The 288,358-nt window shown below is 36.6% G+C and overlaps 4 protein-coding genes, 1 long non-coding RNA gene and 1 other non-coding gene across 6 annotated transcripts; 2 read left to right on the top strand and 4 right to left on the bottom strand.

Moving 5' to 3' along the window:
* Positions 1 to 19,982: 19,982 nt before the first annotated feature.
* On the bottom strand, positions 19,983 to 44,654 carry LOC129035642 (transmembrane protease serine 11G-like). The gene is made up of 9 exons (XM_054486227.1): positions 44,576 to 44,654; positions 43,872 to 43,990; positions 39,996 to 40,063; positions 39,176 to 39,336; positions 28,016 to 28,054; positions 27,094 to 27,265; positions 25,615 to 25,874; positions 22,260 to 22,402; positions 19,983 to 20,126 (listed from the first exon to the last, which is right to left on the bottom strand). Exons 1-9 carry the CDS (start codon positions 44,652 to 44,654, stop codon positions 19,983 to 19,985), a joined length of 1,185 nt encoding a protein of 394 aa, XP_054342202.1.
* Positions 33,108 to 33,214, top strand: LOC129035877 (U6 spliceosomal RNA). Its single transcript, XR_008502371.1, has one exon. It is a non-coding gene; the product is annotated as a U6 spliceosomal RNA (small nuclear RNA).
* A 34,178-nt stretch (positions 44,655 to 78,832) lies between the features above and the next one.
* Positions 78,833 to 204,299, bottom strand: TMPRSS11F (transmembrane serine protease 11F). The gene is made up of 11 exons (XM_054485450.1): positions 204,044 to 204,299; positions 151,469 to 151,548; positions 122,098 to 122,249; positions 114,629 to 114,747; positions 99,861 to 99,928; positions 98,244 to 98,407; positions 95,883 to 95,921; positions 94,532 to 94,733; positions 90,617 to 90,876; positions 85,279 to 85,421; positions 78,833 to 79,701 (listed from the first exon to the last, which is right to left on the bottom strand). The coding sequence occupies exons 2-11, from the start codon at positions 151,477 to 151,479 to the stop codon at positions 79,543 to 79,545; spliced, it is 1,317 nt and encodes a 438-aa protein (XP_054341425.1). The 5' UTR covers positions 151,480 to 151,548; positions 204,044 to 204,299; the 3' UTR covers positions 78,833 to 79,542.
* Positions 88,496 to 89,057, bottom strand: LOC129035224 (putative synaptotagmin-14-like protein). The gene is given in 2 exon segments (XM_054485451.1): positions 88,496 to 88,796; positions 88,798 to 89,057. Coding segments are annotated over 2 exon segments (561 nt in total).
* On the top strand, positions 203,930 to 228,267 carry LOC129035225 (uncharacterized). The gene is made up of 3 exons (XR_008502147.1): positions 203,930 to 205,139; positions 207,394 to 207,517; positions 228,103 to 228,267. It is a non-coding gene; the product is annotated as an uncharacterized LOC129035225 (long non-coding RNA).
* Positions 228,268 to 241,638: 13,371 nt separating this feature from the next.
* On the bottom strand, positions 241,639 to 260,177 carry TMPRSS11B (transmembrane serine protease 11B). The gene is made up of 10 exons (XM_054486129.1): positions 260,034 to 260,177; positions 256,404 to 256,519; positions 250,875 to 250,990; positions 250,725 to 250,792; positions 249,433 to 249,593; positions 247,354 to 247,392; positions 246,182 to 246,359; positions 244,239 to 244,498; positions 243,732 to 243,874; positions 241,639 to 243,063 (listed from the first exon to the last, which is right to left on the bottom strand). The coding sequence occupies exons 1-10, from the start codon at positions 260,039 to 260,041 to the stop codon at positions 242,902 to 242,904; spliced, it is 1,251 nt and encodes a 416-aa protein (XP_054342104.1). The 5' UTR covers positions 260,042 to 260,177; the 3' UTR covers positions 241,639 to 242,901.
* Positions 260,178 to 288,358: the final 28,181 nt, after the last annotated feature.

Genomic DNA, 288,358 nt, shown 5'->3' with positions numbered 1-288,358 from the left:
TTGGGTAGTATGGCTGTTTTCACAATATTGATTCTTCCTATCCACGAACATGGATTCTTCCTTTCCCCAAGTTTTTCCATTTGTTTGTGTCCTCTCCGATTTCTTTGAGTAGTGGTTTGTAGTTCTCCTTGAAGAGGTCCTTCATTTCCCTTGTTAGCTGTATCCCTAGGTATTTTATTCTTTTTGTAGCAATTGTGAATGAGAGTACATTCATGATTTGGCTCTCTGATTGCCTGCTGTTGGTGTACAGAGATTTTTGCACATTGATTTTGTATCCTGAGACTTTGCCGAAGTTGCTTATCAGCAGAAGCAGCTTTTAGGCTGAGACAATGGGGTTTTCTAGATATAGGGTCATGTCATCTGCAGACAAAGATAATTTGACTTCCTCTCTTCCTATTTGAATATCCTTTATTTCTTTCTCTTGTCTGATTGCCCTGGCCAGAACTTCCAATACTATGTTGAATAGGAGTAGTGAGAGAGGGCATCCTTGTCTTGTGCTGGTTTTCAAAGGGAATCCTTCCAGCTTTTGCCCATTCAGTATGATATTGACTGTGGGTTTGTCATAAATTGCTGTTATTATTTTACAGTGTGTTCCTTTTTTGTCTTTATTTCTGTTTATGTGATGAATCGCATTGATTGATTTGTGTATGTTGAAACTCCTTTGCATCCCGGGGATGAAATGAACTTGATCATGGTGGATAAACTTTTTGATGTGATGCTAGATTCAGTTTGCCAGTACTTTATTGATGATTTTTGTACCTATGTTCATCAGGGATATTGGCCTGAAATTTTCTTTTTTGGGGTATCAAAAAAAGTGAAGGCTTTGGTATCAGGATGATGCTGGGCTTTTAGAATAATTTCAGTATAATTGGTACCAGCTCTTCTTTTTACCTCTGGTGGAATTCAGCTGTGAACCTGTCTGGTTCTGGGCTTTTTTTTGGTTGGCAGGCTATTTCTTACTGCCTCAATTTCAGAACTCATTACTAGTCCATTCAGTGACTCAACTTCTTCCTGATTCAGTCTTAGGAGGGTGTATGTGTCCAGGAATTTATTCATTTCTTCTAGAGTTTCTAGTTTATGTCCATAGAGATATTTATAGTATTCTCTGATGGTTGTATTTCTAAGGGTCAGTGGTAATATCCCCCTTATCATTTCTGATTGTGTCTATTTGATTGTTCTCTCTTTTCTTCTTTATTGGTCTAGCTAGTGTTCTACCTATTTTATTATTTTCTTCAAAAACACAGCCCTTGGACTTATTGATTTTTTTGTGGGTTTTCTTTGTGTCTCTATTGCCTTCAGTTTTGCTCTTATCTTGGTTATTTCTTATCTTCTGTTAGCTTTGGGATTGTTTGCTCTTGGTTCTCAATTTTTTTTTTTTTTTTATTGAGATGGAGTCTTACTCTGTCACTCAGGCTGGAGTGCAGTGGCACAATCTTTGCTCACTGCAACCTCTGCCTCCCAGGTAAAAGTGATTTTCCTGCCTCAGCCTCCCGAGTAGCTGGAATTACAGGTGCATGCCACCAAACAGAGCTAATTTTTTTTTGTTTTAATTTTTAGTACAGGAGGGGTTTCACTGCATTGGTGAAAACATGGTCTCCAACTCCTGACCTCAAGTGGTTTTGCCTGCCTTGGCCTCCCAAAGTGCAGGGATTACAGGTGTGAGCAAATACACATGGCTGATTCTCTATTTCTTTCAGTTGTGATGTTAGGTTGTTGATTTAAGATCTTTCTAGGTTTTTGATGTGGACATTTTAGTGTTATAAATTTCCCTCTTAACACTGCTTTAACTGTGTCCCAGAGATTCTGGTATGCTGTGACTTGGTACTCATTGGTTTCAAAGAACTTCTTGATTTCTGCCTTAATTTCATTATTTGTCTAGGAGTCATTCAGGAGCAGATTGTTCAATTTTCATATAGTTGTGTGGTTTTGAGTGAGTTTCTTAATCTTGAACTTTCATTTGATTGTGCTGTGGTCTGAGAGACTGTTATGATTTCAGTTATTTTTCATTTGCTGAGGAGTCCTTTACTTCTGATTATGTGGTTAATTTTAGTGTAAGTGCCATGTAGTGATTAGATGAATGTATATTCTGGTTTTGTTTAGTTTGTGTGTGTGTGTGTGTGTGTGGAGAGTTTCTGTAGATATCTATAAGGTTCACTTGACCCAGAGCTGAGTTCAGGTCCTGAATATCTTTGTTAATTTTCTGTCTCAATTATCTGTCTAATATTGTCAGTGGGGTGATAAACTCTACTATTATTGTGTGGGAGTCTAAGTCTCTTTGTACGTCTCTAAGGATTTGCTTTATGAGTCTGGGTGCTCCTATTTTGGGTGCATATATATTTAGGATAGTTAGCTCTTCTTGTTGAATTGAATCCTTTACTATTATGTAATGTCGTTTGTCTTTTCTGATCTTTGTTGGCTTAAAGTCTGTTTTGTCAGAAACTAAGATTGAAACCCCTGCTTTTTTCTATTTTCCATTTGTTTGGTAAATTTTCCTTCATCCCTTTGAGTCTATGTGTGTCTTTGCATGTGAGATGGGTCTCTTGAAGACAGCATACTGCTTTTTCTTGACTCTATCCAGCTTGCCATTCTGTGTCTTTTAAATGGGGCATTTAGCCTGTTTACATTTAAGGTTGATGTTGTTATTTGTGAATTTTATCCTGTCATCATGATGTTAGCTGTTTATTTTGCGGACTTGTGTATGTGGTTATTTCATAGTGTCACCGGTCTGTGTAGTTCAGTGTGTTTTTATAGTGGCTGGTAATGGTTTTTCCTTTCCATATTTAGTGCTTTCTTCTGGAGCTTTTGCCAGGAAGGCCTAATGGTGACAAATTCCCTCCAACATTTGCTTGCCTGAAAAGAATTCTATTTCTCCTTCGCTTATGAAGCTTAGTTCAGCAGGACATGAAATTCTGGGTTGGAATTTTTTTCTTTAATACTGTTGAATATTGGTCCCCAATCTCTTCCGGCTTACAGGGTTTCTGCTCAGAGGTCCACTGTTAGTCTGATGGACTTCCCTTTTTAGGTGACCTGGCCTTTCTGTCTGGCTGCCCTTAACATTTTTTCTTTCATTTCGACCTTGGTGAATCTGATGATTGTGTCTTGGGTTGATCTTCTCACAGAATATCTTACTGGGGTTCTCTGGCTTTCCTGAATTTGAATGTTGGCCTGTCCTTCTAGGTTGGGGAAGTTCTCCTAGATGATATCCTGAAGTATGTTTGCCCACTTGGTTCTGTTCTCCCTGTCTCTTTCAGGTACCCCAATTAGTTGTAGGTTCAGTCCTTTGTTTTACATAATCCCATATTTTTTGCAGTTATTATTTGTTTCTTTTCATTCTTTTTTCTCTATTCTTGGCTGCCTGTCTTATCTCAGAAAGCTAGTCTTCAAGCTCTGAGATTCTTTCCTCAACTTGGTCATTCTGCTACTGAAACTTGTGATTGCATAGTATAGTTCATGTATTGTGTCCATCAGGTTCATTATGTTCCTCTTTAAACTGGCTATTTTTGTTATCACCTCCTGTATTGTTTTATTATTATTCTTAGCTTCTTTGCATTGGGTTAGGACATGCTCCTTTAGCTAAGTGAAGTTTGTTATTACCCACCTTCTGAAGACTACTTCTGTCAGTTTAGCCATCTTAGCCTCAGCCCAGTTCTGTGCCCTTGCTGTAGAAGTGTTGTGGTCATCTGGAGGAGAAGAAGCACTCTGGCTTTTTTAGTTTTCAGCATTTTTGTGTCATTTTTTTCTCATCTTTGTGGGCTTATCTACCTTCGATCTTTGAGGTGGCTGACCTTTAAATATAATTTTTGTGAGATCTTTTCTGTTGATATTGTTGTTGTTGCTTTCTGTTTGTTTTGTTTTGGGCTTTTGGGGTTTTTTTGGAGATGGAGTCTCACTCTGTCACCAGTCTGGAGTACAGTGGCACAATCTCGGCTCACTGCAACCTCTGCCTCCCCAGTTCAAGCAGTTCTCCTACCTCAGCCTCCTGAGTAGCTAGGACTACAGGCATGCGCCACCATGCCCAACTAATTTTTGTATTTTTATATACTCCAGACCCTAGTTGCCTTGGTCCCTCCCACACCTGAAGGTATCACTAGTAAAGGCTGAAAAACAGCAAAGATTGAAGACTGCTCCTTCCTCTGGCAGCTCCATCCCAGGGGGCCACCAACCTGATGCCAGCTGAATGCTCCTGTTGGAGGTGTCTGGAGACCCATGTTGGGAGGTCCCACCCAGTCAGAAGGAAATAGATCAGAGACCTGCTTAAAGAAACAGTCTGGCTGCTCCTTGGCAGAGCAGGTGTGCTGCACTAATTGCCTAGCCTCTCCAGAGCCAGCAGCCTGGAAAGGTGAAGTCAGCTGAACCACAGAGATGGCAGCTGACCTTCCCCTGGGGCTCTGTTTCAGAGAGACCTCAGAGTTCTGTACATATCCCACAGGGAGGCCCCGCACATAAGGAGGGATGGTTCCCAGTCCCACTTAAAGAATCTGTCTGGCCACGATCTGCAGGGGAATAGTCCATCTCAGGCGGTCTCCAGCTGGCTGCTGCTGGCCAGCTCGAATTCCAAGCCAGTGGGTCTTAACTTGTGAGGTGCCGTGGGAGTTGGGCTTGCAGAACTATGCCACTTGGCTCCCTGTATTCACCCCTTCCTAGGGGAATGCATGTATGGATCTCTCACCTTGCCATAATTCCTGGGTCTGGAACATGCAAAACTCCTGGATCTCTGTGAGTGCCAGCTAGTGCAGTTAGTTACAAGTATTTATTATAAATATGAGATTTATTTACATTAAAGGTTTAATGTTCAAAGCCTATCTCTTTATATTGCCTGCAACTCTGAGAAATGAAATTATGTTGGATATTTTGGAAAGAATGCTAAGGTAATTTTTTACTGCCTACTCCAACACTCTTGAGATGTTTATTCAGGGTGAGGAAACCTCTCTTCTTCCTTCAACAATTAAATACAAAGATAGAACATTGATTCTAGTCTAATCTGAAGAAAATGTACTGGAATACAATCTGAAAGTGACTTAGTACATGATATTGGGTGTCGCAGAATTCCCGGGTCATAGAGCATACGTTTATGTAATTCGACTAAAATGTACTGCCACTACTAGCATTCTGTGAAGGTTCCACATCCTTGCCTACACTCGACTTACTCCCTTGGTTTATTAGGTGTAAAGTGATGCCTTAGTTTTGTTTTAATTGTATTTCTCTGAATACTAGTTATTTGAGCATTTTTATATGCTTGCTAGCTTTTTGTTTTTGTAAATTTCCTTTTCATGTGCTTTACTCATGTTTCTACTGAGATTACTGTTTTCCTAGTTGATTTGCAGGATTATTTTGTATATTGTAGATATCAGTACATTGTCAGTTTTAGATATTTTAAGTATCTTCCTCAATTCTATCCTTAGTGTTAGTTTGTTAGTTGCATAACAGAAATAGTCAAATATGTCTTATTTTTGCCTTACATTTAATACTGTCTATGCTTTGCTGTAACAATCTATTCCTTATCCTATGTTGCAAAGATATTCTTCCTTTTTTAATATTAACATGATCAGTTTTTCCCTTCTTACTTAGGTCTCTAATCCATTTTTGGAGTCTACCTTTGTGCATAGTTTTAGGTAAGGTTCTATTGTTGTGGTAATCCTGAAAATGTGTCTCTTAGAATATTATTGACGGGTGGCTCAACTTCTGTGCTTTGAGCCCAAAGCTGCACTCACACTGCAGCCACATTTCCCATGAGCTCCTCCCAGCCTGTGACTAAGCACAGGAAGGTTTTTAAGGTAAGCCCATTTCTGGGAGATGTGAAATTCCTTTGATGAGTAACTTTGACGTGAGGACTCCCCAAAGGCTTGGCCAAATCTTCTTAAAACTGCACTGCAATGTGGAACTCTTCCTACACAACTCTTTTTACTTCCGTCTGTACTACACAAGGATCAGAGCTGCATGGCATTCTGAAGTGTCTCTATGACTCTTCCAACAAGCTTACTATTTTCTTCACATATGTTTTCCTTAATAATTATCTTGCACCTCAGATTCCATCTTGAGGTCTGATAGAGTGTTCTTAGAAAATTTGGAACCGATTAGCTCACCTCAGTGTGTGTTGGGCAGAGGTTGCCATGCTGAATGGCTGCAGGGCACAGATAATCCCAGGCATAAGGTGGCAGGTGCATTGTTAAAGATTTCACGAGCAGTAGCCCAGGAAAACTTTTTGGTGCTTCCCGATAGAGGGGAAACCATTGCAGGTGATAGTTCAGGCAACTGAAAGATAGGAGGGAAGAATGCCTCTTACAAAGATATTGGAGTTGGCTGGTTACTGTTAAATTGCATCATTGTCCTACATAGGGATAAGGAGAAACTGAAGGTCATTTAAAATATGTTAAAAGCTAAGCATGAGAACCAGTTACAGAAAAGCTTTTATTTCATGCAGAGGAAGAGTAGACACAGCCAAGCAGCAGGCTAAAGGTCTAATAGTTAGATACACAGAGTTTGAATGCTTAGTCAAAGCTGATCTGCTATGCTTTGGTCAGGGTCCTAATTGGAAGAACCCAGGAACTTGAAATATAAGATGGGTCAACTGGATTGATGTCTTTCAGGATGTTGGTTCTGCAGACTCCCTGAAACCTCGGAGTTTATAGAAGTAATCACTGTCTCCTTAGTAAGAACCAGCTCTTCTCCCCTGCTGAAAGTTGCTATAGAGCTGTTTCGCCCACAAGGCAACAGGTGCTCCTCAAGAGCTATTCTTACCTCCTCAACTGACAACCAGGCCAATGGCTCAGCTAGTAACATACTGGGCTTGAAAATATAGAAAAAGAGACTACGTTCTAAAAGAATTGTAAGAACTGGTGCGTATCTATTGGCTCCTGACATTAGGTTTTGAGGGTGGTGGATCATGGAGGGGTGAATGAAAGACTGGATAAGTAAGAATTCATTGACTTAGGAGCACTTTCTCAAGACATGGAATTTGACAACCTAGCAAAAACCCAAGGAGCAAACCTGCTAGGGTGGCTCTTAGCATCCTGGAAGAAGCCATATCCAGGATTGAATACAGGTGAAATGTCCCAGTTGCCCTAGAAGACAGCGGAGAAAGAAATAAAGAGGCTGAGGGAAGTGGGCATGTTGAAATGGATATATTATGTGAGGCCAGAAGACCCACCAGGGCATATGTTTCATCGGGAAGCCCAGAGGACATATCATTTATGAAAGTCACTACAAATGGGGTTCTGAGAGGAGCTTGAGAATAACTAAGAAGTTCAATGATGGCTCTCTGTTGCAGATGGAGGCTGCAATAAGGGAAGCACCTACAGTCCTGAGATTGTCCATAGGAATGATGGAGTCCTGAAGTAATAGATGCAAAGTATCAGTGCTTAACTGCCAAAGCCAGGAACCCACAGTGAGCTTTAACAAATAGCAAGGTTGGAGGGACAGCTATGAAAGTTTTTCCCACAAAGAATTGTGGGGACAGTTCAAAGAGTATGGTGTTTTTAGGGGAAAATAAACACGCAGCTAGCCAGGGTGCTGATTAACATCTACAACCAAAGAAGAATAAAATGCAGAAATGGAAGATCAGGAGGCTCTAGGTGATCACCCCAATAGAAAGCTATGATCCCTTTCTTAGTTCTTAGACTTGAGGCAATTTTCAGATCCAGAATCCATTGGCTGAAGAGGTGGCTAAGTCCCTAGGAGGAAGAACCCTGTTACACCATGATAATTATACACAGTGATGATTCCCTAAGTGCTTCTCCAAAGGGACCTATGAACTTTTACTTACTGTGTGACTATACAAAAGGCAAAGGGAGTACCCAGATATTTCAAAAACTATTAGAAACAGGATCTGAGTTGATACTGATACCGGAGACATATAGCATCATTATAGCTCCTGTAAGTGTGAAGATTTATGGGGGCCAATTATGTCCTGGATATGAGATTCTAGGTATATAGTTCCTTTCCTTTAATACTTTAAAAATATTACCTCAGTGATATCTCATATCTAGTATTGCTGCTGAGAAAACTGATGTCATATGCTTCTTGTTTCTTTATAGGTGAACTGCCCTTTCTCTCTGGTAGCTTTTATAATGTTTTTAATTTAAAATCCACTTTAACATATTAAGGTATGGGTTTTTCCTTATTTCTTCTATTTGGAACTCTATAAGCCTTTTTTATATACAGTTTTTAAATTTTCTTTTATTATTAAAATCTTACCTTCATTAGTTTTTAAAATATTTCCTCATCTCAATTTTTAATTTTTTTTCTCCATTTGAGAATCTTGTAATTGGGATATTGGCATCTCTACTTCTCTATCCTTCATATCTCTAAATTTTTTAAATTTATTTTTATATTTTTATCCTGCCCTTCTTCCTTTCTGAGAGAGTTCTTCAATTTGAACTTGCAATTCATCAATTTATTTTTCCGTTGTAACTACCCTATTATCTATCTAATCAACTGTGCTTTTGTATTTCAAGTCTTATATTTTCCATGTCTAATATTTTCATTCTGTTTTTATGCATGCTTCTTCTTGTTTCAGATGATTAATGTGAGCAATGACAAATAGCTCATATCTTCCCTTATATCTTTAAGTACTGACATAATATGTATTTTACATCCTTTGTTTATACTAATGCTTCTGTTTCAGAGGCTGTATATTTTCTTGTCTATTGTCTTTCTTCTGAAGAAGTTGTACCATTTGGAGTTTATTTATTTTAGACTATGATTTCATGTTTCTCCAGGAGCATCAGCTGCTTTATCAGACAGCATGGGCTGTGGAAGGGTCAAAGGGCAGGTGTTTACTTGTGTCAGTCAAAGTGAATTTAGGGAACAGATTGGGGAGGAATCCTAGGGTAGAGAGTCCCGGAGCCCACAATACCTATTATTGATCATTCTCACTCATTGACTTTCTATCGGTTGACTTTTCCAGTGGGAATTTAACTGACAAATTCTCAAGAGTGAAGCAGCACTAGAAGGAAGCAGGTTCTTTTAATTTTAATGCAACAGGCCTGGAGATCTGGAGGGGTAAGGTGAGAAGACAGTACCTGAAAGCAGCTGATTAGTGCTACCTTTTCCAGAAACTTCTCTCCTCAGCAGGCTTTTTCTCCCATCCTTTCAAAATTGGTGGTCTGAATTGCTAAGACTAATTTCTGGTATGATAAGAAGGTAAACATTGTCTAAAAGCAATGTAGGGAAATACATGGTGTTAGGAGATGTAAGAGAAAAACTTAAAAAGCTTTTCTCTTAACTATCCTTTCATTCTACTCTAGACTTCAGCCACCTACCTCCCTACACACTCTACCTAGTTCAAGATATCTCCAGTCTCCTAGCTCTGGCCTAGAATCCAGGTTTACTTCTTTCATCTGTAGTGTGTCTAGGGTTGATGTGGAGAAAGGAACAAGTGTCTTATGCTAGTACACCATTTTTATAGACGCGAAAGCCTATGTGTGTGTGCATATGTATGTACTTATCAAATGATCTTATTTTTGAAATGAAAAGTGTATAAACCCTTTGTTAGTGAAGATATATATTTATTTAATAAGCCCTTCATTAGTGAATAGATATATTTATTCATGTTTGTATAAATGTAAATAATGTAAATGGATATACAAAAGTTTAAACTTTGATTTGCTTAGGAGAAAATCAGGGAGAGATTGTTAGATTTTTCTTTGTATTACTCTATGTTGGGAAACAGCTCACATAACTTTGTAGCTTGAATTACAGTTGACCCTTGGACAACATGGGGATTAGGGTTGATGACCCCACATAGTCAAAAATTTGTGTATAACTCTTGACTCTCTCAAAACTTAACTATGCATAGCCTACTGTTGAATGGAAGTCTTTTTGATAAGATAAAGAGTTGATTGACATATATATTTTATGTTATGTGTATTATATACTGTATTCTCACAATACAGTAAGAGAAAAGAAAATGTTATTAAAATCATAACGAAGAAACAATATATTTACTATTCATTATGTGGAAGTGAATCATCATAAAGGTCTTCATCCTCATTGTCTTCCCATTGAGCAGGCTGAGGAGGAGGAAGAAGAGAAGGGATTGGTCTTACTGTCTCAGGGGTGCCAGCGGTGGAAAAAAATCCACATATAAGTAGCCCTGATATGGTTTGGCTCTGTCCCCACCCAAATCTCATCTTGAATTGTAATTCCTATAATACCCATGTGTCGTGGATGGACCCAGTGGGAGGTAATTGAATCATGGGGGCAGATCTTTCCCATGCTGTTCTCATGGTAGCAAATAAGTCTCATGAGACCTGATGGTTTTATAAAGGGCAGTTCCCCTGCACAAGCTCTCTTGCCTGCCACCACGTAACACGTGCCTTTGTTCCTCCTTGCCTTACACCATGACTGTGAGGCCTCCCCAGCCATGTGGAACTGTGAGTCCATTAAACCTCTTTCCTTTATAAATTACCCAGTCTCAGGTATGTCTTTATTGGAACATGAGAACAGACTAATATAGGTCCTGTGCAGTTCAAATCCATGTTGTTCAAAGGTGAACTGTAAAATAAACTATATTTTAAAAATAACATGGACCAGAGGCCGGGCGCGGTGGCTCACACCTATAATCCCAGCACTTTGGGAGGCTGAGGCGGGCGGATCACGAGATCAGGAGATCGAGACCATCTTGGCTAACACGGTGAAACCCTGTCTCTACCAAAAATTCAAAAAATTAGCCGGGCGCGGTGGCGGGCGCCTGTGATCCCAGCTACTCTGGAGGCTGAGGCAGGAGAATGGCATGAACCTGGGAGGCGGAGCTTGCAGTGAGCCGAGACAGCGCCACTGCAGTCCCGCCTGGGCGACAGAGCGAGACTCCGTCTCAAAAAAAAAAAAAAAAAAAAAATAACACGGACCAGCAGATGGCAGCACACTGTAACACATTTGGTCAAACTTTATTGCTTTTCCTGAACAACGTGGGTCCTAGTGACCTGCTATTTCCACGTTTGCTTGATTTAACAACAATAAAATGACATTAATGGATTATGCAATCCAATTCTTGTTGTATTTGGGTTGGCTGCTTGCTTAGTCGTGTGTGGTTTTTAATCTGTGTGACTAAGTCATTCTCATGCTCTTCCATTAGTTGTTACTCTCACTTGGTTGCCATTAGCATATCTTCCTGGCTTAGAAGAAATATTGTCTTGATTTTAAAAACAACAAAACCTCTTTTTGATTCTTTAATATCCTATTAATTAGAGAGGTTATTTCATCTTTTTCTAAGGTCAGTTGAAAATCCAGTTTCTGACCATTTCAGCCTCAACCATGAGTCTCTGGTGGCCCCTTTTCCACTAGTGGACTGGCGCCACTAGAGGAAGAAGGGTCTAAAAATAATGCTATGCTTGGCCAAACACAGGCCCAAAAGAGTATGCTACTTTAGACAGCAGCTATCAAAAACACTTTATGTGGTTTTGAGAATGGAGACTTACATATGATTGTATATTCAACGGCTAGAATACTCAATACCTGACACATAGGGGTTTAAGAAATGCTTGTTAGGTGAATATGTAATTAGGTAAGTTGGCGCCTTGAATATTTTAGGTCAGTGATGTCCAATACAACTTTTTTTTTTTTTTTATACTTTAGGTTTTATGGTACATGTGCACAATGTGCCGGTTAGTTACACATGTTTACATGTGCCATGCTGGTGCGCTGCACCCACTAACTCGTCATCTAGCATTAGGTATATCTCCCAATGCTATCCCTCCCCCCTCCCCCCACCCCACAACAGTCCCCGAAGTGTGATGTTCCCCTTCCTGTGTCCATGTGTTCTCATTTTTCAATTCCCACCTATGAGTGAGAATATGCGGTGTTTGGTTTTTTGTTCCTCCAATAGTTTACTGAGAATGATGATTTCCAATTTCATCCATGTCCCTACAAAGGACATGAACTCATCATTTTTTATGGCTGCATAGTATTCCATGGTGTATATGTGCCACATTTTCTTAATCCAGTCTATCATTGTTGGACATTTGGGTTGGTTCCAAGTCTGCTATTGTCAATAATGCCGCAATAAACATACATGTGCATGTGTCTTTATAGCAGCATGATTTATAGTCCTTTGGGTATATACCCAGTAATGGGATGGCTGGGTCGAATGGAATTTCTAGTTCTAGATCCCTGAGGAATCGCCACACTGACTTCCACGATGGTTGAACTAGTTTACAGTCCCACCAACAGTGTAAAAGTGTTCCTATTTCTTCACATCCTCTCCAGCACCTGTTGTTTCCTGACTTTTTAATGATTGCCATTCTAACTGGTGTGAGATGGTATCTCATTGTGGTTTTGATTTGCATTTCTCTGATGGCCAGTGATGGTAGCATTTGTTCATGTGTTTTTTGGCTGCATAAATGTCTTCTTTTGAGAAGTGTGTGTTCATGTCCTTCACTCACTTTTTGATGGGGTTGTTTGTTTTTTTCTTGTAAATTTGTTGGAGTTCATTGTAGATTCTGGATATTAGCCCTTTGTCAGATGAGTAGGTTGCGAAAATTTTTTCCCATTTTGTAGGTTGCCTGATCACTCTGATGGTAGTTTCTTTTGCTGTGCAGAAGCTCTTTAGTTTCATTAGATCCCATTTGTCAATTTTGGGTTTTGTTGCCATTGCTTTTGGTGTTTTAGACATGAAGTCCCTGCCCATGCCTATGTCCTGAATGGTAATGCCTAGGTTTTCTTCCAGGGTTTTTATGGTTTTAGGTCTAATGTTTAAGTCTTTAATCCATCTTGAATTGATTTTTGTATAAGGTGTAAGGAAGGGATCCAGTTTCAGCTTTCTACATATGGCTAGCCAGTTTTCCCAGCACCATTTATTAAATAGGGAAACCTTTCCCCATTTCTTGTTTTTCTCAGGTTTGTCAAAGATCGGATAGTTGTAGATATGTGGTGTTATTTCTGTCGGCTCTGTTCTGTTCCATTGATCTATATCTCTGTTTTGGTACCAGTACCATGCTGTTTTGGTTACTGTAGCCTTGTAGTATAGTTTGAAGTGAGGTAGCATGATGCCTCCAGCTTTGTTCTTTTGGCTTAGGATTGACTTGGCAATGCGGGCTCTTTTTTGGTTCCATATGAACTTTAAAGTAGTTTTTTCCAATTCTGTGAAGAAAGTCATTGGTAGCTTGATGGGGATGGCACTGAATCTGTAAATTACCTTGGGCAGTATGGCCATTTTCACGATATTGATTCTTCCTACCCATGAGCATGGAATGTTCTTCCATTTGTTTGTATCCTCTTTTATTTGCTTGAGCAGTGGTTTGTAGGTCTCCTTAAAGAGGTCCTTCACATCCCTTGTAAGTTGGATTCCTAGGTATTTTATTCTCTTTGAAGCAATTGTGAATGGGAGTTCACTCATGATTTGGCTCTTTGTTTGTCTGTTATTGGTGTATAAGAATGCTTGTGATTTTTGCACATTGATTTTGTATCCTGAGACTTTGCTGAAGTTGCCTATCAGCTTAAGGAGATTTTGGGCTGAGACAATGGGGTTTTCTAGATATACAATCATGTCATCTGCAAACAGGGACAATTTGACTTCCTCTTTTCCTAATTGAATACCTTTTATTTCCTACTCCTGCCTGATTGCCCTGGCCAGAACATCCAACACTATGTTGAATAGGAGTGGTGAGAGAGGGCATCCCTGTCTTGTGCCAGTTTTCAAAGGGAATACTTCCAGTTTTTGCCCATTCAGTATGATATTGGCTATGGGTCTGTCATAGATAGCTCTTATTATTTTGAGATACGTCCCATCAATACCTAATTTATTGAGAGTTTTTAGCATGAAGGGTTGTTGAATTTTGTCAAAGACCTTTTCTGCATCTATTGAGATAATCATGTGGTTTTTGTCTTTGGTTCTGTTTATATGCTGGATTACATTTATTGATTTGAGTATATTGAACGAGACTTGCATCCCAGGGATGAAGCCCACTTGATCATGGTGGATAAGCCTTTTGATGTGCTACTGGATTCTGTTTGCCAGTATTCTATTGAGGATTTTTGCATCAATGTTCATCAAGGATATTGGTCTAAAATTCTCTTTTTTGGTTGTGTCTCTGCCAGGCTTTGGTATCAGGATGATGCTGGCCTCATAAAATGAGTTAGGGAGGATTCCCTCTTTTTCTATTGATTGGAATAGTTTCAGAAGGAATGGTACCAGTTCCTCCTTGTACCTCTGGTAGAATTCGGCTGTGAACCTATCTGGTCCTGGACTTTTTTTTGGCTGGTAAGCTATTGATTATTGCCACAATTTCAGCTCCTGTTATTGGTCTATTCAGAGATTCAACTTCTTCCTGGTTTAGTCTTCGGAGGGTGTATGTGTTGAGGAATTTATCCATTTCTTCTAGATTTTCTAGTTTATTTGCATAGAGGTGTTTGTAGTATTCTCTGATGGTAGTTTGTATTTCTGTGGGATCGGTGGTGATATCCCCTTTATCATTTTTTATTGCATCTATTGATTCTTCTCTCTTTTTTTCTTTATTAATCTTGCTAGCGGTCTATCAATTTTGTTGATCCTTTCAAAAAACCAGCTCCTGGATTCATTTATTTTTTGAAGGGTTTTTTGTGTCTCTATTTCCTTCAGTTCTGCTCTGATTTTAGTTATTTCTTGCCTTCTGCTAGCTTTTGAATGTGTTTGCTCTTGCCTTTCTAGTTCTTTTAATTGTGATGTTAGGGTGTCAATTTTGGATCTTTCCTGCTTTCTCTTATGGGCATTTACTGCTGTAAATTTCCCTCTACACAGTGCTTTGAATGCATCCCAGAGATTCTGGTATGTTGTGTCTTGGTTCTCGTTGGTTTCAAAGAACATCTTTATTTCTGCCTTCATTTCGTTATGTACCCAGTAGTCATTCAGGAGCAGTTTGTTCAGTTTCCATGTAGTTGAGCGGTTTTGAATGAGATTCTTAATCCTGAGTTCTAGCTTGATTGCACTGTGATCTGAGAGATAGTTTGTTATAATTTCTGTTCTTTTACATTTACTGAGGAGAGCTTTACTTCCAAGTATGTGGTCAATTTTGGAATAGGTGTGGTGTGGTGCTGAAAAAAATGTATATGCTGTTGATTTGGGGTGGAGAGTTCTGTAGATGTCTATTAGGTCCGCTTGGGGCAGAGCTGAGTTCAATTCCTGGGTATCCTTGTTGACTTTCTGTCTCGTTGATCTGTCTAATGTTGACAGTGGGGTGTTAAAGTCTCCCACTATTAATGTGTGGGAGTCTAAGTCTCTTTGTAGGTCACTCAGGACTTGCTTTATGAATCTGGGTGCTCCTGTATTGGGTGCATATATATTTAGGATAGTTAGCTCTTCCTGTTGAATTAATCCCTTTACCATTATGTAATGGCCTTCTTTGTCTCTTTTGATCTTTGTTGGTTTAAAGTCTGTTTTATCAGAGACTAGGATTGCAACCCCTGCCTTTTTTTTGTTTTCCATTTGCTTGGTAGATCTTCCTCCATCCTTTTATTTTGAGCCTATGTGTGTCTCTGTACGTGAGATGGGTTTCCTGAATATAGCACACTGATGGGTCTTGAGTCTTTATCCAATTTGCCAGTCTGTGTCTTTTAATTGGAGCATTTAGTCCATTTCCATTTAAAGTTAATATTGTTATGTGTGAATTTGATCCTGTCATTATGATGTTAGCTGGATATTTTGCTCGTTAGTTGATGCAGTCTCTTCCTAGTCTCGATGGTCTTTACATTTTGGCATGATTTTGCAGCGGCTGGTACCGGTTGTGCCTTTCCATGTTTAGCGCTTCCTTCAGGAGCTCTTTTAGGGTAGGCCTGGTGGTGACAAAATCTCTCAGCATTTGCTTGCCTGTAAAGTATTTTATTTCTCCTTCACTTATGAAGCTTAGTTTGGCTGGATATGAAATTCTGGGTTGAAAATTCTTTTCTTTAAGAATGTTGAATATTGGCCCCCACTCTCTTCTGGCTTGTAGGGTTTCTGCTGAGAGACCCGCTGTTAGTCTGATGGGCTTCCTTTTGATGGTAACCCGACCTTTCTCTCTGGCTGCCCTTAACATTTTTTCCTTCATTTCAACTTTGGTGAATCTGACAATTATGTGTCTTGGAGTTGCTCTTCTCGAGGAGTATCTTTGTGGTGTTCTCTGTATTTCCTGAATCTGAATGTTGGCCTGCCTTGCTAGATTGGGGAAGTTCTCCTGGATAATATCCTGCAGAGTGTTTTCCAACTTGGTTCCATTCTCCCCGTCACTTTCAGGTACACCAATCAGACGTAGATTTGGTCTTTTCACATAGTCCCACATTTCTTGGAGGCTTTGCTCGTTTCTTTTTATTCTTTTTTCTCTAAACTTCCCTTCTCGCTTCATTTCATCTTCCATGGCTGATACCCTTTCTTCCATTTGATCGCATTGGCTCCTGAGGCTTCTGCATTCTTCACATAGTTCTCGAGCCTTGGTTTTCAGCTCCATCAGCTCTTTTAAGCACTTCTCTGTATTGGTTATTCTAGTTATACATTCTTCTAAATTTTTTTCAAAGTTTTCAACTTCTTTGCCTTTGGTTTGAATATCCTCCTGTAGCTCGGAGTAATTTGATCGTCTGAAGCCTTCTTCTCTCAGCTCGTCAAAGTCATTCTCCATCCAGCTTTGTTCCGTTGCTGGTGAGGAACTGCGTTCCTTTGGAGGAGGAGAGACACTCTGCTTTTTAGAGTTTCCAGTTTTTCTGCTCTGTTTTTTCCCCATCTTTGTGGTTTTATCTACTTTTGGTCTTTGATGATGGTGATGTACAGATGGGTTTTTGGTGTGGATGTCCTTTCTGTTTGTTAGTTTTCCTTCTAACAGACAGGACCCTCAGCTGCAGGTCTGTTGGAGTACCCGGCCGGCCGTGTGAGGTGTCAGTCTGCCCCTGCTGGGGGGTGCCTCCCAGTTAGGCTGCTTGGGGGTCAGGGGTCAGGGACCCACTTGAGGCAGTCTGCCTGTTCTCAGATCTCCAGCTGCGTGCTGGGAGAACCACTGCTCTCCTCAAAGCTGTCAGACAGGGACATTTAAGTCTGCAGAGGTTACTGCTGTCTTTTTGTTTTTCTGTGCCCTGCCCCCAGAGGTGGAGCCTACAGAGGCAGGCAGGCCTCCTTGAGCTGTGGTGGGCTCCACCCAGTTCAAGCTTCCCAGCAGCTTTGTTTGCCTAAGCGAGCCTGGGCAATTGCGGGCGCCCCTCCCCCAGCCTCGCTGCCGCCTTGCTGTTTGATCTCAGACTGCTGTGCTAGCAATCAGCGAGACTCCGTGGGCCTAGGACCCTCTGAGCCAGGTGTGGGCTATAATCTCCCGGTGCACTGTTTCCTAAGCCCGTCGGAGAAGCACAGTATTCGGGTGGGAGTGGCCCGATTTTCCAGGTGCTGTCTGTCACCCCTGGAAAGGGAACTCCCTGACCCCTTGCGCTTCCCGAGTGAGGCAATGCCTCGCCCCTGCTTCGGCTGGCGCACGGTATGCTCATCCACTGACCTGCGCCCACTGTCTGGCACTCCCTAGTGAGATGAACCCGGTACCTCAGATGGAAATGCAGAAATCACCCGTCTTCTGCGTCGCTCACGCTGGGAGCTGTAGACCGGAGCTGTTCCTATTCGGCCATCTTGGCTCCTCCCCCCAATACAACTTTTTTTTTTTTAATGATGGAAATGTTCTATATCTGTGCTGCCCAAAATAGAAGCCACTAGGCCCATGTGACTATTTTGTGCTTAAAATGTGATTAGTATGACAGTAATGACAAAATGTGATCCGTATGAGGAAATACATTTTTATTTTATTTTAATCTAAATAGCTTCATCTGGCTAGTGGCTCACACATTGGATAGTGTAGCTTTTAGTGCTTAGTGATGTTACGCAATTTTGTGTGCTCCACTGTTAAGTGTTAATGGATGATGATGGGCTGACAGCTGAATACATAAGCCCCCTTTTTGAATAGTGTCTGTCTAAGCATTCTGAAGATATTAAATAGCGTACACTTGGTGCAATTATTCAAGATTTAGGCATTTGACAGATAACTCCCTATATATTCATGTATATTTGCCTGTAGGAGCTCAGCCTTCAAACAGTCTTCTTTCTCTAACTTTCTCTAATCAGGAATATCAGTTTCCAGATGATCCTAATTTGGCTAGGATGGTATAAATATGAGTGTGGTCATACTAGGCTTTTTTTTTCCCTAGCATTTTCAATGCATCAGTATTATAAAAGAGAGAGAAGAAAAAAATTTCCAAACTCATATAAGGAAATTGTGAGTGCATGGTTTTTAACACTGATTTTTTTTTCCTATTATTATCGATCCTATAGCAGTATTTCTTAACTGGGGGTGATTTTGCTCCCCTAGGGACATTTGGCATTGTCTGCAGTAACTTTTGGTTGTTGCAACTTGGTAGGGGAGTACTACTGGAACCTAATATGTAGAGTTAAGGAATGTTGTTAATATCACAATGCATAGGACAATCCCTTCCCCTCCCCCAATAAAGAATTAATTGTGACAAAATGTCAATAGCACTGAGATTGTGAAATCCTGCATTGTAGTGATGACTCAAACAGATGAATTTGAGTTTGTTGCCATATATATATATATATATATAAACATACACAATATCCTATTATGTGGAGCAAGATAGACTCAATATAAAACCCCTCAAAAGATGTTAGCACAGCAATTATCTCATTAACTAAATTAATTTTAAAAGGGAGGTGGGAATAAAGGTTTAGACATGCAAAGTGTGAGTTTTGTTAAATACTAGTCCACAGTCATGTACAGTACTATAAAATATGCAATTAAATACATATAAAAATGACTTTAACATAATAATTAAGCAATTCAAAAGATGTTTTCTTGAATATCTAAATATTTTCTATAAATAGTAATCTGCAAAAAAAATGCTGGCCACCTTTTTGTAGTAAATGTAAATATTACACAATAAGGTCTTTACCAAAATCTTGTTATCAAATTGTTTGTGAATGTCTAATTTTATAATGGCTTCTCATGTAAGTTGTTTATAAATATCTAATTTATATTGATTTCCCATTCTGCAGATCCCTTAATTGTTCTGAAGTTTGTTGAAAATTGTTTAAATAAAATACATTGAGATAATTTAAAAAGTGAAAAGTTTACACAAAGATTGAAACTTCTCTCATTTTAAAAATGAAACTGAAAGTAGCTCTTTCTCACTGAATCCTTGCCTTTTTTCCTTTCAACTTAAAAATGCCAAAAAGGCTGCCTTTAATTTATGAGTATATAAAGCCATTTTTACATAGTTCAGAGCAGAATCCTGTGCAAAGCAATATTGCCAGTTCTCTTGCTGTCTGATCCAAAGATTTATTAATTGCTCCAAAATAAACATCAGTGTAATTGTTTAAAGAGACTAAAATATACATTACTGAGTGTAAATATAAATGTCAATCTTTTTCAAGTTTCTAAGAGAAGTTAAATGCATATCTGAGGGCAAAGGGGAATAGACTCACAATAGTGCCATCTCTTAAGTCCTAGTTTCATGCCTAGTGTCCCTTCCATCATTTGTGTTAACGTTGGTGAAAATTAATAACCTTGACTTATCTAGTCCAGTGAACCCACGCATTCTTAATGGGGAATATTTGATGAGAGAGACTAAAGCTGTGGAGCCATCAGGTATGGGAGGTGTGCCGTTTCAGCGAAAAAGTAGAGAATGCTTAGCCAATTGGTACTTATCTGATTAAACTGCTGGCTCACTCTGAAAGGAATATTGTATGTCTTAGGAAAAGAAAAATGAATAAATCAGAGACACTTAGCAGCAATGGTAGATCTTTGTGTAGTGGTAGATCTTTGTGTAGTTGAAATATCTTCTGTGCTCACAGGGGCAAAACACTTCAGACGATGTGAAAGAAAGCCTGCCTTCTTCATATTTAAGGGGAAAGTCATCAGATCACACTTTTTTGGATTTTGAACTCGATGATAATATACATGGCTGTACATGCTAAACACAATTTTCTAGAGACCACACATGACATTTATAGTTTGGATTTGAGATGATTGTTGCATTAGATGTTAGTTTTAGATTTAATCCAGTCCCGATAATGAGTCACTTTGGTATAAACTCCTGGCTTGTTTTCTTTTCCACAGTCTATTCCCCAGCTTACTATTCCAACAAGGTAACCAGGCATTTCTATCATGTGCAATAACCAGAGGACCTCCAGAATCACCCTGAAAAAGAAGAAGAAAACAATATGGTCAATGTGATAAATAAAGGGATGTCAGAAATGGGTTAATTAGCATCTGAATGTCTAATAAACTAACACTTTGGATTGAAATATGTAAAATCATTCTATTTTACTTACCATTAGTGTCAATATGATAATTGAGCTTATTACTTACTCCCTGTTAATGCCTTCAGGTAGAAGGTTATGTGATAAAGCTAAGATTTCAGTTTTATCCTTGTAAAATTTTTAATTTTGCTGTCTAAAATTTTTAGTGTTAGTTTAGACAGAGCAAAACTAAATTCTATGACACTAGGCATGAGACTAGGAAGGCTTAACTAAGACACAGGACTATGTTCTATGTCTTACATAAATGATAAACTCAAGACTCAACAAACAAGTCATCTCGTCCATAAGCCTCTCCCAGATTCATGCCTAGTGTCTCTTCCATCATTGTTTCTGTTAGCTAGAGGGAGTCTCTGGCTGTAAATTTGAATCTCATCTTTTTCCACTCACATTAATTGAAAGGAAAGTGTCCTGGATATCATATCACTATGTCTCAGTAGGTTTGAGAGGAGCAACATATGCAAAGGGCACTCAATGCAAATGTGCGCTATTTACTGCTGAAAGTATTCTGCTCCCAAACTAAGGTGGAATCCCTAGCCCTAGTGGACTGGTCTAAAGTCATGAGGACTTCCCTCTTATCTTTAAACCTTGGTTTAGACAAATTATTTTAAATTGATCTTTTAACAATGTACCTATTCATTCAAAACAACACTATGTGGAAGTCCATTATAGAGTTTTTAAACAAGAGAAAAAATCCTGTTTGAAGAAGACATGGGCTTCCAGAGTCTTGTGCCTTTACCTCCCTTCCCTTCCATTTTCTTGACATACTTCTTGATCTCCTACAGTGTCGGTGGACAGAGCGTGAAAACCTTGGTCTACCAAAAGAACTCCTCCTTAGCTCCTTTTCCTTAGGCCCACATCCTAATTTAGGTCCTTGGTATTTTACTATGCTAGCAGCAAAAGGAAGCAAGGATATATGAACCAGTGGAAAGAGAGATCTGCTTTTACGTAGATTTATTTGTGTTTCTCTTTTAAACCGTGTGATCTAGTTATATCCTGGACCACCCACATTGCTTCTCCTTCCCCTCATGAAGGGAAGTGAGTGGAGGCAGACCATGTATTCTAGAACATGTAGCCAAACCCTTGCCTTTCATTTGTTTGTTTTAATTATTTGTGTGCTATATTATTAGATTGTAAATTCATTGTGGATTCATTGTGATTTTAACAAATGCTTATGTTTCCTTCAGTAACTGCTACAGTATCTTGCAGTTGACAAAAAGTGGAATGAATAAGTGAATGTTTATTACCATCACAAGACAGACAGCCAATGGCAGCTCAACAGCGGCACCTTTGCATGTAAGAAAAGAGCACATATATATCAAATTCTCAAAGCCATTCTTAATTCTTCAAAAAATCACTAAACTGTTCCCAGTTTCAAATCCTACAAGTTAAAACTTTTATTATTTTATTTGCTTATTTTTAGTCCTTTACATAGCCAGAATTTAAAACTTTTATTCTCCTAAAATGTTTAGTGCTTATATTATTTATTTAATTAGTTTCTAAATGTGATCTGTGAGGTAACACTTTACTATGAACAAGTGTAGATAAATATGTACTTTTTTGTTTTGTTGCTAATAGCATAATTATGTCTGGAAGTATGTTGTTTAAAGTCAGTGGTTTAGGTACCTGTGGGACGCCGCTTCACTGGCCATAGATGTAGCTGCAGGTCCCATCTTGCAGTGCCTTGCAATTAGTAGGGATTAGATACCTAACTGTTGTTATGATTGTGGCTTGAAGCAATGATTGTATGGCTTCCTGACTTGGTTTCTACTATCCGCTTCCAGTACGTTTCTCTAATGAGAGTCCTAATTTGTAGCTGGTGACCATGTTTTAGGGATAGTTCTCCTCAACAGGGTGTTAAATGAGAATTAGGTCTTATGATTATTCCACTCCCTCATTTTACACTCTCCTCCACAGGTTAATTTCATGCAGTCATGTGAAATGATATTGTTCTACAGTCAGTAAGGCCATTCCTACTAAACAGTCATTTTTGTGGATTTGAATCTATTCTTACCTTCCAGGCATCTAGTTTTCCTGACAAGAATCCAGCACATATCATTCCTGATGATACAGCACCACCATACACATGAACTTGATTACGTATATCATTACTTATGATCTCTACCTCAACTTCTCGCAGCATATTGGGAAAGGGACCTGAAAGAAAAAAAAAAATAGATGAAGAACTTCTACATTGCTGCCATGATAGTTAATTGTGTCTTACAAAGAACGGACCAGTGATAAAACCTAAGTCTTGAAGTTGTAACATTCTGGACTGAATGACAGTGCTCAGAATCAAGTTACATTTATTGGGTGGCTTCTATTTACTAGGTACCATATTTGGTTTGTTTACTTCTGCTACCTTATTTAATCCTTGCAGCAGCCACCAAAGAAAGATATAAATATTCTCTTTTTCAGTTGAGGAAACCAAAGCTTACCTGGTTAGGAGTCTTGTCATGATCACACAGTTAAGGAATAATGTTAGAAGCTTTTTAACTTGATGTGATCTTTGTAAAACCAGAGTATTTCTTACCACCTGGGAGAATATGCTACAGCTTGCCTTAACCTTACTCAGAAATCTTCATTACTTTACAAAGGACACAGCTATTTTGGGAACCATGAATCCTGAGGAAAAGCAACATAGAACACCACCGTACTACCAGATTTAACTTTAATACAGATGCAATGCTATTGCTTCATAGGAAAAACCATGCTTACTCTGATAATAGCTTAACTTGCTATCCAAAACAAATACCAGAGTAAGTAACATATAAAGATAGCTTATATTTTATTAATTAACCACACACTTATTGATTGCATGTAACATTGTTTTAACTACTATATTCTTCTCATTTGTTTAAAATAGGAGTAACTTCTATTTTAAAGACTGTACTAATCTTTCATATAAAGACGGATGCTTTGTTTACAACAGGGTCAAAGACAATTGAGAGGATGAGAGAGGGCAGTAGTATTGATTTGAGAAATGAATTAGCTTAATTATGTGCTTAAGGGCCTTGAATTTAGAAGGAGCAGATATAAGTTTGAACACTATTTGCACAATTTACAAGCTATATGTGACTTTGGGAAAGTCACTAAGCATCATTTAACTCACCTGTGAAAAGAGGACAATAATGCCTTGCTCAGACGTTTGTAAGTTAAAAACAATGAATATAATCAGTTATGACAGTACCTTGCCTCATATTCAGTTCTTAATAAATGGACGCTATTAGAGTAAATTGTAGAGATTAGGGTATATACTTAAGATCCTCAGGGTCTTAAAGCTGCACTTTAATGTTTATGTTGGATGGAGAGAAAGTTAGAGCTTTTATAAGGAGAGATCTAGGTTTCTAGGGATTTGGCCATTCGCTGTCAAGAAAACTAATTGTTTTAAAATGAGTAAATTCACTCACCTAAGATTGCCAGTCTTGCTGAGAAACTAAGTCCAGATTCTCTACAGTCATTAAAGATTTTGTAGGGTCTTGTGAATTTTTCCATCTCAGTCATCATCTTTAAAAGGGTCATTGTATGGCCATTTTCTCTTTTATCTCTAATTCTGCTTGAAATGTTCCCAGTGAGGCAGTCTGCTCACCAACTGCTCTTTATATAGATTTTATGCAATCTATTTATTTGTGTAAATGCCTTAGCAATATTCAATACTATCTATTTTGTTGTGTATAATGTCATTAAAATTTTTAAGATATTCTCAAGTTTTAATCAATTGTATTCTATTTGTAATTTCTGTGTGCAAATTTTCATTTTAGCTAATTGGTCTAAAATGCTTAGTCTCAATTTTCAAATGCTTACAATCTTTTAATCTCAGCTTAAAAAAATAAATTCAAGTGTTGACAATATAACAAAATACTTTACATTACCAATTATTTAAAGAAGAAACTGCCCAGAGCATAGAATGTTTCTGTTTTGCAAGCTGTCTGGTAACAAGATTTCTTTTCTTTTTTAAAAAAATTATTTTAGATTCAGGGGTAAACTAGTGTCTCAGGGTTTGTTGTATAGGTTATTTCATCACCCAAATATTAAGGTTAGTACCCAATAGTTGATTTTTTATGCTCCTCTCCCTCCTCCCATCCTCCACCCTCAATTAAGCCCCAGTGTCTGTTGTTCCCTTCTTTGTGGTAACAAGATTTCTAATTAGATATGATTGACTAAATCTTGGGAGGTAGGAGAAGAGAACCTGACTAGGTCCTTGTCTCCATTTCAAAGTGCAGGAAAATAAAAAAACACAATCAAATATCTATTAATTTAGTTTGATGCCTTACAAATCCATAATAATATTGTGAAATGTATTCAACTTATGAGAGTAGACAGCTCATTGCACAGTATTCTGCACACTATTGGGCTTTGAATGATTCATGATGAAGTACCAAATCACTCCCAAACTCTGGGAGTAGGAGATGTTAAGTTTAGTTAGATTATAGAAGTAAGCGTAATGGTGATACTCAAGTAGTAGATGTTTTCCTTTTCTACTTTTATCAGGAAGTGGCTTTAAGTCTTAAAGGATTTAATTCCGCTTTATACTCATCACCATTTCCTACAGAACAATCCAGATCCCTCAGAGATGAGGAAAATTTGATTATATAATCTGAGATTATAACGATAGTGTATCAACCTAGACTCAACATCAGAATTTATAGTGTATATTGGAGGGAAGCCGACTTCTATAAAAATTAACTGATTAGACTCATATGACTTCATAATAAGAGCTTGAAACAAAAATTAGAAATTTGAGGGCAGATTAAACTCTCATATGTAAGAAGTCAACCAATAGACATAAAAATGGGGAAGTCATACCAGGATCTAAACATCTATGTTTGTAGTTTGTTGTCAAATTTATAAAGTTTCAGGTTGAAGAACAGCTCCATAGATACATGGATCAGAGGGACCCCATTTAATATTTCGGGCCAAGTAAAGAATAGTCATTCAGTTTATTCATTTAAGGCTGTTTCTGTTTAGTTGCATGACGCATTGCAAAAGCTTATCATTACTAGTGCTTGCAAATTATATACTTTATGAATCAAGCAGCCATAGCAGAAACTACACATATGAAAGACAGCATTTGAAAGACAAAAAATGATGTAAAAATATGCTTTAATAAATTTGGAAAACAAAGCTCTAGCCAGTTTCCAAAATAGTCCATATAAAGACAATAAACATAGGTACTGTGTAATAGTAATGGTGCTAAAGTTTTTGAAATTCACCACGTCTGTTTCTTATTTGTTTGTTTTTTCCATATTTATAATGGGACATCTGATTTCATCTCTTATTTATTTTGATTTTGTATTTTATTTCATATCTCTGTTCAAATGAAGGATAGGTTTATATTTTTTGCTTTGTTGTTTTACTGAGATACTCACCATCTAATTTAAGTGCTCCCCATCCAGTGACAAACACTTTACTCTTAGGCAAGGCTTCAAAAGTAGCTTCTGGAAGACAGACTCTGTGCACCTCATTGGAAAATATGATGGGGGTGGAGAGCTTCACTACAGCGATATCATCCTCGTGTTTATGGGTGGCATAGTTCTCATGAATAATAATTGACTCCACCTTTCTTCTCATTAGTGAGGGACTCAGGGTTATTCCAAAACTAGCCGTCCACAGTTTGGGATTTTTCTCACTGATCACAGAGTAAAAGGAGTACAGTTGGTTCATTTCTAATTTAAATTTGCCCAGGACTCTGGATGGGCAGGGGACATAAATGTGAGAGAAGGGCACATTTTTTAAGGTAATAGCTGATTGGGACCATCCCACCTTGTTATCTGAGGCTTCTCTCCTAAGACTGCTTTGCTTTTATCTACTTGATAACAAACCCCCATTCCAAGGTAGCTTAAATTACTCTCCTTGAGGGAAGCTTGTATTTTTATATTATTCTACATTATTCTATATTATTGACATTTTTGATTATAAAAATACAAATTAATTTAAGAAAACATAAATAATTATAAAGTAGACATACATACACATAGATTCACATATACACTCACATCAAGGCACGATCATATAAATGTGTGTATAGTTATAAAGAGAAAGAAAGAAAGGTAAAATTGGAGTGATATTTTATATATTTATATTGTTTCCTCATGCTTTTTATTTAGCATCTTATCCAGAATATTCTCCCATTTTATATAAATTTTACTAGAGTTACTGTATCTCTTTATTTCCAAGTGTTCTATATGTTAAATTATCAAAAAACACAAAGAATAAAAGCACAGAACCAAAGATATTCATGTGGGATCATCAGATATAACCTGTAGTTTAGGATACTACTAACAAAGCTTTTTTTTTTTTTTTTTTAATCTAAAATATCTCTCAGGAGAACTGGTGAGCGTGTATAATTTTTGACAGTGCTGGCTTGTTCCTAGTTAAAATTGAGATTGTTGGAGAGTATATTTTCAGTTGGAACTGAAGATATTCTCTATTATTTTTTCTACTATTCTTCAGTTAACTGTCATTTATTCCTAGGCCTGCTGGACAATCGTAAGTGGCACTGGGAGGCCTAAGATGTGTTCTTTTTTGGGTTTTTGTTTGTTTTTTGAGACGGAGTCTCACTCTGTCATTCAGGCTGAAGTGCAATGGTGTGATCTCAGCTCACTGCAACCTCTGCCTCCTGGGTTCAAGAGATTCTCCTACCTCAGCCTCATGAGTTGCTGGGACTACGGGCACATGTCACCATGTCCGGCTAATTTTTGTATTTTTAGTAGAGACAGGTGTCACCATGTTGGCCAGGCTGGAGCCTAAGATGTTAATAAAGGAAATGTAAAAGAAGAGAACTATAGGATGTGAAGAGATGAAAAAGATGAAGCCAGTGATCCCATGGGTATAGACTGGGAACTCACAAGTCAAAACCGTGAGCCGCAGTCAGGAGCCACTCTTCACTGATCAAAGATGCGCCACACAAATGGATCCCCTCCACCTGCAGGCTAGCTTGCCAGGGCCAATCACCTTTTCTTGCAATCCGACCATCAGCAATTCTTTCCACGGATGGAAACTCCTTCCCTAAACCACAACCTGTGAGAAGGGAATAAGATGGCTAATTCCAGAGTTATAAACATGTGTAGGTATATTTGGCACATAGTTAAGGGTAGAAATATCTACAAATGTGTCTTACCTTAAAACAATTATTGAAATTAATGCTAAATAAAGTAATGGTAATACACATTGATAAAATGTGATTATTCACACTTTAAATAAGTATTAACATTTAAAAAATTAACACTTTCTCTGGTGAATTTAAAACAACATTTGGCTTTTCACATTTTTCTGGGTCATGCTCTTATGTGCAGCAGTTTACCCTAATAATATTTTTTGAGTGCCAAGTGTACACTATTTATTGCAGAAAATAACATATGTAGTCTTTTAAAATACATGCCTAATATTACAACCAAAATACTACTATAGCATAAACGTCAAAGTTTCTATATTAAAGTTTTTGGGTGTCATTTAACCCTAAGCAAAATTTACTACTTTAGCAAAGGAGGCCAAATAAAAATAAATAATGAAATACAATGAAATAAAAGAAATTGTTAAAGAAGACATTAGCGAAACTTTCTGTGAGGAACAGCAAAAATTTTCAAGGAATACATATAGATATTCTCAATTATGACTAGTAATTTTTCCCTTGAGGAGAATCAAATCACATATCCATCTAGAGATACTGTATACTTTTGAGAAAGAGTAAACATGGAAAAAGAGAAATGCTAAATGTGTTGAATTTTGTTCTTCGATTTATAAACATCTCAGTGACGTTCTTGAACTTACAGCTGTTCAGAATGTGTTCTGCTTGTGCTGCATTCATATCTGAAAAAAAAAAACACAGGAGATGCTCAGTGATGAAATTATTATAACTTAAAATACTATTCCTACATGATATGACTTTTTCTGGTTGAGAGGAACTGCATCAGTCAGGAAATTTTTAATTCAAAGGCAATAGAATAAAATCCTGCATAAAGGAGAAGCCTAGATGTAAACTGAATTCTTCTGACTGTATGTGGACTCCAGGAAAATCCTGGTTTATGGTTTCCTTCTGTCGCCTTTAATGCATCTTAGAAGTCTGGCAATCTACACTTGGTCCACGGATGCTCCCTGTGGAGTCAAAATTCACCAATGTGCTAAGAAAACCTCAAAATATGCTATCTTGTTAGCCATTTTTTTCAAAATGTGAAATAAAGAAAACCATAATCAGTGACTGTCCCCCCAAATTATTTGAATTGTTCTGTATCCTAGTTAGTATAATGAGCAATCTAGCCCCACATTTTATTAACATGAAAGCCAATGTGGAGTTTTGGTGAGCCTGAAAACTGATGAGTCTTCAATTTAGGTCAGACTCTAAAGCAGTACATTAAGTTCATCTGCAGGAAAGTATGCTTAAGAAGTTTATTAGAGTAAATCCATTAGAACTAAATTTTGCCACTAATGGCTTCCCTGGCTTCTAGAATAAACAAGACTTTCTACCTGGACCTACGTGATATGGTCCATACTTATGTCTTTGACGGCAAGTTGCCCTGCTATTGCTCTTAGTCATTACTCAATGGCCACCTTGGCCTTCCTGTTTCTTAACTGTGCAAAGGTATTCCTGCCTGCAATCTTTGGTCTAGCTGCTCCTTTTGCCAGGAATGCTTATTTCCCTTGGCCTTTTTATGGTTGGTTTCCCCTTGTCACTCAGATCTCAGCTTTAAAATCCTCTTCTCTTTTGAGAAGTGTCTGTTCATATTCTTCACCCACCTTTTGATGGGGTTGTTTGTTTTTCTCTTGTAAATTTGTTTAAGTTCTTTGTAGATTATGGATATTAGCCCTTTGTTAGATGGATAGATTGCAAAAATTTTCTCCCATTCTCTAGGTTGCCCTCTGCTGATAGTTTCTTTTGCTGTGCAGAAGCTCTTTAGTTTAATTAGATCTCATTTGTCTATTTTGGCTTTTGTTGCCATTGCTTTTGGTGTTTTAGTCATGAAGTCTTTGTTGACATTTATGCAGCCAACAAACATGAAAAAAAAAGCTCATCATCACTGGTCATTAGAGAAATGCAAATCAAAACCACAATGAGATACCATCTCACACCAGTTAGAATGGCGATCATTAAAAAGTCAGGAAACAACAGATGCTGGAGAGGATGTGGAGAAATAGGAACACTTTTATACTGTTGGTGGGAGTGTAAATTAGTTCAACCATTGTGGAAGACAGTGTGGCGGTGATTTCTCAAGGATCTAGAACTATAAATACCTTTGACCCAGCAATCCCATTACTGGGTATATACCCAAAGGATTATAAATCATGCTACTATAAAGACACATGCACACGTATGTTTGTTGCAGCACTATTCACAATAGCAAAGACTTGGAACCAACTCAAATGCCCATCAATGATAGACTAGATAAAGAAAATGTGGCAGATATGCACCATGGTATACTATGCAGCCATAAAAAAGGATGAGTTCATGTCCTTTGCAGGGACATGGATGAAGCTGGAAACCATCATTCTCAGCAGACTAACACAAGAACAGAAAACCAAACACTGCATGTTCTCACTCATAAGTGGGAGTTGAACAATGAGAACACATGGATACAGGGAAGGGAGCATCACACATGAGGGCCTGTCAGAGGGTGGGAAGCTAGGGGAGGGAGAGCATTAGGAGAAATACCTAATGTAGATGATGGGTTGATGGGTGGAGCAAACCACCATGGCATGTGTATACCTATGTAACAAACCTGCCCGTTCTGCACATGTACCCCAGAACTTAAAGTATAAAAGAAAATCCTCTCCTCAGAGAGAACTTCCATTACAACAAAAATTTAGAGTATCTTTTTACTCTCTCTGTTCTCTGCATGGAGTTTCAAATTATCTGATATTACCTTGTTTATTTTTTAATCTAGTTATTATTTTTCTTACCCCAATTAGAATATTAGTTCTATGATGCAGAGACCTTAATTTTTGGCACAAATAGGCTCTCCATAAATACTTGCTGAGTGAAAAAATAAATGGTAATCGTAACTAATAATTTACTAAGCCTCATATATTAGGTTCTGGGACAAACATTTATTTGCTTATTATATCCTGACAATAATATTATGAGGGAAGTTTATTAATAACATGATTTATTTTTATTTTTATTTTTTTAGAGACAAAGTCTCAATCTGTTGCCCAGGGTGGAGTGCAGCGGTACAATCATAACTCACTGCAGCCTCAAACTCCTGGCTGCAAGCAATTCTCCTGCCTTGGCCTTCCAAAGTTGTGGGATTATAGGAGTGAGCTGCCATGCCCAGCCAGGACATAACTTAATAATTCTTGAGGCCAAAGCTTGTCCTGCATACGTTTCACTGTAACATCAATTATAGTTTAGCACCATTCTCTGTAGGTTATGGAGCAGTGGCAGACGGGTAGAATTACAGTTAGCTCACAGCTAAGTTTAGCTTAATACTAATCTCATCTCCATTTATGTAGAAACTATTGATGAACTTCCATGGTGGTGCTATATATCACAGGTGAGCATTATGTAATATATGTGTTCCATCTGCAGGATAAAAGAGGTTGAATACCTCCAGTTCTATAACAAGATTGTGTAGGCTCACTTTTCCCTGCTCTTCTCCTTTAAATACAACTAAATAAACTAAAAGTTATTCATCAGATAACAATAAAAGAACTCTGAAAGCTGGAAGGAAGAAGACAGAATGGCTAGAAACTTCAGAATTTGAGGAAGGACAAGTGGTGTGTTTTCCTGGATTTCCTTTTTATTTCACATATACGGTGGACTGGGGACTAGAAAGACCCGCAGTTTGTAATCATCAACAGGAATAGACAAAATGATCCCAATACAAGTCTGTTCTCTCTATCCAAAGTACTGGGAAAGGGAAAGCACAACAGACAGCTAATGGGAAACGCAAACCTTCTGCTTCGCAGCCAAGGTCTGGCAGTCCATTCTGCCAGCAGCAGTGACAGCAGACAACCTTTGACCATCCCAATCCACACTTCAAAACCAGGGACTACCTGGCAGACTGACACACCCACAAAGACAGTGGCAGCAGAGACCTGCATCTACTCAGTAACATAAGGAGGCTCAGGCCCAGTGCACCCCTCCACAAAGGGTGGCCCACTGATTCAAGGCAGCCCAGGGTAGCATGTTCTACTCCCACAAAAGGCAAGGGAAACAGTAATTAAGAGGAAGTGCAGAATAGTATTGCAAGGATATGAAAACTAAATTGTCATTGAAACAACAAAAGTAAGTAAGAATCTGTACTCTAAACCTAAACAGGTTGCCTATCTGTTAAAGTAGAAGAACTAAATAGAATCAGAAGTCTTCCAATGTAACTAAAATGTTCAGAATACAAAGAAAAATTTCTCCCATCCCCCAAAACAGGAAAACTATAATCTAAATGAAAAAAGACACTCAACCAATGCCAGTCTTGAGACGAATAAGATGTTGGACGTCTCTGATGTGTATTTTAAAGGCCTGCCATAAAAGTGATTTAGAAGTAAAGTATAAATTATCTTGAAACAAAACAAAATTAGAAAATCTCAGCAAAGAAATAGAAATTATAAAAAAGGACCAAATGAAAGATTGCAGGACTAAATGATACAATAAGCAAAATAACAACAATAATAATAATGAAGCAATCTGATGGATAGTGCTAATAGGAGAGTAGAAAAGATGGAGAATGAAGTTAGTAAACTTGAATATAAGTCAATAGAATTTACTCAGTCTGAAGACAGTATAAATGGATTGAAAAAAATGAACGAAGCCTCTGGGATCAGTGGGACAGTAACAAAAGATCTAACATTGGTATCATCAGATTTTCAGAAGGAGAGGAAAAGAAGAGTGAGGCTGAAAAATATTCAAAAAATTAGTTATTGAAAACTCCCCAAATTTGGCCAAAGGTAGAGACCAACAGAATCAAGAAGATGAGTAAATCCCAAAGAGTATGAACTGCAAGAATCCATACCAAGACCCATTATAATTAAACTACTAAAAATGAAAGAAAAAAATCTTAAAAGCATACAGAGAAAAATGATGCATTACCTGGAGCAGAACACCAATTCAATAACAGTGGTTCTCATCTGAAACCACGAAGGCCAAATGAAAGTGGCACAGCATTTTTCAAGTTCTGAAAAAAAAAGAACTATCAACCCTGAATCCTATACCCTATGAAACTATCCTTGAGATATATAGAAGAAATAAGTATATTCTCAGATGAAGAGAAACAAAAAGAATTTGTTTCTAACAAAAAATAATGACTAAACAACAGTATCCAAACAGAAAGCAAATGATTACAGGAGGCTAGAATGTGCAGAAAGAAAAGAAAGATGCAGAATGGGTAAAAATAAAAGTAGACAAAACAGACTATCTTTCACTTAATGAGTTTCTTAAAGAAATATATTTTATGATTGAAGAAAAAAATATGACACCAACTGAAGTTGTGCTGAATGTATGTTGAAGAAATATTTAAGATAAGTATACTTTAAAAGTGGGTAGGTTAAAAAGACCCAAACTGAAGTAAAGTTTCTACATTTCATTTGAAGCGGTAAAATGTCCACACCACCAGGCTGTGATTAGTTATGTATATATATGATAATACTCACAATAGCCTCTAAGATGACTACACAAATTGATAAATTTTAAAAAGCTAAAAATAAATCAAAATAAAATTATAAAAAAGTATTCAAGTTACTCACAAAAGGATAAGAAAAAAGCAACAGAGAAATAAGACACATCAAACAGAAAACAAATTATAAAATGAAAGCCTTAAACCCTAATATATCAATAATTAGTATGTAAATGGTTTAAGCACAACAATTAAAAGACAAGGGTTGGCAGAATGGATTTTAAAAACATAACTCAACAATGTGCTTTATAAGAAACTCGGTGCTCACTTCGGCAGCACATATACTAAAATTGGAACAATACAGAGAAGATTATCCTGGCCCCTACACAAGGATGACACAAAAATTTATGAAGCATCCCATAATATTCCACTACAAGCACAATGAAGTACACAGTCCAATGACACTAGGAAGCAGCACACAAACAAGTCTGCAAAATAAGCAGCTAGCATCATGATGACAGGATCAAATCCATATATAACAATATTAACCTTAAATATAAATAGGCTAAATACCCCAGTTAAAAGACACAGAATGGCCAGCTGAATAAAGAGTCAAGAGCCACCAGTATGCATCTTCAATGGACCCATCTCATGTGCAAAGACAGACAGGCTCAAAACAAAGGGATGAAGGAAAATTTACCAAGCAAGTGGAAAACAGAAAACAGCAGGGGTTGCAATCCTAGTTTCTGACACAACGGATTTTAAACAAACAAAGATAAAAACAGACAAAGAAGGGCATCACATAAAGGTAAAGGGTTCAATTCAAGAAGAAGAGCTAACTCTCCTAAATACATATGCACCCAATCAGGAGCAGATTCATAAAGCAAATTCTTAGAGGCCTACAAAGAGACTTATATTCACACACAATAATAGTGAAAAGACTTTATTACCTCACTGACAATGTTAGACAGGTCATTGAGACAGAAAAATTAACAAAGATATTCAGGACCTGAACTCAGCTCTGGATCAAGCAGACCTCATATATATCTACAGAAATCTCCAGCCAAAACAACAGAATATACATTCTTCACATCGCCACATGGCACTTACTCTAAAATTGATCACATAGTTGGAAGAACTGAAATTATAACAAGCAGTCTCACAGACCACAGTGCAATAAAATTAGAACTCAAGATTAAGAAACTCACTCAAAACCACACAACTACATGGAAATTGAACAACCTGCTCCTGAATGACTCCTGGGTAAATAATGAAATTAAGGCAGAAATCAATAACTTCTTTGAAATTAATGAGAACAAAAAGACAATTTACCAGAGTCTCTGGCATTCAGCTAAAGTAGTGTTAAGAGGGAAACTTATAACACTAAATGCCCACATCAAAAAACTAGAACGATCTCAAATCAACAACCTAACATTACAACTAAAAGAATTAGAGAATCAAGAGCAAATAAACCCCAAAGCTAGCAGATGACAAGAAATAACTAAGATCAGAGTACAACTGAAGGAGATAGAGACACGAAAAACCCTTTAAATAATCAACAAATCCAGGAGCTGTTTGCTTTTAATTAATAAAATAGATAGATGGCCAGCTAGACTAATAAAGAAGAAAAGAGAGAAGACTCAAATAGACACAATCAGAAATGATAAGGGGGATATCACCACTGACCCCACAGAAATATAAACAACCATCAGAGAGTACTGTAAACATGTCTATGCACATACACTAGAAAATCTAGAAGAAATGGATAAATTCCTGGACACATACACCCAACCAAGACTGAAACAAAAAGAAATTGAATCCCTGAACAGACCAGTAATGGGTTCTGAAGTTAAGGCAGTAATAAATAGCCTATTAACCAAAAAAAGCCCAGGAGCAGACAGATTCAAAACTGAATTCTGCCAGAGGTACAAAGAAGACCTTCAAACAATACTACAAGGCTATAGTAACCAAAGCAACATGGTACCGGTACAAAAACAGTCACATAGTCCAATGGAACCAAATAGATATCTCAGAAATAAGACTACACATCTACAACCGTCTGATCTTGGAAAAACCTGACAAAAACAAGCAATTGGGAAAGGATTCCCTATTCAATAAATGAATTGAGAGAACTTGTTGGGAGAACTGGCTAGTCATATGCAGAAAGTTGAAACTGGACCCCTTCTTTACATCGTATACAAAAATTAACCCTTGGGAGGCCGAGGCAGGCAGGTCATGAGGTCAAGAGATCGAGACCATCCTGGCCAACATGGTGAAACCCCGTCTCTACTAAAAATACAAAAATTAGCTGGGCATGTTGGCGCATGCCTGTAGTCCCAGCTACTCAAGAGGCTGAGGCAGGAGAATCACTTGAACCGGGAGGTGGAGGTTGCAATGAGCCGAGATCGCACCACTTCACTCTAGCCTGGTGATAGAGCAAGATTCCATCTCAAAAATAAAATAAAATAAAATAAAATAAAATAAGATAACACAAGATGGATTAAAGACTTAAATGTAAAACCCACAACTATAAAAACCCTAGAAGAAAATTTAGGCAATACCATTCAAGACATAGAAATGGGCAAATATTTCATGACTAAAATGGCAAAAGTGATTGCAACAAAAGCAAAAATTGACAAATGGGATTTAATTAAACTAAAGAGCTTCTGCACAGCAAAAGAAACTATCATCAGGGTGAGCAGAAACCTACAGAATGAGAGAAAATTTTTACAGCGTATCCATCTGACAAATGTCTAATATCCTTAGTCTACAAGGAACTTAAACAAATGTACAAGAAAAAACAATTTCAATAAAAAGTGGGCAAACAACATGAACAGACACTTCTCAAAAGAAGACATACATGTAGCCAAGAAACATACGAATAAGAGCTCAACATCACTGATCATTAGAGAAAAGCAAATCAAAACTGCAATGAGACACCATCTCACACCAGTCAGAATGGCTACTATCAAAAAGTCACAAAACAACAGATGCTGGCAAGGATGTGGAGAAAAAGGAATGCTTTTACACTGGTGGTGGGAATGTAAATTAGTTCAACCATTGTGGAACACAGTGTGGTGATTCCTGAAAGATCTAGAGGCAGAAATACCATTTGACCCAGCAATCCCATTACTGGGTCAAAGGAATAGAAACTATTCTATTACAAGGATACACACATGCATATGCTCATTGCAACGCTATTCACAATAGCAAAGACACAGAATCAACCCAAATGCCCATCAATAATAGCCTGAATAAAGAAAATGTGGTGCATATACACCATGGAATACATGCAGCCATAAAAAGGAATGAAATAATGTCCTTTGCAGGGACATGGATGGAGTGGGAAGCCATTATCCTCAGCAAACTAACACAAGAACAGAAAACCAAACATCGCATATTCCCATTTATAAGTGAGAGCTGAATGATGAGAACACATAGACACATGAAGGGGAACAACACTGTGGCCTGTTGGAAGGTGGGTGGTGGGAGGAGGGAGAGCATCAGAAAGAACAGCTAATGGATGCTGGGCTTAATACCTAGGTGATAGGTTGATCTGTATAGTAAACCACCATAGCACATGTTTACCTATTAACAAAACTGCATATCCTGCACATGTACCCCTCAACTTAAAATAAAAGTTGAAGAAAAAAAGTTTTTTTAATGTTTTATTTTTTAATTGACAAAAAAGAAACTCATTTCAAACATAGCTACATAGATAAACTGAAAGTAAAAGAATGGAAAATATAAATCATAAAAACAATTTTAAAGAGGAGTAGTTGTATTGGTATCAGATCATGTAAATTTCAAAGCATGGAAAATTACTAGGGCCAAAGAGGCACATTATGTAATGATAAAGGATCAATCCATCAAGAACTAGAGTAGCCAAAACAATTTTGGTAGAGGAGAATAAAGTGGGATAAATCATTTTTACCAATGTTAAGGATTAATATACTGTTGCAGTAATCAAGAAAGTATGGTACCAATGAAAGGATAGACCTAAATCAGTGGAAAAGAATGGAGAACCCAAAAGTAGATTCATACAAATATGCCCGATATGCCTAATTAGTTTTTGACAAAGGAGCAAAAGTAACTTAATGGAAGATGAATAACTTTTTTATAAATGGTACTGGAACAATGGAACATAAATTAAAAAATTTTTTAAAAAAGCCTCTACCTAAATCTCACAGCATAGAAAAATTAGTTCAAAATGGGTTATAGACCTAAATGTAAAATATAATGTAATGTAAAACTATGAAACTTCCAGAAAAAATGTAAAATGTAGAAAAAGTATAAGTTTAAAATGTAAAACTATAAAACTTATAGAAAAGAGCCTAGATACCTGAGAAAGTCCATGAAATAATACGTGAAATTCATTTAGTTTTTCTTAGTGATTTTGAAAGCATTTTTACACCTTCCTACAGAGTAAGTTCAACATTTATTATCTCAATTTTGCAAAACAGGAACTGATGCACAAAGTTTCAGCAACTTTTGCAAGGCTGGACTACTGTCATTATTGCTAGAATACAGGTCTTCTGAGTCCTAGACTAGCGTTCTCTATACCATCATCTGTAGTCTCTCTGAATGCATTCCACGCATTTTTTCTTTATATTCTTTATATTTAAATGATGTTTCTTATCTTATAAAATTCAACTCTAGTTTTAAAATTTTGAAATATCCAACCTCTCACTTTTTCCCCCTATACAGTTCTAAAACTCCATGTGGAAAGAGAAATGATTTTAAAGCCTTCAGTTTTCTGTTGTATTATTACTTTTAGAAGTTCCCTCTTTTTTCCTGCCCACTTTCAAGAGATTGAGTTATTTTATAGAGTTAAAGATAAAACATCTCACAAATACCATGATCATGTCCTGTGTTGAGCTCAATGCTAACGTTGGGGATGTGCTTGTGACTACAGCATGCTTATTTCGTGTGTTCAAAAAGTTATATCTTTTGGAGAGAAACATGAAATAAAAAATATACAAATCAAAGCAACTCCCAAGCACCCTTGTGAAGTACATAAGTATAAGGAATTACCACTATAAGGAAGCCTTCGGTTGGGAATGAGGATCGTCTCAACAATAACTTGCTTAGACAAGCAACTGAGTATCTGGTGATGAGTGATGCATCACCAGTAGATGCCCACACAAACCAATAATGAGACCTAAATCACCCCCTCCCCCGCCCCCATCCAGCAACACTGTGAAAAGATCTAAGTCCCTCTAGCACTATAAAGTGGATGCCAGGGTAAGAGTGAGGGATGGATCCAGAAATAATGAGTTTGAGATTTTAACATTTGACTTAAAAGTAAAGTTACACTTGACAGATACCTATACCTCCTCAACAAAACATTTCCTTCAGGAAGTCTTGTCTCTGCTATCTATAGTCCAGTGCTTTGAATTCAGAGTCTATTCAGTCTTGTCTGCATAACTAATTGAAATGAATGTTGGGTATTACTCACAGATACTACTCATTCTTATCTTCAAGCTATTTTTTCTACTTTCTGACTTTGGTAAAATCTATAATATAATTTTCTTTCCTGTTAACATACTATAATGTATATGCTCTAGCCTCCCGGAATAGTTCTGGGAAAACGTACTGAGTGAAGATTTACCAATAATTTGTAATTTTCGATCAACCTTATAATCTCATTGCAAAAGTTAAACAAGTTCTGGTAAAACAAGACAACTTCAAAGCTAATTCCTGAGAGGCAGCTAGTAGTTTTAGAATTATAATTAACTTGATTTAATTTCATATCCTGAACATTTATCAATCAGTTCTTTGTGTCTGTGTTGCAAATAAGATGGTGTCTTTATGTCTGAGACAGATACTATCCGAGTCTGATGTCTTTCTTGTCATTCTGCCCACTCCATGTCCTGGGCCAGTCCTATCCTGTGTGCTGTAGAGAGGGTATGAGAGTGTATCCTACAATGCCAGGCCTCTTTCCTCCTTCCTCCCATATTTTGTTTGTGCCCTACATATTGTGGTTCGTGCGTCCATACCACTTTCACATTCTGGATTCAGACTGGAAAGAGTATTTCAAGAGAGTCAGACACTATAGATTACTCCTGTATATCAACAGCAGAGTGCTGGTTTTTATCCTATGTATGCTGCATTAATACAAACAATTCCACTGAGATCTTTTTTCAAAAGGAAGAAATGCTATTACACTTGGATTATCATACAATTCTTATTTTATAATTATTTCCATACTAGCCAAAAGAAGATAATCTTCCTTATCACAATCAAAAGATTTGTTCATTATCAAGTAAACAAGAGACTTAAAATGAAAAGTAGTTTTCTTTATGGTGAAATAAAGAAGCTCTCTCTGTAGATGAGAAGATTATTAAAATGAGTAACTATAATATGAAAGAAAAATAGTATCCCTTGCCTCTAAGATAAGGTAATGAAGTGTCTATCTTCAAGAAGCTTTCATTTGATTTCAACTTCTGATGCAAAATGTTATCAGCTTGCATTTTTTTTGCATTCTCATTGTTAGGAATAAACTGAAATTTAAGCAATACATTTGCTTTCAAATTATCATTACTTGGCCTGAAAAACAAAATAACCAGAATGTATGAGGCCACAGCCACAGTAATTATTATGTCATACTTTATTACTTAAATATTAGTTATATCTTCAAGAAAATACAACATAAATATTTTATACACTTTATTGTCATAGTTTTTCTCCCTTTGTCTCACACAGGTATTAATACCTAAATTATTCCCTGCTTGTAAAACTTGATCATATTTAGGGAGGGGAGAGTATCTGACAGTTCTAGAATTATTTTTTCTAAAAAAGAAATCAAAAGCACTTGTTACGTCCACCAACTTTGTGTGTGTATATATATATATTAAACTATATATGGTAATATATATTCCTGTGATTCAAAAATTCATAATAGCTGTTTATTATCTTCTAAAGTCAGTAAAATTGAGAGCAGTAGTTAATAATTGTAAGAATCTTCCATATGAAATGCAAAAGACTTTAAAAGGACAACCAATAGAATATATTTCATCACTACTCAAGAAACTCTCTCACTACAGGAACTCTATACAGGAGGAATAACAAATGTATTAATATTAAACTATTTTTGCTCTTGATATATCTAAGATCTTTAGACCTGTTTACAAAGCAAATAATTGAAGAATAACTATATAATACAAAGCTGCCTTTTATAGTCATACAAATTAATTAACGGTGATTACCTAAAGTTGACAACTTGACACTTGATGTAATGATGGTTTAAATTGGATCTCTGAAATATCTTATCTATCTGAGAAAAGAAAAAAATACAACAAATTAGAGCTTTGTTAAATATGAATTTCACACATTTCAATATATCACAAAAATGCTTACATAAAGCTTGCTGTGATACAAATAACATTTACTTCAATGTTTATTTACGGTTATCCCCCCAAACCTCATTTGAGCATAATCCCGCCATCATAAAGAGTATCTCTATAATTGGATGATGATACTTGAACAACTTGTCACATGGTCAAAGATGACTATCTAAAGAGTTGACTTAATGCAGTATTTCAACCTCTATTATAAAATATACATGGTGCAGGAGGCACAGAGATTTGAAAGTTTGATATATATGGACACATCACTCACTCATCACTCAGTATCATTCCAGCTCAGTTATCATCCTCATGGATGTGATTGAAAGATCAGCTTTTTAGGCTCTCAATAAACTTTTTTGGACAGATTTTGATGCTGTGGCAAATGGGAGAAAGGAAGAGAATATATATTATTGAACACCTCTCTAGAATCATCGTACTTACTAATAAAAATGCAGGAAAGGATTACTTAGAATAAGATAAGACTGTAAATGCCACTGGTGTCATTTTAGAGTTCCTACATAGGATAATTTATCTGTGGTATAAATACCTAGGTCAAATTATTTCTTAATAAAACCACAGCTTGTTACAAAATATGTGGTCTTATAAGCCTGTTTATAGACTCATCAAGCTGACTTGTCAGAAAAAAGACTGACTATATATTGAACCTTAAGTGAACCTGAGTCTGCGTAGTGAGTTTCACAAACCACAAGAGAAGAGCTGCTAAGCTGTGAAACTGGGTGTATGTCAAATAAGTGCTTTTCATTCATCTGACTTGATTTATGAAATTTTCTTTGGTGAAATGCCATGTAATATCATCTTGAATAGCCTGGTGAGCACAAGTTAATTAATAAATCAATAGTTACTCAAAACAAATGGCTATGTGTTTTTCTTCTAATTAACTATAAAGCGAAATTTGTTTTTGAAGAATATATTTTTATATACACATGCACATTTATATGACAAAACTAATACATATTTATTGTTAAAAAATTTTAAAGTAAGCAATATAGAAAATGTATTGGAAAGCATTAAAGTCATTTTTAAATCACTGTATAGAGAATTCGTTATTTACATTTTGGTATATATGCTTCCAGATTTTATATTTACATGTTTATATATACATAAAATATATTCTCTCTATATATACAAATATAGATGTTTATATAATATCTATATGTTTTCTGCCTGCCTCCTTCCATTCTCTTTCCAATTTAATAATTTTTTTCTAGGTAAATCGCAGCTTCATGAGTCATGTATCATCCATGGAAATTGAGCACATAAACGGTCCAGATTATTGAACTCCTCAAGAAAGTACAAAATGCATTTTAGGTACAGGTTTTCATCTTTTCTTTTAAGAATATGTTTGCTATAACTGTAATTCAGCTCTACAAGGATTGGCAAACTATAGCCTGTACACAAAATCAAACTTGCTACCTGTGTTTATGTTGCTTATGATCTAAGGATGGTCTTCATGCCTTTTTAATAGTTGAAAAAAAAGAATAAGAAGGGTATTTTTGATATCCAAAAATTTTACAAAATTCAAGTTTCAGTGCTCATAATAAATTTTTATTGAAACGTTGTCACACCTATTTGTTTATGTATTGTCTATGGCTGCTTTAACACTACAATAACAGCTGTGAGTAGTTGCACAGACACTGTGTGTCCTGCAAAGTTGAAAATATTTGCTATCTTGCATTTTATAAAAAAAGTTTGCATTTACCTCTGGTCTAAATTGCTGCATTGCCTTTCTTTATATGTTATCTCCATTTATGCATTAAGGACCAATATTAGTAAATTGATCATTTATTTACTAGTCATCTCCTTGATGAGTATTTATATGGGCCTACCATGTACAAACACTGTGAAAGGCACAAGAAATATAAGAAGAAATGGAGTTAGCTCCACCACAAATTAATTCACAAGTTAAAAGGGGGCATAGACATATAACGTTTTCATAATTTATGATCAGTGCTTTAGAAAAGGTATAGAAAAAGTTCTGTGAGAGCATTGGAAAGAGATGCTAACATTTATTAGGCTATTACCTTTCATGCTTTGTATTCACTACATCTAGCAATCCTTAAAATAACACTGGGAGTTGGGTGAAATTATCCCCATTTTGTAGTGTAAACTTTTAGGGGTCAAGCAACTTTTTGAAAGTTATTAGAATGACAAAGGATAAAAGTGGGATATCCTTTGTGGCATCTAGATGTCTATGACTTCGAAGTTTGGACTGTCTCTAATTCAATATCTTAATTCCTGTAACAAAATATTCTTTACACTGGCCTGCTTTTTTCCCCTCTCAATGAAAATTTCCTTAAGAAGTATTTTTGAAAAGGCATACCCACTCCACTCAGTAGCATTCTTCAAACCATTTCATCAGCTTCTGGTTTGGGTTGTGAAATGGCTGAAGAAATATGTCTGAACGTGGTAAGAGTGATCTGCCTTCTTTGATTAGTGAATGCTGGGCTCAGTAGTGGCTGTGAATACAACTGAAGTCTTCAGAGGAAGAGCTAGTCTGTGTGTTTCTGTGGTATATTTTCAAGAGCAGCCTAATAGGACATATATCAGGGTCATCCATACTTAATACATAGTATGTGGTAATGTTATTTGTGCCTGAATGATCGAGTTAAGATTTTAGATAACTGTAATCATTGGTTTTGTATTTGCCTTTTAATTTTTCTGTTGGGGCCAGGCACAGTGGCTCACACCTGTAATCCCAGAACTTTGGGAGCCCGAGGCGGGTGGATCACCTGAGGTCAGGAGTTCGAGACCAGCCTGGCCAATATGGTGAAACCCTGTCTCTACTAAAAATACAAAAATTAGCCGGGTGTGGTGGCAGGCACCTGTAATCCCAGCTACCCAGGAGGCTGAAGCAGGAGATTCGCTTGAACCCAGTAGGTGGAGGTTGCAGGGAGCCAAGATCACACCACTGCACTCCAGCCTGGGTGACACAGGCAAGACTCCCTCTCAAAAAAAAAAAAAAAAAAAAAAAAAAAATTCTGTTGGGCTTATGTTGTTCAGTCTCTGGTGCCATTATCGTTTGTCTAGTATATTTTTCTAGGTGTCCTGAGATGATGTTGGTGATAGGTTTTAGCTGTGTCCCCACCCAAGTCTCATCTTGAATTGTAGCTCCCACAATTCCCAGGTGTCATGGGAAGAACTCAGTGGGAGGTAGTTGAATCATAGGGGCAGGTGTTTCCTGTGCTGTTCTCATGATAGTGAATAAGTCTCAGTAGATCTGATGGTTTTATAAAAGGGAATTCCCCTACACAAGCTCTCTTTTGCCTGCAGCCATGTAAGACACCCCTTGATCTTCCACCATGATTGTGAGGTCTCCCCAGCCATGTGGAACTGTGAGTCAATTATCTTCTCTTTATAATCTTTAATAATCCTTAACAATCTTTCCTTTATAAATTACTCAGTCTCAGGTATGTCTTTATTAGCAGTGTGAGAACAGACTAACACAGTGGTTACAATTTCCAGAATTAGCAAATAAAAATACAGTTAAACTTGAATTTCAGATAAGCAATGAATGATTTTTTAGCAGAAGTAAGTTTCAAATACTGCATGAAGATATTTTCAGGATGATCTGAAATTACAGCTGAACTGGGCATTCTGTTTTTTTAAGGAAATTCTAATGTACGTGCAAAAAGCAGTGCTTTCAACTCACCGTTTACCTTAATTTTCATGAAGTATTGTCAGGATAGGAATGATGCCAGCCAAGATTTAGCTTACCTCGTTACTGACTTTTTGTTTCAGGTCGGTGCTAAGTTTTGAGTGTTCTACTGAAAAATCAGGATTATATTCAATACTGGGGATCTGGAAAGAGGTCTGGTAATAGTAAAACTTCTGGCCTGGAAGGGAAAGCAGACAGGGATAGTTTCTGTTTAGTAAATTTGAGTTGTATAATTATGAGTAGAGGGGTTGAAAACAAAAAATGATACAATTAGTGAACTCCCAAGAGTTAAAAATGCTATACCTGTAGTCTATATCTCCCTCTAACTCTTTTTTAGGATCACACATTTTCATAGTCACCATGGTTGTCAGTTATGTCATAACACAATTATCACCTGTTAGTGATAATTCATAAATTTAAGCTGTAAATTAAGTAATCGTAGAATGTACGATATTCTCGTAAGTTGACCTCAAATTTAGAATTTCTACTAAAATAACTTTTTACTCTTAGCATATTAACTAATATTATATAACAAAATTACATAGGATATATTTATTGCACTGTTCAAGAAATAATATTATACAAACCACATCAAAATTTAAACTCTAGACATAATTTTTATACATAAGAGATTATTTTCCCAACTTTATATAAATTTATTCAAATGGAAATTGCATTCTAAAATACTAGAAAATATTAAAGTTTTAAAATAAGTTAAGTGGGTCTTCAAATATTCAAAATAAAACAATGAATAGATACTTACCATATGCCAAAAAATAAACAAGGAGACCAATCAGTATCACCAGAATCAACACAACAGCTATGACAATAAGGGCAACCATCCATGGTTTCAGTGAACTCACTCTTCTACCCAGTGTCAATGGCCTTTTGAGAAAGAATTGTGTGTTAAAAATGAATAGGATTTTAAGACTAAATGTTCCTTTTTCTGTAGAATTTTTTTCTAGAATTCATATTTAGCTCATATTGAATTTGGTAACACTTAAATATATTTTCCATGAAATTTTTTTAAATGCTATAAAAATATGATTGACATTTAACATTATATTTTCCTTTTTTAAAGTCAGCAGTATTTTACCATTCACTATCTTTTCATATACTTCCTGGTCCATTATACCATATGCTCTAATTTTTTTATTTGTAAATGAACTAATAATATATATTTGATTCATGTGTTTCAAATCACAGTGAACCTAAGAAAACAAGAGTATTTGGGTCACTCTTCTCATTCTAACATTAAGACGCAGAGATTCAGAGATTACCAAAACCTCAAAGTTGGATATTAGGGAAGCCAGAAACAGGACTTGGGCTGTTTGGGCTCCTTTTACACCTCTATACTTAAAAAACCTACTACACCGTTTACAGTTCATGCAACTCATAGTGCATATGAAGAGCATCTATAATAAGGCTGATTGAAAAAAATATGAGAATTATAAGGAAAAAATAATTATCCAAACAAGAAGAGATCATTAATATGATGAACAAGCAAATCAATAGTGGTAGCTCAGGACTTTAGACCCAGGAACTCTGTGTTGTGATAAATATCTATTTCATAGGGTCATAAGACGTCAAACCTGTGATTTCAATAGGTGATATTGTTTACCATAAAGCCAAATTTATTTGAATAAATTACAAAAAAATCAATTTTAAGAAAATATCAAGGCAATAATAGTGCCAGTATGCAAATACGGCAAAAGCATAAAAGTGGTATGCAAATGACTGACATTTGGGAATCCCTTGTGTAAGCAGGAAAACGTGGCAAAGCTCTCTCCTCATCCCAGTGCCGGAGCCCACAGTCTAAAGACAAAATCTGAACAGTTACAGAGTTGAGGCAGGCTAAGATAACACCAACATGGGTTGTTTAAAGAGATTTAATCCATAAGGAGACTGGACAAGAATATGGTTCTGAGAAGGGTGCTTGTCCTGTCTGTTAAAATTACACATGGTTCTTGTCCTGTCTGTTAAAATTACACATGGAAAGGAAAATGAGGGAATTACCTTTCCTGAGACTGGTACCTGATGGTAGTAAAGTGGATAGCAGGCCTCAGGTTATAACTGAAGATATCAGTTGACTTTCCTCTTCTGGCATCACTGAACTGAAAGGAGTTCCCCTGATATTCTTGGGTCTGGGCAAAGGAGTACATAGACGCAATTTCTCCATCCCAGACTCATCAACCTGAGCTCTGTTAAGTATTCAAGTAGCACTAATTCTGAGTTCAGCTGGTATTCTAGAAGGATCTTGTTACTCTGTCCTGTTACTCTTAGGTGGGTAGCAAAAGAAAAGCATTGCAATCTGGAAATATCTGAAGTGTCTCTAGAATCACTGAGTTGGAGCTGGAGCACAGGCAAGAGCTGATGAACATATCCGTCACCTTCACTAATAGAAGACCATGGAGAATCATGAGCCCATTCTCAACACTCACTGAGTTTCTTCTGTGTGCCAATGAAACACTTCTAGAGATTAAGATATAGTCTCTTCTCTTAAAAGATGTGTAATCTAGAGACACATAAAGTAACTAGTATAATACAAGTCTCAAAATGCTATTAGAGATGAATGGATATAAATGGTTTTGCCTTAGAGAAGGTGTTCTTAGAACTACGTCCTAAAGGCTGAGAAGGAATTGGCAAGGGTTATGTGTGCATCAGGAAGAGAACACCATAAGCAAAGACAAGAAAACTTGAGAACCAAGGATATACTTGAGAAAACCGTATATTAATGAGAGTAGAGGTAAACTTAATTAATGCATTTATGCGTTAGTTAACTCAGTAGTTATTTTATTCAGGATTACTATGTACAAAACAGAGGAATGTAAAGACTCTTCAACAGATCTTTCTTTTGAGGAACTTATAGTCTGATAAAGGAGGAACACAGTAGACACAAATTGCTATCAGAATTGCAGAAAATTTAGACGAGAATTTCAAAGAAGGGCTAACAATTCCTCTTCGGAGGAAATAATGGCTGAAATAAGGATACAGTTTTTTTTAAGCTTAAAAAGGGTGGACACATCTTCTCACTATTTTCCTCTCTGAGACAGACACAGAAAACAATTCATAAAGAGGAGTTTCTTTTGCAACAGAATTCTCATCTAAAATATGTGGTTACCTGTTGAATTATTCTACTTCTAACACCAGAACCATCATTGTGACTGAATTAAAGTCTTATATGTCAAAGTGAGAAGTTGTTTCAGTTTATTTCCTTCCAGACATTCCCTGAAATATTTATTCTTCAATGTTGTTTAAAAAATAACATTTTTCTCTCTATTTCTTTTAGTATTAACCTAATTTTAGCTTAAACATTGAAGAATTTCCATGGCTATTCTAGACAGGTGGGGCGCTTGCTTCATAGAAGTACTTGGTAATTATTTGTCTACTGAATGAAATAATTTATCATAAAGTAGTAGACAACTCTAAACCATTTGCAGAACAAACAACTATTTTTAGCAAAGAGTATTGCTACACCTGCACTGCTTTTTCCGTGGCAGGAATGGAAATGAGATTAAGCATTTACCTGGAATCAAGATACAATTTAAAATTTTGTACAAAATTTATACTTAATAATCATTCAAGGGTAATTCTCTCTTCATCTTTCTTTCTTGGCTTCTCCCTATCCGTAATCCTTCCAATTCAAGGAATTTAGCTTTCATACGACTATCCCAGAGAGACTACTAAACAAGTTCACTACAGTGCAGGAAAATCCAGCTTTGGAGAAACCTCTGATGAGCAAACCAAAGAAAAACGTAAGTGACTTCACCCTTGAGGAATACCTGAGGCAGGGTTGTTTTTAAAGAAAAAAAAGGTTTGTTTGGCTCACGGTTCTGCAGGCTATACAAGAAACATGGTGCTGGAATCTGCTGGGCTTCTGATGAGGGCTAAAGACTGCTTCCACTTGGAACCAACCCAAATGTCCAACAATGATAGACTGGATTAAGAAAATGTAGCACATATACACCATGGAATACTATGCAGCCACAAAAAATGATGAGTTCTTGTCCTTTGTAGGGACATGGATGAAATTGGAAATCATCATTCTCAGCAAACTATTGCAAGGACAAAAAACCAAACACCGCATGTTCTCACTCATAGATGAGAATTGAACAATGAGAACACATGGACACAGGAAGGGGAACATCACACTCTGGGGACTGTTGTGGGATGTGGGGAGTGGGGAGGGATAGCACTAGGAGATATACCTAATGCTAAATGACGAGTTAATGGGTGCAGCACACCAGCATGGCACATGTATACATATGTAACTAACCTGCACATTGTGCACATGTACCCTAAAACTTAAAGTATAATAATAAATGAATAAACAAATAAATAAATAAATAAACAAATTAAAAGATGGTACAACCATAAAAAAAAAAAAGACTGCTTCCAGTCAGGGAAGAAGGCAGATTGGAGCCAGAGTGTGCACACAGCACACAACCAGAGAGGAGGAAGATGGGGTGCCAGGTTTTGTTTTGTTTTGTTTTGTTTTTTTGTTTAACAATTAGCTCTTGTGGGAAGTAATATAGTGAAAACTCACTCATCTTAGGAAGGGCATTAATCTATTCTTGAGGGATCTGCCCTGATGACCCAAACACCTCCCCTAAGACCCCACCTCCAACATTGGTGTCAAATTTCAGGATGAGGTTTGGAGGGTCAAATATCCAAACCCTAGCACCCATATTATGTGGGATCATAGCAATGACTGAGTTAATATATATGTAAGAGTACTTCAAACAGTAGTTGAAACATGGTAAGGATTTAGGAGGTTGGGTTATTTTATTATTATTATTATCCAGGCCATACTAAAAATAACATCAAGTTTTTCAAAAGCAACTAGGAAAGGATACTGAGGAGTCTGTGAATAGATGGAGTGGAGTGAGCTAGTAGATGGTGAAGGCACTGCTCACTAAAGAAACAGAGGTGGTGCCCAGGACTTCAGAATCCGAGTGACGACACTGGACACAAACTACTCACTGACTGGAGAGCAGCTGAGTAGCCTAGCAAATCCTGGCTTATCCCCCGAGAATGTTCCAGCAGGTAAGAGATTCTAAGCTTGGGGGACGGGGGAGCCTACAGGAGAAACCACAGGTTCAAAAGTAGGCATTATATGGTGAGCACATTTTGAAGTGTCCACAGGGAAAGAATTACTGGTTGAAGATAATGAATATGGGAAATTTTAGAACAAGATGGGTGAATTATCAATTAGAATTTTACTTCATTTCCTAGGTAAAACACAGTAACTCTGGAATAAAGTCATTGTCATGCAAATACCAGGAGGTGGTGGTGTTACTATTCATAATCACAATGGCTTAGTAATAATGATGATGATCATTCTAATTGTCCCACCAGAAACAATGAGACTGTCATAAAATCGGTAATGTGGACAGAAATACTGAAAGTTGTGTAAAAGATTAAATGAGGTTTGTGCTTTCTTTTACGTTTCATGTTCTGACAAGCTGTGTGTCTTGTTTCCGTAATCCCACATTACACAAATAAGAAAGACATAATGTTTCATAACTGGAAAGTTGATTGATATCATAATTAAAATTATTAAAATAACTGATGTTTTAGTAGATAAGAGTTCAAAAGGGGATAATCAATGTCAAGAGTGCTACCCTTCAAAGTTCTGTTCATAAATGCAAATTTACATGGGGAAGTTCCATGAGAAATTATTCCTTGAAGGAATTGAGATAATTAAAACCTGGTAAGAATAAAAAAGAATTCATAGGCCATTGACCTGAGCTATTGAAAACAATGTGACTGGCCAGAGCAGTACTTTCCAACCATTTTTGTCAATATTGCTTCATATCTGGAGGGGGTACATTTTTCTGCTTTCTTACCAATGTCTTCAATTAAGCATCATTCATCCTTAGTCATTTCTCTTCCTACTGTTACTTGATAACAAATTTTGACCTCCACAAGAAAGCAGGTATTGTTTTGAAAGTTGTAACATGCACAAAGACATTATTTGCGAATCTTTTCTAATGAACAAGTCTTACTGTCACTGTATCTGACCATTGGGAAATAGTTTTTCTTTAAAAAATAAAAGATGAGGCCGGGCATTGTGGCTCACGCCTGTAATCCCAGCACTTTGGGAGGCCAAGGTGGGCGGATCACCTGAGGTCAGTAGTTTGAGACCAGCATGGCCAACATGGTGAAACCCTGTCTCTACTAAAAATATAAAAATTAGCCAGGCATGGTGGCACAAGCCTGTAGTCTCAGCTACTCGGGAGGCTGAGGCAGGAGAATCGCTTGAACCTGGGAGGCAGAGGTTACGGTGAGCTGAGATCACGCCATTGTACTCCAGCCTGGGTGACAGAGTGAGACTCCATCTCAGACAAAAAAAAAAAAAAAAAAAAAAAAAGGATGAAGTTTGAAAAGAAAATCAACTAAGGTCTTCCTTGAGTCAGAAAGAACAATTTAAAGAACTATTTGAGAAGTCATGTAAGTCACAGCTGAAGTCACATAAGTGCTAAAGAGGAGGGATAATGATAGAGTATGACTTTGACACTTCAGTGAATAATAGCTGTGGGAGCTTCTATATTGAATGAAGACACACTTTTGAGTTTCCAGAGCCTTTTGATCTCTTCTTTGCTGTCTTTATTTTTCTTTCCCTTCTTTATTTTTCTTTCCTTCCCTCCCTTTTATTCTTTTTTTTCTCTAACTTTATGGAGATATAATTCATATATCATACTGGTCACCAATTTAAAGTGTGCAACTCAACGCTTTTCAGTATATTCATAAAGTGCAATCATCCTATTTTCTAATGTTCTGTCATCCCAAATAGAACTCTCAAAATGAACAAATCAAAGAATAAGTTTTGTCGTTAAACACATTAGAGAGTGATTGCAAGTTGAGGGACAGGGGTGACGATTACTTAATTAAGCAGCAGTGATTTGTCACTGAAGAAAAGCTATTTGGGCTGAGAGGTGAATCACAAGGAAACAATTTCAAGATGTGGGGAGACAGCAACGAGGTGGCAGCAAGTTCTGAGAACTGGAACAAGAGTGAACTTGTTGAGTCACTGGAGGAACTGAGGTCAGGGTGGTTGGATTGCAGTGAGTCCCAGGAAGGGTGGAGAAGGTTAGCCGGAGAGGCAGACAAGGATCACATCATGGGGTGTCTGTAGGCCATAGTGAGGTGTCACTAAATCTAAGGGTTATAGGAATCCACTGGACAATTTTAAATGTGTGAAAAACATGATATAATTTACTTTTTTTTCATTGAGACAATGTCTTTCTCTGTCACCCAGGCTGGAGTGCAGTGTCATGATCTCAGCTCACTGCAGCCTCAACCTCCCATGCTCAAGCCATCCTCCCACTTCAGCCTTTCCAGTAGCTAGGACTACTAGCCTGCACCACCACACCTGGCTAATTTTTGTAGTTTTTGTAGAAATGGAGTTTTGCCATGTTGCCCACGCTAGTCTGGAACTCCTGAGCTCGAGCGATCCACCTGCCTCACCCTCCCAAAATGCTGAGATTACAGGTGCAAGCCACTGTGCTTGGCTGATATGATTTACATTAAAAAAAAATAGCCTTCCATATATTGAGTCAAACTTACTTTTGCACTCTGAAGGTATAGTACTTCTCTTCACGTGTGCTGTTCTGTTCCTTACATTCACCCACTCCTTTGTTTTGCCAGTAACACCTCCTCTACCTAAAACGTCCTCTCTACATCCCTTTTCCCAGCCACTAGCATTTCCATTTCTGGAAATCTTTCAGTGTGCTGCTGTATACCTTTTCCCTCCTTTAAGAACCAGTTCCATTCACTGCTATCCCCCACCCAGTTAGCAGCTCTCTTGAAATTTCCTATCCAGTTTTGTTGCTAACTGTTTTGTTGCACTGGCCATGTTCTATCTTCTATCTCTTTGCACCAATAACCTTGCCCTTCTCCCTACTTTTGCTGCCCACTCCCATAATTCATGCTCTATATCTTGTCATCACCAACAGCTGCAATTTCATCATAATCTAAATTTTGTAACAGTCCCAACTGTTTAACTACTACCACCCATTTTCCCAGCTCACTTCCTTGGTACCCTGACTTCAGTCCCACTGGGGACCATAATCCGCTGATCCTCCCACTTGCTCACTGACTCCCATCACCCTCAGCTTGCATTGCTCTCCTTCCTTAGCCTACATCCCATGATCCCTCATCGTATTCATTCCCTAGCATACACGCTCAGACCTGTAACTCTACCTCACTTGGTCCTAATCATCTAGGAAAACCCAATCCCTGATTAAATACAACTTTCTGCCTATTTTGTGTTACACAAATGTGGCTGGGAAAAAAATAAAATCATTTTAAATCCAGGACCACTATCCTGAAGTTTTCCCTCAGTGATTCCTGAACATCATACTATTTAGTTACTCTTTCTCCTAATGTGAGAAATAGTCAATTATTTTATATCTTCTCTTTTCAAAGCTGCAATACCTTCTCTGTAATCATCATTCTCAGCCAATTACATTGATTTCATTGCATAGAAAAAATATAAATAACCAGAACAGAACACACACAAGCTCTCACTAACACATCTGCCACAGTGTTATGCTTTTCTTACATCTCATTTCTGGGCCAGTGTTCTCTCTGTTTCCTTTTGACACTACACTAATGTTTAGCATAGTGATTGGCTCAAAGTGGGCAATACATTCTGTTTTCTGCAGAGACCATGCAATTTCAGTGAAGGGGATATGAGATAGGGAGTGAAAAGAGAGATAGGGACTGGGTTCTAGTTTTCTCCTCCTACCATTGGTCAGAATCACTTTGAAAAGGGGAAAACAAGAATTAAGATAATTATCTAGATAATTAACAGGAAAAAACTCTCATGTTCTCTTAATATCCAAGATGGTTTTCTCAATATTCCACTGATCTGTACAATCTTGTCTGTATGTGACTTATCACATTTTTAGGTTACTGTTGGCTAATAAGCAAGAATGAGGCTGACAGCTGTCTATTTATTAGTTTGCATCTTTTTCCCCCTGAGCTTTATTAAGATATAATTGACAAATAAAAAAATATAAGCTAGTAGTGGTGGCTCCTGCCTGTAATCATAACCCTTTGGGAGGCCGAGGCAGGAGGATCTCTTGAGTTCAGGAGTTTGAGACCAGCTGGGCAACACAGGGAGACCCCGTCTCATAAAAAAAAAAAAAAAAAAAAAAAAAAAAATTCCCAGTCTACAGGCATGGTGGTGTGTGCCTGTGGTTCTAGCTACTTGGGAAGCTGAGCTACATCCCTTGAACCTGGGAATTTGAGCCTACAGTGGGCCATGATCAGCCAACTGCACTCCAGCCTGGGTGGCAGAACAAGACCCTGACTCACAAAAAATGTATATATTTAAGGTGTTTAACATGATAATTGATAATACATATACATTGTGAAGTTACTACTACAACCAAACTAACATATCTATCACTTCACATATTTACCATTTGTGTGTGTGTATGGTGAGAACGTTTAATAGCTACATTCTTAGCAAATTTCAAATATACAATAAAGTATTATTAACTATAGTTACCATGCTGTACATTAGATTTACTGGGTTGCAGGATGGATGAGGTGGCTAATGCCTGTAATCCCAGCACTTTGGGATGCTGAGGCATGTGGATCACCTGAGGTCAGGAGTTTGAGACCAGCCTGGCCAACATGGTGAAACCCTGACTCTACTAAAATTCCAAAAATTAGCTGGGTGTGGTGGTGCACACCTGTAATCCCAGCTACTCAGGAGGCTAAGGCAGGAGAATGACTTGAACCCAGGAGGCGGAAGTTGCAGTGAGCTGAGATCACGCCATTGTACTCCAGCCTGGGTGACAAAAGCAAAACTCTGTCTCAAAATAAAATAAAATAAAATAAAAATATTTACTGTATTGCATCTTCATGTGTACATTGAACACTATCCTGAGTCAGGCATATAAGAAAGATGTTTGAAGACAATGCAGTGATATACTATTTTATGCGTCAATAGAATTTGGGAAAAAGAAATGCATTTTTACGTGATATTTCACCTCTTCCAGCCAATTCTGCATATCTCACATTACTGAATGGAAAATAAACAATATTTCTCCCACATTTACCTTTTAAGAGTTTGGTCACAGCAGCCTCACCAACTCTCTGAATAGAGATTGCATGTGTGGTAGAAAAAGCCTGGACTGTTTCAGACAGAATTCCTCGGCACTCACAAGTTATATGGCCTGGCATCACATACTGGAGCCTGAGTTTATTAATGTGTAAAATAGAGATGATATCTACAGTGGTATTATGAGAAAGAAAAGATTGGAAGTACTCATTCAACGTTAGCTCTTATTAAACTTGATTAAAGAAGTGGCTGTGAGTGATTGATCTGGCTGAACAAAACTAGATGGTTTGGAAAGTGTAAGCAGTTGATAGCTGCTCTGACCAAAGCAGTTGAGCCACCACATAGAAGTCATGCTTACTGTGGACGTTCCTGACCACACTGTAATGAAGGAATTTCTACCCAGATAGTTCTCATCTCCACTTTTCTTTTACTCATCATCACATTTTAGTGACAAAATACCTGCCACAGGGTGGCTTTAGCTAAATATACACATAAAAATATAGATAGAATTTGCAAATGTCTGATAAGCTATCTTAATTGTTGGAGTTCTTTCTGCTTGTGTCTGATACATTTGCATAGTGTAAGCAGTCTTATGAAGGTGGTGTTAGAAAGTTGTAAGGCCCCTGAAAAGGTAGGGCGTGGTCCTTTACTTATGGTTGCCCTACCTTATTCCAGACACATTTGGGAGAACAAAGGGTGAGGCATAAGGATGAAGCACATGTCACTCTAACTATAATGATGATAATAACTTTTATGTATCACTTTACAGTTATAAAGATCTTTAACATATCCTACAACAGTTGATCCACCCAACATCTATATAAAGTTTATATGGTAAATATAATTATGCCCACTTTTCAATTGAGGCAACTGAGGCTAAAAGGATTTACCCCAAAACATAAAAGTAGTAATTAGTTTTGCCCACCTAAATTTCTTGTCTTCTATTAATTAACATTTTCCTCTGTACAGTCATTATAGGTTCTAATACAGAATTCACATCACAATAACCAATGTGGCATGTGAGAAAAATAGAAGCTTGAAAACAGAGAGCAGAAAATACTAAGAAATAATTTTATTATTTTCATCCAAGATCCAGGAATCTGAAAGAGCCCCAAAACTCATAAAAGTAGTGTGTAGCAGTGCAATTAGGAACTTTTAGTACTATGTGGAATAGCCATGGAGAAATGCCACTTGCAGTGGAGTCACCCAGCAGACCACGAGGGAGAGATATGCCTGAGTTACGTGATACATGTCTCAAGATAGTGAGGCCACCAAGTATCTGGGCTGTGACCCAAGGTAGAGACCAGAAAATAATTATTCCTCTTGGAGAGACCTAAAACTCTTTGGTGAAAATAATCATTTGCTTACAAATAGGACACAATAAACCATTCTATTGGATCTGTTCTCAGGTACCTGAATAGGAATTCAAGGAAAAAAAGGACAGTAAACCCCTAAAAAGTAAATGGGCCATTTGTTCCATAGGTGCCTCTGGCACAAGGGTTATGATCAAACCCTACATTAATATACAAAACTCTCTTTTCAATGGATCCTCCATTGGGTCCATTAGCAATGAAAACCTTTTATTGTTTTGTAGTTATCATTGTATTTATCCTGGGTACTAATACAGAGCTAGAAACAGGTTCACAGAAGTCTTGGGTCTGGTCTAATGACACATAGCTATTAACTAGAGAAGTCTTGATTTAAAATCAGGAGTTCTGACCCCACACCCAGTGTGTTTTTCCACGTTGTCTGCTCAAAACTGCTATCTATTTCCTAATGGGAGCATTTCAGTAATCAGGATTGTAATTTAATTTATTAGTTGTAATAAATCAGGATTTTAATTTATTAGTTTATCATCAAATAGAGAACCTGAATTAAAGAATTGTAGTGGATTTCATTTGTATAAACTGGAAAGGGTTAACAAATTCAGGCAGCTACTCTCAAAGTAGTATTTAATTGCAATAATTATAAAAACAACAAAACTTAAAAATCAAGTCATTCATAGAATTTTTTCTGCCTTATCTGTGATATATTTTTATGCCTGCTGAGACATAATATCTTCTATAACAAATTTCTAAAATGAGCATGTGTTTTAATGAAAACCTTATAATTTGCATTTTTCTTGAGGATGTCAATCTGGTGCAAAACAAAATAAACAAAACACCTGTTACATTAATGAAGGTGGGCCCCTGATTTCAGACTTTGTTAGTCTGATAACCCATCTAAAATTGCCCCCCTGTACTTCTCTACTTATGAACAATATACCTTTAAGATGGCACCAAGTGCTATATTTGAAGTGCTCATTTTCTGTCCTATTTAGAAATAATTTCTCTTTCTTTTTTGTTCATTTACTTATTTTTAAATTGACAGATAATATTGTATGTTTTTTATTGTTTACACACATGTTGCTCTCCTTTGCATATATAGCCAATAGTGGAACTGATGGATCATACAGTAGTTCTATTTTTTAAATTTTTTTTGAGAAATCTTCATACTCTTTTCCACAATGGCTGTAGATATTTACATTCCCACCATATGTATCAGTTCCCTTTTGGTCAACCCGCTTTAAAAAAAAATCTTTTTGACCTACTGGTTGTTTAGGAATGGCTGAAAAACCAGAAAAAATCAGGAGAAAATTAGAGGAGATAAGAAGAATAAGTGTGATACAATAACAAAGGATAAAGAGTAATATGATAAAAATGTAGAATATACAATTTTTTCATGAGTTTATGGATGGGAAGAGAAACACAAGTCATCAAGGTTTATGGAGTTGATGGAGGATTTTTGTTTTCTTGTGGATGCGACAGTTTTCAGTATACTTAAAATGGTGTAACTAACCAGTAGATTGTCTGAGGTTGGGAGTTGAATTGGACTCACAGGTATTTGAATAATCGTGGATTCTAAACTACTAGGTTCACCCACGTGAAATTACCTTTCACATAGGTCAAAAGTTGTCATTCACTGACATTTTCATATGGTTCAATATAACAGACTGGGAAACTTGGACACACTGTAGGCATCCACTTGAGAACATGAATGGATGCATGTAGGTTTGTTGATTCAATATCAGGAAGCTGAAGGAAACGTCATCTAATTCATCAATCATATTATCTCTCTGAAGCTGCAGAAAGATGAGATGGCAGGTGATGAGAACTGGAAATTTGAGGAAGCTGAATAAACTTGCTCAATGTGGAAAATAGTTTAAGGGAATGTAGTAGGAATGGTGGGCAGAATTGAGGACTTAAATGAAGGGGCACCTCCTCAACATTTGTGTAGCATGTGTTACACAATGATACACAAATACTACATTTCTGTAGCATTTCTCAGTGGTCTGAGCAGAGGTTAGCCATTTTTCAGATAGTTATATCTTCGATATATTTTAGCCAGTATGAACAATAAAAGAGATACAGGGAGAAAGAATTTAGTGGAGTTCAAGACATAGTTAAAATTTTTGTTTAAATCATTAACCTAAGGATCACAAGAAAAGCAAAGACGAGTGTGTGTGTGTGTGCGCGCACACACACACACACACACACTGAGAGTGGCTGCTGATGGATATGAAGAATTCAAAGATTAGAACAGTGCATTAGTAAAAAAATAAAAATAAAAAACCTTGATGCATTGTAAGTAACTAAGATTGCCACAAAGGAAGGTTAGAATAGTGACAAAGTCCAAAGTTATGATTCAGATAGAGTAATTCCAAATCATCACAAAGTCCAGGGTGTGCACAGAAGAGTATTTTTGGAAGAGAAAATTATAGAGATAAGAAGTTGAAGGAAATAAATGACTAAGATGTTGAACATCAACCACAAAAGCACTGATGCTATCTAGGGTAAGTGTAGGAGTTGGATTAGAAAAAGAAATAGAGAAGCAAGTGTCAGAGTCTCCAGTAAATGGAAAGCATAACTTTGGGGTCCATAAGGACAGCAATGAGTAAAGAAAGAGGGCGGATAGAATAATTGTACAAACCTCAACAAAACAAGGCAGTTTTACAAGGGTGTGAAGAGTAATAGTCCAAGATGGCGTGGAGGAGAAAGACTAAGTCTTCAATTCTGAGGTATCTTGAAGTATGGGAAAATAAGAAACCCTTATTCCAATTATCCAGGGGTAGAGAGAATAGTCAACAAAAAAATAAATTTAGAATATAATTTATTAACCAGGAATGACATTTCAAGAATGGTAAAAGTGTTTGTGCCAAAAAGAATTTATCCTAAGGGAACAATTTTGAATGTGTACAGAAATTAGCCAGAGGAAAGGCCATTATTACAGATAATAATGTTTGCAGAACATTCATAAGTGCAATACTGACTTCTATGTGTGTCAATTTTACCAAGATGCAAAAATTTAAAAATAACATGTTTAAAGATTATCATAACATTTTCCTGTAAAAATACTTAACATTAGATTAATACAGATTGGTTTATGTCTTGTTAAGTCTTATTCAAAAATATATATGAAGAAAAAAGAAAATCTAAATTATATATGTATGTACGTATATGTTCTGATAAAACTTTCATTGCATTTTTAAACTTGGAATTGTGCTACTTCAGAGATACTAATTATTCTTATTCAGTTTTGGGACCATCTGTCTTTTCTCTCCTTTTCTTTTTCTTTTTTTTTTTTTTGGCATATACTTCTAGTCCTACACTAACAGTGCTAAACTTCTACAGATCAAAACACTATCACAGAAGATGAAGGTAGTCTCTCATTTAAATGACAAATTTGGTTGCTAAATTACAATCAATAGACTCTGTTTTCTACATTTACATGTTTTCAATTGGCAAAGTTCTTTTATTCTCACTATCATAAAATCAAAACTTGACTTTAATAATCAATGTGGGAAATAACCTAAAATTCAGTGATAGATGTTACTACATGAAAAGAGACTCTAATATATTTCTGTGTAAGGCAAAGAGAAATGTAAAATTACTCAGGACCTCATTGTAGGACTTTAATCTCAGGAATCTATTCCACAATTACTCATTTGTAGAAAAATATAATGACTAAATACTGTCTATTAAATGTAATATAAATCAAGACTAAAGATTAAATACTATAAATGTATTTACATGTATATACATCATTATATTTAAATACAGAGTGGCTTCCTAGAAAATTAAACAAAATATTTCTGTGTAAAAAAGAGTCTTTCAAGATGGTACTGAAATCCCTTTGAGTCAAGTGGAGAAGACTCAAATAACCAGGAGCAGATAAGTTGTTGGCTGAAAATTAAATGGTACCAAACAAATTTGAAGAACAATTAAATGCTTCAACTAATATATATGGGCCAAGCATTCTACTAAGTGCTGAAATGTACAACAAGGAATAAAATTGTCTTTTTCACATTACTTAGAGATGAAAAAACTAATAAATAAAGATGTTTGTGTATTCCAAATGAGGAAACCCCTCTGAGAGCTATTTACACTGAGGCATTGATTATCAATGGTAAGAGTAAAGATGGCTTTTCAACAATGCTTCCTCTACCCATACCACCACTCTCATCCTTCACATTCCTCTGAGCCATAAAACCAAAGAAAACCAAACTCAGTGTTTCAAAAAAGATATAAAGTAGTCATACTGATTTATCTGAATAGAGAATGGGAATGTGGAGTTTTCAAAAAGATTTAGGACCAGGAGAAGATAACTTTAAAAATCTTGAAAGGTAACAGAAATGCAGAAGTTTAAATGAGTTCTTGGGCTATTGACCAGACATAGATCTTTTGCTTTTCCCAGATTTTTATTTCACTCTACTTTTCCTTTCTCTTTCTATTTATGTAACTTTCATTTGTTTCTTTACACTTCTGGTATGTCTCTTTTTCATTAACTAGCCATACTACAGAATTACATTCACATAACCCTCAAAGAACTGTATGTTTTTCACTCCTATGCCCCCCCAATCTGCCCATCACCACAGTGGCAAGAATGGTGCCTGGAACATAATAGAACTTAAATAAAGGCATGACTATTAAACACATTAAAGAGATAAAAAGAACTAAATTATTTTTATTGGTATGACATAATCAGCTTTTTCCTTACAGATTAGAGATCATTTTAAGTAAAAATAAAAATAATAATAAATAAAAATAATTGTTTCTATTACGGTCCATTTTAAAAGTAAATCCTAGTGTGTTAAGTGTGGAGAGCGTTTTTTGGTTATTTGTTTTTAACAACCTAAATCTTAATTAGTGGCTTTAAGATGAGCAGGTGAAAGAGGAACATTTTTAATGATCATACAGAGTAAAATCTGTTAGGAGGACTGTGATCTAGAGATCCATACATTTAATTGAATTTTATGTGTAGAAATATTATTAACAACGGAAAAACAAAGTGCAACTCTGGTTAAACTCCACTAGAAAAGATACTGGTAATTCCCTCATCTTGAGTAATTTTTGTCAGGCTCTGAGCCCAAGCCTGCACATATACATCCAGATGGCCTGAAGTAACTGAAGAATCACAAAAGAAGTGAAAATGGCCGGTTCCTGCCTTAACTGATGACATTACCTTGTGAAATTCCTTCTCCTGGCTCAGAGGCTCCCCCACTGAGCACCTTGTGACCCTCACCCCTGCCTGCCAGAGAACAACCCCCTTTGACTATAATTTTCCACCACCTACCCAAATCCTATAAAATGGCCCCACCCCATCTCCCTTCACTGACTCTCTTTTTGGACTCAGCCCGCCTGCACCCAAGTGATTAAAAAGCTTTATTGCTCACACAAAGCCTGTTTGGTGGTCCTTTCATACAGATGCATGTGACAATTTGTATTAATTAACCTCATCTTTGTAGACGAAAAATTAATGTTCAATAATGTATAATCCCAACACTTTAGAAGGTCAAGGCAGGAGGATCACTTGAGCCCAGGAGTTCAAGACCAGACTGGGCAAAATAGGGAGACCCCTCTCTCTACAAAAAATTAAAAAATTAGCCTGGTGTGGTGGTGCATGCCTATAGTCCCAGTTACTCGGAGGCTGAGGTGATAGCATTGCTGGAGCCTGGGAGGTCAAGGCTGCAGTGAGCCATGATCATGGCGCTGCACTCTGGCAAAAGACCAAGACCCTGTCTCAAATAAATACATAAATAAATAAATAAATAAATAAATAAAAGATTTATTTTCTATAAACGTCCTTCCAAATCTATTAAAATACAAAAAATCTTAAGATCGTTTATTTGCTTTTCACTCTTTATATTCTTATGTATAAATTATTTTTATATTGCTCATTAATTTTTTAACCTTAAAAGGCAAATGATTTATCAGGGTATTAAAATCTGTATTTTTTTGAAGTTTTAGTTATATTTATCAATTGCAGAATGAGGGTTAAAATACAATACTTCCTATTCCTTGCTCCATTCTGTTCCTCCACCAGTCACCTCAGGCTTTCTATTTTTCCTCCCTCTCTTTGTGATCATCTCATCCTTACAATAAACTTTTCAGCTAAAATCCAATGTGTTACTTTTCAAATCCTAAATATAAAATTATTAGCCTGGTTTCTCAAAATAAAGACTAACATTACTTTATGTTTTCCAACAAAAGTGAAGGGGAAAAAAAAGATTAGATTCCCAATTTGAATAATTTCCAATTTGCATTGGGGAAACCACAAATATGAAACAAATCTTTCAAACATGAAATAAAACTAAATTTACCAATTCATCATACACTTTTGAGAATGCCAACTCTTCTACGTCGTGCTGCTTTGTGATGTATGGTCAAATGAATAGTATCTTCGGTATTCTTTCTGACTTGTAAGCTGACTAAAGTAAGAATACTTAAGGATTTAAAAGAAACTAGTTTAACAAGTTGGGATGAGTAACCTTTTACCAATATTGAGGTGAAGAATCCTTGATTAAGTCTTTGCTGCAGGAAGTAAGAATTTCCTCTTTCTGGCTAATTAAAATTAAGTGAGAAACAATATCCAACTTTCAAACCTAAGCAACACCCTCGAGTACTTTGAGAAGTTTTGTATTTGTCTTTCAAGAGGTGGCGCTCTTCATTCTGAGTCAGTACAAGTCTGGTCTCAGGCCCTGACATTCATCTCTTTCAGAGGCAAGCTTTTAACACACCAGAGGTTTTCATAAAACATTCTATGGCCCTTGATTCACTTTTCTTCAGGCAATGATACTTGTGCTTATGATATCTGGCCCAGCAATTCATTTGTGTCTATTCTTAAGGAGGAGCTGCCTTTAAGGTAGAAAAATTAAAATATATTTTGAAACAACTACCTTTTCAAAGGGCTTCACCAGCTGATCATCGTCTGTCTATATGCTTACAGTTTATTAGGTTGGTGCAAACGAGCTAATAGCTACACTATCATTGCATTCTTTGACTTACCTGAGTTTTTTTGTTGTTGTTGTTCTCAGTCTAGGTTTTTTCGCCCCCACTGAGACTTTGCCCCTTGTTCCTATAATGTTTTTTCCCTCCTTTGTATTACAGTTTTCAATTCAAAATGCCCCTCACTACAAAGTTCAAGTCATTTAGTTAGAACCTGTCTACACAGGGTTCATGGACTCTGAAAGCCTACACTCAAAGGTTAATTCCTGCAGGATTATTTCCACTAATTTTCCCAGCTCCCACACTATCTGTACAACCCATTACCCACACTTTCCCCTCAAGTAGGCTTCTAGTTTTAGTTTTGCTTATTTTCAGATTTATGTATCCATTTCTCCTGTTAGATATGAATGATTTGAGGTTCAAAACTGTGATGTCTTCATATGCACTTACCAGCACCTCTGCAAACACTGTGGCATTCAATAGTTACTAAGTCTTTCTTTTCGTCAGTGTGACAATTGATATTCTCATTTATTTTTCAGCCTTTCTTTGATTTTGAAAAGTTTTTGGTAAAACGGAAACATATGTTAATTACAATTAATAAATGAACACATAGAAAAATGTTCCAATGATTAATAAGTACATAATTCTAAACTTTTATCAATTTTCTTTACTATTTAACAAATTACCATAAACTTAACCACTTAAAAACAACTGCCTCTTATTTTCCATTTCTATTCTGTAGATCAGAAGTTCAGGCAAACTCAACTTTGTTCTCTGTTCAGGGTCACAAATGATAAAAGTAAGATATGTGTCTGGCTAGGCTTTAATCTGGAGACTATGGTGAAGAATTATACTTCCTAGCTCATTCAGGCTGTTGACAGATTTCAATTCCTTGCAAAATGGACTAAGGTCACTTTTTTCTTGGTCACTGTGAGTCAGGACTGCCCTCAGCTTCTGGAGACTGGCCACACTCTTTAACAAATGGCTCCTTCCATCTTCAAGTCAGCAATAATGCATATTTTGAAACTCGAAATCTCTGACTTTTCTGCTACTAGGAAGAGAAAATTATCTACTTCTAATGGTTTTCATGCTAATGTACTAGATTAGGCTCACCTGGGTAATATTCTTTTTGATTAACTCAAGGTCAATTGATTAATAACTGCTATCGTCTGATTTTTTTGTCTTCCCCTGCTCCCAAATTCATATGTTGAAAATCAAATCACAAACGTGATGTTACTGGGAGGTGGGCTTTGGGAGGTGAATAGATCATGAGGGTGGAGCCCTTCATAAAAGAGGCCTTAGAAATCTGTCTTACCCCATCCACCATGTGAGGATACAGTAAGAAGGTGCTGACAATCCCATTACTGGGTATATACTCAGAGGAAGAGAAAGCATTCTACCATAAAGACACATGCACAAGAATGTTCACTGAAGCACTGTTCACGGTAGCAAAGACATAGAATCAAGCTAAATTCCCATCAATGACAGACTGCATAAGGAAAATGTGGTATATACGCACCATGGAATATTACACAGCCATAAAAAAGTGAGATCATGTTTTTTGTGGGAACATGGATGGAGCTGGAGGCCATCACCCTTAGCAAACCAGTTCAGGAACAGCTATCCAAATACCACATGTTCTCACTTATAAGTGGGAGGTAAATGATAAGAACTTATGAACACAAAGCAGGGAAAAACAGACACTGGGGTCTATTTGAAGGGGGCAGGCGGGAGGAGGGAGAGGAGCAGAAAAGATAACTATGGGTACTGAGCTTAATACCTGGGTGATGTAATAGTATGCACAACAAACCCCTGTGACATGTATTTATCCACTGGGTCTGACCTGCAGACCCTGGCCGAGTGATGGATAAGAAAATGTATGCAGATACAGGTTTTTTACCTGGGCCCATGGCTAGGGGACCGGGCCACTCACAGACACCAAGGAGGGTGCTGTAAAGAGTCACAACAGCCACAGCCCCTACAAGCCAGCACTGCGGGCATTTATTTAGTACAGACTTAATGACGAAGGCTTTGAGGTAACACAACTTGTGGATAATTAACATGGTCGCCCCCCTAGCCCCCAGAGAGCAGTCAGTCCTGCACACGGATTATTAAAGACCAGGTTCCGAGGCCTAAGTAAACTAACTTATGTAGATCAATTCCCACACTTGCTTATTACCTACCCTGGGAGAATTCAGCTGCCTTTAGCCAAATCCTCTTTCGAAGCCTTTGCAAAACCTCCTGGCCTTCCAAGAAGGTTTGCATCTTTTTCCTATAATTTGTCCCACCACTCCGACCAATCTTCTATATCTGTCTATATAATAAACCTTCACACGTACCCCCAAACTTAAAATAAAAATTTTTTAAAATGAAGCTGCTGCCTATGTCTATTTACCAGACACTGAATCTGTCTGGCATCTTGATCTTGAACTCTTCAGCCTCCAAAACTGTAAGAAATAAATGTTGTATATAAGCTATCCAGTTTATGGCAGGTGTTTTTATTATAGCAGCCAGAACACACGAAGATAGTAACTTTAATCACATCTACACAGTCTCTTTTGCTATGGAACATAACATAATTATGGGTATGGTATCTCATCATATTAGGACAGAAGACTTTGGGGGACCATTTCAGAATTCTGTCTACCATAATGCCAAACAAAATATTATTTTTTATGCTTTAAACCATACGTTTAAAGCACATGTGTGTGCACACACATGCACACACACACACACCCCTATAATTGAAAGACACCCCACATTTCTGTTAAAAGTTAATGGAAAAGAAGATAAAATTTTTCTATCAAAATTTTGGGGCTCTAGATTAAGGAATTCTGCTTTAGGAGGTGAGAAAATGAAAGGAATTTGAAACAGAAGTGCAGGAGAATGAACTAGAGCGGATCAAGAATGCAAGAATGCAGAAGGAAGATTAGTTTAATGTTCTTCCAACATGAGATGGTAGGAATATGAACAGAGCAGAAGCCAGCAGGAATAGAAAGAAAAGATTCAAAGAGAAGATAATGACAGAAATTACTGATAGAGGTGAGGAATAGGGCAGAATCAAAGCTAATTTCTAGGTTCTTAGTGTTGTGGTCAAGGGCACAGTTTCTGAAAATCATCAGTCCTTATTTTCCTTCTTTTCTTCCTTCATTTTCTTTCTTGACAGAAGAATGTAGAAAATGTTTATAGCTTAATTGGAAGGAAACAGCAGAAAGAGTGACAGAATGAGAGAGATGGAGACAGAGGAGAAGGAGAGAGAAAGAGACATTTAAATACTGGAGAGAGAGGGTAAGTGATGAACCAAGATCTCGGGCAGAACAGGAGGCAATAATAATAGAACACAGCTTCTTGTCTTTCATTGAGAGGAAAGCACTTTGGTAAGACAGAATAAAAGGAGACAAACAGTAATATAAACATTAGTGTGAAAGTGAATTGTTGAGTTGGGGAATTTTGGATAATCTCTTCTGTTCTTAGTATGGTTAGCACCAAGGTGAGTGGAGAGAGCATGGGCTAAGTACCAGTGCTGAGGTGAGGGTTGCCTTGTTGGAACAACAGGGCAGAAAAATGTTTTTAAAAGAAAAAGAATTGGCCAGGCATGGTGGCTCACGCCCTTAATCCCAGCACTTTGGGAGGCCGAGGCAGGCAGATTACCTGAGGTCAGGAGTTCAAGACTAGGCTGACCAACATGATGAAACCCCATCTCTACTAAAAATACAAAAATTACCTGAGCATGGTGGCACATGCCTATGATCCCAATTACTCAGGAGGCTAAGGCAAGAGAATCACTTGAATCTGGGAGGTGGAGGTTGCAGTGAGCAGAGATTGCACCATTGCACAGCAGCCTGGGTGACAGAGCAAGATCCCGTCTCAAAAAAAAAAAAAGAAAAGAAAAGGAAAAAAGAAAAAGAATTATCTGGTGTCATCAATAGTACAACTGAAATGAGATAGTCCAAATTACTAATGGTGTTAATACGTATGGTTGAATTAATTTTCTCTAACTTTGCTCACTTCTACCAGGCACAGAAGAAGAGCCACTGAATTTTGAGATTGACCTAGGGCTGAGAGTTTGTTGGATTGGTAGCCTGCAAGCTAAGGACTAGGAAACTGACCATTATAGTGATAGAAAACCAGTTTATGACATCTAAAATGAAGTTCCACAGGTTTGCATGAAAGTGTGGTTTTTAAGAGTTAGACATACTATGATACTATGGAGCCTCTGAGACATTTAATAAATCAGAACATCAGATATCTAGAGTGAAACAGAAGTTAAAGTCATTTGAATTTATGAGCTCAAAGAATTAAGGATAGGTGTGGGTCATCCGCTTGGACTTTGAAATTGATCACAATGAAGAGATGAGTTGGGTGGAGAGGTTTGTGTTGAGTCAGGTGCCTAGTCCCTCAGTAAAATGTGGGTAGTGAGCAAGAGGCTGACCGTAATTAGGAGTGGCAATGTGTGGTATAGCTATAGGCATGAACATCAGGGAAACACATTTTTATACTACTGTGCAGCAAAAATTGTTGGAAGACTACACAAGTATTTGAAAGCTTGTAGTTGGGAGCTGGAAGAATTCTGACTTAGTATTAAAGCCAGGGAGAAGAAACAATCACTTGAGATGGCTAAAACAAAGTGATGTTTTAGATAGTGACATCCAGACTTTAGTAAGATGATGTGGAAGCATTCTGTGGAGAGGCTGAAGGTATAGGAGCATTTTAATGAAAGGGAGCAAGGAGGACTCAGTGAAACCAGCTGGGAAAGAGGGTGCCAAAGAGATGTTAAACCAGTGGAGGAGAGAGTGGTATGGGGTAAAGGGGGAGAAATCACACACATTATTGGTAAGGAACAAAATAGGGGAAATGACAAGTGGTCACAGGGTGTTCATTGGTGCATGGAGTGGGGAAGGGCAGGATGCCATACTTATGGTTCCTGATCCTGATACTAAATTTAATTGACAACAGACTAGCCTAATGTTCTGGCCTAGGTCTCTGTGGCTTAACTATTTGATGTATCATAGACATCAAAACTGATGATTATATAAAAAATATGGTCATAAAATATATAATTTAAGGTAGAGAAACACATAATTTTATAATGCTATTATGTCAATTTGTGAAATAAATGCATTCATATATACAAGAATTAGAAAATAAAATTAAAAATAGTTGTGTTAAGTTTGTACAATTGTGTGCTCTCCCCTCATCAGTAAGTATGTGTCATAATGTTTCTTTAATATTTTTCAAAGGTGGTGAATAATCCATTTTCTTTACTTCTTAAAAAGTAACCTTTGTTCTGAATTCCAGCTATTTTTTCATCAAGTAGCTTAGTATTTGTCTTTCCAATAGTTTCTTCTTTATTCTTAGATTCTCTTTATTTTTCCTCTCCATTTTTAAAATTCTCCTTTTCTCATAGTGAATTCTAGCCTGTTTGTTTAACCTTTGAATCCACTTTTCCTAAAGATTATCAATATAGGACAAACACTAAGGATAAAAATGCTAACATTATATAAAATCTTCTTTACAATCTTAACAAATGTGTGGCATTGTCTGTGCTGAAATCAGTTTATAATAATATGATTTACACTTTTTTTTTTTTTGAGATGGAGTCTCGCTCTGCCACCCAGGCTGGAGTGCAGTGGTGCGATCTCAGCTTACTGCAACCTCCACCTCCTGGGTTCAAGTGATTCTCCTGCCTCAGTCTCCTGAGTAGCTGGACCTACAGGCGCGCACCACCATGCCTGGTTAATTTTTCTATTTTTGCAGAGATGGAGTTTTGCCCTGTTGGCCAGGCTGGTCTCGAACTCCTGACCTCAAATGATCCACCCGCCTCAGCCTCCCAAAGTGCTAGGATTACAGGCCATCTTTCTCATTTCTTATTAGTCATAGTTAAAACCTTAAGGCAAGGAATATATTGAAACCTGTAAAAGAATGTTAGCTATAAGCATTAACAAAAGTGGCTTAATCAAAACTTGTTTATTTTTTGCATTTTAGTAGGCTTCTATAGTTTTTTTTTTTATAAAACAGATATTCTGAAAAAGTAAAGAGTAAAACACATATTCGGTGTTTTAATAAGGCTTGAAATCTTTTGCTGCCTTATTTTAAAATATGGTGTGGATATTTTATTTCTATCATATTAAGGCTTTAAATTATTTCAAAATTTAAAAATTTATAACTGTGGGGAAAGTGAGAAAACGATGAAATAGGGTATGAATTTGGGGGGTAAACTTCACATGAAGTATTATGATCTGCCTATTTAACTAGCTTGGTAGCTTTGCCTACACTCAATTCATCTTCTGTTTCTTTAGGTATCGTTGAATATAGTTTTAAGTAGGTTGTTGTCTTAATCATAAAACTGGTTTGGTCCAACAATATACTTTGCAGAACACCATGTAAGTTTAGCTTACTTCACTTTTTTTTTTTTTTTGGCATTCAATTGACGTGAGATAAGATCTTGCAATTCTTATTATTGAATTACAGAAATTAAGTATAATTTACTTAGGGCTTTGAGGATTCTTCATCTGATTTAACCTAAGTTTCTAGTTTAATATTTAAAACATTGGTGAGATTGGCAGGAATAGGGCTGAGGTAATAATGAATGGTGGTAGGAGGAGGATCTGTTTTATGTTTTAAAATTGCAATTTTAATGTTATTAGTTGTTGGGAACATCATTAGTGATGTGGAATAAATTAGATGTATATAAAAGTACAGGTTGAGAAGAGCTATGATAGCAATGAATGTAGGTATAATGAGGCTATTATTTTTTGTTATTTCTTGAATGATAGCTCATTTGGGTAAAAATCCTGTTAGCAGGGGCAGTTCTCCTAGGGATAGTAGAATAACAAGGATTATAGATGTTAGCGATGGTCATTTATTTCACATACGGGATAGTGATAACGTTGTGTTACTTGTATTTGCAATGAGTAGTATAAATATGGTTACTGTTAATATTAGGTAAATTAGTAGATTTGAGAGTGATGGTGGGGATGTAAATTAAAGTTGCGATTACTCAACCTGTGTGGGTAACTGATGAATAGGCTAGAATTTTTTATTGTGTTTGAGTCCTCTCTTCAACCTCCTACTAGAATGAATAGTACTGCAATTGCTAATAGTATATTTAGGTCTATTGAGGAAAAGATTTAGAATATAATAGAAATTGGGGCTAGTTTTTGTCACGTAAAAAGAATCACAGCTGATGTTGGGGAAATCCCTTGTGTTACTTCTGGAGCTCAGAAGTGAAAGGGGGAATTCCCAGTTTCATTGCTAAAGTTACAATAATTATTGGAGATGCCGTTTGGTTTAGCATATTTATAACTACTAGGAGAAACTAGTTTGGCAGTAGTCATTTAACTTTAGTGACTTGTAGGTCTGCAATGATCCTGCCTACTGAACCTGCATAACTCAGGTTAGAATAGTGGAGAAAAGACCGGACTGGATACAAGGGCTCCTAGATTCTGTTCCTCCACTATCTAAAATCCACTGTATAACCTTGAAGAAATTCTCTTGGCCTTGATTTCACATCAGTCAAAAGAGGAGGCTGATGTAGATAATCTCTTAGGTCTCTCCCAGCTCTAATAGCTATGATTCTAGCTTTCAAGTTTATTTTTCATTTTCATGATTGCATGAAGAGATTCCTTGCATACCTCCTTTGTCTGTCAAATAAATACATTAACAAAGAAATAAGTTTATTCAGTGAAAAGAGTAAATTACTATTAAAATGTTTTTGTTTTTCATATTGTTGTTGAATCATATAGATTTCACTGAGAGATGGTCAGCTATTGGCAACAACTTTGGTCTAATATTGTTCTAGCATTATAAACTAACTAGAGTTCTCATGCTACCCAAAATTCCATCAGGACTGCACAGAGATTATGAGCTGCCTTATTTATTGTCAGCTTAATGGATTTGACCTGTATTTTAAAAAGAGTCAAACAAATTATAAGTTTGTGTCTATGAAAAGATATGACTATTACTATAGCATCACCACACAGGAGGCAAAGTCTGGTTTTTTTATGTTTTAGGGTTTTTTTTTGTTTTCTTTTTAACCACAAATATATTTTCAAAATTCACAAAGCATAAAAATGCCAACACTGTACAAAAATCCAAACTTCTTTAAAATCTTAATGGATTTTCAGCATCATCTGAAATGATATCAGTTTACATGACATACTTTGCATTTTTTAGTAAGTTTTGAACATTCATAGAATTTTCAACTTTATTATTCATCTCAAAAGTCTCACAACAATGCCATAAGGTAGACAGCTTAAGGTCCTGTTTGGAAGATGGAAAACATGAGGTAAAAAACATTACATGATTCCTACAAAACCATTCAATAAGTCAGACACCTAACTAGAAATAGGACATACAAATTATGCTGAAAAAAATCCACTTTTCCATTATTGGATTTTCTTATAACCTTGTGTATTTATTTCTCTCATTTGTACTTAAATATCATTGAATTCAATTGAATTAAGCACAGAAATATTTAAAACAATATACACAGTTTCACAGATACTTATTCACAAAAAGGTATCACAGTCTTATTAAATATAAATAAAATTACACAAAACACATATTCATGGTTATAGAAATTACACAGAGGAAAGTAATTTTTTGGTAGACAGATTTACTTTCCTGTATCTACTAAAGGAAGTGTTTAGCTTTAATATAAAATATGTTCATCATCAATCAAGCCCATCTTTAATATGCTAAACATTCTCAAAAACTTTAAATGTTTCTGTGCTATATGCAAACTGTAGGAGTTTAAGTGAAGGACGTGTAAGAATTTAAGTTTTTACTCTGCTTTCTCTAGTGGTAGTTACTCCTAGTCATTGACTCAGAAATTCGATGACATTTCATTTTTAAAGAAGAAATGTGTAAGATAAACTTTTTGTGTTTATATCTTACTGAGATGTGAATAATAACTGGGAGATATTTTTAGTTGTATTTCTCTCATTTACACATAAACACATATAAACACATGTACATGTAAACTAACAAAATTTTCCAACACTAGGGAAATGAATAGTCTAGATTTTTCTCTAATAAATCAGAGCAGCAAATCTAATCTCACATTTGAGGTCTATAGATGAATATGGATGCATCTCTGTAGTCAGGACTACGGTGACAGATGATTGTCACATCCTGTGACTACTTGTCTATAAGCAGACATAGTGCAAAATATATTAATGAGGCATAAAAGTGATTTTGAAGAAATTATAGTAGTTCATTGAATTTGTCTTACAATGTAATTCAAAGTACTTTGAAATCAATTACATGGCTTTAAAGAAGAAAAGATCAATTTTTTAAAAGTATAGTAAGTTTTATTGAGTCTAAAGCACATTATTAATGAGAAATAGTAGCTAATCCATGAGAGACTACCATGTGCAGACACTATTGCAAGTGTTGTACTTGTTTTAATTCATGTAATTCTCAAAACAACTATATGAGGTAGTACTACTTTTATTCCCATTGTAGAGGTGAAAGAGTTAATGAAGAGAGATGTTAAGTAACTTGAGCAGGGACACACAGCTCCTATGAGGCAGAGACAATGTTTCAACTTGAGGAGCCTGGTTCAAAGTCCATGTTTTCTATCACTATTGCCATCATTACGATTTGGGCCGTATGTAACACTTATTTGAAAAAAATTGAGCTCATTTATCTTAAAGCTTGCCAAGGCATTCATTTCCATATAAAAAAGATTTATTTAGTTCATAGTATATGCAAGGCACTGTCCTACATGCTTTACACAAAGCTTTACACAAATCAGCTCTGATATTCTTTTTTTTTTTTAAATCTCTTATAATTTATTAAGAGTAAGTCAATCCCTTAAGAAAATTTCATTGTTCTAACCAATTATTCAGTGTAGAAGTGTTTTTTTTTAACATCCAGCCCAATTTCTAGAAAGATCATCATACTTTCTCTTTAATTGACAACTTGATCATATAAAACTTTTTTAAAAAATGAATTTTCTTATTGTAACTTACACAGACTGTTCATGACATGTTTGGACTTTCTGGCTTGTCCTGAACATCCCTCTTTCTTAAACAATCAGTCATTTTACTTTAGGACTAAATCTACCGTATAAGACACTTTATCATATAAAATTATTTCTCTTTATGCTTTCTTACCAAAAAAAAAAAACCTCTTTACTTTTATAGCTTTCTTTACATCTTTCTTATTTCTTGATTCCTTTTATCTTGTTTTATACATAACCTTTAAATACCTTTTAAATTAGACAAGTCATTCACCTAGATTATTTCTGAAAACTGTGATAGTCATCATTTAAAGTCATGGAATCATCATTGTAAAATTATAACTGAGACAGTGATCTCAGTTTTTTTTTTTTTTTGATAGAAATACAGCAAATGTATTTTTTTCTTTTATTATTATTATTATTATTATTATTATACTTTAGGTTTTATGGTACATGTGCGCAATGTGCAGGTAAGTTACATATGTATACATGTGCCATGCTGGTGCGCTGCACCCACCAACTCGTCATCTAGCATTAGGTATATCTCCCAATGCTATCCCTCCCCCCTCCCCCCACCCCACAACAGTCCCCGAAGTGTGATGTTCCCCTTCCTGTGTCCATGTGTTCTCATTGTTCAATTCCCACCTATGAATGAGAATATGCGGTGTTTGGTTTTTTGTTCTTGCGATAGTTTACTGAGAATGATTATTTCCAATTTCATCCATGTCCCTACAAAGGACATGAACTCATCATTTTTTATGGCTGCATAGTATTCCATGGTGTATATGTGCCTCATTTTCTTAATCCAGTCTATCATTGTTGGACATTTGGGTTGGTTCCAAGTCTTTGCTATTGTGAATAATGCCGCAATAAACATACATGTGCATGTGTCTTTATAGCAGCATGATTTATAGTCCTTTGGGTATATACCCAATAATGGGATGGCTGGGTCGAATGGAATTTCTAGTTCTAGATTCCTGAGGAATCGCCACACTGACTTCCACAAGGGTTGAACTAGTTTACAGTCCCACCAACAGTGTAAAAGTGTTCCTATTTCTCCACATCCTCTCCAGCACCTGTTGTTTCCTGACTTTTTAATGATTGCCATTCTAACTGGTGTGAGATGGTATCTCATTGTGGTTTTGATTTGCATTTCTCTGATGGCCAGTGATGGTGAGCATTTTTTCATGTGTTTTTTGGCTGCATAAATCTCTTCTTTTGAGAAGTGTCTGTTCATGTCCTTCGCCCACTTTTTGATGGGGTTGTTTGTTTTTTTCTTGTAAATTTGTTGGAGTTCATTGTAGATTCTGGATATTAGCCCTTTGTCAGATGAGTAGGTTGCAAAAATTTTCTCCCATTTTGTAGGTTGCCTGTTCACTCTGATGGTAGTTTCCTTTGCTGTGCAGAAGCTCTTTAGTTTAATTAGATCCCATTTGTCAATTTTGGCTTTTGTTGCCATTGCTTTTGGTGTTTTAGACATGAAGTCCTTGCCCATGCCTATGTCCTGAATGGTAATGCCTAGGTTTTCTTCTGGGGTTTTCATGGTTTTAGGTCTAACATTTAAGTCTTTAATCCATCTTGAATTGATTTTTGTATAAGGTGTAAGGAAGGGATCCAGTTTCAGCTTTCTACATATGGCTAGCCAGTTTTCCCAGCACCATTTATTAAATAGGGAATCCTTTCCCAATTTCTTGTTTTTGTCAGGTTTGTCAAAGATCAGATACCTGTAGATATGTGGCATTATTTCTGACGGCTCTGTTCTGTTCCATTGATCTATATCTCTGTTTTGGTACCAGTACCATGCTGTTTTGGTTACTGTAGCCTTGTAGTATAGTTTGAAGTCAGGTAGTGTGATGCCTCCAGCTTTGTTCTTTTGGCTTAGGATTGACTTGGCAATGCGGGCTCTTTTTTGGTTCCATATGAACTTTAAAGTAGTTTTTTCCAATTCTGTGAAGAAAGTCATTGGTAGCTTGATGGGGATGGCATTGAATCTGTAAATTACCTTGGGAAGGATGGCCATTTTCATGATATTGATTCTTCCTACCCATGAGCATGGAATGTTCTTCCATTTGTTTGTATCCTCTTTTATTTCCTTGAGCAGTGGTTTGTAGTTCTCCTTGAAGAGGTCTTTCACATCCCTTGTAAGTTGGATTCCTAGGTATTTTATTCTCTTTGAAGCAATTGTGAGTGGGAGTTCACTCATGATTTGGCTCTCTCTTTGTTATTGATGTATAAGAATGCTTGTGATTTTTGCACATTGATTTTGTATCCTGAGACTTTGCTGAAGTTGCTTATCAGCTTAAGGAGATTTTGGGCTGAGATGATGGGGTTTTCTAGATATACTATCATGTCATCTGCAAACAGGGACAATTTGACTTCCTCTTTTCCTAATTGAATACCCTTTATTTCCTTCTCCTGCCTAATTGCCCTGGCCAGAACTTCCAACACTATGTTGAATAGAAGTGGTGAGAGAGGGCATCCCGGTCTTGTGCCAATTTTCAAAGGGAATGCTTCCAGTTTTTGTCCATTCAGTATTATATTGGCTGTGGGTTTGTCATAAATAGCTCTTATTATTTTGAGATACGTCCCATCAATTCCTAATTTATTGAGAGTTTTTAGCATGAAGGTTGTTGAATTTTGTCAAAGGCCTTTTCTGCATCTATTGAGATAATCATGTGGTTTTTGTCTTTGGTTCTGTTTATGTGCTGGATTACATTTATTGATTTGCGTATATTGAACCAGCCTTGCATCCCAGGGATGAAGCCCACTTGATCATGGTGGATAAGCTTTTTGATGTGCTGCTGGATTCTGTTTGCCAGTATTTTATTGAGGATTTTTGCATCAATGTTCATCAAGGATATTGGTCTAAAATTCTCTTTTTTTGTTGTGTCTCTCCCAGGCTTTGGTATCGGGATGATGCTGGCCTCATAAAATGAGTTAGGGAGGATTCCCTCTTTTTCTATTGATTGGAATAGTTTCAGAAGGAATGGTACCAGCTCCTCCTTGTACCTCTGGTAGAATTCGTCTGTGAACCCATCTGGTCCTGGACTCTTTTTGGTTGGTAAGCTATTGATTATTGCCACAATTTCAGCTCCTGTTATTGGTCTATTCAGAGATTCAACTTCTTCCTGGTTTAGTCTTGGGAGGGTGTATGTGTTGAGGAATTTATCCATTTCTTCTAGATTTTCTAGTTTATTTGCGTAGAGGTGTTTGTAATATTCTCTGATGGTAGTTTGTATTTCTGTAGGATCGGTGGTGATATCCCCTTTATCATTTTTTATTGCATCTATTTGATTCTTCTCTCTTTTTTTCTTTACTAATCTTGCTAGCGGTCTATCAATTTTGTTGATCCTTTCAAAAAACCAGCTCCTGGATTCATTCATTTTTTGAAGGGTTTTTTGTGTCTCTATTTCCTTCAGTTCTGCTCTGATTTTAGTTATTTCTTGCCTTCTGCTAGCTTTTGAATGTGTTTGCTCTTGCTTTTCTAGTTCTTTTAATCGTGATGTTAGGGTGTCAATTTTGGATCTTTCCTGCTTTCTCTTGTGGGCATTTAGTGCTATAAATTTCCCTCTACACACTGCTTTGAATGCATCCCAGAGATTCTGGTATGTTGTGTCTTGGTTCTCGCTGGTTTCAAAGAACATCTTTATTTCTGCCTTCATTTCGTTATGTACCCAGTAGTCATTCAGGAGCAGGTTGTTCAGTTTCCACGTAGTTGAGCGGTTTTGAGTGAGATTCTTAATCCTGAGTTCTAGCTTGATTGCACTGTGATCTGAGAGATAGTTTGTTATAATTTCTGTTCTTTTACATTTACTGAGGAGAGCTTTACTTCCAAGTATGTGGTCAATTTTGGAATAGGTGTGGTGTGGTGCTGAAAAAAATGTATATGCTGTTGATTTGGGGTGGAGAGTTCTGTAGATGTCTATTAGGTCCGCTTGGGGCAGAGCTGAGTTCAATTCCTGGGTATCCTTGTTGACTTTCTGTCTCGTTGATCTGTCTAATGTTGACAGTGGGGTGTTAAAGTCTCCCATTATTAATGTGTGGGAGTCTAAGTCTCTTTGTAGGTCACTCAGGACTTGCTTTATGAATCTGGGTGCTCCTGTATTGGGTGCATATATATTTAGGATAGTTAGCTCTTCTTGTTGAATTAATCCCTTTACCATTATGTAATGGCCTTCTTTGTCTCTTTTGATCTTTGTTGGTTTAAAGTCTGTTTTATCAGAGACTAGGATTGCAACCCCTGCCTTTTTTTGTTTTCCATTTGCTTGGTAGATCTTCCTCCATCCTTTTATTTTGAGCCTATGTGTGTCTCTGCACATGAGATGGGTTTCCTGAATACAGCACACTGATGGGTCTTGAGTCTTTATCCAATTTGCCAGTCTGTGTCTTTTAATTGGAGCATTTAGTCCATTTCCATTTAAAGTTAATATTGTTATGTGTGAATTTGATCCTGTCATTATGATGTTAGCTGGATATTTTGCTCATTAGTTGATGCAGTCTCTTCCTAGTCTCGATGGTCTTTACATTTCAGTATGATTTTGCAGTGGCTGGTACCGGTTGTGCCTTTCCATGTTTAGCGCTTCCTTCAGGAGCTCTTTTAGGGCAGGCCTGGTGGTGACAAAATCTCTCAGCATTTGCTTGTCTGTAAAGTATTTTATTTCTCCTTCACTTATGAAGCTTAGTTTGGCAGGATATGAAATTCTGGGTTGAAAATTCTTTTCTTTAAGAATGTTGAATATTGGCCCCCACTCTCTTCTGGCTTGTAGGGTTTCTGCCGAGAGATCCGCTGTTAGTCTGATGGGCTTCCCTTTGATGGTAACCCGACCTTTCTCTCTGGCTGCCCTTAACATTTTTTCCTTCATTTCAACTTTGGTGAATCCGACAATTATGTGTCTTGGAGTTGCTCTTCTCGAGGAGTATCTTTGTGGCGTTCTCTGTATTTCCTGAATCTGAATGTTGGCCTGCCTTGCTAGATTGGGGAAGTTCTCCTGGATAATATCCTGCAGAGTGTTTTCCAACTTGTTTCCATTCTCCCTGTCACTTTCAGGTACACCAATCAGACGTAGATTTGGTCTTTTCACATAGTCCCACATTTCTTGGAGGCTTTGCTTGTTTCTTTTTATTCTTTTTTCTCTATACTTCCCTTCTCACTTCATTTCATTCATTTCATCTTCCAGGGCTGATACCCTTTCTTCCATTTGATCGCATCGGCTCGTGAGGCTTCTGCATTCTTCACGTAGTTCTCGAGCCTTGGTTTTCAGCTCCATCAGCTCCTTTAAGCACTTCTCTGTATTGGTTATTCTAGTTATACATTCTTCTAAATTTTTTTCAAAGTTTTCAACTTCTTTGCCTTTGGTTTGAATATCCTCCCGTAGCTCGGAGTAATTTGATCGTCTGAAGCCTTCTTCTCTCAGCTCGTCAAAGTCATTCTCCGTCCAGCTTTGTTCCGTTGCTGGTGAGGAACTGCGTTCCTTTGGAGGAGGAGAGGTACTCTGCTTTTTAGAGTTTCCAGTTTTTCTGCTGTGTTTTTTCCCCATCTTTGTGGTTTTATCTACTTTTGGTCTTTGATGATGGTGATGTACAGATGGGTTTTTGGTGTGGATGTCCTTTCTGTTAGTTTTCCTTCCAACAGACAGGACCCTCAGCTGCAGGTCTGTTGGAGTACCCGGCCGGCCGTGTGAGGTGTCAGTCTGCCCCTGCTGGGGGGTGCCTCCCAGTTAGGCTGCTCGGGGGTCAGGGGTCAGGGACCCACTTGAGGAGGCAGTCAGCCCGTTCTCAGATCTCCAGCTATGTGCTGGGAGAACCACTGCTCTCCTCACAGCTGTCAGACAGGGACATTTAAGTCTGCAGAGGTTACTGCTGTCTTTTTGTTTTTCTGTGCCCTGCCCCCAGAGGTGGAGCCTACAGAGGCAGGCAGGCCTCCTTGAGCTGTGGTGGGCTCCACCCAGTTCAAGCTTCCAGGCTGCTTTGTTTACCTAAGCGAGCCTGGGCAATGGCGGGCGCCCCTCCCCCAGCCTCGCTGCCGACTTGCTGTTTGATCTCAGACTGCTGTGCTAGCAATCAGCGAGACTCCGTGGGCGTAGGACCCTCTGAGCCAGGTGCGGGCTATACTCTCCTGGGGCACCGTTTCCTAAGCCCGTCGGAAAAGCACAGTATTCGGGTGGGAGTGGCCCGATTTTCCAGGTGCCGTCTGTCGCCCCTGGAAAGGGAACTCCCTGACCCCTTGCGCTTCCCGAGTGAGGCAATGCCTCGCCCCTGCTTCGGCTGGCGCACGGTGCGCTCACCCACTGACCTGCGCCCACTGTCTGGCACTCCCTAGTGAGATGAACACGGTACCTCAGATGGAAATGCAGAAATCACCCGTCTTCTGCGTCGCTCGCGCTGGGAGTTGTAGACCAGAGCTGTTCCTATTCGGCCATCTTGGCTCCTCCCCCCAGCTCTGATATTCTGATAGACACCTGACCTGATACTCCGATGGACATCTGACTTGTCAGAGAGCTGAAGACTTACAAAAGTACCAGTTGCCATATACTGATATAAATATTTCTAAGTAAATAATTGGATAACTCATTCCATCAAAAATTAGCATGCTTGTCCTGTTACTAATTATTTGAAACCAACTCTCCTAGCCTTCATCTGCTTATTTTTATCCTCCTGTGCTCATGGAAAAACATTCCCAAGAGTCTTCATTTTTTTTTTTTTTTTTTTTTTTCCTTTCTGGGCCAACTGCAACTAACACATAGATGGCAAGATGCTATTAAAGAATAAATCAGAAAAGCTTCTTAACAACACAACATGCTTCCTGAAGCTAGTGCTTGAGTTATAACACTGTGTTAACAGCAAGTTCAGATACATTTAAAAACTTTTAAAGTGTCAACTGTTGAGGTTAGTGATAGTGCTCTGTATTATTAGATATAAGCCCAGTTCATGTCATATTGCAAATCCCATGCTTCTCCATTCTTGCACACTGAAGGTCCACTTATCAGTTCTAGAATGTTGAAGCCCTGAGTCTTCAGGGAAGACTGTTCTTTTTCACTAGAAGAATCTCACGTGCTCCAGGTATTATATGAGGTAAGATTTTGGCATTACTGGTAGCTCTTCATATCCTGTGGAAAATGATGTTCCTGTCTTCAATTGAGGGAAACCACTTATTTATCTTATTAGGAAGTATCACAAGCAGTTTCCTTTGTGAGTAAGGAATAGGTGCTGTCTGTCATTTGCTGTGTCTTCTTCCCTCATGGTAGAGAGGGTTTGGTCCTACGTACATAAAGGCCACCTCAGGATATTAGATTTGTCGGGGTCTGAAGGGCTTCTTGACATCTAGCAAAAGCACTAATCCAAACTAAATGAATTTAAACAATACAAAATACGCAGGAGTATCAGCTCCGTGTGCCATGTGTATAACTCATGGACAATCCACACTACATACCAGTCTTTGAGGCAATCCAATCTCGATACTTAGTTACTCTGGTGTAGACTCCAGGTTTTTTGGGAAGCGCACATGATTGTCCCCAACTTACTATACCTACAATGTACCAGATGTCATGATTATCATAAACCAGAGGTCCACCAGAATCTCCCTGAAATAAAAACATATTTTAAATTGTTAACTCTACTTTAATTCAGTGGGAAGGTATTGTAATCTGACGTTCACAGAGAAAAAAGGAAATTGGTACACAGACCACAGCCAGACGACAGACTATATAATGGGTCTCTCAACTGAATTAAATTTTTTGCTAAACTTTAAAGGGCATTGTTTTTCTTAGGAAGGCTAACATTCATTCACAGGAAATGGTTACATTATTTCTGTATCAGTATCCTTAGTTTTTTTTTTTTTTTTCTAGTTTGACCAGGCCTGTTTAGCATGGTTTAGTAACTATGTATATAAAATGTTAAATGTGAGATTAGCATGTGTAAGCCTAGGTATACAATTTCAAGGATCTCTTCCAAATGTCACCTTGATTGTATTTTATGGACCTATTTTTGGTCTCCTTTTCTTTTACTCACCTATTTCTAATTAGTTTTCTTGCTAAATTTTTATAAACTCCTTTAAATCTCATTTGGAAAACAAAAATAAGAACAAAGAAGATTAAGTAAATAAACAAATAAACGTGGTCGTTAAAAGTGTGGTCTCAGAAGCTGAAATGCCTGTTTCAGGTCCAGCTTTATTAATTACTGGCTGTATGACCCTAGGTAAGATACTTAAGCTTTCTATGCCTCTTCCTCACTTATTTATTTATCTGTTTCTTTAATTAACTATTTATTGAGTTCCTATTCTATGTCTGAGGCAATCTGATGTCTATTAGGGATAAAATGATGACCAAAAATGTTAGGGATAAAATGATGACCAAAAATGACGGGCTCCTGTGCTAATAGAGTTTGAAGTTTAGGTTAAAAACAACAACAACAACAACAACAATATTAAATAAGCCTAAACACAAATGCAAAATTACCATTATGATAAGTACTATGGTAACACACAACAGGGAAATTTGACTGATAAGGAAAAACAGGAAAGTTTCCCCTGATGAGTATAATTGAGCTGATATCTGAAGGAAGAAGAGCAGAGCACAAGAGAAGTGGGGGTTAGGTGTGTTATAGGCAGAGGGAACAGTATTGCAAATGCTCTGTGGCATGAAGGAGCCTGGCAAATGCAAGGGCCTAAAAAAGAGGTGGGTGTAGAGAGGAGTATAAGAGGGGCAAATAGTGTGTGGTGAGTCTGGAAAGTAAGGAAAGACAAGTCCATGTAGAGCCTTGTAGGTCTTGTTTAGAAGTTTTTGTTTATATCTTAAGACTAAAGGTAAGCCACTGAAGTGTTTCAGAGAGAGATCTGACATGATTAGCATTTTTTTGGAAATGGTTTTGGCTCTTATTTGACTAACACACGAGAGGAGCATAAGAGTAAAAATGAGGAAATTAGCAAGACAGCTCGTGTAGTTGTCTGGTCAAGGGAGGAAGGAAAGGAGTGTGAAAGAGAGACAAAGAAAGGAGAAATGGTAATGCAGAAATATTTAAGAAGGTAAAACAACCTATTAAGACTGAATCATGAAGAAGTGGAAAACCTGAAGAAATGGAAAACCTGAACAGATCAATAATAAGTAAGAATATTGAATCAGTAATTAAAAAGTCTCCCACCAAAGTCAAGTCTAGGACCAGATGGCTTCACAGTTCAATTCTACCAAGCATCTAAAGAAGAACTAATACCAGTCTTTCTGAAACTCTTCCACAAAACTTAAGAAGGAATACTCCCAAACTCATTTGACAAAGTGAGGATTACCTTGATACTAAAGCCAGATAAGGACACTTCAATATTCCTGATAAACATAGAATGTAAAAATCCTTAACAAAATACTCATGAACCAAATTCAAATAGATTAAAGGAATCATTCATCATTACCAAGTGGGATTTATCCCTCAGATGCAAGAATGGTTCAATATATTCAAATCAATAAGTGTGATTCATTACATTAACAAAATGAAGGCTAAAAACTATGATCCATTCAACAGATGCAGGAAAAGCTTTTGAAAAAAGCTTTTTTTTGTAAGAAAAACTTTCAACATAATAGGTGTATGTCAAACACAATAAAAGTCACATATTGGCTTTTATTATTAAAGCCATAGTGAAAAATCTGAAGTGTTTCCTGTAAGACCAGGGACATCAAAAGGATATCTACTCTGATTTCTTTTCAACGCAGTTCTGGAAGTTGTCGCTAGAGAAATTAGTCAAGAGAAAGAAATACAAGACATTCTAATAGAAAAGGAAGAGATGAAATTGTCTTTGTGTGTTGACAACATGATCTTATAGATAGAAAACCCTAAAACCAACAAAAAGCTGTTAGAAGAGATAAACAAATTCAGTAAGTTTGCAGAATACAAAATCAATATACAAAACTCAGTAGTGTTTCCATATACTAATAGTGAGCTATCTGAAAAGGAAATTAAGAAAACAATCCATTTACAATAGCAACAAAAAATAAAACACTTGGGAGTAAATTTAACTGAAGAGGTGAATGCTTTGTATACTGAAAACTATAAAATATAGAAGAAAGAAGCTGAAGAAAACACAAAAATGAAAAGATACTCCATGTTTATGGATTGAAAGAATTATCGTTGTTAAAACGTTCATTAAAATGTTAAAATTATCATTGTTAAAATGCAATCCCTACCAAAATTCCAATGCCATTTTTCACAAAGAAAGAAAACAATCCTTAAATCCATATAGAAGCAAAAAAAAAAAACCTTGAATGGTCAAAATAATTTTGAGCAAAAAGAACAGAGCTAGAGGCCTTACACTACCTGGTTTCAAAATGTCTTATAAAGCAATTGTAATCAACATAGCGTGGTCCTGGCATAATAACAGACTCATCAACTAATGGAATAGAATAGAAAGCCAGAAAAAAACACATATATTTATAGTCAATTGATTTCTTGACAAAGATACCAAGAATACACACTGAGGAAAAGATAGTCTATTCAATAAATGGTGCTGGGAAAATTGGTTATCTACATCAGAAGAATAAAATTAGGCTGGGTGTGGTGGCTCATGCCTGTAATCCCAGCACTTTGGGAGGCTGAGGCAGATGGATCACTTAAGGTCAGGAGTTCGAGACCAGCCTGGCCAACATGGAGAAACCTCATCTTTACTGAAAATATAAAAATTAGCCAGGCATGGTAGCACATGCCTGTAGTCCCAGCTACTTAGGAAGCTGAGACAGGAGAATAACTTGAACCTGGAAGGCAGAGGTTGCAGTGATTCTAGATCATACCACTGCACTCCAGCCTGAGTGACAAAGCGAGACTGTCTCAAAAAAAAAAAAAAGGAGAAGAATGAAATTAGACCCTTACCCTTACACCATGCACAAAAAGAAACTCAAAATGGATTAAAAACCTAAACTTAAGACCTGAAACTATAAAACTACTAGAAGAAAACAGAGGAAAAGCTCCACGACATTGGTTTGGGCAAGGATTTTTGAATATTACCTCAAAAACTCAGGCAACAAAAGCAAAAATAGGCAAATGAGATTGTATCAAACTGAAAAGCTTTTGCACGGCAAACACACAAAACAAAACAACAATTAATAAAGTGAAGAGACAACTCACAGAATGGGAAAACATGTTTGCAAACCATATATTTGATAAGGGCTTATATCCAAAATGTATAAAGAAGTTAACACAATAGCAAAAACAAAACAAACAAAACCTGATTTCAAAAAATTGGCAAAGGACTTAGATACCTCTCAAAAGAAGACATACAAATGACCATCACGTTCATGAAAAAAATGCTCAGTATTACAAATCATTAGGGAAATGAATTTAAACCACAACGAGATATCTCTTCACTCCTATTAGAATGGTTTGTATAAAAAAGATGAAAGTCAAGTATTGATGAGGATGAAGAGAAAAGGGAACCCTTATATACTCTTGGTGGGAATGTAAATTAGTACAGATATTATTGAAAACACTATGGAGGCTCTTTATAAAACTAAAAACAGAACTACCATATGATCTAGCAACCCCACTTCTGGGAATATATCCAAAAAATTACAATCAATATTCAAAGGAATATCTGTACTCCCATGTTCACTGCAGCATTATTCACAATAGCCAAGATATGGAATCAACCTAAGTGTTCATCAGTGTGTGAAGAGATAAAGAAAATATGATATATCTACAAAATAAATATTATGCAGCCATAAAAAGAATAAATTCTGTCCATTTGGGACAACATACATGAATCTAGAGGACATTATGCTAAGTCCTCTTAGCATATACTTTACCAGAAATAAGCCAGGCACAGGAAGACATATACTTTACATAATTTCACCTATATATGCAATCTAAAACAGTTGGATTCATAGAAGTAGAGAGTAGACTGATGACTACCAGAGTCTGGGTGAGCCTAGGGGGGTGGAGAGTGAGGGAAGGGGGAGTTGCTAGTCAGAGGGTGCCAAGTTTCAGTGAGGAGGAATAAGTTTTGAGATCTACTGCAAAGCAGGGTGACTATAATCAATAATACTGTATTATAGATTTCAAAATAACTGAGAGTAAATTTTAGATGTCTATCACCAAAAAAATGTTAAGTGAGGTGACGGATATGTTAATTAGCTTTACTTAACCATTCCACATTGTATACATGTATCAAATGTCACATTGTACTCCATAGATGTAATACAATTATGATTTATCAATAAAAAATAATGGACAGTGAAATCTGAGCTGGAAAAGTAGAAGCTGGAAGAAAGGAAATGACTAATGAACTGTGAGAATACAGAGGAATCAATGGACAATAGGTGTCTATGAAGTTGAAAAAAGACTGTTTTTCATTCAATCAGTCATCACATATTTTCACCAGTCTATTTCAGGTGCAGTAAATAAAACAGATTAAAATATGTCTTCCTTCAAGAATCTTACATTTTAGTTAGTGGAGAAATAGGCAATAAGCTAGATAAATAAAAATACTGCATACTGGAAGGTGACAAAGGCTAAGGAGAAAAATAGAAGAGAGAAAGGACACAAGGAATGTACCTGTAGGTTGTGCATGTTGGGAACGAGAGTTGGTAGACTAGAGTATAACATAGGAAGTGTATATAGGAAAGCAGTAGTTAAAAAGCAAGGGGGAAACACTGGGGGATAGTAGTCAAAAAGGAAGATGCAAATGAGCATTTTTGGAGATGGAGCAGTTTTTGATAACGAAGCCCATAGTGTGACTCTAAGAGGAGGGTCTGAGGTGGCTGAAGAGTATAGAAGATCACTGGAGAAAAGGAGGTCTAGGAACTAAAAGTCCAGCATTTAAACAGGTCGGTGTTGCTAATGCAGGGCTTGGAATGGAAAGAAAACCTGTTTCAGCTGTCGCTGTCATTAAAAAATGTGAGGGGCGAAGGGAAATGACTGGGAGGCTGGGGGATGAATATGGTAATTATAATATTGCTTTTATCTCATTACATTAAATGAAATAATGTATAAAAAGTGCTTAATTTTTGGCTTAGCATATATTAAACACTCAATACAATTATTGTTATTGTTATGATTATTAGATAAACTCAGTTCTTGGTGTAAGAGATGCCATTTTTTTTTCTCCTAGGTAAAATATATGCCAAACTCAGAAATAGCTAATGGAAACTTTCCTCATAAACTTTTGGCCTTGACTTTAAACTTACCTTACATGCATCTATTTTTCCTTCCATGAATCCAGCACATAACATTCCTGGAGTTATCAGGCCATCATACACATCCTTTCTGTTACACACATCAGTGCTTATGGTTTCCACTCTGGCTTGCCGAAGTGTATTTTGTATAGGTCCTATTGCACAAATGGACAAACAAATAAACAGTATTCCTCAAATACGACTGTATCTAAGACATAAAAGACACATAAATTGTAGCAAAAGCCAAAGATTATTTTATTAACATTAGCTATCATCTTATTTTCTGTGTCATAAATGTCTACATGCAAGGAACCATAAACATACACGTCCCAGTATTATATCACATTTGTAGATCTTTCAAGGATATTAGGAGCCTTAAAACTACATGCAAAATATTACATATGCATGCATTTTTTTCATGAGGAGAGGGTCCATAGTCCTCATTAGATTCTCATACAGGTTCATAACATTGATCTTGTCCAACTGCCACATTTTCCGTATAAGGAAACCATGGACCCTGGAAGTTCACTGACATTCCTAAAGCTATTCAAGTAGAAACCAGGACACAGCTGCACAGATCTCTTCATGCTACTCTACTCTGTCATGTATTATTTAGGGGTGTCTCACAGCATGGGAAACAAAATGAATGCCCAATATGTGCTAGTGATCTGATGACAACACAGAACAGGGCTGGGTGTTAGGAGGAGAGGATACTGCACAGTTGAATACAGAAAAGAAGTAGTTTAGGGCTCTGAGTTGAAGCTATTGGTGAGTAGCCCTGAGCTAGCTGTAAGAGACTTTTAAGAACCTCTCACAAAGCTAAGTTGGATATGCATGGAGCATTCGGAAAACTTTTCATATAATAAAATTCTGTCAAAAAAAAAAAAAAAAAGCTAGATTAAGATATATTAGCAGTAGTTGGCCGGGCACGGTGGCTCATGCTTGTAATCCCACCACTTTGGGAGGCCGAGGCAGGCAGATCACGAGGTCAGGAGATCGAGACCATCCTGACTAACACGGTGAAACCCTGTCTCTACTAAAAATACAACAACAACAAAAAAATTAGACAGGCGTGGTGGCGGGTGCCTGTAGTCCCAGCTATTCAGGAGGCTGAGGCAGGAGAATGGTGTGAACCCGGGAGGCAGAGCTTGCAGTGAGCCAAGATGGCGCCACTGCACTCCAGCCTGGGTGACAGAGTGAGACTCCATCTCAAAAAAAATAAATAAATAAAATAAGATATATTAGCACTAGTTTTTTTTTCAGTATATCCTTGATAGAAACATAAGTATCTCTCTTTTTTTTTTCAGGTTCTAATTCTTACTCGTTTATTTTAAAAATCCTGGAGAAATCTCATTGATGTAACAATAAAAGATTAATTTTTCGCTTTAATGCAGCCCTGTAACACACATTCTCAAACCTCATGTCATCCAATATAGCTTTTGTATTTTTTCTTATAATTCATGTGTATGAATGCATAGAGCTGCCTTTTTTAAATGAAAAAATACAGAATTTCACGGTCTTTTTGGATTTCTTTTAAGGCCTTTCAGTATATCCAAGCTGAAGTAATATCTATGCATTGTTTTGTTATTATGGTAATAACAAGTTCTAGTTTATAATAATATATAGTACTTAGTTGGGACTAGGAGCAATGATATACTGCTTTTTAGTAACTGGTAAATAGTATGTTTTTGTCTATTTTAACTAGAAATGAGAAGGAGAAAAAAGAAACTATTTTTAATATATATAAAACATTCTATTTAATAAAGTATATGCATAAAATGATATATTAGGTAAGAAGCAAAATTATAAAGAAAACAGCTTATAATATTCCTGATTAATTAGAGTTCCTAAATATAAAAAACAAATGAAAGTGACTTGCCATTTAAAAAATTAGCACATTATACAACTTTTATATACTTCAGAGGAAATAAAGATCTCGTGACACTGTTCTGAGGAATCATTGCATTTATAAAAATCGAAGGCTTAATTTTGCAAATACAGCTTTCAAGCTGTATGAGCAAATTTAACTTACATGAAAGGCACAAGATAACATCATGTTGAAGAACTTTATCTGTAAATTTCATAAAGTCTAGTCACAAGTTACTGGAAACTTCATAAGGAATCTCAGAACTGTTTTTAACATGATGTTCCAATTCAAACAGAACTGCATAGTCTTTATATCACAAATATAAATTGAAGTAAGAGTGAAGATTTAGAGAACAGTTTCTTATTTTGGATGCTACCTGCTTTACACAGTGTTGGTTACTAAATCCTCAGAGCATAAAATTAAAATTGAATTGTTTTTCATTTTCTACAGCTTATCTGCTATGTTTTCAGTTTGTAAAAAAAATGTATTTTCACATTACTGCAATTTTTGAAGAGTCAATCACTGAAAGAAATTTTAAAGTAAAGTCCTGCTCTACTAGCTTCCTACATTGGAATACAAGAATACAGGAAGTGCTTTCAACAGAAAGTTACGTAGTTCTACAGCACAACTTGTCTAAAGACTTGCAAGGGACCAGTACAGTGACTTTGTCTCTTTGGATCAGGCAAAAGCAGAAGCAAATGAAAAATGAACTTTTAAAAAAATTAACATATTAAAAACATTCCTGTATGAAAACGAATGCTTGTCTGCACTTAGATTTAGTGCTATAGAGAGGAACTGAGGCACAACGAAACTAAGTGCACAAAGGGAACATGTCTGAAATAAAACAATTTTCAATGTGACTGAAACCCTTTGCCATTAGATATGACTTATGATAGGGTTGGAGGACTACTTTTTCATGTTAAAGAACATTACAAACACCAGGGACTGGCCAAACTATGTTTTATAAATAATACGTAGAGTGATATTAAAATTATATTGCAACGAAAATTCTGGTTTTTAAAATCACTTATAATTTTGATTTTTCATAAAATTACTGGCTCTTTTGCAAAATTAAAATTAACTTCAAATCAAAAACATCTTATTAAATTTCTGGAGGACTGTTAGTTTAGCAATGATAATATACGTTTCTCAGTTTCCCAAACAAGCTCTACCAGATACACATATTTTCTTCATTTATGTCAGTATTAGATGTTCTTTCCATAGAACTTAAAGCGTTTTGGTAAAAGGTTGAATATGATTCTTCAAAGAACAGCTCTTCTAATAGTGACTTGGTAGAAACAGTAATGTTGTAATTAGAGAGATATGTTGCCTTGGATGGTAACTGTTTGCTTATTCTAGTCATCATGACTCTAGCAACACCTGCCATCTACGTACTTGCCGTCCTTTCGACTCTTTCATTTCAGTCCAGTGATTGAGTTCTTCTCCAGAGCTGTTGAGACCTAAATAAATCCAGCCTATCATCTCTTTTCTTCTCATGCTGCTTTTGTTATACACAGACAGTATGAGTGTCACATCAGAAAGCTGAAATAGGGCCACTTGAAAAACAAAAGTTTCCGTGTATACTGGATTTGGCTGCCCTCTGCGGATGGATATCTTGCATTTGGACATCTCTTGATCCACGGATTTCAGTAGAGTTAACTTATGTATTGGGTGGTCTGTTTGCTGCCAAATTTTCTAAGTGGCTGCCTTTTATCACTTCTGCTGATAGCCTTCCATTTGTGGCATTATAAAGTAGGCTAATGAGAATTTCTGGAACTGAGCCGTCTTCAAGAGACTGACATGCAGATGTGCTTTCACTACACGACATTTCTGAAACGCTCATTTGAGAGTCACAGCCAAATTTTATCTTGTGAATGGTTCCTTGTACTGTATCCTGAACCAAGATCTGGAAGCCCTCCAACATTTTCAAAACAGAACTGTTTATTAATATAGAGAAAAAGAAGCAACATCAAGATAATAAACACCCCAACAGCTGACAAAAATCCGACTGCCTCTGGAGATACTTTTCTAAAACAGGTAATTTCATGTACTCTACAGGTTCTCTCTCCAACTTCAATCGCCATGATGAGCTCACCATGGACCGCACCAACTGATGGTGGAAACTTAAGTATTTATTTCTCATTAAAACATTCAGTTAATCTTTTTCTCTCTCTTTTTTTTTTGTTTTCTGTTTTTGTTTGTTTTGAGATGGAGTCTTGCTCTGTCACCAGGCTGCAGTGCAATGGCGCAGTCTCGGCTCACTGTAACCTCCACCTCCCAGGTTCAAGCAATTCTCCTGCCTCAGCCTCCCAAGTAGCTGGGACTACAGGCCTACACCACCATGCCCGGTTAATTTTTTTTTGTATTCTTAGTAGAGACGGAGTTTCACCATATTGGCCAGGATGGTCTTGATCTCCTGACCTCGTGATCCACCTGACTCGGCCTCCCAAAGTGTTGGGATTACAGGCTTGAGCCATCACCGCTGGCCTAATCTTTCTCTTTAAAGTAGAGTGAACTAGTATCTAGAAATCTTAAGTTCTGGTGTTTAATTTATACAATTACTAGACTTGTTGTCTTTTAACACCCCTAGCAGGTTGGACACAGGAAAAAGATACAGATTTTATTGGCTAATCAAAAAAAATGCTCAAAATATTTCCAACCCATTTGAATGTTTATGATCATCATAAATTATCATACAGTGAGAAAGAATTAAAATAAACAAAGGAAAAAGCTATCATTACATTTGTGATTTAAATTATATGCTGATTAAAATAAAGTATATGTAACGTATTTATATCCAGGAAAGACAAAATTTGTGATTACTTACTGCCTTGCACTCCCATAGTGTTCTGTCCCTTCTTATATCACCTGATGCAGTTGCTTTTTTTCCTTCTATATTAGTCTCTCTCCCTGACTTTTTTTCCACCGCTCCAGTTGAGCAGTTCAGGAGATTTCTTTCTTTTCTTTTCTTCTTTCTTTTATTTATTTATTTTTTTTTTGGAGATGGAGTCTAACTCTGTCGCCCAGGTAGGAGTGCAGTGTTTCCATCTCAGCTCACTGCAACCTCTGCCTCCCAGACTCAAGCAATTCTCCTGCCTCAGCCTCCCAAATAGCTGGGATTATAGGTGCACACCACCATGCCCAGCTAATCTTTTTTTGTATTTTAGTAGAGATGGGGTTTCACCATGTTGGCCAGGCATGTCTTGAACTCCTGACCTCAGGTGATCCGCCAGCCTCGGCCTCCCAAAGTGCTGGGATTACAGGTGTGAGCCACCACACGTGGCCACCACTGCTCCAATTGTAAACTCAAAGATAGGACCTGATTTTTACTTTTTAACCCACAGTCCCCTGTTATGCCCAAGGCCACACATACTGGAAAGACCATTACTTCTATTAAAAGCTTAAGAGGGATTCCTTAAGATAGATAGCTCGTTTGATCTCAAGACATTCCTGTGGTAAGAAAATTAGGTTGAAATTGCTCACCATCATCTACAATGGATCCAAATCCTGTGACAAACACACTTGTTTTAGGTGGCAACTTTATAGACGAATCTGGGAGGCAAACTCTCTGGACTATATTTGAAAACTCAACTCTGGCAGAGAGCTGAACCAAAGCAATGTCATTTTCATTTGTTTCTCTATGGTAATTCTCATGAAGAATAATTTTCCTCACATTTCGTTTCATTGTGGGTGGTGTTATAGTTGCACCAAAAGTAGCAATCCATTGAGTTGGGTCTTTATTTCTGCAAAAAATTAAAAAGTAATACTTGTGATGCTTGACTTAATTCTGTAAAAAAGACTGAGACTGTATTTCTTCCCAACTATCAGTATTATGCTCCTGAAACATTCTTTTGGTGAGAAAGTTTGTAGTTGATAAAATAATAGGAAAAATAGTTTTTAAAATTATTACAATTAATTATGTACAAATAATGAATTAATAACTATGATTAATTTCCAATTTTTAAAGTTCTTGCTAGGAACTCTTCAGGTTCTTTTTTCCTTAATTTCAACAAACTGTGTAGAAATTAATCTTGATTTGTTTTGGATAATATACATACTAAGAGGCATTTTCTCTCCATGTCGCATCTTCCACTGATTCTTATTTTATGACTCACTTTTTGGTTCTTATTTTACTGGTTTTACTGTGATCTTTGAAGTGAAATGTAATTTGTCTGCTTTGCAAACCTTCATGTATACACATGGTTTTTTCTCCACCCTACGCCCATATCCCTCCCTGATATACAAGGGCTAATTAATCCTAACTCAAAGTCAGCTCCTACTGCCCATGGATCTGGCCTGGTCGGTCCCTCTTACTAGACTTTCAGTTCTCCTTTCACATAGATGCTTTTCTCTCCCACAAGGTTTATATCACCAGCAAATTCTAGCTAGTCCTATTATGTCTTTACTTCCTCATGGTCCTCCAAAGCCTGGTTCCTTCTTTTTAAAGTTATCCTCATCCTGAGTGACTGGAAATATATAGTAACTTGAAATTCTATGGTTGAAGAGAGGATTACTATGTTGGTGAATCATCAACCTTTAAATGTAATTTAAAAAACCCTGAAAGATCAGTGGTTTCCTAAGTGCTGCACTTCCCTAAAAATGAGCAGGCAGAGGCCAGGTGTGGTGGCTCATGCCTGTAATCCCAGCACTTTGGGAGGCCAAGACGGGTGGATCATGAGGTCAGGAGTTCAAGACCAGCCTGACCAATATGGTGAAACCCCATCTCTACTAAAAATACAAAAATTAGCTGGGCGTGGTGGTGCGTGCCTGTAGTACCACCTACCCAGGAGGCTGAGGCAGGAGAATCACTTGTTGAACCTGGGAGGTGGAGGTTGCATTAAGCCAAGATCGCACCATCGCACTCCAGCCCGGGTGACAGAGCAAGACTCTGTCTCAAAAAAAAAAAAAAAAAAAGAGCGGGGAGATGGGAGGGGTTCTGCTCTCATCTATTTCACTTCTTTAGAGATAAAGATAAGATTTTATTCAAACCAGAAATCTTAGGACTAACTGAAGCATCCATTTGAAAACTAGACACTAGATACTAGAATTCTCAGAGATACAAAGACATATATGACTTCAGGCCTTAAGGAGTTTACAAATGAATCAGATAGAGAATAAAAATTATCCTATCCTTTTATGCATTGTCAATAAGAAAGGAAGCCTCACGTGATAGGCCAATTCAACATGTTTTATGAATACGAAAATTAAGACCCAGAAGTTCAGTGACTTGTGCAGGTAAGTGACACTCTGCTGGTTAGTGCCAAAAGGAGATGGTCCAGGTCTCTTTCCATCCTTTCAAGAAGGTTTTCCCCACTCACAGTGTTTCACAAAGACAGTAATCATTTTTCATAGACATAAAGGTTTTAAGGTTTGTCTTAAATATGATTTTGAAAATACATTATTTCTGCAGAAAAAATAAATTTATAAAAACTTAGGCCGGGCGCGGTGGCTCACGCCTATAATCCCAGCACTATGGGAGGCTGAGGCAGGCGGATCACGAGGTCATGAGATCGAGACCATCCTGGCTAACACGGTGAAACCCCGTCTCTACTAAAAATACAAAGAATTAGCCGGGCGCGGTGGCGGGTGCCTGTAGTCCCAGCTACTCGGGAGGCTGAGGCAGGAGAATGGCGTGAACCCAGTAGGCGGAGCTTGCAGTGAGCCGAGATAGTGCCACTGCACTCTGGCTTGGGCGAAAGAGCGAGACTCCGTCTCAAAAAAAAAAAAAAAAAAATTAAAGATGTGAATAATGCAATATTGTCTTCAAAGTACCACATAGTTTTCCTTCATAACAGTACACCGCATTGTGTGATTACATGAAATTATTAATATATCACTTCTAAATCGCACTCTTTTTTCTCTAGGATCATCAATTTACCCAACTCTTTTGGATTATTATTATCAGCATAAAATATGCTATAATGTGTCTCCCATATTTTTAAAAATCCTTCCTTTAACTTCACAACTTCCCTCAACTGTCCAATTTGGTCTGATCCCTTTCATTTAAAAACTTCTTAAAAGCAGTTTTAAAACTTACTGCATCTAATCCTCCTTCCATTTTCTATTGAATCCATTCCCATCCCTATCACACTAGAAAAACTTCTTTTATCAAGGTCACCAGTAACCTCTACTTCATCAAGCTCAATGGCCAATTCCCATGTAGGTCTGTGAGTACCCAGAGCCTGCACTGGACCTTGGAAACAAGTATTTCAATCGCCACAGCCTGTATTCTTCACTAAATATTAAGTTGGAATTCGGATTTGTTTATTTTTAATTTACATAAAGAGAGATCAGTTATAAACTAAAATGGAAGACACTCTCACAAAAACAGAAGTGCAAAGATTGGAGGACTGTGTGAATATGAAAAAATTAGAAAATCTTCACAAATGAGCGGGACTCAAATTTACCCATAAGGCATAATGCCAGTTATTTCGGGAGTTGTAAATACACATATATAAGTGAGTCCCTTTTCTCTTCACTTCTGCGAAAAAGCAACAGATAATCACCTTAGTATCTTGGAACCATCTGGGTTGTTACCCTTAGAAGGATGATAAAGCACCTCTGAGAATCACCAGGGATAGGCTCCTTTAATAAGGTGCAGGGTGCAGAAGTAGTGCCACTGGCCAGGCAAAGGGTCTTTATTTAGAGTTTTGTCTTTGAGAGTTTAAAAGGAAAAGCTTTCTGTACCATGATGGTAAAACTTCAGAGAAGAAAGATGGTGTGTTCCTGACCTCTTGGGGCAGTAGGGTGCCTATGTATGTCTGTGTACATGAAGTGACACAGCTGAGTTTTAAGAGGTACAACCATGAAAGCCCAAACAGAGAGATTTTGCTGGGCTGTACATAACCAGTCTTGAATACTGTGAGGGGAGTAAGACAAGGTAGCAGGTCTCTCCTGCCTTCCACACTCCTTTCTGGACCATACAGGCCTGCAGGGTTCCTAGAGAATGCAATGAGAAGAGAGAACTTCAAGAGGGATACCTATGATTCTTTTCTTATTTGTAAAGTGATGGCAATGCTGACAGTGGGAAGTTAGAGGGATTAATTGGAAAAAAACAAAAGTAGCTGACTTTCTTCTTGAGTACGTAAAAGAGATTAAACTTGTTACATGTGTAATAATCTTTACACTAAAATAATCTACATATCATTTTATATAATACATAATAGGAAAGACAGCACTAGGTTCATGATGATAGAGGAAAATATATAAGAACTGTAAATGGCAAAACCCAACCATCAAAGATAGGCATAGGGGAAGCATAATCCATTTAGGGGACAGCTGGGTCTACCCTGAATGGAGCAAAGGATAAACTGGCAAGACTGGACTCTTCTAATGCACTAGATCAGTGGCAGATGAGGACTGTGAAAAGAAGGCTCACAGCAGCCTTGGTTAACTTACTTCCAAAAGCAGTGAGCTGCTGTGAGCAGCCATGTGTTACTGATAAGGCTGGCTCCACACTGATGGCCTGACCCTATGAGCTGGAGGCTGGCCTGCCATGGCCATTCCCCTTGCATAGCTGTTTCCCTTCCTTGGACAATTCTTTCAGTAGAAGAGGATGCTGGTAATGGCATGTTTGAAGACGTCATCCTTATTCCACAGCCTGCCACAGAAATACATGATCATTCGTATTCATAAAAAGGAGGAAAAAAGTATATTCTGATTTGCTTTGGTTATAAACAGTCCTTTGTTCCTGCTACCTTGTGAACCATTCATAGCACTCAGCCTTTGAGCTTATTTGATACAGGTTTTGCTGATCCTATTGAGGTTCAGAAGAAATGTTTACTAGCATTTCAAGGCATTCAGTCCAGGAATTAACTTCTGTCTCTCCTTACAAAGCATATATAGATAATTCATTGAGCACCAAAAATGTATAGATCCTCTGCTATGTGTTTTAGATGTATATATAGAAACATACCTTTTAGATGAGAAAATTAAGCCTTGAAGAGGGAACATTGCTGGCAGTCACCCAGCTGGTAAGTGACAGAGTGGGATACAAAATTAGGAGGATCCACACCAAAACTAGTAGCAGTATCCTTATTACTGAGAGAGAGCCCAATACTAAATGTAGGTCATGATTTTCCCTTAACTAATGACTAAAGAGAATCAATTTATTGTGTTTGCAAAGCCCTGTATTTTAACAGATGTAAACAATATTGACCTTTCTGGTCTTTTAAAACTTGAAAGGCTAGTTTAAAAAAAAATTCTTCCCTGATTTCAAACCCTCAGTTGACTAGATTTCAAGTCAATCTTAAAGGAGAACTTAAAGTGTTACAACATTTTTAATGGGCATGTTTGTCCACAATAGACCTTAACTATGTACCAATGCTGGAATGTGGGGTGCAGGGCAGGAACAGGAAGAGAATGTACATAACAGATATTTCAATAAAAATGCAAGCAGATTAACAAAAAATTAAAGCCTAAATGTTACCAGTTTAAAACACTCTCTTGAATTGTTAGATAATATTAAAACAATTATTTATAATGAATATTAATATAATACCTAGAATATTATGTAAGGTGTTTTTAACCACATCTCGTAGGTCATATAAACTTAAAATTGTATTTGGTATACATTTATAAATTTAAATATTTAAATACTAAAAATAATAAAAAGACTAAGTGTTCGGTTTACAAAAATATAAAATGAGTCTTAAAAAGCTTGGTAAACTTTACTGCCAACTTTTCTATAACTTTTTTTCATGATCTTTTACTGTGAAACAAACAGTTAATTGTGGGTTTTGGAACTTACGACTGTTAAGAAGATTTCTCATCTTTTTGCTGTCAATAGCTGGAATAAGCAAAACATGAATTAGCTGGCAGAAGAATATATTCCCATTTTCATGTTACATCGTTCAACTGGTCATTAATAGAAATGCGAATTATCTAAAGCATACATATTTCAAGAGAACACGAGATTTTTCATAATCAAGTAATATATAAATAACCCTTTGCTCTGATTTTATTTTTGGTCCAAATTGTGTAATTTACTTTAAAATTAAATCAGAGAGCATTTTATTTCCTGATTTTGCTCAGGAAAAAGAAACAGAAATTAGGAAATTAGGAAATAATAAATAAAGATAAATGTCCCTGACTGCTTTCTTTGGGAGCTCCAGTATAATCTGAGGCAGCAACCTCCAATTCCCATCACAATTGGTGTTTACCAACCTATGTGGTTTAGGCATATTCCTAATGGCCAGTCTGAAATGGTAGCTCTATGGAGCTAAATGCATCACAGACCCCTGAGGGCCCAATTTCAAGACCCTGATCTAACAGACTAGGAATTTAGTCAATGCAGGTTGATAACGTTGTCTCCCTGAGGATTCTCTCTTGTGAATGGCTTAGATGGTTGTGGCTCAGACAGCAGGCACTAGAGGCATGAAGTTCTTTCACATACAACCAGTCCAGAGACTCCAGCCATACACAAACTTTCACTTCATTTTATGTTTCCCTTCTGTGGCATCTTTTTTCCCTTCAAATTTATTCATTCATGTTCATTATAACTCAGCTACGTTAGATGTTTGTTGGGTTAGTGATTGGTTTTCTGTTTGTCAGTGAGAACATGGAGAATTAGTGATTTTATCAGGAACACTGACTTCTCCCCAAAAAGGGATGCGAGCCCCAATTCCTACTAGAGGTTTCATGGATATGTCTCTTTATTTAACAAAATACATGTATGTGGCAGAAACAGACATACACAGTTAAATCTTCATTATTGAGCATGGTCAGAGAATTTAGTTATTTTGGTATTAAAACAACTTGTATCATAAAAAATCATTGTATGTAACCAACAATGCGAAAATTTTTTTATAAATTGTACAATAAGAAACTCTACAGCTGTAACAACTCAGTAAACATAATATAATGTCACTTTTATAATGGATATTTTACTTTAGGATATATGATTGTGGCTTAGGACAGTTATATCATCAGGAATTGAGATTTCCATTGATAGAATGCTGGAAAATACTTTGTTTTACTTTGGAATATAATTGATTAACAATCAAGGTGGATACCATACTCTCCCTTATTTCTAATTACTTCTTGAGAATGTAACAATATTTGTGGGGATTCTATCTCAAAATATATTTAAAGAACTTTCCTGATTTCTAACAACAAAAGAATTAACTTTAGATAACTTGTTTCCTAAATAAATACATGACTATTGGGAAGGGAGAAGTCTTTTGAATCCAAAATACAAGCCCCTCTCCCGTCTTTTTTTATATTAAATTAGAAGTAACTAAACTTGGAAATACATAACAAGAAGCAATGAATGGAGCTGGAACATCTATCACATGTGACATGTATGCTAGTATTTGAGGGAGGGGAAATAAAATAAAAAGACACAGTTCCCGCCCTTGACATTTAAAATTTTGTTTGAAACACATTATTTTACTACCTTCAATTACATATTGGCATAGAAATCAGCTCAGGTTCCAACTAGCTGTAAGGTAGTTTGAATTTTAGTTTCCTAAACTTTTTGAACTTCCTTTTCTTCCACTTTGGGAGGAAAACAAAACAAGAACTTTCCTATTTCAATTCATGAGGAATAAATAAGGAAGTGATGAAAAATAGTTTTAGGTTGGAAATAAGCTAGAGAACCTCTTTACAGTTCATGTCACTGGCTCTTCCTACAGGGGTAAACCTTCATGAAGATGCCTTTCTTTGATACTATGAAAAATAACTCCCAGAACTGATCTGTAAAGACCTCTGTTAGTCACAATACCTGTGTCTAATTCTAGCCCCAAGGTTTGCTAATCCCATGTCTCACATCTTCCTTGAGTCTCAGCTTCTTTACCTGTAAAATGGCGAAAGTAATACTTACCCTTTGGAACTTTTGTAAGGACCCAATAACATATGATATGGAAAAAAGTTTAGAAATCTTATTAAAAGCCCTAGTAAAATGCGAAAAAAGAAAAAGTAATACTAAATTTTGCCTCATACTGGAATTTTATTTTAGTTTTATTCCATGCTGAGATTTTATATATATATATACATATATATATATAGCTTAGAAAAAATAAAATAAATATATATATATTGCTTACAAAAATTAAAGAGGGTTGTAAGAGGAGGGAACCGCAAAAGTGGCAAATAAAAATAAAAGACTTACGTGTGAGTCTAAATGATGGTTTGTTTATGGTCAAAGACAATTGTTTGGTCTTCAAACTTTGATATAAAGCCTTTTCAATTTTTTTCTTGATTTGTTCAGCACTATCAGTAGATGGGTATCGAAATATGAGCACTATAAGAATGTCCACACCTTGTTCATCTGGACTGAAGAACAAAAAAGCAGATAAAAAATGTCATTTATCTAATCATTAATGACTTTATCCTATTAGGACTCACATTAAACTTAAAAAACATAATGCATGATACATGTGCATACCAGATTTTTAAATTATCTCTAGATACAGAGATTAAAAATGAGTGTATAATAACCACGAGGTGTTGGAAGCACTGTAGAAGAAATAAAGACAACATTCTAGAAATACTGGATAAAATACATACCTGAAAACAGTTGTTCACTGTCCTTACTTAGCTCATAGTTTAGAGGGGTTTGTGGGAGGAGACGTTCGTGAAATCATGCTTTATACATACTTAAAAGGCTTGCTTTTTAAGGCATTTTGAGCAAAAGCTGTAACTAATGTCATTATTCTTTAGAAGTGGTGTGACAGGGAGGATCCTTTTGTTTACCAAACCTAGTTTCCTTTGTCTCCTGAGCACAGAGGTAGATTCCATTTCCTGGGCTTTCCTGAGGTTTACTGAAACTTTCTAATGAATGTGGCCGATGAGATATGGAAAGAAATAATGTCCCCCACTTCCAGGTCTGGCTTCTAATAAAATATCTCATAGCATTTTCCTTGCTCTCATTCTTCCCTTGTCTGCCAACCAGATGCAGAAGATCCAGCGGGCAATTTGATTTCATAATCTTGATTGGCACCCACACCCTTGCCCCAACTTCTGACTCTTTGGACTGTACCATAAAAAGGAAATAAACCTTTACTATATTAAAGCACTGACATTTTGGGGTCTGGTGGTCTGTTAATAGATAAATGATTAAAGAAAGCAGTTATAAAAGAGAATCATTTGATAAACAGTTCAAATATATAGATTTATATTGTGATGTGCAGGGTTAGAAAGCCTCAAGAAATCTTTTGAGAATGAATTTAATTTGAGAGATAAAAGAAAAGAAGAAAGGAAGAAAAGGAGAAAGAGAAAGAAGGAGAGAGGGAGGAGAGAAAAGTGGAAAGGAGAAAGGAAAAAAGTCAAGAAGGTATGAAAGAAGTGCAAGAGAAAAAGGAAAGACATGAAAAGCCATTTTAAACTAACAATAAACATGCACTGTCGTGAAAGAAAAACTTTACTGCGGAGAAAGTCATTGTCTTATGGTGGAGTAGGCTTAAAATGAGGAAAATGAAAAAGATGTTAAGATCTACTTAGCCCCTAGCTTAAGAGACCGGGGGAAGAGGGAATGTTAACTGTGTCATTCCCCCATTTCTTGTATTTGTTTCCTCTTTTTCTATCCAATAGCGGAGATTTTCTTGTCGCAAAGCACCTTATGACTTTCTATTGTGATTGGGAAATAGGTAGGAAACCTTGGGCTGCTCAAGATTTATGAAATCTCTGTGTTGCTGTAAAGACTTGCTCAGGGCAGCTAAGCAATTAGGTTCATCAAATACCTCATCTTAACAGTATTAACTTGAAATTATAAACCAAATTTACATACCTTAATTTGATAACATGAGATTTGATAAATCGACCGTCTACAGAAGAATGTCGAAATATCCTAGACATCTGATTTTTAAAAAATAAGTATTAGTCTTCAGAACTTAAAAGTAAAACAAAAAATATTTTTTAAAAGAAGCATTAGTCTTAAGAAAAGTGTTATTCCTTGTCTTATCTAGAGACTTGGGCAAAAAAAAAAAAAGATTTTCAGCTTATTCTCAGTCATGTTAATGGGTATATTGACAGTTGTAAGACTAAACCTGGGGTCTAATCTTTGTGGAACCAAATAACCACAACAAAATTGTTCACCTTTGCTAAGCCTCTGTAAAATGGGATAACAACAATATCTGCCTTATACAGTTGATTTGAGAATTAAGTGAAATTATATCACACATTTTATACCTTGTCTGGTATCTACTAAGCTATTGATGATAGTTTTAAATACTGTCAAGTAAATTAAAAGTACATGCTATTTTTTAAGACAGCATCCTTATTTCTAAGAAAGCCTACCTTGTTTGCTGCACTCATCCCAAATATGGCATCTCATCCAGTATTGATAGAATTTGTTGATTTCTTAAATGATTATGTCATCACTAGACCATTTGACATGACTTGAAATGACTTCTGCCATGTGACTCTGACACCCTCACTTGTTAGTCATCTCTATGAGAGACAGGATTTCACAACTGGTACTATGCTTGGGAATAAGTTTCACCACACTCTTATACCATCAGCATTTCATTACTTAGCTTTTCCAGTCTAAGCCATTGGAAATTTTTCAGTATTCAGGAAACTAATTTCCTAAAGGGTTCTGATTCCAGCTGGCTATTGAGGCACTGCCTTTTTGTCCAAAAAGCACTGGGCTAGCAGGGTGCAGTGACCCACGCCTGTAATCCAAGCACTTTGGGAGGCCAAGGTGGATAGACTGCTTTAGCCCAGGAGTTCCAGACAAGCCTGGGCAACATGGCAAAACTCTACCTCTACCAGAAATACAAAAATCAGCCAGAGTCATAATCTGGTCTCAAAATAAATAATAAATAGATAAAAAAATTTTAAAAAGCACTGGGCTGAGAGATATCAGTCAGAATAACAGGTCGATGTAAATTTACATAAGATCTATTTCCATGGTAAATTTTGCCCCCAATTTCTACATCCTGTCAGACGAGGGAAAGTCTCCCTCCTCACAAGATTCCTTCCTCTCCCTGACTCTTCTAATGTAGTAATAATGCCCAGTAGACTTTACCTCCTAAATGTTAAATCCATTTCCCTTGATTCAATCTCATTGCTATGGTCTCAAATCAGCTCCTTAGAAACTTGTATTTGGGCCTTTGCAGCAGCCTCCTCATGGCATGTTGATGTGGTTCTACCCTATCTTCTGTCCCCTCAGTTGTTCCCTCTGAATGCTGCAACCAGGATGATATCTTTAAAATGCAAACCTGAGTATATTAGACCCTGCCTCAAGTTCAACACAATCTTACCCCTTCATTGGCCCCTACTTTGCCCCATCCCTACCTTCAAAGTCTTCTCTCTCTCTCTCTGTCTCTCTGTCTGTCTCTCTCTCTCTCTCTCTCTTTCATTTTAAGGTGTTTATTTTGTAAAAGCTTATATGGCAATATCCTAGACAGGACTTGAACAGGTACTTAATATATATTCAGTGACAAGATTAAGCACATTAAGAGAAATAAAAGAAAACTAGGTCACCAATAACAGTTTATAGGACAATGAACCATTTTCCTGGAAGAAGAAAGATATTCAACATAAGAAAGAATAGGCCAGGTGCGGTGGCTTATGCCTGTAATCCCAGCACTTTGGGAGGCCGAGGCGGGTGGATCACGAGGTCAGGAGATGGAGACCATCCTGGCTAACAAGGTGAAACCCCGTCTCTACTAAAAATACAAAAATTAGCTGGCTGTGGTGGTGGGCGCCTGTAGTCTCAGCTACTCGGGAGGCTGAGGCAGAAGAATGGCCTGAACCTGGGAGGTGGAGCTTGCAGTGAGCCAAGATTAGGCCACTGCACTCCAGCCTGGGCAACAGAGTGAGACTCTGTCTCCAAAAAAAGAAAAAAAAAAAAAAAAGAAAGAATAAAGAACACTTACAGCAGGAAAAATCAAATTTATGTACTTAGAAATCATGTTACAGTTAACAGACAAAAGTTTGCTTAAAGTTATACTTCCTTTCTTGATTTCCATTAAAATACCACAGTTTCTCAGAATAACCATGGAGACATCACCTTTCCACCCAGAGGTGAGAGTAAAACCACTGTCCAAATAACAATGTCGCCTTCCATGCTTAATATAAGGCATATAATTACCATTTCTAGTTGAAGGCTGGTGATATTTTTTCTACTTTAACTATAGTCATTGAAAACTGTTATTAAAATTCCTGCTAAAAGGATAGCAATAGCAACAGCTAAAGCCATTCCACAATAGAAAATCAACTGTCTCAATGTCAAAACATCCCCAACAGAGGGCACTGCATATTGGGTGTTTTCTTCCACAGTTGTATGATCTGGTGCTCTGGTCTGACAATAACAGGCAAAATCACTCCATCGGTTACTTCACTTTCTGGGATAGGTAGCTCTGTTGGGGTAGCTATGGTCTCCTTGTACCCTTTTAGACTAGCTCAAACCTGTGCCTGCTCTGCAACTCTATTCTAGTTTATTCTCAAGACGTACACTAAAGAGAAAAGGTTTTGAAAGACATGCCCAATCCAGACCAGAGTCCTATTATCCCAAGTTTAGTAGCAAACATCAGAGATACTCCCATGGGAAAACAAAAAAGGTTTTCCCATAACCAATGGCAGTCAAGATAGCACCAATCTTCCATTTTCCTGTGCCTCTCACGACTCCACCAAAGGTACCTGCAAGTGCATCAAATAGATGAAGAGGAGCAAAAACAGGGCATCACTTGGTTCACAAAGGGAAATAATATCTTTGTCAATGGTAAATACATAGGCAACCACCCTCTTCAAAACAACAGTAAAACACTTGCTGCAAGTGTACACACACTGGCACACAGGAGAACAGTAAAGTGAGAACACCAAGCCTGCTCGTGATTCCTTGTTCCCACAGCATTGCCCACTCATACACAGGCTGCCACACCAAAGCCAGGGGCAACCATGTAGACTACAAAGGCCAGTTCACAGATGATGATGCCCTGAGCTTCCAGCTCTGTCACATTAATCAGTCCTGCAAGAAGTGTTCCAATTAAAACAGTCTGTCACTCAATATATACCATGAGCATACTGGGATAGCCAGCTGGATGTAGGAGCCCCACTCCTGGGAAAAGTCCCTAGTCCAACCTCCCCAAGTATTGATATGAGTTTTTTTTCCACCACATGTAGAGGAAAAGAAGTGCAGACAGGAAGAACTGGGAAGTGGTGTTGGCCCAGGCAGATGCTAACCCTCTAAGTTCCACAGTCTACAAGCAAGAGCTCATTAAGGCCCACATAGACTGCATTCTCTGTGATTCCAGTGATAACTTAAGGCAAGTTGATGCCCTGGCTTTTGTAAATATCTCCTCTGTAACCAGAACAGGAATGCTGCTGGAAGAGCAAGAATGAAAGTCATCACATAAATTTGGGCCATCCTGGTGATGTCAGGATCCGCTTAAGAGCAGGAAGATGCTGTCAGTATTGAGAAAGATGGCCCAGCAAGGAAAACAGCACAGCATCAAGCTAAGGATTCCTCTTTGAAGTATGGTCCCCACACACTTTAGGTTCTTGCCTACAAAGGATTGAGACATTAGCTTGTCACAAGGGGAGGCTAATCCAGTTTTAACTGAAATACCAGTACCATTTGCAAGTGTAACACTACTCAACTTGACTGCCCAGATGCCCACAGAATATGGGATGGATGATGCAAATAAGAAAGATCATCAACTGTGCAAGGAACACCAGGCTTTAAGCAAGGGCTACCAGCTTCTGCAGCCTAGCACCTTAGGTAGTGGGCAGTGTGCTGGCAGACTCCACACCATCCCAGATGGTAGCCAGGGCTCCATGCCATTGAGTAGAGAGGGTTCCGTGGCAGCCAGGATGAGCACGTTGGGAGATGGAAGATGGAAGCAGAGACAGGAGGCTGGGCTGCCCTGCCCTGCCCTGCCCTATCCTGCCCTGCCCTGCCCTGCCCACTAACAAACCCACTACAGGCACAGCCCTCCCAGGAAGTGGTGGATGGTCTCCTGGCCTTTGGCCACCCCCATCCCACCCTTACTCCCATCTGCTTAACTCTTTTGTAACCCCCTCCCCTGAGCCTGGTCTAGCTGGAGAGGGGCCAAAACCTCTTATCTACTGATTTAATTGCTCTTTCCTAATCACAGTAGGCTGGTTCACACCTCTGTGACTGTGCACATTCATTTTCCTCTTCCTACAACTTTTTCCCCCCCCTGGCAAATTTCTTCAATTACAACCTTACCTTACTTGAGAAACTCTAATGACAATTAAGTTAGCTCTAACTTGCTCTCCTCAAAGTTGAACACTTCTTTATTTGGGCCACCTTGTCATCTTGAATATGATTTTATTACATTAATAGCAATTATCACATTGGTTTACAATAGTGTCTCTCTCACTCTAGACTAGGCAGGGAGTGTGATTTATGTTTGTATATCCAATGCTCCACACATTGTCTGGCCCACAGTAAAAACACACAAGCTATGTTTGACAAATAAATGAGTGAATGAATAAATGAATTAATGAATTAAGAATCAACAATATGGTAAAGGGAAGAAGATGGTAACACATTGTTTTATCTGCAAATCGTGTTGCCAAGTGAAAGTAGAAATCTGTGGTTATCTGCAGAAAGGTGGGACCCAGGAGGCCCCAGTGGTGACCTCACATGTTTGGGTCATTCCTCAGGTTTGGATCAGTTCTGAGTCATGACACTTACAATTTCATTAAGCTTCTCTGAGCCCATTTTATTTCCATCACTCAGGGAACAGGGACAAAAGGTGATTTTTATATCTCTAGCACTTCTGATAAATGTCCTCTGAAATTCTGAACTGTATACATATGACACTTTGGGGAAGGCTTAAGAGTCTTATTATATCAGAGTATAAGAAAATATCAAGATTCAATTCAAACTAAAAGTGATATTAACAAACATGGTCCCCCAATGCGTCAACCTCTATTTAAAAAATGGCATATTCTGGTACAGTACAATATTGGTGTGACCTTTACTAAAAACTTACAAGTATTAATTCCATACTGCATGGCAGGCATTGGACTGATTCTTTTGTTTAAAACTCACACTACCTTAGGAGGAAAAGTATCATTCTCATCAGCTCCATTTGATAGATGAAGAAACTGAGACTCAGGATATATAATCTTGTCTAAGGTGGCACAGGAAGTGGTGGCTCTGTAATATGAACCCAGGGAAGCCATCTTTAGATCTTGTGTTAAGCGCATTAAGTGACTTTGACAACCTTGAATTAATTACATATTTGAAGACAGATGTTAAAGTTGGTGGGAGACAGGCAGGTAGGAAGGTCATGGTGAAAGAAACCCTTAAAGAAGGCATCTTTTATTCCCTGAATATAAATCTCCTAAGAGATAATCTCTTCAGAGGTTGTTTACTGTTTCTAAGTTTAACAGGGGTAGGGGAACTATTCCTCCTCAGATACCTAATCATTGTTATAACTAGTTTCTGGAAAGTTTAACTCATATTTACTTTTTTCTGTTGGAAACTCAGTAATATGATGCTTTTAATGTGATCCAAACTACAAAAACTAATTGTATCCTTTCCCTCTTTACAGTTCAAACCTAAGAATAGATCATTTTACTAGAGATTATTCTATATGAAACAAGATAGTGTGCTCATGGTAAAATGGGGTAAAAAAACTTCACCTTAAAATCAGATACCAATTGTAGTCTTTGGTTTGAACTCCAGCATTAAAAAACAAAATAACATATTTGAAACAATACATATGGCTCTGACTAATTAGCTTCATACCACTCAGGTACTGTTTTTGGCAAGTTTGAGCTTGCATCTTTCCTTTGGTTGTGAACTAAATGCAGATTAAGTCCTCAAGGAAGATCAGTAGTTACTGCATGCCAGGTAGGGAATCCCTTTTGAGGTCCACCCATGAAAATAATCAGGCAGGTTATGCAAATTTCCTGTTACTGTCAAGGGAATATGTGCCAGCAGAGGGCAAAAACACCAACAAAACTGATTCTTTTCCTCTTTCCTCTCCAGGAAAGCTTCCTGCTGACTCAAGGGGATTTTTCTTCTTCTGAACTCCTATTATGGGAATGGATGAAATCACTTACAGAGCCACAGAAGGAAACAAAGCAAAGCCAGGATCATGAGTTGGATTATCTGGAGGCCTAGGCCAATGGGGAATTATTGCTTGCAGTCACTTATCAAGCAAATAAACTTTTCCTTCTTTCTTATGAAATGTATTTAAGAAGCTGAAATTACTTAAATGATAATGAGTTGTGAGAAAAGAATTGTAGCAGATATTTGTTCTCTATCCAAATTGCACTGAGTGGGGAGGTGTACCCATACCCCAGCTTCGAGAATTGACTGATAACAGTTCACACCTGCACTTCTCCAGAGGATTGTCCTTGTCTGACCTGAACATCTTGTTTAGTAATGTCTGGTAGGCTATGCTCTACCTTCCCTGGGCAGATCCACTGGTATAAGACAAACAACCCAACCCTCTAATTTCTGGGAAGAATCACCTCCGTGATTAATCTAAGCTCCAGATCTCCCAGAGAAATCATGCTGAGGCTACATTTTTGAAACTACATCTTTATCTAGCTTCTTCCTTTGCCCTTTCCTGCTGTCCTCACTTCCTTATGAATTTTGTTCTGAAAGATCTTGATTAATAAATTATTTAATCAAGATCCCCCAGGCATAAGTTCTGTGTTTTGGAATATAACCTATACAAAAATAAATTAATTGGTACTAGATAATGCTCTGCTATGCATCTATTTCAATGTCTCTATTCTTTGGAAGTTCTGTCATCACACATCCCCAAGTTTTACGTAAGGTTTTTAGCTAACAACCAGGAAAAGAGTCAATAAACTTAAATGAAAAAGTGTTTTTAAAGGTAATATTTTTTGTCTCTAAAGAAGTTTTTGTATTGTAAATGTTAATCTCTTAAAATAGAGGGGAACGAAGAATGAAAAAAGAAATATCTTTAAGATGTCCTTTTAAAACATAGTCCCTCAAGCTAGTTGTTGTAGTTTTAGAATATAAAGAGCCCAGTAAAGATGGTTTCAGTGAGAAGCTATTATTAAGAAATGAGATTAGAAAGTTATGGAGTCAACATCTGTAGCCTTTTGATACTGAAAATTCTGCGTAGTGGATGGGAGTCATGAGAATTTTCCAGTCTTTATTTTGGAAATCGTTTACCTATCCAACTATAATAACTGTCATGTCATTTATAGTATTATCTTTTTGGATTGTCCTGAGCATTCAGTTCCAAAGTGAAGTCAATGTATCATAGAACATATGGAAAAATTCCAGAACTTGTGTTTATATTTATTTTTATCTAAAGAAACAATTTTTTACAGCATTGGCTTTGAGGTGTGGGATCTTAGCAGAAGTACATTAATTACTGGATGCTCCCAAGGGGAAAATGGAAACCAGTCTGTTAGAAAGATTGCTTGTCCTAGGATATGCACTTGATAAATCATTCCTGCATTCCATTTAGTTAAATAGTGATACTTCACACATTAATTTTAAGTAATTAATATTACTTTAATCACACGAGCAAGTCTCAGTATGTAAACAATTAGTATCTTGTTTTAATTACTAGACTAGTCATTTTTTTTAACTTTGGCAAAAACGATGGAGTACTGTCAAAATATAAATCCAGTTTTTAAACAAAACAGTTCCATGCAAACTCTACCACATGTATGGCTTTCATATGGCTTTTGGGCATAGAAAGATGGTAGAGACAGACAATCTTCAACATTTTTGCTGAAGAACCATGATTTAAAGTATTAATATATCATTAAAGTGGATATGTTTCACTCACCTCCTCTCTTTGCCACCAATGAAAAATAACTGAGAACTTGTTGGGGGAGTGGCAAGACGGCTGCCCAGATACAGCCAGAAAGGAACTTTCCCAATGAGAGAGACCAAAATATTGAGTAAGCCAACATACACCAAACAGATCTCTGGGACAGAAAACACTCAGAGTTGATAGAGAGGCAATGCAGACACAGAGGTTGAAGACGAGGAAGCTGGCAACTCTATGTGGTCTTGCCGGATGTTAGGACTAGCTTCCGGCCCTGAATAGCAACTAGGGAAGGGGTGAATGAAGTGACTGTGAGGCAATTCACTCTTGCTGGGGATCTTTAGGATCATACCTACAAGAGATCCCACGACCCCCATAGATACTGGAATTGGCAGTGGGATCTGCCTCGAGAGTAGGCAGAGAGAGCTCCTGCCTGCATGGATCCCAGAGGGTTTTGCATGTGGGGCAGCTACAGCAAAACATGGCCATAGGAACCCATCCTCCAAGGCTCTCCCCCTTCCTCCAAATAGCTCTGACCTCTGCTGACTGCAGGGCCAGGAGAGAGCAGGGCTGCCTTTCTCATGAGACTAGGGTGTGTTTCTTCTGTACAGCTGGCTGTCCACCAGCCCCACCCAAGGATGCTACCTGGCTGCTCCCACAAGAACATGCACACAGCAGAGCCTCCACTGCCCAGTATGAGTGCTTTACTGGTTTGCAAGCATATCTGCTCCCCAAGCAGAGCCAGTCTCCAATCCCAAGAGGCCAGAAGACAAAGCTGCAGGCTCAGTCTCAACCCCGTCGGGTTAGAGCACATAGTTCAGGAGTGCCAAGCTGAGATCTGTGGCTGGTGCTTGAGCAGGGGAAGAGCCCCCACTCTCAGAACACTGAGAAGAGTGAGACATGGATTCATGGGCTGGTACAGAAGCTGGTGTGCCTCCCTCTACAGGGATAATCCAGAAAGAGTGTGGCCTGTCTGACAGCCACTGCCTCTGCCCAAAGAAGCACCACAGCTCCGGACACCTAACAGCCCAGTGATCGGGATACAGAAGGCTTGGGACAAAACCAGCTGGTTGGGCCAGATACTCAGGAAGCAAACAGAAGGAAACTTGGGTGAGGGAGAACAAGCTGGGCAGGCCCCACAGCTATCTGCTGGGCAAAAAAACTGAGCCACGAGCACCACATAAGCTGCATACCCATGACAACACCACCCTGCCCAGAGATCCCTCACCCTTGACAGTAGGTCAAAGCATCAACAGACCACCTTCAGATATACCCCACAACCTGCTCTGACTCCATCAAGCTTCCACAACATTACATGTCTCTTGGCAACTTAATCTTTGGCTTGGACTGTCACTAGTAGAGGCAGAAACACAGCCTGCCTGGGCACCCCTTTAGGCTAAGGAAATGAGGGCATGGTGCCAGTGATTAAAGGGGGCCCCCTAAGGCACAGGGATGGGCCTAGTAAGAGCATCATCTCTCTTCAAAGCCCCAACCACAGAGCACTGTTGCAAACACACTGAAATACCCAAGAGCAGGGCAGCTAACAGCCTATCTGCCAGTCGTTACTCTTAAGCACCATCTACTGGATCACAGTCTTAATTGTAACACCAACAAAATTCTTCCAGAACACATGCTTATGAAACCCATGCAAGAATCTAGCCACAAATAAAGACCAGTACAGAACTCTGGCCCTCTGAAAGCACCAAGAAATGAAGACAACAGACTATACTCAACTTATACAACAGCCAAAATCTCAAGGGAAATAAAGAATGAAAAAAAAAAAAAAGCCCCATTCAAACGACAGCAAATTCAAAAAGATAAAGGAACATGAGATCTCTCATATGAAAAAGAATAGGTGCAAGAACTCTGGCAATTCAAAAAGTCAGACTGTCTCCTTGCCTGCAAACAATCACCCTACTTCCCCAGCAATGTTTCTTAACCAGATTGAAATGACTAAAACTACAGACATAGAATGTAGAATGTGGATAGCAAGGATACTCATTGAGATGCAGGAGAAAGTTGAAATCCAATCCAATGAATCCAGTAATATGATCCAAGAGGTGAAAGATGACATAGCCACTTTAAGAAAGGATCAAACTAAACTCCTAGAATTGAAAAATTTACTACAGGAATTTTATAATACAGTTGGAACAACAGAATAGACCAAGCTGAGGAAAGAATCTCAGAGCTCGAAGACCAGTTCTTTGAATCAACTTAGGCAAAAATAAAGAAAAAAGAAATTTTAAAAAAGAACAAAACCTCCAAGAAATATGAGATTATATAAAGAGACCAAACCTATGACCCACTGGCATTCCAGATAGACAAGAAGAGAGAGGAACAACTTGCAAAACATATTTAAGCACAGGATCCACAAAAACCTCCCCAATCTCACTAGAGAAGTTGACATGCAAATTCAAGAAATTCAAAGAACTCCTACAAGAGGCAATATAAGACAGCAATCCTCAAGGCATACGGTCATCAGATTCACCAAGGTCACTGCAAAAGAAAAAAAATATCTTAAAGTTAGCTATAGAGACAAGTCAGGTCACTTATAAATGGAACCTCATCAGGCCATCTCAGCAGAAACCTTATAAGCCAGAAGAGGCTGGGGACCTATTTTCAGCGTCCTTAAAGAAAAGAAATTCTAACCAAGAACTTCATTCCCTGCCAAACTAAGCTTCGTAAGTAAAGGAGAAATAAAATCATTTTCAGATATGCAAAAGCTAAGGGAATTCGTTACCACTATCAGCCTTACAAGAGGTCCTTAAGAGAATGCTAAATGTCAAAATGAAGGAACAATACCAGCTACCACAGAAACACATTTAAGCACATAGCCCACAGACATCATAAAGCCACTATACAATCATCTACAAAACAATCAGCTAACAACATGACAGGAACAAAATATCACATATCAATATTAACTTAAATGTCAGTGGTCTAAATGTCCCACTTAAAAGGCATACAGTGGCAAGTTGGATAAAAACACAAGATTCTACAATCTGCTGCCTTCAAAAGAACCATCTCACATGTAAGGACACTCATAGGCTCAAAGTAAAGGGATGGAGAAAGATCTGTCATGCAAACAGAAAACAAAAAGCAGCAAGAATGGTAAAGAAGGAAAAACAAGGCCATTACATAATGATAAAAGGATCAATTCAACAAGAAGACTCAGCCATCCAAAATATATATGCACCCAACATTGGAGCACTCAGATTCATAAAACAAGTTCTTCTAGACCTACGAAGACTTGGACAGCTACACAATTATGGTGGGAAACATCAACAGTCCCACTGATAGCATTACATAGATCATTGAGGCAGAAAACTAACACAGAAATTGTGGACAAAAACTTGACACTTGACCAACTGGACCTAACAAACACCTACAGAATACTACACCCAACAACCACAGAATATATATTTGTCTCATCTGCATGTGGAATATACTACAAGATAAATCAAGTATTTGCCCATAAAGCAAGCCTCAATAAATTAAAAAAAAAAACCACAGCAAGCACACTCTCATACCACAGTGTAATAACAATAGAAATCATTACCAAGAAGATATCTCTAAACCACACAACTACATGGAAATTAAACAACTTGCTCCTGAATTACCTTTGGGTAAACAACAAATTTAAGGCAAAAATCAAACATTTCTTTGAAATTAGGGACAGTAAAGTCACAAGACATCAACATCTTTGAGATGCAGCTAAAGCAGTGTTAAGAGGAACGTCTATAGCACTAAACACCTACACCAATAAGTTCGAAAGATCTAAAATTAGCAATCTAACAATGCACATAGAGAAACTAGAAAAACAACAACAAACCAACACCAAAGCTAGCAAAATAAAAGACAATTAAAATCAGAGCAGAACAAAACTAAATTGAGACACAAAAGTCTGTAAAAAAAGATCAACAAAACCAAATTTTTGGTTTATTGAAAGAATAAACAAGACTGATAGCTATCTAAATTAGAAAAAAAGAGAGACAATCCACATAAGTACAATCAGAAATGACAAAGTTGACATTACAACCAATCCCACAGAAATACTCAGTCTATTATGAACACCCCATGCATGTAAATTAGAAAACCCAGAGGAAATAGATAAATTATTGGTAACATATAACCTCCATGATCGAACCAAGTAGAAATTGAAAACCTGAACAGACCAATAACGAGTTCTGACACTAAATCAGTAATAAAAAACCTACAAACAAACAAAATCCCTGGACCAGATGAATTCACAGCCAAATTGTACCAGACACACACAGAAAAATGGGTACCAATCCTACTGAAATCATCCAAAACATCAGGAAGAAAGGAGTCCTCCCTAATTCATTCTACAAAGCTAGCATCATCCTATACCAAAATTTGACAAAGACACATGAAAAAAGAAAATATCAGGCCAATACTCCTTATAAACATAGACGCAAACATCCTCAACCAAATACCAGCAAACCAAATCAAGCTGCACGAAAAGTTAATTTGCCACAATCAAGTAGGCTTTATTCCTGGGATGCAAGTGGCTCAACATACACAAATCAATAAATGTGATTCACCATATGAACAGAATTAAAAACAGAATGATCATCCCAATAGATGCAGAAAAAGCTTTTGATAAAATCCAACATCCCTTCCTGATAAAAACCCTCAACAAACTAGGCATTGAAGGAACATATGTCAAAATAATAAGAGCTATCTATGACAGACCCACAGCCAATATCACACCGAATGGGCAAAAGCTGGAACCATTCCCCTTGAGAACTGGAACAAAATAAGGATGCCCACTCTCTCCACTCCTATTCAACATAGTACTAGAAGTCCTACGCAGAGTAATGAGGCAAGAGAAAAAAGTAAAATCATCCAAATAGAAAAAGAAGTAGTTAAACAATCTATCTTCACAAATGATATGATTCTATGTATAGAAAACAAAGACTTCACAAAAAAACTCCCAGAATTGATAAACTTCATTAAAGTTTCAGGATACAAAAAATCAACATAAAACAATTAGTAGCATTTTAAAACACCAATAATATTCAAGCTGACAGCAATATCAAGATGCAATTCCATCTACAATAGTCACAAAAAGAATAAAATACCTAGGAATACATCTAATCGAAGAGGTAAATGATCCCTACAAGGAGAACTACGAAACGCTGCTGAAAGAAATCAGAGACAAAACAAACGTTGTCTCATAGACATGATCATGGATTGGAAGAATCAATACCATTAAGATGACCATACTGCCCAAAGCAATTTAGAGACTTAACACTATTTTTATCAAAGTACCAAGATCACTTTTTACAGAATTAGAAAAAAAAAAGCTATTCTGAAACTTATACGGAACCAAAAAAGGGTCCAAATCACCAAAGCAATCCTAAGCAAAAAGAAAAAAGGCAGAGGCATCACATTACATGAACTTTTAGGGAAATGATTTTCGATTTAAAGTTGTGCATCCAAACTTTCAACTGAGTGAAATACAGAATACAGGATTTTTTCAGTATGAAATAATTCATAAATTTTACATCCCATGAACTTTTTCTTAGAAAAGGTACTTGAGGGCATATCTTACTATATCAGTGAAAACATGGGATGCAAGAAGCAATGGATCTCACAAAAGCATGCAGTCCTGTCCTGGTTAGGTTTACCTTCGTAAAGTGGACCTACAGTGCAACTAATTGAAATTGAACAGGAAACATAAGGTTTTAGAAAAGAAGATTTAAAGAAATATCAAGACCTTGGAAATGTCTGATAATACAGTAAAATGGTAGAGGGGTTACACACACACGAAAGAGAGAGAAAATATATTCATACTTAATTCCAGGAACATTATTTGAATGGCATAAGAACTGTGGTAATAATTGTAAAAAACAAAAACTCTATTTGAATAGCCATGGAAATGGAAATGCTCTTATTGCTTTTCAACATTTAAAATCAACTTATGTAAATAACGGATAAATTGTAAATATTTTCTCACATTGTGAATAATACAGAGAAAGGATAGTATAGTGAGGGAGAATGGGAATGCTAAAGTTCTCATCTTTTATTAAAGGAGATCAGTGTCTGAAGCTAATCATAAAGAATTGTATTAACATAGTGCTCTTTCTATTTGGCCATTAATTCTTGGTTCTAGAATAACTCTTATCAGTTTAAAAGACTACAATCCAAGCTAATATACTGCATTTTGCTAAACAAATCTATGATCTCCATAGCCATGCTTTTCATGGGACAAAAAATGGAAGACTATTCTCTTTGCCTTTCTGCTATGACAGTTAAGGAGATGGCTCACCCAATATACTTAAAAAATTAGAAATAACTTGATAAATACATAAGCTATTTAAAAAACAAAATATGTGAGTCATAACTAGATTTAAGATTAATATCAAGAATTATAGATATACCATGTCTTTTTATATAATCTTTTTAAGTGCTGTCAAAATAAACAAACTGTTAAGCTGATTGTGGCAATTCTATATTCTTATGTTAAAAAAGAATAAAGAAAATGAATCGAAAAAGATAAAATCAAGAGTTAAAAATAGAGAAACATTTGTTTCCACCAACAATTTCTCAGGAGTTAATTAGTTGCCTGCTCTAATCTACTATATACATTTGATGGTGCACACAGTATACTGAATATTTTATACATATTAAGCAATTTAATCCTCACGACTATATGACTTACATACTATATTATCTCCATTATACAAAAGAAGAAATTGAGACTCAGTTCCTATATAACACCCACGTTCAAAGTGATGCAAAAGACACATTAATAAACATTTAAAATTTCTGTTGAGCTTACCATTCTTTCAATCTGATGACTCCTTTCTATAAACTCTCTTGAAGATCTTATGCCATAATTTTCTTTATATTTGATATTTGTGACTTTAAAAGAGGCAAGGTAATAGAAAGACTTATCATCTGAAAGGTAAAACAAACAGAAGTCTCATGGTTAAAGGTAATAAGTTGTTTTGTCCCCTATGTCTTGCCCACACCTGCTAAATAGGCTACAACAATGCAGTTTATTTCTACTTAGTGCAAAAATTCTTGCAGACACTTTTCACATATTCTGTAATTTCACCACTGCTGCTGGTTAAAATAAAAAATTCTGATCCCAAAGTACTCATACATAACACTCCATTTATAGATATTTATGCATATCAAAATAGTCATAAAATTGGACATGCAACATACAGTGGAAAGATAATATCTAAAGCAATTGCTGAAAGTCATATAAATGTCATCAGTTCCCTCAAAGAATTGCTAACAGATATATCAGACATAAGCTGTATTATGAAGATACATTGAACAAGCTGTCAAATTTTTTTATGTTACTGCTAAGCTTACTTAAGCAGAAGTCCATATTTATTGTTTTCACCTTCTTTTTTTCCCATTCATTCCCTAATTCTCTGCAATCTGTTCCTAACACACCACTAAAGCTGTCTTTGTCAAGGACAGCCGTTGTAATGTCTTTCATGGTTTTGTTTGTTTGTTTTACTCCTTGATTTCCTTGTAGCCTTCATCATGTTCCCTGAAAACCTATCTTTGGTTTTATGAAGCCATCTTCTAGTTTTCTTCCTCCTCCCTGGCCACACGTTGCAGTTATCTTGGTGAGCTCTTTATTTCCACCCTTCTCCTTGGCATTCAAAGATTCTGCCTTTGACCTGGTCATATTAAGTACTTTTTGGTAATCTTAACTGGGATGGCCTTACCCACTAACTATTTATTGATGACTCCTAAATTCTTTATCTTCAGACCAAATCTTTGTCATGAGTTTCAATTCTACATCAACTGACTTCAGAAGACTGCTTATTGCACATTAAATAGGCACCTCTAATATATTTTCAAAGTGAAATAATCATTTACTCCCTTATTTACTTAAACCTGCTCCACTTCCTATATTTTCTATCTTTGTGAACAGCTCTAACATCCACATGGTCACCCAAGGCTTGGTTTCATCCTCATTTCCAATATCCAATTAATTTTTCAGTCTTTAAATCCTGTAACTATAACCCATTTAATCTCTAATCTCTCTCTCTCTCTCTCTCTCCCTCTTTTTGAGAGGGAGTCTCACTCTGTTGCCCCAGCTGGAGTGCAATGGCACTATTCCAGCTCACTGCAACCTCCACCTCCTAGGTTCAAGTGATTCTCTTGCCTCAGCTTCCTGAGTAGCTGGGATTACAGGGGCACGCCACCACACCCGACTAATTTTTGTATTTTTAATAGAGAACAGTTTCACCGTGCTGGCCAGGCTGGTCTCGAACTCCTGACCTCAAGTGATCCTTGAGCCTTGGCCTCCCAAAGTGCTGGGATTACAGGTGTGAGCCACCACACCTGGCCAAATCTCCAATCTCTTACTGCATTTTAAACATTCATTTTAAAACATTTTTTAAATGTTGAAAACATTTAAATATTCATTTAAATTTTTTTAAATGTTAAAAACAAACATTCATTTAAAAACATTTTTTAGATCATAAATGCTATATCAGAAAATCTGGAATTACCAGAAAATTATATACAAGAGAATAAAAATCTGTAAGTGTAATATCTAGAAGTAATTGATGTTATAATTTTGTTTTTTATTTATTCTGTTAAAATAATTGTTTTACTTGGCTGAGATAGCTTATCACCACAATTTTGCATCTTTTTGTTCCACTTACAAAATTGATTCTAAGCATTATCTTACTTCTTTAAAAAAATACATTTTGTTCATTCAAAATGAGATGTCAAGAAATATGAATCGGGGTGACATTTTACCACAACAGTTTACAATCTATTTGGCTGTTTTGCTGATAAATGTTATTTCTTTATTTTTACTGATGGATGCGTGGATGAATTAATCAATATTTACCAAGTTCCTAACATACACTAAACTCTGTCTAATCAGCTCTCACATATATTATCTTATTAAATTTAATGAATTCAAGCTACTTCTCAAGGCACATCTTGATAAGATTTCACAATTAAAGTTTTATTACAAAAAAAAGATTAAAATTAAGATTGACCCCAGAGTGACACAGCTATTCTATTCATTATCATATATATATCCCTATATTGTCTTTAAGAATTTCCCTGTTAGGCAAAAGCATATTCTGGAATCACGTAGAAGTAAGAGTGATTTTAATATATACTTTAAGTGCTTTTAAAAGTGCTAAAAATATAAGTTATATATGAAGCATAACTATATTAGTCACTATACTATAGCAATTATGTTAATGTTGAACTTTTGTATTAATTAATAATATCTTTCCTTTATTGAATTGTCCTTATATGCAGAGAACATATTTGCCATTTATTGAATCTTTATTATATGCTCAGCTCATTTCACCAGTGAAGAAATTCATCATTAAATAAGGTTTTATAAAAGATCAATTAGGAAGCCATTGTAGAAATCCAATTTAATAATGGCAAATATTTGTGAGAAATTACTATATAACATGCACTGTGTGAAAACACAAATCTAATTTAATCATCACAACAATTTTCTGAAGTAAAAATAATAGTATACCCCTTTACATAAGAGTACTGAAGCTTAGTGAAGTAGAAAAGAAGTTTGCTGAAGATCACCTAACTAATTTATGGTGAACCTGAGATTAAAACCAAGGTATGCTTGGCTCTTGGGATTTCAAGGGAGAATAACATTTTGTGGGAAAATATAAACCCTACATTCCTGGAAGTGGATCCAGCCCTGTAGAACAGGAAGACAAGTGATGCTATCTCAATGCAAATTTTACTCTTTAGGTTTTCAAGAAACCAAACTTTAAAAAGAGCTTTAGATAATTGGGTTTCTGGATTTTGTTAAAACATAATTCTAAATACTAAAATCTTTAAAATATTTCATGCAACTCTACAAAGCATTTTTTTTTTACCCCATAACAAGTGGTATAACAATTGATTCTTAAAAATCCTGAAAAATTTATCTGGATCATGAAAATGCTTGTTGAAAATATAATTTACTATATAATTCCAGTAACTAAACAACAAAACCAACAAACACAAAAAATACTGAGACAACTGGCAAATTTAGTGTTTGAATTTTTTTAGTTAGTGTCGTATTTCATGTGAATAGTAGTGATTGTTATTTTATTCATTAATTTCAAAAGAGCTTTACACAGTTATGAAGGCAGCATTATATATATATACATCATTATAATACATAAAAATATATGTATATTATATGTATAACACATAATATGTATTATATATAAGATTTGTGTATACATATATGTGTATATAATTTTTCACTGGAAGAGGATATTTCTAATACATACAACTGACAATGAATATATATATCCAGAGAGAGCTCTTTGAAATCAATAAGAAAAAACAGATGACTCAATACAAAATGAGAAAACGACTTAAAAAGGCACTTCACAATAGCAGAAAATCCAAATGACTGACTGAGACATGGACAGACCCTCAACATCATTGTAGAACAGATAAATGCAAATTAAGATTATGATGATGCTATAACCTACACCAAATTAGCAAATATAAAAAGCTATGGCAACACTAAATGTTGGTGAGGATATGGAGCAATGGGAACTGAGATGCAGTGCTGGTAGAAAACAGTTTGGTATTATCCATGATGATAAAAAAGCACATGCCCTGGCCAGAAGCGGTGGCTCATGCCTGTAATCCCAGCACTTTGGGAGGCCAAGGCAGGCAGATCACGAGGTCAGGAGTTAGAGACCGGCCTCATCAACACGGTGAAACCCCATCTCTACTAAAAACACAAAAATTATCTGGGCATGGTGGTGGGCGCCTGTAATCCCGGCTACTCGGGAGGCTGAGGCAGAATTGCTTGAACCTGGGAGGCAGAGGTTGCAGTGAACCAAGACTGTGCCATTGCACTACAGCCTGGGCGACACAGCAAGACTCCATCTCAAAAAAATAAAAATAAAAAAAGCATATGTCCAATGACCCAGTGGTTCTGCATCTGCATAGTTCCTAGACAAACTCTTGGATGTGTGTACCAAGATCTATGTATAAAAATATTTACAGCAGTATTGCTTTAATGACTAAAACCTGGAACAACCTGAAAGTCTATAAGTATCTGAATAGATAAGTAAATTATGGAATATTTAAGATAATGAATATCAGTCAATAAAAAAACAGACTAAAGCTACCTTCAACAAGGCTGATGATGCTTGCAACAATGTTGAGTAGATGCAAGCCTCAAAAAAATATGTACAATGCTGTTATGTTCACTTAATGTTCAAATGGGATTTCGTTTTAAGATATTTTCTTTCTCTTTGAGGAAATAATCAATAAGAATCCAAATGGAAATCCTGAGGATAATAAGCACACATTAATCTAAAAGTCTTTTCATCATGTCAAGTAATAAATAGAGACATGAATTCTATCAAGCATTTAAGTCAATTAATAACACAGTAATTGTTTTTTAAAATGATACCCAAGTAGCACTGAAAAATTTTACGGAGTTGTAAATATAAAACCTGAGAAGGAAAAGGTAGCTCCTGATATCCAAGAGCTGAGTTTTGGTATTTCTGTTGAACATCAACATCAGACAAAGCCGTTCTGTGACCATAATTGATGAAGACAAAAAAAAAAAAGGACCATTCCATAATATGTCTGAACTCAGACAAAAACAAGAACACTGTCTAAAACAATAAAACAAAACAAAAATGGAACATGTCCCTATTTTAGCCAATAGAAGTGACGACTGTTTCTCTACCAAATTACAGCTTTAGACACTTCATTGTTAACCTTCTAAATAGGATTTAGTAAGATACTCGATCATAGCATTATTCCAGGTTTCTGACAGCAATCAGATAAAATCCAGTTCAGAGAAAAGATCCAGTTCCTTCAACCCTCCCCCTGAATCACCTAAGACAAGCCAAAATCTTACAGTGCATTCGTTTAAACAATCTTTTACTATACAGCCTGTGGTTCTCCATGGCATATGTTCTTTTTCCTTTGTATATATCTGAAGATGTATTCCTGTGATCTCTGGCTGAAGGGCACTGATAAATCAACCATATTCAAAAGTCACTGATTTTTCTTAATTCTTATTTAAAAATTGCCCAGTTTTAAAAACAGTGGACAACTGGTCAGAATTATAATACACTGAAAGCTGATCATTCATAATTACTGAGATCTTTAGAATGAAAACAACTCCATCAAATACACTTCCATCCTGGTGATGTGACTTTCACCACTACATCTGCTAAAATCCTTATTTCTATTGTAATTATTTCACAATTATTGATAATTTTTACTCCACTGTCTTTCAGATCTATTCATATACAATCTACAAAAGTAATGTTTTAGAAATAATTTGTCCTCTGTTGTTTCCCTGGTTACTAGAATGTAATTTCCTTCACTGAATTCCTTCTGCTATAAAAATAGGTGTGTTCCTTTAAAAACTGCATCATCTTATATACCTCTATTTTATCCCATTCTACTTGTTTAACTTTTGTTATGGTCTACTTTCTCCTCTCTCTTCCTAAATGTCCATCTGTAGTCAGGCAACTTTTCAATTATCTGCAGTCAGGAAAGTCTTGGAGATAGAACACTCAAATTCTTGGGTGTTAACCTGTATTAGTTGTCTACTGCTGCTATAACAAATTACTATACAGGTTTGGTGACTTAAAACAACACAAATTTATACTCCTACAGTTCTGGAGGTCACATATCATATGTGAGTTTTACAAAGCTAAAATCAAAAAGTTGGCAGGGCTGGTTCCTTCTAGAGGCTGTAAGGGGAGAATTTATTTATTGCCTTTTTCTAGAGACTACCCTCATTCCTTTGCTGATGGTCCCATTTTACATCATCCCATTCTCCTCTTGCTTTTGTTGTTCTTCCTCGTTTGACCTTCTTTCCTCCCTTCTATTAGGACCCTTGCAGTTATATTTAGGACCTATTCAAAATATCCAGGATAATGTCCCATCTTAAAATTATTAGTTTAATGACATCTGGAAAGGCCTTTTTGCTACATAAGGTAACATCCGCAGATTCTAAGAATTAGGACATGGACATCTTTGCATGGGAATGGGGCATTATTCAGCCTATGACAACCTCTAAGATTTTTTTAATGGCTAAAATGCTTTTTTTGTCATTATTTTTACTATTGCTTCGTTTTTTTCTTTTTTAAGCATTGGGAGTGAAGCGAATTTTTAAAACAAAACTATTTCATTACCTTCTAAACCAATACTAACAAAAGATGAAATTGTATAGGGTAACTTGGCTTATGCTTTCATTTTATGAGAGTCTAAGGAAGGGATATTATCAATCCCCCAATAATGAGGGTAGGAAGGTAAACTGGGCATGTTGGACAATATTTCATTTCTTCTTTGGATCTTTCAAATGTGGTTTTATTGCTATGACTGATATGAGTGCCTAAAATTTTAAGTCTCAATCACCTGTGATTAAAAATGCAGAAATCGGCCGGGCATGGTGGCTGATGCCTGTAATCCCAGCACTTTGGGAGGCCGAGTCGAGCGGATCACCTGAGGTCGCAAGTTCGAGACCAGCCTGGCCAACATGGTAAAACCTCAACTCTACTAAAAATACAAAAATTAACTGAGCGTAGTGGCAGGTGCCTATAATCCTAGCTACTCAGGAGGCTGAGGCAGGAGAATTTCTTGAACCTGGGAAGTGGAGGCTGCAATGAGCTGGGATCGTGTTACTGCACTCCAGCCTGGGTGATAATGCAAGAATCTGTCCCAAAAAAAAAAGAGGAAAATATAGAAACCAAAGACAAAGGTAAATGAATCTTAGTTGATTGTCATTTGGCTCAACTATGATACTGACTCTCCATTTTTGCATGTATAATTAGGAATTAATTCTGAGCTTTTCCTTCTTCCCACAGTCATAAAAAATGTTTTTTTCTTCAAAAATAATGCTTGGTCTTTAGCCCTTTAAAGGTATTTTTCAGATAACTCTTCCTATATCCTGAGCTTTTCTTGAGGCAACTCATTAATATACTGATTCTGAGAAGAGTATACTAACCTCTCAGCACATTATGTAATTTGTCTTTATGCGAAAGATGATCTTTTCATTCTTCTTTCTCTTTTTTATGTGTTTCTTTTAGATATGTCTATCAATGCAATGCTTATTACAAAGTTAACTGGGTGGAAATATGTAACACAGAGCTCAATAGAGAGGCAAACTATAATTTAACATCAGTAAAAGACTGGTAATTAAAATGTTAGTATCATGCAAATGTCACTTTTTATACAACAGAAAATTTCAAGATACGAACTCATGGAGTACTTAGGCAATGGAACTGTGACCTGGATACTTACCCTCAACAACAAAATGAGTAACAATACCAATTGCAATTCCCATGATTGCTACAATTGCCAATGTGAAAAGAGCTAGCCGTACTGAGTCCCAAAATTGCTGTTTTCTTTGATATTCAACTCGTGAGAATTCAGCTTCTGAAAATTCAACAGGTCTGTGATAATAGAAAGAAAAGAGACAATAAAAATTCATTATAGTTCAACTTTATATTTACTTACTATGTTCCTCTATGAAAATAGTTTATACTGCTAAATAACAGTGAGCAATTTAGACCTTGAAAAGAGCAGTAGGTTTTAATTTGCATATCCCCCCACCAAAACCCCAATCACAGAGTGAGTTTTAGACAAAGTTCTGCTCATGTTGACATCCAAGTGAGGATATCTTCCCACTGTATTTTATGAAGCTTATTGGCAATTTAAAACTTTGGTAGTGAAACACAAAGACTGGCTTTTAGATTTTAATATAACTACTTTTTAAATAAGCTTAACAATTTCTTTGTTGAATGACTGATCAGCTGTGGGACAAGAAAAGGATTAATGGTCCACTTGTTTGGATGTCCAGGTAAATGACTGTGACTCCAGGCAAGATGAGGAATATTAAAGGAGAATAGTGTTTCCAATAAAGACATCAATATAGTTAATAAAGAGCAATTTGCTGTCCTTAGACTTGGGTCTGGGTCTGAACCAAATGAAAAGTATCTGTTTTATGGCCTTTCTCTTTGACTCATTTTATTTTAGTTGTATCACTAATATCTGTTTATATGATTCTAATAAAGCAACTGTTAAGGTTAGAATTACATAACCTAGAGAAAAAATGAAAAAGTTACTATGTACTTATGTGAAATACCGTTCTCACCCATAATCGAAGTCTCTATTTCCAAAATCTATTGCAATAAGTAGTTTGAGTATGTAGCTTGTGAATACTATGGCTGCTATAATTGTTTTATTATTCCCATTCCATTTCCCCCCTTAATTTTGTGGGTTTCATTACTGTACTCTGATCCCTTCAAGAAGTACGAAATAACAAGAATCAAGTTTAACAAAATGTAAGTGGTTGACAGCCAAATATCACATCATGGTAACACTGCATTGTTGTAAAGGGACTTTTTAAAAAATCACAGTCACATTTGATTTTAAAATAAGTTTCTTCTGCCTAGTGATTAGCTATTTGCAGTCTGATGTAACTGGAATGTTGCCTTCTGTCTAATGTGGAAGTTGAAATAAGTTTTACCAAATGCCCATTTATGTGTTTTGAAGTGTAGCTGGCAGGTACAGTATGCAGACACCAGCCAAATGCAAAGGAAGTGATGTTTACCCTAAGTGCGGAAAATAAGTTCATAATAAAATAACAAAGTTTTCAGAAAATTGTTAAGAAATGTGTTGGTTAGGCTGTTGTGAAAAGCTTGTAATAAGCATAATAAATAAAACAAAATATATTCAGAGCATTCTTAATTATGCAAGAAACTTTGAGATTTTGACTATATTTTAGATATATTTGTTAGATGTATAAATGGTTTAAGCTTTGAAAAAGGTTATTTAGATGACATTTAAATTCCCTAATGCCTTTAAAATTCCTATATGTTTCTCCTGATTTGTACATGACAATTTTTTGTTCATTTAAACATGAATGAGTTGGATGCTAAATGGAACCTTTCAACAGCATTTTTTTAGAAAAATAAATTTTGTTGTGTATATTTAAAGTATATAACATGATGTTAAGGAATACATATAGATAGTACAACGGTTACTACAGTGAAACAAATTCACTTATCCTTCATCTCACCTAGTAACCATTTTTTGTTTGTTTTTGTGGCAACAGCAACTAAAATCTACTCATTTAGCATGAATCCTACATAGAATACAATTTTATTACCTATAGTCCTCATGTTGTACATTAGATCTCCAGACTTTCCATCTAACATATCTGCTACTTTGTATCCTCTGGCTGACATCTCCCCCATTTAATTGCCCCTGTAACCACCATTTTGTTTGCATCTCTGTATTTTTTATTTTTAAAAAAATATTACACATCTAAGAGATAATGCAATATTTTTCTCTCTGTTTCTGGCTTATGTCACTTAGCTAATATCCTCCAGGTTCATCCATGCATGGCAAATGGCAGGATCTTGGTTTTTTGGGGGACTCAGGAAAATTCCATTGTATATATTTACCACAACTTCCTTATCCATCCATCTGTCAATGGACACTTAGGTTGTTTCCATATCTCAGCTATTGTGAATAATGCAGCAATGAACATGGGAGTGCAGATATCTTTACCAGATGAAGATTTCATTTCCTTTGGGTATAAGCCCAGAAGAGAGATTGCTGGGTTGTATGGTAGTTATATTTTTAATTTCTTTAGAAATTATACTGTTTTTTATAATGTCTGTACCAATCTACATTCTCAGCAACATTGAACTAGGTTCCCTTTTCTCCATACCCTGGTCAACATTTGTTACCTTTTGACTTTTTGGTAATGGCCATCCTAAGGAGTGTGAAGTGGTATCTCATGTTAGTTTTCACTTACATTTTTTTGATGATTAATGATATTGAGAACCTTTTCATACACTGTTGACCATTTTTATGTCTTCTTTAGAGAAATGTCTATTCAGGTCTTTTGCACATTTTTTAATCAGGTTATTTTTCCCCACTATTGGGTTGTATGAGTTGTTTATAAATTGTAGATATTAACCCTTTCTCAGATATACGGTTGCAAATATTTTTCCCAATCTGTGGGCTGCTTTTTCATTTTATCAATTGTTTCTTTTGCTGTGTAGAAGCTTTTAAGTTTGATGTTGCTCGTTTATTTACTTTTGCATTTGTGGGTTGAGCTTTTGGGGTGATACCCAAAAAATCATTGCCTAGGCCAATGTCCAGGAGCTTTTACCCTACGTTCTCTTCTGAAAGTTTTGTAGTTTCTGGTCTTCTATTTAGGTCTTTTATCCAATTTTGAGTTGATTTTTTTTTTTGTAAGGTGTAAGATAAGGTTTTAATTGCATTCTTTTGCATGTGGAAATCTTGTTTAATTTACCATACCAGTACCATTTATTGGTACAAATACCACTTATTCAGAAACTAACCTTTCCTTATTGTGTCCTTGTGATGCCCTTGTCAAAAATTAGTTGACCACGGCCAGGTACAGTGGCTCATGCCTACAATCTCAACACTTTGAAAGGCCATGGTGGGTGGATCACTTGAGTCCAGGAGTTTCAGGCCAGCCTGGGCAACATGGCAAAACTATCTCTACAAAAAAAATTTTTAAAAAATAGTCAGGTGTGGTGGCACACGCCTGTAGTCCCAGATACTTAAGAGGCTGAGGTGGGAGGATCACCTGAGCCCAGGAGGTCAAAGGAGCAGTGAGCTGTGATCATGCCCCTGCACTTCAGTTTGGGTGACAGAATGAGACCCTGTCTCAAAAAAAAAAAAAATTAGTTGACCATGTGTGTTAGAATTAATTTCTAAGCTCTCTACTATGTTACACTGGCCTGTTTGTCTTTATGCCAGCATCACACTGTTTTGATTAACATAGCTTTGTAATACAATTTTAAATCAGAAAGTGTGATGTCTCAAACTTTTTCTTTCTCAGAATTATTTTGGCTATTCAAGGTCTTTTATGGCTCCATACAAACTTTGGGAGATTTTTTTTCTATTTCTATGAAGAATGCCAATGAGATTTTGATAGGGATTGTGTTAGATCTATATATTTCTTTGGCTAGTATGGACATTTTAACAGTAGTAATTCTTCTGATTCAGAACATAGGATATCTTTCCATTTATTGGTATTGTCTTTATTTCTTTCATATTTTATAGTTTTGGCATACAGATCTTTCACTTCCTTGGTTAAATTTATCCTAGGTATATTATTTTTTAAATTTTTGATACTATTGGAAATCGAATTGTTTTCTTTATTTATTTTTCAATTAGGTTGTTATTTGTGTATTGAAATAATACTGATTTTGTATGTTGATTTTGTAACACGCAACTTTATAAAATTCACTTATTAGTTCTAATAGTGTTTTGTGGCATCTTTGGGATTTATTCATTTAAGATCATGTCAAAATAATTTTACTTTTTCCTTTCTGATTTGGATACCATTTATTTCTTTTCCTTATCCGACTCCTTTTGCCAGTAGTTCCAGTACTATGTTGAACAGAAGTGGCAAGACTGGGCATTCTTGCTTTTTACAGATGTTGGTGGAAATGCATTCAGTTTTTCCCCATTGATTAGGATATTGGTTGTAGGTTTTTCATAAATGGCATTTATTGGGTTGAGGAATTTCTCTTCTGATGTGGTTTGGCTGTGTCCCCATCCAAATCTCATCTTGAATTGTAGTTCCCATTATCCCTACATGTCATGGGAGGGACCTGGTGGGAGGTAATTGAATCATGGGAGGTGGTTACCTCCATGCTGTTCTCATGATAGTGAGTGAGTTCTTACAAGATCTAATGGTTTTATAAGGTGCTTTTCCCTGCCTTCACGCTGTACTTCTCCTTGCCATTGCCATGCGAAGGATGTGTTTGCTTCACCTTCCGCCATGATTATAAGTTTCCTGAGGGCTCCCCAGCCCTGCAGGACTGTGAGTCAATCACACCTCTTCCCTTTATAAATTACTCAGTCTCAGGTATTTCTTCATAGCAGTGTGAGAATGGACTAATACACCTTCTATTCTGAAACTGTTGAGAATTTTTATCAAGAAATAATGTTGAACTTTGTCAGAGATATTTTCAATGAAGATAATCATGAGGCTTTTATCTATCATTCTGCTAATGTGATGCATCACATTGATTGATGTATGTATGTTAAACCAGCCTTGCATGCCAGAGTTAAATCCCACTTGATCATGATGTATAATATTTTTGATGTGTTAATAGACTCAGTATATTTTATTGAGCATTTTTGCATCAATGTTTATCTAAGAAATTTGCCTGTAGTTTTTTTTTTTTCTTGTGTTATCTTTGTCTTCTTAGGTATCAAGGTGATGCTGGCCTTGTAAAATGTGTTGTAAATCATTCCCTCTAGTTTTGTTTGTTTGTTTTTTTTTTTTTGCAAGAGTTTGGGAAGTATTGGTATCAGTTCTTCTTTAAATATTTGGCAGAATTCAGCTGTGAAGCCATCTGGTCCTGGGCTTTTCTTTGTTGGAAATTAACAGCCTTTTATCATGCTTTGTATTGCATCTATTTTAAAAGATAAAATTATGTTTGTTCTTTAGTTCTTTTGAAGGTGGAAATGTTTGTTTTGCTGTATTTTCTTCATGTTAAAGTAAAATTGCAATAAAAATGAGAAATATACAACTCAAACCTACTCTTCCATGTAAGTAAACTTTTTAAATTAACTTAAACAGAAAATGTCTGTATATCCTCTAAACTAGTGATGGGTTTTTATGAGTGAAATAAATACAAGTTGACTGGGTTTAATTCTGGCTTTGCTACTATCAGTGCTAGTTAAATTCTGTACTTCGATCACTTCATCTGTAAAATGAAGAATAAAAGTCTTTCATGGCTTTGTCAGATCCAAAATAATACTAATAATAAATACCAGTAAATAATCGTTGGATAGTCCTGTTTCTTTCAATCCCTAAAGCAAAGAGATTTGGTTTGTTCTGTTTTTGGTCTTTTCTTTAAATATAACTCTTCAGGTGACCTGACAGTTTATAGTTAAGAATATTTCTGTATTTTCTCCAGAGTAATCTGTATAATTACTGTTAAAGTTACTCATTAACATTATTTTTCTTTAAAATGTATAAAAATGTTTCTGAATTTCTTGCAAAATGAACAAAATGATGTCTAGAAGCATAAAGAATATAAACCTATCAGTATTTACTGCCAAAATTCTCTATTTTAGCTGCTTTAAGATATTAACCACTCAGCAGAATTAAAATCTTGATCTACAGGCTGAAGCTAACAAACACAGAATATTTTAAATAAAACCGATACATCTATTAAAAATCTTGTGGGATAATGCTTTATCCATTAATAATTCAATGTAGACACCAAATAAAATGGCATTGTTGTGACATCACATTAATGTTATAATGAGACATAAAATAACTAGCATCTTTGTCCATATCGTTAAAAAAATCTATTCAAATAAACAGAACACAGTAACTAAAGCCTTTTGGTAATTTAAATAGAAATAAAACTTGAATAGTCACAGTAATGGAGTACACGTCAAAACAGTCCAATTTAGTTCTGTGGATGGCAGTGGGATTCCCTTTGGGAGATCTCTTTCTATGGTAGGTCTATTGGCAATACTGGAAAGCATGAGTCAGAAACACTGGCAATGGGAGACAGATAGTAAAAAGGAGGAGCTAGTTGTGTTGTTGCAGCATTTAAAATGATAGAGCCATCTAAGTTGTGATGACACTGGTATTTTCATGAGGAGGCAAAATTTGCTTTGGACTCCATAAAAATTCCAAAGATAAGAAACACTAATCAGAGGATTGCAAAAAATGTCCTTGGATTTCTCAAAAGGCATATAAGGGCATATTCTATAAATGTCATTATGATAAGTGACTTCAGAAGCATCAAGAACTGGCAAAGTGGTGGGAAACTGGGTGGGGGGGCGGTTACAACTATGAGTTAAGTCATCAAAATTAGCTTCTTATCAGCTAGAAATGACTGGTTTGACAAAACAGTCAATGAAGAAAGGTGAAATTGTGGAGTGTGGGCAGAAATTGCATAGCATCCTGCTCCTTTATTGGAATGTGTAATCGCTCTGTACATGGGAGAAAATATTAAATCTTATTTACCTAATAGAATATAATGTAAAACATATAAGACATTTAAAGAAAGTGGTTATAATAATTTCATGAGTTTTCTGAAATTTTCTCTGAAAATATTTTTTAGGCCTTTGAGTTCTAGATTCAGCACAAGATCTATCTCTCTTTATAGCTGACTTTCAAAATCATTATTACCATCTTGGAAGCACTACTCTCATGCTACAGTATCAGCAAGGTCAGCTATACCTCTGATAGCAGCTACACAAGTAACAACAGTCACTTAATTTCATACATACAAATACAAGGAGCATTTATGCAGTTTTCTTATATTAGAATGGTCGCATTTTCCACCTCAAGAAGACTTTATAGTTACTATGACTGCCAAGTATAGTATTAATAAAAATAAATTTCATTCATTCATTTAGCACATGTTCAATTAGTACATGTTCATTGGACATCTACTATGTTCCAGACACTAATTTATTTACTATGGATATGGCCGTACTAAGGATATAGACTGCTTTTATGTGTCCCAATGGAAAAGACAGTTTGTGCAATAAACAAATCTATATATAAATGTCAAGTATCAATAAGAGTACAGAGAATAACCAGGGTACAGTGAGGGAGGTGGTAGGATTTAGGTGATCAGGGGAGATCACTCTGCAAAGGTGATATCTAAGTGGAGACATGAACAAGGTGAAAGATGGAGCCATGCAACTATCTAGGGGAAAATGCTGCAGCAAAAGAAATAGTCATTACAAGGACCCTGAGGTAGGAGCAGACTTGGTGAATTTGCAGAAGAGCAGTCAGTGTGGCCAGTAGGCAGTGTGCAAGTGGAAGAGGGAAGATGATGGGGTCAGAGATCATTATAGACCACATCATAACCCAGCAGGCCACAATAAGAACCATTTTGGTCCCAGCACTTTGGGAGGCCAAGGCGGGCAGATCATGAGGTCAAGAGATTGAGACTATCCTGGCCAACATGGTGAAACCCCGTCTCTACTAAAAATAGAAAAATTATCTGGGTGTGGTAGCACTTCCCTGTAGTCCCAGCTACTTGGGAGGCTGAGGCAGGAGAATCGCTTGAACCCAGGAGGCAGAGGCTGCAGTGAGCTGAGATTGTGCCACTGCACTCCAGCCTGGAGATAAAGTGAGACTCTGTCTCAAATTTAAAAAAAAAAAAAAAAAAAAAAAAAAAAAAAAGGACCATTTTGGAGTTTTGATCCCCGTGGATGGGACTGATCTTTTTAAAAGGATCACCCTGTGGAGAATACACTGGATGGAAGGCAGCAGCGAAGATGTGAAAAGTGGAAGCAGCAAAACTGATTAGGGGACCCTTGCAATAGTTCAGGTCTGAGATGATGGCTGCTTGGAGTAGAATGCTAGCAACGAGGAAATCAGAACATATAACTGGATTCAGAATATATTTTGAAGTTATAGCTGACAGAATTTGCTGATGAATTGGTTGTAGAACGTGAGAGAAAGAGAAGAGTTAAGGAGGATGCCAAGGTCTTTTGTCTATGCAGAGAAAAATGATAATCCAGTGGATATGAAACATTTTGAAAGTAGTGACATTGTTCTCAAATTAATGCTTATATGGAACTCTAGTGTATAACACAGACTTAAAGCAAAGATGTTCTGGGATGGAGAGGGTGTACAGAAGTCTGCCAGTATGTAATCTGCCCACTGGAAGGGACCCCTGAGACACATTTGCAAGAATTAACTGCTGATTTTCACACGGACTACAATCGCTTCAGCAAAATCCTGAAGATCCTCCATGATGGAGCCCTGGGCAGCATGATGTGTCACCCAGTCCCTACTGATGTTTCTTGCATTCCATTCTCCAGCCTTTACCTGCCATGTACCCAATGAGCACACCTTCATTTTTCTAATGTCACCTCTATAAAATCTTTCCAACATATAAAACTCCTGGGTAGGCTTTGACTTGTAAATAAGGAACCAGCATGCCATTTATTTCCTCTCTGTCCTCAGAAAAGATTATTGCTTCAGAAGAGGTAGAAAAGGCTGTGATCTAGAGAAGTTAGTCTTTGATAAAGGGACATGCTTCCTCTGAGACTAGCTGTAGTACAAATGTATTTGTAAGTATGGGGGTAGGGATTTGAAGGATTCCTTTTTTATTTTACCCAAGACCTGACAGAATCACAGAATTTACAGTTAACTTACAATTATTCCACTTCAATCACCAATACTAACATCCACTTTATCACAACACTACCATAATGTTGTCTAGCCTATTCTTAAAACCTTTCCTTCTAACTTCCTGAGAAAGCTCCCCTCACCTTTGCTTAGTCTGATGATGCTTTTTAGGCATGCATTCCCAAAGTTTGCATCTCCTACACTAACTATATTTTCTTAGGAACATTCAAAATGGATATAATCCGTATGTCACATCTAATACAGTCAACAAGTTCTAATTCAGCACCTACTATGTAACCTAACACTATTCTAGGTGCTGGGTATTCTCTAGTGAACAAAAGAAGGTCTGGTACTCCAGTAACAGAAATAAAATCACTTATACATTTACAGCTCCTCCCATCCTTTGGCCAAACCAGAGGGTTAAATTCTCTTACTGCCTTGGTGAAAAATTAGGGTCATGCTGAGAAAGAATTTGCCACATATCTTTTATAAATTAAGAAATATGAATAGGAATTATATACCAGGTGGATATAACAATGAAAGTACAACTCCCTAAAAATTTTATAAGTCTGCTTCTTTCATTCAGAATTTAATGCTTAGCTTTGTTTTAAATCAACCACCTAAATAAGGTGTCTCAAAATTTGAAATAAAGAGCCAATAGTTTATGTTGAATAAGTTTATATATTAGTTCAACTTAATAACACAAAGGAAAGAAGGATGAGTTGGCCAAGGGTTTAAGTACAAAGGAGAAGTTATTTGTCAGGACTACATAAACATCCTTTAATAACATATGATCAGTATTATTCAAATCTTTATGATCATCCTACATGACCCTCCATTGGGCTTATTTCTGTGTTTGTTTTTAACATCATTAAAACAAGAAAACACTGGGAAATTAATTTGAAGTTGGTCAAGTGAATCCATGAGATAATTGATGACATCAAGATGAGGATTTAAGTATCTGATTATACTTGGTACTAAAGAAATGTAAACAACAAAACATTAAATTAAATGCAGTACACTCTTCTATGTGCAGCATAAATATTTATGTGCTAATCAAGTATTCTCACAGCAGTAGCCTTGGGGGGAAATTCTTTTTATGTCTTACACATGTCTTAACATATTTGTATTCAACCTGAAGCATAGATACACATTAGATATTCCGTTTGGGCACAGTCTTCTCTACTTCTTGCCAAAAAACCTTCATTTCTGGGAATACTTGTGGTTAATAACATCTCCTTAATGACATGGGTTAACTAAGGTTAATGACCTTCCTTACTACACACATATACACACAGATACACAGAATGAGACTCACATGTTAATGGTGAGAAGCAGCAATAGAGAACAAATACAATATTCATTTTAAATGCTATTTTAGATGCACGAAGGAAACTGTGAACCTCAGCAAAATCCACAGACTCAGACCTCTTCCTCCCCAGTGTTTAGCCACGGATATGTGGCAGAGTAAAATTAAATCACCAAAACTGGACTGTCTTTAATTATGGTCTGCTGCATGGGCAATTAAAAGGCATAAAGTTTGTTTTGAGAGATTTAAGTTGAGAGATAGTATAACATACTAGTTAGAAGCCCAGATTCTGGAGTCCAGCTGTTCTATTTTAAGTTTCAACTCTGAAATTTATGAGCAGTATGATTGTAGGCAAGATACTGAACCTTTTTTACCTCAGTTTTTTCATCTGCAAAATGGGTATAACAGTATCTACTTGATATATTTCTTGTGAAAATAAAATGGGATAATATATTTAACATGTCAAAAGTGCTATAACTGCTATTGCTATTATTAAAATGCTATCCGCTTACTGATTTTTATTTTAAAACACTGAATGCCTAGGAATAATCAAATCCAAATGTCTTTGTTCCTCTTCAGTATGACCACTTTACTTTTGTTCTCACTTTAGTGAAATGTTTTTCTGCTTTCTTATTTAACTTTCTTGTCTTTAAAAATAAAATGGCTATAGCAGGAGTCCCAAGGATGGGAATGGACAGTACAACTCTTCAACCATTCTTCAAAACCATAGTACTAAGTCCTTTCAAAATAAACAAGGCCATCATAAATTTCAATCTCATTTTCTTTCATGCCTTATTTAGGCTGAAGTCCACCAATTAGAGGCTGTTTTTATACAAATTCCACATAGCATTAAGCATGATGATGTAACATGACTAAATCTCAGTACTGTTGCCCCAAAACATAGGTATAGTCCCTTTTTTATGTGACCTGTCTAGTCTACTTTTCCCAGTTGGAGCTTATACATCTACTTTCACAATCTTCACCCATCTCAGTTTTATATTTCCAAAATGATTCTTTCTCATGCACTGAATCTCTTAATAAACAGTCTTTCCAAAACTTTTGACTACTCCTATGACAATTCAGACATCTTTGCCTACTGTATTAAAAACAAAACAAAACAAAAAAACATGAAACAGATGGCCCAATACTTGTAGACAGAAGCTGATTTTACCACTTACTAACTGTATATGCTCTCTATACCCTTCAGTTTCTTCATCTGAAAAGTGGTGATAATGGCCCTAAATTTCTGGACTGTAGTGAGGTTTAAGGACAATATAAATTAAGTGCTTAGCACAATGTCTGACAGGTAAAAGGCTATAAAAGGAAACTATTATAATTATTATTCTTCATCAACTTGAAACTATAATTATTTCAATGAAACTCCCCAAATGCCATCTTGAGTGGGAAATGAAATTTGTGTTATTTCTACTTTGCAATATTTTTCTGCCAGCATGGTGGTGGACAGTTGATACATTTTATCTCAAATTTACCCAATTCTTTTTAGTAGTTATTTAATAGCCTCATTTAATGATTAGTTAAGTAAGGCTTAGAGAGACTAATTTAGGCAAGGTAAATTTGGCAAGTATTGGAACCAAGATTTGGACTCAGAACTATGATTCCCAATTCTCAATTATTTCTGTACTCTATAAATCTTCCTTTGATATTAACCCATAGAAAACTAAAACCAATGATTTGGGCTAAGTCCTATCTCATTATGTACTTACTTAATTATCACAATGGAGTCTTAGCCTTTCTTTCTATTTCCACGTTTCTCCGCAGCAATCCATCAGACACTGTGATTTAAGATATTTTGGAAAGCCTTTGATATTGTCTCTTCTGCTCAAATGTCTTCTTCTACCTACTGTCTACTGAATCAAGCCCACACTCCATAGCATGAACTCATACTTTTCAGTCAAGCATTTCATTGACGTTTCAAGTTCAGTGAGTCTAGCTTCCCTACTGAACTGTCTTTGAGCCTTTGAACATGCCCCCACACTTAACTGATCCTGCTCAAGCTGTGGGCCCCATCGGCACTGTTTTTTTCCTACTTCCCTACACTCAAATCCTATTCACCCATCAAGATCCAGCTTAAATGTTACATCTCCATGGACCTTTTCTGAATCCCTAGTTAAAAGTGACATCATTTTATTAATGCCAAACCTATTTGGGGCTAATATTTTTATGTTATTTGTTATGCTCTCTGCTAAGCTTATGTTTCTATGGTGCCCTATACTTTTCAACCTTAAATTAATAATAAAAATATAATTTGATTGAGCCCAGGAGTTACAGTACAGCCTATGTAGTGAGACTCCTGCCTCTAAAAAATACTACTAATAATATATCAATAAATAATCAAATGTTATTATTTGTATTGATTATAATATCATTTTTACCCAGCTAGACAGTAAACTCCATAGAGTATGAATAGTACCTATTTTGCTCATTGCTGTAACTCCAGTGTCTAGCACAGCACCTGAGCCTTAATAGTGTTTAATAAACATTATTGAGTTAGTATATAGACACTATAATCAACCTCATTTAATATTCTTTTATGCTAATACTTACACCTTCTCTTAGTTTATAATTTCCTAAAGGGCAGAATCTATAGCATTCTTCTCTATATCTCTTCCAAAGTTCCTAAATATGTGATTAAAAATATTAATAAATCTTCCCTCTACAAAATTTGCTCCATAGAAAGTAAAATTCCAAAATATTTATTTTTCTAATATTGTACAAATATTGACCTAGTTGACATTTATAGAACACTTCACCCAACAACAACATAATACACATTCTCTTACACTGCATATGCAAAATTCATCAAAAAAGGGCATGATCTGTTTCATAAACATGCCTCAACAAATTAAAACAAATTAAATCTTAAAAAGTATGTTCTTTGATTATAGAGAAATTAAATCATACCATAAAGGGTGATTCTGGTGAGGTCTCAGATAGAAATGAGAAATGTGTTATTGGACAATGGAGAAAAGGCTATTCCTGTAATAAAATGGCAAAGAATTTGGCTGAATTGTTTTTGTGTCCTAGTGTTCTGTGGAAGGTAGAACCCGAGTGACGAAACTGGATATTGGTCAAGGAAATATCTATGTGAATTGCTGAAGATATGGCTTGGCTTTTCTTGACGGCCTACTGTAAAATGAAAAATGTAAAAAAAAAAATGCAATATCCGTGAAGTGCAGTAAAGTGAATCACAACAAAAAGAAGTATGTCTGTATTAATATCACATAAAATCAACTTTAAATCAAGTGTTTTGCCAAGAACTAAAGAAAGATGATACGTAATTATAAAGGGATCAATTCATCAACATAACAAATGTTAAAACAATCTGTAAATGTGTATGCAACTAACCACAGAGTTGCAAAGTACTTGAAGCAAATACTGTTATAATGAAGAGGAGAAATACACAAATCCACATTATAGTTTAAGACATCAACACTCTTCTCTCAGTAACTGATAAAGTAGACAAAAATTGACAAGGAAATAGTATCTATTAGCAATATTATCAACCATCTTGACCTAGTTACGTTTATAGAACACTCCACCCAACAACAGCATAATACACATTACCTTCCACTGCATATACAAAACTAATCAAAAAAAGAGCACAATTTGGTTCACAAACACACCTCAACAAATTTTAAAAAATAAATCTTATAAAGTATGTTCTTCAATTTTAAAATAATTGAACCACAAGTTAATAACAGAAAGATATCTGTAAAATCCCCAAATATTATGAAATTCAACAATAAGCTTCTAAATGACTTAGGAATTAAAAAGAAGTATAAAAACTTAAAAAATATTTTGTTTTAAATGAAAACATAAAAAATTTGTGAGATGCACACAAGGCAATGATTGGGGAAAATTTATAGATTTAAATTCTTAATTAGAAAATAAGAAAACAAGAAAACAATAATCAGACCTACCTTAAGACACTGGGAAAAAGCAGAGTAAAGTAAACCAAATAAAAGCAGAAAAAAGGAAATAATAAAGAAACTAATGAAATTGAAAACAGTAGAAAAGTCAACAGAAACAAGTCAGTTCATTATAAAGATACACAGAATTATTTAGAAAAAAAGAAGGCACAAATTTGCAATGCTAGGAATGAGGAGAAAGATATTATCATAGACCTATTAAACATAAAAGAATGATAAATAAATGCTATGAATAACATTATGCCAATAAATTTGCTCATGTAGATAAAATGGATAAATCTTTTTGAAATACAAAAACTTTCAAAGCTCATTCAGGAAGACACAGATGTCTGAATAGTACATACCTAAAAATAATAACATCAATTTAAACAGATTCTGCGAGAAAATAACAGATTCTGCCAGAAAATAGAAAAAAAGGAAATGCTTCCAATTTTTTTAGTGAATACAGCATATTCTGATAACAAAACCAAAGACATTATTTTTAAAAATCGGACAAGTTAGAGTTTCCTAAAGGTAACTGGAAAAAAAAAAATCAGATGAAAGCCCCTCTAAACAAGAAGTAAAAATCTTTAAAAAATGGAATTCAAGAGTACCTAAAACTGATATTATATAAAAACAAGTGAGATTTATCTTAGAACTACAGTTAGTTCAAAATTTGAAAACCAATCAGTATAACTCATAGTATTTACAGACCAAAAAACAAAACAGAAACAAAAACACTCCTATGTGATCATCTCAATATATTCAGAGAAAGCATCTGAAAAAACTTAACCTTAATTCATTATTAAAAAAAAAAAAAAAAGAAGAAGAAGAAGAAGAAAGCTTTCAACAAGCTAGGGATAGAAGAAAAGTTTCCTGGCCGGGCGCAGTGGCTCACGCCTGTAATCCCAGCACTTTGGGAGGGCGAGGCGGGTGAATCATGAGGTCAGGAGATCGAGACCATCCTGGCTAACACGGTGAAACCCCATCTCTACTAAAAAATACAAAAAAACAAAAATTAGCCGGGCGTGATGGTGAGTGCCTGTAGTCCCAGCTACTCGGGAGGCTGAGGCAGGAGAATGGCGTGAACCCGGGAGGCAGAGCTGGCAGTGAGCCCAGATCGCACCAATGCACTCCAGCCTGGGCGACAGAGTGAGACTCCATCTCAAAAAAAAAAAAAAAAAAAAAAGAAGAAGAAGAAGAAGAAGAAGAAAAGTTTCTCAAGTATATAAAGCTCTTTTAAGGAAATCCGATAGCTAATATATGCAATGGTGAGACTGAATGCTTTCTTTTAAAGCTCGGAACGGAGCAAGGATGTCTGCTCTTATCACTCCTATTTGTATTGGAAGTCCTAGCCACTGCAATAAAGCAAGAAAAAGAAATACAAAACACACAAAATGGAGAGGAATAAATTGCTTTTATTAACATACTATAAAGAAAATCCTTGAGAATCTGCCATAAAAAGACTAATACATAAGTTTACAAAAATCAGAGTGAAAGGTCATACATAAAAATCAAACTATTTCCATATACAAGCATTTAACAAATAGGTACTGAAATTGTAAAAGCAGTAACATATACAATAGCACTGAAAACTATGAAATAATTATCTGTAAATCTAACAAAATTTGTAAAATATTTAAATGGAAAAAATTTTAAAGCATTTATGAAAAATCAAATAAAACCTTAAAAATTGAGAAAGATATATTATGCTTAATTAGAAAAGTTAATCTTGTTAATTTGACAATTCTTTCCAAGTTTAACTGTATATTTTCAGCAAGAATCAACTATCAATCATAAAATGTGAGTCCTTCAGCTTTTTATTGTTTTTCAGAATTATTTTGGCTTTTCTAGGTCATTTGCTTTTAAATATCAACTCCAGAACTGTTTCTTTCTTTCTCAAAAAAAAAACCCTACAGTTATAAAACTTAGAAAATACAGAAGAAAATATTTTTGACCTTGAAGTAGAAAAAATTTCGTAGATAGGAAATACACATTTATTAGAATGGCCACAGTTTTTTTTTTTTTTCCCCAAGGGAAAATAACTAGAATATTTATACATTGGTGTTGGGAATGCAAAATGGTATCTCCACTTTAGAAACTGCTTTGGCAGTTTGAAATGAAGTTAAACATTAAAAAATGCACAGATAAATGGAAAGACATTCCATGTTCATAGACTGAAAAATGAATGTTGTTAAAATGCCCATACTACCCAAAGCAATCTACAGATTCAATGCAATCCTGTCAAAATCTCAATGGCATTTTTCACAGAAATAAAAAAAAAAAATCCTAAAATTCATCTGGACTCACACAAGACCCCAAAAAGGCAAAGCAATTTGGAGCAAGAACAACAATGCTAGAGGTACCACACTCTCTGATTTCATAGTATACTACAAAGCCATAGTAATCAAAACAATATGGCATTGGCATAAAATCAGACATACAGACCAATGCAACAGAAGAGACAGCCCAGAAATAAACTCATGCATCTATGCCAACTGATATTTGACAAGGGTACCAAGAATACACAATGTATAAAAGATAGTGTCCTCAATAAAGAGTATTAGGGAAACTAAACATCCACATGCAGAAGAATAAAATTGGGCCCTATTTCACACCTTTCATAAAAATCAACTTGAAATGGATTGAAAACTTAAATATAAAACTGAAACATTAAAACTCTTAGAAGAAAACATAGGGACCAGGCTTCTAGATATTAGACTTGGCAATGATTTATTGGATATGACATGACACCAAAAGCAAAGGCAGCAAAAGCAAAAACAGGCAAGGGGATTACATCAAACTAAAAAGCTTCTGCACAGTCAAGAAATCAATTAACAAATTAAAAGGTGGTCTACCAAATGAGAGAAAATATTTGCAAGCCATGTATCTGATAAAAAGTTAATATCCAAAGTTTATAAGGAACTCCTACAACTCAATAGCAAAAGACCAAATAATCTAGTTTAAAAACGGACAAATGGGCCGGGCACGGTGGCTCACGCCTGTAATCCCAGCACTTTGGGAGGCCAAGGTGAACGGATCACGAGGTCAGGAGATAAGAGACCATCCGGGCTAACACGGTGAAACCCCATCTCTACTAAAAATACAGAAAATTAGCCGGGCGAGGTGGCGGGCGCCTGTAGTCCCAGCTGCTCGGGAGGCTGAGGCAGGAGAATGGCATGAACCCCAAGGGCGGAGCCTGCAGTGAGCTGAGATCCGGCCACTGCACTCCAGCTTGGGCGACAGAGCGAGACTCCGTCTCAAAAAAAAAAAAAAAAAAAAAAAAAAAATGGACAAATGACCTGAATAGACATTCCATCAAAGAAGACACACAAATGGACAACAGGTTTATATGAGAAGGTGAACAACATTCCTAATCATCAGGAAAATGCAAGTCAAAACAACAATGAGATATCATCTCACATCTGTTAGGATGGTTGTTAGGTTGAATAGAAAGTTGGGTGTCTCCACTGAGAAACCCTTTGGGCTAGAGTTGGCTCCAAGTTCTCAACTGTCAATTCACTGAATTATAAAAATAACTATTAATTACCATTGATTCTTCAGCAAAAATCCCTTAAAACACATTCCTACATATATTTCACCCCCAGGTAGTTAGTCTCAATCATGATACTTCCGTTTCTGTGGCTAAGAGCTATTCAAAAATGGACATGCAGTTCAACTCTGGCCAGTGGTATGTGAGGGATAGTTGGGAAATTGTTGAGAAATACTTCTTTTCTTCTAAAATAAGTCAAACTGAGAGATAACTCCTTATTGTTTTCTCTGAATATTGTTGTGTCCCAATGTGACACCTGAGACTGCTACAACTCTATGAGAAGCAAGCTGTAAGAGAAACTAACCTGAGGACAATGTGGACTCACAAAGAATACCAAAGTAGAAAGACAGAAATAACCAGGGTCTCATATCACACATTTGAGGGGCTGGATCAAATGCCACTGAGAACAGCCCAGCTTTTGATATTACTATTATATTAAATAATATTTTTTCATATTGTTAACACCAACCAGTGTGAGGCTGAAGTTTTAATTAATTGCAATTGAAAACACCCAAATGAATACACATACTTAAACATTAATTCCCATAGCCTCAAGAATCTTCCAAAAATATGGAAGGCTTTTTATCTGAAACTTCAAGAAAGGTTTTAATTCAAACTGTATTATAACACAATTTTGGATAGTTCAAACAAGGACTTTTCTATTACACATATACAAAAACATTTTTAAAAAAATACTATAACCCACCAAAGAGAGAAACTTCCTGTATATTTTATGCAATTTAAAGCACCCATTACATATGCTTGATATACTAATTACAATATATTTCTAGCAATTCTTTGATAACAGGTCTTTAGTCATATGCTTGGTAATTCTGAGATTTCTTAATTCATTCAAAAAATACTTATTGAAAATTTTTGCTGGCTGAAGGTGAAATGGTTAACCATACATACTGAAGGATTTTATAGGCTGGGGGAAATACAAATATTAAAAAATGTATATGTAAACAATTAACATAATAAAAAATGGTAACAAAAATGAAAGGTGCTCTTATATGTCTATAATAAGGAAATCTTATCTAGAGTAAGGAGTCAGGGAAGGTTTCTCTGAGAACATTTAAATGAAGACCTGAAGGATCATCTAATTAGGGTGAAAGCAAAAGAATGAGTTGCACATCTCACATTTTAAATCAAAAGCTAGAAATAATTAAGCTTAATGAAAAAGTCATGTTGAAAGGTAAGACAGGCTGAAAGCTAGGCCTCTTGTACCAAACAGCCAAGTTATGCAAAGAAAAAATTCTTTGAGTAAATTAAAAGTGTTATTCCAGTGAATAAACAAATGATAAGAAAGTAGAACAGATTTATTGCTGATACGGAGTAAGTTTTGTGGGCTGGATAGAAGATAAAACCAGCCACATACAACATGTGTTAAGGCCATAGCCTAATCCAAAGCAAGGCCCTAACTCTCTTTAATTCTTTTATTCTATAAAAGCTGAGAGAGGTGAGGAAGCTGCAGACAAAAATTCTGAAGCAAGCAGAAGTTAGTTCATGAGATTTAAGGAAAGAAACCATTTTCATAACATAAGAGTGCAAGGCAAAGCAGCAAGTGTTGATGTAGAAGCTTCAGCAAGTTATCCAGAAGATTACTTAAGATCCCTGATAAGGGTGGGTAAACTAAATAACAGATTTTCAATGTAGGCAACTTTCACAGCTAGAGAGGACAAGTCAATGCCTAGCTTCAAATACCTGCTGACTCTCTTGTTAGGAGCTAATAGGTGACTTGAGGTTGAAGCCGATGCTCATTTCCATTCCAAAAATTCTAGGGCCTTTAAGAATTATGCTAAATCCACTTTGCCTGTGCTCTATAGATGGAAGAACAAAGCCTGATGACAGCACATCTGTTTACAGCATGGTTTACCAAATATTTTAAGTCCACTGTTGAGACCTATTGCTCCAAAAAAAGAGAGATTCCTTTCAAAATATTACTGCTCATAGACGATGCATACCTGGTCACCCCAGAGCTCTGAAGGAGATCAATGTTGTTTTCATGCCTGCTAACAGGAGTCTATTCTGCAGCCCATGGATCAAGGAGTAATTATGACTTTCAAGCATTGTTATTTAAGACATACATTGATAAGGCTATACCTCTCATAGTAGTAACTGAAAGCCTTCTGGAAAGGATTTACCATTCTAGATGCCACTAAGAACATCTGTGATTTATGGAGGGAAGGTCAAAATATCAAAATTAACAGGAATTTGGAAGAAGTTGATTCCAACTCTCATGGATAATTTTGAGGGGTTCAAAACTTTAGTGGAGGAAGTAACTGCAGATGTAATGGAAAAAGCAAGATAACTAGATTTAGAAGTGGAACCTGAAGACATGACTCAAATGCTGCAATCTCATTATAAAACTTGAACAGATGAAGGGTTGCTTCTTATGGATGAACAAAGAAAGTGGTTTTTTCAGATAGAAACTATTCCTGGTGAAATGTTGTGAACACTGTTGATATGAAAAGAAAGGATTTAGAATGATACATATGCTTAGTTGATAAAGCAGTGGCAGAGTTTCAGAGGACTGACTCCAACTTTGAAAAAAGTTCTGCTCTGAGTAAAATGCTATTAAACAGCATCACATGCTACAGAGAAATCTTTATTGAAAGAGTCAATTTATGAAACAAGTTTCATTGTCTTATTTTAAGAAATTGTCACAGCACATCAACTTTCAGCAATCACCACCATGATCAGTTAGCAGCCATGAATATTAAGGCAAGACCCTCACCAGCATAAAGATTATGACTCACTGAAGTCTCCAGTGATTGTTAGCATTTTTTTTCATCAATAGAGTATTTTTCATTAAGGTATGTGCCTCTTTTAGATATAAGTTTTTGCACATTTAATAGACCACAGTACAGTGTAAACATAACTTTTACATGCACTGGGAAATGTAAAAAATTTGCGGCACTCACTATTGTGATATTTACTTTATTGCAGTGGTCTGGTATAGAACCTGCAATATCTTCAGGGTGTGCATGTATTAAGTTTCACCTCCCCTTCTATATGACCCACCCAGTTGGCTGGATCCATACTTCTTAGGTCTATTTTTTAGTTCTGTGAGATATCTCAATGGCCTCTCAATTAATTCTGTTTTTTAAAACACAAGTTCAATTGTTTCAACCAAAATAATTTTAACCACCCACATCTAACAGCCCATAAAATGTTTCTTAAGGAATCAAATTCTGTTACTTGTGGCTGGGTATGTGAAAACACCTAAGGAGACAAAAACAGAATTAAAATCGTGACTGAAAAAGAATTCATAAATTGTCCAGTACACTCTCTTCTGAAAAATATGCTATATTACTTGTTGATGTTGAATATTTTTGGTATGCTATTCCTAGAAATAATTCAATATTTTGTCTCCTATTCAAAGTTATATTAATTGTAATACATTTGAATTTATAATAAACACCAGTTCTATTTTATTTTATATATATATAACATGGAGGCTAAACAGAATGTGCTATGGCTATGCAGTTTCTGGCAAAATAAGTAACTAAATACATAAAAATAAATTTTAAAACACAGTTGTTTTCAATAAGCAGCCAAGGTTCTTCACTTAGCTTCCTGTATGATTGATTTAGATATTTGTATTTCAGTGGTATTTTGCAATCCAGTTCAGGGGGAGGAGCTATGATGAAGATATAATTGTCCTAGAGAGATCAACAATGTTCACAGCTAATATAATCTGCATATTAAATAAACAAAATTAACATGTCCCAGAATGTGCCTGTCACATTTCTAAAGGGCCATGTGTGAAAGAGGTAATCGGTATGTTAGAGTGCTGCATACGAAGACCTTTGAGAGCTTCTCATTCTTGGAATGCTCTCTTCTAATGCCAAGTGGCCTTATCATTGCCCAATCAACTCAAAAAAACAACCCAAATGCTATTTCTTAAGATTTATAATTTTTAAATAACCACTTTTTTTATTTTTGAAGATTTGAGTACGTATTAAGTGATTCATTAAGACCTAATTAATTGTTATAATAAAATCACCTAATTCTCAAGATGTTTAAAAAGATACACCATATAGTATAGGATAATACAGAATAATTACATTTTAACTGTTGAGTTTTAAAAGAAAAATACCTTACAAACCGTGTGTATAGTTAAAACAATGTAAGTATTAAACTTTCTATAAGAATACCTAAAATTCTATTATTGAATTTCATATTCTGATAGACCCTACTTTTATTTCCATAAGTAGATCAATATAAATTTACTTCTCTATTTGCATGAAAATCCATTAATTTATTATAGTACTGTATCTGGCTACAGATAAAATTCTGAAAAATAATTACAGCCAGGGAAAGAAGCTTATTTCATAGCTGTATGAATGATAATACCAATGTTTCATTAAGTATACTGAGGGATTTGGAATCTAGCTTTCATGTATTTTCTCCTATGCAGTTAAACATTATAAATGAAACAATAGTTTTCTCAACATCAGCATATGAATCAAAGAACATACAATTCTAATAGGTAGATTCCATTCTAAATAATGTTTATGTCATTTATTCTAATGCATAGATAACACACAATTCAAGCAGATAAACCACTACCAGGCATCTATCTAGAACAACTCTTAATACATGCCTGTTGAATGAAAAACTTCATCTTACTTAACATTTATTAAATTACTTCCAGAAAGGCAATCATGAATATAGAACACTTTATTTTTATTAGTTTAGACATATGCACATTAATGCTGCCTGAATTCCTAATCCACTTTAAAAAAATGTTTTTGAGGGAATGTTAGAATGACGCTTTAGTCTGAACTCTGACTTACCATTATCAGAAATAATACCTACTTCAGTTTGTTCAAGTTGGGAAGTGAGGTAAGAACATAGTCACAGTTGCCTTTACTATGTTCCTTGATAATGAACTGCAAGTCTATCTTAGCCATCCAGATTTCCAGATAATGCTCTAAGAGAGTCAGGGTAAATAAATCCCCACAATACAAAAGAAGAGAGCAGCTAATAATCCATTATCTTCTGTTGCCACAGTTTCGTTATAAGTAATGTTTCACATTCTTCTAAAAGCTGCTTTCAGTAGGAGAAATATGGTAGCTAAGCAGCTAACTGAATTAAAATGAGAAGAAATTAATGGTTTGGGCAATTTTGAAGAAGTAGTACACTGACTAAATTCTTGCTGCTCTTATTAGATCAAAAAGTAAAGAACACAAGAGCAGTCCTAAGCAAGCATTAGTTGCCCAAAAAGAATAAATCATGAATGTCAAGAAATCTAAGTCTATGTCATTTAAAGAGGACACATTCCTTGAGTTAACTTTACTGAAAAAGATTCTGCTCATTCTGTGAAAAAGTGAAGGTACTTGTCTCAACAATTTTTACCTGATAATATCCAAAGAGCCCAACCACAATATTCCATGAGTTAATATTTTTTAAAGTGATATGATATACAAGCTATGAAACAAAATAAATTGATCTTTCCTTTACCTAGCAGAAATCATGGCCAAGTACCATCCAAAGCAACTGAAGTTTGAGATTGGAAATTAAAGTATAATCTGGGTCTACTAACCACCACAATGCAAGATGATTATAGAAGAATGAATGATAAAAGGGAGGGGAAGGTAGGCAGTAGGGCCACAATGGGACAGGAAATGTCTCACTGATTTGCTAGAGAGGAGAGATAGATGATACTGCTGACGTGGTTTCAAGGTGGTGTCTATGCTAATATGGCAAACCCAATCCTTAACAAGCCTTTACAATCTATTCAAGTCTATACATATGACTGAAATAACGAATTCAGTGTTAAAGATAGGAGTATCACAAATAACTTCTTTTTAATCTATTTTTAAAAACCTTTATCAAGGTCGGGTACGGTGGCTTATGCCTGTAATCCTAGCACTTTGGGAGGCCGAGGCAGGTAGATCACCTGAGGTCAGGAGTTTGAGACCAGCTGGCCAATATGGTGAAACCCCATCTCTACTAAAAATACAAAAATTAGCCAGGCACGGTGGTGCACGCCTGTAATCCCAGCTACTCGGGAGTCTAAAGCAGGAGAATCACTTGAACCCGAGTGGCGGAGGTTGCAATGAGCCGAGATTGCACCACTGCACTCCAGCCTGGGCGACAGAGTGAGACTGTCTCAAAAAAAAAAAAAAAAAAACCTTTATCAAGATAAAGCTGCAGGGGCCAAGGCCATGGTGCCTCGCACCTATAATCCCAGCACTTTTGAGCTCAGGAGTTCAAGAAAACCCCGTCTCTACCAAAAATAGAAAAATTTAGCTGTGCGTGGTGGTGTGCGCCTGTGGTCCCAGCTACTCTGGAGGCTGAGGTGGGAGAATTGGAGAATTATCGTTTGAGCCTGGGAGGCAGAGGTTGCAGTGAGCAGCGATCATGACAGAGCAAAACCCGGGCGACCAAGCGGAAACTGCAGTCTTAAAGAAAAAGATGAAGCTGTAGGTTATTTTAGTTTTTATTGTTTCATTGATTCTCCTGTTACTTGACATCAATGTATTGCACTAAAGGCCTCATTCATTTGGGGTCCTTCTGCCTGTTCAGGTTTATTTGCCTAATCATAAAAAGAAGCAGTGCAAAGCAAATACAACAATCTGTCAGTGGGCATAAGAGTAGTAGATATAAGAGTTAAGGCAGTTGTTTGGCACCTTGTAGATCAAACGATTAACTAGATTTTGTTTTTTTCTTTTTGCTTACAATAGTAATCTAGACACACCCTACACTGTTTTGCACTGAATTGTTTTGTTTTGTTTTTCTATTTTCAGAAGTGAATGCTTGCCAACTTGCTTTTATCTTATCTTACCTGTTGGAATGTGTCTTCAAAGTAGTTTGACATTCTAAGTATCTAAACCAGCATTTTTTTTTTTTTTTTTTTTTTTTTTTTTTACATAGTACAAAAGACTTTTCAATCCTTGATACTTAGTTTTGAGAATCATGCATTGGGAATGCTGCATTGGTCATTCCATATATTATATTCTACAAAAAATAAAACAAGACCAGGAAAAGACTTCATAAACTTGAACCATATGAAATTGCCTGTATTCAATGGTTTTTTTTAACCTACAAATGGGGCAATTTCATATGGTTCCCACTTGTAGATTATACTGTATATTTTTATAGTTATATTTTAAATTATTTTTATTTTATATAAAGTACTGAATATGTGGGCTGCTCCAATCACCTGATAATAATGCTACATAAATTGTTGAATTCTTCAAAATACTCTATATTCAAATTTTGAGCAGTAATCAATTAATTATAAAATTTTCTAAACTTTGCAAAAAAAATAAAGACAAGTTAATAATACATTTTAAATAATGGCCAACTACAGAAAATTAGTTAAGAGTCAAAGTTTAGTCATATATGATACTGGAAGAAAATATAACACACAGAATCTGAAATAGTAAATGCAAACATCTCTGATTTGTCTTTGAATTGAGTTTTGAACCTGGATTTTGAATAAGAATGTTCCTGAAATGCTAAGTTGACTGTGCTTCATAATAAATAATGAACCCTTATAATCCTTGTACAATCCAAGGGTATAAAAACTTTCTTGCTATTTGTCCCTAAATATTCACTCACTACCCTAACACACCCAATCCTACACTCCAAAGACACAATATCCTTTTTTAAAGACTACTGCAAATAGCTGCTTAAAGCAACACAGACTTATCTTCTTGGTCAAGATACTGGTTTCCATGCTGTCTTCCTACATTTGTTTTATAGTGTTAAGAGGTCCTGCTTAGATCTTCCCAAGACTTCTTTAAGTGCAATGGGAAGCTATGCCAGTATTTAATGTTTTCAAAATGCATTTCAGAAATTTAGCCTTCATTTTCCTGCAGATAAACAAAAATAGGCAGTAAAATGTTATCATATAAACTGGAGATCTACTTTTTAAAAAGCTAGCCATTAAAGAAATGAAGTGAATTAGCAACATTTTTTGGAAAAAGTACAAAATGTTTACTTCATACTTATCAAAGTCATAATTCATATATATTTGCTTAATTCTTTATCACGTTTCCTCCTCTTCCTCCTATGGTGTTATAAACACCATAAAAGTAGGGATTCTGTTTGTTTTATTCATATATGTGTGTGTATTTGTTTTTACGCATCTGATATGTGTATATACACACAGGATATATACAAACACATATGTCTACATATAATATATGTAGATATATACATATGTGTATAATGTGCTACTAGTATACTATAAGCTAAATTATTTGTTGTATTAATGAATAAATGAAACTTTAAAATCTAGTCTATAAGCATCTATCTGATGTTTTTATCTCTTAAACAATAAATCTCCATCAGCACCACAACTTAAGGTTACTTAAAGTACATTCTCTCTAGTTTTCAGCTTTTTACTTACTTTCTGAATTACTGAATCTCAAATATCTCACAGGCCTTCTTTGAGAAGATATGTAAGATATGTGCATACATAGATACATAATAAACAGTAAAACTTGAAATTTTCATTTACTCCTAACCTTTCCTCTTTTCTCAGTATCTGTTCTTTGGTTTTAGCCATATGAAATCATAAGTCAATGTACAAATGTTGAGAGTCTGCAATGTGACAGGCAATGTGTTTGGCACTAGCAATAAAGGGAGGGAGCTCTCTGCTTGAGCAGAGAAATATAAATGAAAACAAATTAGCATACAAATAGAAGAGTGCCAATAGAAGTATACACAATGTGTTACATATGTTTGAAGAGAGGACGGCTGTACTTCAGGAACAATTAAGATGTGAAGGTAGGAGAAAAATTTCACAGTAACTTTGTTATATCTTGAAGGAAGACCATGGAGTCTCACTAAATGTCAGGAGAAACATTCATTGTAGGCAGACGAAACAACAAATACATAAGCAGTCTCTCTGCCACGCCCTTCATTTAGTTCTGCAAAAAGTGACAGTAGCACCATCAAGCTGCACTGGCCCACTCCAATGGTTCTAAATTGCATTATCATTTTTTCCTCTTGCTTAAATCAACTTTTATTATGTAGTATGGAAATTTAACCTGGTGCAAAAGGCCCTTCATAGTCAGAATGATCACTTCAGCTTTATCTGACAACTTCCAACATCTATTTTTGAGTGTATCTCAAGTCTCATGACCCTTGCAAGGGCTATGTTCTCTCTACCCAGAATACCGTCTTTCTCCTACTACTAATTCTGCTTGCTTTTAAAAACTAAACACAGTTATTACGTATTCAAAGAAGCTTTTATGAAATTGAATGTGCACCCCTGTAGCAGCATGTCAGTATTTGTTTTTTCACATTGATCACAATGTGCCATCAGAATGTGGCTTATTGATTTGCCTCATCACAAAGGTCTCAACTTGCTGATAACTATCTCTCTTATCTCTGCCTCACTTGCAGAGGGCACCAAATACAGGGACCCATGAAAAAAACTTAAATAACCTACAATGTGGGATACTTTAAATAGTTCTCTAGTGCCTTAAGAATGTTAATGTGTTCTCCATATTAACTAGCCATTAACTCTTTGAAATCATAGAATTAAGCATTCAAAAGGACTTCAGGGCTGTCTAACGCAGTGTATTAAAAAATATTTTTGACCATGACCCACAGTTAGAAATGTTCAACATCATGGCCTGGTACACATACTCATATATCTGAATCTGAATCTGAATCATATATCCATAATACAATATTTACACTAATACTTAAGATATAGAAAAAAATAAAATTAATACAAATCTTATTTTATTAGTATTTAAATACACCAACAACAAATGAATAATACCAAAATAAACCAAAGAATAAACCAATAAGCCAAAAATTGCTTTTAGCTATCCACAAATATTATTTCAAGGCCCATTAATGGTGACAACCTCACCCCTCATTCATTTACTTATAAACCTTCCCCACATTTCACAGATGAAAGTGAGGTCTTGAGAAGTACCAGACAAAAGAGTCCAAAGTTGGATCTTGAACACATCTAAATGCTGGTACTCTTTCTACTTCACCAAAATGAGAAAGACAGGGCTTTTGTTAAGAAGCTATAGTCTATCTGACTAATTCATTCTTTGAGACTAGATCCCTTGGGCAAAATACCTTTACTAATGAATTCAATAAACCCATTGTCTAAGCTTGTTATCTTTATACACAAGCTATATTTTTTGACAGAATATTTGTTTTAAAAGCAGATCTGATTTGAAATCTAATTAGCAAGAATATTTTAAATCCTCCAAATAATAAATGTTTGAGATGATGGATATGCTAATTACTCTGATCTGATCACTATATATTACATGTATTGAAATAGCACTATGTACCCCATAAATACGTACAATTATTTTATGTCAACTTAATAATAAAACAAAAAAACCCCTCAGAACTCTAATAAACTTTGGATCAAAGCTGATGAGGCTTCGATATAGAAATTTCATGTTGTAATGATATTTTCAGGGTGGAAAAGTGAGTGTTTAGAGATGATGCCATAAGTTGGGAAGAGAAGAACAAGGCTGATAAAAAACACATAGTGAAGAATTCTGAAATAAATTTGAATAAAAGAACTCCAAATTTTTCTAATTTTTTAAAGAAATTTTTAGCATATTATATTTATATGAATGTTAGTTAAATATAAAAGTTTTTTCTACTGTACATTTTGTCTTATTCTGTCTTTTTCTTGATAAATAAGAAATATACTTTGTTGTATTTAGTAAGAAGTACAGATAATATGTTATATCATGCTATCATGATGGGTCTATATGGGAGATTTATGCATGAAATGGAAGTCTTCCTCAGGCTTATGCTGTCATTTGAAAGTAAATTAAGGAGGGCAGGAACACTTATCATTTAAGAGTGCCAGAGCCTACAGCCTTTAAGTATTTAGGTTAATTGAAGACAAAATCAAATGACTGAACAATTAAAATGATCACAAAATCATGATTAAGTTGGAAACATCAGTCAGTGCAGAGTATGTGGGAAATTTGTGTCTATAGAAAGATCAAGAACCTTTTTAAGAAACAAGACTAGACTTAGCACAAGTTTGAATGAAATCATCCATCAAATACCAATTATTCCTTTTGAAGTCTATAAAACAATAGCCTGAATATTACCTAAACATAAATATATAATACAAATTTATTTACCTTAAATTCAATAATTGATCAATTATTTTGGAGTTCAATTATGATGATACAGAGTCCAGATTTTGTTAATTTGATAATTTTTTACATATGAGTATTTTAATTTTAATCATTTCACTCATGATATACACAATAACCTGTCATAGTTTCTATTAGAGTTAAACAAATAAAAATTCTAATAGACTCTCCTCTTAAATTTATATTTAATTTTCCCATAATATACATCAATAAGCAACATATGATAAAAATGTACACCATGCTATGGAACATGGAAAAGTAACTAAATGGGCTATATTAAACACTTTATTCTTCGAAGTATAGGTTTTTCTAAATGTCTTAAATATTAATATAGTTAACTTATTACCTCATATCATTTCTATTTCTTTTATTTAGAAACAAAAAACACCACATTGGCCTCTGTTGTTCAAAAAAATTCTGATATTTAAAAACAACAACAATAAAACTTTCATATAAAATACAATAACACACATTAAAACTCTAATGTTTAAATCAATCTCCACCAGCCAACATCTGTACTACCTGTCTCAGGAACTGTAAACCTCTGTCCCCACTGATAACCTTTACTGAGAAAAGCTGAATACTTACGAATACATCATGAACCCAGGACTGGGGCAGCTTCTATTCAGTCACCATATGATCTGTATCAGCAGGTTAGGACTTGGAGGCTGCAAAATAACGACAGTCACTGGCAACAAGAAAGGAAACAAGTTTGACAGGTTTAGTGAGTGAGGTATGCAGTCTTCTAGCCTGATAAGAACAAGAACATGATCAATTTGTGCCAACTGGCTCCACACAGTGAACTAATTGTCAATATCCGCATAGAGAAGCTCCAAGTAGTAGAGGGCTCAGAATGTGCAACTTGTGATGATTCAGAAGACCACACTTTTCCAGTTGGGGAAGTATGATAAGCATTGAGGTGTGGCCCCAATTTGCTTTCCAAAAAAAAAATTAACTATCAAAACAAAACACACTAGAGCACACTGATGGCACTTCTTATTTGTTCATTAGAAATATTCAGTCTCTTCCCTTTGAGGGAATAACAAGGTGTAGTGGAGTGGAGAAGACCTGAGTTATGAACCAGGGCACTTGTCTCAGCCATTATTCGGCTTATTGGGACTTACTTTCCTCTTAAGGAAAACGGCAAGACTGTATTAGCTTTTCTTAATACTGTCCATTTTAGCTCTAAATATAATAGAATGTATTGAAACAATTTATTTACCCCAAAAAAGGCAGAAAAGGAAGGTAAATATCAAAAGTAAAAACGTATTTTCTTCTTTCTTATTATTAGGAATAACTTTGTCCATCTTAGTGGTAAGAATTCCCCAGTATTTACAAACTGTCCCTTTAAATACTTTCATGTATCTATAGAGAATTTAGTATAAATACATGAACTTCTTATAAAGATCAGAAAAGTTACAAAATAGAAATTACAATTTTAAGAGCTACTAAGGCTCAGAGTCAAAAGACATTAAAGAAAAATGATAAATTTGTATTTTGGTTGTACAGAATATCTTCATCTAAAATGCTAAAAATGCAATGTGCCTCTAATTGTAATACTTTCATTATAATGCTCTGCAAAGGTATTAAAAGGAACTATATTTTCCAAAACATTTGACAAATGAAAAAAATGAAACAGATTGTCAGTTTGTGTAAACACCAACAATATGACAAAAGACATATGACAATACAATTTTGAGTAGAACTAAAAATGTCTAAATAAGTAGTTAATAAAATTTATCAGTCAGTTCACACTGAAATCTATAACTTCATTTAGCAAAAGTAACTTTCATCTTTGGAGCATTACTTTTTTTCAAAAGTAAAAAATTCCAAAATCTAACAAAAAGGTGCTAGAAAAATTGTATTCATTTTAGTATATAAATATAACTGATTATTTTCATTTTTATATAGTATATGTAGTAGTATTTGTGCTAATTTGAAATTAACATTGTGTAAATATTCTTTTTAAATGGTTTTAATGTTTACATTTAATCATTTCACATTAATAATGAACTAATACTTTATAATCCTTATTTGTTAAAATTCATAAATATATTCTCAGCCTCTTATATTAGTAAATAATAATACAGCAGACAATAAGCTCTGTGGCTTAACTGAGGGAAATTAGGCTTTATAAGAAACATGTGCAAGTAATTACAAGCAAGTCCAGCAACCAGCTTTGAGGATTCTGGATTAAAACATGTGGTATGCATAGATTTATTCTCTCAAGAAAATCAGTGTTTTCATATTGAATCACAGGACATGGTGGGTGGAACTTAGGAGATACAGCAATATTTACTTTAACCATGTTTAAAAAGTTAAAGATTACAGTAGAAGCTGTTTTATTTTTAATGACTCAAAAATAGAGATTTAATTGTCTCCCATCGGAATATTTTCTGTTTGGCCATTCTTTCAAATGATCTTTTATTTGAATAGTTTTAAAGTTTGTGTTTATTGGTTTTTATTTTCCCCCTCCTTCGACTTTCAGTGACTATGTAAAATAACTCATTTTTTTTCCCTGACATAATAGCTTTACCACAGTGGGGTGACAGTATACCAGGCTACTAGATAAGCTGCCTGGGTTCAGTTTCTGCACTGGCATGAATTACCTTTGTGAAAATAGGAATGTTCTTAACCTTTCTACATCTCAGATCCTCCCTCTGTAAAATGGAGATAATATTTGTCTCTAATTTAAAGGAGATAATAAATGTAAAGGACTTAAAATAGTATCTGTCCCATATTAATGTCCTTAGCACAGCTAGGTACTTTATTTTTTCTCACCCCCTTTTTTTTGTGATTAGCGCTATATTGCTAATTGTTCTCAATAGACTTCAAAAGTGGTACTCTTCTGTCTATATGGCTCTCTTTTCAGCAATATATTGTCTCAAGTTCTTTGTCTCAATTGTGATAAATAGGAGGAAGGGTACTAAGATGAATGACTAGAGGCACTTCACACTTGCCTCCTCCACTAAAAGTACCAAAATTAGTGAGTAATCACACTTTGAATAGGTCAAAAAACATGAGAATTTAACAGAAAAGTAACAGGGAATACCAAAAGCAAGAAGAGGGGAGTGAAGATGACCTGCTCTGCCATTGCTGGCTAGGAGTCAAGAGACTCCCCAATACAGGGAAATGGTGAGAGACACTCAGAGGTCTAAATGTCTACAGTGGACTTTGGCAATCCTTGCCACAGCCCCTCAACCCTATAAGCCTTTAAACTAACATAGGGAGCTGCTGAGAGATTGTGTGACAACACTACCCCAAGATGAAGCCCAAACTGGATTCCACAAATTCCTGGATATCTAAGCAGCTACCACAAGGTGCCATTTTAGAGCCCTACCCCCAAACAACTATGCGCTGTCCTAGAGCCCAGTGGTGCTGGGACTGAGGTGCAAGAGAAGCAGCAGCAGTTGTCCCTGTGGCACAGGCAGAAGCAATCATGGCATAATGCACACACGGCTTAGATGCAAGTGAGGTGCCAGCTACCACAGCAGGGCCTGAGGAGTGGGCACTGTGGGGGCTAAGGCATAAGTAGTGCACAGATTCCCACCCACCAGCATAGGCTGCTATCACTGAAGGTGGCACTGCCTCTGCCAGTGGAAGGGCAGCAGCATATCCACTGCCACTCCTCGCTTGAGCATCCTCCCAATGGCCTAAGGATTGCCCTGGCATTGCCTACCACAGCCTATACAATCACAGACCAAAAAACAAGCCCACCCCACCTGGATTTAACACCCTGCTACATGCCAGAACATACAGTATGGAAAACAGAGAATTACCCAGCCCAATACTGTTGGCACCTGAATACTCTTCTCAAGGGACTGAGATTAAGCCTATCCACCTGCCACTACCACCATAGCTGACACCTACCTGCAGGCACCACCTGCAGGCCTGGAGACTGACTCATCCAGTTCATTGCAGCCACCACCAACACCAGTTCACACTGCCTAGGACCTAAGTGGTTGTCCTGCCACTGCCATCACCCACATCACATCAGCTGCACAGAAGCCTAAGAACTTGCCCACTTGACAAGCCCACTGTAGCAACTATCAGCATCTAAGTAAGCTACCTAAAGGCCCAAAAATCAGCCTTCCTGGAACCAATGGTACCAGTGTATGCCACCATGGGGCCCAAGAACAGGTACCTTTAGCCCACCATTGCCACCACTGGGGCCCAAAGACTGGCCTACCTGTGCCGGTCTCCAAAAAAACTGCACCACAGCTTCATTAATAACATCACTTTAAACCACCAAGAAAATAACAGATACCACTGACAATATTTACAGCCAGATAAATCATACAGAGACTACACTAATGGACACACCGAGAATCAAGACCAAAGTGCCTGAGTTATCAACTCCATAGATTCAACCTCAGGAAAAAGTGCCCTCTATGACAGCAAATTCAAGAAATTCAAAGAAACAACTGTTACATCAATGTGCAGATATCAATGTTAGACCACAGAAAACATGAAAAAGCAAGGGAATGTGTATTAGTCTGTTCTCATGCTGCAATAAAGACATACCCAAGACTGGGTAATTTATAAAGGAAAGAAATTTAATGGACTCACAGTTCCACATGGCTGGGAAAGCCTCACAATCATGGCAGAAGGCAAAGGAGAAGCAAAGGCACATCTTGTCTTACATGGCGGCAGGCAAGAGAGAGGTCATGCAGGGGAACTCCCCTTTATAAAACCATCAGATCTCATGAGACTTACTCACCATCACGAGAACAGCATAGGAAAGACCTGCTCCCATGATTCAATTACCTCCCACCAGGTCCCTCCCATGACACATGGGAATTGTGGGAGCTACAATTCAAGATGAGATTTGGGTGGGGATGCAGCCAAACCATATCAGCATATGACACCTTCAAAAGAACACAACAATTCTCCAGCAAAGGATACCAAATAAAAAATAATTCATGAAATCCTAGGCACAAAATAAAGTTGATTCTAAAAATGCTCAGTAAGTCACAAGAAAATTCCAAAAGTAATGCAAAGAAATCAGAAAACCAATTCAGGATATGACTGAGAAATTTACCAAAGAGACAGATATCATACAAAAAGAATCAGACATATTTTGGGACTGAAGAACAACAATAGACTAGATCAAACAGAAAAATCTCAGACCTTGAAGACAGGTCTTTTGAAATATCCCAGATAGACAAAAATAAAGAACAAAATAAAAAAGAATGAGCAAAGCCTTATGACCTATGGGAAACCATAAAATGACAAAATATTTGAATTATCAGAGTCCCACAAGGTGAAGAGAAAACAAAAGTGTTTGAAAACCTGTTTAACAAAATAACAGATGAAAACTTCCCAAGTCTAGCAAGAAATATAGACAGCTGAAATAGAGGAGGTGCTGAAATCACCAGACACAATGCAAAAAGGATTTCTGCATTACACATTATGCTCAAAAGGTCTAAAGTCAAAGAAAAATAGATAAATCTAAAAACAGCAGAAAAAAAAAAAGTATCTAGTCACCTATAAAGGAACTCCCATCAGACTAACAATGAATGTCTCAGAAGGAACTTTACAGGCCAGGAGAGAATGGGATGATATGTTGAAAGTGTAAAAAAAAAACAAACAAACAAAAAAAAACCCTGCCACCCAAAAATATTATACCCAGCAAAATTATCCTTCATAAATGGAGAAATAGTCTTTCCCAGACAAGCAAAATCTGAGAGAATTCATCATCACTAGCTGTTCCTACAAGAAATGCTCAAGGTAGCCCTAAAGCTGTAAGCAAAAGGATCACATTTACTATCATGAGGCCACATATGTGTATTTGCTTTATCACTGATAAAGCAAATACAAAAATGAGAGAGAAAAAGAGCTAAAATGGTACCACTACAGAAAACCACAAAGCCACAATGACAATAGGAGAAAAAGAGAGGAACAAAAAATACACAAAACAACCTGAAAACAATTAACACTATGATATAAACAAAACCAGACATATCAACGGTAGCCTTGAATGTAAATAAATCAGATTTTCAGAGATGCAGACAACAGATAAAAAACCATGACCCAAATATATGCTGCTTATAAGAAACACACTCTACCTCTGACAAACTGATAAAGCACTAAATCCAGGGAGAGGATTTAGCAATTCTAAATATATATGTGCCCAACACTGGAGCACCCATATTCATAAAGTGGGGATTTATCCTAGGGATGCAAGAATGGTTTAAAATACATAAATTAATAAATATAATATATCACATCAACAGAAAATAAACATGATTCATCACATCAACAGAAGGACAAAATCCAAAACCATATTATCAGTCTCAATAGACACAGTAAAAGCATTTGATACAATTCAACACCCCTTCATGTTAAAAGCTCTCAACAAACTAGGCTTAAAAGGAACATACCTCAAAATAATAAAGGCCATATATGACAAACTGACAGCTAACATTATATTGAATGGAAAAAAAGTTGAAAATCTTTCCTCTAAGAACTCGAATAAGACAAGGGGGTCCGCTTTTACTGCTCCTATTCAGCACAGTAATGGAAGTCCTAGCCAGAGCAATCAGAAAAAAGAAAGAAAGAAAAGATAATCAAATTGGAAAAGAGGAAGTCAAATTGTCTCTCATTGCAGATGATATGAGCTTATATTTAGAAAAACCAAAAGTCTTTACCAAAAAACTCTTAGATCTGACATGCAAATTCAATGAAGTTGCAGGATACAAAGTCAACATACCAAAATCAGAAGTGTTTCTATACACCAATAATGAAATAGTCAAAAAAGAAATGAAGAACACAATCCAATTTACAATAACTACAAGAAAATATAATACATAGAAATAAATTTAACCAAGGAATGGAAAGATCTCTGTAAGAAAAACTACAAAATACTCATGAGAGAAATCAAAGAGGACACAAACAAACCAAAAGACGTTCTATTCTCATGGACTGGAAGAATTAATATCTTTAAAATGACCATACTGCCAAAAGCAATCTACAGATTTCTATCAAAATACTAACATCATTTTTCACAGAAATAGAAAAAAGAATCCTAAAATTTTATGGAACAAATAAGAGGCTGAATAGACAAAGCAATCCTGAACAAAAAGAGCAAAGTTGGAGGAATGACACTACCTGATATCAAAACATATTACAAGGCTATATTAATCAAAATAGCGTAATGTTGGTGTGAAAACAGACACTTAGGCCAATGGAACAGAATAGAGCACACAGAAATAAATCCACATATTTAGAGCAAACTGATCTTCAAAAATGGTGCCAAGGACATACACGGGTGAAAGGGCACCCTCTTCAATAAATGGTGCTGGAAAAATTAGATATCCATATGCAAAAGAATAAAACTGGACCCCATCCTTCACCATGTACAAAAATTAACTCATAATGGATTAAAGACTTAAACATAAAACCCAAAACTATAAAACTACCAAAAGAAAACATTGGGAAAACATTTTGTGACATCAATCTGGAAAAAACTTTATGGCTAAGACCTTAAAAGCATTGAGAACTAAAACAAAAATAGACAAATGGGAATACATTAAATTAAAAAGCCTCTGTACTGCAAAGGAAACCATAGTCAGGAGGCAACCTGTTAAATAGGAAAAAATACGTGCAAAATATTCATCTGACAAGACACTAATATACAGAATTCACATGGAACTCCAGCAACTGAACAACAGCAAATAAGCACATTAAAAAAGTGGGCAAAGGCAGGAGTTCAAGACCAGCCTGGGCAGCATAGTGATACCCCATCTCTACAAAAAGTAAAATACAATAAAAATTAGCTGGGTGTGGTAGCACATGCCTGTAGTCCTAGCTAGTTGGGGGTCTGAAGCAGTGGGGTTGCCTGAGCCCAGGAGTTTGAGGTTACAGTGAGCTTTGATTGTACACTCCAACCTGGGTGACAGAGTGAGATCCTGTCTCTAAGAAAAACAAAAACAGTAACCAAAAAAAAAAAAAGTGAGCAAAGGATATGAACAGGTAATTCTCAAAAGAAAATATATAGGCTGGGTATGGTGGCTCACACCTGTAATCCCAGTACTTTGGGAGGCTGAGGCGTGTGGATGATGAGGTCAGGAGTTCAAGACCAGTGTGGCCAACATTGTGAAACTCTGTCACTACTAAAAATACAAAAATTCGCCAGGTGTGATGGCGGGCACCTATAATCCCAGCTACTCGGGAGGCTGAGGCAGGAGAATCGCTTGAAATCAGAAGGCAGAGGTTGCAGTGAGCCAAGATCATGCCAACAGGTATATAAAAAAATCCTCAACATTGCTAAGCATCAGGGAAATGCAAATAAAAATCACAACGAGATGTCATCTTACCCCAGTTAGAATGGCTGTTATTTAAAAATAAATAACAGATGCTAGAGAGGATATGGAGAAAATGGAACTCATATACTGTGAGTGGCAATGTAAGTTAGTATAACCACTATGGAATACAGTATGAAGACTTCTCAAAAAACTAAAAGTAGAACTGCCATACAACGCAATAATCCCACTACTGGGTATCTATACAAAAGAAAATGAATCAGTATATCAAAAGGACACCTGCACTTGCATGTTTATTACAGTACTGTTCACAATGGTAAAGGTATGGAGTGAAGCTAAGTGTTCATAAACAGACAAATGGATAAAGAAAATGTGGCATATATAAACAGTGGAATACTATTAGGTCATAAAAAAAAATAGTCATATCATTTGCAGCAACATGGATGGAACTGGAGGTCACTGTGTTAAATTAAATAAGCCAGGCAGAGAAAGACAAATGCCACATGTTCCCATGCAGATAGAGAATAAAGTGATAGATTCCCATGGCTGGGAAGGGAGTGAGTGTAGGATGGGCCAATAAAGAGAGGTTGGTGAATGGGTACAAACTTATAATTAGATAGAAGAAATGAATTCTAATATTTGATAGTAGACTAGGATAACTAGAGTTGTCAACAATATATTGCATATTTCAAGGTAGCTAGAAGAGAAGACTTGAAATGTTACCAACAAATAGAAATGATAAATACTCCTCAAGGTGATGGATATTCTCAAATACCCTGAAGTAATCACTACACATTCTAGGCATGTAGAAAGCACTCATATGTATCCTATAAATATGTAAAATATTATTTATCTACAAAAAGCAGGGTAACAGTTTATGTGTGGGAGGGGTGAGGAAGGTACATGGGAATTCCTTGAACCTTCTGTTCAATTTCATGATAAACTTAAAATATACTATATTCTGAAAGAATATAGTATATTAAAAACAAACAAAAATGTGATAAATGATTAAAACATTGAACTATTAGGTCCTATTTCATGTAGCACGTGAAGATTTTAAAAAGAGTGATCTTCATATGGCTTTACAAGCCTTCATAAAACAAATGCTGAGGGTTGACAGGCATCAGTAATTTATACTATAAAAGTGAAATTACTATACGTTAATTTTATTTCATTAGCATTCAGCACCCTTAGTTAGACACATATTGCCACATGTGGGCCAACACCACACTGTTTTTTTTGTTTGTTTGTTTTTTGTTTTTTTCGAGACAGATTCTCACTCTGTCGCCCAGGCTGGAGTGCAGTGGCATGGTCTTGCCTCACTGCAACCTCCGCCTCCTGGGTTCAAGCGATTCTCCTGCCTCAGTCTTTGCAGTAGCTGGGATTACAGGTGGGCGCCACCACACCGGGCTAATTTTTGTATCTTTAGTAGAGACGGGGTTTCACCTTATTGGCCAGGCTGGTCACGAACTCCTGACCTCAAGTGATCTGCTGGCCTCGGCCTCCCAAAGTTCTGGGATTACAGGCATGAGCCACCATGCCTAGCCCACACTAGTTTCTATTGCTGCACTGTTGAATGATTTATTATCAGTCAAAAGATCATGCATGCTTGATGAAATACATCAATAAGGAAAAGTCAACGATAAAATTACATGACTCCAGGATGTCAAGGGGAGAGTTAAGATATTGCCAAATTGATCATGTTTCTTCAAAATCAAAGAAATGTTTTTAAAACCCCAACATTTAGAATAGGCTTTCTAAAAGGATTCTGTGCCCTTCCCTGTAATTTTGGACTTTAAAATAAATTAATTAAATGTTTAATAAATGAGTCATCAGCAAATAATTTAATTTATACCTACCAATAACCTAAAGGTTGGCCTTAAGTTTTGCCTTGTGCTTGTGATGCAATCAATGTACTATTTTTCCACTGAAGAAAGAACATAAGAGAATTTAGTGCAGAATCACACCTTTCCAAGTACGAGCAATCAGATCCAAAAGATGAGCATCCAGAAGACACAATCTTGGAAAGAAGAGACCACCTTCAAGGAGACAGAGAGTCCCATGAGTCAGAATGAATGAAACATAGGCCTGAGGAAAGGAAGACCGAATTGGGTGGCCTTTATCATAAGAATTGATATGATTTGTCTCAAAAAACTAAGACAATAAAAATTGGAGAAACTCACTATAAAATCTATTCATTTCTATGGATCACTTCCACTTGCTCATTAAATTCTGGAACTGAGAAAAACAATATATGTACATTTTAACTCAAAAAGTGTGTCTTGGAACACATCAATGTTCAAGTCAATAATTTTTTGTCAGATCTTAATTGTTTCTTTTAGAAAACTTTATTTTTAAGCAAAACATATATTTTACACATAAGAGGAAAAGATCACATTTGAATTATCAATATATAACTTAATTACTTCATTATAACCATATTCAAAGGTATACGTACTCTATTATTACTCGAAGGTAAAGTGTGAAATGGTATCCTTGCTGATAAATATGTGTAATAGTACCTAAAACAATTTATCAGTTTTAAGCAGTACAGTGAAACTGCAGGAACTGACTTACACAGCATTCTTTGGTCTCCTCCTAGTTTTGGGGGTTTCTATTTTCCAACAGATGTCTAGCTGAACTCTATTATTTGTTGATTTCTCCTTCCAACACACATTCATGCTCACTAAAGACTATACTTGCCCATAAAAAGCATTTTCATCATATGTCTATTTTTAAAAAATCTTTTAATAGCTGTTTTCTACCTCATCAAGAATATACTCAATGAACTTCAAAATTTTCTAAGAATTAAATCTATCCCAACTTCATTTCTCATAATAGGTCACATTATGAACTTTAAGTCTAACTAAGCTTTGTCATTTTTAAAACATGTAATTCTCATTCTAACTTTGTAATTTATCTTCTATTATCACAGCCTCCTTCCCATTGGAGTATTCTCTATATTCTTTTCTCTCACTTAAATATGACACTTTGAAAAAGCTCAATCTAATTACCACCTCCTTAATGAAATCTCTGTGAGATTAGGACAGCAGTTTAAAGTGCACTTCCTGTGTATAGACTGCTTGGACTCAAATCTTTGTCCTGCTATGAACTTTTTGACTTTGGTTAAAGCACTTTTTCTGTGCCTCCATTTCTTCGTCTGCAAAAGAAAGATGAAAATAGCATTTATCTTTTAGAATAGTTGTGAGTAGCAAATGAAATAATGAATGTAGATGACTTGAAACACTAATAAATCACTTAATAAATATTACATCATTATCAACAATGACAACAGTTTAGTAGTAGTAGCATACTATTCCATAACTCTTAGCCTCTCCTCTATGAGTGATAGATTTCTTGGAATACTATGTAAGAAATCACTTAATAAGCCGGGCGTGGTGGCTCACGCCTGTAATCCCAGCACTTTGGGAGGCCAAGCCAGGTGGATCAAAAGGTCAGGAGTTCAAGACCATCCTGGCCAAGATGGTGAAACCCCGTCTCTACTAAAAATAGAAAAATTAGACGGGCGTGGTGGTAGGCACTTGTAATCCCAGCTACTCGGGAGGCTGAGGCAGAGAATTGCTTGAACCTGGGAGGTGGAGGTTGCAGTGAGCCGAGATCATGCCACTGCATTCCAGCCTGGGTGACAGAGCGAGACTCTGTCTCAAAAAAAAAGAAAAAAAACGAAATCACTTAATAAATATTATAAATATTACATCATCATCAACAATGACAACAGTTTAGTAACAGTAGCACACTATTCCATAACTCTTAGCCTCTCCTCTATAAGTGATAGATTTCTATCACTTATAATCCATGACATACAATTTAGCCCTTAATTATATGTGGATTTGTGTTATTTGCTATTGTCTTATGTATTACTCTAGTTTTGTCTCTTTAAGTACATTAAAAATCCTAAAGACCCTAGAAACAAAGCAATGACAAACCAAAGCTTGAGTCCAGTGTTAACAGAAGCAGTCTATTCTGGAGGTAGGAAATAAGCAAATACATTACCTGTAAAGAATTTTAAAACAAAGTTGGTGTGGTTATTATGATGATCACCTCTCATCAATAATTTTAAACAACACTATTGATAAAATATACCTCCATGCTGGGGGTAGACTACTATACACTGACACCCTACCCCCACTCTTCCTCCTAAATCACTGCTCTAACATGACCCTTGCAGGAATTAGATTTTTCCTGGTCAGTATTGGGCAGGAAATACTGAAGGCAGCATTATTTTTCAAATTTTTTACTATGTTCCACAGTAAAAATATATTTTAAATCACAGCACAGTACACACATAGATACACATACATGTTTCACAGGAGTCATGTGACTACTAAAAGGTCATGGCACTGATTTTGAAAAAAATATTGATCTAATTTGATCCTTAGCAATCCAAATTAGAACTACCAAGAATCTTTTCTAATATGAATTAGGTAGTTTCCCTGGGGTCCTGTGAACTAGATCTATTTCAACACTGAAACAAACTAGACTTCTGATACTGAGGGGTAAAAAACAGAAATGAAAGAGTTGATTTACTTTCCTGGGCCTTGTATCCTAATATGCATAAACAATAGATAATTGTGTATAACAAAGCTAATCCCCAGGCTCAGGGACGAGTATGATGGACTCCCCAACTTTGTTCTATGGAATTTCTATTCCCAAGTGTGGCCCTAACCATCTCTCAATGTCTCCTCCATTTCTATTCCTCATCTAAAATATGCTTATTACTCTTATTGAATTCTAGCCAAATTTGTATTCAATTCCAAATTCACATAACAGTGAAGCTCATCAGTGTCCATGCCTTTCTAGACCATGTGTTTTGTTTCATTCATCTCCAGTGAGTGTACTAACTCTTTAGTTATCTCTCTCACTATCTACCCATAAATCAAGTACCTGTCACTGGAGAAATTACTTTATGCCCGTAATTCATGAATGAAACCAGTCATGATGCAGTATTGGCTGGTCAGGATTTCCTCCTGAAAGCTATAGTTAGAAGCCTAATTAACAGTAAGATGAGAAGTTTAGGCTTAATGACACATTTAAAATATTACAAATTATTCCTTCTTACCTACTCTCTGGTTTAGGAAAGAGACCAGTTGTAAACAGAGACTTAATCATTATTATAAAATTTCCAGAAATGTATTTAAACAACTAAAATTTTATCAAAAAGCCCTTGGTAAATATTGAAAACAGGATGATGTATTCTTAGCTCTACATGAATGGCCATACGGTTACTTCACATCAACTAAAAAGATGACCTAAATCTGTTTTAGTAGGGATTGTAGGGATTCATTATAGATTAATATGCATACTTTCTCTGACTAGCTAGTGTTAATATGGGCTTTTATTTCCTCTAAGCCATGGTTTCTCTAATTGTTTAAAATTAAGGATATAAATATTATTAACAGTTTTCTGTATGTTCATGATAATATAATATAGCAGGAAATTATACAAGAACGTTTAACTACTAAAGCCTTGTAAATAAAAACACTATTTGCAAAAACGTGATTTTCTACATAGAAATTCCAAGCTAATTAAGAGGAAAACTGAACTAATGAAGAATTTCAAGGTAACTTGATACAAAAAATAAATATACCAAATTAAGTAACTTTAACACTATAAGCCAACTGTAAATAATTAAAAAATCATTTCATTCACAAGACCAAAAATCATACAATAATAACCTTTTAAAATGTGGAGAACTCATGTAAAAAAAGTTATATACATTTTTAAAATTTAACTTAAATTTATTTTACGTTCTGGGATACATGAACAGGATGTGCAGGTTTGTTACACAGGTAAACGTGTGCCATGCTGGTTTGCTGCACCTATCAACCCATCAACTAGGTATTAAGCCTCAGATGCATTAGCTATTTACCCTGATGCTCTCACTCCCCCGACGCCCCCTGACAGGCTCCAGTGTGTGTTGTTTACCTCCATGTGTCCATGTGTTCTCATTGTTCAGCTCCCACTTATAAGTGAGAACATGCGGCATTTGGTTTTCTATTCCTGTGTTAGTTTGCTGAGGATAATAATGGCTTCCAACTCCATCCATGTCCCTAAAAAGGACATAATCTCATTCCTTTTTATACTTGCATAGTATTCCACATTGTATATGTACCACATTTTCTTTATCTGGTCTATTGACAGGCATTTGTGTTGACTCCATGTCTTTGCTATTGTGAATAGTGCTCCAACGAACATACGCATGCATGAATCTTTATAATAGAATGATTTATATCCCTTTGCATATATGCCCAGTAATGGGATTGCAGGGTCAAATGGTATTTCTGGTTCTAGGTCTTTGAGGAATCGCCACACTGTGTTCCACAATGGTTGAGCTAATTTACATTCCTACCAACAGTATAAAAGTGTTCCCATTTCTCCACAGCCTTGCCAGCATCTGTTGTTTCTTGACTTTTTAATAATTGCCATTCTGACCGGCATGAAATGCTATCTCATTGTGGTTAGGGTTTGCATTTCTCTAATGATCAGTGATGTTGAGCTTTATTTCATATGTTTTTTGGGCATGTAAATGTCTTCTTTCGAGAAGTATCTACTTATATCCTTTGCCCGATTTTTAATGAGGTTGTTTGTATTTTTCTTGTAAATTTGCTTAAGCTTCTCATAGACTCTATATTAGACCTTCGTCAGGTGGATAGATTGCAAAAATTTTCTCCCATTCTGTAAGTTGTCTGTTCATTCTGATGATAGTTTCTTTTGTCATGCAGAAGCTCTTTAGTTTAATTGCATCCCATTTGTCAATTTTTGCTTTTATTGTAATTGCTTTTACATTTTCATCATGAAACCTTTGCCAATGCCTATATCCTGAATGTTATTGTCTAAATTTTCTTCTACATTTTTTATAATTTTGGGTTTTACATTTAAGTGTTTAATCTATCTTGAGTAAATTTTTGTATAAAGTGTAAGGAAGGGGTCCAGTTTCAATTTTCCACATATGGCTAGCCAGTTCTCCAAGCACCATTTATTAAATATGGAATCCTTTCCCCATTGCTTGTTTTTGTCAGGTTTGTCAAAGATCAGACAGTTGCAGATTTGTGGTCTTATTTCTGAGATCTCTATTCTGTTCCATTGGTCTATGTGTCTGTTTTTGTACCAGTACCATGCTGTTTTGGTTACTGCAGGCTTCTAGTATCGTTTGGAGTCAGGTAGGGTGATGCTTCCAGCTTTGTTCTTTTTGCTTAGGATTGCCTTGGCTATGGGGCTCTTTTCTGATTCCGTATGAATTTTACAGTAGTTTTTTCTAATTCTGTGAAGACTATCAATGGTAGTTTAATGGGAATAACATTGAATTTATAAATTACTTTGGGTAGTATGGCCATTTTTACAATATTGATTCTTCCTATCCATGAGCATGGAATGTTTTTCCATTTGTTTGTGTCCTCTCTGATTTCCTTGAGGAGTGGTTTGTAGTTCTCCTTGAAGAGGTCCTTCACTTCCCTTGTTAGCTGTATTCCTAGGTGTTTTATTCTCTTTGTAGCAATTGTGAATGGTAGTTCATGCATGATTTGTCTCTGCTCATCTATTGCTGGTGTGTAGGAATGCTTGTGATTTTTGCACATTGATTTTGTATCCTGAGACTTTGCTGAAGTTGCTTATCAGCTTAAGGAGGTTTTGGGCTGAGACCATGAAGTTTTCGAGACACAGGATCATGTCATCTGCAAACAAGATAATTTGACTTCCTCTCTCCGTATGTGAATGATTTTTATTTCCTTCTCTTGCCTGATTGCCCTGTCCAGAATTACCAACACTATGTTGAATAGAAGTGGTGAGAGAGGGCATCCTTGTTTTGTGCCAGTTTTCAAGGGGACTGCTTCCAGCTTTTGCCCATTCAATATGATATTTGCTGTGGGTTTGTCATAAATGGCTCTTATTATTTTGAGGCATGTTCCATCAATACCTAGTTTATTTAGAGTTTTTAACATGAAGGGAAGTTGAATTTTATCAAAGGCCTTTTCTGTGTCTATTGAGATAATCATGTGGTTTTGGTCATTAGTTCTGTTTAGGCGATGAATTAAATTGATTTGCATATGTTGGACCAGCCTTGTATCCCAGGGATGAAGCTGACTTAATCGTGGTAGATAAGCTTTTTGATGTGCTGCTGGATTTGTTTTGATAGTATTTTATTGAGGACTTTTGCATCAGTGCTCATCAGGGATATTGGCCCGAAATTTTCATTTTTGGCTGTATCTCTACCAGGTTTCAGTATCAGGATGATGCTGGTCTCATAAAGTGAGTTAGAGAGCAGTGCCTCCTTTTCAATTGTTTGGAATAGTTTCAGAAGAAATGGTGCCAGCTTTTCTTCGTACCTCTGGTAGAATTCAGCTGCAAATCCATCTGGTCCTGGGCTTTTTTTGGTTGGTAGGTTATTTATTACTGTCTCAATTTCAGAACTCATTATAAGTCTATTCAGCGATTCAACTTCTTCCTAGTTCAGTCATGGGAGGGTGTATGTGTTCTCAGAATTCAATCATTTCTTCTAGACTTTCTAGTTTATTTGCATAGAGGTGTTTATAATATTCTCTGATGGTTGTTTGTATATCTGTGGGGTCAGTGGTAATATCCCCTTTACCATTTTTTATTGCATCTATTTGATTATTCTCTTTTATCTCCTTCATTAGTCTAGCTACTGGTCTATTTTACTAATTTTTTCAAAAAAAAAAAAAACAGCTCCTGAATTCATTGATTTTTTAAAGGGTTTTTTGTTTCTCTGTCTCCTTCAGTTCTGCTCTGATCTTGGTTATTTCCTGTCTTCTGCTAGCTTTTGGGTTTGTTTGCTCTAGTTTCTCTAGTTCTTTTGGTTGTGATGTTAGGGTGTTGATTTGAGATATTTCTAGTGTTGTGATGTGGGTATTTCATGCTATAAATTTCCCTTTTAACACTGCTTTCACTGTGTCCTAGAGATCCTGGTACATGGTTTCTTTGTTCTCACTGGTTTCAAAGAACTTCCTGATTTCTGCTTTAATTTCATTATTTACCCAGGAGTTATTCAGGAGCAGGTTGTTCAATTTTCATGTAGTTGTGTAGTTTTGAGTGAGTTTCTTATTCCTGAGTTCTAATTTGATTGTTCTGTGTTCCAAGAGACTGTTTGTTATGAGTTCAGTTCTTTTGCATTTGTTGAGGATTGTTTTACTTTCAATTATGTGATCAGTTTTAGAGTAAGTGCCATGTGGTGCCGAAAAAAAAAATGTATATTCTGTTGTTCTAGGTGGAGAGTTCTGTAGATATCTGTCAGGTCCACTTGATCGACAGCTGAGTTCAAGCCCTGAATATTCTTGTTAACTTTCTGTCTCAATAATCTGTGTAATATTGATAGTGGGGTGTTATAGTCTCCCACTGTTATGAGAATCTAAGTCTCTTTGTGGGTCTCTAAGAGCTTGTTTTATGAATGTGGGTGCTCTTGTAGTAAGTGAACATATATTTAGGATAGTTAGCTCTTCTTGCTGAATTGATCCCTTTACCATTATGTAATGCCCTTCTTTGTCTTTTTTCATCTTTGTTGGTTTAAAGTCTGTTTTGTCAGAAACTAGAATTGCAACCCCTGTTTTTTATGATTTCCATTTGCCTGGAAAATTTTCCTCTATCCCTGTATTTTAAGCCTATGTGTTTGCACATGAGATGGGTCTCTTGAATCAAGCACACCAATGGGTCTTGACTTTTTATCCAGGTTGCCATTCTGCATCTTTTAATTCGGGGCATTTAGCCCATTTACATTTAAGGTTAATATTGTTATGTGTGAATCTGATCCTGTCATCATGATGCTAGCTCATTATTTTGCAGACTTGTTGATGTAGTTATTCCATTTTGTCACTGGTCTTTGTACTTCAGTGTGTTTTTGCAGTGGCTAATAACATTTTTTCCTTTCTATATTTATTGCTTCCTTCAGGAGCTCTTGCAAGGCAGGCCTGGTGGTGACAAATTCCCTCAGCATTTGCTCAGCATCTGAAAAAGATCTTATTTCCCCTTCACTTATGAAGCTTAGTTTGGCTGGATATGAAATTCCAGATTAGAAATTACTTTCTTTAAGAATGTTGAATATTGGTCCCCAATCTCTTCCGGCTTCTATGGTTTCTGCTGAGAGGTCCGCTGTTAGTCTAATGGGCTTTCCTTGTGGGTTACCTGGCCTTTGTCTCTGGTTGCCCTTAACGTTTTTCCCTTCATTTCAACCTTGGAGAATCTGATGATTATGTGTCTTACTGGGGTTCTCTGGATTCCCTGAATTTGAATGTTGGCCTGTCTTGTTAGGTTGGAGAAGTTCTCCTGGATGATATCCTGAAGTATGTTTTCCAACTTGTTTACATTATCCCCATTTTAGGTATAGGTTCAGTCACAGGTTGAGTCTTTTTACATAATCTCATAGTTCTCAGAGGCTTTGTTTGTTTCTTTTCCTTCTTTTTCTCTAATCTTGTCTGCCTGTCTTATTTCAGCAAGATAGTCTTCAAGCTCTAAAATTCTTTCCTCTGCTTGATCTATTCAGTTATTGATATTTGTGCTGCATTGTGAAGTTCTCATGTTGTGTTTTTCAGGTCCATCAGGTCATTTATATTCCTCTCTAAACTGGTTATTCTGGTTAACAGCTCCTGTAGTGTTTTATCATGATTCTTGGAGACTTTGAATTGGGTTAGAACATGCTCCTTTAGCTCAGTGAAGTTCGCTATTACCCACATTCTGAAGCTTACTTCTGTCAATTCATCCACCTCATCCTCTGCCCAGTTCTATGCCCTTGTTGGAGAGGTGTTGCAATCAAGTGGGGGAGAAGAGGCACTCTGGCTTTTTGAGTTTTTGGCATTTTTTTCATTGATTCTTTCTCACCTTGTGAGTTTATCTAGCTTCAATCTTTGAGGCTGCTGAACTTTGGATGGAGTTTACATGGGACTTTTGTTGATGCTGTTGTTGTTGCTTTCTGTTTGTTTTTCTTTTAACCCTGAGGCCTCTCTCTGTAGGGCTGCTGCAGTTTGGTGGGGGTCCACTCCAGACACTATTCGCCTGGGTCCCTCCCACACCTGGATTGTCACCAGTGGAGGTTTCAGAACAGCAAAGATGGCTGCCTGCTCCTTCCTCTGGGATCTCTGTCACAGAGGGGCACCTGCCTGATGCCAGCAGAAATACTCCTGCATAAGGTGTCTGGCAACCCCTGTTGGAGGGGGTTCTCACCCAGTCAGTAGGCATGGGATCTGGTACTCACTTAACAAAGCACTCTGGCTGCCCCTTGGCAGAGGGGGTGTGCTGTGCTAGGGGGAGTCCCACTTGTCTGGACTGCCCAGATTCCCCAGAGCCAGCAAGGAGAAAGACTAAGTCTGCTGATCCATGGAGACCATGGACACCACTCTCTCCAGGGGCTCAGTCCCAGGGAGATCAGAGTTCTGTCCCTAAACCCCTAGCTGGAGTTGCTGAAGTTCCTGCAGGGAGGCCCCATTCAGTAAGGAGGGATAGGTCAGGATCTGGCCTAAGGAGAAAGTCTGGCCACCATCTGCCACAGCCATTGTGCCGTGCTGTGGAGAATTCCTCCTGGGTCCAAACCATCCAGTCTCCCTGCAGTGGGATAATTTAGGAATCAGAGAGACCGAGGGGTTGAGGAGGATACTTATTATTTATTATTTAGGTACACCGGCCCAGTCAGATTAACATCCAAAAAGACTGAGCCCCAAACATAGAGTCTGGTTACCTTTTAAGCATTTTGTGGGGTGGGGTGAGATCTGTGCAGGGGGAAGCATATTACAGAAGCAAGAAACAAAGACAGTTATTCAATTGAGACATGCATTACATCATTTCTTACTTTTCAAGGAAAAACATGTTTTACAACTTGAGATTATCTGTTTAGTGACCTTGCAGCTGCATAGCTAGAGAAACAGAGTCTTCATAATGCCTCGGAAAGAGAGAGATAAGGCTCACTAGCCACAGAAAAACAGGCAGTTATTTTTTAAAGGACTTTGGCTCTTTCTCTTCCTCTGGGAGAATTGGGTTTTCTTACATACAACTGAGTTTTTGCTTAGACATTCTTTAATTTCTTTTAACTCCTGTTTCATCCCCAGTACTGGCAGGGGAAAACCACAGACTGGAGCTGCAGTGATGGCAGCTGCCCCTCCCACTGGGAGCTCAGTCTTAGGCAGCAGGCAGCCACAGTGATGGTGGCCTCCCCTCCCTCTGGGAGTTCAGGCGTCTTAGGCAGCAGGCAGCCACAGTGAAGATGGCTGCCCCTTTTCCTGGGGAACTCCATAGTCTTGGGAAGTCTCCATCCAAGTGGCTACTGAGAATCTGCACAGTTCTATGCTTGGGACCCAAGGCCTCAGTGGCATGGGCTCACAAGAGGGATCTCCTGATCTGCGGGTTACACACATCCATGGAAAGAGCATGGTTTCCTGGGGAGGGTAGCACCATCACTCACTGCCTCCTTTGGCTGGGGATAGGAGCTCCCCTTGCCCCATGTGGCTCCCAGGTGGGCCATCACACCACCCTGCTTTTCCTTGCTCTCTGTGTGTCATGCCAACTTCCTACAGTCCCAGTGAGAGAACCTGGATACCTCGGTAGCTGGTGCAGGATTCATTCACCATTTTCACTCTTCTCAGTGGGCGCCTCTGACCACAGCTGTTTCTAGTCAGCCATCTTGGCCTCTCCCCTAGTTACATGCATTTTAAAGAGAAGATAAACTACTACAAAGATATGCAGAAAAATATTACAAAAGAAAAATATTTTTACAAGACAAAATGTGATTTTTATATGTAAACACTGGCAATATAAAATTGTTTAAAAAGTGTAGCAGTTTTAAGTATGAAAATTCATATTAGGTATCAGGATGTGGAAGAGGAAGAGTAGAGAAGGGAACAAGTAGAGGTTTTCAGCAGGATAGAGAAAAAATGGGTGGCAAACAGTAAAACAAATAAAAGAAAGAAAGTGAGAAGAGAACATAGGAAATTCTGGGGATTACAATATTCCAATGTTCCTTTAGGTATAAATCTTAGAATGTTCTCTGATCATGGCTCTTAGCAGCAAGAGAGAGGCAGAACATGATTGCCGAATAGAAGGCTCCACTGATTGTCCCCCAACAAGGACACCAATTTAACAACCATCTACACCAAAAAAATCACCTTCATAAGAACAAAAAATCAGGTGACCATTCACAGTACCTGGTTTTAACTTCATATCACTAAAAGAAGCACTAGAAGAGGGCAGAAAAGGCAGTCTTGAATCACCAATGCCATCACTCCCCCATCCACTGGCAGCAGCGGATTCTATTTTTACTTGCCTCTCCACCCCCTGGAGTTCCACTTCAAGTGGGGGCATGAGTAAATGTGCATCTAACCTTTCCCCAAGTCTTTTTCATTCTCCTCATAATTTACCCACTAAGAAAGATTCTTTTTTTTTCTCCAGCATGGACTTACCTTATCATAACTTTCTTCTTGGAGGCAGTAATCCTCAGAGTTTAGTTTTAAGTAAGGAAGGAAAATCCTTTCTACACTATGGAAGAAATGTTAACAATCTTGTCGTGGCTTGGCTCTAGACATGATCATTAGAGCTAAAAGGATTTAGAAAATACTTTTTTTTTTTTTCATGATAAAGCTTAGCTTTCAAATTATGGCTTTCCCTCAACTACAAACAAATTTTACTTTGGATTTCGAAAGTTGTATCTTTCCCTTACAAAATTTCCATTGTAAAATTCCTAACCCAAGGCAAATGGATATCCTTGGCATGATGGGGGGGGTGGGGGCGTTCTTCATCATGAAAAAATGCAAAAAAGAAAAGCACAATGATGACATTTTTAAAATATTACCTTATCATATATACTTGTCATACTTTATTTCCCACAGTACTGTGCTTTTTATAGAGAACATAATGAATGGAATCTTCTGACAGTAATACTATCTCCCATTTTTCCTTAAGTATGGAAACCACTAGATATTCTAGTCGCTCATTTTCTTCTATTTTTTTAAATTTTCCCTACTCCATGTGGAACCTCAGCTGAACATCTCCCCTTTTGACTTGTGTGAATTTAGGCTTCCATATTTAACTATGGTTTATCCTTTAACATATCAGTATAATTACAGGAAACTTCCAGTTAAGAAATTTATAGGAAGTAGAGTATCCCAGTACAAAGATCTTGCATTCTGGAACTCTCAGGATTTTTTCTTAAATCATTAACTCTCTTTTGCTTTTCTCTCTCAAAGGCAATAATGTAGAATACATTATTAGATTTATAAAAATATATATCCATTCAAAATCATGTACATAGAAAGTGTCTTTAAACAATTACAGTATGAGACGAGCATCATAATATGAATGTGTTTAATGTGTGCCTTTGTTAGGCTACAGGTAAGAATAGGATAAGAAAACAAGCAAGGTTGACGTGTATAATACCTTTGGGTTTTTCCCTAACTAGGATCTCAAGTTTCTTGGGTGTGTTTTTTAAGGAGTTCTCTTGTGTTGAAATTGTTTATGACTTACAGTCCAATCAGAAATAGCTAAAGGACACATTGTTCCTCTCATTTCCTCACAGCACAACTATGATATACACATTCAAATCATGAGGAAAGTTGAAATTCATAGACACAATGGTATCTTTACTTACATATGAAAATAGTTTAACAATTTTCAACCTTAAATTTCCAATTACGAAAGCATAACAATCTAGATAAAAACTACTGATTTTCTATCATGTGCCATATGCCTCATCATATTATGTCTAATCCACAGAAGAGTACTTGAGGTATTATTATCCCCCTTTAATGTACGAAGAAACCAATACTCAGAGAGGTTAATGACCAAATTTCTAAGTCACACAGCTTGTAAGGAGTAGGGCCAAGATTTTAGCTTGCAGAGATTGACTTTTTCTACTATACTATGTCAGCTATTAATCTAGGGGAAAATGTTGATATATGTCGGTCTCTTCTCTGTACTAAAGTTTTCTGCATGCCTCCTCTCCAAAATTTAAGCAAAGGCTGTGAATTAACAGTAACTGCCAATATCTCTCACCTCTTTCTCTAATTCCACAAGTGTAAGGGCTGTTGAATCCCAGACAATGGATATGAGGCCTCTTAGGATCTATATGGCTGACTTCCTGAAGGAGTTAACTCATTCTTGGCCTCACCACCTTTTTCTGAAAGGTGATTTTTAAAAATTAGAAAAGAGATGATATCACAGAGAGATGGGATTAAGAAAGAGTCAGTGTAGAAGCCCAAATGTCAAATATCTATTGAGCAATTTAAAAGGAAATACAACCAAGATAAATAGACAGCAGAAGCCAGACATAATCCCTGATACTCCAAAAAAGCTAAGCCCTCAGCTAAAAAGAAACCAATGAAAATAGTAAGCAAAGAAGCAAGCAGCAGATGAATGGATGATTCAGCTAAGGCTAATTTATCTCTCAAAAAAAATGTCCTTTGTCAGTATAAGAACTGATACCAGAGCATTTTCACAAAGACTACCTGTGATTCAACACAGCAAAGGAAGGACCATGACTCAAGACTCACACAGTAACTGGAGAGACACATCCCAGATATGAGGAGACAAGACCAGGATATGTTACTCTGATTCAAACTATTTTACCTTACCTCCTTAGTATAATTTTTTAGTTCTGCTTTCTCACTCCTTTAAAAAAAAAATTATAGACAACAGAAATGGAGACAGTGGGTCATTATGACAGTAAGAAGGGGGATGTGTGATAGAAAAGAGAAGATATGTTCCTCCATGTGTGGCTGTGTGTGTGTGTGCATGTGTGTGCGTGTAATAGAACAAGAACTTGGGAGGGGAGCAAAAATTACATGCTTGAGTGTTTTGAGAATTTTGTTTTGTGGCGGAGTACTGAGATATCAATGTCTAAGTCTATGGCATTGTTTATGGTAATGGTTTCATGGGTGTATACTTTTATCTCCAAACTCATCAAGGTGCACACATTAAATACATACAGCTTTTTTGTAGGTCAATTATACCTCAATTAAAAAAAAGATTTGAAAAAAATTCCTTTATTTGTTATATATAGATCAGGCTAGAAATAGGGACAGGGGAAATTGGCATTAATCTGCCAACAGAGATAAAAAGTAGAGTCACCGGATACAATACAAGATGCCCAACTGAATTTGAATTTCAGATAAAAATAAGTTTCGTAGTGTATGGTACATGCAATATTTGACACACTCCTATACCCCAGAACTGTACTGCCCAGGTCTTAAGGTTGCCACTTATTTTTAGGACAAGCAATATTTAGGACATATTTATTATAAAAATTATTGTTGTTTACTAAAATTCAAATTTAACTGGGTGTCTTGTATTTTTATTATAAAATCTGGCAACTTTATTCCAAAGTACATGATTGATCTATGTATATATTTTTCTAAATTTATATTATCATGGGTCTCAGCATGTGTGTGTATGTGTGTTTGTGTGTGTGTCCATGTGTATGGGGGTGATGAGGGTAGAAGAGAGACAGAGAAAGAGAGAGAGAGGGAAAATTTAGATGACTTTGGATGAGGGATAAGAAATATTATATTCTTCACATTACTAAAATACTTTTATTGTATCAGTATATACAAAATTACACAAAACTTAGAAAATAAATAAGAATATAAAGTTTTAATATTCATAATCCCATCACCTGGAGACAATCACTGTTAAAATTTTGGATTTTCTTAACTCTTCACTCCTCATATTCACAAATACAAAACTGTTATGAAATGTTAAGAGCTACATAAATGCTAACATTGATTGCAGACTTCATATATGCCAGGCAATTTACTAAGAGCTTTATGTGGATTAATTCATTATAATCTCAGTGAGAACCCCCTATTCTTGTTACTAGTGTTTTACCAATGGGAGAACAATGAATAAGGCACAAAGAAATTAAGCAATATTCCCAAAATTACTCGGTAAATAAGTGTCCCAGCTGGGATTCAAATCTGAGAGGTAGTGCTCTGGAGTGTGGGCTGAAAGACCTGCCCAAGCTATAATTGAGAGACTGAACTTTATTCAGAGCCATTCACTCATTCATTCATTCATTCATTCATTCTAACATTTAATCTACTAACAATGTGAAAACCACAGACCTCTTTTTTTTTTTTTTTTTTTTGGCTTTGGAACTAGGAAAAAGATATTTCCCATAGAAAAATTAAGCTACTTCTTCAATAGAATGAATAAGTCATTAGCAGTTTCTGTGATTGATCAGAAGTTTAAGAAAACTTTTAGAAGTGAATTTTTCCATATAGCGGAGAATCACAACTGAATTAGATATATTTGGATTTAATTTTCAGCTCTGCTGTTTACTAGTTATATAACATTGTGGAGGTGATATTTCAACCTTAATTTGCAAAATTTTTGATAGAGAAAATAAGAATACTTATCCCAGGGATGGCTTCAGGAGAGTGCAACTTGTGTAGTCTTATAAAGCATCACCCACTAGAATGGCCCTTGCTAGATTTAAAGTTTTATTCTTGCCATATTTAAATTCTTAACAATTTTATATTTGAACGTGCATTTGAGTAGAGGCAACACAATACTCATGGATGACAGCATGAACATGCCACTTAGTCAAGCTGTCAGGTCCTGGGCCTGATGGACAGCACAGGCAGAGAGCAGTGGGCCTGGTTGTCTGGTATGCACTTTCAAGGTGCTGCAGACCTGAGTGGGCTGCCAGGGTGGGAATCGGATCCACACTGGTAAAAACAATGGTGCTAACAGCAACAGAGATAGCAACAAGAATGGCAGTAGCCCTGAGAAATAAGGGCTTCCATGTGGAGGCAGAACTGAGATCACTGATCAAAAACCAGCTTGTCTGTCTATCCCCAGAGCGGTCCCTGCAGTGTTTTCACAAATATTAGCTCTCCAACGTGAGCGCTGACATAAGGGCTGCCACCATAAGGAAATAAACTTTGCCAGTAAATTATTACAAAATAAAAGCATACACATACACACTGTGATAATGAAGCATATCAGGGATTATATCCTTCAAAATGTGTAGGATCTCTAGTTTTATGGATGCATCATATTCCATGGTGTATATGTACTATATTTTCTTTATCCAGTCTACCACTGAAGGGGATCTAGATTGATTTCATGTTTTTTTCATGTCAGGGAATTATTATATCCTTCAAAAAGTGTAGGATCTCTAGTTTTGAAAAACTGCTGCAGAATTGTAAAGCAAATATCCACAGGCTTAGAAATGGGAATTGAATTTAATAATTATCACATTTGGTGTTGTTTCCTACTTTTATTTTAGGTTCAGGGATTACATGTGCAGGTTTGTTACACAGGAAAATTGTGTCACTGAGGCTTGGTGTACGAATGATCCCCTCAACAAGGTAGTGAGCACAGTACCCAATAGTATAGGTAGCCTTCCAACTTGTACTTCTCTCCCTCCCTATCCCCCAGTAGTCCACAGTGGCCACTGTTCCCATGTTTCTGTCCATGTGTGCTGAATGTTTTGTTCTTACTTATCAGTGAGAAATTGTGGTATTTGGTTTTCTGTACTCGTATGAGTTTCCTTAGGATAATGGCCTCCAGCTGCATCCATGTTGCTACAAGGACATGAAAAAGAGTGATCATAAAAAAGAATGATTTTTTTATGGATGCATCATATTTCATGGTGTATATGTACTACATTTTCTTTATCCAGTGCACCACTGATGGGCATCTAGATTGATTTCAAGTTTTTGCTACTGTGAATAGCACTGCAGTGAACATGCAAGTGCATGTGTCTTTTTGATAGGATGATTTATTTTCCTTTGGGTATATACCCAATAGTGAAACTGCTGGGATGAGTAATAGTTTTAAGTTATTTGAGAAATTACACTGCTTTCCACAGTGGCTGAACCTGAACTCTACATTCCCACGAGCAGTGTATAAGAGTTCCCTTTTCTCTGCACCCTTGCCAGAATCTGTTGTTTTTTGACTTTCTAAAAATACCCATTCTGACTTCTATGGGATGTTATCTCATTGTGGTTTTGATTTGCATTTCCCTAATGATTAGTGATAATGAGCATGTTTTCATATATTTGTTGGGCACTTGTATGTCTTCTTTTGTGAAGTGTCTGTTCATGTTCTTTTCTCACTTTTTAATGAGGTTATTTGTTTGTTGCTTGTTGAGTTGTTTAAGAGATTCTGAATATTAGACCTTTGTCAGATGCATAGTTTGCAAATATATTCTCCCATTCCATAGGTTGTCTCTTCATTTGGTTGATGATTTATTTTGCCGTGCAGACACTCTTTAGTTTAATTAGGTCTCACTTATCAATTTTTGTTTTTATTGCAATTGCGTTTGAGGACTTAGTCATAAAATTTTTGCTAAGGCCAATGTCAAAAATGGTATATCCTAAGTTTTCTTCTAGAATTTTTATTGCTTTACATCTTACATTTAAGTCTTTAAAGCACCTTGAAAAGATTTTTCTATATGGTGAAAAGAAGGGGTCCGGTTTCAATATTCTGCATATAATTAGCCAGTTATCCCAGCACCATTTATCAAACAAGAAGTCCTTTCCCCCACTGTTTGTTATTGTTAACTTTATTGAGTTCTAGGTGTTTGGCTTACTTCTAGGTTGTCTATCCTGTTCCCCTGGTCTATTTGTCTGTTTTTGTACCAGTACAAATGCTATTTTGGTTGCTGTAGTATGACAGTATACTTTAAAGTCCAGTAGTGTGATGCCTCCAGTTTTGTTCTTTTTGCTTAGGATTGCTTTGGTGATTTGGGCACTTTTTTGTTCCATATAAATTTTAGAATCATTTTTTTCTAATTATGTGAGGAATGTCATTGGTTGGTTGACTGTGATATGGCCCCAATGACTGGAGGAACAGCAGGGCCCTTGGTCTCGTGCTGGTTTGAATAAAACAATACAGACACACGTGGATTGGTTTCAAGCGGCATATAATAGGAAAGAAAGAAGGAAGAGGCTCCCAGGTACAGAGACAGAGGGAGGGGCCCTCCAACCCAAAAGAGGAACCCCAAGTGAGGCTGAAAACAGCCAGTTATATGAGGAGGCAATGTCTGATTTGCATAGGACCCAGGGGATTGGTTTGACCAGGTATGTCATTCAAGTAGCCAGCAAAAAAAACTGGCCCTCCCACCCTGGCCTTTTAGTATGCAAGTGCAGGTGCCATGATGTTCTACACACGTGGGCATATGTGGGGGTGGCCATGTTGCCAGGCACACGTGGGGACCTGAAGAATTGGCGGGAATTGCCATGTTTGGGTGGACCCAGTTTCTAACAGCTGGCATTTGCATATAGAAGCTTGCTGGCCCAGCCAGGGCTTTTTTGCTATATAAGAAAAGTTTCTGGAACTGCTTTAAAAAAAAAAAAAAAAAAAAACCACTTCCCAAGGACTCCTCTTCCTCTCTATCTTCCTAAAATAATTTCTTAATAATTCCTATAACAATTGGAATAGCGTTAAATCTGTAAAGTGCTTTGAGCAGTATGGCCATTTTAACAATATTGATTCCTCCTATCCATGAGCACGGAATGTTTTTTATTGTTTGTGTTATCTCTGACTTTTTTCAGTCATGTTTTGTAATTCCCATTGCAGAGAACCTTTACCTCCTTGATAAGCTGTATTCTTTGGTATTTTATACTTTTTGTGGCTATTGTAAATGAAATTATATTTGTGATTTGGCTCTGAGCTTGGATGTTATTGGTGTATAGAAATGCCAACTTTTCTACGTTGATTTTGTATCCTGAAACTTTACTGAAGTCATTTTTCACTTCTAGAAGCCTTCTGGCAGAGACTATAGGATTTTCTAGGTACAGAATCATACCTTCTGCAAACAGAGATAGTTTGAATTCCTATTTGGATGCCTTTTATTTCCTTCTCTTCCCTAATTGCTCTGCATAGGACTTTCAGTACTATGTTGAATAGGAGTGGCAAGAGTGAATTTACCTGTCTTATTCAAATTCTCAAGAGAAATGTTTCCAGTTCTTGCCCATTCAATATGATGTTGGCTGTTGGTTTGTCATAGATGGCTCTTACTTTGAGGCACCTTTGATGCCTAATTTGTTGAGGATTTTTAACAGGAAGGGATATTGAATTTTGTCAGAGACTTTTTCTGTGTCTATTGGATGATCATGTCATTTTATTGTTAATTCTGTTTATGTAGTGAATGACATTTATTGATTTGCATATGTTAAACCAACCTTGCATCCCAGAAATAAAGCCCATCTCAATATAGTGAATTAACTTTTTGATGTGTTGCTGGATTCAGTTTGCTGGTATTTTGTTGATGATTTTTGCTGCTATGTTCTCAGAGATATTGGTCTAAAGTTATCATTTTTCACTGTATCTCTGCCAGGCTTTGGTGTCAGAATAATACTGACTTTGTAGAATGAGTTAGAGAGGAGTCCCTCTTCCTAGATTTTTGAAATAATTTCAGTAGGAATGAGACCAGTTCTTTATACATCTGGTAGAATTTGGCTATAAATCCATCTGGTCCAGGACTTTTTTTAGTTGGTAGGCTTTTTATTACCAAGTCCATTTCAGAATTTGTTACTGGTGTGCTCAAGATTTTAATTTCTTCCTGGTTCAATCTTCAGAGGCTTGTGTTTCTAGGAATGTATCCATTTCTTCTAGGTTTTCTAGTTTGTGTGCACAGAGGTGTTCACCATAGTCTCTCAGGATTTTTTGTATTTCTGTGGGGTTGGTTGTCATATCACCTTTGTCATTTCTAATTGTGTTTATTTGGATCTTCTCTTTTTTTTTTCTTTTTTACTAGTATAGCTAGCAGTATATACAATCTTGTTTAATCTTTCGAAAAACAAACTTTTGGCTCCATTTGTCTTTTGTATGGATTTTTGCATCCCAATTTCATTCCATTCAGCTCTGATTTCAGTTATTTCTTTTCTTCTGATTGCTTTGGGGTTGGTTTGCTCGTTTTTCTAGTTCCTCTAGGTGTGACATTAGAAGGTTAATTTGAGATTTTACTAACTTGTTGATGTAGGCATTCAGCACTATAAACTTTCATCTTAAAACTGCTTTATCTGTGTGATTTTGGTATATTGTGTCTCTGTTTTCATTAGGTTCAAAGAATTGTTTTTATTTCTGCCCAAATTTCATTCTTTACTCCAAAGTCATTTAAGAGCACATTGTTTAACTTCCATGCCATTGTATGGTTTTGATATATCTTCTTGGCATAATTTCTAATTTTTTGCCCTACCATGAGAGTGTGGTAGGTATGATTTCTATTTGTGTTTAATTTGTTGAGATGAGCTTTATGGCTAAGCATGTAGTTGATCTTAGACTATGTGCCATGTGCAGATGAGAAAGATGCATATTCTGTTATCACTGGGTGGAGTATTCTCTAGATATTTATGAGGTCTAATTGATCAAGTGTCATGATAAGACCATGATATCTATTAGTTCTCAGCCTCAGTGATTAATCTAATCACTATCAGAGGAGAGTTGAAGGCCCCCAGTATTATTATGTGGTTGTCTAAATCTCTTCACAGATATCTAAAAACTTACTTTATGAATCCACATGCTCCAATGTTGGGTATGTACATATTTAAGATAGTTAAGTCTTCTTGCTATATTGAGCCATTATCATCATGTAACACCCTTTTTTGTCCTTTTTGATCATTGTTAGTTTAAAGTCTCCTTGAACTGATACAAGCATAACTACTTCTGCTGTTTTTAGTTTTCCATTTGCCTGAATAGATCTTTCTCCAGCTCTTTGTTTTGAGCTTATGGATGTTATTACTCTTAAGATGGCTCTATTGAAGTCAGAAGACAGTTGGGTCTTGCCTCTTAATCTAACTTGCCACTCTATGCCTTTTAAGTGGGGCACTTAGCCTATTTACATTCAGGGTCAATATTGTCATTGTACTATTAGCTGATTGTTATGTAGATTTGGTGGTATAGTTGCTTTATAATGTCTATGGGGTATGTGCTTAAGTGTGTTTTTGTAGTGGCAGGTATCATTCTTGCATTTCCATGTTTAGTGTTCCCTATAGGCACTTTTGTAAGACGGACCTTATGTATCTGGTAAGAAATACACTAAGCCTTTGTCTGAAAAGGATTTCATTTCTCCTTCACTTCTGAAGTTTAGTTCAGCAGGGTATGAAATTCTTAGTTGGAATTTCTTTCATTAAAGGATAATAAAGATTGGCCCCCAGTCTCTTCCGGCTTGTATGGTTTCTGCTGAAAGGTCTACTGTTAAGCCCAATAACATTCCCTTTTCAAGTGACCTACTCCTTCTCTCTAGCTGCCTTTAATATTTTTTTCTTTCATGTTGACCTTGAAGAATATAATGACTCTGTGTCATGGGGATGTTCATCTTGCATTAGTATCTCACAGGAGTTCTCTGAATTTCCTGAATTTGCACGTTGACCTCCCTAGTGAGATTGGAAAAATTTTTGTGGACTATATGTTCAAATATGTTTTCTAAGTTGCTTGCTCTCTCTCTCCTCTTTCTGGCATGTCAACAATTCGTGGGTTTGGTCTCTTTACAAAATCCCTTTTTTTTTCAGAGGTTTTGTTCAGTTCTAAAAAATCTTTTTTCTTTATTTTTGTCTCCCCATGTTGCTTTAAAGTGGTGATCTTTAAGTTCTGAGATCTTATCTCAGGTTGGTCTATTCTGTTGTTAATGATTCCAATTGCATTCTGAAATTCCTGTAGTGAATTTTTCACTTCCAGAAATTCAGTTGGGTTCTTTCTTAAAATTGTTACGCTGTCTTTCAACTCTTGGATCATTTTAATGGTTTTCCTTGGATTGTGTTTCAACCTTCTCTTGTATCTCAATGAGCTTCCTTGCCATCCTGATTCTGAATTCTATGTCTGACATCTCAACCATTTCAATGTGATTAGGATGCATTGCTAGGGAGCTACTGTGATCATTTGGAGATAAGAAGACCTTCTGGATTTTAGAGGTACCAGAGTTTTTGTGCTGTTTCTTTCTCATCTGTGAAGGCTGAGGTTCCTTTTTCCTTTGAAGTTATTGTCCTCTGGATAGGGCTTTTTATTTTTAATGATCTTTATTGCCTTTGAGGTTTTAACCGCGGTGCCAGTTGGATATAGTTGGTATCTTCATTTCTGGATGCTTTTAAGGGCAAGCCTCAGCTCTGCACTCATGGGCTGTGTATTCTAATCCTGGGGGACTGGGACTGGATCTGTGACTTTGTCCTCTGGTCCCTTGAGCTCAAGCCCTGGCTGGGTGGAGGGGCTAAGGTGCTGTCAGACAGCTGAGAACAGCACTCCACAGGGGATGGTGGGGAGCAGCAGAGGCAGAAGGTACCCCTTCCTTAGGAACTGTTCAGGGCCTAGAACATGTCCTGGTCCTAGTGCTCAACAACCCCATGAAGGGTTCTCAGCTTCCTCCTCATTCAGTCTGGCATCTTGTTTAACACTCTAACATCTCTCAGTGTATTCTCTCAGATGGTCTTTTCAGAGTATTCCAGTTTACTCAATATTTTGGTCTGTCTGGGTTAGAGAAGTTCTTCCTAACTATCTCTAGTCGGCCATCTTAGCATCCTCCCCGATGATCACATTTAATGGAAAAGAACACTATTTTCATATGAGGCTTTGGATGAACCAATTATTAAGGAGAAATAATTTGAAATTTAATTTTTTTCTTGTACAGGTACTTTAAATTATATACAAATCATGAGGCCTCTTTCAATTTCTTATATTATTTCCATAAGTTTCAGGAAATGTCAGAAGAAACATTAAAATGCCACTGTATAAATATATATGTAAAATTGATTTCAGACTAATAAAAAACTGATTTATATGAAGAGTTATATGTTTTTAGAAAAAATTTTCTATAAAAATCAGGAGCTGTAGATGTACTAAAACTTAAGTTTTGAAAACCTTTATCATTAATTTATCCCAATGTTGTCAGATCCTATAAAACACACTTAACAGTTCCAGTATTAGTTGTCATAAAAGTTGTATTTAAATTTTGACCCAGAGGTGAATTAGGTAAGGAGGTCTTATCTCAGCCCCTTATCACAGAACACTGCTGCCACTGAGCAAAATACAAAAGACCTATCCAGTAGGTGGCACTTGAAAAGTGCTACCTATTGGATCACAGCCCAAAATACACCATCAAAATATGCTGCCAGAACCTGTGAAAACTAAGACACAGGCTACCTGCCTCCAGCACCCTATTCCAGCTAATGCACATGCACTCTGCTGTGATACTGTCGCTACTGGCACACATGAGCAAGCATGGATTCCACTCCCACTGCCATGAGAAGCACTTTGGCCAGCACCTCCCAACAGAGTGTTGTGGTCAGCAGCCCAGGAATGTCTCAGCCCCTCCAGCACAGCAGGTTCCAAATATTGAGGAGCCAGAGAACAAAGCCAGGGGCTGGGTACCAGAGCCCCAGAGTTAGAATATGCAGCCCAGGAGTGCTGAATCGAGCACCTGGAACCCTAAAATCTTCCAGGAATCAAAGCCAGTCTATAGAACCCACCTTATACCATAATCAAAACTCCAAGGGCATAAAAGAAGATAAAAGCAAAAAGGAAATCAAAGACTGATGGAACATCACCCCACACAGATGAGAAAGAACCAGCACAAGAATGCTAGCAACTCAAAAAGCCAGAGTATCCTCTTATCTCGAAATGACTGCATTAGTTCCCAAGCAATGCTTCTTAACCAGGCTGAAATGGCTAAAATCTCAGACATATGACTCAAAATACGGATAGTAATGAAGACCATTAAGATTCAGGAGAAAATGAAAACCTAATCCAAGGAATCTGAGGAAACAGTACCTACTACAAGGCAATAGTAACCACAACAGCAGGGTACTGGTACAAAAACAGACACATAGACCAATGGAACAGAATGCAGAGCCCTGAAATAAAGTGGCACACCTGCAACCATCTGATAATCACCAAAGTCAACAAAAACAAGCAATAAGGAAAAGACCTGCTATTCAATAAATGGTGCTGGGATAACTTGCTAGTCATATCCAGAAGATTGAAACTGGACCCTTTTTTTACACCATATACACAGATTTAGTTGAGACGGATTAAAGACTTAAATGTAAAACCTGAAACTGAAAATCCTTGAAAGAAAACCTAGGCAATACCATTCTGGACATAGGCCCTGGCAAATGTTTCATGACAAAGATGCCAAAAGCAACTGCAACAATAACAGAAATTGACAAATTGGACTTAATGAAACCAAAGAGTTTCTGCACAGCAAAAGAAACTACCAATACAGTAAACAGACAACCCACAGAATAGGAGAAAATATTTGCCATCTATGCATCTGAAAAAGGTCTTATATCCAGAATCGTAAGGAACTTAAATTTACAAGCAACACCATTAAACAGTGGGCAAAATACATGAACAGACACTTTTCAAAAGACATACACGTGACCAGCGGCATATGAAAAAACACTCAACATCACTAATCATTAGAGAAATGCAAATCAAAACCACAATGGGATAACAGCTCATATCAATCAGAATGGCTTTTTTTTTAAGTCAAAAAGTAACAACGTTGGCAAGGTTGCAGAAAAATGAAACATTTATACACTGCTAGTGGAAATGTAAGTTAGTTCAGCCATTGTGGAAAGCAGTTTTGTGATTTCTCAAAGAACTTAAAATTACCATTCAACCCAGCAATCCCAGTATTGGGTATATACCCCAAAGAATATAAATCCTTCTACCAGAAAGACACATTTACTTGCCTGTTCATCACAGCACTATTCACAATAGCAAAGACATGAAATCAGTGTAAATGCCCATCAATGGCAGACTGTATACAGAAAATGTGGTACATATACACCATGGAATACTATACAGCCATAAAAAAGAACTAGATCATGTCTTTTGCAGCAACATGGATGCAGCTGGAGGCCATTATCCTAAGCAAACTAACGCAGGTACAGAAAACCAAATACCATATGTTCTCACTTGTAAATGGGAGCTAAATATTGAGTACACACGGACACAAAAAAAGGAACAACAGACACTGGGGCTTACTTGAGGGTGCAGGGTGGGAGGAAGGGGAGGATCAAAAAAACTACCTTCAGGTAGTATGCTTATCATCCAGGTGAGGAAATAATCTGTACACCAAACCCCCACGACATGCACTTTACTTATATAAGAAAATTGCTGCTTAGTGCGGTGGCTCACACCTGTAATCTCAGCACTTTGGGAGGCCAAGGCGAATGGATCACAAGGTCAGGAGATCAAGACCATCCTGGCCAACATGGTGAAACCCTGTTTCTAGTAAAAATACAAAAATTAGCCAGGCATGGTGGTGTGCACCTGTAGTCCCAGCTACTCAGGAGGCCGAGGCAGGAGAATAGCTTAAACCTGAGAGGCAGAGGTTGCAGTAAGCCAAGATCATGCCATTGCACTCCAGCCTGGGTGACACAGCGAGGCTCCATCTCAAAAAAAAAAAAAAAAAACAAAAAGGAAAGAAACTTCCATGTGTATCCCTGAAACTAAAAGTTAAACAGTAAAATAAAATAATGGAATTTGAACACACACAACAACAACAAAATAAAATACATTTTGAAAAAGTAATCAAGCTTTCTGTAATCAATGTATTAGACTTGGAGACATCAGTATGAAATCATTATACTCATCAGTACAAACTCAGCTTAATAGAGACACAGATTGTTACCATGGTCAAATCTGGAACAATTTGAACAATAAAATTAGTAAACTAGTATTGGATTTTAACCTAAAGTATAAAATAAGTATCCAAGAGTCCACAGTGGTACAAGTATATGATTAAATAAATGAGAGAGAAGAGACAAATATCCCATGCAGAAAAATTCCAAATAATTTATGTAGATATTCCATCCTCAATGAGGTGGGTCATAACTCCCCACTCCTTACGTGTCATCTCTAAATGGTGATTTCCTTCCAAACAGTACAAATGGAAAGTGGGGAAACGTAACTTTATGGTGGAGAATCCTGACAAACACTACCTAAGCTAGATGATCAAAGTAATATAAACAGAGATAAGTTATACTGATAGTATAAACCATAAACCAAAAACCCATAACTTCTTCTCCCAAAAACCCATAACTCCAAATCTAATTAGGTGACTAACATCAGAGAAATCCTAATTGAGGAGCATTCTATAAAATACTTGACAAGTACTTCTCAAAACTGTTAAGATCATCAAAAGCAAAGAAAATCTGAGAAACTATTACAGCTAAAAGGATCCTAAGGAGACATGATGGCTAAATGTAATGTAGTATCTTAAATGGGATTCTGGCACAGAAAGGGGCCATTGGATAAAAACTAAGGAAATAGGAATTAAGTATGGGCTTTCATAATAATAATGTACCAATATCAGTTCATTAATTGTAACAAATGTACCACACTTTAGATGGCAGCAACAGGGGAAACTGTGAAATATACAGAAACTTTCCCTACCATCTTAACTTTTTTGTAAATCTAAAACTCTTTCAAAATGAAAAGTTCATCTTTATAAATAGTAAAAAACAAACTGATCTTACCAAGAGCAACTGGCATTAATTTCAATTATATCAACTGAAGTTTAAAAAATATAAATTTTGATAAACTAACAAATGAGTTTCCAGAAAAGCAGGAAAAAAATTTATAAGAAATCAAGATTACACATTATAAAGTATTATTTCTTTTATGATCTCAAATTAGAACACCAAAAATTGTATTTTTGCAATTTATTAGTTTATATTGTTACCCACATACCATTTTCATCCCTATTATGTTTTATAAGTGATAAATATTTTAAAGTTAAAAGCTTAAGGAGCATTGCATTTTCATTTTTCACTACTACCTGAAAATTATTATTTAGCCCCCAGTCAGTTGCAGAGATGTATGCCTGTAGTCCCAGCTTCTTGGGAGGCTGAGGCGATAGGATTCTTGAGCCCAGGAGTTGAAGTCTAGCCTGGGCAACATAAAAAGAACCTGTCCCTTTAATACAATAATAAATAGATAAATAAGATCATCAATGTTATACTTACCTCACCACCACATAGGAAAGTGCTTAATAAATGCTATGTATTATTAGTGAGCTACAGTTAGTACCCAGTTACTGATTCTTAAGAAGAATTATTCTTCACAGAATGTTTTTAACACCTCAGTTGAATTTTTAACTACTTCATACAAAATCACTTTATACCTAACTGGTGTTACATAGCTGATGGAAGAGATCTGCATACATATTTGCATGTGAAATTAAATATCTGAGAAAAATGAGTGAAGAAGTAGGATTTAAGAGTAGTTTCTGATTTAAATTTGCTAATTTCCTATTATTGCACTGGACACTTTTTAATACTTCATTTCCTTAATTTTTACAAATGCTGTGAAGTATGCACTTTATTCCCATTAAACTGGAGAGCAAACTGAGATCAGGGAGCTTGAATAAACTTCTCAGGTCACAAGGTCACAATATGAGTAACAGGATTGAGATTGAAACCCAGTTTTTATTACTTCCAAGTAGTTTTCATTACCTCACAGTGCCTCTTATTTATCATAGTGCAGGCAGGTACTATTTACTTGCTTTGCCAAAATTTCCTCATGTTGGTGAATACTGTAAAGTGGTTGGATACCTCTAAAGAGCTTATTTTAAACTCAAGAACTTATTTTAAACAGGTCAGAATTAAGAATGACTCATCCTCATGCATCTTTTACAAGCTCAATTTCCAGAAATAGTTCTTTTTTACAACTACAATCCGTTAACATGATCTCACTCTTTCAGCTCTGTTGGGTTACTGGCTAAACCTAGTTTTGGAATTACCTGGATTCTAGATTGTAGTTTTCTCTAGAATCCTCCTGATGATACTTCAGAAGACTGTCTGGCATCTACCACATTAGGGTATACCATAGAAAAGGGCTTTCAGACTTTGTTGGAGCAAAGTTTGTTGACACTTTCACGTTGGGGTCATGTTTTCATGGTACTACACCTGCTTGGCCAGCCAGTTCCATTAAGCTGCCTGTTCCCAGTCCCTCCGGGGGGTCTCAAACAAAATCTGACAGCATATTCCCTCACTCTTTACTCTGCATTTCTTGCTTCCCACATGGAGTTTTTCCATCGCCTTTGAGACACTGTGGAGGTGCACTGATTTGCCCAGTTGTGTTTGTGAGGTTGCAAATTATACATGGACAGTGGCAAGTGTCACTGACTTGCTTCCACTCACTAGCTTACTTCATGCAGTGTGGCTGCCACTGTGGATGTTGTCACTGCTGTTTTGTGATCTAGCCTCCTCACAGCTGCTAGAGGGCCAGGTGGTACAACCTAAAACTGTGTCACAGTCAATGTGTCATGGGAGGAATTTTTTCCAATGGCAGATACAAGAAGGTGAATTCTTCTCCCTTCCTCTCCCTAGACAAATCATTCAGAAACACAGTGGCTTATATAGACTCTCCAAAGATATCCCACTAGCTTGATATAAAACTCTAGCCCAATTGGTAACGTACCCCTTACATTTGCTTTCCATCCTCATCCCTTCTTTCTCTATTGATCCCTTTCCCTCAGTCCTTCTTCCCTAGAATTGCATATCCCTAGAATTGCCTTGGGCTCTATTTTCTAAAAAAATCCACACTAAAAACAGTTTGCCATCCTATGATCACTACCATTATCCAATAGTTAATAAAACCATTTAGGGGTTTATTTATAGTTATTTGATCGAGAGATGAAAGAGGAACAGAAGAGAGAACCTTATTTACTAGGCTCCAAGAAGGTACAGGAGGTTGCCCCACTTGGAGAACTGTGCTAAATTTCCTGACTCCAACTGCTATACTTTGTAGGTAACAGATGGCGTGGTGGGTGGAAGGGAGTTACACATGCAACTATTCGAATCTCTAGCACTGAATATATCTTGATTGCAAGAGGTGACGCTTAGGAAGTTTTAGAGACAGACATGTCAGAAATAATTCTGATGTAGCAATAGCAGAATATATAAACAGGTTATCCTATAGGTAATTGTTTGCTTGCACACTATTGGGATTTATATTGATGCACAGTATGCATTCTTCACCAAATATCCAGAGCAAATGTGCTAATGTATTGTGTTTAAAGAATTGCAGCCAGATTTGGGGAAAGAAAAGAACACAAAAGGACCACTATTTCTACTCTCTCAAGGGAAGAGAATGAAGTGAAAACAACTCTATCTAATTTGGGGGCCATGAATATTTGCCCTACAATCAGTGGCAATCTAACCAATCTGGTTCTGCAGATGTCGGAATAAAGGGCAAGGAACCCAATAAACATGCTAATGTAACATTGACAGTAAAAATAGAGATGTCCAGACAGAACACTGTATAGTGAATACTTTAGATCACACTAATGTCTCATCAAATGTTAAATATATCTTTTGTTGACCTAATTAACATACGAAACAGATTTTGTTTCGATTACACATTAAGTAATCTCATGACGTGTTCTTTTGTGGAGGTTGAGGTTGTATGAGTTCAACATGTGTTGGTAGTGGATGAGTGGGCATCCAAGTGGCAACATGCACTACCTAATTTAAAATAATACGTTAGAGGTTTAACTTGATTGGGGTTACTGGAAGCTCTGACTAATGTCTTATCATTTGAGCAATGAAATGAATATTTATGTCTTGTACTTGTATCTCAAAAGCAATGTTCTTTAACATGTTTAAGTTGCAGCCTTTAGAAAAAAGACTTTCATTTCCCTCTTAGGTATCTCATTGGAATTGGGCCAATTTCTATGGCAACTCATTTATTAATAAGAAGTTATTATTTCAGGCAAAGACTCAATGATGACTATAAAGAAGGAGAAAAGAGTCTTCTGATGCTACTTTAATTTGAATTTTTACTGAGAAGATGAAAAGGGCTGCATATGACATAATTAGTTTGCCTTGTAGTATGCATTTGAAACTACTATTTTGTGAATCTATTTATTTATTTAGCAAATATTTACTGAAGGTGCACCATGTGTAGGCAGTGTTCTAGATGCTGGAGTGACGATGGTGATATAACAAAGTCCTTGCCTTCATGGTCATTTATATTCAAAAAGAAGAGATAGGTAGTAAACAAGTAGATACCTAATACAATGCCAGGTTGCGTTTGGTGCTGTGAAGGAAACTGAAACAGAATAAGGGACTGGAGAGTGAAAAAGACTTGGAGGCTACATTAGATAGTAAAGCCAGAGAAAACCTCTCTGAAGATATAAGATTCAAGTGGAGACCTGAAGAAGATAAAAATTGATAAAAATCAAAATATCGCAGGGCGTGGTGGCGCACGTCTGTAATCCCAGCACTTTGGGAGGCTGAGGCAGGCAGATCCCTTGAGCCTAGGAGTTTGAGACCAGCCTGCTCAACATAGGGAGACCTCATGTCTACAGAAAAAAACAACAATTAGCCAGGCATGGTGGTGCACACCTGTGGTCCCAACTACTTGGGAGACTGAGGTGAGAGTATCAACTGAGCCCAGGAAGCAGAGCTTGCAGTGAGCTGAGATTGTGCCACTGAACTCCAGCCTGGGAGACAGTGTGAGACTCTATCTCAAAGAAAAAAAAATCAAAATATCTATTCATTCACTGGCTCTTTTAAATGAATTTTTATTTTAAGAATTGCAACATCTATTCATATTTGGAAGTGGTATGTAATATACATTCACAGTTTAAGGCATGGGTTGGTGTACTAATGGATTTGAGGATTTCTTGTGATAACTCCGCAATCCACTACTGCCCCTAGGGAACTACTCCTTTAGATCCATCCCATGTGCCCAACCTATCCTTATTCTCTTTAATGGGCATTTATTTCCTAGTGCTCCCACTTGTGCCATGCTCAGCCCTTTGACCATTAATCCCCTTACCTAAAATGCCAGCCTTTTCTCAACTGTCTACCAATTCAACTTATCTCTTCCCATAAAATTCTCTCTTCTGTAATAACAGATCACTACTTTTTTAAAAATTTACTATTTGCTAGGCACTATGCAAAATGTTTTATATTTATTGTATTTATGTACAAATGTAGGTAGTAACTACTGTGATTCCTACTTTGCAGACAAGGAAATGGAAACTTGGGGAGTTTAAGAAACTTGTTTAAGTTCATATAGCTTGGCAATGTCAGGGAATGCCTACACTTTTTCTTTACTCTTTGATGGAAAATTGATTTAAAAAGAATTCTTTTATCAAAGTGTATTATCTGTACCTACGAATCAACCTCTCTTCATCTCTCCCCTTCCCTTTACCCTTCCCAGACCCTGGTAAACACCAATTTACTCTATCTTCATGAGATCTACTTTTTCAGTTCTCACATATGAGTGAGAGAACAAGTGACACTTATCTTTCTATGTTTGTGATGCTCACATTTTAAATTATTATTCTAGTGTGCCTTCCTAGACCATTCTAGGACAACTATTCTGTCTTGGTATGATCTCACCCTAGAATGTTTATCATCAGAATCGCTGATAAAGAGAAAACCATATTAGGAAATTTCACTAAAAATTACACAAATAAGAGCTATAGAAATGCTGGTTCATTTTAATAATTTTATTAGCCAAAATCAAATGAACAGCCTCAAAAGTGAGGAGATCCCTGTTTTCAGTGGTGCTCAAGCAAAGAAAGAGTGATTCTCTCAACTGGGTGAGAAGTTGGATTTAGTGACTTCAAATGTAGAAATCTATGATTCAGATATCTACGCTTTTGCAGCAAGGTTCCATAGAAAGAAGAGGTGGGTGAGTTATAAGCAGCCTGGAGGTGTTCATAAATATAATATACTTGCAAAAAAAATTAAGTAGAATTTTTATGACCTGGTAGTATTTTTGAATTGTTTACCAGACTATATTACGTACAAGCACTAATGTCTCTTTGTAATTAATCCCCATGTCAGCATTTCAGTTAGGGTTTTCCTCTGTGGTATAAAACCCTGAGGAGCCCTTCAGGTAAGATGTACCAGGAAAGTATTTTATTAGTCCAGAGCTAATATTTACTCAAAGAAAATATGACAGAACCAAGAAGGAAAAGCTACTTTTAGAGGTATGGGGTTTTTTTATTCCTTCAAATTTACTTTTATACAAGAGATAATCTGAAAATCTTATTTTTGGAATCCAGAAAAAGTATTTAAACAATAAAATTTTTGAAAAGTGCTTTTCATTAGCGTTTACTAAGAAGGATTTCACTCATTGATGTATTTTATTGTTCCTTAACAAACCTTAACCTGGAAAATATTATTAAAAGACAATATTTTTTCTGAACAAAACCTTAAAGTTTGTATAAACCTTTAAACATTTTTTAAATATAAACCTGAGCTCTTCCAGTGCAGTTCTCATGAGGAAGTGGATGTAAGCAGTGCATACCACAAATGAACAAGCATGCAAGTATAAAGATCCCCCACTTGTATTATCAGTGTGCCACTTGATTCAGCATATTAAGCTTCTACTGTGTTGAGTAGGCTGCTTGTCTCATAATTTTATAAAAATAGCATAGAGACAAGAGACATAGTCACATTATTTTAAACAGACTCTGATTAGTGTTTGATATGGTTTGGGTGTCCTGATTCAAATCTTCCCGGGAATTTCCATGTGTTGTGGGAGGGACCCAGTAGGACGTAACTGAATCATGGTACTATCAGTGTGCCACTTGATTCAGCATATTAAGCTTCTGCTGTGTTCAGTAGGCTGAACTATAAAACTACTGTTTTATAAAAATGGCACAGAGAAAAGATACATAGGCACATTATTTTAAACAGACTCTGATTAGAGTTTGATATGGTTTGGCTGTGTCCCCACCCAAATCTCATCCAGAATTTCCATGTGTTGTGGTAGGGACAGGGTAGGAGGTAACTGAATCATGGGGGCAGGTCTTTCCCATGCTGTTCTCATGATAGCAAATAAGTCTCATGAGATCTGATGGTTTTAAAAAGGGGAGTTTCCCTGCACAAGCTCTCTTTGCCTGCTGCCATCCATGTAAGACGTGACTTGCTCCTCTTTGCCTTCTGCCATGATTGTGAGGCTTCCCCAGCCACGTGGAACTTTAAGTCCAATTAAGCCTCTTTTTTCTGTAAACTGCCCAGTGTAGGATATGTCTTTATCAGCAGCATGAAAATAGACCAATACAGTAAATTGGTACCAGTAGAGTGGGGCGTTGCTGAAAAGATACCCAAAAATGTGGAAGCGACTTTGGAACTGGGTAACAGGCAGAGGTTGGAATAGTTTGGAGGGCTCAGAAGAAGACAGGAAAATGTAGAAAAATTTGGAACTCCCTAGAGACTTGTTCAGTGGCTTTGACCAAAATGCTGATGATATGGACAAAGAAATCCAGGCTGAAGTGATCTCAGATGGAGGTGAGGAACTTGTTGGGAACTGGACCAATGGTGACCCTTGTTATATTTTGGCAAAGAGGCTAGCGGCATCTTGCCCCTGCCCTAGAGATTTGTGAAACTTTGGGAGGCCGAAGCGGGTGGATCACCTGAGGTCAGGAGTTTGAGAACAGCCTGGCCAACATGGTGAAACTCCATCTCTACTAAAAATAAAAAATATTAGCCAGGCATTGTGGTGGGTGCCTGTAATCCCAGCTGCTAGGGAGGCTGAGGAAGGAAAATCGCTTGAACCCAGGAGGTAGAGGTTGCAGTGAGCCGAGATTGCACCATTGCACTCCAGCCTGGGCAACAAGAGTGAAACTCCATCTCAAAAAAAAAAAAAGAAAAGAAACTGAACTGGAGAGAGATGATGATTTAGGGTATCTGGTGGAAGAAATTTCTAAGCAGCAAAGCATTCAAGAGGTGACTTGGGTGCTGTTAAAGAAATTCAGTTTTATAAGGGAGGCAGAGCATAAAAGTTCAGAAAATTTTCAGGCTGACAATGTGACAGAAAAGAAAATCCCATCTTCTGAGGAGAAATTCAAGCCAGCTGAAAAAATTTGCATAAGTAATGAGGAGCTGAATGTTAATCTTCAAGAAAATGGAGAAAATGTTTCTAGGACATGTCAGAGGTCTTCTTGGCAGCCCCTCCCATTACAGGCCCAGAGGCCTAGGAGAAAAAAGTGGTTTTGTGGGCCAGGCCCAAGGTCCCCATGCTGTGTGCAACCTAGGGACTTGGTGCCCTGCATCCCAGCCACTCTAGCCATGACTGAAAGGGGCCAATGTAGAGCTCAGCTGTGGCTTCAGAGGGTGCAAGCCTCAAGCCTTGGCAGCTTCCATGTGGTGTTGAGCCTGCAAGTGCACAGAAATCAAGGATTGGGGTTTAGGAACCTTGGCCTAGATTTCAGAGGATGTATGGAAATGCCTGGATGTCCAGGCAGAAGTTTGCTGCAGGGGCAGGGCTGTCATGGAGAACCTTTGCTAGGGCAGTGCAGAAGGGAAATGAGGGGTCTGAACTCCCACACAGACTCCCTACTGGGGGACCACCTAGTGGAGCTGTGAGAAAAAGGCCACTGTCCTCCCGACCCCAGAATGTTAGATCCACTGACAGCTTGCACAGTGTGCCTGGAAAAGTTGCAGACACTCAACACCAGCCCATGAAAGCAGCTGGGAGGGAGGCTGTACCCCACAAAGCCACAGAGATGGAGCTGCTCAAGACCATGGGAACCCACCTCTTACATCAGCATGACCTGGATGAGAGACATGGAGTCAAAGGAGATCATTTTTGAGCTTTAAGATTTGACTGCCCCATTGGATTTTGGAGTTGCATGGGGCCTATAGCTGCTTTGTTTTGGCTAATTTCTCCCATTTGGAATGGCTATATTTACCCAATGCCTGTACCCCCTTTGTTTCTAGGAAGTAACTAACCTGCTTTTGATTTTCCAGGCTCATAGGTGGAAGGGACTTGCTTTGTCTCAGATGAGACTTTGGACTATGGATGTTTGAGTTAATGCTGAAATGAGTTAAGACTTTGGGGGACTGTTGGGAAGGCATGATTGCCTTTAAAATGTGAAGACATGAGGTTTGTGAGGGGCCAGCGTGGAATGATACGGTTTGACTGTGTCCCTGCCCAAATCTCATCTTGAATTGCCACGTGTTGTGGGAGGGACCCGGTAAGAGGTAATTGAATCATGGGGGCAGGTCTTTCCCATGCTGTTCTCATGATAGCAAATAAGTCTCACAAGAGCTGATGATTTTAAAAAGGGAAGTTTCTCTGCACAAGCTCTCTTTGCCGGCTGCCATCCATGTAAGATGTGACTTGCTCCTCCTTGCTCTCCACCATGATTGTAAGACTTCCCCAGCCACGTGGAACTTTAAGTCCAATTAAATCTCTTTGTTTTGTAAATTGCCCAGAATCAGCTATGTCTTTATGAACAGTGTGAAAACGACTAATACAGTGTTCTAACAAAAATACAAATGATATGTTATCAGAGAACGGGAGAGGAGAGAATAATTTTTGCCAAGTCTTCTGTTACATGAAATTTGAGCTGGGCTCTGAAGGAAATTAGAGTTTTCATTGGCATGTTGTGCTGCTAAATGGAGGAACCCACAGGCAGGACTGGGAATTTAGATACCATTTAGATTACAAAGGGCTTGAAAATAAAATTTTAAAAGTTATCCTTCTTAGCTGGGCATGTTGGCGCACGCCTGTACTCCCAGCTACTTGGGAGGCTGAGGCAGGGGAATTGCTTGAACCCAGGAGGCAGAGGTTGCAGTAAGCCAAGATCACACCATTGCACTCCAGCCTGTGCAACAGAGCGAGACTCTGTCTCAACAAAGAAAAAAAAAAAGATAAAAAGTTATGCTTCATGTATTAGTAAATCACCAAAGACTTGCGAGACTAGTTAGGAAACCATCAGGACTTAGGACTGATGGGGAAAGATGATAGAAAAGGAGAAATTAAAGGAGATAATAAATTTTCAAGAACAGTAATGCCATTAAATAAATGGGTGAACATATAAAGAGGAGCACATATGTAAGTCAAATGATAAAATGGGGTGGACATATTAAGTTTGGGGGCCTTGCATTATTTGGAGTGGTCAAGTAGGCAGCTTGGAGGTATAAAACAGAGTGTAGTGTTCTAAACCTGGCAGTTATTATAATTATCCTGCATTGCATTTGCTGTGTACTGGTACTTTCCACTAGGTTATGTGGTTTTTAGAGCAGAATCTATTACTTAAATACATCTTTATTTATCATGGAACTTGTTACTGTCCTTTGCAAGAATGAGTTGTTGTTTTTTTTTAATGGAATCACGGTTTATATTTTTTATTTGCCAGAAATAGGGATGGGGGGTAGGTTTTTACTTTGTCTATTCTTCTGTCTCCTGCTGGGATTGTACTTTGCTCATTTATGAGACTTCTCAAGTTAACAATGTTACGTTTGACATTTAGGGGAAATATGAGAAGCCTGATACTTGGGTTGTAGTGCCCTCTGCTGGGAAAAGTGATAGAACATAGGGGTGTTCTCGCAGAAAAGAAAAAAACAGAAGTTCAGATGTCAGAGACAGTAATTAAAGGCTTTTTATCCTTTAAGCAAGTATATATGTGCATATATATTTTACATAGAAAAATAACTCAAAATAGTGGATGTATTTAAATACCAAGTTATTCTGGTAATTTAAAATGAAATTCCGTTTATAAAAACTAGCTTGACAAATTTCATTAACACATTTATGGAAAGCAAAAATAAATGATAAATCTATCATATACAATTATGTCCCATTTGAGCTTAAAGAAACATAATTATAGGATTTCAGTTATTTATGACTATGCAACCATATGATTTTCCAAGACTGTTTGATGCAAAATTTTCAATTCATTTACATCAAGCTAAATGTCCCAATTTAGGCTGGGAAAATATGTTCACCATATTCATAAATATCTCATCAATATTTAATGACTAATGATTTATTGAAAATATCTCATTTAAATTGAAATTTATTTAAACAAAGGTTAATGAATTTTTTTTCCTTTTGGTTATAAAGTAACCATGCTCATTATGGAAAATATAAAACAGATATAAGACAGACTCCAGAAATCATTCATAATATCACTAGAATAAACTCTGCTTAAAAAAAAACACTCTGGTGTCCTGTATTTTTTCTAGTCTTTTTTTCTACTAGTGTTTTATATAGCAGAGACAAACTACAGAGCAGTTTTACTTAACTTTTTTCTTTGCATGATGACTTACAAATCTGTGCAATTTTAAAGAACTCTCGTCCCAACATTGTACTTGTTTCCTTTTCCTTTTTATACCCAATTAAAGATAAAACTTCTCCAATACTAGCACAGAGCTTTTGATCATTACACCAGAAAGCATCTCTAGCTTGTCAGAACCTTCCGGGCTCTACTTCTACTCCTCTTTGATCTGGAGCTGCACTGTTGCCTACTAGTCATCATTCTAGTTCATTCCCAGAGCCCTCTACTGTTTACTCTGTGAAAACTATTTGTTCTTTGCTACAGTAGAAATTAGTGCCAGCGGTCTTTTTCAACAAATTAGGCCAGAGAAACTTCTGTGTCTCCAAATATACATGTTGTGTCTCATGTTTCTCAGCCTCCTTAAAGTTAAAAGGGGCCATTTAACAAGTTTTGGCAAATGATCTAGGAGCATTAGTGGATATATTTTCATTCTGTTAGTGGGTCTATTAGCAGCATTCTCTTGCTCTGTGATTAGGATTGTGAAGGCAAATGTTCACACGGCATAGCCACAAGATGAAAGCAGCCTGGATTGCTAATCCAGCAGCCTGGGAGAGTCATCCTACTGTCAATAGCCTATGAGTGAGAAGTAAATTTTGGTGTGCTAAGCTATGGAGATTTAAGTGTATGGAACCACAGTAAAATCTAGCCTATCCTGACTAATACATGATAGTATATTCAGTCACAGTGATTGACAATGTTGTTTTCTCTGCTTTGGGTGCCCTTCCCAAGCACCTCCATCCCTTCACCAAGAAGTTTTTCTTGAGCTTCCTCTTATTCATTCCACAGGACTCATCTCAGGGGCGTTTACTTGATAAACTTTTGACTACTCCCACCCCTCATTCTGGATTAGTTGTCTGTCCCATATGCTTCTGTAGCACCATAAGTATATAAATGAACAGTTCTTGGATATTTATGGATTGATGAAATTATTTTGTAGGTATTGGTTATATAAACTTTTCTTTAGAATAATTATTAGAATAATTAGAATAGATCAGCAGTTTTCAAAGTGTTTTCTGCAGACCCCTAAGGGTCTCTGAGGCTTTTTCAGGAAGTCTGTGAATTCAAACTAACAGTGAAAATAGATTAGTGGCAAAAAAGACTGGGACTTTTAGCAAATCAAGGTAAAGGCACCAAACTGTACCAGGAGTCATTGCATCACTGTATTTTTCACTGCCATACATTTGCAGTAAAAAAAAAAAAAAATCCAACTTTATTTAAGAATGCCCTGGATGAAACATTAAAGATTATAAATTGCATTACCTTTTGAAATTGAGTACATACATGTCTTTGTTATGAATGACAAAAGAGAGGCAGACATAAGCATGGTTGCTGCATAATTGAATTGAATGGCAATCTTGAGTAAAAGCACTGAAGTAATTTTATGATTTGCAAGGTGAATGCATCATTTTTACCATGGAACAACATTTTATTTGCTAAGAGTGACTGGAAACCTATTAGAATCAGAATCAGTATTTAATATATTTAGAATCTGCATGTGGCAGATATTTTCGGAAAATGACTATTTGTTGCTAATTATGAAATATGAGATTTATTAAGAAAATTAGAATTTTGGTAAACTTATTTGTGCTACCGTGAACCTGACATCCCCATAATACTTAAAAGATGTTTATAATGTGATCAGTGATATTAATGAACATGACTTTGTGATATAGTACAATGAAAGGTGTCAACATTCGGAATATTTACTTAACTCAGTGTAGTTGTCTGTTCTCACACTGCTATAAAGACATACCTGAGACCTGGTGATTTATAAAGAAAGGAGATTTAATTGACTCACAGTTCCACATGGTTGGGGAGGCCTCAGGAAACAACACTCATGGTGGAAGGCGAAGGGGAAGCCAGATACATCTTACATGGTGTCAGAAGAGACAGCGAAGGAAGCCACACACTTTTAAACCGTCGGCTCTCATGAGAACTCACTCACTATCACAAGAACAGCATGGGGGAAACAACCTCCATGATCCAATCGCTTCCCACCAGGCCCCTCCTCTGACACATGGCAATTACGATTCAAGATGAGATTTGGGTGGGGACACAGAGTCAAACCATATCACTCAGTTAACCAACATTTTCAAAAAGACATACAAATTATGTCACAGAATCATGCATGAATAAAATATCCATTCAAAATGCAAGATATACTAATAGATTTCAATATAACAACACGTAAAAAGTTTGTTGATATGGTTCAATCAACAAGAACAAAAACAAAAACCGTTGCCTCCAGAGAAAGTACCAAAGCTCTTACTATTCCAGATTCCCAGGTGCAGAAGAGGGTTCCTCATAAAAGCTTGGCTGAACTCCCCTACATTCTCCCTTTCTATGCTACAGCACTGCTGTCCTTTGCTTCGAGGCTGCTACCCACCCCAGAAACTATTAAGAGTGATGGGATAGTCCTATCAACCTGTTCCATCAATAGAATAGAAACTAACATATAGATTTTTAGTTGTAGGAAAATGCTAAGAGGGTTCTATGACTACAAAAGTCAACTATTCTTTTGAAACAGGGAGGCTAACAATCTGAGCAGGCTCATTTATAACAGTAAGTACACAGACCCATGAAATAGCTACTACCCATATAGGAGTGTTGGAGAAAGGAAAATAAAATGAAATTAAAACCCAGCAGAATATGGGTAAGAATGGAAGGACCCACCTTTAGCCTTCATACACACTCTCTTCAGAGGATGTTGAGGGCCCAAGTCCCTTTCTTTCCCAGAAGAGTAACCTTTCCTAACAGGAACACATGCCACAAATTCAGATTTTACATTTTTGTTGGTTTTGTTTTTGTTTTTGACAGGACTCAACACTCTGAGAAAATGAGAGAGCCAAAAACTCTACATTATTGAAGCAATGCTTCCAAAGATGTTATAGAATAATAAAAAGCAAAAAAACAAATTCAGCAGTTTATCAGATCCAAAGAGGCATGTAGAATGTCTTGTGGCTGAGAATGAATGAAGAAAGAAATGAATGAAGGAAGAAACATAAGCAGCTGAAAACTGAAAAGACCAAACTCCAAAAAGGGTTCAGTAGAAAGGGAACTTGATCTAGATGCTGGTTTTATAGAAAAATCAGAGTTACAGAACCTGTATCACCCCACAGACACTGTAAAAGGCCTAATTAATATTTAAGAATAAAGGAGAGATGAGGAGCAAATATAAAACAGTTTAGGTCAGCTATATAACAAAAAATCACCAAGCCAGTGATAATCCAGTTTTTCACTCTGCAGTGCTCTAAAAGAAGCATCCTTCCCAGAACTTAAAAAAATTATGATTATTGACTGGACATTAAGTTTTTGGACTTGGAAAACACTGAGCTCTCTGAGGTTTCATTTCTTCTGATACAAACTAAATAAATACCTAGAATAATCTTTTAAAGTAATCATTGTTTTTCTTTTCTTAATCTCAGGATTTTAAAGTATAGAAATCTAATATGTGTAATAAACAATCTACATTGTCATACCCTTTTAAAACACTTTCATTGAAACCTCTTTTGTACTATGAATGAACTGCATGCATTTTGTTATGCACATTTAATTAATTTGTATAAAATATTTAAGATAAATATTTCTAATCAAAACTAGCTGTGTCAAATTTTGTACTACTCTTAATGATAACATCAAAACTATCAGGAAACATAGTTAAAAATTGTATTTTATTGGCCCTACACGGTGGCTCCTGCCTGTAATCCTGGCACTTGGGGAAGCCAAAGCAGGAGGATCACTTGAGGCCAGGAGTTTGAGACCAGCCTGGGCTGGATAGTGAGTCCCTATCTCTACTTTTCTTAATTTATTTTATGAAGAAAACAACCAACGTGGTAGTAGTTCTTTTTTTTAACAACAACAAAAAAAAATTATTTACAAGTTTATATAATAAGTAGAGCACACTTTAATTTGTAACATTTTGTTTATGGTATGTTTAAAAATATTTTAAAATATCCATGGAATTATCCATTTGTTTTGAATGCTGTATGGTAGACATAATACTAATTGGCAGTATTTGATTTTAATAAATAATTCATAAAATTTTTAATACATAGAACAGCTACATCTGCATTGCTACTTCTCGTTGCAAAGTTGTCATTAACAAACTTTAATTCAGTAACATACAGAATTCAGTTTAAGTTGTAGCTTAAAAATTTATCAGTTAGGTACCATCAAGCTATTTTCACTTTAAGGTATACAAATATTTATTTGTAAAAAAAATGATTTTTTAACAGAAAAAATGGAGTTTTCCATTCCACATTAATAAACTCTGGCTCTCAGAGACAGATAGGAGCAAAAAAGATTCCAACTCCCAGATAGAGTTCTGGCATGGATTCACATAGAACAATTACACTAGTATTCAAGCTGCATCTGAAGGCTTAAAAACATAAAATTACAAAATTAGAATCTTAGCAGTCACTAGTATCACTTTCCATAATCTCTACTCCTATCCCCACCCCAAGACTAGATCCTTTAATCTCCTCTGCCCCTTCTAGATGAATCGGCATCCAGGCTCCACCTGAATGACAGCCAAATTTGCCAGACCATGATTCAGAGGGCATTTTTATATAGGCTCAAGTGAGAAATATAAAATACCCTACAAATATAAATGCCTTTGTGAAAGTAATGCCGATGTCATCTCCCAGCATGGACTTCTTGCTAGTGTTAGGTATTACCCAAAACTATAAGGAGTTTTCACTCTTTTCAGAAAAAGCAAGCAAGCAAACACACAAACACGTAACACCAACAAACAAACTCCCACAAAAATGTGAATTGTCAACATCTCTGGTTAAAATCACTTCCTTATCCTGGACTTCTATGACTAAGAGGCAGGATTGTGTAAAGTGGGTGTTGTTCTGCATTCTTGGACAAGGTTGTTCACCTCTTGGTATCTGTTTATTCATCTATAAAGTTAAAATAATAATAGTATTCTTCAAGGAATAGACAGAAGGATCAATTGGGATAATACAGACAAAGTCATTGGAATTGTGCCTGACACATAGTAACAACTCAGTAAATGTTAAGCATTACTTTTTCATTTATGATGATGATAATGAATACAACATGTAATGTTAATTACCACCAAAGGTATTAAATATCAAGATCATTAATAACTGAAATTTAATATGCTAAGACTACTTTAAAAGGCCTTTGGTATTTCAGTATTTTAAGAAACTGAGTTTATTTATGATATAAAGGAACTAAAAATGCCATTTAAAAGTGATTTAATAAAATTTTAGGACAACTATTATTACATATATACTTATTTTAGATCTTTGGTAAATGCAAAATGGCTATCAGTAGATACTGTAAAATCCACACTTTCTGGAAGAAGAAAATTCAGTAACTAAAAGATTTTCTCATATATCTAATCTAGGTCATTGACGCTCAAGTAAAATTTAAATACTGGATAAGGACTTGTCAAGACACTAAATCAAATTTTCAGTAAATACCAATAAAAATTTTAACTTTTTAAACGTGAATATTACAGACTGTAGTCACTTAACGCCTGGAGACTGTGTGGTTCATAAAACAGGGCCTTAGGCTCGCTTCTAGGGACTGTGGGACTGGGACTATGGCCAGAAATTAACATTTGTGTCACACGAAAAACCCACCTGCAGACATACCGTGCTTACCTCCTTCTTGAACTCCCTTCTTTCCCGCCTCCAGCCTCTGGCCCCTACTTAACTTTCTCCCCAGACCCCTACCCCCACCGCAGCTTCCAGAACCATCTTCTGGGCTTTCCCATCATCCCCCAGCCCAAGACCGATTCAGCCTTTCTTTTGTGTGCGTGTCTGGTTAGCTCCTTTCCAAAGAACCATGAGTTCCCACATCAGCCAGAATTACTGCACCGAAGTAGAAGCTGCCGTCAGCAGCCCAGTCAACCGGCAGCTGCGGGCTTGCCTTACCTACCTCTCTCTCATCCTCCATTTCCACCGCGACGACGTGGCCCTGGAGGGCATGGGCCACTTCTTCCGAGAGATGGCCCAGGAGAAGCGACAGGGCGCCCAGAGTCTGTGGAAGACGCAAAACCAGCGCGGAGCCCTCTGCGATGCCATCCAGAAGCCGTCCTAGGATGAATAGGACAGCAGTTTGGGCGCCCTGCGAGCCGCGTTGGCCCTGGAGATGAACCTGAACCAGGCCCTGCTGGATCTGCACGACCTGGGCGCAAAGCATGCAGACTCTCACCTCTGTGGCTTCCTGGAAAACCACTTCCTAGGCCGCGAACGGAAACTCATCCCGACCAGACTCAGCAGGCTGGAGGGGCCCAACCCGCGCTGGGCAGGCCTCTTCCTCCAGCGCAGCAAGGAGCCTGCGGGCCCCCAGGGGCCTTCAAGAGGCCCGCCGGCCACATCCCTCTGTCAGACCTGGGGCGGCGTCCACCCGAGCTGCTCCCTTCAGCCTCAAGATACTTTTTCTTTCTTTCTTTCTTTTTGAAAGAGTCTCCCGGCCTGGAGTGTAGTGGTGATCTCAGCTCACTGCAACCTCCGCCTCCCCGGTTCAAGTGATTCTCCTGCCTCAGCCTCCCGAGTAGCTGAGATTACTGGCGCAAGCCACCACCCCTGGCTAATTTTTGTATTTTTAATAGAGACGGGGTTTCACCATGTCAGCCAGGATGGCCCCGAACTCCTGACCTCAAGTGATCCGCCCGCCTCAGCCTCCCAAAGTGCTGGGATTACAGACGTGAGCCACCGGGCCAGGCCCTCAAGATAGTTTTTAACCACCCCGTGCCCTTCCCCAAGCTATGGTCCAAGTAGAAGCAACCCTTCTTTTTACAGAAAAAGAAGTTAAAAAGAGAAAGAGGAAAACCCGCCCACGAATTCTCAAAACAGCAAACAAAAACCAAAAAGAAAACTGTCATTGAACAGTTTGCTTTTAAATTTGTTTTAATTAAAATACATTACACATTTTCAGGGTGCATAGAGACTTTTTCAAAATATGTTACAAATAAGGAATTTCCACAGAAACTTGTAACAACAGTAAAGAACTACTACTCTGCCTGGTCTCCGTAAGTCTTAAATGTGCTGTTTTGCCTGGTTTTGCTGTGGTGAAATTCTTTCACAATGATTGCAAGAATTGACCAAGACCCCATACAAATAAAAGAGTGTAACTCAGTGCCTACATTCAGACTAGATTTAGGTCACAACCACACCCCTTCCACAAAAGCTATGACATGAAGGCAGATATAGCATATTCCAACCCAATCCGCATAAAGTATTAATTCCAGTCACTCACAGTGACTAATTTGTCATGGACAAGGACACACTTTTACAACTCTAGAAAGTCTGAATGACAAAAACCAGGAGTTTGTGCTGTGATGAGATAGCCATGATGTGAGTTAATGAAATAGAAAAATAATTCATATTATAATAGTCTGTTTTTGATGTGAACACTCTCTTTGCTTAGGCTTTTCTGGACCAAACCTGAGATGTCTTGTTTTGTCTTGTTGAGTTGGCTTAGAAGTCCACAAATATTCCCTCAGGACGGCAGTTCTTTCAAAACAGCCATTGTACACACTAATTTAAAATGCATGTTAAATAAGGCTTAGGAGTAACTACAATAGTTGCTAGGAGATGATTTTCTGTTAGACACCCGTCTTAGAGGCAATCCAGTTGCAGTAGGTGGTCACTCTCGTGTAGACCCCTGGACTATTGATTGCACCACAGTCATTCCTTCGCCAGCTCACTACTCCAACAAGGTACCAAATATACCAAATATTTCGAGAATTAGGATGAACTAGTGGTCCTCCAGAGTCACCCTGAATAAAAAAAAGAATATTTATCATTGTGAGAATTTCCTTTCAGATACTTTACACTAAATGATAGCCCCAGATAAAGTTTGTAAGTCATTAGCATTTTACCCACAGTGTAAATCCCTGTGTCACCATTAACCTCAACTGTGACTGACCAGAATACCTTGCCTAGGACTCTGGAGTTTACCTGAAACTGAAAGGTGTGATTTATTTTTAAAATTTATTTATATTTTAGAGACAGGGTCTCACTCTGGCTCCCAGCCTGGAGTGCGGTGGCATAATCACAGCTCACTGCAGCCTGGAACTCCTGGGCTCAAGCGATTCTCCCACCTAGCCTCCTGAGTAGCTAGAAATACGGGCATGCCACCACACTGAACTAGCTATTTTTTTATTTTTTGTAGAGATGAGGTCGCTCTGTGATGCCCAGGCTGATCTTGAACTCCTGATATCAAACAGTCCTCTTGCCTTGGCTTCCCAAAGTGCTAGGATTTCAGGCATGAGCTACTGCACCAAAGGTGTGATTTAATAAGTTACAAGCTTTAATTACATGACAAAGCTTTGGAGACATATGAATATACTTGGAATATGGACTTCATATCTGAGAAAAGTACCAGAACTCTAACCATGAGGGGATAAGAAAGTGAGAGGAATTTCGAATGGGCTAAAAGTAATTGAAAAAATTCTGAGACTGATTATTTATTGAAATGTAGCTAAGAATCTGGACTGTGGTGCTAGACAGCCTAGGTTTGTATGCCAGCTATGATGTCCAAATTACTAAAATTTCCTCTGCCTCTATTTCCTTATCTATAAGATGAGAATACTGGTATTACCTACATCATAAGAGTTTAATGATGATTAAATGAATCAATATTTGTAGAGGACCTAGAACAGTGTTTGACTCAGAATAAGTCCAGCATAAATGTTTGTTAAACACTTAAAAACATATGCTGCATGTAGGGAAGAATTACTTTAGTGCCAAAGCTGAGAGGAACTTTGACAGGATTGGAAAAGTGCAAATTAATTGAAGTATAGAATTGTCTTCATATTGATGATTTTCATAAAGTAAGAGCAGTTATTTATATACTATTGATCAATGTAAATAATGGCCAGAATTACCTGGCAGGCATCAATATTTCCTTCCATGTACCCAGAACATAGCATTGTATCCTGTACCATACCATGATAGGCTTCTTTAGCATTACAAGTGTTTGTATCAATAATCTTCACAGATGCTTTCTGAAGGAACACTGGGTATTTACCTAAAGGAATTAAATATTATCGGCAAACAAGCTGAAAGAGCTGGATGACCTTGATTTATCCTCTGTACATAAGACCCATGTTTGACTGTTGCATACTTTTAGAATGAAAAGCCCACTCACTTTCCTCACTGAAACTGATAACAAAGAAATGTTCAAATTATAATTTGAAATATGTTTCTAATGTTGCCTGTCTCTCTTTGATCTCCCTTCCTACATCTTTGGACCAGAGCTTTCTCAATTGGCTTTTCCAGGTTAGGGAGGTTCTCCAACCAAATTGGTTTCCTTGGAACGTTTGAAACCCAGGCAGTTTGCAAAGTCATAACTCCTTATGCATCATTCCCTAAGAGATTGTCTGAGAGTACTCAACATCTGGAGGTAAATGATGCCTTTGACTCTACACCTAGATTACTATTTTCCTGTTGCTTTTGTAGCTTACATGGTGTGTTAAGTTTTCACTGATCTTACCATTAAATGAAAGTCTTCCTCACCCTGTAACAACAACTCCTTCACCAGGTGGAAAAATCTGTGTGGCTTCAGGAAGACAAACTCAATGTACATCATTCTTAAATAAAACTTTTTTAGTGAGCAGTATAAGTGCAATATCATCATGATGTTCATACTGGATATAGTCTTCATGAATAATAATTTGTTGGACATCATGTTGCATATAAGGAAGAGTTACTTTCGTGCCAAAGCTGACTGTATAGTTTTTTGGATTTTTTGTCCTAAAGAAAAAAAAATCATGTATTTTGTATTTATTTCAAGATAATAGAAATACACTCTGCATCTACTGTACTCTTTTCTTGGCATGAATATTTGTTTGCTCTATAGTCCATTAGCAATGATATAATCTGATTTTTAACTCATTTGAAAAAATCTTGAGATCCTACACCATACACCATGTAAGGCAATGGGGGAATAGAATAAAAATAAATGGCCATGTCATCAAAAAGTTTAAATCTAGTGAAAGGTAGGTGTAAATGTTAGCAGTTATAATAGGTTAAATAGTGGTGTATATAATTAGTGGGACTACAAAATAGGAAGACTTAAATCTGTATTCTTAAGGGAATGGAAGATTTCTTAGGGTAAATAGCATTTTGGATAAGACTATGGGACTAAGTCGCATTTGCCTAAAAGATGAGGTGATGGGGGCAGGCATGTGCAGAGAGGAAGGTACATATGAAATGGAATGTGTTTCAGCAACTACAAGTAGTTTAGGGTGTCTGTATTATAAAGTGATGAGAGGTAAGTATCATGTGAAGAAAAAATGCGCTGTCCAGAATGAATGACTCTTCCCATTTTTACTGAAAAGGTAGCAAAGTCTTAGATAGGCTTACCATATAATTTTTCTTCCAAACCAGGACACTTTTGAGAATGAAAGGGAGTGCTGCTAATATTTAAACAGGGATAACGGGTGCAAACTGGAACTTCCTCCAAAGCCTTTGTTTTCTGTAGCCTTGGGCAACATAATGAACTTACACTTTAAAGCAGTGAGCTGCAGTCACCAAGTGTCTTTCACTGATCATTGATGCCCCACAATAGTGTTGCCCATTCATTTTAAGGCTTGCTTGTCATAGCCATTCTCCTTCCTGAGCAGTGGAACCTCCCCTGACTCTATCAAATGTAGGTGACATCCTTGCTCGTCTCCCACAGCCTGTGAGAAAAAGTCAGTTTTGCTTCATAAGAATAGGAAAATAACATTTGATTACAAAGCAGAGAGTGAGCTGAGTTGGCTTTGCATGGTTATATCTGACAATATCTTGTGCTGATAGGTACAGTGTAATCTGTACAGGAATCACTAGCAGCCAGTGCATTGCTAGCATACCCAGCATACTGTCTCCAAGACACCAGCACTTGGAAAATGTGAGCTGTGGAAGGCAGATAAAGTTATAGTTAAGTCCATGCTCTGCAACCAGACGCCCTGAGTTTGAATTCTGCCCTCACCATTTACAAGCTGGATGAATTTGGGCAATTATTTCATTTATTTGTGCTTCAGTTTCCCCATCTCAAAAATGGAATCATAATCATAACCATCTGTAGGATGGTTACAAATATTAAATGAATTACTGTATGTGTAAAACACTTAGAACTGTTCCTAACCAATAGTAACAAATCATGATTGCTGTGCTTTAGATCACCTCATAAATTTAATTAAAAAGGATCTGAATTTATGGTTGTTGATAATTTTTGCAGCATTGACCTTACTATTTCTGAAATAGAACACACAATTCATAGTAAATTTAAAACCTAGCACCACTGACCTTGGGGCGATGGATTAAGACGGCAGGTCTAGCAGGGCAGAAGGGTCCATAAATAATTTGAAATTTCAAAATCAAGTGTTAATACAAAGGAGAGAACACTGGTTTGTTGGAATTGTTCTTTTACTATACATGAATGTATGATATGGAGGTACCATCTTCATGGCTCCGCATGAGAGACTTCTTTCTTATTTAATTAGAATTGTATTCTACGTCATCTATAGTGGAAAATTGTGAGTGTCTTTTCTTAGAAGAAGAGGAATTCCCTACAAGTGAACCTAATTCCTGTCAGTATACAAAAAATAACTTTTAAAAAGTGACCTGTCTTATAATGGTGGATCCAATGCTATTTTTAAAAGTTATAGGAGATTTTTAAAAGATTAGCAAGACACATCAGTACTTATAAGGACTGTTTAAAGTATCAATATCTGCTTTTGAATGAAAAGCAGCCTGCTCTCACCCCTGAATCAAATAAAAGGTTTGGTATTATTGTGATTTGATTGTGTTTTTAATAGTGAAGAATACAAATAATTGCTCTGATGTAAAACAGTGACATTCATTTAAAAATATTGAAGATCAGTTTTGTGTCTGATATTTGTGATATATGCTAGAGATAAAATGATGAAAGTAATACCACTCCCCTCATGAGCTTACCCATAAGCCTCAGAGAATTCATATCTGTAGTCAAGGACCCTGAGTGGTTCTTCATCATCTGATGTAAGATACTTTAAATTCTTTTTCTTGTGTTTTCTTTCATTGATCTGGGACCCTTGAATACCAGCCATATATGTGCTGTCACACTGTTGTTATCAGGACTGGAAACAACATAAAGTTTTCATATGTTGCTGAAAACAGCATTTTCTTCCTCATTGTCTGATCTTTCATAGCTTGATTTCTTCTGTTCTTTTATGGGTTTGTGGAGTACCTTTAGGTTAAGCACAGGACCATCCATCTTCTTATATTTGCTTGGTGACAGTATGCATGCAGCTGTATTATTCAATATAGAGGACAAGCAGTTACACAAATCTAAAAAAAGGGAGGTCGGGCGTGGTGGCTGGCACCTGTAATCCCAACAATTTGGGAGGCCAAGGTGGGCAGATCACCTGAGGTCAGGAGTTTGAGATCAGCCTGGCCAACAACGTGAAACCCCGTCTTCACTAAAAATACAAAAAATTAGCCAGGCATGGTGGCGGATGCATGTAATCCCAGCTACTCAGGAGGCTGAGGAAGGAGAATTGCTTGGACCTGGGAGGCGGAGGTTGCAGTGTGTCGAGACCATGCCTCTGCACGCCAGCCTGGGCAACATGAACAAAACTCTGCCTCCAGAAAAAAAAAAGAGTTGCCTGAGGCATAGGGTAAAGGTATCACCTAAGAACTGGGATAATTTATTAATACATTCATCAATCATTTGTTGAACAACTGCTATAGACAAGCAACTGAGCTAGGTGCTATTAGGTGATGCAAGGGTGACTAAGACACAGTTTCTACTCTCAAGGAAACTGTAAATTTTTAGGTGAGATAAAACATATATGCAAATTACTAAAATAAATGAGGTGGAAGCAATAATTTATTTATCTTATCTGGAGATATTCCCAGGAAGGTTAAGTCATTTTTTACATAAAAGATCAGAGAGATTTGCATGGAGGAAGTGACATACACACTGAACCTTAATGTATTTTTGTTTCTGCTTCATTATCAAGCAGAAAATTGCATAAAGCAGAGATGAGAAGGAATATTTCTTCAGAATAATTGATGGCAATAATATTAATTAGCATGTATTGGGCATCTGCTATATTCTAATGTACTTTGTATTACACAGCCAATGTACTTTGTTACCACATTTATTAGCACAGTCTCCACAACAATCCTGCAACATAGGTGTCATCTTCATTTTATAGACAAGGAGAAATTGAGGTTCTGGGAAGTTATATAATGTATTCAAGAGTAAGTACACACTACACTAGGATTTAGATTTAGTGCAGTTGACTGTATAACCTGGGCTCTTTACAGAGCTGTCTGTATGCTGTACACTGTCACTCTGTGCCTAGTCATACAGTAACGGCAGTGTCTAGGAGATTGGGCTCAACCAGAGGAGGATCTTTAATGCTAGCTGAGGGGTAGCAGTGATGGAAAGTTGTTGATTTAAACTTTATTTGAGGAAGATTAATCTGACCATGGGTTTTAAGGAAGATTTGTCTGGAAACGGGAAAAGGGCAGTCAGCCTGAGGAGCTAGCCAATAGACATGCAGGAATTGTTAAGGAGTCCTGAAGCTTGTGTCTGAAGTGGCATTATTATGCTTTGAGACTTCTTCAGGGATGTTCAATATTTTGGCACATAAATCAATAATAATTCCTGGGAAGCACTCAGGTCACATAAATTTGATTATTATAGCAGTGTATGCCAAAGTGAAAATCTTTGTCCTGTGGCCTCTTCATGACTGCCTTTTGGCCCATGCTGTTTATAGATACTTGAATTTACATGCATGGGAAAACAAAACAGACATCTCCCGTGGCTGCAGTCATCTCTGAGAGATATCTGGGCCCTTCAACTTTAATCTCATATTTATGTTCAATACCAGAATTGACTTCCAATGTTAATGCTAGTTGAGAGCTTAATCTATTCTACAATTCCAGGAGTCCCAGGAGCACGGAAGAAGAGCAGACATAGTCCTGCGACACTGATGGAAATAAAAGCAATAATTGCCTTATCTGAAATGTGTTTATTTGTGAGTGTTTCCACACATATTTTCTTTTCTTTTTTATCCTTAGTACTGTTCTATGAGTGAGGCAAAGCAAGTGTTACTACTAACATGTAATGAGATAGTGGAACAGACTCAAAGTGATACAGTAACTTGCCGAAGACTCTAGGGCTATTAAATGGCAAAGGCTAGGCTCAGGTTGTCTAAATCTATTCTATGGCTACCTCGGCTAGTTCATGCCACTCCAAACCCACATGTAGGGAACACAGCATAGCTATTTTACTTCTTATTATGGTGACTAGAAGGTTTTCTTGATCTCAAAGTCTAGTTAAATATGCTGTCTCCTAACCTGTATCTACTAAGAATTCTAGGGGTATTTCCACAAAGTGATTAGCTGATTTGCAAGTGAAAAGACAGGAGAAAACAGGATCTATATTTATGCTACTGCTAAATAAAAATTTTAGAGCATCAAACATTGGTCTACGGGACTATCTAATGTTTTCTGAACATAAATATTTAGGAAACCAAAAGGATGAGACATTTATAATTTGAGGATTAATGTATTCTCAATACATCTAGTGAATTCAACTATATAGCCCCAATCTTAGGTTTCATATTGAGAAATTAGTCTGACATTTATGATAATGCTTGATATTCATAGCTTATTGGCTAAGGACTATAACGTATCAATAGACTCTTTTCACAGAGAAATTTGAAGTGTACTGGTATGTATGATCAGTTGATCTCTTTTTTGATGGTTAATGTTGGTTACTTACACCAGTGTGATGACTTGAGAAAAGATATATTGTCTGTAAATGCTAGAACTTTGAAATGCATCAACCATCTGTTAACAGAGAAAATAGTCAAATATCAAATTCCAATATTTATATTTCAGAGAATTAACAATGAAATATAGGAAAATACTAACTTACCCTACTCTCAAGAATTTGGCTAAGATAGTTATTTTCTGGTGATGTCACCCTTTCATAATTGCTATTATACGGGATATGCAGCATTTTAAAGCTACCTTGGTAGAAGTAGATCCTGTTTGCTGTGAGATCAAGAAATGATCCAAGAATTATTTAAATCAAATAAGCTTCAAATCCAGATATAGGTTACACAATAATAACAACTAGTATGTATTGTGCTCATATTAGATATTGATACACTCTTTGGGTACAGTTGACTAGATCATCTAGGCATTGTGTTTACAGGACCAAGAATGAAGTAGATATATATTTATATTATGTGATATAAATATATATTATATATATCTATATTCCTGTTTCAACCAATATGTTACTTTGTCTGAACTTTGAGATATATATATATCAATCACAAATAGACAGAGATAAGAGAATGTTTGAGATGGTAGATGAAGATATAAAAGTTCAGACAGAGTAAAATATTGGTTGAGACAGGAATATATACTATAAAGAGATTTCCATCTATAGTAATCAACTGTCAGATTATGAAAAAAAATAGTTACCATGTAAGTATCTACTATGTGAAGATATTTTAGAAAAACTTTATGAAATATATTAATCTTTCAGGAGAAGTGTAGTCTCAGAGAGACTAAGTAATTTACCCAAAATTATATAGCCACTAAGAAGAGCCAAGTATCAAAACTCAATTTGTCTGACTCCAAAGCCTATACTTAAGCTATTATATTTCCTACCTAAAATTTCATAGATACTAAGCTACTTGACATATGATATGTGTTATCTCCAATGTGATACATATTCAGCATTTAGCAATATGCTACATACTGCATGAGTGCTAAGCATATAATAAGAACTAAATAAATATTAATATTATTTTGCAATATGATTATTGCCTTTGAAGATCATCTTGTGGAAGAGATGATATGAATGAAACCATTACATGTGGTATTAATATGATATAATTAAATGGCAAAGTTTATTTTTCAACTGCAGGTTCTATGTGAATGCAGAAAAGGAGACAATATGATTAAATATAATATCACTATAAATGTGAAAATATTTTATAATGAAGTTGATGGAAAAAGAGGACAGAACGTTCTTAACAAAATGCTGAAAATGGGTTGATTATAAGTGATTTATGAAGGAACATTGTTAATTTCAGTTAGCTTTTCTGTGGGTCATAGACCTTTTACTATAGAGATAAACTGATAAAGCTTTATAACAGTAGTTTACTAGGTTTTTTTATAAGTAGCAAAAACTAGACTCTGAAACTATGCAACTTCTATCTCATAATTCAGTGTTCCCAATGCATCATTCAGTTATTTGGATTCCTAATTATTTCTACCTATTACAATGTTCAACAGCCATGAATATTCCTTAATTAATACAAGATTAAATTAATGTAATTAATAGATTGGTGGGATATGGATTGGTTTGATTACAACTGAATGGAGCTCTTTTCCCAGAGAGAGTGAATAAAATGAATATTTAACGTCTATGGCAATTAAGATAAAGAAAACATACCCTAGAACAAGAAAATCAACTCTTGAATATCCTGTTACTAATTTAATTCTGTGTAGCAGTCTTAATGGGACACTGAGATTGCTCACTAACTATACTGAGGTCACTGTGAATACAGCCATTCTGCTCAGTTGATACCTAATGAGATGAAAATAACTTCTGGGAATGGGATGTCTACAAGGTATACTTGTACCATATGATTAACATTTCCATCTATATAAGTAGTTTCAATGCCAATATGAATTGAGAAAGATGGATAATGGAGCAGAAAAAAAAGGAAATCATTCTATAACATTTCCATAACTTAATTATGTAAAATCTATAATTAAATATATTTAATTATATTAAAACCTATTCTGGAAAGAAAACCTAAAACACACACACACATATATATTGTTTTCCTGAGTGCTCTGGATGCAATATCAGGGTTTCAGCATAAGTTATGAGAGGACTTCTAGCTGAAGCTGACAGAGCAAAAGCACTTTTACATTTTCATACCCCTAAGCCCAGAAAAAGAACAAAAGTTAAGAATAGTGGGTTCTATTCTAAGGAAACAAACAATGCAGCTACAACTTACAACTTCAAATTTAAAAATGTGAAGCAAACATGCTCCAAACTGTAAATTATACACTGAAGTGAGAAATTATATACATCAGAGATAACATCTCACAAATTAAGTTAGATGCACATTTTTCTAAAAGTTCTCAATGATTAAGTATTAAGACTTCAGAGCTGGCCAGGTGCAGTGGCTCACACCTGTAATCCCAATACTTTGGGAGGCTGAGGCAGGTGGATCACCTAAGGTCGCAAGTTCGAGACCAGCCTGGCCAACATGGTGAAACCCTGTCTCTACTAAAAATACAAAAATTAGCCGGGCTTGGTGGCAGGAGCCTGTAATCCCAGCTACATAAGAGGCTGAGGCAGGAGAATTACTTCAACCCAGGAGGGGGAGGTTGCAGTGAGCCAAGATTATGCCACTGTGCTCCAGGCTGGGTGACAGACCAAGAGTCCATCCCTTAATAAAAAAGAAAAAAAAAGACTTCAGAGCCTAGAAAAAGACAGGAATATTTCTGTAAAGGCCTATTTTAACACTGCATAGTGGCAAAAGTAATAATAAAAGTGAGGGTGGAGCCAAGATGACCAAATAGGAACAGCTCCAGTCTACAGCTGCAGGCGTGAGCGACGAAGAAGATGGATGATTTCTGCATTTCCAACTGAGGTACTGAGTTCATCTCACTGGAGAGTGTTGGACAGAGGGTGCAGGACAGTGGGTGCAGTGCACTTAGTGTGAGCCAAAGCAGGGTGAGGCATCACCTCACCTAGGAAGCACAAGAGGTCAGGGATTTCCCTTTCCTAGTCAAAGAAAGGGGTGACAGATGGCACCTGGAAAATCGGGCCACTCCCACCCTAATACTGCGCTTTTCCAACAGTCTTAGCAAATGGCACACCAGGAGATTGTATCCCATGCCTGGCTCGGAGGGTCCTATTCCCACGGAGCCTCGCTCATTGCTAGCACAGCAGTCTGAGATCAAACTGCAAGGTGGCAGCAAGCCTGGGGGAGGGGCGCCTGCCATTGCCAAGGCTTGAGTAGGTAAACAAAGTGGCTGGGAAGCTTGAACTGGGTGGAGCCCACTGCAGCTCAAGGAGGCCTGCTTGCCTCTGTAGACTCCACCTCTGGTGACAGGGCATAGCCAAACAAAAGGCAGCAGAAATCTCTGCAGACTTAAATGTCCCTGTCTGACAGCTTTGAAGGGAGTAGTGGTTCTCCCAGCAAGCAGCTGGAGATCTGAGAACAGACAGACTACCTCTTCAAGTGGGACCCTGACCCCCGAGTAGCCTAACTGGGAGGCAACCCCCAGTAGGGGCAGACTGACAACTCACATGGCTGGGTACTCCTCTGAGACAAAACTTCCAGAGGAAAGATCAGGCAGCAACATTTGCTGTTCACCAATATCCAATGTTCTGCAGGCTCAGCTGCTGATACCCAGGCAAACAGGGTCTGGAGTGGACCTCCAGCAAACTCCAACAGACCTGCAGCTGAGGGTCCTGACTGTTGGAAGGAAAACTAACAAACAGAAAGGACATCCACACCAAAATCCCATCTGTACATCACCATCATCAAAGACCAAAGGTAGATTAAACCACAAAGATGGGGAAAAAACAGAGCAGAAAAACTGGAAACACTAAAAATCAGAGTGCCTGTCCTCCACAGGAACGCAGCTCCTAACCAGCAATGGAACAAAGCTGGATGGAGAATGACTTTGATGAGTTGAGAGAAGAAAGCTTCAGATGATCAAACTACTCTGAGCTAAAGGAGGAAGCTCGAACCCATGGCAAAGAAGTTAAAAACCTTGAAAAAAAATTACACGAATGGCTAACTAGAATAACCAATGCAAAGAAGTCCTTAAAGGACTTGATGGAGCTGAAAACCAAGGCACGAGAACTACATGACAAATGCACAAGCATCAGTAGCCGATTTGATCAACTGGAAGAAAAGGTGTCAGTGATGGAAGATGAAATGAATGAAATGAAGCGAGAAGAGAAATTTAGAGAAAAAAGAATAAAAAGAAACTAACAAAGCCCCCAAGAAATATGGGACTATGTGAAAAGACCAAATCTACATCTGATTGGTGTACCTGAAAGTGATGGGGAGAATGGAACCAAGTTGGAAAACACTCTGCAGGAGAACTTCCCCAATCTAGCAAGGCAGGCCAACATTCAAATTCAGGAAATAGAGAGAATGCCACAAAGATACTCCTCGAGAAGAGCAACTTCAGGACACATAATTGTGAGATTCACCAAAGTTGAAATGAAGGAAAAAATGTTAAGGGCAGCCAGAGAGAAAGGTCGGGTTACCCACAAAGGGAAGCCATCAGACTAACAGCTGATCTCTCAGAAGAAACTCTACAAGCCAGAAGAGAGTGGGGGCCAATATTCAGCATTCCTAAAGAAAAGAATTTTCAACCCAGAATTTCATATCCAGCCAAACTAAGCTTCATAAGTGAAGGAGAAATAAAATCCTTTACAGACAAGCAAATGCTGAGGGATTTTGTCAACACCAGGCCTGCCCTAAAAGAGCTCCTGAAGGAAGCACTAAACATGGAAAGGAACAACCAGTACCAGCCACTGCAAAAACATGCCAAATTGTAAAGACCGTCAAGGCTAGGAAGAAACTGCATCAACTAACAAGCAAAATAACCACCTAACATCATAATGACAGGATCAAATTCACACATAACAATATTAACCTTAAAGGTAAATGGGCTAAATGCTCCAATTAAAAGACACAGACTGGCAAATTGGATAAAGAGCCAAGACCCATCAGTGTGCTGTATTCAGGAAACCCATCTCATGTGCAGAGACACACATAGGCTCAGAATAAAGGGATGGAGGAAGATCTACCAAGCAAATGGAAAACAAAAAAAGGCAGGGGTTGCAATCCTAGTCTCGGATAAAACAGACTTTAAACCAACAAAGACCAAAAGAGACAAACAAGGCCATTACATAATGGTAAAGCAATCAATTCAACAAGAAGAACTAACTATCCTAAATATATATGCACCCAATACAGGAGCACCCAGATTCATAAAGCAACTCCTTAGAGATCTACAAAGAGAATTAGACTCCCACACAATAATAATGGGAGACTTTAACACCCCACTGTTAACATTAGACAGATCAACGAGACAGAAAGTCAACAAGGATATCCAGGAACTGAACTCAGCTCTGCACCAAGTGGACCTAATAGACATCTACAGAACTCTCCACCCCAAATCAACAGAATATACATTCTTCTCAGTACCACACCACACTTATTCCAAAATCGACCACATAGTTGGAAGTAAAGCACTCCTCAGCAATGTAAAAGAACAGAAATTATAACAAACTGTCTCTCAGACTACAGTGAAATCAAACTAGAACTCAGGATTAAGAAACTCACTCAAAACTGCTCAACTACGTGGAAACTGAGCAATCTGCTCCTGAATGACTACTGGGTACATAACAAAATGAAGGCAGAAATAAAGATGTTCTTTGAAACCATTGAGAACAAAGACACAACATACCAGAATATCTGGGACACATTCAAAGCAGTGTGTAGAGGGAAATTTATAGCACTGAATGCCCACAAGAGAAAGCAGGAAAGATCTAAAATTGACACCCCAACATCACAATTAAAAGAACTAGAGAAGCAAGAGCAAACACATTCAAAAGCTAGCAGACGGCAAGAAATAACTAAGATCAGAGCAGAATTGAAGGAAATAGAGACACAAAAAACCCTTCAAAAAATCAATGAACTTAGGAGCTGGTTTTTTGAAAGGATCAACAAAGTTGATAGACTGCTAGCAAGACTAGTAAAGAAGAAAATACAGAAGAATCAAATAGACCCAGTAAAAAATGATAAAGGGGATATCACCACCAATCCCACAGAAATACAAACTATCATCACAGAATACTATAAACACCTCTATGCAAATAAACTAGAAAATCTAGAAGAAATGGAAAAATTTCTTGACACATACACCCTCCCAAGACTAAACCAGGAAGAAGTTGAATCTTTGAATAGACCAATAACAGGCTCTGAAATTGACACAATAATTAGTAGTTTACCAACCAAAAAAAGTGCAGGACCAGATGGATTCACAGCCGAATTCTACCAGAGGTACAAGGAGGAACTGGTACCATTCCTTCTGAAACTATTCCAGTCAATAGAAAAAGAAGGAATCCTCCCTAAATCATTTTATGAGGCCAGCATCATCCTGATACCAAAGCCTGGCAGAGACACAAGAAAAAAAGAGAATTTTAGACGAATATCCCTGATGAACACCAATGCAAAAATCCTCAAACTGGCAAACTGAATCCAGCAGCACATCAAAAAGCTTATCCACCATGATCTAGTGGGCTTCATCCCTGAGATGCAAGACTGGTTCAACATATGCAAATCAGTAAATGTAATCCAGCATATAAACAGAACCAAAGACAAAAACCACATGATTATCTCAACAGATGCAGAAAAGTCCTTTAACAAAATTCAACAACGCTTCATGCTAAAAACTCTCAATAAATTAGATATTGATGGGACATATCTCAAAGAGCTATCTATGACAAACCCACAGCCAATATCATACTGAATGGATAAAAACTGGAAGCACTCCCTTTGAAAACTGGCACAAGACAGGGATGTCCTCTCTCACCACTCCTATTCAACATAGTGTTGGAAGTTCTGGCCAGGGCAATTAGGCAGGAGAAGGAAATAAAGGGTATCCAATTAGGAAAAGAGGAAATCAAATTGTCCCTGTTTGCAGATGACATGATTGTATATCTAGAAAACCCCATCATCTCAGCCCAAAATCTCCTTAAACTGATAGGCAACTTCAGCAAAGTCTCAGGATACAAAATCAATGTGCAAAAATCACAAGCATTCTTATACACCAATAACAGACAAACAGAGAGCCAAATCATGAGTGAATTGCCATTCACAATTGCTTCAAAGAGAATAAAATACCTAGGAATCCAACTTGCAAGGGATGTGAAGGACCTCTTCAAGGAGAACTACAAACCACTGCTCGATGAAATAAAAGAGGATACAAAGAAATGGAAGAACATTCCATGCTCATGGGTAGGAAGAATCAATATTGTGAAAATGGCCATATTGCCCAAGGTAATTTATAGATTCAATGCCATCCCCATCAAGCTACCAATGACTTTCTTCACAGAATTGGAAAAAACTACTTTAAAGTTCATATGGAACCAAAAAAGAGCCCACATTGCCAAGTCAATCCTAAGCCAAAAGAACAAAGCTGGAGGCATCACACTACCTGACTTCAAACTATACTACAAGGCTACAGTAACCAAAACAGCATGGTACTGGTACCAAAACAGAGATATAGATCAATAGAACAGAACAGAGCCCTCAGAAATAACACCACATATCTACAACTATCTGATCTTTGAGAAACCTGAGAAAAACAAGCAATGGGGAAATGATTCCCTATTTAATAAATGGTGCTGGGAAAACTGGCTAGCCATATGTAGAAAGCTGAAACTGGATCCCTTCCTTACACCTTATACAAAAATTAATTCAAGATGGATTAAAGACTTAAACGTTAGACCTAAAACCATAAAAACCTTAGAAGACAACCTAGGCATTATCATTCAGGACATAGGCATGGGCAAGGACTTCATGTCTAAAACACCAAAAGTGATGGCAAGAAAAGCCAAAATTGACAAATGGGATCTCATTAAACTAAAGAGCTTCTGCACAGCAAAAGAAACTACCATCAGAGTGAACAGGCAACCTACAGAATGGGAGAAAATTTTTGCAATCTACTTATCTGACAAAGGGCTAATATCCAGAATCTACAATGAACTCAAACAAATTTACAAGAAAAAAAAACCCCATCAACAAGTGGGCAAAGGATATGAACAGACACTTCTCAAAAGAAGACATTTATGCAGCCAGAAGACACATGAAAAAATGTTCATCCTCACTGGCCATCAGAGAAATGCAAATCAAAACCACAATGAGATACCATCTCACATCAGTTAGAATTGCGATCATTAAAAAGTCAGGAAACAGCAGGTGCTGGAGAGGATGTGGAGAAATAGGAACAATTTTACCCTGTTGGTGGGACTGTAAACTAGTTCAACCATTGTGGAAGTCAGTGTAGTGATTCCTCAGGGATCTAGAACTAGAAATACCATTTGACCCAGCCATCCCATTACTGAGTATAAACCCAAAGGATTACAAAACATGCTGCTATAAAGACACATGCACACGTATGTTTATTGCGGCACTATTCACAATAGCAAAGACTTGGAACCAACCCAAATGTCCAATAATGATAGACTGGATCAAGAAAATGTGGCACATATACACCATGGAATACTATGCAGCCATAAAAAATGATGAGTTCATGTCCTTTGTAGGGACATGGATGAAGCTGGAAACCATCATTCTCAGCAAACTATCACAAGGACAAAAAACCAAACACCGCATGTTCTCACTCATAGGTGGGAATTGAACAATGAGAACACATGGACACAGGAAGGGGAACATCACACACCAGGGCCTGTGATGGGGTGGGGGGAAGGGGGAGGGATAGCATTAGGAGATATACCTAATGTTAAATGACGAGTTAATGGGTGCAGCACACCAACATGGCACATGTATACATATGTAACAAACCTGCACGTTGTGCACATGTACCCTAAAACTTCAAGTATAACAAAAAATAAATAAATAAATAAAAGTGAAATCATACAATTGTGACATTTTTATTGTATATGATCCAATCTCCCAGCTAAGGCAACTTGCTGAAGGTAAGCTGGGGAAAAAAAAAAGAAAGGACATCAGAAATTCCTATGTCATAATTCAGAGAGTCTGCAAATTAGGGAGATTTCTTCAGGGCCACTCCAGCTTCTTAACTCTTAAAAAACGAAACTAAGTGGACCCTGGGGTTAAAGAAAACAACAATGAGATAAGAGAATTTTTGAGATAATAGATGAAGATATAAACTGCAGACTCCCTCAGCCTGGAAGTCCGAGACAGAGCATTAAGGGAAAAAACATCCATAATTAGAAAGGAGAAAGTTAAATTGTCCCTGTTTACAGGTGACATAATCTTATATTTTAAAAAACACTAAAGACGTAACCAAAACATTCTTACAACTGATAAATGAACTCAACTAAGTTTCAAGATTAAAAACCAACATATAAAAATCAGTAGCATTTTTATACATCAATAACAAACTGGTAGAAAAAGAAATCAAGAAAGCAATCCCAACTACAATAGCTACAGAAAAAGAGAAACCTAAAATAAATTTAACCAAGCAGGTGAAAGATCTCTATAAAGAAAACTACAAAACTCTGAGGAAAGAAATAGAAGACATTCAAAAAAATTAAAAGACAACACATGTTCATGGAATGAAATAATTAATGTTGATAAAATGACTATACTACACAAAGCAATCTACAGATTTAATGCAACTCCAATCAAAACACCAATGACTTTTTTAACCAATAACATTTTTCACAGAAATAGAAAAAACAATCCTAAAATTGTTTTGGAACCACAAAAGACCCAAATAGCCAAAGCAATCCTGAGCAAAAAGAATAAAGCTGGAGGCATCACACAACCTGACTTCAACATATACAACATATACTCCAACAAAGCTATAGTGACAAAAATCGTGTGGTACATATTTACAGTTATCTGATTTTTGACAAAAGCAGCAAGAGCATACATTGGGGAAAGGACAATCTTTTCAAAAAATGGTGCTGGGGAAACTGGATATCCACATACAGAAGAATGACAGTAGACCCCTCTCTTAGATTGTACACAAAAATCAAATCAGGGTGACTTACAGACTTAAATGTAAGGCACAGAACTGTAAAATTACTTGAGGAAAATATAGAGGAAATGCCCTAAGACATTAGTCTGGGCAAATGTTTTATGAATAAGACTTCAAACGCACAGGTAATAAAAGCAAAAGTAGATGAATGGGATTATATCAAACTAAAAAACTTCAGCACAACAAAGGAAACTATCAATAGAGTAGAGAGACAACCTGAAGAATAGAAGGAAGCTATTCATCCAACAAGGGATTAATATTTAATATCTGGAATATACAAGGAACTCAACAGAAAAAGAAATCCAACTAAAAATAGGCAGTTGATCTGAATAGACATTTTTCAAAAGAAGACAAACAAAGGGACATCAGGTCTATTTTTTAAAATGCTTGGCTGGGCGTGGTGGCTCACACCTCCTAGCACTTTGGGAGGCCAAGGCAAGTGGATCACCTGAGGTCAGGAGTTTGAGACCAGCCTGACCAACATGGTGAAACCCTGTCTCTACTAAAAATACAAATATTAGCCAGGCTTGGTGATGGGCACTTATAATCCCAGCTACACAGGAGGCTGAGGCAGGAGAATCACTTGAATCTGGGGGGTGGAGGTTGCAGTGAGCCAAGTTCGTGCCACTTCACTCCAGCTTGGGCAAAAGAGCAAAACTCTGTCTCAAAAAAAATAAATAAATGAAATAAAATAAAATAAAATGCCCAACATCATTAACCATCAGGGAAATGCATATCAAAACCACAATGAAATATAATCTTACCCCAGTTAGAATGGCTGTTATAAAAAGACCAAAAATAACAAATGCTGGCAAGGATGTGGAGAAAAGGGAGCTCTTACACAATGTTGGTAGAGATTTTAAATTAATACAGCCATTATGGAAAACAGTATGAAGTTTCTTCAAAAAGCTAGAAATAGAGCTACCATATTGTCCAGCAATCTTACTACTGGGTATATACATATCCAAAGAAAAGAAAATTAGTTTGTCAAGAAGAAATCTTTGCTCTCATGTTTATTGCAGCACTATTCACAGTAGCCCTAAGTGTCCATCAACAGATGAATAGGTAAAGAAAATGTGGCATATATACATCATGAGATACTATTCTGTCATAAAAAAATGGAATCCTGTCATTTTCAGCAACATGAACTGGGGACATTAAATAAAATAAGCCAGGCAGGCACAGAAAGATAAATACTGCATGTTCACACTTACATGTAGAAGCTAAAAACTTTGATCTCATAGATGTAGAGGGTAGAATAATGGTTACTAGAAGCTGGAAAGTGTAGGAGAAGGGAAATAGGAAGAGGTGTGTTAACAGATACAAAACCAAATTACTGTTAGGCAGGAGGAATAATTTCTTGTCTTCTAAAGCACTGTAGGATGACTATATTTAACAATAATTTATTATATATTTTCAAATAGCTAGAAGAGAAAATGTTGAGTGTTCTCGACAAAAGTAAATAGATAATGTTTGAGGTGATGAAAACGTTAATTACCCTGACTTGATCATTACACATTGTATACATATATCTAAATATCATGCTAAACCTTACAAATATATACAATTACTAGTCAATTTAAAAAAGGAAAAACACTCCCTCAGCCTATAATCTACCCTCTAGGCCCACTTCTTACAGTATTCTTTAGAAAACATCTATCCCAAGCCCCAAAGAGTAAATAATAGTTACAAATAATGCAGTAGGGAACTTTGTAGATCTTGGAGGAAAAAAAGCCAAAAGGAAGAAAAAATATTTTTAAAAACTAGAAGAGGAATTACCAAGGGAACAAAAATGTGTTAACAGCTAATTCCAATGGCCTCAAAGATGCAGTATACAAAAGAACTAAACAATGTACAACCATTTAGTGAAGAAGACAGGTAAGCTGCAGAATTTAGTAAAGGAATGGAAGAGGAAAATAAGACTATCAGAGATAAAAGCCACATTGAGAAGAACAGATACAGATTTTTAAAAATCTTGTAACATGAGGACAGGCTTGAGCAAAACAAATAAAATAAAATTGAAAAGAGAAACTAAAACTGTTGAAGGAATAAACAACATGAAAGGAAAAGGAGGTCCAACAGATGCATAATTGGCGACCCTGAAAAAAGAACTCAACAAAGAAATTTAAATCTGTAGCTTTAAAAGGCCCATTTGTTCAAAGAAAAATTAAAGGATGAACACAATACTAAGACTGACTGGATCTGATGAATCTATAGCATAAATAATCTTGTGATGATTCGGCAGAAAAAAACAACAAAAATAATTTACATTTATATTTACAAATAGGAAATAGTCAGGATCTTTTCTTTGACAACACTAAATTTACAAAAATACAGTGGGAAAAGTTTACAAAGTTCTAAAGAAAAGATAATATAAACAAATACATTTTTTGCTTATATATTGTTATGCATGTAAAATCTCAGGAATTTCAGCAGCTCAAAATCTTATAAGAATGACTTCAAGAAGACCTATAACAAACCTAGAGATTAGTCATAATAAGAAACTCGAGAATCAAGAACTTTCACTTAAAGATGATAAATTTAATAAATGCATCTATACATGTTTCTTCCCCAAATCCCGCTAAAATGATAGGAAAATTGTGTGGTTTGGGGTTTTAAGGAAGTTAACTCATAAAGACAATGATAATGGGAGAGGAGGCAACAACAGCATTATGAAAGCTGGAGACAGGTGAGTGGTAATTCGCCTAACAGACTCAAGAAACCTAAAACCTTATATTGTAGTGGGAAAAGTAAAGGCATGTGCTGTCTTAAAAGGCAGCTTAAATGGTACCAGGCACTCATGGAAGTAGGAATAGAAGAAGTGAAATTAAAACCAGAAAAATTGATTGAAACAACTAGCTCCCAGTGTCTTTCCCAACTGCTAAGGTTTCAGACCATGGAGACTGAAACATTTGAGGTCAGGTGCACCACACTCAAAATATCTATGCTGGACTCTTCCCAACTTGACTACAGAAAGCTACCAGCAAATATTATATTCATGCAGAACAAGGGAGGAATTTTCCCTATCTAAGAATTCCGAACAATCCAAGAGAAAATACCTAAATATACTGGTAATTTAGGTTCTCTCAACAAAACATCTAACCAGATAGAACATCTGTAATAAAAACCATCACCAATAGGCACTTCCTTCAGTCAGGTCTTTGATTCCCAATCTTAAAAATTTGCAGACACCAAAGGATCAACATATATTTGAGAAAAGTATGAAATAAGAAATATGACCAAAATAACCAAAGAAAACCTTGGAAGAAAAAGACTATTCAGGCCAAAAAAAATTTAAACATTATTATCTTCAGAGAAAGTGTAAGAAATAAGATCAAGATGTTATATAAAGGAACATTTAGATAATTAGAAAGATATCTCAGAATTTAAATATATAATAACAGAAATAAGAAATAGAAAGTTTAGAAAGTAAACTTGAGAAGATCAAGAACCTGATTTTTTATTTATTTATTTATTTTTTTTTTGAGACGGAGTCTCACTCTGTTGCCAGTCTGGAGTACAGTGGTGCAATCTTGGCTCACTGGAACCTCCGTCTCCCAGGTTCAAGCAATTCTCTTGCCTCAGCCTCCCGAGTAGCTGGGACTACAGGCACGCACCACGACGCCCCGCTAATTTTTGTATTTTTAGTAGAGATGGCATTTCATCATGTTGGCCAGGATGGTTTTGATCTCCTGACCTCATGATCCACCCGCCTTGGCCTCCCAAAGTGCTGGGATTACAGGCATGAGCCACCGCACCCAGCCAAGAAAGTGATTTTTTTAAAAAAGATGAAGAAATGAAAAATATAAAGGAAAAGATTAAAAAATTAGATGTCATATTTAGGAGTCTCACTGTCAAAATAACAGGAGCTTCAGAAAGAGAGCATGAAGGACAGGAAATCAACAAAGACATAATCCAAGAAAATTTCCAGGAACTGAAGTACAATGAATTTTCAGATTGACATAGCCCACTAAATGTCAGCACAACAGATGAAAATAAGATCTCCACTCTGTCACATTACCATGAAATTTCAAAATACTGTGGACAAAGAAAAAAAATTCAATGAGGTTTCAGAACATGAAGGACAAGGTAGAAGAGGTTTCCCTCAAAAACTATAGAATCAAAATGTCATCAGACTTCTTGACAGGATCTTTGAAGGCAATAAGACAACAGAGTATTAGCATCAAAACTCAGAGGAAAAATTGCTTTCCACTTAGAATTCGATATTATTAATTAAGGTAAAGGGTAGAATTAAGACATTTTCAGGCACACAAGTTGGCAAAAATGTACACTTCCCATCATAACCCTTTCACAGAAAGCTCCTGGAGTATATACTCCACTACAACTGAGTGAATACAATAATAAAAAAGAAATATGGAATTCAGGCATTAGGGTGTCAGATTCAACAGATAGTTGAAGGTAAATCTCAGGATGCTGCTAAAGGGAAATCCCAAAATGACTGCTATGTTGCCAGAATATGAATGTGTACAGAATCTTCATTCTTCCCTAGTAGAAAGTGAACAGATGATGCCAACAATTGAAAAATTAGAATACAGCAATATTAAGAATCAAAGAATAGAAAGTGGTTGTGTTTGAGAAGTGGAAAACAGGGATAGTGAAGGAGGGGCTGTGTTTGCATAAGAAAAACTCTGAGTAACTATTTGATTATTTATAAGTATATCTAACTTTGGAGGAAAAAAATCAACACCCAGGCATAGCAATACATGAAGAAAGAGTTGATGATGAGTATATGCTCCATCTAAATATATATTCCAAACTAAACAACTGCAGCAACATTTATTACAGACCAGAACAAAGTGTTACAAATGTTGACAATGTAGTAAGAATAATATTGCTAACAAACTACTGAGAAGTGTAGGAGGAAAATGAAAAGTACAAATACATGATTTTCTTGTCTTTCATAGTAGGATATAAATGATATAATATCTAAAGTTAAAACATAGCATTTTTTAAAAATGACTCAACTTTTCTTATGTTTTCCGAAGTCTATCTGTGCATTCATGTCTGTGTATGAATATCCATTATTTTACCTGTGTATGGTGAAAAAGATGTCTGCAATACAGTGTTTGACAAATGTTAGCAATGCTTATTTCTGTAATCTGTGGTTCTTGGTGCCATTTTAAAGGGAGATAATTCATTGTTTCCAATTTTTTCTATCTTTTGTAGAAATTGAAATAAAGATTACAATAAAATGAAATAAATAAAATGTATTATTTACCAACCTACTGCCAGAAAATGAACCAGGAGACCAATAGTTATTCCAAAGATTGCCAACACTCCAAACACAAGAAGGGCAATCATCCATAGTGACACAGATGTACGGAAAGCCATGACTGGTCTGCAAGTAAAGGATGATATGAATATGAAGGCTCTATCAGAAATACCACAGTCATTTTAAGTCTGTATTTCTTGTCTCCTGCTCGCCCCTAGAAACTCTACAATTCAGACACAATAGTAATAAAAGACATTTTAAAAAGGAGGAAGAAAGGGAGAGCGGGAGGGAGGGAGGAAGAGTGAAAGGAAGAAACAAAGATTAAAAAAAACAGCTTCCCTTAAAGCTTTTGATTGAACCTCTCTAAATCTGTTATGAGGTTACATTTAGGAGTATAGTGGTTGGTTACAAGTTATCTATACTTGGCACCTTGCTCCCTCCCATGATCAAGGATTAGAAACAGAGTATCAGTAAGTGAAGATCTTGTCAGGTCACAGGGGTGGGGAAGGGAAGGGAAATATCTTAGAAGTTCTTTATGCCTAAACCCATGTTAATCTTTTAGAGTATGATCGTGATCCTATATTATTTATTATGTCTTTATTTTATACAAAGAACATGCGCAAATATGAAGTGCTATACTGCGTTAGAGCACTGTCCATCTATCTTATTAGCTTATTTATTACTCTGTTTCAAAGAACTCTTTCGTAGAAAAGCATGTCGTGATGAATCTACAATGTCAGGTATTTTCACTATGTCATGTTTAAGCAAAAATTTGTTTTGAGAGCCTCAATCTCAGTTGAAATAAGGATCTGTGGGAGTTTTCTAGACAAAATGGCATAGGAAGACATCTAGGAAGAGGGAACAACATGCAATGCTTAAAGAAAGACCAGCAATTCAATTTTGTTATGGCAAACTGTGAGTCACGAATCATTCAAAGATGATATTGGAGATTATGATGGCTAATTTTATGTGTTAACTTTGGCTAGGCTGTGGTGCTGAGCTGTTTGGTCAAACACTACTTTAGATGTTGCTATGAAGGTATTCCAGAGCTGTAACTAACATTTATAATCAGTTGACTTTAAGTAAAGGAGGTTACCTTTAATAATATGGGTGAACCTCATCCAATCAGTTGAAGACCTTAAGAGCAAAAATGAAGGTTTCTGGGAGAAGAAAAAATTCTGCCTTGAGATGATAACATAAAAATCCTTCCCGAGTTCCAGACTGGCAGCTTGTTCTATGGATTTCAGACTTTCAAATCACACAGTTGTGTGAGCCAATTCCTTAAAATAAACCTTTATGTGTATGTTTGTATATATGTGTGTATCTATATCTGTATCTTCTATTGGTTCTGTTTCTCTAGAAAACTGTGCCTGACATGAACAGAGAAGTAGGAGCAAGAATTACCCTGGATACCACACAAGGGTGTTGAGATTTTGACTTCTGTATTGAGGCTCTTTCAAGTGCAATTGGAGAGTGACCTTAAGCAGAATCACCCGAGGTGATTAAACTGCAGATGGTGGAATCCTATTCCAGATCAAGTGAAACAGCTTTCCTATAAGGGCCTGGAAATTTGCACTTTAATAATCCTGGTAATGCAGATTCTCACTACACTATGCACTATCTTTATGGTAAAATATAGAAAGACTTTAATCTAGGAAGGCATGTTGTCAGTTTTTCTTTTCAGATATTTTTTCAGATTAGAAGTAGCATGTGGGTGCACTGTGTATGATAGATTGGATTATAGAAAAAATAAATTGGGTTGATGCTTTCAGGAATATAAGATCTTTTTTAAAATCCATCTTCTATTGATGTTTTTTCATTTTTCTAGAAAATGATTTCATACCATTTTTCCCCTCAAACCTCCAGCACCATCTGACTCATCCTCACTCCTGGTTGATAACCATAATATTCCACTGAGAAAATGGAAGGCATCACTAAAGAATATTTACAATTCCATCATCATATTTCTGAACTTCTCTTCATCTGTGCCCCAAACTCTCTTTTCTTCAAGTTTCTATAAATAAATTGCATGTGTCCCCATCTTAGGCCAATCCCTCCACTATCTCTTCTCACTCTCCAACAAGTAACCTATGTTCTAGACATTTCAAACCTTTTACAGCTCTATGGACACACCTAAGCCAAAAGAACAAAGCTGGAGGCATCACGCTACCTCACTTCAAACTATACTACAAGGCTACAGTAACTAAAACAGCATGGTACTGGTACCAAAACGGAGATATAGATCAATGGAAGAGAACAGAGCCCTCAGAAATAACACTGCATATCTACAACTATCTGATCTTTGAGAAACCTGAGAAAAACAAGCAATGGGGAAAGGATTCCCTATTTAATAAATGGTGCTGGGAAAACTGGCTAGCCATATGTAGAAGCTGAAATTGGATCCCTTCCTTACACCTTACACAAAAATTAATTCAAGATGGATTAAAGACTTAAACATTAGACCTAAAACCATAAAAACCCTAGAAGAAAACCTAGGCATTACCATTCAGCACATAGGCATGGGCAAGGACTTCATGTCTAAAACACCAAAAGCAATGGCAAGAAAAGCCAAAATTGACAAATGGGATCTCATTAAACTAAAGAGCTTCTGCACAGCAAAAGAAACTACCATCAGAGTGAACAGGCAACCAACAAAATGGGAGAAAATTTTCGCAATCTACTCATCTGACAAAGGGCTAATATCCAGAATCTACAATGAACTCAAACAAATTTACAAGAAAAAAACAACCCCATCAAAAAGTGGGCAAAGGACATGAACAGACACTTCTCAAAAGAGGACATTTATGCAGCCAAAAAACACATGAAAAAATGCTCACCATCACAGGCCATCAGAGAAATGCAAATCAAAACCACGATAAGATACCATCTCACACCAGTTACAATGGCAATCATTAAAAAGTCAGGAAACAACAGGTGCTGGAGAGGATGTGGAGAAATAGGAAAAATTTTACCCTGTAGGTGGGACTGTAAACTAGTTCAACCATTGTGGAAATCAGTGTGGCGATTCCTCAGGGATCTAGAACTAGAAATACCATTTGACCCAGCCATCCCATTACTGGGTATATACCCAAAGGACTATAAATCATGCTGCTATAAAGACACATGCACATGTATGTTTATTGCAGCACTATTCACAATAGCAAAGACTTGGAACCAACCCAAATGTCCAACAGTGATAGACTGGATTAAGAAAATGTGGCACTTATATACCATGGAATACTATGCAGCCATAAAAAAATGATGAGTTCATGTCCTTTGTAGGGACATGGATGAAATTGGAAATCATCATTCTCAGTAAACTATCGCAAGGACAAAAAACCAAACACCGCATGTTCTCACTCATAGGTGGGAATTGAACAATGAGAACACATGGACACAGGAAGGGGAACATCACGTTCTGGGGACTGTTGTGGGGTGGTGGGAGTGGGGAGGGATAGCACTGGGAGATATACCTAATGCTAAATGGCGAGTTAATGGGTGCAGCGCACCAGCATGGCAAATGTATACATATGTAACTAACCTGCACATTGTGCACATGTGCCCTCAAACTTAAAGTATAATAAAAAAAAAAAAGACTCATGTCTCTATGCCCTTGCACTCTCCGTTCCTTCACCTAAAATGTTCACCTCAAGTCTACCCTGTGAGCTTCCACTCAAACTTTATCACTCAACTCTGTCATATCCTTTTCATTGTAGTCTTCCATGGTCAACCATATTATGTCCTACATTCATAGTTTTTTTTGTTTTTACATTTCAGTCTTTTTACCTTTAGTGTTTAGCATGCTGTGATCTGGGACCACACGATTATTTGTTATTTTTTATATCCAGGATATTGCACAGTGGCTAGCATTAAAGGTAATTTTTGTTGAATAAGAGAATGAATAAAGATCAAGGGCAACTACATTTTGGAGAAAAGATCAGAGGGACCCAAGTTATGTAAAGCCTTCAGGGCTAGTCAAAAGAGTTTCAACTTTATCTTGTGGAATGACTAACATGAGGGCTTGTAGTTCTTAGGAAGATGAAATTGCAGATAATATACATGATAATAGTTGAAAGGAGGAAGAAAGTAAAAGAAAATCAATAAGGAAAGAGCCTATGCTATTCCACGGGACTGGAGTGATGGGATTCTGGGTGATGATAATTAGAAAGAAAGTAGGAATTCAAAAAAGTTTACAGGAGTAAAATATATGCAAGAACTTGGTAATTAGTTAACTGTATGGATAATAGATAAGCATATGTTAATGACACAAATTTGCCTCAAGAAGAAGGGGAGAATAAAATGAAATCTAGAAGAGATAAATTGGGGAGAAAAAAATTGTAAATTTTTCATATTTTGAGTTTGAGGAGCGTTGAAATTTTCAGGAAACAATTGGAGATGTCAGACTCTTAGTTAAATGAGGACTGACACTTGGAAGTATAAATTTAGAAGTTATCTAAAAACAAGAGAGAATCAAGGCTGTGAAACTGGATCAGTGTGTCAGATGGCTTATTATATTAAAAATTAGACAAAATTAGTATATCTTTTTCCAAGGCAAACATTTGTTTTCATTCCAATGATGGCTAAATTATCTCAAATTTTTTATTCCCTTCCTGAATGTCACAGTCTTATTCTTTAATATCTCTCAAAAGGCTTTAAATAATGAGCATTTTTTTCCTCATTGTCAAATTTGAAATATTGTTGATCTTTTAATGATGTGTCACCACTTAGTTCATCTCATAAGCATTCAGCTCCACCAAAACTACCTTACTCACTGGTTGGTTCTCTAATCTCAACTCATCATTTTTTCACTTTTCTGTCTCTTGTGAACTCTTACTAATTACTTTTTTTCCTTAATCATTGTTTAATTGAGAATACATTTATACATTTCTTATTTTGACTCGTTTTATTGTTAAGCTTTTAATTCAGAACAGATCTTTGCATAGATTTTGGCAAATGTTTTATTTTATCTCTACAGTTTGTTTTCAGAAGTTGTATTCTATAAGAACAAAAAACCCTAAATTTATTAAAATGTAATCAAATATGATGTTTTAGAATTCACCCAGACACTGTGGATTAAAGGTGAAAAACTGAAATGACTTCCTAATTTTCAACTTTATTTCATTAGAATTGCTATAGGATTTAATATTTTCATTCCTTATCCTGTTTTCCATATTGATTATCTCTTGTCACAACACAGATGATTCTCTGGGTTGTAGCTACCTTTAATTTGTAACCTAAAGACTTTATGACAATGACGTAGATTAAATAGCTGCCTAAAAACGGCAAAGAAACTTCCCAAGTAGAAAGAATATCAGCTATTAGCCAATTTCTGGTAGTCCATACAACAAATTCTTCTGGAAAATCACATAAGGAATTACTCGGAGGAGACACAGAATATAAATTATATTTTGCCATAAAAAAACTCCTGGATGTAAACTTCTCAATACTTCCTTTGCAAAAATCTAAAACATTGCCTTCTTCTGAGATGTTCCTCATTCTATTTGCTAGGACTAACTCTAAGAAAAAATTCGAAATTGATAAAATGTGGTTTTGAAGTCTTTATTTCCACTTCTGGTATGTTTTTTTCTTTCTTTTAACTATTCATCAGGCACCCACATGCAAGCACAAAGTTCACTAAGATCTTCTCAAATGTACAAGCAAAGTAAACCATGTTTCTAAATCCCTCAATGTTCTGCTGTGTAATCAGATTAATGCCTCATTCTGAGAAGCTAATCCCTGAATTAAAGCTTGAAACTTTCCCAGGTAACAAAGATTTATTCAAAAGAATGGCTTAATCTTTTGAAATCTTTCAGGTTAGAACTTATGAGTGTCAATATGATGAAAGAAAAGGTGGAGGTGCCTTAAAGGAAACAATACCCACTCAGCATAAAGGTGACGACTCCCTGGCAGAAAAAACAAAACAATCATGCTGTTTCTTTTCTACTTTTAAATGTGTTTGATCACTCTTTTATTGATAGATCAGAAATATTGGTAATAAGAAAACATCATGGTTATGAATAAAATAGCATCCTTAATAAAAAAGAAATAATCACACAACAAAAACCCTTTTACTTTACTTAAAGAAAAATTCTTAGTATATTCTATCACAGTGGATGTTCCCTGTCAAATCACATTTTCATATGAATACTGATATTGTGAATATATATATAAACACATACACACATATCTTAAAGGGTTCGACTATTGACTTAAAATACACATTTTAGAAAACTATTTGTGTAAGGTATGCACTTATATTTCATAGTTATCTAAACATTAAGTGTTATAAGTTAAATTCAGTTAATTTTGCTATATTTTATGTATATAGATGAAAATTCCTTGTGAGCTGAAAGTATGTTCTTAAAATTTTGCCATTAATGATCGCTGTTCACTTATTGTGATAATTATCTAGTTAGATACTTTAAAAATAGATCGCATGTGTAAATACATAATTATACGATTCTGGTTCATGAATATTTAACATGTAAAATATGTGGATTTACATATGTTCCACAGAGAATACTTATGAAGCAATGATATTGTGAGATTCAATATAATATTCATGAAAGCCTTTAGAAAGCAAGAGTTGTTAAACAAATACAAGGAAATCCTAATCCTCATCACTATCAGCAACAATTTAGCATTTGTTTTATAAGAAAAGAAAATGTTCCCTCTGCTGCCTGCTCTCTACAACAGTCACACATTCATATTATTTTTCATTCATAGGAGGTTTAGCTGCACATTACCTTTCTGAAGCACTCTTCAAATCATTACAAAAAAACTATAGATTGCAAACACAAGTGTATATGACAGGGTTGTCTCCATGCAGGAAACCAAAAATGCTGTGGAAAAACTACAACTTTCTTACCCAAACTCAGTTGTTTTACTGCAATCTTTGGGTGGGAGTCATATTGGGGAGATTTTGTTAATTCTATTGATGTCAGAATTTTAGGCAAGCAAATCTCAACTTACCTGTATGTAATGTGCTGATATAATGGCTGTTGAAGTAAATAAAGATAAAGAAAAGTTCTGCACTCATGCCTGTGATCCCAGCACTTTGGGAAGCCGAGGCAGGTGGATCATCTGAGGTCAGGAGTTCGAGACCAGCCTGGCCAACATAGTGAAACCCTGTCTCTACTAAAAATACAAAATTAGCCGGGCATGGTGGCACGTGCCTGTAATCCCAGCTACTCGAAAGGCTGAGACAGGAGGATCACTTGAACCCGGGAGGCAGAAGTTGCAGTAAGACGAGATTGCACCATTGCACTCCAGCCTGGTCAAAAACAGCAAAACTCCATCTCAAAAAATAAAATAAAGTAAAAAAAAATTTTTCTTAAATAAAGTTAATATAATTATTTAATTTTCACAATAAGCATAATAATTATGCAGGACAACAACATATTCTAATATAATTGGATTATTTTAAAGTCCATTATTCACTATAAACTGTAAGTCTGAAATGCCCTTAACACATATTATCATGAAATGTTTCAAAAACAGATTCTTCTGAAACTTTCTCTTGCATTGAAATTATGAAAAATAAAAACCAATAAGAAACTTTATTCACCACCATCAGTAGCAGGCAGTACTTAGGGCATTTAACAACACATCTGGCACAATGGCCAAAAGCTAGTTTGTAATGTTATGGAACAGAAATTGTGCTCCAGTTGCATCATGTAGTGAAGATTTCTTTCAAAAATATAAATGAGAAATAATTACATTCAGTGGTGTGGGGTTAGTGTCTAACAACGAGGTCTTGATACCAGGGGGTGGGAGCTAATTAAAAACATTTGCCAATTTCCACAGTGTAAATACATCATGGCCAATTTCAAGCTATGTACATGACATCACTAACTATGAATTTAGGCAAGGATGAACAGTAGCATTCTATTATATATCACCATCATATAGACACAACATATGCAAATAATCTCAAGACCATGAATACTAACAAAATGTAAAATAATGAAGACATAATGCATTTTGAGTATTTATTGCCTTTAATTTTTAACTATTGCTGTTTCACTACTGGCTCATATGATTCTTGAAGTTTTAACACTCAGTTCTTCTATATTGCTGCAAGCCAAATTCAGCACATCATTGCTTCACTTTAATTATTAAAATTTGCAAATACTTCACAAGTTTGAATTTTTGAAAGGACTTATAAAACTCTACACAGAGTACTCACATAAAGCTTTTATTTAAAAGTAAAGTATATGATAATTATACATTGTACACATGTATCAAAATAGCACATGTACTCCCAAAATATGTAGAAACTATTATATATCAATTAAAAATGTAAAAATAAGTAAAGAATGCAAAGCAGCAAGAGAAAGAGTACAGGCAAGTATTAGGGGAGCCAAGAGATATACAGGTGCAAAAGCCCCATGGTCCTTATTCATACATACACACATTTTGTCTCCAGATTGAACCACCAAAATCAGTGTGATGAATCTCAACTTCATGAACACTCAAGGCAGACGTTCTCAGTAGGATCTTGGGTCAGTAAAACAAAATGGCCTAGAGGTTGCTAGGAGAGTTTCAGACTTTAAACCTCACATAAATCTCACTGGACTTATTTTGGCCAAGAGCCAAAGCTAAGCAACTTTTTTCCCAAAGAAAAGTATTCCCAAAGAAAAGGATAGAGTTTTCCCAGTCCAGCTGTATATTAACTCTATCCTATGCAAAATCCAATAATGAAATTAACAAAAAATAATATTTCAAATATTTGTTACTCAGGATGATTCCACGTCCACGCTTTTGAAATGTAGAAGACTGAGAAAAGATGAACAATTCTATTTTGACATACTAATAGAAACTGCCTATTAGATTTTCACGTGGAAATTTTAGAGATATGCCACTGAAGGTTCAGGGAGATGGCAAAACAGTGACTTCTAAAGCTACAATTAAAACACTTGGAAGTGGAGGCAGAGAGTTGGTATTAAAAGCCATTGAACTGGCATGTGTGGTAGCTCATGCCTGTAATCCCAGCACTTTGGGAGGCCAAGGTGGGTGGATCGCCTGAGGTCAGGAGTTCAAGACCAGCCTGGCCAACATGGTGAAATCCTGTCTCTACAAAAAATACAAAAAATTAGCCCAGCATGGTGGCAGGCACCTGTAATCCCAGCTACTCAGGAGGCTGAGGCACGAGAATCGCTTGAACCCAGGAGGTGGAGGTTGCAGTGAGCCGAGATCACACCATTGCATTCCAACCTGGGCAACAAGAGTGAAACTCTGTCTCAAAAAGAAGAAAAAAAGAAAGTCATTGAACTGGATAAGATCACTTAGGGTATGAGTGTAAGTAGAGAAGAGGAGAGATATGAGCCTGAGCTCTGGGACAATCCAACATCTAAAGTTGGGGAAGATGTGGAAGATCCAGCAGAAAAACTGAGAAGAAATTGCTAATGACATAGAAAGATTGCCATAAAAGATGTTTTTTTTTTTTTCTGGAAGCCAGATAAAGAAAATGTTTCCATAAAAAATGGTCAACAATGCTAAATGTTATTGATTAATTAAAGGAAGAATTGAGAATTGAGCATTGGAATGGCAACACGAAACTCACTGGTGACATGACTAATGCAGTTTTGGAGGAACATCTGAGTCAATATTTGGAGTGAGTTTGAGAGGGAGTGAATGGAAAGGAAGTAAGGACAGCACTTTGAACTAGTTTCACAAAGAAACATAGCAGGAGAAGATGTAGGGTTAAAAAATAAGGATGTTTTTATCTGGAAGATATTGCAGAAGTTACTGTGTCTATGGAAACGATCCAGTATAGAGGGGAAAATTGATGACATAAACAGGGATGGGCAACAGTTATAGAAATAAAAGCTTTGAGAAGGTGAGTACAGATGGGTTCTTAGCACAAGGGGAGAGTTTGGCCTTAGAGTGGTGTACAAACAGTTAATCCATTGTAACAAAAAGGAGGATAGACGACAACAGCTAACATCTATCTTGCATTTGCTATGTGTTCTAAGTACATTACTTTTAACTCCTTGAATACTCCAAAACAACACCATGAAGTAGATATCATTCTTATCCCCATATCACATCAAAGAAACTGAGGCATAGTGATTTCAAATAATTTGCCCAAAGATACCCATCTTGTACATGGCAAAGCCAGCGTTTGCACAGAGGCTGTTTAGCTCAAGTTCAGTTAACTATACTGCCCTTTGAGAAGCAAGTAGATTTGTAGATTTTTATGGTAAGTGCCAGTAGAAACTCTCATCTGGTTCCTCTTGTTTTCTTGGTGAAACAGTGAGCGTGATCATCAGGTGAGTGTAAGGAGGAGAAAAAGACAGTGTTGGAGTTAGGGGAAGGAGAGAAGTGAATGAGTTATTTAGGAGAATAAGAGGGAGTTTTGGCTAAGGAAGTGCAAAAGGATTTTCAAAGAGCATTAAAGATCTAGCTGAGGTTCATGCCTATGATTTTAAACAGTAGTCAGCACGATGTGTGTTTTTCTGCAGCTACAGTCAACAACAATGGTACATGCACTAAAAAGTTGAAGAGTTGGATTGAACCGTGTTTGTGGTTTTGCCGGGCTAGATAGTGAATGGGGAGATAGGGGCAGGGGCAGTGAGTGTAGATGTCATGACTGATCACAGTATTTAAGTCATAACAAATGGCAAATGACAAGCTCAATGAGGAGAACATGAAGATATTTGCAGGTATGCCAAAAAATAAAAATAAAATTTCCAGTCAATGGAAAAAAGCTTCTAGCAGGCTTTGAGCTATTAGACCAATATCTAAGACCAAATTTTTTTTTTTTTTTTTTTTTTTTTGAGATGGAGTCTTGCTGTGGCTGGAGTGCAGTGGTGCAATCTCAGCTCACTGCAAGCTCCACCTCCGGGGTTCACGCCATTCCCCTGCCTTAGCCTCCCGAGTAGCTGTGACTACAGGAGCCTGCCACCACACCCAGCTAATTTTTTGTATTTTTTAGTAGAGACGGGGTTTTACTGTGTTAGCCAGGATGGTCTTGATCTCCTGACCTTGTGATCCGCCCACCTTGGCCTCCCAAAGTGCTGGGATTACAGGTGTGAGCCACCGCACCCCACCTCTAAGACCGAATTTTTAAAAATAAACTTAAAAACATTTTTAGATACTTTTCATCACTTCATCTCTTCTTTTCTGATTCATTTCTCAGTGAAAGCACTCCTCAAAAGCATCAATATAAAAGTCTGTGTTGCATAACAAAATACTGCCTTATGAGTTAAAAAAGACTTCTCATCCACTGATAAGTTGGAGATGTTTCTAGAGTAGACACAATCCTTGAACAAGGAAGTCACTTTCAAAAATTCCTTATTAAAGCCAAAACTAGTTGGTTAATTGGAGGCTTCCCAAGAAGGAGGGAACAACCTTGTCAACTTTGTGCTATCATATATGGCATTAATTTTTTTTTCAATCTGTAAAGAAAAATGCCATTTTAATTAGCACTATATTCACAAAAAGATCTTGGCTTATGCTTCATAGTTCACAAGAATATATCCATATCTTATATCACAAACAGTTTCATATTTCAAACCCATAATTTTTTATGTTTCTCAAGAACATATGGACATTTATTAATAGTTGTGGTCCCGCTAGTCAGTAATGGTATGCTTTTTGTCAAATTCTTGCTCAATGGACTCCTTCAAAATGGACTTCAACTTCCCCTATTTAAAAACAGGAAGAAAGAATTAAATTAGACTAAGTTGTTTTTTGTTTTATTTTGTTTTTTTCTGCTTAGCTGGGGGATGGGGGGAGCGTAAAATATCTCTTTAATCACTCATCTCTGGTTTCTTTTCCATACCACTTATGAGTAGTAAAGGCATTTTATTTAAGAAAATCTTTTACTTTTTAATAAAATGGTGACAAATTTTGTAATGCAAATAATGATACTTTTGTCAATTTAGGATTTTAATTTTCATGCATTGTGATTAGTGTTGTTGGTTTTATTTCTCAACGCAGACCTCTAATTATTTGCTTGTGTGAACTTCTCAACGTGCTGTTAACATCAGAAGGCCAGGATGGTGCAGCCTATTACTACCAAAAAGAAAAAAAAAACACTTACTTTTAGCTGATCCATCACACATAGAGTCCATATGAATGTGAAGATCCTAAGTTCTTAAGACTGAAGTAAAGGCTGCTATTGCACACCATAAGGAATCCACCTTTGGCTGAATAATAACTGCTTTACCTTATATAACTTGCCCCACCTGCTCCTTACCTCCACACCAAGCCTGGAGATTGGCCACTCATGGTATCATATCCCTCCTTGTTCAACCAGGAAGCCTCAATCTTGAGAAATCTTCACTATTCATTTCTTTCTCATGGACCCCTTAGTCTCACAAATTCTCTTCCTCCACCAATCTCCCATCCTCCTCCAAATTCCTCTCCACCCCTTCCTTCCAATCACTTTCCTCTTTCTTCCATATTGGGGTTATTACACATTCAGTTCCATTTGTTTTCCCTCTGGAAGAAGCAAGGGACAGACTGTGATTCAACTCATGATGTTGGGGATAAATTAAATGTTTGTAAACATCTGACTTCTGAATTAACTATCTACAAAACAAGGAAATCATTATACAGCCTGCAATACCTTTCACCTCTTAGTAATATTAAACTTTGTTCGACTTTGGGTTGCACTATAAAAGGATGTCTTCTGTTATCCTACAAAGGTATATTCCTAGCCCAAGGAAAAGGGTGAATATGTGTTCATTTCTTACTAGGACAGCTGCAGTAGCTTTCTAACCAGTCTGCCTGCACTCTATGCTCTTCACCCGCACTCCAGCCCATTCTCTTCATCAAAGTTACGTAATCTTTTCAAAGTATATATTAGATTATCTCACTCCCTTTGCTTGGAAAACTCCTGGGCCTCCCATTGCAGTTAGAATGAAAATTCAAGGTCTTTACCATGGCTTACCAAGGGGTACTTGACTTGGCCCCCATCTACCTCTTCCATCTTCTCCCCTACCATCTCTCATTTATCCATGAGATTTCAATCACATTGGCCTTCTTTCTGCCCCACATATCCACCTCGCTTTTCTCTCTCTGAATCTTATACTTGTTCCCTTTGGATATCTTTTCTTTCATATGTTTTCCATGTTTTGGCTTTTCATCCTTTAGGTGCAGCTCAAATGGCTACCCCCTCAGAGATGTCATTCAGACTTCCCAATCTAAAGTATAGCTTATCTGCTCCATCATTTTCTATCACATTACTTTTTATTTCATTTATAACATTTATCATAATCCAAAAGTATCTTATTTATGTGTTTACTGCCTATCTTTATTCACTAAATGTGGTATCCTTGAAGGAAGACATTGTATCTATACCTGACATTTCCTGAAACACACTAGGGACTCAATAAATACATGTGGCTGGCCTGAAACAGAAGTGAGGAGAGAAAGACACCATCTTGTCACAGATGGTTATAGATTTGCTTGATGTCAATATGCATATCATTTGAGCCATACTTTATAATAAAGAATAAAAGAGTAACTCCACAAACAAATGAAGAAAGGAGTATTTTTTTAGTTTATTTTAATGCCTTTAAGTTTTTGGTGACTTTTACATTTGGAAAATTACATAAGGTAAATTATTTGTAGAGATTACAAAGTTAGCCATCCATATGATTGCACTTTTACTATAAGGAGATGCCACACAGTTCTCTGCCCTTGATGACCTCATATTATTTTTGCTGCAAGAGAAAGTAAACAAATGACAAAAGATCAATGTGAAGACAATGGAAAATGTTACATAAATAATTGCCACTCAAAAGTCATTCTTTAATTCCTGACAAATTTTGGATCTCAACTCAATGAGGACAAATTTGTGTAAGGATAAATTTGTCAACTTATCACAGATGATGGAGAGTGACTTTAACCAAATCATTTCTCTTCTCTGGTCTTCAGTTTGTTGATCTCTAAATTGAAAGACTCGGTGTAGCTGGCCCTCTGATACTCCTTCTTCACTGCGAGATTGCATGATTTTATGAGGTACATGAATCATTTCACATATAAGTAAAAAAGTAATGCACACTTTCACACTTATTCCAGTTAACAAATGAAATTATAATTGATATAATAAAAAGTAACTCATTTGATAAATCCCCTATATATGTTCTCATACTTTCAAAATTTATATTTTATTTTCTTTTGATTCCGGAAAACAAATTAAGGTCAATTCTGAATATAATGGTAAAATGAATCACAACTCAGCTATTAAGAAAAATTACATATTAGCCTTCTTTATTTTCTTCTCTCCTTTTTTTTTTTTTTTTTTTTTTTTTGAGACAGGGTCTCACTCTGTTGGCCAAGCTGGAGTGCAGTGGTGGCGCAATCACAAATCACCACAGCCTCGACCTGCTGGGCTCAAGCAATCCTCCCACCTCAGCCTCCTGAATAGCTGGGACTACAGGTGCACACCACCATGCCTAGCTAATTTTTGTATTTTTTGAACACGGATTTAGCCATGTTTCCCAGGCTGCCGTCAAACTCCTGGGCTCAAGCAATCCGCCTACCTCGGCCTCTCAAAGTGCTAAGATTACAGGCATGAGCCACTACACCCGGCCTCTTCCTATCTCTTACATTAATTTAAAAGACTAATAAATGCATGGACAGTGTTTTAGATATAATAAAATATTAATAAAGACATTTATATTTTTATATATAATAAAATGATTAGTTTACCAACAATCAAAATAAAAAGATCCTGAAGCCACAGATAAGGATAGCCTGCAGTTGTCTTTATGTTCCTTTGTATAATTCCTTTTCTTTCAGAGTCCAGTCTTGGATGTAATCCAATTGCGATAAGAAGTCACTCGAGTATAGACACCTGGCTTATTTTTTTTACCACATCCATCACCCCAGCTTACTATTCCAACAAGATGCCAGATATTTCTGGAATCAGGGTAAGCTAGTGGTCCACCAGAATCATTCTAGAAGAAGAAAAGAAAAAAATGTTTCTTGTCTTAACAAAAAATTTCCTTTTACCTCTCCTGTGGAGTTATCTGTACCTCCTGGGCACTGAAACCAATACACTCTCTTTGGGCCTGGAACTCTGAAACCCTTAGGACTTTTTTTTTAAACACAAGACAGCTACGAACCAGAATATATGGCCTAAAACTGCCAAATGTTGACTTGACCAAACCAGAGTTTGACTTATATAACGAGTGCAGCTTGAATATGGAGAAGGTGACTTAGCTGCTTGCACTGAGCTTAAGTCTCTATGATGAAGCCTCTGAGGAACAAGTGGCATAGGCACGTGCCCAGACTCCTGATGCATCTCTGGATAAAGAGAAGACAACATTCTAGGTCTGCAGGTTGCCCAGAAAATAGGACAAAATTCATCTTGTAAACTTCTTCTAAGTATTATTCTTTGTATGAATTCCCAGATTGAAAACTTCGTGAGGGCAGGATTGTGTTCACCTCCACATCCCTAGCATGTAGGCTAGTGTCTGGTACATAAATGGAATTAATACATTTTTAGTGTATTGAAATACAAAGCTACTATGTCAGTATCATTAACAAAAAAAAATTTTATGTGGATAAAAACTTCCATTTGATTAACTAGGAGAAAACAATTGGATAATGTAACTAGACATACCTGACATGCATCAGCTTCTCCTGACATAAATCCAGCACATAACATTCTATCAGTCACAAAGCCAGAGTATGCATATGAGGCATTGCAAATTTTGTTGTCAATAATCTTCAAAAAGGCTTCTTGAAGTATCACTGGAAATGAACCTAAAAGCAATAAGTGCTGCATATTATGCAGATCTTAGACTTTGCTGGGACGAAGAATATTTATCTATAGCATAAAGCAGACTCTCTTGGTCACCAAGAGTCAGGCCAGTCCCAGGTTAGATTAGTCTCTTTCAGGTGTTTGTAATAGTTGGTTGCCTAACACATAATTTCAATTTTTCCAATTCCCATTCCCAGAGATATTTTAGGAAGTGAAGACAATTTGACATCACGCTTTTTGTCCCACCACTTGGTTTTCTTTTCAGTACATTTATTGATTGGTTAATTGCATGAGCGGATGATTGATTGATTGATTGATTAAACAGTTATTCCCATGCAGCTATTATGATTTTATTAAAAAACTTACCATTCATATAAAGTGTTCCCCAACCTGTAACTACAACATTGTCATTTCCTGAGAGCTTCATTTTGGCTTCAGGAAGACAAATCCTGCGAATGTACTTCGTAAAAGAAACTTCTTCAGCAAGCTGCACAAGGGCAATATCATCATGAAGCCCAGGACTGCTATAATTTTCATGAAAAATAATGTTTTGGACTTTTCGTGTCATATATGGTTTATTTACTACAATTCCAAAGTTGACTGTCCAATCTTTTGAATTATTTTTCCTAGAGGACACAATGTAATTAGAATACACTCAGTTTCTGGGTCACAACAGTGTTCTTAGTGGTGATTATTCATAATTTTAAGGCATGAGGTTCCCAAACAAAACTATAAACCACTGAAATTCTATTTTGAAAAATATCTTTGACATGGAGCTGTTGTAAATGTTGCAGTCACTTAAAAATAATGCTAAGGACTCAGATTTGTCAGCTTTCTGAAGATCTTTTCAAGTAGAGTCACTGATGTTTTCCCCTGCTTATTCAGTTCCATCCAGTTTCTGAACATTTGATTTGGTCAGGAATCACATGAGCATCCTCAATTCCATAAGTGGATAGGGTCCAGAATTAGTCTTATTGCCACATACCCTTGGTTTCAATAGCTACTTTTTTACCCTCACCCTTCTACCACCCTCAAGTAGGCCCTAATGTCTATTGTTCCCCTCCTTGTATCCATATGTACTCAGTGTTTAGCTCCCACTTATAAGCGAGAAGATGTGGTATTTAGTTTTCTGTTCCAGCATTAATTCATTTAGTTAGGATAATAGCCTGCAACTGCATCCATGTTCCTGCAAAAGCCATGATTTTATTCTTTTTTATGACTGGATAGTATTCCATGGTGTATATGACCCATATTTTCTTTATCCAGCTCACCGTTGCTGGGCTTCTAGGTTGATTTCATGTTTTTGCTATTGTGAGCTGTGGTGTACATACAAGTGCATATGGCTTTTTGGTAGAACAATTTATCTTCCTTTGGATATACTCAATTTTTGGGTCCAGATTAAATTTTACATCAGATGGATATGCTGTCTTTCTTCTTCAAATTTCCATAGTACTTACTATCTTTGTAATACATGTCATGTTTACAATACTATGCAGCCTCGTACTTTTAATATATGACATTTAAGTTTTCTCAACTAGATTATAAACTTCTGGATGGCAAGACAAGGAAGCACCTAGTAACTGGAGTCAGACATACTTGAATTCACATTCAATTTCTATTATTTAAGAGCTAGGCTGGGCATGGTGGGTCACACCTGTAATCCCAGCACTTTGGGAGGCCGAGGCAGGCGGATCACCTAAGGTCAGGAGTTCGAGACCAGCCTGACTAACATGGTAAAACCCCATCTCTGCTAAAAATACAAGAATTAGCTGGACATAGTGGTGCGTGCCTGTAATCCCAGCTACTCAGGAGGCTGAGACAGGAGAATCGCTTAAACCCAGGAGGCAGAGTTTGCAGTGAGCTGAGATCACGCCATTGCACTCCAGCCTGGGCAACAGACTGAGACTCCATCTCAAAAAAAAAAAAAAAAACAGCTGAGTGATCTTAGCCAAGTTTTGTCACCTTTCCTGAGTGAGTCTTGGTTTCCTCATCTTCAAATGGTTTAAACTATACCTTCCATACAGAATTGAATGTTGTGATTAAATGAAATGATGTTAAGTAAAGCACTTAATGTCAGGCCAAGGTACCTATGTGGAAAATGTTAATTAATACTTCTATTTGCTTTTCTCTCCTTTCTCTAATTTAAATGCATTTCATGCTCTTTAATTATACAGGTGATTGTAAATGTTCTATGTGATTGTAAATTTCATATGGCCTTGGTGAACCTTGACACATTAAGTTAACCCCTACAAACTATCCAAAATAGTTTTGCACCCAGCATCCTTCATTTAGTCAAATTTCAGACTTACTTAGCAAAGCAGTGAGCTGCAGATAATAGCCACCTGCTGCTGATCAGAGAGGCTCCACAATAGTGACGGCCTTTCCATTGCATGCTGGCCTGCCATGGCCATGCCCCCATCAGGGAACTTTTTCCATTCACAATTTTGTTGCCATTTATGATACTGTTGGCTACTTGTCTCCCACAACCTAGAGAAAGGATTTATTTACACAAGAGCAGGTATCTTTGATTATGCATTATAAAAAATATATCATTAAATATTACTTGAAACCTTTCAGTGATTATTCAACTTCTCTTAATTGATGATGTTTCTTTCCTACAAGATATTCCTGTGATGGTTCTGTATTCTATCTTGGTTTGAGTGGTTCTTACTTACCCTCTTTTCCAGTCTCAAGCATCTTTCAACCACTATCTTTTGTTGTGTCTATGTGTTATAACTCTTGTCTCTCTAAGCAGATTCTTGAAGGTGGAGACTTTGCCTTATTGGTGTCTACATCTTGCATAGTATATGTACTGCTGTCTGTAAGACTCCATGTGAACAAAAGATACTCCATAAATATCCATGGAGTGAATGAATGCATGAATGTATCTTGTGGACAACATGATACTCTAAAGAGAATTTATTTAAAAGATGTAACCGGACAGTGATATGCTCCTATAGGCCCAGCTACTTGGGAGACTGAGGCAGGAGGACCGTTTGAGCCCAAGAGTTCCAGGCTGTAGTCCACTATAATTGCACCTGTGAATTGCACTCCAGCCCACAAAATATAGCAACATCCCACCTCTAAAGCAAAAAATAATAATAATTTTTAAGATGCAGAACCGTTTTTATCTTTAATATATTTTATATAGCCTGGTTTTATATTTTCTTCTTATCCTAAATTGTCATTTCGTTCAATCTTTCTCATTTTAACATATTTAAATATGATATTTTTCACTCACGATTTTATTATTTGGAATCAATTCTCATTTAACTTTTTATATATATTTTTAATAAATGTTAAAATTAATAGACCAGTGTTTTTCAAAGAGAAATTCTAAGTCAATATCTGGTATATCTAGTAATTCGGAAAGCGTGTTATGGGATTTCCACATGATATATTTCAAATATTTTTAATAGAAAAATAATGAGAAAATACCTGTAAGTCCATCAAATTTATAATAAAAAGGTCCTTAACTTACAGTTGTTGGTAAGCATTTCGGAAGCAGCCTTGCTAATTTCTGAAAGTGAAAAACAAAATAAAATATAAAATTGACCAAATATCACCAAGCAATTGACTTCAACCTAAGAACATAAATGCTAACTTTCCTAACCCAATATTGTCCAACATTTAACTATTTGTAGTAGTTCAGGTATTTTCAGCCCCTCTGACTCTTATTTGTTATGTTATAACCATCTCTCCATATCTCTGCTAGGTAGCCTAGAAAAAGAGAAAAGGGAATAAAAAACAAAAATCAGTTTTATGATTATTGAAGTAAAATACTCAGTGCTGTAAGAAGCTGGCACCGTTACAATTTTTTTTTATTATACTTTAAGTTTTAGGGTACATGTGCACAACCTGCATGTTTGTTACATATGTATACGTGTGCCATGTTGGTGTGCTGCACCCATTAACTCGTCATTTAACATTAGGTATATCTCCTAAGGCTATTCTCCCCCCTCCCCTTACAAATATTTTGAAGAGATCGTGATAGGGATTTCTTTCCCATGATAATTCTGTTTACCCTGAAATGCTGAGAATTATATATATTTTAAGGAAAAATGTCCCAATTAAAATTATACTTCACTGAGCCCATCCTGCTCTTTAGGGAAATCTCTTTACTAAGAATGAATCATGAAATTTTGAGAACTTAAATTTAAATCTTTTTCCTATTGGTAAAAGACTTTAGAAAGAAGAAGAGGAGGAAACTAAAGAAACACTAGAAAACTATACTCTATGGGACACAGAAAGAGAGTAAACAATGTATCCCTCTTTCCCAAAAGCTACACACAGAAAAATTTTATTGCTCCCTTGAAAAGTTCTACCTCAGGTTCCCTTCTTATTAGTGGTTCACTGGTAATGGGGTCTTTATTGTGTGGCAAAACAGCAGTAACTGGCAGATGTTGCTGGCCTTTCAAGACCTCAAGGACCCTAGGATTAATTGTCTGGCTGGAAGAACCATGAAACTGGACTCTGAAACCACATGCTTATCACCTAGCTGGCCTTTTAACAATCAAAGTGACAGTTTCAAGACCTTTACAAAGCCTTCACGATCTTTACAAACTTCACTTTCTGTAAGGAGGCAAAATCTTATCACTTTTCTGTGAGTAGCTTTTGGGAAAGAGGGATACATTGTTTACTCTCTTTCTGTGTCCCATAGAGTATAGTCAGCATTTTCTAATGTTTCTTTAGTTTCCTCCTCTTCTCCTTCCCTCTAAAGTCTTTTACCATTGGAAAAAGATTTAAATTTAAGTTCTCAAAATTTCATGATTCCCTTGTTTTCTAGGGAATTTTCCAGACAATTTTTTTTCTTTAAAAGTGGTATTACTCCAGTTTTTTCACAAAAATCAGTAAGAACTCCCATCCCCAACATTGTTCTTACTGAACAATGCAGTCTCCTTACTGAAAGACCAAGAAAGCCCTAAATCTGCTTTCTGTCATGAGATCCTGACAAAAGTAAGGAGTAGAAAAGGAAGATACTTTGCCTGGGCTCGGTGGCTCACGCCTGTAATCCTAGCACTTTGGGAGGCTGAGGCGGGTGGATCACAAGGTCAGGAGTTCAAGACCAGCCTGACTAACATGGTAAAACCCTGTCTCTACTAAAAATACAAAAAAATTAGCCAGGTGTGGTGGCGGATGCCTATAGTCACAGGCTGAGGCAGGAGAATTGCTTGAACCTGGGAGGCAAAGGTTGCAGTGAGCCGAGATCACGCCACTGCACTCCAGCCTGGGCAACAGAGCAAGACGCCATCTCAAAAAAAAAAAAAAAAAAAGAGATAATTCAATTAGAACCCTTCACCCTCTTTCCCATGCATAATAGCCAAACCCTTCCAAACTTACATCCATACTTGCAATGTAACCCTCATTCCTATCATTCTTCAGACAATGATTCCATGGCACTGCCCTTTCCACTACCAAGTCATTGCTAGGGGTGACAGAGTTGGGTAAGCATATTTTTTTCCCAAATTACTAAAACTCTTAGTTCACTTTTTAGTACTTTTTAAAAAAATAATCCAGAAAAAACCAATGTAATAGAAAATAATGGAAATAAGTCAAATACCCATGAGTTTAATGGAAGCGGGAACTGCATTCCAGGATGCCATGTTGTTTTTCAACATCTGATGTAATATAGCCTTGATTTTAGTCCTCATGCTAACTTTCTCTGCTGGAGGAAACTTGAATTGCAGCTGTAACTGCACGTTTGAACCATTGGCATTAGGCCTAGAAACAACAGAAATTTTCTAATGTACTGTTTCTTGATCTTTTAGAGGTTTTGTGAACACATTAAATTTCACACATTTTAATTATCACATTTTCTTTACATATATTAAAGAAAAATATACGTATACTATCTAAGCATGTATAGCATTCAAAAGACAATTTCCAGCATGTATTTAGAAGCCAGTGCTAACCTTTTTCCTATGGTTTTTAAATACATAACCAGTCTCCCCCAACAGATCTATACAATGAAAAAGCTCAGAAAGAGAATTCTAAAGCATGAAGGACATCTTGATTATATATTCAGTACATTCTTTTGATTAATCAGGAAAAGAGATTAATTCATTTTGGAAGACTTTCAAACCAAAGCCATATCAATCAGAATTTTAAAAAATATCCATAATTTCACTTTCAAATAATTATGATCAATTCTAGGGTCTTTAAATGTTTTTGTTTGTCTGTAGGTAAGTAGGTTGGTTAGGTCAGCTGGATTTTTTGTTTGTTTTGTTTTGAGAGTTCAGAATTCCCCAGAATTGATATTAACAATTACCAAATTACAAGTGGGCTCTACCCTCATTACTCTTCCCCCATACACTACACCCTCCTCCCTGCATCCCTCCCTACCACCACTATCTTCAGGCATCCTTCAAAGGTGTGTCTAGACAAATGTTATCTTAAAATATTGTCTTTGTTCCACAGCCATTGCAAGAATGATAATTATTAATGAAACTAAAATAAGATGTTTTTAGGGAAGGTATGGGCTAAAAACAAACCAGTTGAATTATTTGTTTTCCATGGAGTTATAATTATCTTTCATCATAGCAGTCAGTTAGGACTGACCACCACCAATAACCTTATAATTCTTTTGCAGGTATAAAGATTAAAGATTTGTATATAATGACTCTTGCCCAGAACAGAAATTTGCTAGATACAGTGATACTTTCATCATGGAGAACTTGATTTTTCTTTTTCTTTTTTTTTCTATTTCCTTCGTTCCTTCCTTTCTTTCTTTCCTTTCCTTTGTTTCTCTTTTTCTTTATGTTTGTTTTTTGTTGTTATTGTTATCTAAAATCAAGGTTGTATGATATATCACCTACTTTCCTTTCATAAAATCTTGAATGAACTTGTACTTACAGAAGTTTGATGACCTCAGATTTGACATATTCCTTATATATACTGGAATTTTGAAATGCATTTAACATCTGACAAGAGAAAAAAAAAGAGTCATCATGTATGTTTCAATCAAATTTATAATAAAATTAATTTTAAAAATCTCTGATTTACCTTAGTCTCAGTATCTTTGCTTAGATTTGTGCTGGCTTGTGAAGCTGCGTTTTCACAATTATCATTGTATGTGACTCCAGAAATATGAAAATCACCTTGATAATAGTAAGTCTTCTCTGCAAAATTAAGAAAAAAAAAACCTCGAAGAATTTTAAAGTGGAAAGTGACTTTAAAGCGATTTATACCTCTGCCTCAACATTCCACCCAGCTTTAGAAATAATCCATTCATACCTCTGCCTCAACCATTTATACCTCTGCCTTAACATTTATACCTCTGCCTCAACATTTATACCTCTGCCTCAACATTTATACCTCTGCCTCAACATTTATACCTCTGCCTTAACCATTTATACCTCTGCCTCAACATTCAACCCAGCTTTAGAAATAATCCAAGGGAGGGAGAAAAATAAAAGGAGAGGAGTGAACAATTGTTTATTCCAGAAATGGCAACTCCATATCATTCATTCAATGACCCCCGCTTTCCCTTTATGTGATAGTAGACATTACTGTCCTGCTAAGTCCAGATATACCCTCAGCACCCTCCCCAAAACAGCAATGCCCGCAGTCACTAACAATCCACCTGAGTATGCACTAGAGATAAAATATCTTTTACATGTATAGTCTAAACTCAGCCTAGCAATTACCCAATTAATCTTTCTAAGCAATTCTCATACAGGAAACATACAAGCATCAGTCAGCCTTTACTTTCTGGATGATAAACACTGTCTTGCACCCTTTTGCATGCCCTTTGCCTGCTGGCCTGGTTTCCATTCCTTGATGTTATTCCTGGAGGACACCACGGTGCCCTTATTATTATTATTATTATACTTTAACTTCTGGGATACATGAGCACAACATGCAGATTTGTCACATAGGTATACACGTGTTATGGTGGTTTGCTGTACCCATCAACCTGTCATCTACATTAGGTATTTCTCCTAAAGCTATCCCTCCCCTAGCACCTCTACCTCCCTGCAGGCCCTGGTGTGTGATGTTCCCCTCCCTGTGTCCATGTGTTTTCATTGTTCAACTCCCACTTATGAGTGAGAACATGTGGTGTTTGGTTTTCTGTTCCTGTGTTAGTTTGCTGAGAATGATGGTTTCCAGCTTCATCCATGTCCCTGCAAAAGACATGAACTCATCCTTTTTATGGCTGAATAGTACTCCATGGTGTATATGTGCCATATTTTCTTTACCCAGTCTATCATTGATGGGTGTTTGGGTTGGTTCTAAGTCTTTGCTATTGTGAACAGTGCTGCAATAAACATAAGGGCTTATATGTCTTTATAGTAGAATGATTTATAATCCTTTGGGTATATACTCAGTAATGGGATTGCTGGGTCAAATGGTATTTCTGGTCTTCCACAATGGTTGAACTAATTTACACTCCCACCAACAGTGTAAAAGCATGGTGCCCTTTTATTTCCCTACAGCATATGATGGGTGGTGCTTTGTGTGAGTCACAAGGTCTCATACCCCATCTTTTCCTTTCCCCAAATATAAACTGTTTCACCTGATACATTAGGTCACCATAATTTAAAACAGGACAAGCCTTTTAAAAACAGGAACTACCAAGATGCGGTGGATTATGCCTATAGTCCTAGTAGTTTTTGAAGTCGAGCTGGGAGGACTGCTTGAGTCCAGGGGTTCAAGACCAGCCTGGACAACATAGTGAGAGCCTGTCTCTACAAAAAATTTAAAAAATTTGCCGGGCATGGTGGCACGTGCCTGCAGTCCCAGCTACTGAGGAAGCTGAAGTGGGAGAATTGCTTGGGCCCAGGAGTTCAAGTCTACAGTGAGCTGTAATTGCACCACTGCACTCCAGACTTGGTGACAGAGTGAGACCCTCATCTCAAAAAAAATAATAATAATAAAAAGAACTAATATGAAACAATACCCTGTTTTGGTTAAGCAATCAGCCATTCCTGTATTTTGAGAGCAGTTGTGCTTTTGATCCACCTTTAACATACACCATGTAGTCTCTACGTGACTGAAAAGTGTGATCTCCTGAGCTGAAATAATTTATTACCCTGTAAGTTAGAAATAATTTTAAAATAAAATAAAATAAAAACAGGTTTCCTATATTCCTATAGATTCCTATATTTTTCCTTATGGTAACCAATACATACAAAAGTCCAATGCCAAAGTCTGTCTGAGAAGTTACCTGAAAAGATGAATGCATATGAAGCTAGAGGAGCTAGTTCCAGCCCCATCACAAATCAGCTGTGCTGTCTTGGCATATTTAGCCTGCTGGGATTTTCTTTATTAATCACAAAAACTAAATTGCAGCCTGGTGCGGTGGCTCGCAGCTGTAATCCCAGAACTTTGGAGGCAGAGGTGGGAGGATCACTTGAGGTCAGGGGTTCAAGACCAGCCTGGCCAACATGGTGAAACCCCGTCTCTACTAAAAAAAAAAAAAAAAAAAAAAAATTAGCCAGGAGTGTTGGTGAACGTCTGTAGTCCCAGCTACTTGGGAGGCTGAGGCGGGAGAATTGCTTGAATCTGGGAGGCAGAGGTTGCAGTTTGCTGAGATCACACCACTGCACTCCAGCCTGGGCGATAGAGTGAGACTCCATCTCCAAAAAACAAAAAAAGAAAAACAAACAAAAACTAAATTACAATAGATAAACTCTAAGACTCTCTTCTTTCTACTATTTTATCATTTTCATCTGTGAAGCTTGTCACCAAATGACTAAAGTAAATAATTAGAATCTGCTAACTTTGTGTTACATCCAGAATACTGAACCAGGGTATTTACAAGTAGGTAGATTAATTTGTCAAAAGTCTCATACATCATGCCCAGATTCCGAGAAACCATTATGTTTAGATTTCTGATTCCAGTTATAATTTTAATGGAGAATTCTATTAGTTCAAGGTGCCATTTTAAAATTAATTTTCACTTGATTTTTATTATGGATTGAATTGTATCCCCTTCAAAATTCATGTTGAAGCCCTAAACACCAATGTGACTGTATCTGGAGACATGATCTTTAAGGGGGAATTATGGTTAAATGGGGTCATAAGGTTGAGACACGAATCCAATAGGACTAGTCTCCTTATAAGAGAGAGACCAGATTTCTCTCTTGCGTGCTCTCTCTCTCTCTTGCACTCTCTCTCTCTCTTGCACTCTCTCTCTCGCTCTCTCTCTCTCTTTCTCACTCACTCACTTCACCCCATCTCCCAAAATACACAAAGAGGAAAGGCCACGGGAAGGCACAGTGAAAATCCAGCTATTTAGAAGCCAGGAAAAGAAGTCTCCCCAGAAACCAACCAGCATATTGGTCTTAAAAGTCCAGTCTCCAGGATTGTGAAAAAATGACTGTTGTTTAACCTAGCCAGTCTGTGGATTTTGATATGGCAGCTTGAGCAATTATAATTATTTAGATAAACTGAATGGAAATCTATTCTATATTCTATACTGTGGTCAGTGATTTTCAGTTTTACAGACATAGCAACAGTAATCTTTACATGGTAAACTGCCTCCATTTCAAAGTTTATGAAGTCTTTTGTCTTTTTTCTTAGGATAGATGTATTTTATTACCTCTCTAAAACACTGTTTGATACTAATAGATTATAACAATACCTAGACATCATAATCATTACAGAGCTTCCAAAAGCCATGCATGGGTAGGTCATGCCCCAGTCCAACTGAATCAGCTAACCTAAGGGTAGGGCCTAGGGAATGAACACTACTTTAAAAGAGCTCGAAAGGTGATTCTGAGAAGAAGCTAGGGTTTGGAACTATTAGATAAACTATCTGAAGAATTATGAAATTGGTTATACATGTGTATGTAAGCTTTTGGAAATAGAATTGTTAAGTAAAATGGTTGAGAAAGAGATGAACCAGAGTCATTTCTAGAATAATGATCTTTGTGAAATACTTATCTCTGAGTTAATCTAAAAAGTGGAAACTCAAAAGTTAAAAGTTGATTGAGAAATAATAGGTGTATTTAGACAGGGAAACTAATTCCATACTGTTTAAATGAGGGATTACAATAGCTGCCATCCAGCTAATTTCATACCACTTAAATGAGAGATTACAATAGCTGTTATCCAGCTTAAGTTGTTCTCAATGTTAACAAATATTATATTCGTTCCTAAGCCAGAGTCCTAGAGCAGAAACCCCTCTTTCAAACTGACTTCAAACAACATTTATCACAGAGTTTGTGTCCATTTTTACTCCACAGGTAGGACAGTTCAAGTAATTTAACTTTAAATAATTTAAGCTGCTCTAGCCTTCTATCTGAAATAGTAGGTGGTTGACCATGTAGAGGCATTCAAGAGTGAATTCTCGTCCCATGCACCTCCTGCTCCAGCCAGGGTTCTGTAGTTCCCCTTTGCACCACTCCTTTCCATTAAGACATTGCTTCCCCAGGAAAGGGGACCTGTTAAGATGCAAACTGTATGTTGAAAAAATGGATTTTTTCACAAGGGCTTGATTTTGAAAACTCAGAGCACTGTCCTTAAAGAAATTATGTGAAGAATGTTATTTTTTAATGAGTAGAGGGAAAGAGAGGACAGAAAGAGATTATGAAAATTTCATGGATAGATATGGCAGACAGGAGACTGAGTGCCCATCACCCTTCTGAAAGACTAGTCTTAAGAGGACTGAGGAGAAACAAAGGAAAAGAAGCCAGGTTGAAAGAAAAAGTGTAATCTTTGCTGAGTCAGCCAAAATTTGTCTACATTGTATTATTGTACAGGGTTATATATTTCAGAGATATAAAACTCAGAAAAATCATGATAAAGTAGTATAATTAAACTATTAAGTATATTAATATTAAGCTTTTAAGCAAGCTATGCTACTTAAAACTTGTGGTATCAAGAAAGTCACTTTACTTTTCTGAGCCCCAGTGTACTGTATGTGAAAATAAGGATAGTAGTAAAATCTGTCATCCCTAGCTCACAGGATTATTGGGAAGATAAAGTGGAATGAAGGATGTCAAATTTGTTTTAAAACATTAAATAACTATACAGGTTTAAGGACTTATTTTTCAGAAAAGTAAAAATAAATTGGAAACTAAGCTTTGTGAGTACTGTTAATAAAAGTTTTAAAAATAAAACGTTTGTGCAAACATTTAGCCATTCAACCATGCTTGACTATCTACTATTAAAAGAGTTATTTGTAGATTTTTCATTGCTACTTATTCATCATATCTTAATAAGCAATAGCAGAATTGAACCAAGAAGAGAAGGAATCTCTAAAGTTTGAGATATATTTACTACAGGATGTAACAATTCAACTACAAGCCTACTATAAGCTCCTTTAATGACAATGAATATTGACATCAAAGCATTGAACATTTCAGTCTTGCTCATACCCCCATAGTTGGTGATATAATTTACAAGGAGGCCTCTGATTCAAAAAATTTTATAAACTTCTATGTCATAATAAACTGTGTTGAAATAAAATAGTAAGTAAATAAGAAAACTCCCAAGAAGAAATTTAATGTTCATGTTGTTTTTTTTCAATTTTTAAAATTAAAAGATTTATAGAAAGGATGAAAACTGAAAATAATCAATACTCACCAACTGCCAGAAAATGAACAAGAAGACCAATAGTTACTCCCAAGATTGCTGCCACTCCAAGAAAAATAAAGATCGTAGTCCATAGTGGCCAAGATCTTTGGGAAGATATGCCGTGCCTATGAAAGAGGAAAATTTTGGTTCAAATCAGATAATAACAATAAAAATCTACCTGCCTCTCCTTCAACTCATAGTACATGAATTGTAGTTTATACATTAGTCCTTTATGCTAGTTGAAAACATAGAAACCTCAAATGCCTCAAAGAGGATAGACTCTAATGCTCATTCACTTAACAAATCATTATTGATCCCAGGTTAGCTGCTGGAAATACATCAGTGAGCAAAATAGACATGATTTCTGTCCTCATGTTGCTGAAGAGAAATTGACTTGCTTTTTTTAAAAATTGAAGCAGGTTACAAAACATTAGTTGTAGTCTGATTGTATTTTTGTAAACTATAGCCATATCATGCACAGGGACATATAAGGACTTATAGACACAATTAAATACATAATATAACAAGTTTTAATTATAGGTTTGATAATTGTGGATGGAAATACCATGATGTCAACTGCAGTAATCTCTACGTAATAAAATTATAGATTTTTTGTTTACTTTTAACTTAATTATATTTTCTAATTTTTCTTTTTTTTAATTTTCTTTCTTTCTTTTTTTTTTTTTTGAGACAGAGCCTCACTCTGTCACGCAGGCTGGAGTACAGCAGTACAATCTCAGCTCACTGCAACCTCTGCCCCACTGGGCTCAAGTAATCCTCCCACCTCAGCCTCCTGAGTATCTGGGACCACAGGGGTGCACCACCACAACCAGCTATTGTTTTGTAATTGAGTCAGTGGTCTCACCATGTTGCCCAGGCTAGTCTCAAACTCCTGAGCTCAAGCGATCTGCCCATCTTGGCCTCCCAAAGTGTTGGGATTACAAGCATGAGCCACTGCACCTGGCCTATTTTCTATAATGTTTCTACAACAAATGTAAATTATTTGCATAATATAAATTAATAGATCAGTTAGTTGTTTCATCATCAAAGCCAATCAATTAGATGAAAGAGAATTAGAAAATATGGTGGTTCGGCATCATAGAGATAAAGCAATTTGTGGTTACAGTTACATTGTATGGGCACACTAAGCTTAATCTACATAAAGTTTGAACCCTAGTGATTTTTCATATCTTGAGAGATGATGTTATATAATTGTCCATTGGAGGAAGGGCTGTAACATAAACATTCATGATTTCAAATGCAAAACATCCTCAGCTGCTTCTTCAATCTCTATTCTGTATCATTCTAAATAAACCTTGCAAAACAGAAGAGTTTGTAATCAGGGAACATATTTGGTGAATTACATATTTCCTATGAATATGTGAACCTTTTTGTTCTCATCTCATCCAGGACCAACCAACTTTTAGGTAGATACATTTTTGTTTTTGTTTTTTTTAGCATTACCTTATACAACTGTGCAACTCCACCTAAACTTGTTTCCTCTTCACTCTGTTCTACATTCTTAATCCTACCCTTTCCTTGTACCTCTTTGTCTCTTTCGATGACTTGTTAGTGTTTCGCAGAACCAACATTATTCATCAAAGCTCTTCAGAGAAACTCCTTATTTCAGACACGTTTCATGTATTTTTTCGTACCAGAAATCTGTTGTTTAATATCAGCCTCACAGAAAAGAGTCTACTCAGGCATAGCATTTTTAATACAGTATTTATAACTTTATTAATATTTGATAACATGTTTCTTTTAATGACTATAAAAGTGCACTGTGACAGTAAGGTCTCAAATTTGTTTTGAATTAGCTAGTTATAACAGTCTGGTAGCTTGGGCTTTCTGAGACATGCATATTAGTCTAAGAGACTAAACATTATGTAGCCTAAATAATTATTCTAAGTTCTGAGATGGTTTCAGAATAATCACTGCTTTACCCAGCTTAAAAGAGATTTTTCTCTAAAAACCCGTTCTGGATGCTCTGAAAATTTCTGAAGAGTACATATTATTGACTATAGCTCTGATATGACCTTTCCTCCTCACTTGGCCTTCTCTTGTCAAAAATAATTTAAAGTACTATTTTATATCTAAAAGAGTACAGTGAGTTTGTGATTAATTCAACCCTTCCTCTAATAAATGTAGCCTCTGGGAATTTATTATTATTTTTGAATAATAGCTGCACTTTAAAAAATTATGTTCTAAGTATCAAAAAATGTCCATTCATGAAACAATTTACTCTCATTTACCAAATTAATTTTTGGCAACACTTTTTTCTAAAGGTAGTCATTTGCATTACAAGATGAATCCCTCACTTAACAAAGGAAATAGGTTAAAAATTAATCTTCAATGAATTTAACCAACTTCGTGTACTTAACTAAACTATAATTGCCTCACTTTTAGAATGAATCTACTTCAAATAAGAGTTAATTGCTGGCTGCACGTGGTGACTCACGCCTGTAATCGAGCACTTTGGGAGGCTGAGGCAGGCGGATCACTTGAGGTCAGGTGTTTGAGACTAGCCTGGCCAACATGGTGAAACCCCATCTCTACCAAAAAATACAAAAATCAGCTGGGTGGGAGTAGCTGTAACCACAGCTACTCAGGAGGCTGAGGCACGAGAATGGCTTGAACCCAGCTCCATCACAGGGGAAAAAAATAAAAGAAAACTCATTGCCATTCTGGCATAACCATTTGCCTTAATCAACTTGCAATAATGATGTTAATCAAAATGATGGTGAGTACATCACTTACAATTTTAAAACATCAGTCTTGTTATAATTTTACCCTTATGGTCCATGCCAGTGGTTAGATTTCCTTTTAACCACTTTTGGGCATGGCTTTCGGAGTTAAACAGCAAAGCATTAAAAAATATATAGTTTTCATTTATTAGAACTTCATTTATAAACCATTTGAATTAGATGTGCCTGAATTATCTCATACAATGAAATGTGTTAAAGCACGATTATGGTGCAAAATTCTTCAAATTTTATAAAAATAAACCTTTTTTCCATAGAAAACTTTAAATCATTAGGGTGAGAATTGTGCATAAGGAGCAGAGAAGTGTAATGAACAAATGGGTAATGGCCTCTATTCTTCACTTTCTCCTGGAACTTTGAAAAAAAGAGAGTCTACAGAAAGGAAGTCATTTGAAAATTTATGAAGTTTTGAGACCCTGCAGTTTGCCTGTTGCTAATTCAGAATCTATATTAGAAAGTACATTATTCCAAAATATATAATGGCATTCATATTTTTTATTATTCCTAAGAAAACCTTTTAATATTAGAAAATTTGATTTCAATTACATTACTAGAGAACAAAAACAGTAGTGTTCTTATGAGTGATTATAAAAGAAATCTTATGCCTCATTTCCTTAAGATTTCAGGTCAATTATATATTTATATTCTTTCCCAGTAAGCAAAATTTTGCTGAATTATTATTTTTCTTTTTAACTTTTGGAAACTTTCCCGGAGACTTCAAAGGGTCTGTAGACCTCAGACAGTAGTGTGTTTCTTAACAGTGTCCGGAAATAAAAACTAAATTATAAAAATAGTCAATTAACAAAAAACTAGAACATACTTAATGGCAACTTGCTAAATTTTGCCGACATACTCTCCCCAGTGAAATCCCCTTTACCTGTACATAATGTTCTGATTGTTGTGGCAGTATCAGGTATAATGGTGGTAATGATGATGATGAAGATAACGACAACGATGATAATGCTGGTAATAGTGATGATAAAAGTTAGAACCTTCTGATGTAGTTTTTGACTTATGTGCTACATCCAGTGTTGGAACTTGGTTTTTATGGGCTGGGTAAGATGTAGAGAACAAATAAGATGAAACTTGTCTGACTAGTGTTAATGACGGTCACATTTCTATAGTTTCAAGACAGGAGTTAACCCAAGAATGACAAACTTCCTTGACTTGGCGATTTAGAAAAAATTACAGCCCAGCTTGGTCAGCTAAGAGGTACACCCAAGAAACAGCTTTGAAGTACATAGGGGTAATCCTAACTCTATATTTTACCAATTCCATTATACTGCCTTGACCCTTCTCAATTGAAACTAACTATAACTAGTTAAAAGTTTCTGACAAATGTCTTTTTACAATACGTCAATTTTAATATGGCAAATATTGTCATCATTCTCATGCAGATGAAATTCTATTTCATCGTGGTTTGCATTTGCTTTTCCTTAATTACCTGTGAGAATAATCATTTCACATATTTTGAGGGAATTTGGATTTTCACTTTTGAGAATTCTGTTCATAAGTTTAGTTTTTCATCAACAGGCAGCAGATGGTAAGGAAAAAAAATGTGTTGCTAATCTGTTTTTCTTATAGTTATATGTGAGTTCCTGATATGATCTGGATGTTAATGTATTATTATACTGGATATTAACCAGTTAAGTTCACCTGTTTATTAATTACCTGTCCCCAGGGTGCAGCTTGACATTTCATTATGTAAAGAGATTTCAGTTCTTTAAAAACTTCAAGAATCCATTTACTTTTGTAATGACATGAAATGATAATTTAATTTTATATTGTCTTAATTTGAAATTATTTTTTCTTACTAATAGCCTGTTTTCCAAGACTTTTTTATTGCAGAGTTCATCTTTTCTCTACAGATGTGTGAGGCCTCCTATGTCATATACAAAATCTGCATGTTTCTTAACTCTCTGTTCTGTTCCAATAGTCTATTTACCTTTTCTTCTGTATATACTAAATAATTTTAGTTACTATAGATCAGGAGTCAGCAAGCATTTTCTGTAAAGCACCCAGACAATAAACGTTTGAGGCTTTGTAGGCCATATGGTCTCCACTGCAACTATTAAATTTTGCCATTGCAGCACAAAAACAGCCAAAAATGCTAAGTAAAAAAATACATGCAGGCATGGCTGTTTTCCAGTATTTACTTATAAGAGCAAATGGTGAACCAGGTCCATGGGTTGTAGTTTTCCAACCCCTGCTACAGATTACAGTATGTCATGATTTCTGAAAGCATATGTTTTCTCAAACCCTTCTTCAAATTTATATTGGTAATTCTTAACTTTCTATTCTGCCATATGGTTTGAGGATCAGCTTATTAAGTCCCACTATTAAGTCTCAAGAAAATATTTTGAGATTTTGAGATTTCAATAGAAATTCTATTTATTTCACAGATTAGTTTGGAAAGATTCAACATCTTATATTGTTAACTGTTTATCAGCATGATATATCTTTCTATTTATTCATTAATTTTGTTTTGTCATTTTACTCATAAAGTGCTATAACGCACATCTTTTTTATATTTATTCCTCTGTTTGAAGTTTTTCTCATAGTCATGAATAATATTTTTCCTGTTAAATTTTCTAATTATTTATTGCTAGTGTGTAGGAATGTTACTGATTGGTATTAGTAAGTAGCATGCCCAGCAAATTTGTTTAGCTACTTTTAAAATTAATAGCTGTCTTTAGATTCTTTGAATTTTCTATGTAGATGATTATGTTGTCTTTAAATATTAAGATTTCCAAATATCATTCAGTACAGTTCCTTCCTTTCTTGGATTGGCTTTCCTTCCGTTTCTGATATTTTTTGTCACTCTCCACTGCCTTCATATGGTTAATTTTTATATTATTTTCCAAAGTTTATAATTATTAACTCTAGAAGGCCTCAATATAAGGTAGTTTGCCATTACCGGAATGCTTAAACAGTAACTTTTAAAGAACAGAATTTCTTAATTTTAATTTAAAATTTATCAATCTTTGCTTTGAAGTTTAGTGTTTCATGTATACCTGTATGTGGTATAAGAATTCTTTGCTTTTCACAAAGACATTCTCCCATGTTTTATTCTAGAAACTTTAATGAGTTACCATTTGCACTTAGATTAATAATTCACATAGAATTTATTTATGTGTACATGATGAAGTGGGATTAAAGGTGTATTTATTTTTATTGGCTTTTAATGTTGCCATTATTGTGCCATATCACACTGCTTTAATTAATGAAGTTATAAAAGGTCTTGATAACTGGTAATATAAGTCCATATTTATTTTCCTTGTTCAATGTTGTCTTGGCTTCTTTCAGACCATTGCATTTACTTCTAAATCTTGACGCTATCTGATCAATTTCTAAAGAGAAATCTCTAGAATTTTGTTGATATTGCATTGAATGTACAGATAAATTGGAGGATAATTGACTTCTTAAAATAGTAAAGCTTCCAATCCATGGACTTAGTACACATTCATCCATTTAGATTTTCTTTAATTTTTCTCAATATCTGGATAGAAGTCATACCTGTTTCCCTGCAATTAATCTATGTGTTTCATATTTTTCTGTCCTATTATAAATAGTACTATTCCTTGAATTTGTGTGTTACATTTGTTGCCAGCATATCGAGATACAATTGATTTTTATATAACAAGAAAATGGATTAATTTATTAATTATTTTTGTTTGGACATCTTTTCAAATTTTTAGCATATATGTACATCATCTTGTCATCTGCATAAACAGTGTTACTTCTTTTCCATTGCTTATATTTTTTATTTTGTTTTGTTTGATTAAACGATTTTTTATATATTTTTATATTTTTTTATTTTTTTGGCTTATGGCATAGAATTCCAGTACACTATTGAATGGAATGGTGATAGCAGGGATTCTTTGCTATTTTCCCAATTTCAGAGAAAGACTTTAAGTATTTCACCACTAAGTAGAATGTTTTCTGTCACTTTATCAAACTAAGGAAATTCTCTTGTTTTTTGTTTGCTACGTTTTTACAATAAATAGAGTTTGAATTTGACCAAATCCTTTTGTCTGCATTTATTGAGATAATCATGCCTACTTTTATCTTATGAATGTCATGATCTACATTGACTCATATTTAAATGTCAAGCCAATCTTGCATTTCTGGAATAACCTCAACTTGATTGCAATTTATGACACATTTTATATATCACTGGGTTTCATATGCTAATATTTTGTTTAAGATTTTTTGATACATACTTCTGAGAGACAATGACATATAATTTTCCTGTCTTTTATTTTCATTGTTAAGTTTCACAGCTGAGCTTATGTTAGCCTTATAAAACAAGCTGGAAAGTAACTTTTATTGCAAATTATTTGAAAATTTGTATATATATATATATATAAAAGGCAAGTTGCCAAAACTAAAATGGTGTCACTATAAGGAGATCTACCTGCCCTTCAGGGAAACCACATTTTGGACTTTGCATAAACTTGAAATAAACTTTTATTTTACAAGCCCATCAAGATTTGAGAATTCATCTGTTGAAACAGATAATACAAATATCTATAACTAATAAATATCCTATTTGATGTTTATAGTCAATTAATTTTTTAAACACCTTTAAAAAACTTAAACATTTGAAACTGATATATAAAGTGTTTGTATTAAATCTCAATCATTTCAAATGCATCCATTCTTCCTTTTGATTTGCTCTAATATCAGAAATAGTCACTGTAGACTGATGAGGTTCTCTAACTTTCCACGAGCGAGCAGTGTTGCTGCTGAAACAGGATGATCCTTTTTTCCATCTTGAACAAAGCCTAAAATGTCAGTGTTTATGCCATTTTCTCCCCTTAGCTTCATAACCACAAAAGATCTGTCAGTTATGAAGGAGAAGCACATACATCATGTTGTGCTTATGGTTACATTGAATCATCATTCTTTAAATGAGTGAGTTAGGAAACATATATTTGTTCCAAGAACACTCCCACAGACTGCATGTCTCAGTTTCAATTCAACCTGAAGTTTCAGTGTCAGCTTGGGTAAGAATTAATCAAATGCTCTGTAGCAACTGGGATTATCTACCTCATGACGGCACTTCCTCTTCCTGGGTTTCTGTTTCTTTAAAAGCTTTACCATGTCATTCACATCTAGGTATACTTCAAAATTATTCAAACCAACCTTAAGACTTACAACGGAATCTTCTACAGTAACCCTGGCCCACATACATTTTATGGTTTTCTGAGATCAAATTGCATATATCTCATAAGAATTAATTATTACATATTCTTCTACTTGTGTCATACTTGTTTCCCCAAATAGATTATAAATTCCTGGAGTATAGGGTTTATGTTTTATACTAGTTTCCATACCTTTCATGTTCTTAGTAAACACTGACAGGTTAGTTATTCAATCCTTACCACATGGAAGAGAAAGAAAGACCCCTTCTCCTCCCCTGTTTATTTCTACATAGTATTTGGTTCTTATTAGCACTATTTTCTTTTCATTCGCAATAATATTTTGAGTTAGATTGGCTGGCAAACTAGCAGAAGCCTTTTTTCATCCTCAGACATCTTTTACTTATTTATTTATTTGCTTATTTATTCGTTATATATAATAGACTTCATTTTGTGAAGCAGTTTTAGGTTCACTGCAAAATTAAGTGGCGGATACAAAGATTTTCCATACATGCCCTCCGCCCCCACACATGCTTAGCCTCTCCGTTTATCAACATCCCCCATCAGAGTGGTACTTTTGTTGCAACTGATGAACCTAAATTGACATATCATTATCACCCAGACTCCATAATTTACATTGTTTCACTCTTGGTATTGTACATTCTATGGGTTTGGACAAATTTGTAATGGCATGTATCTACCATTATAGTATCATACAGAGTAGTTTCACTGCCCTCATAAATAACGAAGAGGCCTTTTTTACTGCACTGTTCCTTGGTACACTCACTTCTAGTAGGACCTACTTCTCAAAATAGCAAAATCAGAAGCTCAAACTTATCAGTACTGTCCATCATGACCCAGCTCTAGTGAATTCCTTTACATTTTTCAGACTCATGAGACATATCTTTCTAACCAAGATGTCTTTTAGTTAACTTAAAATGGGAGGTACCTATTCCTGCTTATGGAATGCATGACACATAAGAAGAAAACTCTCAAGGAACCTGGGTTTCCTTCTCAATAAGCATGAGATTTTACAAGTAATACATATATATATCAAATCCAAGTATTCTGGAATGTAACTGCTCACTTCTATAATCCTTTTAGATTAAAACATCATTTTTACACATTGGTAATTTTTGTTACTGAAAATATAACTTAAATATATAATTGTTTTTCCTTTTTTTAACAGTCACCTTAGCTTCAGATGATTATATAACTGTCCCTACTAAGGAAATTGAGGGAAGATTGACATGCTTTGATAATTCTTGTAAATATAATGAACATTAATAAAAATCTTTTGATTGTAAGAGACTTGCTGTTTCATGAGTTTCAGTCTCTTTGTAAAATCAATTACCTCCTAAGGTACTAAGAATATTTACAAATGAAACTGCTGAAGTATTACAGCTGTTTACGGAATTTTGATGAATATTTAAATGAGAGGAATATGAGAATGGAGATAATACAGTTTAATTTTAGCTGGGAAAAGTTGGTATTGAAAACCATAGGCCAGGCAAGGTGGCTCACGCTTGTAATTCCAGCACTTTGGGAGGCCAAGGCGGGTAGATCACCTGAGGTCAGAAGTTCAAGACCAGCCTGGTCAACATGGCGAAACCCTGTCTCTACTAAAAATAAAAAAATGAGCTGGGTATGGTGGCAGGCACCTGTAATCCCAGCTACTTGTGAGGCTGAGGCAGGAGGACTGCTTGAACCTGGGAGGCGGAGGTTACAGTGAGCTGAGATCATGCCATTGCACTCCAACCTGGGTGACAAGAGCGAAACTCTGTCTCAAAAAAAAAAAGAAAAAAAGAAAACCATTTGCCACTGAATCTGATATCAATTTTGAGGGGAAAAAAGCCACAATAAATTCCTAAAAGTATGGCTGGGCAAATCTAAAAATTGGAAGCAATTATTACTTTAAGCCAATATTGGTTCACTTAAAATAATAATTATTTTTTAAATAGATAATCCTAATAACCTCTCAGAATTACCTCACTTAAAGCAGCAGGTTTTTCCTGGTTTAAGCTCTGATTTCCACATTAGTAGCACCATCTAGAATCTGACCTATATATTTCCCTATGGAAAGAGTCCATTTTTCATGGCACACAATGGAATTTATATAGTGCTGCCTTCATATTTATTTTTAAATACAGAACTACTTTGTATAGAGAGTATCATTAATTTAAAAAATCAAAATAAAACAAAACTACTAAATTCATAGGGTATATGTAAGACTTACAATTGCAAAAGAACTTATTCTTTCCTACATAGTTTTAGTTAGGATTTGACTGAGTTTATCTGGGTACTTTCCTCCTTTGGTTCCTATATGCCTATATGCCTGGGAAGCCTCCCACCCTTCTCCCTAACATCCTATTCTCACAGACCCCCACCACAACTTGCCTTGGACAAATCCCATTTTGCCCTTTTTCTCTGTTCATATCACTTACCTCAGGAAGCTCTACACTCCCACTTCATGGTAGTCCCATTCTTCAATATGAGACCTTCTCACTCCTTTTGCTAGCTCTCTAAACCTTACTATATGGCGTTCTCTGGAAGTCACAGTATGCTTTCTGCAACTTCTTTAGGACCTCAATCTCTTCTCCAAACATCCACTCCATATTCTTGCTCAAAGTAGAACCTGTCTTTCCTCCAGTATGCAGATTTCACTGTCGCCCTCCTATAAGGTGCCCATTATTTACCCACCACTCCTTTTACTGCTGTCCCTATAGGTGGAGTGCGTGTACTCCTCACTCCTCAGTGCCACTTCCAGACCTCTGCTCTCTAAAATCAGATTTATGCTACCATGCCTTCATCTGGTGGGGTGTATTTCAGATTCATATGGAAGGTGTAGTATACTACAAAAAAAAAGGCCACCTATAGATACCAGGTCTTAATCCCTAGAACCTGTGTTATATATATTTAAAGAAAAAAAAGATCTTTGAAAATATGATTATGAATTTTGACAAAAGGAGAATTTTTTTTTAATTTTAGATACCAGGGTACATGTACAGGTTTGTTACATGAGTATGCTGAACCCAGGTAGTGAGCATAGTACCAATAGGTAGTTTTTCAACCCACCATACCATCCTTCCCCCACAGTGTCTGTTGTTCCCACATTTATGTCTGCATGTGCTCAATGTTTAGCTTCTACTTAAAAGTGACAACATGAGGTAATTGGTTTTCTGTTCCTGTGTTAATTCACTTAGGATTATAGCCTCCAGCTCCATCAATATTGCTTCAAATGACATGATTTCATTCATTTTATGGCTGCATAGTATTCCATGGTGTATATGTATCACATTTTCTTTATCCAGTCCACCACTGATGGGCACCTAGGTTGATTCCATATCTTTGTTATTGTGAATACTGTGTATGTGTCTTTTTGGTGTAATGATCAATTTTCCTTTGAGTGTATAATCAGTAGTGAGATTGCTGGGTCTAATGGTAGCTCTGTTTAAGTTCTTTGTGAAATCTCCACACTGCTTTCCACAGTGGCTGAACTAATTTATATTCCCAGCAACAGTGTATTAGATTTCCTTTTTCTTCACATTCATGTCAGCATCTGTTGTCTCCGGGCTTTTTAAAAATGGCCTTTCTGACTGATGTGAGATGGCATCTCATTGTAGTTTTGACAAAAACAAGCAATGGGGAAAGGACTTCCTATTCAATAAACGATCCTGGGATAGCTGGCTAGCCATATGCAGAAGGTCTAAACTGGATCCTTATCTTTCACCGTACAAAAATTAACTCAAGGTGATTATTCTTGATTGTTCCGGTAGGCTCTAAATCCAATCACAAGTGTCTTTTAAAGGAGAGGTAAAGAGACAATAAATAGATACTCAAAAGAGGAGCAGGCAGTGTGAAGACAGAGATTGGAGTGATGTGACCACAGTCACTTTAGTTTTGTTTAAGTTTTAAATTTTGTGTGTATATAGTAGGAGTATATATTTATGGGGTACAAGAGATACTTCAATACAAGCATACAATGCATAATAATCACATCAGGGTAAATGGGATATCCATCACAGCAAGCATTTATCCTTTCTTTGTGTTACAAAAATCCAATTATCATCTTTTTGTTATTTGAAAATGCACAATAAATAATTCCCTTGTTTTTTTTTGTTTGTTTTTTTTGTTTTGTTTTGAGACAAGGTCTCACACCTGTTACCCAGGCTGGAATGCAACGGTGTGATCATGGCTTACTGCAGCCTCAATTTCCCAAGTTCAAGCGATCCTCCTGTCTCAGCCTCCTGAGGAGCTTGGACTACAGGCACACACCACCACACTCAGCTAATTTCTGTATTTTTTTGTAGAGATGGGTTTTTGCTATTTTGCCCAGGCTAGTCTTGAACTCCTGAGCTGAAGTGATTCTCCTGCCTCGGTCTCCCAAAATGCTGAGATTCAGACATGAGCCACCATGTCTAACATAATTCCCACACTTTTGAAGTTCTGTTTGAAGATGTCTTTGTAGGAAGCCCCACTCAGGACAGATATGTTAATTGAGAAATGAGATAACCCAAAGAATTCACTGTGAATAAGGTGTTGCAGGCATAAGGGAAAAAGCCTTTACTCTTACTTCACACAATATGATTGTGAACCATCATTTTCTAGATTTGCTTTTATCTGTACCTTATAGTAGCTAACAGATAGTTCTCAAGTACCTTGTCTATTGGCTGGCAGTATAATATTTATCACCAGAAGATATTTATCACTAGAAAATAATCTGATTCTTTCTTCAGTAAGCAAAACTTTTGTTTTTCCTCATAGGAGATAATTATATGTATGATTTCTCTAACATATAAGTAAAAAATGCATTCAGTATGAGATCAGCAATTTATGACGTGATTTCAAATTTAAATGTTAAAGCTGAAAGATCAAGTCTAGGTGGGACACTGTAGAAGACCAACACGGGTGGATCACTTGAGTCCAGGAGTTTGAGACCAGCCTGGCAACATGGCAAAACCCTATGTCTACAAAAAAATACAAGAATGAGCTGGGTGTGGCGGCATGTACTGGTAGTCCCGTGTACTCAGGAGGCTCCCCTACTCAGGAGGCTGAGGCAGGTGGATGGCTTGAGCCTGTGAGGTCGAGACTGCAGTGAACCATGATCATGCCACTGCACTCCAGCCTGGGTGAGACCCTGTCTCAAAAAAAGAAAAAACAAAGCAAAACAACAACAACAACAAAAAAAAACAGATTAATTCTAGAGTGTGGTACATATTGTCAATAGTCTAAATGTTGTCAGTCTAAGGACATCCAGATAAAAGGTAGTGGGCGATAGAGCTAAAATCAAGTCAGGGAAAAAAGGCTTTTGTCTAAATAAGTGAAGTTTTAAAAGGGTAAAATTTAACTTTCATAACTTGCTTCTATTTTGAGTTATTTTTATGCATCATTTTCTTTCTTAGACTTTTTAATGTTTTAACTGCTTAACTGTTTCACTCTTTCAATTATTTTGTTAGTTGTAATGCAGTTGTCCACTTTCTCTTTGTCCAGACACTTTCTTCCTCAATGTTCTTAACAACACATCTCTGGCAGCCACGAAAAAGAATTAGTTCATGTCCTTTGCAGGGACATGTATGAAGCTGGAAACCATCATTCTCAGCAAACTAACACAGGAACAGAAAACCAAACATGGAATGTTCTCACTCATAAGAGGGAGTTGATCGATGAGAACACATGGACACAGGGAGGGGAACATCACACACTGTGGCCTGTTGGGGGGTGGAGGGTTGGGGGGTGGAGGGCAAGGGGAGGGAGAGCATTAGGACAAATATCTAATGCATGCGGGGCTTAAAATCTAGATAACGAGTTGATAGGTGCAGCAAACCACCATGGCACGTGAATACCTATGTTACAAACCTGCATGATCTGCACATGTATCCCAGAACTTAAAGTAAAATGAAAATAATAATAATAATAATAAAGAACACATCTATGGTCACTTCTTAATCTCCTTTACTTTTTCAAAAGAACTTTAAATTTTGTAGTTTTTAGGTTTAGTCCAAAGTTTTCTCTCTTCTCTCTCTACCATATCTCTCTACTGGAGCTTAACCACTCACTCAGCTTAAAATACCACCTATATGGTAACAATCATAAAATGTATATCTTAAGATCAAACTGCAATTCTTGGTACCAGATTCACTTGTTCAACTCCCCCTACTCACCTGCTCCTTTCACATTCCTCATAGACATCTCAAGAACATATCCAAGAGTAAGCCCATGATGTCTTCCCCAAAACAAGCTCTATCTCTTCACTCATCTTTTCCCGTCTCAGTAAATGGCTCCCTGGTGGTTTCATTTTGCATGTCAGAAATGAGGGTTCCATTCTTAAAGACTCCTCACTCATCCACTCCCATGTGCCACCAGTTGTCTGTATGGCCAAATTTTCTTGCTAAGTATTTTGAAAATTCATCTGTTTCCTTTTATTACCTCTACTACTACTCCTGTTTATATCACCATCGTTTACTACCTGAACTTCTGCAAAAGCTTTGTACCTGAGCTCTCCACATCACACTTGGCTGCCCTGCATGTAACAGCTCTTCTCTAGACAGGTTAGTATCCCTGAAACACAACCCTGACTGGGTCCTTCCTTTAATTCCATTTGCCATCAGGTTTAGGATGAAAGAATCTGCAACACAACCTACCAGGCCTAACAGAATCTAGTCCCTGACAACTTCTCAGTCTTATCTCAGGCCACTGTTTCTCACTCTCTAAGCTAAAGCCAATGTGACCTTCTTCACAATTTTCTTATGGTTAAGTTATGCACTTCTGGGACTTCTCATATGCTAATCTCGTAAGCTAATCTCTTGACCAGAACATTCTTCCCCTCACGTCTCATCTTAAAGGCCACTTCTTCAGGGCCACTTCTTCCCTATATTCCAAGCTAAGTTAAGTCCCCCTTATAGAACTTCTCTGCTTCAATTATGACTTCAACAGTAATTTTATTCACAAGTTTTTTTTTATTATTATTCAATGTCTGTCTTCCTTGCTAGATTGTAGGCAGGGGAGACAGACAGATGTCTTGTCTTTTTAAAGTAACTAACTAGATTAGAGCCATGCCCTTCGTACCTGTTTGATCAACATGTATTGAATGAATTATGATATGTCACTTTCTTTGACTTATTTGGATTTTCTTTTTGGTATTTATTTGTATTTACTTTTTAAGTTACAATTTTTTTTCTTCTCTCTGACTTCTGATAGGCTATCTTCCATTATGAGCAATGAGTACTTCCCATCTATTTCCTCTAATGTCACACTTTCTAAGCTATGTAACTTAAGAGATTCATAAGCCAACTTCTTATTTTGAAGATAATACTATGTTTTAACCTGCATTAATAAAACATTTGAACTACTAGATTGTGACCATCTTTTCAAGTATAAACCTTCTCACCTGTTCACAGAGATGATGTGAACCAACCGTTGGTCACTGCTCATATGATGATTGGTTATTGAAGAAGATGTGGTCCAAAGGACGGGGGAGGCTTCTTTCAAGAAAATAATTTTTGACAAAACCTTCCCAAGTTCAATTTTAGTAAGTATGTGAAATTGAATCTTCCAATATAGAAGGTGAGATATTGAAGCATTTGAAGTATTTCTCACATTTGTCCACCTCCTATATATTTATTGATAATAAAATGTTACACAAGAATTACCATGGGAAATGTCTTCCTCCTTCTTCTATTTCATTATGAGACCAAAAAAAAAAAAAAAAAATTGACCACAGATGATAGCATTAGTCCTAAAAGACTCTTTAGGTCAGTATTTATTTCTCTGCCAATTATTCCTTTAAAATAAGCCAAAACAATAATGTAGCATTTATTAAGCAGTCCAGAAATGTTTAGAGTACCAGAGTTTCTTGAAAAAGGATGCTTTCTAATTCTCTAGTGGTTAAAGAATGTGGCATGTAAGATTTGTCCTCTGGGGAATCAATTATAATTTTCTCAATGACTTATACCTGGCCAATTTTTGTTTTAGTGTGGCTCTCATGAACAGAATCTGGCTTTTTTCTTTTTTCTTTTTCTTTAATCACAATCTCAGAGCGTACTGGATACTGTGATGTGCTGCCCAGATTCCCTTTCAAGATCAAAGTAGTCATTCCTCTAGCTGCCAGGAGTGGTACTAGGTTGTAGTTTACAGCTCATTCCCTACACAGAAATTGCGCTCAACCGAAAGAGCAGCCATCATCCCATGACTAATTACTGCGGAGGGAGGAAGTTGGTTTTAAAGCCCGAGTGTCAAGTGAAATAACTCAGTCAAATGCCGTGTATTCTCATTTGTAAATTGGAGCTAAACAAGGGCAATACAGAGCAGAATAATAAACACTGGAGACTACAAAAGGTGGGAGTGTAGTAGAAGCATGAGGGTTAAAAAATTACCTATTGGGTACAACGTTCACTATCGAGGTGATGGGTATAATAAAAGCCCAGGCTTTGCCACTACACAATATATGCATGCAATAAATCTGCACTTGTATCTTCTGAATATACAAAAAGTAAAAATTAAATTTTTAAAAGCTAGGGTCTTTGATTGGATTCCAGACATGTCTGAGAGGCCATCTCAGTTTCAGAGCTCTGTGTGATATTGATTGAGGCCCTTGTGGCAACTTCCTCCTCTTCCAAATCTTGCTTCCTCACCTTTTTCTAGGTATTATTCCTGTGAGCATTGTTCCATAAACCCCTATATGCAAATGTCTGTCACAGAGTGTATTTGCTGATAATTTATGGCATATTATCTCTGGCTTTTAAACGAATCTAACTCATTTATGTTTATTATGATTATGCATGTATTTAGACTTGTTTCTACCATCTTATTTTATGACTTATGTTGATTTGTTTTTATTGTTATTTTCTTCTTTATAATGAATTAAGCATATTTTTTTTTTGTCATCTCTGGCAGTTGAGAAATTGCATATTCTTTCAGTTTACATAATGATAACAATGTAATTATCTTATTTCAATGTATGCCTTCAGTTTCTAGCAAAAATTTAAACATATTTGTCTATCATTATCTACGGCTAATAGCATCTACAAGAGAAGAATTTTAGCATCCATTCCCTTCTTCTATTAAAATAATCTGGCATTTTAATTTTAGAATTTTTTTTGTTTTCATGTTATATGAGAAATATAATTGCAAGGTAGAAGTTTTTCTAGTACCTTTTAATCTTTCTTACTTTGGTCTCAGGTATAGTTTTTCTAATGTACATTAATTTTTTTAAACTACATATTTTTAACACTTGAATGCTAAATGTGAGCCCCACACACATCACAAATAATTTCCAAAGGCTAAACATTAAAAACATAAAATAATATAAAGAATAGAAAAGAACGTTGAAACCTTTTTATATATTATTGAGTGTGGAAGAATTATGACACAAAACCTATCAGTTTGACAACTTAAAAAATGTAAAGCTGCAATATGATAAATGTCATTTATATAATGTTAAAAGCAAGTGACTAATTGGGGAAAAAGCTTACTAAATATGTAAAGAGGATTAATATTCATAATATATAAACAGACCCAACACATCAATATGAAAAAGCATTCTTCCTAGAAGAAATTTGTATGACTAATTCAAATTAGTCTTTACTGAGAAAAGAAAAATAGCTCAGAGCAGTCTGGGCTATGTGAGGTCTGCAACATGTACCAGGATCAGAAAGACATGAGCATAGCAATTTTTTAAGGCATTTTGTTTCTGACTAGCTGCCTCACCCATTATCTTCATGTTCTTGGAATTTGTGATACAAAGAACAATATATAGCCACTCTGTAGCTTATACTAATATAAATTCTTAGTAAACAACTTAAGAACAGCTTCTTTTTCTTTAAAAATCCACTTGTAACTGCTGCTAATCAGAATGTATATTCAAGGCAACTTGAATCTATGTTCCCAGGTTGCAGTCCTCAAACTTGGTCCAAATAAAGTCCCTATTTATATTAAATTTGTCTCAGCTTTTTTCCTTTAGAGAGTACCATGGCATTCAGCACCTTATAAAAGCTTTGTCTTACTTTCTGGAAGAGTTTACGTTAGATTTCAGCATTATTAACCTTTATTTGTAGAGTTATCACTCTTCTGCTCAAAAGTTCCTCTGCTGCTGTGCCTATGGCGTAGGCATTCTTGTATTCCTTCACTTTCTTAAAAAACTTGCTTTCCCTTTAGTCTGTGGATTTGCCCTGAATCCTTTCTTGCAGAGATCCAAGAACCCTCTCTTGAAATCTGGATTGGCACTCCTTTCTGGTAACACCTTCTTGATGAACCATGAAGAGACTACGCTGAGGAGACCCCCAACCCAAAGGAAATAGACTGCAGCACTAATTGGCTGACTTTGGATAAGTGGGGTGCATATGCCTGAGTAAAGGATGGGATTAGGTTAGAGGCACTACTTAGGGGAGTTAGAGTCCCTCCTAAGACAGAGAGGGTTAAAGGCCCCACTTAATAAAAGGCAAGGATGTTTGATTGAACTTAGGTTCGAGGCCCAACTTAGGAAGGTTAGAGTCCTTCCTAAGGTTTATGGGGTTAAAGGCCCGTCTCAGTACAGTCCCTCTTAGCTAAGAATGACAGGAGCCATCTAGAGGAATGCTTGAGACTTGCCAGTTTGATATTGGGTGGTAAGCAGAGTGGCTACTGTAGCAAATCTGGTGTACCTTGCGCCATAAATTTGTCTTTCTATATTGTTCTGTCATAAAGAGGGGTACCTTAGGATAGAACACGGGGCTAGGATACCATACACCTGCTGTAAACTGGTCAGTTACAAACTTTGCTGCAGATGCTTGGACAAAAAAAAAAAAAAAAAAAAAACTGGATAAAGTTTTCATCTCGTTTCATGTCCTTGGAAGCTTGACCTTGTAAAGACATGGTAGTACTTTCTCTTGGTTTCCACCATCCAGCAGACAGAAATTTTGGAATTCATGTCACAGTTAGCGCTAAAAATTATCTTGAGCAGTTAAAAGCCTTTGCAAGCTCAAAACTGGATGCTCTAGGCTCCTTTTGGGAAGGGCAATGGGAACTGCCCAGTGCTGTAGCTTAGTAACTAAGGCTTTGTCTTTTCACAATGGCGGCACGTGTTCAGGGTTCAATTCCTGGCTTAAAGCATGAGTCCTTTCTGTTTGATATCTGTGTGATCTTTATCATTTATTTATTCTCTTCCCCTCCATGAACTATCTTGATTTTTTTTTTTCTGAGCACCTGGGAGGTTAGCTTTAGTAATGTTCAAAAGCCGGAAATGTTGGCAGTTTGGTGTGGCTAACCATGGGTAATAAGAAATTTAAAAGGATTTATTTTCTTTAAAGAACACTGTATTAGTCTATTATCATGCTGCTAATAAAGACATATGCAAGAATGGGCAATTCATAAAGGAAAGAGATTTAATTGACTCACAGTTCCACATGGCTAGGGAGGCCTCACAATACGGCAGAAGGTGAATGAGGAGCAAAGTCATTTCTTACATGGTGGCAGCCAAGAGGGCATGTGCAGGGGAACTTCCCTTTATAAAACCATTGGATCCCATGAGACTTATTCACTATCACAAGAACAGTATTTGGGAAACTGCCCCCATGATTCAATAATCTTCATCTGGCCCTGCCCTTGACATGTGGGGATTATTACAATTCAAGGTAAGCTTTGGGTGGGGACACAGCCAAACTACATCAAGCACTATGGTTAAAAGTCAGCTTAATTAAAAGTGGATAGATCCCTCTCAAAATGTAATGGTCTGTTCTGTTTTGCATTGTGTTATATGATGGTTTTTACTCTTGGGGGTATCTGAAACCACTTTGCATTATGAAAGAGCGTTGATGTGTAATAACTAGGTAGAAAAAATAATTTTGGAGATCCTCAGCTCTTTGCATGTTTGGATCAGAGAAACATGCTCTTGGCCACCTGGAAGGTATGAAGATGTCCCCAACCCCCAAACCCCCACTGAGAGAAAAGACTCCCATGCAGGATGGGCTAATCACAGAATAGGCTGATTGGATTTTGTTTCCTTTGCAATAAAATCATTGCACTGTATTGTTCTGCAGAGTTTCTCTGTTTTGGGATCTAAGATCTGATATAAAAAATGGGATCCTTAATTTTGGGAGATATGTTTTACCTTCCAGTTGTGCCTGCTTATAAGGCCACAGAAACTGCATGCTTTCCTGGCCTTGTTCCTCCACGGGCTCCACCTTGAAGTCAATAATCCAGTTAAAGAACTAGCAAATGAAAGATCTTAAAACTACTGGACCTTCTTCTGTCTGTGTATTTATATGTGTTGTGTGTGTGATATGAAAGAGCTTTGATTAATTGGTTTAAAAATAATAAGAGCCTAAAGTATAATAATAATAATAATAATAATAAAAAGAAAAAAAAATAAAAAAAATAATAAAATAAAAAGACCAAAAAAAAATAATAAGAGCTTAAATCAAATATTTTATCAGAAAAATAAAAACTGTAATGTCTTTTAGTTCACATGGCTTTAGCAATCTTTTGGAAATAAAAACAGTTTTACATGCAACATGTGTAAGGAAAGTAAAATGTGTTTTCGGTAAAAGATTATAAGAAATCATGGGAATGTGGATTTTTTAACCTATATTAAAGGGTTAACAGATTGTTTTAAGTTAGATAGAATAAAGCTGAAGATTTGAGCAAGTTGTAGACGGTTCAGAAAAATTAACCTTGTAAAAGAAAGTCTGTGCGTAAACATATTGGCTAAAGTTAGAGGGGCATTATTCAGTTTTTCCATAAACTGAACATTGGAATAAAAGCACAACAGGTTTTTCTTACACCACTGATCTGCTCCTTAATAAAAAATGTAAAGGGTTATACAAAAAGATTTATGAGAATCTTATCTTATGGTCAGACATTAAAATTGAATAGATTTGTCTGTAAGGTTTTATTAAGAATTGTGTTTGACATCAATAATGCACTAATGTGGACAGGGATGAGGGCTCATGCCTGTAATCCCAACACTTTGGGAGGCCAAAGCAGGCTGATCACTTGAGGCCAGGAGTTGGAGACCAGCCTTGACAACATGGTGAAACATCATCTTTACAAAAATACAAAAATTAGCCAGGTGTGGTGGTACATGCCTGTAATCCCAGCTATTAGGGAAGCTGAGGTATGAGAATAGCTTGAACCCAGGAGGCGAAGGTTGCAGTGAGCCCAGATTGTGCCACTAGACCCCAGCCTGGGCAACAGAGAGATACTTTGTCTCAAAAAGAAAAATAATAATAATAATAATAATAATAATGCAGTAATGTAACAGTAAAATTTGGCTTTCTCTCTTGAACAAGATTTTTATGTTTTATTTAAGAAAGATTTTTGTTTGCCTTTTGAATAAACTATAGGAAAAAGAAGAGAAAGAAAAAAGATTGTTTGGAAAGCTAAGCCTTTCCTCTATTAATCAGTAAAGATTTTTGCCTTCTTAAAATTTTTAAGTTATCATTTTGACTAAATGAATAATTTACCAACAATTTATGGTGGCCTGGGACTTTATTTTTTAATATCAAGTGTTTTAAACCTTTGATATTTGAAAAACTTTCTAAAATTAAATTATAAATTATGTCTTTTTCAGACCTAATTAATCTTTTAAAAATGAGGTCCCTAAAGTTCAGAAGAGACATATTGGCTTATTTGGTACAAAAATTATACAGGAAGCATTGTCAAATATGAAATGGTGCTTGGTTTTCTTTGGGTAGTGTTTGTATGAATATGTTATTGATATGTGTTCCAAAACTTTCTTAAACTCCTATAATTCTGATGACTTAGTATGTTATTAAAAACTATAATTGTTACGTAAAATTGTAGTATGCCACAGGATTAATCAAAATTTCTAGTCAATTGTAGCTTTAATAGAGGCTGCCCTAAGATATTTTGTCATCCATGGACAATTGTTGTCTTGTTTTCATCCTCTTCAAAAGGTGGTTTATAATCAGCGATAGAACTTTCAGGTGCTCTTGAATGCAGGTTTCTGACAACTTTGGAGATTATGACACTAGAATAGAGAGAAAAACTTTCAGGACTCATGGAGAGCTGAAATGTTCATGAATATCAAGCAGGACAGGAGTTAATAGAAATTAATAGAAGGCTGATGTGATCTTTTTTGACTTTTTGCTTAAAACGTTGCTGATCCTTTGTTTTGTTTTTTAGAGTCAAGGAAACTTTTCTTTAGAGCTATTTACAGCTTTTAACAATTGATTATAGTATACTCCCATGAACAAAAGGTGGAGCATATTTGTTTCTCTCTACCTGATTTCTCCAGAATTTGGAGACTATGTGTGAGTATTCTTAACTTACGGCAATATAGTTATTTGCATAAGTGCAATAAGAATGTTTTATTTTGCAATAGGACACAATTGGAGAAACTCGTTATTTTACCAAGGCCTTGACTAGAATGGTGTGCTTGCCTTTAAAGAATCAAATTTAACTTGTAGAACCAATAAAAAGCCCTTGGGAAAACTGGCCTTATACATTGTCTACACAGTCCCTGTACAGGGTTCCTGACCTATAGTAAGTAAAGAATGTCACTTTCTAACAGGCTCAGAAGCCCCAGATTACCTTGGGACCTCAAGAGGAGAGGAATTTACCCAACTCATGGGTATTTGAGGGTACAAACCCATGGCTGGGATTGGTTTTAAAAGTCTTATCTGAGATTACTTCTATGGAACAGATTTCCAACAAAGCCAATTTTTAAAAGGCTATGCAAAAAAATAATTATTTTTGCTGAATTTATACAAATAATCAGGCCAAGTATAATAAAGCAAATCAGTCTTACCATGATTTATCCTTAGTAAAAATGGGAAACTGGAGAGAGAAAAAAATCATGTTTCAAAAACCGTGGTACACCTGTTACTAGACCCTAGTCTCATAAATTGTTTTGGAGTTTTTTTTCTGAGATTTAAACTGATCCTACTTTTTCCTGTAAACCAACCAGTGATCTCTGGCTGCTGCTCCGGAGAAACAGGAGAGATGCATAATGTAAAAATCTGGATCAATATTCTAATTCTGAGTATGTTGGAATCAGCTAGCAACCTGTATCAGCTTGGTTTCAACAATTGCCCAGTTCATGGTAAGCATTCTTATTTCATTTACTTGGGGTAATTTTACTTATTTTGCTTTACTATTGTGGAATATATTGCTGTTCTACTCTTTGGGTAGGAATGCAGGATAAGCTTACCAAATGTTTTCTTAAACTGAACACTTACTAATCTTCCAGATATCACCTTTTGTTGGAACTCAAGAGTTATGAGTGGCCCTTAACATACTGATGTTTTCTAACTGAGCTGCTCTCTACCCTGAATACAAGAGACCTTAATAGTTAGGTAGGAATATCATTGCCCCATTCACCATGAAGAAGTTACAGAAGATGGATCTTCATCCCTCTGCAACCCTTAGTATTAAGGATTCCCTTGTAAAAGGGAATGGGGGAAATATGTCAGAGACATTTGAACCAGAGCAACTTCATCTTGAGTAGGGGCTGTGTAAAATAAGGCTGAGACACCTACTGGGCTGCATTCCCAGGAGGTTAAGACGTTCTAAGTCACAGAATGAGATAGGAGGTTGGCCCAAGATACAGGTCATAAAGACCTTGCTGATAAAGCAGGTTGCAATAAAGAAGCCAGCCAAAACCCACCAAAACGAAGATGGCAATGAGAGTGACCTCTGGTCATCCTCACTGCTCATTATACACATATTATAATGCATTGACATGCTAAAAGACACTCCCACCCAAGCCATGATAATTTCCAAATGTCATGGCAACATCAGGAAGTTACCCTATATGGTCTAAAAAGGGGAGGAAACCTCAATTCTGGGTATTGCCTACCTCTTTCTCAGAAAACTCATGAATAATACACCCCTTGTTTAGCAAATAATCAATAGATAACTGTAAGTATCCTTAGTCTAATATCCCAAGCTTCTGCTCTGTCTATGAAGTAGACATTCTTTTATTCCTTTACTTTCTTAATAAACTTGTTTTCACTTAAAAAAAGTTCCTCATATTCCACAGGGTAAATGCATTAGGATAGCATTCAAGGTTCCCCATAACTGTCTACAACCTGCTTTTTCTATCATATTTATTAGTTCTCCAACAAAAACCTACTTTACTTCATTAAAAAATGATATTCCTATTTAATGTCCCTAAGACATATGATAACATTTTTCTCCTTCATTTACTTTATATTTTACTTCTTATTGTTATAAGTTCTTATTATTTTTCTGTTAACAGGAAAATCAAACTCTAAAATATTTTAAAGAGGTTTATTCTGAGGTAATATGAATGACCATGAGCCCAGAGATAACAAAATCTCAAGAAGGCTTGAGAAAGTGTGCCCAACATGGTTAAAGTTTGGTTTCATACATTTTAGGGAGGCAGGAGTTACAGGCAAAGATATTGATCAATACACAGAAGGTACTCATTGGTTTGACCTAAAAATGGTGGGATATCTTGAAGGGGGAGCGGCTTACAGTTTATAGGTGGATTCAAAGATTCTTTAATTTGCAATTGATTAAAGGAGTAAGGTTCTGTCTAAAACTTAAAGTCAGCAGAACAAATTGTTTTAAATGTTTTAAGTCAAGATAAAGATGTAGCAAGATAAGGATGTGGCAAGATTGATGGCCTGCGGGTGAGGCTTCACACTTGCCTTGCATGGCCTTAGGTCTTGTTTATAATTTACTATCTTACTGCAGCAAAGTGTCTGTTATGTCAGTCTTAAGATCTCTATTTTAACATTAATGCTAGTCAGCTGTTTTGCCTAAACTGCAAAAGGGAGAGAGCATAAGGCGGCATGTCTGAACTTCCTTCACATCAAAGCCAGCATTTCAGTTTTGTCTTTCTTTTGTTTTGTTTTGTTTTGATATTGAGATGGAGTTTCACTCTGTTGCCCAGGCTGGAGTGCAATGGCGTGATCTTGACTCACTGCAACCTCCACCTCCCGGGTTCAAGCGATTCTCCTGCCTCAGCCTCCCAAGTAGCTGGGATTACAGGCACCTGCCATCACGCCCAGCTAATTTTTATATTTTTAGTAGAGACAGGGTTTCACCATGTTGGCCAGGCTGGTCTCGAACTCCTGACCTCATGATCCACCTATGGAATTACAGCTATGAGTCACTGTGCCAGGCCAGGAATTCAGTTTTTAAGGTTTTTCTCCCCTTGGCTAAGGGAGAGGCTTAGGATTTTACTTTTAGTTTACAGTTCTCATAAAACACCCTATTTTTTCCTGCCAATGAATCCTACCCATTTTTCAAGATCTAGCTCAGATTTTAGCTTTTTAGAGAGACCTTTTTAAGCACCTTAACTCCCTGTGATTCTTCCACATATCAACTCAATTCTCACAGCAACCCTATGAGGTAGGTATTATTACCTGTTATTTTATAGATTGTTAAACTGAAGCATGAAGAGGTTAAATAACCTGCCAAGCATTTCATGATTAGTATGTGACAGGTGAAATTCAGACCCAGAAGATCTGCTCCAGAGTCCTTGCCATTGCCTGCTCTACTCTTTTAATTATTCGAAATTCATAGAGAAGAAGAAAATATGGTAAAGTGGAAGAAGATACACTCTGAAAATCTGACTGAAAATTTGAGTTGGGTTGTTTACATTCTATATGACCTTGGGCAAATTACTTAAACTCTCAGAGTCTCATTTTTCGTTTTTTAAAAATAGAAAATTGTGAAGATGAAGTTAAAAAGATATATCTAAATTTCCAGACACGTAATAAGTATTATGTATTGAGTATTCAAAGAGAGCCAACAGCTTTGAAAAGATTATAATGGTGAGAAAATTATGACAGTGAAAGAGATCTAATCTAACTGATTCCATCTTGCCTATAACCTCCAAGCTGCCTTTGTTCATTCTTGGGCATAGGCCAAACTAACTCTGGGAGGGATTTAGTTTATAATTTAACTTTGGAGCAAAGGTGGTAACAGCGCTTCCCTAAACAAATTGCCTTCTTGCTGGGGGGACCAGGCTGCCTTCATAAAGCTAACAAATGAGACACAATATTAGAAATTATGACTCAGAAGTCATGCAGCTAGAGGATACAACCTCCCCAGTTGTTCCTATGAATACCATAACTACTGCAAAACCGAACATTGGTGTTCAAGATATTTTTTTAGACCCTACGTTCTGATAGATCAGCTGGTACCACCCAGACTGGTAAACTGGCTCATCTGATCTTGTGGCCTCCACCCAGGGACCGACTCAGCACAAGAGGACCCAACTAATCAACATTCCCCATTTCCTAGTTCCTGCCTGCCAAAGTATTTGTAAAAAACCCTAGCATCTGAATTTGAGGGGAGGCTGATTTGAGTAATAAGAAAATTCTGCTCTCCCATTTAGCTGGCTCTACGTGTATTAAACTCTTTCTCTGTTGCAATTCCCTTGTCTTAATAAATCAACTTTATCTGGGAAGCAGGCAAGAAAAACCCACATCTTTTTTATAATGTTTATCTGCTCAAAATGTTTTATCTGCTCTTCCATTATGAGGTCATTTGTGAATTTCATTGAACTCTAATTAACATTTAGCCTTTTAGCTTTAGTACAACGGACAGAACTGGTTTGGGTTGAATACTGTTTAGGTTAATACTCAATGTCTCTGAACTTGAGCCAAGCTTATAAATACTCAAGAAAACAAGAAGCTACATTCACCAGCCACTGCCTGCTGATCAGAGAGGCTCCACAGTGGTGTTGGCTTCTCCATAATATATTGGCCTGCCATGGCCATGGGCCCTGTACAGAACTCCTCCCAGTCAAAAGTCGGTCAGTTTTTCCAAAATTGGTGTCTGATGATGACTGTCATCTACAGGCTGGCAAAAAAAGTGGTTAGCTTTTCGACTCCAAGAGCAGATTTATCTATTTATATTACATATTCATGACTGCAAATCAGTACTTACATTAATAATGCAAAGTACTCTGATTAACCTTTATATTAACCACAACTACTTGTGAGATTTCTTCTGGGTTGGGAGAGTTTTGTTGTTAGATTTCTTCAGCAGTTGCTATCTTTGCAATATGCTGAGTTGTTAACAACTAATTATTTTATCTTTCCTGATAGATAAATAATATATCTAAGATTTAGGGCTTTATGGTATTCTGCTCTGTATTCCTATTTAGTGGTACACTAAATAGGAATTACACATAGTACACATAGTGTATTACACATAGTACAAATTGAGACGAATATATAGCATGAACAACATGATATTATGTAGGTAATTCATTATAAACTTACTAGGTTAATTTATTCTTTCTATAAAAAATATAGATTCGTTTTTATTTTCTTTGACTTCTCAATTCCTCTTTCGTTTCCTTATTTTATTTTATTCAGATATGATATCTCTCACTTCTACTTCTCTTAACCATTGCTTCGTTTCTGTATTATATGGAAGAGTAATTGACTAAAGGATTCCAGAAAGGTCTGTTGTGCTATTTTAAAAGATATATTTATGTATTAGTCCATTTCACACTACTATAAAAAACTACCCAAGAATAAGTAATTTATAAAGAAAAGAGGCTTAATTAACTCATAGTTCCACATGACTGGGGCAGCCTCAGGAAATGTACAATCTTGGTGGAAGGAGAAGGGGAAGCAAGGCACGTCTTACATAGTTTCACAAGAGAGAGAGCGCGCAGGGGAAACTGCCACTTTTAAACCATCAGATCTCATGAAAACTCCCTCACTATCACAAGAACAGCATGGGGAAAAAACTGCCCCCATTATCCAATCACCTCCCACCAGGTTCCTCCCTTGACATGTGGGGATTACAAGTTAAGATGAGATTTGGATGGGGACACAGAGCCAAACCATATCATTCTGCCCCATCCCCCTGACCAAATCTCATGTCCTCACATTTCAAAACCAATCATGCCTTCCCAAAAGTCCCCCACGTCTTAGTTCATTCTAGCATTAACTCAAAAGTCCAAGTCCAAAGTCTCATCTGAGACAAGGCAAGTCCCTTTCACCTATAATCCTATAAAATCAAAAGCAAGTTAATTACTTTGAAGACACAATGGGGATACAGGCATTGGGTAAATGTTCCCATTCCAAACGGGATAAATTGGCCAAAACAAAGAGGCCACAGGCCCTACGCTAGTCTGAAACCCAACTGGGCACTCATTGAATCTTAAAGCTCCAAAATCTCCTTTGACTCCATATTTCATATTCAGGGCACACTGGTGCAAGGGGTGAGCTCCCATGGCCTTGAGTGGCTCTGCAGGGTACAGCTCCTGTGCCTGCTTTCACAGGCTGGTGTTGAGTGCCTGTGGTTTTTCCAGATGCACAATGCAAGCTGTCAGTGGATCTATCATTCTGGAGTCCAGAGGACAGTGGCCTTCTTCTCACATCTCCACTAGACAGTGCCCCAGTGGGGACCCTGTGTGAGGGTTCCAACCCCATGTTTCACCTCTGCGTTGTATTAGTAGAGGTTCTCTATGAGGCCTCCACCACTGCAACAGACTTATGCATGGACATCCAGGTGTTTTCATGCATCCTCTGAAATGTAGGTGGAGGTTCCCAAACCTCAACTCTTGTCTTCTGTGCACTCACAGGCCCATTATCACATGGAAGCCACCAAGGCTTGGGACCTGCACCCTCTGAAGCAATGGCCCAAGCTGTACATGGCTGGAGCAGCTGACATGCAGGGCACCATGTACAGATCAGTGGGACCCTGAGCCCAGTTCACATGAAACCATTTTTCCTTCCTAGGCCTCCAGGCCTATGATAGAAGGGGCTGCTGTGAAGATCTTTCACATGCCCTGGAGATATTTTCCTCATTGTCTTGGCTCTTAACATTCAACTCCTTGTTACTTATGCAAATGTCTTCAGCCAGCTTGAATTCCTTCCCAGAAAATGGGTTTTTCTTATCTACCTCATGGTCGGGCTGCAAATTTTTCAAACCTTTATGCTGTGCTTCCCTTTTAAATATAAGTTCCAATTTCAACCCATCTCTTTGTGAACTCATATGACTGAACACTTTCAGAATCAACCAGGTCACATCTTGAATGCCTTTGCTGCTTGGAAGTTTCTTCTCCCAGATACCCTAAATCATCTCTCTCAAGTTCAAAGTTCCACAGATCTCTAGGGCAGGGGCAAAATGCCACCTGTCTCTTTGCTAAAAAAATAGCATGAGTGACCTGTGCTCCAGTTCCCAATAAGTTTCTTTTCTCCATCTGAGACCACCTCAGCCTTGGCTTTATTATCCATATCACTATCAACATTTTGGTTAAAACCATTCAACAAGTCTCAAGGAAGTTCCAGACTTTCTCACATCTTCCTATCTTCTTCTGACCCCTCCAAACTGTTCCACCCTCTCCCCATTACCCAGTTCCAAAGTTGCTTCCACATTTTCAAATATCTTTATAGCAGTACCCCACTCTTGGTACCAATTCTCTGTATTCATCCGTTTTCACACTGATATAAAAAACTACCCAAGATAAAGAAAAGAGGTTTAATTGACTCACAGTTCTTTCTGGCTGGGGTGGCCTCAGGAAACTACAATCCTGGTGGAAGGGAAGCAAAACACATCTTACATGGTGTCAGGAGAGACAGAGCACACAGGGAAACCCACTTTTAAACCATGAGATCTTGTGAGAACTCTCTCACAATCGTGAGAACAGCATAGGGGAAACTGCGCCCATGATCCAATCACCTCCCACCAGGTTCTTCCCACATCATGGGATTACAATTAGAGATGAGATTTGGGTAGGGACACAGAGCCAACTATATCATTCTGCCCCTGTACCCTCCCAAGTCTCATGTCCTTTTCACATTTCAAAACCAATCAAGCCTTCCCAGCAGTCCCCGAATGTCTTAACTCATTCCCGCATTAACTCAAAAGTCCAAATCCATAAGTAAAGTCATGTGAAGTAAAAGTCTAAAGTTTTTATTTTTATGATAAAATATTTTATTTAAACTCATTATTTTTAAACCAATTAATCAATATACCATCATCTTTAGCAAAGGATGCACCTTGAGAAAATATTAGAGGATGTGTTACATTCATTACAAATTTCTCATTGTTGATTAAAATGTCAGCATTGCTCTCATTATGAAATTTTGGAAAGAAAGGGAACATTTTTTAACCCAAACTAAGTAACTAATGGTCAGTACTAAAAGCTTAGTTATTTGGATTATTTCATTACTCAAAAACTGGCTCACTGACGATTCAGGACTTCCTGCTACCACTTACATTTTAGTCATTACCCCACATGTCCACTAGATGGTGTGTAAGGACAGAAAAAAATTAAATTAAAAAATCAAAGAATTTAGAGGGAGTAACTAGTGATTTTTTTAAAAAAATAATTTGCAGTCTCTAGGAATTGTCCTAAGGACATACAACAAATAAAGAAATATGTGCTGAAGAAAATCCACTATTTCTTGGTGAAATTAAACCACAACATGCTCATTTGTCCACCTCCTAATTCATGGTAACAGAAACTCCATCATTCCAGAGAGGTATAAACAATACCACAGGGCTCCCACTTTTGAAGCTCCCAGTTGAGGACTATGGTATCTTGTTGGGAGGTGACGTTGCCCTGAATTTTTCATGCACATACCCAAGTATGTGTTACAGAGGCTAAATTCCAGGCAAGTGTGGCTAAGAAGGATCTCCCATATTCCATCCAGCCACTGTCATAACACAGAGATTCTATTCATGAACACTGAGTACCAAATAGTCACTATCCCAGCTGGAGATTCCATGAGAGGAGAGGAAAACTGAGAATAAAGGCCAAAGTAGAAGTGCACCACTGTCCGTGCCCCCAGTCCTATAGTCAAGGTCAAGACACTCTGCACAGGAGAGAGTCAGGCCATAAACACAGAGCTACAAATGTTTTCCCAAAGGAATTTACTTTATTTGAAACAGTGTGAAAATTGTAATCCTAAGAGTGCTCTGAAAACACGGAGGCTTTCTGGTAAATAATTAAGAGGAAGCTGTTAGCTTCAGAACACATAAATGCTAAACCACAGGCAAACTAATTTATTAGAGGAAACCAAATATACAGATTGCAAAAAATCTTTCTGGGTTCTGAGCAATGACCAAATACTGACCTCAAAAGCTATCCCTGCAAAAGAATCACTGAATTTTATTGGATCAGACTGTGGTATAATTTATACTCTCAGGCCATTATCAAAAGTAATAGAGCACTCAGTCAGCAACTCGTGAAGGCTAACAGCAGGGTTCAGCAGTAAAAGAGGCAGTCAAAGGATGTCCTACTGCAACCACCATTATTACAGGACACGTGAGCATGCCAAGGCCGCACCCTTGCATAGCAATATCAAGCTTAACACTGCAAAGGAAAGAGGCTTCGCTAAAATAGTCCATCTAGTCATCAGCCACAGCTTAAAATACACAGAAAGAAGGTATCTAATATCTACAGTTGCTGCAATCTATTATCAAAAATGTAGAGTTTTAAACACAAATTTAAATGACATGCTGAAAAGAAATCAGGAGAGTATGATTCCCACATGAGGCAAAAGCAGGCAACAGAACCTGCCTGTTTAAGAGACAAGGTGTTGGATTTAATAGGCAAAAACTTCAAAATAATCATTATAAATATGTTCAGAGACCTAAAAGAAGTAATACTAAAGAGGAAAAGCAGGTATAGTAACAATGCAGTACCCAATAGAAGATATATGGAAAGTGATAGTATTTATATTTTTTAAAAAGTAGCAAATGGAAATATTGGAGTTGAAAATTACAATAACTGAAATTAAAAAAAATTTACAGGAACTCAACAGTAGATATGAGATAGCAGAAGACAGAGTCAACCAACTTGAAGGTAGGTCAGTAGACATTGTGTAACTGACACAGAAGAAGAACAGAAGATAGAAAATAAAGAAAAATGAAGAGAGTCTTACAGAATTTTGGGACAATAGAGAAAGACTGAGGGTAAAGACAGAAAATGGCAAAGAAACAAGAGAAAAACAGCTCATGACATTCAAGGGCACTCCAAAATCATGAATAGCTGACTTATCATCAGAAACTATAGAACCCATAAGGCACTAGTGTGTCATATTCAAACTAATGAAAGTAAAAATTCAACCTAGAAATTTATCTACCACAAAACTATTTTCCAAAACTGAAGGAGAAA

This window comes from Pongo pygmaeus, chromosome 3, assembly GCF_028885625.2.
Source record: "Pongo pygmaeus isolate AG05252 chromosome 3, NHGRI_mPonPyg2-v2.0_pri, whole genome shotgun sequence".
Taxonomy (NCBI): Eukaryota; Metazoa; Chordata; class Mammalia; order Primates; family Hominidae; genus Pongo; species Pongo pygmaeus.
The sequence above is the reverse complement of the archived record's forward strand: the minus strand, read 5'-3'. Positions and strand labels throughout refer to the sequence as shown.

Bases quoted from the DNA above. Each gene is read 5' to 3' on its own strand.
- LOC129035642 (XM_054486227.1), bottom strand. From the start codon at position 44,654: ATGGTTGCCCTTATTGTCATAGCTGTTGTGTTGATTCTGGTGATACTG. The intron at 40,064-43,871 runs GTAAGCTAAATC...TTCTTTTCTCAG, and splicing joins AACAAAAAGTCAGTAACGAG to ATAGATAAGATATTTCAGAG. The intron at 27,266-28,015 runs GTAAGTTCAAGA...CCCTTCTCACAG, and splicing joins AGAACACATTCTGAACAGCT to GTTGTGGTTTAGGGAAGGAG.
- TMPRSS11F (XM_054485450.1), bottom strand. The intron at 114,748-122,097 runs GTAAGTATCCAG...TTTACCTTTCAG, and splicing joins TACTCATTTTGTTGTTGAGG to ATGATAAGTCTTTCTATTAC. The intron at 90,877-94,531 runs GTAAGTTAACCA...AATTTTTTGCAG, and splicing joins GCAGCTCACTGCTTTTGGAA to AAATAAAGACCCAACTCAAT.
- TMPRSS11B (XM_054486129.1), bottom strand. The intron at 250,991-256,403 runs GTGAGTATTGAT...TTAATTTTGCAG, and splicing joins TGTTCATTTTCTGGCAGTTG to AGAAGACTTACTATTATCAA. The intron at 244,499-246,181 runs GTAAGTCTGAAA...TGTGTCCTCTAG, and splicing joins GCAGCTCACTGCTTTGCTAA to GAAAAATAATTCAAAAGATT.